At 37.9% G+C, this 286,771-nt stretch overlaps 1 protein-coding gene, 1 long non-coding RNA gene and 1 pseudogene across 2 annotated transcripts; 1 reads left to right on the top strand and 2 right to left on the bottom strand.

The window, feature by feature from the left end:
• The first annotated feature begins 29,260 nt into the window (after positions 1–29,260).
• On the top strand, positions 29,261–230,275 carry LOC6038636 (irregular chiasm C-roughest protein). The gene is made up of 10 exons (XM_038257351.1): positions 29,261–30,766; positions 213,170–213,803; positions 215,400–215,560; positions 215,654–215,810; positions 219,322–219,699; positions 219,757–220,429; positions 221,778–221,917; positions 222,455–222,702; positions 222,778–223,100; positions 227,409–230,275. The coding sequence occupies exons 2-10, from the start codon at positions 213,450–213,452 to the stop codon at positions 227,915–227,917; spliced, it is 2,943 nt and encodes a 980-aa protein (XP_038113279.1). The 5' UTR covers positions 29,261–30,766; positions 213,170–213,449; the 3' UTR covers positions 227,918–230,275.
• LOC6038641 lies at positions 54,406–64,969 on the bottom strand (annotated as a pseudogene).
• On the bottom strand, positions 175,248–175,960 carry LOC119767811. The gene is made up of 2 exons (XR_005277723.1): positions 175,646–175,960; positions 175,248–175,578 (listed from the first exon to the last, which is right to left on the bottom strand). It is a non-coding gene; the product is annotated as an uncharacterized LOC119767811 (long non-coding RNA).
• Positions 230,276–286,771: the final 56,496 nt, after the last annotated feature.

Here is a 286,771-nt window from a genome sequence, read left to right on the forward strand (position 1 = left end):
TCACTCCTATGGCAGGTCCGCTGTTTGACACAGTGAAAAAGAGATCTTATCATTTGGCTGGGTGAATCGAACTATTTCGTCGCGATTTGTTTTAAGTTAACCTTTTTTATACATGTGCGTCACATTTCTTATTAACATGCCTTGAAATATTCCAATTTTTTTTTCTAAATATTTACATGAAGTCAAATAGATTCCACACCAAATTTCCATTATTAATCTTTCTTTAACACTTGTAGTCCCAACGGGGTCAACAAAGTTGGAAATGCAACTTCACCGGTTCTTTGAACCATTGAAAAAAAAGTTGGATTTATGTTTTATTTCATTCTAACTTAGGGTAATCACATCTGTTTGGAATTGGAGGTGATTCTTGACATCCTTCCGGATCGAATACAACAAGAATCATTCAAATCGGTTATGTTTTCGCCGAGATACAGCCTGGTGAAGTTGCATTTCCAACTTTTTTGAATCCCATGGTGCTTCGCGTAAGTTTTGACCCCGTTGGTGCTACAAGTGTTAAAAACTACCCCAAACCCCATGCTGTATCTTGTTAACCAAATGATAAACTTTTCATTTTACAAAATATGTTTGAAGTACATCAAAATAAAGCAAAATATGATTTATTACAATATTGATTTTTCAAGCATTAAGCAAATTGCAAAGATTTTTTGAGAGATTTTCTAATTTTGGATTAAAAAAACTCCCTCGGATTTCTTAGAATGAATAAATACTGTTCAACCCTTTTCTGCCATCTTAAACTACATGAGCTACAAAAAAGAAACAACAACAAACAACTAGTTTTTCTTTTAGTTATTTCTATATTAATTTGTTCCCCAAATTAGCGTAATTTTCAACGGACTGTATTTTTCAAACTTTGATTCCGGCGGAAGAAAGAAAACAGACAAGCAAAAACTTAACTTGGCATTATTCAAGGTTATGTTAAATATTTTGAATATTTCAGCCTATTCTTAAGCCACTTAGCATCGTCTTTGTTTTATTTTGCGTCATTATTTTCAAACCAGCTTTTGTGTTTTTTATTCACATTTTTATTTCTTATTTGAATTTAAATGGAATGATAACCACTTGGGTATTCCAAATCTGGGCTTCTCCGAAACTACCCCCTGAAATCAAAGATTTACCTATCACTAGACTGAATTCCAATTGTTAGCTCATTCTGGCCACTAGAACCCCTCATTTTAAGCCCTTGAAGTTTGTATGGGAAAAATCGTGAACATGTATGGAGAAAAGCAACTTTTTGATTTTTTATCCTGTGGAAGGCACAAAAACTATCAATTCCTTACAAATTTTCCGAAATATGAACTTCATTCAATTTGGGAAAACTTTCTCAAAGACACAATATTTTTAGGATTTTTTTGTTAAAAAGTTATAAGCCAATTTGGAATTCAGCCTAGTTATGGGCCAATCTTTGATTTCAGGGTTGCCCAGAGTAAGCCCGGATTTAACCACCCCAATAACCACTTGTAATATTTAATTCTAGAATTCCATAACATGACCTCAAATGAGACACCCTACTCTGTGGTATTAAAATTCAAAACAATTTTTGATTTCTGATAGAAAATTCCCTCAAAGTTTTCCCAGAACTTTGAATTTGTTCCACAAACGAGTTGCATCAGAAAATTAAACTCTATCTGGGATGCAAACTACAACTGCACACACTTGTGAAATTTAATTCTGCAACACCTCTGAAACCATGGCATCTGCAGAAATGTTTTCCCTGCCAAATTCACAGCAGCAGCTTAATGAGCCTTGAAGTGCTTCTCCTCCCAACGGGAGGGGGGGAGGGATAGAGATTACCACCCGAACCCATGACTGCAGCAAGTGTGGAAAACTTCTTTTTCCGAAGCTTCTGGCTGCAAAAGTTTTCTGTTTATTGCAATTTCAAATCATAAAGCTCACCGAAAAACGTGCCAGATACTGTAAACTGGATTACGACAAGTACCAGCCAAGCCAGGAAAAGTTCCTCCATCTTGTTAGTGGAAATTGTTTTCCTTCCTTTTCGTTCTCCTCATCCTGCTGGCTTCGAAGAGATTTGACTCTCATCAAAGATTTGACTTGAACCCTGACGCCCAGCAACAGTCACGGTCTGATGAACCAGGTCCGGTCCATGGTGCTCGTTGTTTTGTCATGGACGGATTAATTTCATTTTGGAAATAGTTTTCATTCTTTCTCCATCACGAGAGTTGTGTGAGGGGTTGGGGAATTTTAATCCTGTTACGTTCCCGACAAGAAGGAGAGCAAGGGTTTAAATCAAGTGTGGAAACATTATTGCAGTTTTTGGCACTTGCGTGGTTGCAACTTTAGGTAAATTGTTAGTGCAAGAAATTTGTGCAAATGGAGGGAAATGCGCATGTGGAAACATGTTTTTTTATGGAACTAGCACTTGATTCTCATGGAGACGCCATCTGTTCAGACTTGAAAAGTACACAAAGATGAGTTAACTATACTCTTTATTCTTTTTTATGATAAATTGGATTAAAATAGGTTAGACATTTTTCAGGCATGCTATCATAGGAATGTTGATTGTTTCATTGAAAAATAGACGTTCTTTCCTTGCACATTGTTTCGCTATCAATATCATCTTATGATGGCTCCCTATAAGTTATCAAGATCACATAAAGGCCACTGATGGAATAAATTTCAATTATCGAAAAGGATAAAAAAAAGCACCCATAATTACGCTGCAGATGGTGGCGTTGTTGATCCAGGTTAATAGTGCAATAAAATTATGATTGCCCCATTCTGAGGTGACAATTAAGCCTTGCGCTCCATAAAATATAACGCTGTTGGTTCTCGTAATCGAGCCAAGCTAAGCTGGGAGGAGGTGACCCTCTCGTGCTATCTTCATCCCAAAGTCCCGTCCTCCCACACAAATTTGTTCCAGCGACTGGCTGGATGGTTGGGTGAACTCTGCTGGGAAGGAAATATGGGACCGATAATGAAGCTAATAAAGTAATAATTGCATTTAAACAGGTCATTCGGAGGGCCACGTACAGGTTGACCTTAGCCGTTAGTACAAAAGGGTTTCTTCAGAAAATGCGGTAATGCTTTGTTTATTGTCGAATGTTGTGAATCGGACAATTGTGATTTTTGTTTTGTTGTTTTTACAAAGTTTTGAATGAATCGTTGTTGGTGGTTAATTTACAGATGTGACCAGTACCGTCATCAAGAGTGAGATTGGGTCTGGGGGGTGGTGGTGAAATTGGGTCATAAAAAAATGCTGAAATTTGTATGACCATAGCTCACCCCCAGACCCACTGTCACTCCTGATGAAAAAATATATCGTCAGCTGTGTGCTATCGTGTGACATAGACCATTTTGGTCGAAAATGAGTTAATGATGACGTTTTGCTATACTTAACAAATACTACAAGATGCTTTAACCCGATTTTGGGAATTCGCTTCCGTTTCCCGGATATCGCAATACACACTTGTGACATAGACCAATTTATCTTCAAAATGATCGTGCCCACTTGTGAGTAGTGCGGTGCCTGTGTGGACGCGGAGTCCTGTTTTTTTTCGTGTTTTTTTCCGTCCCTTTTGTGTCGCTGTTCGAGTGCATGGGGTGATTGGTCATTATAAATAAATAATGGCATCAGTAGTGTGGTGCCTGTGTGGACGCGCAGTCCTGTTTTTTCGTGTTATTTTCCATCTCTTTTGTGTCGCTATTTGTGTACATGGGGTGATTGGATTTCTTCTGATTCGTGTTGTTTTCATCTCTTTTGTGTCGCTGTTTGTGTGCATGGGGTGATTGGTCTTCTTCTTCTTCTTCTTCTTCTTTTTTCTTTATTTTTAGTTCGCGCGTTCGTTGGCCAATGAGTTTATTTTTGTTCTCTTTACATAGTTTTCGATAGAAACGATCCGAATTCTTTTTTTTTTCGAGACAAGCAAGTCGTATTGCTGGATTAAGTCCTTTCTATATCATCGATGATTGGAAGGCACGCTGACGAATATGTTTTAAGGCTTATGATATAAAATCATTTTAATGAATAAAGCCCTTCTTACATCACCGTTGATCGGAAGGCACGCCGACGAAGAATTTCTGGAGGATCGCGGTCGAATTAATACTATATTTAAAATTCTAGATAGCTATCTTTCGGATTCGATTGTGAGTAGCGGGACTTCGCGGTTACTATGCAACGTGTTTTTTGGAGTCTTTTTATATTTTAAATTTATAAGTCTTTCTTTTATCATCGTTGATAGGAAGGCACGCCGCCGGTTAAGTTCGTTTAAGTTATTGTTTTAATTTCATTACAATCGGTTACGTGGTGTCCTGTTTTCTTTTCGTTTATATTCGTTGATCGTAATAATTTATTCCAACTGGCAGCTTTAGTATTAACTCATCTACTATTTTTGACATTTGCTCGCGTTATCTTAATTGTACCAACAGTAAAAATATACTGATAAGTCCAGCCCATAGCACTACCGCTCGGTTGGCACGCGTTCGATTAAAACAAACTCGTGGATGTAACTTCTGGAGGTCCTGGTCAATAACGGAGTAGCAACTGCGAGTGAGCACCTATGCTTATGCTTAAAATGATCGTGCCCACTTGTGACACGTCATACATGTTGTTGGAAAATGTGGAAAAATTGTCTTGTTTTTCACAAATTTATGTTGATACACATTTTTTGAAGGCAATGCAATCTTTTGTTTTTGAAAATATACTTATAAAGTCGGTTAATCTATTGATTTAAGTCTATTTTAGTTTGTATGGGAATTCTGTGCACACTTGTGACACGTCGTACAATTTTACTTTCGAAACACACTTGTGACACGTGCTTTTCAGATTTTTGATTTCATAATTTACTGTAGCTTTTAACTGGTGAAAACAAATTAGTTGTAACTTGAAACGTTTGTTAAACGATAGTATACGAACCGATTGCTTCAAAAAGTTTGGCTTTACCATTCATAGTTTTGAAAATATTTATCATCAAACTTTGAAAATCGATTTTCTCGAAAAGTACTAAATGGTCGTTATCACAAGATAGCTTACAGCTGACGATATAATAGTAGGGGAAATATACCCATTTTAATCACACTAAGCCGTTCGACCAATTCTCATCACTTTTGCCGTTTCCGCTATTAAACCAACATTTTCAGATGTATCAACAATGAAGAGTTGCTTGCTCACTTTAAGTTGAGATATTTATTACTTTGAAACAGTCAAAAACACTTTATTTAAGCTGTAATTCATGATCAAAGTACTGATAGGCCGATAATAGAAATAGGCTGAGAAAGGGTATAGTTCCCCTAACAAAGTTCGCTTAAGGAAAATAAAAAAATCTGAATTTTAATCTGATCAAATTAGTCTTGCTCTTGGTCAGCAAATTATGAAATTTTACACTCATAAACTAGTAGAGAAATCCATGAAGTTTATGAGGGTGTTGTTCAATCTGAACTCGCTGGCCGGCAGAGAAGTTATGGGAGAGTACAAAATACTGCATTTCAAGACAATTTTATTAAGAGGAGCAGAACATTGCCTCCAAATTGCCTGTTCCATAACTGTGGGATGATTTTGTTCCTCCCAAAGTTGTGGGAATCCGGAATATAACTGATATTTTCACCAAAAGATATCATAGAATTCATAAAAGCATTTATATTCATGCTTTGATGATTTTAGTGCTTGAATTAATTATTTTGTAAAAAATATGCACTTTTGTAGAGAACCAAAGTTTGTTTACATACTTTATTTACTTTATCAGCAACAGGTCTATCGACCCAACGCTGAACTTATCGAAGATTTCCAGGATACTCGATCTTGGGCCGCTCGTCTCCAGTCGCCCACAATCTTGGCCGCTCTTGCATCTTCGTCGACTGCACACTAGGGTGCCCAGAAAAATGACCCTCTGCTTCACAAGCGGGGTTTTTGGGTTATTTTAAGCATCTGTGTAAATTTTGAACGAAATTGAATGATATTAACCCAATGATACCCGAGCCTGAAGTTGACGAGAAAAATGTTTTTCATACAAAAATGACTTTTTTAAATCGCTAATAACTTTTCAGGATCGAGTTTTACAGCTTTGGTACGTTTTACAAAGTTGTAGAGAGTTAAATTTTCAATAAAAATCTCACTTTTGGGAATATTTGCATGGAAGTAACGCACCGTGTAGACCAAACCGTAAGAAACTTGGGTTTTCCATACATTTTTTTCTATTTTTTCCATACAAACTTCACCGCCGATCAATGGGTAAATGATGACCGATTTTGCTCATATTTGGCCCGGAGTCCTAAAATAGGTCAAAGAACAATTTTCAGCTTGTGGAGCGAGGTTTTGAGAAAAAGTCCCATATTCTGGGCACCTTACTGCACTCAGCCAACGCGTACGAAGCCTTCCACGAAGCCGTCGACCCCGTCCAGGTTCGCTGCTGAATATCGTTTTAGCCGCCCGCTCGTCCTACATGTCCAGCCAACTTCAGCCTGTCGCCATCAAGGCTTTTACGATATCAGCATGTTTGTAGTCTTGGTACAACTCGATGTTCATGCGCCTGCGCCATTGGTCTCCTTCCTGCTTGCCGCCGAAGATAGAACACCGGATTCTCCGCTCGAAGACCCCAAGTGCTCTCTGGTCAGCCTGCTTTAGCGTCCACGATTCGTGACCGTAAAGAGCGATAGGGAGTATCAAGGTCCTGTACAGCCACAGAGAACAGATGTACATCTTGGCTCAAACTTGTGTGTAAACACTGCATACAATCTTGCATCAAAGAAATTAAGGTGTAAAGGATACGCTTGGTTGCGCCACCGTCGCAGCTGAGATTACTTGACTTAACAATGTAGAATGGCTCAATAATTTCCTCAAAAAAATATTATTTTCCTCGTTTATAAACTTAATTCACTTGAGTACAATTTCAATTGACTGCAAATAATGCAAAAATGCAATAACATTAACAAAAACATAGCAAAAACTTGTTTAAACATTATTTTTTTGTACGATAGCTTGAAATAGTACCTTTCCACATGTTAACTCTGATTTCGTTTTGTTTACCTTTACAGCTGATTTTGTTATTTTCTTTCGCGCGTAAAATCATACCCCTACGATGAAGGACAGTCGGACATTGGTCTGATGTCGTTCGTTCGGAATGTTTTGTGCAGTAAATGGATGGTCCAACGTTCTGCTATTGTAGGTCATCATGATTTTTGAAGTGGCGCTATCTAGGCGGATGATGCACACCCTAGCTCTTTTCAACGTATCTTGGTTTGAATTTTTACACACGTTTTTCGATGCTTTTTGTTCAGTGATGTAGGGGAACAGCATCTAACTCCAGCGTGCCTCTAATGTTGGCAGGTCAGAACTTTAACATTCAATTAAAGCTAATTAAAAGCGTTTTCAACTGAACTCGAGTGATAAATAGCTCAATGAAAAGTGAGCAAGCAAGTTTCTATCAAAAGTTTTGCAAAATAAGTTGTTTTAATAGTGAAAATCAGCCAATTGGATGGAGTTAGGAGCGAGTGCTTAACCTGCCAAACATACGAGAATTTCCCCTACATCTGTTCTCTGTGGTAACAATTTCACCTGCACTGCCACGCGCTCTGCCAACAACCAGATACTTGGTCTTGGCAGTGTTGATGGTCAGTCCGATCTTCACAGCTTCCCGCTTGAAAGGTACGAACGCCTTCTAGTACCGTACACCCAAAGTTAAAGAACGAGGGGATAGTCCTCACGAAAAGAAACGTGAAGAAAGTGCTATATTGCGAGAGTATAGTCCTCTCGCGTGTTCATTCGTTCATTGGAACAATTCATCCTATGAGTGGCTTATATGGACAAACGACCGCCACTTGGACACCGAACCATGGTGGCCCATACGGCAAAGGCACGGTTCAATATGCCGAAGGTCTTAGGGTTCGAGTCTCGGTACCGGTACTTTTTTTATAGATGAACTTTTTTGGAAAATGAATTATGAGTAAAGTACTCTCGGTAATTTCGGGATTTATCCTCTCCGTCCGCACACAGTACCATTCTACTACCGAATCGTGCTCTTTATCCACTCGTATGCCGATGCCCAGTTCTGGGTGTACACTTTTTGAAACTTAGTGGTAACTATTGTCCTATTCCTTGTAATGTTATGAAAACCTTCATTAATCAATGACACATTCCTTTGTGGACCACCGATCAGTGAGGTACTCCTGGATATTAGCTCCTGAAAAGTGCTTAAAAAGTGCAAAAATGCCTCACGGCAAGAAAAAGAGGCGGTCCTCACCAGCAGGATCGGCAGATTTGAAGAAGCTAAAGAATGCCGAAGCGCTACCTGCAAAGCCAGGCAGTTTGAGCAAGGACGCTCAAAATTCGTCTGGAAACCAGTTCGCTACCCTCCCTGTAGACGTGAGCGAGAAGGAAGAATTTAAACGACGGGAAAAGTTGCCACCCATTTTTGTGAAAACATCGTCATCGGATTCGGTGCGAAAGTGGCTGACCGGGTTTATCAAATCTGGTGCTTTACGAGCTTCCATTCGCTTGTGTGCTGATGGACTCAAAATTCTGCTACCTACCAGAAAGGATTACAACTACGTTCGGGAGTTCCTGAACAACACAAAAATTGAATACTACAGCCATGACGATCCAGGTAAACGCCCCATGAAACAGGTCCTCCGAGGCCTGTACGACATGGATGTGAGTGTGCTGAAAGAAGAGCTCAAAACTCTTAAGTTGAACGTGATCGAAGTCTTCAAGATGACGAGACACAACAAGGACATCAAGTATCGTGATCAACTGTACCTGGTTCATCTCGAGAAAGGATCGACAACGCCGTCAGAGCTGAAAGCAGTTCGGGCAATTTTCAACATCATCGTGTCTTGGGAACGTTATCGTCCAGTGCACCGTGACGTGACACAATGTTCGAACTGCTTACAGTTTGGACATGGTGGAAGGCACTGTTTCATCAAGAGTCGTTGTGCAACCTGCGGAGGAGAGCACAAAACTCAAGCTTGCGAAACAATCAACGAGAACATCGAAGCGAAATGCTTCAATTGCGGCGGCGACCATTCTACCAAGAATCGAAGCTGCCCAAAACGGGCTGAGTTTGTAAAAATTCGGCAGCAAGCGACGACGAGGCACCAACCAAATCGTCGCAAAACACCACCAGCATACACGGACTTGGATTTTCCTGCTTTGGCGTCACCTGGAGCAGGATCTGTTCGAGTGGTTCCAAATCTGCAGCCATTGCCATTGAATCAGCGGCCAAAAGTTGCAGAGAATACAACACCTCCAGGCTTCAGTCAGCAACCGAGGGAAAACCAACCAGCATCAACGGGTGAAGGCAGTAGTGACCTGTTTTCACCACAAGAACTTTTGAACATTTTCATCGAGATGACAACAACACTGCGTGGTTGCAAAACTCGTGCGGAACAAGTAAGAACGCTTGGAGGATTAATCTTAAAATACAGTTCGTAGTTTACTCGTTCTAATGATTTTGAATATTTCAATAAATTATTTTTTTTAGATTTAAGTTAGGATTAGTTGTTAAAGTGATTTTTTTTCTTTTTTACCCAAATGTATTCGATTCAATGCAAAAATGTCAAACAATTTGAAGCAAATAAATGAATGTGATCAGTTAATAATAAAACGAAAAATACAACAAAGATGAAGAGCATTAGGCCATACCACTTAGCATGTAAAAGAAATGTAATTATTATAAGAATGTTCAATAAAGACGTATTTAATTTCAAAATTTCATTAATCAATGACTACACTGACATACAAAAAATTACCAAAATGACTACGCAGGCTAAACTCTAGGGGAAGCTAAAACTTTGGGGTCCCCAGAAATACGAGCACTTTGAATGTTTCAAAATTATTTAGACAGGACCAAATGGTTTTTCTTCAAAGTTTGTATGTAGATTTAAGGCGGTTCGTCACTGTTGCATTCAATCAAAAAAATGCATGCAGTATGTGGTCGTTGTTATTAACTGGAGTTCAATGATTGCGTCACATAACTTTAGAAATTTTGAGACATATTTGATGTAGCCCAAAAATTCCTTCAGCACCTTTAAGAAGGCTACAACCAGCATATGCTGATTCATTTTGGTGCAGAAACTTATTATACTTAATGAAATACAGAGAAATTTAGTTTGATGATCAATTTTCTTTGAAAATGATGAACGGTTTCTATTATAATTATTCTGATATTCTAGGACGAGTGCTTAAAAAATGATGGCGTTAGACAATGCACATTTTTCGTGGGGAGAGAGGGGGGTAAAATGCACCCCCTAAGGGAAAACTTTGATTTCTCAACTATAACAGCATTTCTATGGAAGAATTTTGTTCGATATTCCAAAACAACTAAAATTCCATGTTCCATGTGAAAAAAGTCTTTAAAAACCTCAAAATTTATCGAAAATATCAAATTTTTAAAAACATGTTTGATTCATTCCAAATAACCATGCGGGGTAATATACACCCCAACATTGGGGCAAAATGCACTACAACAACGAGGCAAAATGCACCACAACAACGAGGCAAAATGCACCGGGCTAAAGCAGTTTTCACTAGTCATCACTAGATGACACCGCTGTTTTTACAAAGGAGCATCACATCGGTGCATTTTACCCCAATCACGCTTTTTGCAGCAAATTTAATTAAAATTACATATTTTCAATGTTTTTGGACTCATCTATCCGCAGAATAATAAAGATTATGACAAAAACTATATAAATAAAAAAACTATATAAATGCTTTTTGTGTTATTCAAAAATAATATTGAAACTTCAATAAAAATAAGATGAAAACACAACATTTTAAGTTTTGTAAATAACTTGAGCTATTTTTAACTACGATGCTCAAATTTTTCCAGCATAGTTTTGCAATGTTAAGCTTCCAATTTCTATGATTTTTTCCCGGAAAATTCTTCCCCATACCGAGAAAAGCAGGGGGTGCATATGACCCCCTCTCCCCTACGAGTAAACTTTGATTTTTGGAATGTTATTTGCTGTCAAATGCTGCAATATTTATAAAAGCACTCAAAATAATGCGTAGGACGTTACGTTACTCAAGAACGACAAGAAAAATAATTATTATTCAACGGAATTGCAAAACAAAAAGTTAGCCAATTAGCAGAACATGTAATTACATCAAATTTAAGTATCACGACTGATATAAAAACCAAAAAAAATAGTAAGTGCCTTCGCAAACACTCTTTATCAGTGCCCCAATCTGTTCCAAGTGCACTCGTGTCTGGTTTGGTTTAGTCTGGGTTTTGCCTCTTCTGGTCGGTCGACATACCGTCTGTCTGTAACCTGATTCGCTCGTAAAACTACTACTTTTCCCACCCTCTCAAAGGTGTTGATGACGAGAGCGCGCAAGCACACGGTTAATAATTCCGCAAAACGTGGCCATCAGCTAGACACGTAGCGCTGGAGAACCTTTCCCACCTGACTCTGTCGTCTACCAGAGGGTGCGGAAGGGGAAAATATGTGACGGGGACCGAACTCACTCCATGTTTGGCCGCGTATGGCGCCAGCAACCTATTCCCGTCAACAACTATTTGCACAGATTGAGAAAAAGGTGCTTCCGTGATGTGATGTGTGCTGGGAGTGTATCACTATACATCTAGGGCAGCAAAGAGAAGAAGAAAAAGGAAAAAAAAACTCACTTTACAGTCTACTCTCGTACCGGGAACTGATTGGAAATCTGGGATACCTACTCCTTCGGAATGGAAGGAAGAGGTTAGGAAAATTACGGTGTGAATCCAGTCACTTTGACTGAGCTCGCGAGCACTGCTGAAAGGAATTTTGAAACGAGACTGACCTTCGGTAGGTTGGCCCTACCTCGAAAAACAGGGTTAGTAGTAGATGTTTATCATTTTTGAGGGCTGCTTTCGTCGGTTGTGCGGGTTGACCGGGGAAGCTTGGAATATGGAGGGCTAAGTCATCAAGCTTCCTTCCGGGAACGCTTGGGCTTCGAGGGTTTCAAGGTCGTTGGAAGATGTGAGTAATCACTTGAGTAAAGTTATGCTATCACAATACTACATAATTTACTTTTTATTATAATTTTTTTGTAAAATTGAAGGTGAATCAAATGATTAGGTCCTAATCAAAACCTTCATTAATACTTAACACATCAAATTTCTTAGCAACAAATATAGAACCTCAGCAGCTGAGAACAACCTTGGGAGGATGTTATCATCCACCGTCGCATTCCGTCAAAACTAAGCTGAAAATTTAATCCAGCTTTTCTGCAGCAGCTTAAAACGCATCGAAATAATGCAACTGCACTGGAAACAAACTCACCTTCGACTTCAGACGGAATTGCAAACTATATCATGGCAACATTGTGTTCCTGTGCAGTAGCATCGCCAACAACAAAACTCGAATCAGTGCGGAAATGTCATTATCTTTATCGAGGGAGAGTGAGAAAATGTTAATGATAGTGCATTCTCACATGTGCCACCTTATTGCCTCTTCGTCCTTTCGCTTAGTGCCCTGTGATGATATTCCCAAGAATCGTCTTTGTCGACAGCTCGCCAGGTGTGTTCATTCGGTGTGAGGCATTATTGGCAGAAGAATTCAATTAATTGAAATGTGATTATTAGATCTCTCAGCCTGTTTGCATTTCTCAACATCTGCCGATCAGTAAACTTTACGATGATTGGAAGGTGGAGCTTTCATCTCGCTTCAAAGTATATTGTTTAAGAGGTTGTGGGGGTGGGGGTAATTTTAATAAAGATTTGCCCTCTCTGCAAATCTGTTCGAATGAATCTGTGAAGGAGAGGGGCAACACACTGAAAATAATATCTGTTATGATTTGATGCAAGATTTCGGGTGCCAAATTGATTTTCCAAAGCTGCTCCCAAAGTTCAAAAGACTTTTCAGCGAAGGTGTTATCGTTCGCACAGCAAAACAAAAGTAATTTCATCAACTTCCCTCGAGAGACTTTGAACCGGTTGGGAAAGCTTATCATCGTCACCCCCGCAAGGGTGGGTCTTAGGGTGACGAGAACTGATTCAGAAATTTCAGGAATAAGCAAATGTTTCGTTTTTTTTTTCTATGTGAAAAGATTGATGCCTTCGCCATCGGTCAACAGTTTTAATTGAAAATTTACCAAAAAAAAGATGCACTCAAAATTTCAAACCGATTTTTTTAAATTTTTGCCAAGAGCCCTCTAGACTAAAGAGGATTCTCCAAAAAAGGAAAACTTTGAGTTATTGCTTAAAATTTTAACTATTTAAAATATAAATGAATCGAAAAATGTACAGCAAGGCCCTGATTTACCTTTGGTGCTTGAAAAACTAGAACCACCAAAAATTTAAATAAAATAAATTAGGAACAATTGAAGATTTACATCTTTGTAGTAATTGTTCTGATTTGACGATTTCACATTTTGACAATACTTACTTTTCCTTACAGTGACGAAATAGTCTATACAGTATGTAAAAAAAGTATTTACACCCCTTGGGCACTATGCACATTTTGTGATGAAACATGTAAAAAATTTAAAGTTTGACAGGAACCTAGTACTACGTTTTGTTCAGAAACTCATGCCAAACATTTTGCTACAAAAGCTCATGAAAAGATGATTTCTATAAAAGTTATATAACAAATACTATTACGAAAATAAAGGTGCAAAAGTTTGTACACCTTTCGAAAATTAACATAAATAATGTTATTTGTTGACAAATCACCATAAATCCAGTCTCCCAACTCCAAATAGGCATCCCTGACTGATTAAAAAAATAATTTGGGTTGAATATTAAGTTTACTAACTACTTAGTATAAAAGTTTATATAACTCTGGAAATTCTATATAAAACTTATCTAAATTTAATTTTGCAAACTTTTAATTCAAATAAATGTCAATATATTACCATAGAATTGCTAAATAAACATTTTGGAGTGGGCATAACACCGTTTTGGGGTATTTGTATCGCTAGAATAGATTTTTCGTTGGAATTTCGTACCAACCCGGAATTACGTCGTCGGAAAATCCGCCGGCATCCGAACCGGTCCACGATTCACAAGTCAACCTATGTAGAATCGGAAAGGGCATAAAATTTCCGATCTTTGATACCCATACATCTAGGTTTTCTTTAAAACCTACGTTTTTAAATACCTGGGCAAAAGTAAGTTTGATCCACGAGAACAAAAATTACGAAATTCCATACATTTTTGGCAGGTTGCTCAAACGAAACCATAACAACGTTTTTACCTAGGTATTTAAAAACGTAGGTTTTATAGAAAACCTGATGTATGGGTATCAAAAGATCGGAAATTTTATGCCCTTCCGATGCCACATAGGTTGACTTGTGAATTGTGGACCGGTTCGGATGCCGGCGGATTTTCCGACGACGTAATTCCGGGTTGGTACGAAATTCAACGAAAATCTATTCTATCGATACAAATACCCCAAAACGGTGTTATGCCCACTCCAAAATGTTTATTTAGCAATTCTATGGTAATATATTGACATTTATTTGAATTAAAAGTTTGCAAAATTAAGTTTTGATAAGTTTTATATAGAATTTCAGAGTTATTTAAACTTTTACACTAAGTAGTTAGTAAACTTTATATTCAATCCAAATTATCTTTTAATCAGTCAAGGATGCCTATTTGGAGTTGGGAGACTGGATTTATGGTGATTTGTCAACAAATAACATTATTTATGTTAATTTTTCGAAAGGTGTACAAACTTTTTGCACCTTTTTATTTTCGTAATAGAATTTGTTATATAACTTTTATATAATTCATCTTTTCATGAGTTTTTGTAGCAAAATGTTTGGCATGAGTTTCTGAACAAAACGTAGTACTAGGTTCCTGTCAAACTTTAAATTTTTTACATGTTTCATCACAAAATGTGCATAGTGCCCAAGGGGTGTAAATACTTTTTTTACATACTGTATATCATCACCAAAAAAAGGAGCGCTGAAAAGTTCATTATGGTACTCATTTGAGCACTTCACTTTTTTCTTTCCTCGTTGGATGAAAGTACGACTTATACTGTTGGCGTAGGAACACTTGACTTAATCTACACTAAAATTTTTGTCACTCTAATGCTTGTCCTCCTTCTTGTGGGTATGTCAATATGAATTTTTCCGTTTTATGTGTATGCTACCTGATTTTATTAAATTTTGCTCCCGCTACCCTGAGCTGATCCACATGTCTCTCTTTCAAACACTACAAAAAAGGACAACAACAAGGAACAAAATCTAAAGGTTGCTTTAGCCTTGTATTTGTGTTTGTTCGTTTTTCGTTGTGTGGGTGTGTTGTATCCACAGAGTATCGAATTGTGTTCATTTTTAGAAATTCATATTTTTTCTTCCTTTGATGATAATATTTTACTTCCCCAGTCACGAGTAGTGTGGCTCCGGGTATAGTTTATTAGCAAGTGAGTGAGATTAAGGATGAGAAGCAGGACAAAGCAGAATATTGTGCTCATAAAATGCTTTTCCGCCAGCGGCAATCCTCCTTCCAACGTTGAGCGTAGGAATAAATTATTAACGGATGAAACGCTGCTATTCTCTGATCCAATTATGCATAGTTGATTTCGCTGATGGAACGAAGGGTGCCTGGTTATTGGTCCTCGTGAACTCGAGTAATCATGCATGGTCCGGAGGAGGTTCTTGTGAATGCTTTTCAGGAGAAAAATATGCAAAGCTTTGTGTGGATAATTGTTGTAGTGCCTTTGTTTTCGGTTGAACTAACTGATTACAAAATAAATAAAGCTGCTGGAAATAATGCAAGCTGAAGAACAATTCTACTGGAAACAATAATAAATGCATACCATAATTGCATAAAGACTGAAAAATTATGCATTATTGAAAGTGAATACAATTTCAACCCCTACTCAAAATCTTATACTTTTATATAATATAGTTACAGAAAACATACTGCAAAAATATTTGTGTGTGTGTGTGTGTGTGTGTGTGTGTGTGTGTGTGTGCAACCAACCAAACGGGACCACGCGGTCGCTTCTTACAAATTGAGTTGTTTCTATGTATTTTTTTTAGATCTACATTCTATACATGCAAATAACTCGCATAGGCATTTGGACGGTGTTAGCTCTGCCGAGCTTCGGTGACCCATTTCTACGCTGGCTAGCTGAGCGCGAGGTACTTCAGCTTATCGACAAGCCCCGCCCTGAAGAACGTTTGGACCAATCGGATTCAAACGTTATTTAGAACTTCCGAACCCTTGTCAAATGGACAAGGACCCAGCGCGTATATAGGGGAAATCTACCCATTTTAATCCTAATAAGCGGTCGTGTTTGAATGATGCTGGATAATCTAGAGTCTCCCTTGAATTTTACTAAAACCAAGTACACCAACGAGTAGAGCAAGTTTTTGTGAACATTTCTGTTTATTTTCACTTTCACTAAAAGTTATTCTATTTCTTTACCAAGCATTTAACAAAAAAATATTCCCAAGGGTATTCTAATCGAGGCGAATGCATTGGGCCACGCCCATTTTTCTAATATCGGCTTAGTTCTTTTTTCTTCCAACACTCTGTCGAGTGTTGCCATTTGCGCTGACAGTTCAAACGAACACTCACGAAAAGTGGCATTTATAGGGAAAGTTTCCTGGCATCGCTGGCTGTGCGCTGGTGGTGTTGACGGCCAGCCTTTGTTCTTTTTTGCCTTCGTCTCTCGCTCGGTTTTCTTCAGCCTTCGATTGGAATGCAAAGTGAAAATTGAAACGTCAAACGACTTCGCGCGTTTGTTTTTTTGATGGCGCTTGCTAATTTATTACATTTTTCGGGATTATTCTTCAAGTGAGTACCTTACTAATGATCAAAAGAACATGTTGCCGGTAGTTGGAAGCAATTTCATATCTTAAGCGCTGTGAAAAAGTAAGCGAAAGTGAAAAGTTAATTTTGGCGATATTCATTAAGCGTTTGAGGGATTCTCGTGTGTGTCACTGTGTGTGCCAACAAAATGATGAGAAGTGGTCTCGCAAAATACAAATTATGATCAAAAGTGCATTAAATGTGATCTTTTTGGCCAGTAAGTGGCATACATTTGCCTGCTTACTCGAGGCGGTGCTGTTGCTGGTAAGTTTATAGCCCAAATAGTATTTTTGGAGCTTTAATCGAGCATCAAACTCTCCATATGACGAAGATAGGTGTTTGATTGGAAAGGGTCGATTTCCCCTAGTTGATAGTAACAGTATTCCTAATTCTAGTCATAGCTCACCAAGTCGTGAAGGCATAGTGGTTAGCATTTTTGCTTACCAATCCAAATGACGGGGGATCGAACCCCGACTCGAGCGACTTTGATTTTTCGGTCATGTTCAGAGTTTCAAGATTTATATTTCCTGTACTTTCTCGTTGGGAGCAGTTGGGAATCGAACCCAGGACCATTCGCTTACAAAGCGAACACCGTGACCAGTAAGCCACGGCAGCTCCGTAAAACATACTGCAAAAATATTTGTTTCGCTTAATAATTTCACTCTTCATCATTCCTTTTTCACATGTTTATCAAAAATTCTTATATATCAGAACCAGAGCCTAGCCATGATTAGTAGCGGCTTTCACTAGTTGTCTTTCAATTCTCTGTTCATTTATATTATTTTCTTAAAATGTATTTAAAAGCTTTTTTAACATCACCAAACAAACTTCTCAATTTTCTATGATTAAAATCGCCTTATAATGTTGTGTATGTCTAGGCATAATTTCAATTATTCAAACTCCACTTCCAATTGCACCACTACTCTGGCTTCCGATGATTCACTTAAGCTTAAAAGCCACACCACGTCACGCGGATGAACTCAATCGAGGCCGGTCCGTATCACAGTTACGGAATCGTATAAGGACGTCGTGCGGGGGATGGCGCATTATGCTGACCATAATTTAACGCAATAATTACTCCTGGCCCCCCTCCGCGTGAAGCTCGCGTGTGAAGCTCAATTTCACTTCCGCAGTTTGGTAATGGTGCAACTCCACCACCACCAGTAAGTAGTTAATTTATCACTGATATTACTGCGGGACTACATCAATCCATTAGAAGTTAGCCTTAATTCAATTTGAGGAGATGATTTTTAATTCAATTTATCGACATTTCTTTGTTGCTTTATTTGGAAAAATGCCAGATATTTCAATTGCAAAGAATTTTTTAATGAATACAATCATCATAAATCGACGCTGTCGTGCTATTTTGTCGTATGTCGCTATTAGGCGTTCCGAGGAAAACGCGTTTTAATGTTTGACCTTTAATAAACAAAAACGAGAGCACCCAATGCAAACAACAACAAACACGTTTGGTTTGGTTGACCACTCTGTACATTGCCTCGAAGTTTGGTTGAATTTGGTTACTGGAGTCCCGAGTTATAATTGAAAATGTTTACGGTAGTCTAGCACGTACCTGTGTCGAACGCGTTCTGACCTGCAATCCCTTTTGCCAGTTGTCGCACTTACATCAATTTCCAGACTGTTTCAAGATAGCACGACAAGATTGAAACTTCTTTTATATGAAAAGTGACAGCAATGCACGGAGTTTTTTTTCGGTTTTTATTGAATATCTCAGGATTGAAATCGAATTGTGAGGATCTGTGAGGCATTGTGAGATGCATAAAATGGCGTTCTTAACTCAATTTGGTCCAAATTGCACATACGACAAGTTAGCACGACGGCGATGAAATGATACAAAAAAAAATCAAAAAGGGTGTTTAAAAATGAGGTTTGTTGCGATGAATATATTTTTGAGCATTCTAAAAAAGTCGTGTTTCTCAATAATTTTCAGCCTAAAATATGGTGATGGCTTGGAAATTTGGTGTGACAGGGACTTTTGTGTAAAATTAGACGCCTGATTTAAAGCCAAATTCAGAATTCCTAAACAAATATTTTTCATTGAAAAAATACAAAAATAGGTTTAAAACTCTTTTTTTCATAAAACTATTTTTATTAGGCCTTTTTCGGTACTGGGACCTGGTTAGGACCGAGTCGGCTTTTGTAATTACATTTTATTTAAAGCTAAGAGTAATTACAGAGGATCTTGTGTGTAAATGTTAGTGGGAGGGGAGCGATTACCCGCGGCCTACTCGGGGTTAGTAGGGAAGGATTTGATGTTAAAAGACAAGGCGTGGGAAATAGTTTTAAAACTCTGCCTAAACATAAGCTTGCAATTCAACAAAGGTAGGCATGTTAGTCCGATAGTTGAAGTTGCAGACTCATCAGAAACAGAGTTTGTCGTTCTATACCTGTTTACACCGCATGAGACCGTTGAATCCACAGCATCTCCTTCAAGCATCACGTGATGTGGGGGGAAGGAAAGGGAAGGTCAGGATTCATCTTGGTAGATGATATGACCAGAAAGTGAAACATAATCGTTGCCTTCCGAGCTTTGACGCTATGAGAAGGGCTCAATCATATACTCAATCCCGTAATTTTTTTACTTCTTACCGTCGAAGTGCCATCCGAGCCACGATGCTAAGGGAAGGGCTTTTTAAACTAAATGAAATTTTTAGCAACGTATTATTCGTTATCATGTAAACCTCAAATAGTACTGATACAACTAACTGTTTCAATCGATTTCATGAAAGTCTTCGCGCACGACTTATTTGCAACAAACTTCACCACGAATTTACCCAGTCCGGACCGCGAACAACCAGCTCAATAACAGAAAACTAACTTAATCCACCTATGTGGTTGATGCAATCCTCACTTTTTACCAACAATGGGTAATATGAGTGGTTTGGACACATATTTCAGCTATTTTTTAGGTCCAGAAAAATAAGTACACAGATATAACTTAAGTTGTCATAACTTGAGACAGGGTTGCCAGATTTTCAATAATGTGGACTCGTTGGAAAGGTCTCTTGATTATCTAACCAACGATAGGTCGGATGATGGTTCCGGACATCGTTTACATACATTTAAGTGAGATCTGGCTTCAAAAAAGTACACAAATATCACTTAAGTGGTCATAACTCGATACAGGGTTACCAGATTTTCAATTATGTGAACTCGTTGGAAAGGTCTCTTGATTACCTAACCAATGATGGGTCGGATGATGATTCCGGACATCGTTTACATGCATTTAAGTGAGATCCGGCTTCAAAAAGTACATAAATATCACTTAAGTGGTCATAACTCGAGACAGGGTTGCCAGATCTTCAATGTTGTGGACTCGTTGGAAAGGTCTTTTGATTATCTAACCAACGATGAGTCGGATGATGGTTCCGGACATCGTTTACATACATTTAAGTGAGATCCGGCTCCAAAAAAGTACATAAATATCACTTAAGTGGTCATAACTCGAGACAGGGTTGCCAGATCTTCAATGTTGTGGACTCGTTGGAAAGGTTTCTCGATTATCTAACCAACGATGGGTCGGATGATGGTTCCGGACATCGTTTACATGCATTTAAGTGAGATTCGGCTTCAAAAAAGTACATAAATATCACTTAAGTGGTCATAACTCGAGACAGGGTTGCCAGATTTTCAATTATGTGGACTCGTTGGAAAGGTCTCTTGATTACCTAACCAACGATGGGTCGGATGATGGTTCCGGACATAGTTTACATACATTTAAGTGTGATCCGGCTTCAAAAAAGTACATAAATATCACTTAAGTGGTCATAACTCGAGACAGGGTTGCCAGATCTTCAATGTTGTGGACTCGTTGGAAAGGTCTTTCGATTATCTAACCAACGATGAGTCGGATGATGGATCCGGACATCGTTTACATACATTTAAGTGAGATCCGGCTTCAAAAAAGTACATAAATATCACTTAAGTGGTCATAACTCGAGACAGGGTTGCCAGATCTTCAATGTTGTGGACTCGTTGGAAAGTTTTCTCGATTATCTAACCAACGATGGGTCGGATGATGGTTCCGGACATCGTTTACATGCATTTAAGTGAGATCCGGCTTCAAAAAAGTACATAAATATCACTTAAGTGGTCATAACTCGAGACAGGGTTGCCAGATTTTCAATTATGTGGACTCGTTGGAAAGGTCTCTTGATTACCTAACCAACGATGGGTCGGATGATGGTTCCGGACATAGTTTACATACATTTAAGTGTGATCCGGCTTCAAAAAAGTACATAAATATCACTTAAGTGGTCATAACTCGAGACAGGGTTGCCAGATCTTCAATGTTGTGGACTCGTTGGAAAGGTCTTTCGATTATCTAACCAACGATGAGTCGGATGATGGATCCGGACATCGTTTACATACATTTAAGTGAGATCCGGCTTCAAAAAAGTACATAAATATCACTTAAGTGGTCATAACTCGAGACAGGGTTGCCAGATCTTCGATGTTGAGGACTCGTTGGAAAGGTCTCTTGATTACCTAACCAACGATGGGTCGGATGATGGTTCCGGACATCGTTTACATGCATATAATTGAGATCCGGATATATGTGAAAACACATTTTTATACATAACTTTTGAACTACTTATCGAAACTTCAAACAATTCAATAGCGATGTATAGGACCCTAAACCAAGTCGAATGCAACTGGTTCGATCAAAATCGGTTCAGCCAGTGCTGAGAAAACTTGGCAAGATTTTTGAACACATACATACATACACACACACACACATACACACACACACACATACACACACACACAGACATTTGTTCAGTTTTCGATTCTGAGTCGATATGTATACATGAAGGTGGGTCTTCGAGCTTTTAATAAAAAGTTCATTTTTAGAGCAGGATTATAGCCTTACCTCAGTGAGGAAGGCAAAAACAATATACACAGGACGACGCGAAGCCTTCTATCAATAAATTCAAAAATCTTCTAGCACTTTCTTGCGGAATCTCACGCGTCGATTCACCAATCGATCTCCCCCACGAACACCACACGACTGAGGACCCAAACCAGACCTGCATCCGCTCTAACTCCTCTTTTAGATGAACTTGTTTGGCATTTGGCGTAGATAATTCCCAACATGTTGTGCTAGTGTTTATAGTACACTAATTAAGCTCATCTTTAAGGCTCCCGAAGACCCTGAGAGGCTATATTATAAACCAAGTGAGATATAGGCAGGGATGCCAGATACACAGATTTGTCTGTTTTTCACAGACATTTGAGCTCGTGTCAGACATTTTTTGAGGTATACAGACTTTTTAGAAACTTCATTAAATTGTTATTTTGTTAAAATATCAATCGAAAATTATTTCGTTAGTCTTCAAATGCTCAAAAACACATTTTTTGATGGATTTATATGACTGTAAATTGATATATTTGAATTTTAGACCAAGGCACAGACATACACAGACTTTTTCACAGACATTTTAAAAAATCATGTGGCATCCCTGGATATTGGGTAAGAACCGTTAAATGCACTCAAAGAGCTTTTAAGACGTTCTTCTCGAGAGCTTATGAGAACAGTCACATGAAAATATACCTGAAGTTGGTTTTTCCAATAAACCAATGTTTTCTACACATTATTCATGCTAAAAATAAGACGTTTTGAACTGGCAACAAGCATAACATTACTTTAAACTTAAATGCCAACCAGAATAAGCTGAGTGCTTTTAAAAAGAGCTCTTAGTGCCGATGCATGTCTGGGCCCAACTCCCAAGGCCACGTCGCGACACATTTTTTCAATGAATTCCAGAATCTTCTAGCACTTTCTCGCGGAATCTCGCGCGTCGATTCGCCAACCGATCTACCCCACTAACACCACACGACTCAAAATCGAGCTTGGATTCGAGATCAAAAACAAAAATTACCTTTAGGACAAAGTTTCACACAAATCGAGGAGGGGTCGGGTTAACTCTTTCTGATTTCGTGTCGCAATTTTTCGTATGGCTATTAATTTCACCCCGGTTTATGTTACAACAGAAAGCAGGTTCTGATTGATTTGGTATCTAGAGCAATGTATGTCTTCAAAAAGAAAGGTTTCCTTCCAATTTTTATATGATAAATTCACTTTAAATCACAAAAAGAAAAAAAAAATAGGTAGTTTTGTCATTCCAGTAGGAAGCAAATTGTTTTACAGTTGAGCTTTAAAAAAAAGCACTCGAAATTTATTTTCATTTGTTTTGTTTTTATTATATTTTGCTCAATTATGTTAAAGCAGTTTGCTTTTATTCAAAATTTCAGCATATTTTCTACATTGGGTGAAATCCACGCTGAGCGTTCCACGATTAATTTGTTCTCGTAGTGAATTAATCAACCCAGTTCCTAAATGGATTTTTCAAATCAGTGATTTATCAACCAGGTGACACTTGTCTCCAGAAACCTAGCCTCGAGAGAACCGTATCAGTCGGTGACCATCGCGATAGCATCCCTACCTGGGTGATCCAGATTGTGAGCCTTCGTAGCTTATCGATGTGTGGTTCAACGCCTCCCAGCCTCCCAGAGCAAAGAGCAAGTGAGAGGAGGCCAAAACGCCACCAGCCAGAACGGTTGCGACCTACCACGCTAATTGGCTTCAACAGAAGCTACAGCCTCTCGAGGCGCGTATGATAAAATGAGGCTATTAAGCTTCCTACCCCTAGGATCGAATAAGAAGCATAATTAATAATTAAGATAAGCATCGCACGCCCAAGCTTCCCAGAGATAATACGCGCCGAAGGACCATCGCGATCGTTCCCAGAAAATGTGTGCGGTGTAATTTGGATATTTTTGTTGTTGTACTAGGGAAAAATATGTAAATTAATTAAAAGCCGCTGACAACCGTTTTGGCGCAAAATTTTAACGAATCGTATATGTCTATTTTTAGACCAAATATTCAAGAGATTCTACGATTTTCTCACCTTTTTTAAAGACTGCCGGCCGCAAATCAAGTTTTAATTATACGCCACAATGACGATGAACCACCGTCAAATGTGAATGACTATCGATTAACACAATTAGGTAGTGGATTGCCGTCCATACACGCTAGGGTGGTCCAAATCTGGACTTTTTCGAGGCTACTCCCTGAAATCAAAGAATGACCCATCACTAGGCTAAATTCCAAATTTGAGCTCATTCTGACCACGGGAACTCCTCCCTCCAATCGCTTAAAGTTTGTATGAGAAAAATCGTCAAAATGTATGGAGAAAAGCAACTGTTTTACTTTTTTACCTGTGGAAGGCGCCATAATTATCCGTTTTTTGCCATTTCTCAGATGTAGAACCTTAATTAAATTTAGAACAACTTTCCTCAAGACACCATATTTTTAGGATTTTTTCCCGCGAAGTTATTAGCGCCCAAAACTGACCACTTTTGCGCGGCCAGCTGTAAGGGGCTACCTAACAACGATGTTAATTTCCAATTCGTACACGCACGTGCTCTTTCTTAGGTTCAAATTCTCTCACGAGCTTGCTCGCCTGCTTGCCTGCCTGTTTACCTACAAGCGCGCGCTGTTTCTCTGTTTGGACTTTTGTCGTCGTCGTCGTTTTCGTTTGCTATCCGCTGCGCTGCCTTCTTGACATATTTATTATAATTTTCAACTATAATAGCAGGTTTGTTTTGGGATATAGTAATACCAATTTAGTTACTTTAAGTAGTTTGCTAGAGCAAAAATATAATTTATTACAAATCAAGGAAATTTTACAATTATTGCAGCAAATTTCCATTCATACTCTCCTAATTTTTTTTTGTGCCGTCTGGAAATTTCTTTCTGTGTTCCTCAACCACCTGGAACGAACATTGCAACTTTTCTTCATTTTTTGTCAGTTAACCTGTTTTGTTTTAAGAAAAATTTCAATAACAATTAATTTTTCTCAATAATAACAGATGACGATTCATGGATGAACTTATTCATCATTTTTTTTATTCTCTCTTTCACGTTCTGATAATATGATCAAATCAAACCATCCACATTGACGACCCCCGGGTTTTGTGGTCTCTATTGCAAGTTTCTGCTCGAACCTAGGAGTCCGAAGGCTTGAATGGGGAGAGCGCCCAAACCTCTTTTACTTCAAGGAACCTTCCACGCCAGTGTTTGAACTGACGACCTTTGGATTGTGAGTCCACCCGCCGCCAGCGATTCCACCGGAGTAGGCTTGGTTTGGTGTGTTGTTTGTACTTATGGTATGGAGACGGCTCCTACACCTGGAATGACTTAACGGCCTAACAACCAAGGCCGGGACCGACATTTTACTTCCTCATCCGATGGAAGGTTGCAGCAGATGGGAATCGAACCCAGAAAATGATAATATGATATCTCTTGTTAATCACCTATTACATTTAATTTTATATCTCAAATCAAACCTGCTATTTTAGTTGACAATTAGGGGAAATTCTCGTATGTTTGGCAGGTTAAGCACTCGCACCTAACTCCATCCAATTTGCTGATTTTCACTATTTAAACAACTAATTTTGCAAAACTTTTGATAGAAACTTGCTTGCTCACTTCTTATTGAGCTATTTATCACTCGATTTCAATTGAAAACGCTTTTAATAAGCTTTAATTGAATGCCAAAGTTCTGACCTGCCAACATTAGAGGCACGCTGGAATTAGATGCTGTTCCCCTATAATAAACATGGTAGGAACGCAGCGCATCGGATAGCAAACGAAAACGACGGCGACGACAAAAGTCCAAGCAGAGAAACAGCGCGCGCTTGTAGGTAAGCAGGCAGACAGGCAGGAGAGCAAGCTCGTGAGAGAGTTTGAACCTTAGAGAGAGCACGTGCGTGTACGAATTGGAAATTAACATCTTTGTTAGGTAGCCTAAGAAATGATAAGAATCAGATAATTACGGCGCCTTCCACAGTTAAAACAGTAAAACAGCTGCTTTTCTCCATACATTTTGACGATTTTTCCCATACAAACTTTAAGCGATTGGAGGGAGGGGTTCCCGTGGTCAGAATGAGCTCAAATTTGGAATTTAGCCTAGTGATAGGTCAATCTTTGATTTCAGGGGGTAGCCCCAAAAAATCCCGGATTCGGACCTCCCTAATACACGCGTTTGGTTGTACAAGCACATTTTGGTTCAGAGATTCGCAATTCATTCTACAAATTAATTAATTATTGAGATAAGATAATGAACTTGTCCCCCAGCAACACGATAATGATTTATTTTAATCAATTCGTTTTCATTTCATTTATTAAGTTGCTCTGACATTTTGATTGGTGCAGTTATTTTCCATTCTGAGATATTGACCATAGTTCAACAGCTGAGACTTAATCAGTTCGATCCTTTTCGATTAAAATTGCAAAGTGTGATTTATTTCAAAACATTCTTTAACCAGTCGCAAACGAAACAAAAAATGTCGTCTTTACAGGAAATGAACTCATGCCAAATAGCTTTGAAGTTTGAGGTCCAAAAAACATCAAAAACTTAAAATTGCCGGCATTTTCGTAAATCTTGAGAAATTTAACACTCTTGCATTTGAAAGGTTAACATAGCTTTTGAAAATTACTGTTAAAAATAAATATTTTTAAGCCCCCAATATCTTTTACAACAGCCTCGAACACCCTCACCCCTTTAAATGAATATAAGGGAATTTCGTGGACTATACTGCCCATGTTTTGAGCTTTTCCGAAAGAGCATACGATTTTGAAGCAAACTGTGATCAAAAGTGATAAAAAGGCATAAGGGAGATTTATGCGATCAGGTGCAGTATAAGCCTACTGTATTAACGTTATGTCCAATCGTTGTTTTCTCACAGTTTTACGATTATTCTATTACAAACTTGTTAAGCCGTTTACTTTTCCACTGTACACAGTAAAAAATAATGTAAATTTGGAAGCTGTAATTTTGGAAGGTTGAATATTATTTCTTTTATGATGTAATTTTACCTCAATTTAGACTGAAAAAGTGACATTACACAAAAAAAGTGATAAAATTACACATTTCTAGAGGTAAAATTACACCTTTTTTCTGACATGAAAGATGTACCCCTTCCCAGATGTAATATTACCATGATTTTTTTTTCTGTGTAGGTCATCAAGAGAAGCAAAACACTTCTCCAAATTACCGTGTTGCATAATTGTGGGATGTCATTGAAACATCTCATTTCAACTGAAATTCCATCAAAAAAAATTATCTATTTACAAACCCACAGTTAATCTAATAGTTTATTGGTTGTAGAGTTTGTAATCATTATTTTGTTGAAGATGTGCACAGAAAAAATAATCATGGTAATATTACAACTGGGAAGGGGTAAATCTTTTATGTCAGAAAAAAGGTGTAATTTTACCTCTGAAAATGTGTAATTTTACCTATAAGGTATAAGGTAAAATTACATCATAAAAGAGGTAATATTCAACCTTCCAAAATTACAGCTTCCAAATTTAGATTATTTTTTACTGTGTGCACTTCTGTTGCGAAAACAACTTTGTTTACATATGTAAGAATAAAAAGTGTTCCAAATTTGTGGATTTCATGAGTCAATGTTTTTCTTCAAAATGTTTTCATAATACGATAGATTACTACAAAAGCTTTTAACTGAAGGTAAAAGCAAATCATTATGTTCAATAATTTTTTGAACATTGGCTTTCCGAACATGTGGGGTGACTGTGGTTTTCAAAAAGTTTTGATGCAAAATCATAATAATAATGGTAATGGTTTTAGTTTAAAAATTTGCCAGAATTTGTTGTTCATCTTAATTCCAAATCATAAAAAGGTGCACCCACAGAAAAAATGTATAAAAATCTGTTATAACTTTATATAACATATTTTGCAGCATATACAAGGGGTCATTCCATCTGAAGCGGAACAGCATTTGAGAATTATCATCTCCGATTCTGCTCAAATTTTGTAGAGCTGTTAAGACTATCAAAACTTACAAAAAAAACCGAATTTCATCCAAATCGGACCACCCCCACCATTTTTGTACCCACCCGAAAAATCGACTTTTTGGCGATTTTTGAGCGAAACCCCTACCTTCAAACGACGATAACTCAGGAATCACAAATCTTAGAGGGTCGGTCCTAGACTCCATTTTGATGGAAATTGGACGTAGAATTCATTTCCGTGATCAAAATTTAGATTAGAATATATTTTCTACCTTTATTGCGCAATTGAAAACTTCAAATGATCGTATCTCAAAACAGCCCCATTTATTTTTTAAATTTGACCTCACCATCGTATTGTAACGTGAAATTGTTACTTTGCCAATATTTATTTTAATTAAAACCTTCTTTATTATAATACAAATCAACGTTTAACGCGTTTGCGGTGATACTTCCTAGCTCTCGGCTTAGACTGCCGAATCTTCACGCGGCCCGTGTCGGCTAGACCCAATTTTGGTGAATCTTCATCGGTAGTAGTGTTGATCTTGAAACCCTTGACCTCGGACGGATCGATGTTGTAGTGAGTCACTACTAGTGACCTTCGGGAACCTCGTTACAGTATTCTCCTGCCAATTTTACATAAGAATCACTTATCGATAGAAAGGAATATGTTTCGTTCCAGAGATATCGCATTTTAAAGTTTTAAGTATTTGAGATGACCTACATCCGCTACATTCGCTCCATTCCTGCTTTATTTCTTCTTTTATTTGAAGCGAGAACAAATGTAGAGCTGGCTGTAGTAGATGAAATAATTCTAATGGGTTTTAGAGCTTGTTGATATTTTTTTGTTTGCATGAAAATTGTCCACGATGCGGAGGGGGGTGTGCGATTACTAAAAAAAAAGTATCCACGTGGTTAATGGATGGTCCCTAATTGAGAATAGTACCCTGGTAAATCATCATTAATCAATGATTTTCAACCAGGTTGTAATAATTGCAACAAAAAATATATAAGGGACCTTCCATATACCTCTTTTACACCTGAGGTTTCATCGATTTTCCGCGCTTCATACAAAAATGAATTGTTTTTTATGGAAATTGTCCACAAGAGGGCCCAGTCAAATCAATCCGAATTCTGAAACGGAATCTAATTAGAATCGTATACAAAGTCCGTTTCAAACGCAACAACCGGTTCGAACACGGAAGGGGAAAGGTCTGAGATTTCAAAAAAGGTCTGGATGGTATCATGCAACATTTTCTGAACCGGTTTCGAATCCCCTTCGTAACAAATTCATCCACACTAATGTAACATCAACATCGTTCATGCGAATAGCCTCCTTCAATTCACCACGTTCATTCGCTTGGAACTCACTTTTCATTTCTCTTTCTATATAACTCTCATGGGGGAGAGTCATGGCCGCCATCATCACCGTCATCGTCATCGCCATCATCATTGGCCACGCGACTGACTGCAGCATTTCGTCTGCACCCGCTTTGCCAGCGGGAGCGCCACACGTCCATCAGCGGTCTGTCTGTCTGTCGGCTCTCTCTTGCAATCTCTCACTCTCGTTGGAGAGGAGCTTCGGCTTTTGGGGCACGCGCAACCGTCTCCACTTCGGCTCCGGATCGGGTCGGTCGTGTGCCAGGCTGACTGGTGGCTCTTTACCGGTTCTGGCGCTCTTTGCAGAGCTCTGGCGCTTCCCAGAGATTGTTCCGATAGACTACTGACTGGAGCAGCAGGACACCACCGGACGACCCGATGACGACGACGGTCGGGTGGCCACACGAGACCACCGAAGGCTCCGGCTCCGGAGCTCCCCCGAAAAAAAAACAACACATTCACACACACCTCCGAGGGTTGACGCAGTTTGAAATCTAGAGCATAATTTAGTTAGCATAGAACCGCTCGATGCAATGAATTTTCGCTCCAGCGGCCCGGTCGAACGTCGCCGCTGAACGACACGTTGACGAGACACGCTGACCAGCCGGGACGACCCGTGTCTCTGCCGGAACGAGCGCGCGTGAGTGTGTGTCCCGTGGTGTGTGGTTAAGGTCTCTCCGGGGTACCCCAGGACTTGTGACAATCGATTCTTCCTGTTCTCCGACGGCCCCCTGGTTGTCGCTAGTGGAAGTTGACTCTGTGTGGTGACCATAACTTGATGACTTCAAAAGGTTTACGGTCGGGACTTTCCTTGTAATCGGGCCCTCTGATTCACCACTACAACCCGGTGCCGGTGAAGCCAGTGCAAAAAAGTCCCTCGAGTGCATTCTGGATGCAGTATAATTAATTATTAAGCGTCCTTTGTGTGCTGGTGTTCTCCGCTCTCCCGGAACCCTCGTCTGCCGGCGAGTAGGTCCGGTCTCTGTGTGTGCCGTGCATCAGTGTGAGTAGTTCTTAAGGGGGCTGACCTCCCCCTACTATGCTCTCAGCCCCTAACCAAGAAATGTTCCGACAAGAACCCCAACAACCGGTCCCGGCAGTGCTCCTTTAAGTAAACGTAAACGACCAGAGACCACATGTGCCGTGCGTGAACACACACACATTGACACATGCATGTACGCCTCGTGTGAAGTTGTGTATGTGTGGTGGGCAAACGGCGTGTTTATCGCGACTCCTATGTGTGTGTATGTGTGTGTGTGAGAGAAAGAGGGAAGGTGGTGTGGTGGAGCTAATTGCTGTACCCACGCAACGACAACCCCAATAAAGCCCCAAACCCCCTTCTATCCTAACCTAACTTTCAACGAAGGTAGCATAGGCTGTTGTTAGTATGAGGATGGAAGGAGGATGGTAATGGCGACAACGACAACAACAATAACAACGACGACGACGGCGACGCGTCCCTTCAACCAAATCGATTGTTGTCCTGGTTCATTATGCTGATTGTCTTATAGGAAGAGAAGAAGATTGATCGGAAGTAGGAAGTAACGGAAGAAAGGAGAGATAAAGTGAGAGATGCACATCAATCTGGCTACTGGCCACAACTAGTGTGTCCGTGTGGGAGTGTGTCTGGTAGTGGGGAATGCTTTGTGATTTGATACAACATACTTGAGCTTGTGTGCTAAGGGGATGAGAAATTGCTAATTTGATTGTCGTGTGGCAGTGGGAAGCGGAAGCGGTTTCGTCGCTCCGGTAAAATATTGTGCTGAATTGAATCTATGCAGAGTGTGGAGCGGAAGCAGTGCCCTGGAGGAGTGATTAAAAGAAGGTAAGAAACACCCAGTTATTGAAGAACGAAAAATGACGATGCTTGAAAAGCGAACAATCGGTTTGTGGTTGGCTCATTAATTTCTTACAGGTGTTGAACTTTAATTAGGCGAATATTATGCCTCGAAAAATACAATTGAGGTATTTTTTTAAATGCCACAGTTACAGTTGCAGTGATCAATTGACATGTAAAAGTTGTTTTACGACTGTGATAGTTAAATACAACAATGGTTTTTTTTTCGACGCTGTTGAATATCCGGAGAAAGCTCTTTTTAAAGTTTTCATATCTTTTAAAATTTATGACAGATTGATTCTTTATAGATTGTGTTAAAATAATGTACTAAATAATATAAAAATGTTAATCATCATCGATACCACGTAAACAAAGATGGATCCCAATTAAATGTACGCCGATGTGGTTCAAATTTGGCATGGGAGTTCCTTGGCCGAAAAATAAGACTCACATTTTTTTTATGGCGATAAGGCCGATGCAAATATTTAAAAAAGTTTTTGTCCCTCGGCCCTGGCCGAGGTCAAGGGGGCAAAAAAATAAAAAATATAAAAATTTAAATAACAAGCCATAGTCTTCACATTTAAATGAAAAAAGTGTTTTAAAATGCATTTTACACTAGTTCTGTTGTTTTGCAATCATTAGTTTTCAAAAAATCTAAGATCTGACAAAAACATAAATTGTATCGAAAAAAAAGATTTTGCATCGAAAATTTTCAAAAAATCTTAAGATTTTTTAATGAACCCAAACATGCTAAAAATGATTTTAAACGCAGGAGAATGTATTTTAATTTGATTTCAGTTGGTTGCACTTGAATTTTCATTGAAATTTTGAAGTTTATTGTAAAAATATTTTTTTTGCCCCCTGATTTTTCGGACCAATTTTGAAGGGGGGGGGGGTGACAAAAACTTTTAAAAATATTTGTACCAGCCTAAGGAAGGTTATAGACGATTAAGGATGGTAAAAAAGACATTTTTGCCATACACGGAGAGACTGTGCCCAGAAATTTTAACAATTTAAATTGTTGATTTTACTTTCGTAAATTTTAACAAAAACGCACTTGTTACTGCCAATATTCCGTTAAAATAACTAAAATTCAGTATTAATAAAATAACCTGTTTGTTGAAAATGCTAGAGAAAAAAATGCTAACAGATTTTCCGAACTCAAATGAACGTGCTCGACTGATAGCTTTGGTTTTAGGAAAATCAAAATTTTGTTGGTTGAATATAATATGGGTCATTCCACCTGAAGTGTGCAAGAAAAAATGCAAATTTGAAAATTACCATCTCCGATTCTGCTCAAATTTGGCAGAGCTGTTGAGACTATCAAAACATGAAAAAATCCCGAATTTCATCCAAATCAGACCACCCCCTCCATTTTTGTACCCTCCCAAAAAATCGACTTTTTGGCGATTTTTGAGCAAAACCCCTATCTTCAAACGACGATAACTCAGGAACCGCAAATCATAGAGGGTCGGTCTTAGACTCAATTTTGAAGGAAATTGGACGTAGAATCTATTTCCGTGATCAAAATTTAGATTAAAATATGTTTTCTACCTGTATTGCGCAATTGAAAACTTTAAATGGCCGTATCTCAAAACAGCCTATTTATTTTTAAATGTGACCTCACCATCGTATTCCCGGCCAATTTTACATAAGAATCACTTATCGACAGAAAGGAATATGTTTCGTTCCAGAGATATCGAATTTTAAAGTTTTGAGTATTTGTGATTACCTAAATTAGCTACACTCGCCGCATATGCTAGAAGCACTCGGGCGCGTTGATCAATAACTGCTACCTATTTATTTATTGAAATAAGTTTTCATCCCAAATAATTATTACTTAATTAGTAGGAAACTGCTGTATAATCTTAAATTTAAAAAAAAGTATACGGTGCATTTATGTGCTAGCCCACAGGACAGAGCAAGAATGACACGCAATACAAAGCAGAATGGAATTCACACAGAGCTAGCAGGAAATTGCAATTGATCTTGTAAGTAACACTTCTTAAGAAAAAGTGTACGATACATTAGGTCTATTCCCGTACCTGCAGAATTGCAGAATTTCTGCAACTTCTGCAGAATTCTGCAGCCAGCATAAGTCACTTTTTAGCAGCACGTTCCCGTACTTTTCAGCTCGCTCTCTTCATCTCTCTCTTTTGCAGAAGTTCTGCAAGGAGAGAAGCCACAAAACTTTTGCCTGGGTAGCGCGTTCCAGTACTTTTTCTGCAATATTGTACACAGTTGAGTGGATTTACTCAAATTGGGTATTAAAGTTTTTTATTATTTAAAAAAAGGGATTGACAAAAATTTTAATTTGTAATTGAAATAAGTTTACCTCTAGAACGGTGACTTATTTTTTATGCAACTCAACATTTTATTTTAAAGATGCTTATGATTAGGTAGACATTTAACATTACAAACAATTATTTTTTTTTACATCAGGTAAAAAATAGAAATGAGAGTGGCAAAAATGACAAACAAAGGTTTAATTTAGAAGAGATCATAAATACATGTTTAGATAGCAGAGCATTTGAAGTTTTTTTTTATTCAGGACATAACATAACAAAATTATGCATGTCACGTGGAAGAACAACGGTGACGCAGCAAAATTGAAAAATATTAGAAAGTAATTGAATCAAAGCTCAAAAATATGGAAACACATAGATTACGAAATCATAACTAAAAATATAAAAAAAAACTAATATTTTTAAATTGAGTAACTAAAAAAAATCAGGTACTTGAGAAATTTAAAATGCAAATATTTATAGAAAAATAAAAAAAACACACACAAATTCAACGCTTCAAAAATTCAAATAATTAAAAATTAAGTAATTCAAAATGTTTAAAGTTTAAATAAGCTTAATATCAAAACCCAAAATTAAAAAATTAAGGTTGAAAAATACAAAAGCTCAGACCTCAAAAATTCAAATATTTTGAATTCGAAATGAAAAAAAAATCAAAAGTTTGAACTTCAAAAACTCAAAACCAACAGTTAAAAATTTCAAAGAAATTATAATTTGAAAAACGTAAAATTAAAAAAAAATGTGAATAAAAAAAATATTGTAATTGACTTTCAATTATAAAAAATAGAAACAGTTTGTACTCTATTATCCGACGACCTCTTCAAAATTTCTAATATCTAAATCTTCAAATATGCTTTTTTAACCTAGAATATGACTCCAAAATATGTGTATTTTTTATGATTTAAGATGGCGGCATTTAAGAATTTAAGAATTGTGGTGTAGAGTATACCGTATAATTTTTAATAAAATATATATAAATTTTAAATAATATAAAGTATGATGTGTTAACAACGTAACTTATGTTGCAGCAATAATTTTATGGTCATCAATTATATTGATTATTTGTTTGGTATAGTCTTATACCTTTTTTTATGATTCCTTCATTGAAAGTTTAACAAAATACTTTTAATATTTTGGTTCATATAAGACAAATTAGTAGCACCGTCACAGGTACAATTTATAATTTGCCAATTAAATTTACCTATTATTTTAACACACATATTTAGTCTGTTCAAAAACAACTGAAGATCAATAATCAATCCTTAAACAAATATTTATTTGAAATTTATTCAACTCAAAAGTAATGTGTCTTTTAATAGTTTTTAAAAACAATTTGTTTTTATGAAACAAATTGTGTGATGAGTTATTAGCCGTGCTGTAATACTGGATTAACTTAACAACTTTTGATCAGGTAAAAATACTAACACTAAAAAAATAATAAATTTGCTATACCATTACATTCATGAACTAAGCCTGAAATCGTTAACATAAAATATCGTACTCAATAAAACCAGACATCAAAAAAATATCCCAAAAACCATCAATTTCAAATATACAAACGTCCCTTCAAAAAGACTACCTAAATTTAGTAATAATACAACATCAAATTTATTGCAACTACATAATAATAAAATGCTTGATTTAACCCAACTTGCAAATTTTATGTAACCGTGTACTCACACCAACTTTCAGTTACTTTTCAACACGAAAGAGAAGAGAGAGCTTGCAGAAAAGTACGGGAACGGTTTTGCTGCAACTTCTACCTCTCTCATTGCAGAAGTTCTGCTTGAGAGAAAAGTTACTTTTGTTGCAGAAAAGTACGGGAACGCTCTGCTGCCAATTTCGTGCAGAATTGCAGAATTCTGCAGTACGGGAATAGACCTATTATCGTGTTAAAAATTATGAATTAACATGAATTAAACTCTCGTGAAGCTAAGGAGGAGGAGGATTTCTGGAAAAAAGAAAGGCTCCATCCATAAAGTACGTCACGCTAAAATCAGCCAAAATTTACCCCTCTCCCCCCCCCCCCTTTGTCACACTTTTCCTATACTTACAACACTCAATGTCACACTTGCTCAGACCCTCCCTCCCCCCTAGAGCGTGACATACTTTATGGATGACGCCAAAGTATAAAACTGAAAAATGTGAGAAAATCACAAAGATTAATTCGATTTATGATCTGATTAAGATCAAATTCAGTTGTGTTGGTTTCTTGTTTTTGATTTTTTTTGTTTGTCAATCATTTCGAAATCTTGGAAGACGATGCAGCTGTGTCCACATGTATCAGAAAAATATGTATTTGTTTTTGAAATTAAATGTATCAGAATTGAAAAAAATTATCAATTATTCAGATAAAACTGGCTCACAATATAAAAATCGGTTTTATATGATCAATCTTTCAAACCGTATGGCAGATTTTGAAGTTTTTGCTGAATGGCACTATTTCGCTACCGCACATGGCAACCCATGAGAATTATTTCATCTACTACAGCCAGCTCTACATTTATTCTTGCTTTAAATAAAAGAAGAAATTAGGAATTAGGAAAAATATGAAATTATATTATTTTAATATTTTGACAAAGAACTTTGTCCTAAGGGCACTGTCTACGGGTGTCAATCCAAAATTTCGCGAAGCGAAAGTGTAACGATTTGTGTAATCGTTTAAACGCTTATATCTTCCACCCAATTCAAGCAATCTGCATGCTTTATCCACCAAACGAAAGGGGAAGTCTTAAATTGCAAGTAGACTACCCCACAAAGTTGATATAACTTTGTTAAAGTACTCAAAAGTTAAGATGAAAAATAAAAATTCAGACCGGGAAAATCCCGGTCGCTGATTGGTTGAGCGCAACCTTTCCCGAACACATTAATCAGATTCAAGTATCTAGCACTTAGCAAATTTTGCTCTCTGCCACTGCTTCGAAAACGTCGAGCCGTCACAGCCAAGCGAGGTTATAAAAGAGCGCCGTGCCGCCGGTTGAAGCTCAAACGAGTCCGAAGCTTTGCACGAGGAGGATCGAGAAGCAGCAGCAGCACAGCAGAGCCGCCGAGAGGAAGGAGAGAATTGAAAAATTGGAAAGAGAGGCAGAGCAGGCACGGGAGGGAAAATTGCCGGCAACTTGGAGTGTCATCATCGCATGGTTTTATCATCGTCATAGGACGTTAAAATGGCCCTTTTCAGGGCCAATTCACACGAAAGAGTATTCTTTAAAAATCTGGTTGGGTACGGTAGTGAGTGTTTGTGTGTGCGGAAGGGAAATCGAGTGGCACACACAGTGGCACACACACACACACACACACACACACGAGCAAATCCACAGTCGATGGCGCTTTCTTGCTACAAATACACTTGCAACGCACTGTTTGGTGCTCTAGGTGGTGTGTAGTATGTGTAAAGAGAATGAATAAAAAGATCGGAACCCAATTTTTTGCGAAGCGAAATCGTTACGTGGCGATTTCCCCTCTTCGCAGACTTCCCCTCCTTTTCTTTCACGCTGATTGGTTGAACAAACCTTTCCCGATCATCCTCTCCGAGAGATGTGAGATTGATGTATCTAAAATCATCTCCACTCAAGCTCATAATTTTCTGACAGCCGAGGAGTCAACATCGAGTGGCAGTTGCAGAATCAGAAGGGACAGCAGAAATTTCCCCCGGTCAACGACGTGGAGAGGTCGCCGAAATGGCTCGGGCCATCACAGGAACGGGACGGATTGTCGCTGCAGGCCATCAAGGAAGAACGTTAGGGACCGATGTGGACAAGCTGCTGATCCCGGAAGGCTCCGGTTAACGGCATCAAGAAGGGGTCTCCGTGTTGATCGAGAACCAGTTCCCTTTGGGTCAAGTTGGTTGTGGTTGCGATAAAGTTTATGGTTTTTGATACTGGACATGAAATTGAACATTTCGGCAGTCGTGACCGCAATCCGGAGTGGCCGGAGGCCCCGCGGATGTTCCGAAGGGGGACATTTGCCGAACCAAAAGAGTTGGGGCAATATGGGTATCAAACATTATGGTTTTTGATACTGGACATGAAATTTGAAATTTCGGAAGTATTGGCTACAATCCGGAGTGGCCGGAGGCCCCACGGATGTTCCGATGAGGGGACATTTGCCGAACCATAAGAGTTAGGGCAATATGGGTATCAAACTTTATGGTTTTTGATACTGGACATGAAATTTGACATTTCAGCAGTAGTGACCACAATCCGGAGGCCCCGGGGATGTTCCGGTGGGGGGACATTTCCCGAACCATAAGAGTTGAGGCAATATGGGTATCAAACTTCATGGTTTTTGATACTGGACATGAAATTTGAAATTTCGGAAGTATTGGCTACAATCCGGAGTGGCCGGAGGCCCCACGGATGTTCCGATGAGGGGACATTTGCCGAACCATAAGAGTTAGGGCAATATGGGTATCAAACTTTATGGTTTTTGATACTGCACATGCATCTGACCATTATCTGAAGTTACGCAGTTAAAATAAATCGCTTATTTTACGCAGGAAGTAATAAATCGATTACTGCGATTGCCTTTTATTGTGCCGCGGCGAAATTCTGTTTCTGGAAATATAGAATAACTATTTCGAATTCAATTAGAGCCCTTGAAAGGGCAGTTTTAATGTTTGCTGTTGAAATTTACTTTGCTGCCGCCAATGGCTTGCAACAGCCTTGCAAAAACATTTCCGCATCTTGATAACTTTCGAGTGGTGAGGGAAAGTCGATTGATTTCACCTTGATTTCTATTGCAGCTCCATTTGCAATTTCCGTCCCCTTAGTTCGATAGGACGTTGATATTATGTCTTAAAACTATTCACAAAAGAGTTGTCTTATGTAATTATAAGGGAATCATGGGGAAATTTGGACCGGACATTTTTATCGAAAATTTCAACAATCATCTTGCAAAATTCTTTGTCATACTGGTCATGTGTAACATAACCACCTGCAACTTTTTTTTCTAAAAACTTCAACTTTCTGTTTATTTTCTTTCCCGCAAGGTGCAGCTCGGAGCAGAATCACAAGACGGCGAATCATTCTGGATAGCATGGACGTTTCGTTAACGGATGGCTGTCGTTGCTCAGAAATCAATTCCTGCCGCTGAACGTCTAACGTGATTCGAAATGTATAGTTTAGTAAAAATCGTGTAGAATATAATAAATATTAGAAATAAATTCTAATGAAACTTTTTTAGAAATGAAACTTCTGATTTTATACTGATAATAAAAGAAAAACCAATAGATGACGCCACTGTATCCAATAATTAATTATGACCCATAGATGTCGCTAGTGAGCGCCCGCTCCATGGCCAGTATCCTTTTAAAGGGTACTGCGCCAGTACCCTTTTGAAGGGTTTCGCCCTCGTACCCTTTCAAAAGGGTGACGACGGGTAAAGTTGAAAAAAGGATAGAAAGTACCCTTTTAAGGGTTATTTTGATTTTGTGTGTAGGCAAAAGTGCGAACACAAACTCAGCGAAGTGAGTTTGTCGGTTAGTGTGTTTGCAGCACAAAAAAAAAACAAGACAAGCGGCTGAAACTTGCATGAAAGTTTCGCACACGCTTATGCAAGAATAATGGAAATTTTACGTCCAAACAAACAATAACAAAAGTTTTAAACTTGCATGAAAATATCGTTAATTTACTATTTTTGATTTTTCCGCCAAATGACTTTGTCTGCCAAATAATATTCTGCCGTATGATATATTCTGCTTAATGATCTTTTCGGCCATTTGTTTGTCTGCCTTATGTACTTTTCTGCTATATGAACATTTCTGCCTTATGTACTTTTCTGCCAATCGACGTTCCGCCAAATGACCCTGTCTGCCATTTGACCTTTTCTGCCGAACATTTTTCTGCCATGTGTACTTTTCCGCCAAATGTACTGTCTGCCGAATGTTTGTCTGCCGAATGACCTTTTCTGCCTTTTGGTTGTCTGCCGAACGTCATTCCGCCGACCGTCATTCTGCCGAATGGCCCAGTCCCGACGAAACCTCGTAAGGTACTGAAATTTTCTGAGGCTATCTGTTAGCTTAAATAGTTCGCATGAAATGTGGCAACATGGTGCAAATTTTGCCTTGTCTCTTGCTTTCGTGGAACTGTCACGCGGGAATGTTGCACCATGGTTGCCACATTTCATGCGAACTATTTAAGCTAACAGATAGCCTCTGACCAATTTCAGTACCTTACGAGGTTTCGTCAAAGACGGATCACGGTGGTAATTTTATTGCTCAGACACACACATCCACACATTGATAGACACAGGTTGTGCACCAACTTGGGAGGAATTCTGTTCTAATGAAGATAGAACGGTCACCCGAAAACCAGAATGGTTTGGGGCAATGGTGTTGGGACTAAACTTTTAGGATATTGGCCACACCCGGAGTGGCCATGGCCCTGAGGGAAGGTTCTCCCGGGAGGACTTTTACGGAACCATACAGATTTGGGCAATATGGGTATCAAAATTCATGGTTTTTGATACTGGTAATGAAAATGGCCATTTTGACAGGATTGGCCACACCCGGAGTGGCCATTGCCCTGAGGGAAGGTTCTCCCGGAAGGACATTTACGGAACCATACAGATTTGGGCAATATGGGTATCAAAATTTATGGTTTTTGATACTGGTAATGAAAATGGCCATTTTGACAGGATTGGCCACACCCGGAGTGGCCATTGCCCTGAGGGAAGGTTCTCCCGGAAGGACATTTACGGAACCATACAGATTTGGGCAATATGGGTATCAAAATTTATGGTTTTTGATACTGGTAATGAAAATGGCCATTTTGACAGGATTGGCCACACCCGGAGTGGCCATTGCCCTGAGGGAAGGTTCTCCCGGGAGGACATTTACGGAACCATACAGATTTGGGCAATATGGGTATCAAAATTCATGGTTTTTGATACTGGTAATGAAAATGGCCATTTTGACAGGATTGGCCACACCCGAAGTGGCCATTGCCCTGAGGGAAGGTTCTCCCGGAAGGACATTTACGGAACCATACAGATTTGGGCAATATGGGTATCAAAATTTATGGTTTTTGATACTGGTAATGAAAATGGCCATTTTGACAGGATTGGCCACACCCGGAGTGGCCATTGCCCTGAGGGAAGGTTCTCCCGGGAGGACATTTACGGAACCATACAGATTTGGGCAATATGGGTATCAAAATTTATGGTTTTTGATACTGGTAATGAAAATGGCCATTTTGACAGGATTGGCCACACCCGGAGTGGCCATTGCTCTGAGGGAAGGTTCTCCCGGAAGGACATTTACGGAACCATACAGATTTGGGCAATATGGGTATCAAAATTTATGGTTTTTGATACTGGTAATGAAAATGGCCATTTTGACAGGATTGGCCACACCCGGAGTGGCCATTGCCCTGAGGGAAGGTTCTCCCGAGTTTTCCGAAACATGCTTGTTTTTGCATTATTTTCGTTTTTTGGCAATTTGTTCCCACAGAGGTGCCAATTATTGAATATATTAAATTAGAATTAATTATTAAAGATTAAATAAATTGGCGAAGAATTTAAAAATATAAATAAAAATGGATTTACTTTTTAGAGTTTTGTACAAAGTTCTTTGTCATATTGGTCATGTAGAACATAACCACCTGCACCTTTTTCCTAATGATATGAAAATGACAAAATTATATTGTAAAAACGCTGTAGCATTTGCAAATAAATATTAAAAGTTCAAAATTTACTTAAAATGGTTCAAAGACACTGAGAAAAACAATGCATTTAAAATTACCCAATAAATAATTCTTAAACAAAAAGTTCAAGATGGTATGTCAGAGACATAACCGAAAGACATAGGACCAAACAGTTTGAATGAGTTTTTGGATTGCTAGTGAACTCTGGAATAAGATTATTTTATTTTGTTTTATAGATTTGTCGGCAAAATTGTCATAAATGTTCCCCCAAGGTGAATATTCCATAAGGGCACCGGCAACTTCAGGTTGTGGCCACTACTGTCGAAATGGCCATTTGCAGGTTTAATATCAAAACTATGAATTTTGATACCCATATTGCCACAACTCGTATGTTACCCTGGGCCCAAGTGGAACCTGCTTTGAGGGCACCGGCCACTCCAGTCGAAATGGCCATTATCATGTTCAGTATCAAAAACCATGAATTTTGATACCCATATTGCCAAAACTCGTATGGTTCTATAAATGTCCCTCCGGGCCCCGGGGAACCTGCTTCGAGGGCACCAGTCAGTACATGTTGTGGCCACTACTGTCGAAATATCAATTTTCATGTTCAGTATCAAAAACCAAACAAGTTCATCCGGACACGGGCATTTCCTCGAAGGCTGCATAAACGAAATCTTCGAACGAATTGGGGGAAGCTTCCTGACTGACTCGGCTGTGCATCCCGGGGCCGTTACCCATATTTATGGGCTTTGCTCTGATATGATATTGGCCACTGCGAAGATTTCCCCGGGGGGAAATCCGGAACCGGTTCCGGAGTGGCCAGTGGCCAGAAAAATATTTTTGAAGACCATTTTTGAGATGTATTGACAAAATGAAGAATTTTGATACCTTTATTGATGGGCTTTGCTCTGATATGATATTGGCCACTCCGAAGATTTATCCGGGGGGAGATCCGGAACCGGTTCCGGAGTGGCCAATGGCGAGAAAAATATTTTGGAAGACCATTTTTGAGATTTATTGACAAAATAAAGAATGTTGATACCTGTATTGATATTGGCCACTCCGAAGATTTATCCGGGGGGAGATCCGGAACCGGTTCCGGAGTGGCCAATGGCCAGAAAAATATTTTGGAAGACCATTTTTGAGATGTATTGACCAAATGAAGAATTTTGATACACTTATTGATGGGCTTTGCTCTGATATAATATTGGCCAATTCGAAGATTTCCCTGGGGGAAATCCGGAACCTGTTCCCGAGTGACCAGTGACCAGAAAAACATTTTGGAAGACCATATTTGAAATGTTCTGAAAAAATTAAGAATTTTGATGGGCTTTGCTCTGATATGATATTGGCCACTGCGAAGATTTCCCCGGGGGGAAATCTGGAACCGGTTCCGGAGTGGCCAGTGGCCAGAAAAATATTTTGGAAGACCATTTTTAAAATGTATTGACAAAATGAAGAATTTTGATACCTTTATTGATGGGCTTTGCTCTGATATGATATTGGCCACTCCGAAGATTTATCCGGGGGGAAATCCGGAACCGGTTCCGGAGTGGCCAGTGGCCAGAAAAATATTTTGGAAGACCATTTTTAAGATGTATTGACAAAATGAAGAATTTTGATACCCGTTCCCCGGGGAGAAATCCGGAACCGGTTCCGGAGTGGCCAGTGGCCAGAAAAATATTTTAGAAGACCATTTTTGAGATGTATTGACCAAATGAAGAATTTTAATACCCATATTGATGGGTTTTTGATTTGATATGATATTGGCCACTTCATAGGTTCCCCGGGGGTACCCAGAAACGGTTCCGAAGTGGCCATGGTCCAAAAATTTACATCAAATTATCTTGTCTGAATGGGCCATTCAAAATCATGAAGTTTGATACCCATATTGCCTATATTTGAACGGATTGGATACGAGTTAATATCAAAATACCAAAAGTACGTCGTTTATCGACCACCCAGTTTCTATGGATGACCCCCAAAAATGTTCATATTTTCACTAAACATTCTCTATGATGTGTACAACAATTGATTGAAAGGGTTTTACGATATCTTAAATACAAAAATTATAAAAAATCAAACAGTGAAAAAAATAACCCTATGTGGCAAAGTTAATCACCTCTTACGAGCTCGTAGTAGATTCGTTGTACTAACCCATACAACAGGGCTACAACAATTTTCACACAGTCTACAAGGTTAAGCGATTTTACTCCAGTGCCTAAAAGTTGCCTCCGCTGGCGGTTTTGCTCGTCCCCGGATGTATCTGTAGTTGGTCGCAGTCTTTGATGGCATTTTCAGGTGACGAATTTAGATACATCAATCGAACATCCGTGGAAGGGAAACTCGACGCATCGAACCCAATCAGCGTGTACCATGAAACGGGAGTGTGTGTGTATGTGTGTGTGAACGCACATTTGGCAATTTTCTTGAATCTACCATCCTACGGCATTTGGTGTGTCATTCTACGGCATTCGCACACAATTTGCCCTCTTCGGTGCTGCTCTCCGATTCCCTCTCTCTCTCTCTCTCTGGAAAATAAAGGTGATTTTGCAGAAGAAATCCTTCTCCGGAAGAGAGAATTTGCGTTGCTAGGGCTCTCTCTCTCCCTGCTGCTGCTGCTTCACCCGTCCGCGGCTCAGAAATTATGAGCCGACCCGACTTGTTCAGCATCTCGGTGGCAACTAAGTGGAGTGGAAAGGGTAGAACGCATTTTTATACTTCGCTATTACTTCCCCTCTTTTCACGATCGTCGACGGCCAGTTCTGCTGCGGCGGTTTTCCCCTCAAAAGCGTTCGTTTTGTTAGCTATTTTTAAGCATTTTAAAACATTGAATTGTTTGAATAGTTATACTATTCTGCCAATACTAAGAATTTTAAAGAAAATTGCTGAAGGTTTTCCGAATCGAATGGTCCAAAAATTATGTAATTTCAATGTGTCTGGATGAAGATATTACCGTTTGAAATAACGTTCGCCAAATGTGACGCTTGGGATCGAAATTTTGAACTGGCCCCCCAGTATAGTAAGTAAAGACATAGTCCTATGTCAAAAAAAAAGATTGTTCAAGGGATTAATCATCTCAAAATCGTATAAAAAAAATAAAAATAATTCATCATACAGAACACCAGGTAGTAATTATTGATCAACGCACCCAAGTGCTTCTAGCAGATGCGGCGAGTGTAGCTAATTTAGGTAATCTCAAATACTCAAAACTTTAAAATTCGATATCTCTGGAACGAAACATATTCCTTTCTGTCGATAAGTGATTCTTATGTAAAATTGGCCGGGGAATACGATGGTGAGGTCAAATTTAAAAAATAAATAGGGCTGTTTTGAGATACGACCATTTAAAGTTTTCAATTGCGCAATACAGGTAGAAAACATATTTTAATCTAAATTTTGACCACGGAAATGGATTCTACGTCCAATTTCCTTCAAAATTGAGTCAAAGACCGACCCTCTAAGATTTGCGGTTCCTGAGTTATCGTCGTTTGAAGATAGGGGTTTTGCTCAAAAATCGCCAAAAAGTCGATTTTTTGCGAGGGTACAAAAATGGAGGGGGTGGTCCGATTTGGATGAAATTCGGGATTTTTTCATGTTTTGATAGTCTCAACAGCTCTGTTCACTGACCCTTTTTCCATCTGTTTGTGTTCTGTGAGTACAAATATGTGTGTGTTTACATGTAACGTAGAGTGGGAAAACTAGACAACATAAACTGCGGTAAAAACTACACGAAAACAGTACAGTACAGAAGTTTCTGACTAGAATTTTTATCTTGTGTGTAAACACCATATTGAATTGAATATTTAAAAAAATGAACTTGGGTTCGTTTACGTCTGTCATTTGAAGTCAGGATTTGAATGAGAGCGGTCGATTTGTTGAATTTGTGTTGTTAATTGTGAAGTAAGAGGATATGAAAGGTGAAAATCACACTATTTGGCTAAGTTGAATCGGCAAATCGAAGTGCACACTGCTGCAACTGTGGAGGTGCAATTGGTGAGTAAGCTTGTTGATGATTTCTTTGCAGGTGATAAACTATGAAGAGCAATACGAGGAAAATCGCAATGGGGACCCCTGATGCGAGTGGATTTTATGATAATGTTTGGAGGAAAGAGAGGGACAGTGGAAAGAAGAGGCGGGCCAATTCTTGCACGACAATACTTGCACGGGCAGATTTTAAAAAAATGTTGGTTAATCTAAGCAAGTATGGGTTTAATTTTACACAACAATTTATCTATTGTGATTTTAATTAGAAAACTGAATCATCAAAAACCTTCGTGCTTACGATGGATACAATTTTAATGAACCATTTTTTTCAAATCATCAACGATAAAATACATGGAAATGCGTACACATAATATCAAAATAAAAATTCTATGATGGGAAATGTCTAAAAAATAAAATTAATAAAATATATATAAAACGAAGTTGACTTTATAGCTGTCGGCCACCATTGCTAGTACCAACCACTAGTGTCTTCCTTTTTATCTACAAGGACCAATATATATAAAAGAAGATATTAATATTTAAAAAATGCTGTTGAAAAAGACTGCTTAATAAACTGGTAAGTAAAACTCAATATATTGTTTCCAGGAATCGGAGTACGTTGAATAAATTGAATCAAATGCAATGAAAGTGTGTTGCCAAAAGTAGTGGTTACAATAATGCAAGCTTGATAAGTAGCATTATTGATATTTCTTGTTTCCTCATAATAATTATATTTATTTACGTTCCTTTTATCAGTTTAGAGCCGAAATGAAGATTTTTTAAATTAAATTAATAATAAATTTTATATGTCTATTTGCAGCAAAAGGTTCGCTTTGGTTCTGTGTCCAACCACAAGAAAAATAACTAAACATGAGACCTTTGTAGATGATGACGACATATCGGATGGTTTCACAGTGATGGTAAGTGAATACAACACTCATTTGTATGCAACATAATAAAAATATAACCTTAAAACTTGTTTAAAATTTTGCTCGGTTGCTACTTTTAAGGAATTCACGAGAAATTAAACAAGTTTTTTAAATATGTTTAGCAAAATTTGTAAAATGCTTTTTTAATTTTTTAAGCATTAATAAAACTTTACATGTTCTATAAAAATAATAGAATAAAATACAAATACGTACAAGTACATGAAATTAATTTGTGAGGCATTATTATAAAATTTACAGCAAATTCAATAAAAATATTGCTAACAACTGCTAATTATCGACTACATGTACGAATATGTTTCTGTATTCAAGTAAGACATTAGTTAAATATATAGCTAGGAATTCAGCCCAGCCTGTATCGCTAAATAATTTGAGAAAATATATACAGACACTAACATAAATTATGTTTAATTAAGAAATGTTTTGTTATAAACCACAAATGATTTGCTGCATGCAAAAATATTTCAGTTGATACAACGTAAAAAAATGTTAAAAAATAGTTGAAAAATATGGGCCAGCCTTTTTTTTCAGAATATTCCACAATATTTCAGCTGAAAACAAAAAAAAATTAGTTAATTTTCAGAAAAAAAATTCTAGCAGTTGACAGCTAGATTTTTTTACGGTCATTTAACCAACAAAAATGGCAATTTTAACTATCTTTTTAGTTACTTTTAGCTACTGGTGGTCAACAATTTAAAGTTAACAAAATCAACAATCGATTGTTAAAAAAAGCTGTGTAAAAAAATTAACCCATACTTTCAGTTAAATTAACCAAGATTATCTTTGATTTGCCCTGGCCGGTCTCTCCGTGTAATATTTTAGGGCATGATCCCCTGGTGTACTGAGCCCGGATCCCAAATATGAGCTTGATTGGTGGCGACAGGACCTGGCGCATTGACTTTGAATTTTAAATGGGATTCAACCCGTAACATCGGTGCGTTTTGGTTTTTGCCAGTTTTGAGCCCTTGAACGATTCTTGCATTTTTCTTAAAAAAAACCTCACGAGCTTATAGATTGTGTTCTAGGGAACAACTTTGGCGAAGAGTGCGAAAAGATTCGTCCACTATTTAAAATGCAAAAATCGTTAAGGTACTCAAAACTGGCAAAAACCAAAACGCCTCGATTTAACGGGTTAAATCCCATTTAAACTTCAAAGTGAAAGTGTCAGGTCCCGTTGCCACCAATCAAGCTCATATTTTGGGACTCCATATCGGGAAAAGATAAAAGACTAAAGAAAAAAAATCATAAATTCATTGATATTTTGCAATTAATCAGTAGTAGCAAAACTGTAATGGGTAATTCTCTACCAACTCACACGAAATCGGGAAAAGTTGCCCCGACCCCTCTTCGATTTGCGTGAAACTTTGTCCTAAGGGGTAACTTTTGTCCCTGATCACGAATTCGAGGTCCGTTTTTTGATATCTCGTGACGGAGGGGCGGTACGACCCCTTCCATTTTTGAACATGCGAAAAAAGAGGTGTTTTTCAATAATTTGCAGCCTGAAACGGTGATGAGATAGAAATTTGGTGTCAAAGGGACTTTTATGTAAAATTAGACGCCCGATTTGATGGCGTACTCAGAATTCCGAAAAAACGTATTTTTCATCGAAAAAAACACTAAAAAAGTTTTAAAAATTCTCCCATTTTCCGTTACTCGACTGTAAAAATTTTGGAACATGTCATTTTATGGGAAATTTAATGTACTTTTCGAATCTACATTGTCCCAGAAGGGTCATTTTTCATTTAGAACAAAATTTTTATTTTAAAATTTCGTGTTTTTCTAACTTTGCAGGGTTGTTTTTAGAGTGTAACAATGTTGTACAAAGTTGTAGAGCAGACAATTACAAAAATTTTGATATATAGACATAAGGGGTTTGCTTATAAACATCACGAGTTATCGCGATTTTACGAAAAAAAGTTTTGAAAAAGTTGGTCGTCATCGATCATGGCCGTTCATAGTCACCCGCGACAGACACGGACGACGAAACGAAGAAAAACGCAAAAAGTAACTTTTTCAAAACTTTTTTTCGTAAAATCGCGATAACTCGTGATGTTTATAAGCAAACCCCTTATGTCTATATATCATTTTTTTTGTAATTGTCTGTTCTACAACTTTGTAGAACATTGTTATACTCTGAAAAATAACCCTGCAAAGTTAGAAAAAACACGAAATTTTAAAATGAAAAATTTTGTTCTAAATGAAAAAATGACCCTTCTGGGTCAATGTAGATTCGAAAAGTACACTAAATTTCCCATAAAATGACATGTTCCAAAATTTTTTACAGTCGAGTAACGGAAAATGGGAGAATTTTAAAACTTTTTAGTGTTTTTTCGATGAAAATACGTTTTCGGAATTCTGAGTACGCCATCAAATCGGGCGTCTAATTTTACATAAAAGTCCCTTTGACACCAAATTTCTATCTCATCACCGTTTCAGGCTGCAAATTATTGAAAAACACCTCTTTTTCGCATGTTCAAAAATGGAAGGGTCGTACCGCCCTCCGTCACGAGATATCAAAAACGGACCTCGGATTCGTGATCAGGGACAAAAGTTACCCCTTAGGACAAAGTTTCACGCAAATCGAAGAGGGGTCGGGGCAACTGCTGTGTGAGTTGGCGGAGAATTACCCTAATAATGTATACAGCACATTGTAATACTTTTTGCTTCAAAAACTAGTGTAGAAATCTAAAAAAAAATCATTTTGAGACGAGATTTTTCACTCTTAACAATACTGTTATCAGAAAGCAATCAAAAAATGGATTTGAACACGTTATTTCTAGAAGCATTTTTAATATCCAATAGGATGTAACAAAATGAGTCATTTTTGCAGGCATTTTAGGGCATGATCCCCTAGGTGTACTGAGCCCGAATCCCAAAGATTCAACTGGAAATAAATTTGAAATGGCCTTAACAAAATGTCAATTCATCTGATATACACACAAATTTGTATTTAATTTTAAACTGAATTAATGTGTACGGATGATTTTCAAATCAGCATAATGACTGAAAAATAAAGTTTTTCATTTTTTTTTTCATTCATTTTCACTTTTGAGTCTTTTTTGTAAATGACTGTAAGGTGACGAACGAGAAATCCCGGGAAATCGACCATTTTGAACCTCTTGATTCCCGGGAAATTCGATCGAGACTCCCGGCAAATTTTAAACTTAAAAATATCGATACAAAGTTATATAAATTAATCAGAAAGTTAATTGAAAAAATCAAAATTCTTTAGGACATTAGATGTTCAAGTTCGAGAATAAAACAATTCTTCTCTTATCTTCTTAATCAGAAAGTGTTAATTTTAAATTCCAATAATTATAATTGAGAGAAGCCAAAAAAATGTGGACCCCAAAATTTACCTTAAAGCAACTGCAACTGTAACTACACCCCAGACGAAACGAAAAAAACGAAACTATTGGCACTACGCCCCCCGGGGCATGGCCTTCCTCTAACGTGGGATTTCTGCTCCAGCGCCTCTGACGAGACAGGAGAAACCGGGACCGACGTGTTACTTCACCATCCGATAGAAGCTGAGTGGATAAGGCGGGAATCGAACCCGCGTCTCATAACACCCCAGACATAAAATCTAAAGTTTTAAAATTGTTTGTTTTTTTTTTATTATTTCTAAGAGGGTAAAGCGTTTTCAAAATAAGCTAAATTCCCATATACTCTCTCGAGCATAGAATTCCTCAAATATGTTTTTTATCCCTAAGTTAATTTCGCTATATCAAGGTAATTTCCTTTTTTGATGTCAATAAGTCATTTTGTGTTTCCCTTCAACCTCAATAATTTAATATTTTGAGGAAAAAAAACTCTGGCAATCTTTGTAAAGTTAATGTTCGCCAATTCGAAACATTCGGGTATTCCTGATAAGTAATAATATTTCTTCAATGAATATTTTCAATCTAACCTTAAAAAGGAAAAAAAAACAGGTTTCAATTTTTGTTTGAGTCGTTACGCGTCATATTGCAATAATCCTTATACAAGGAAATTATAAAATATATATCATTCGTAAACATTTTAAACTAAAATTATTAGTCCAAAACCCAAACCCAAGTAGCACACTTTGTTCACTAAAAGAATTGCGAACTGATTGTTGAACTCATTTAGTATGTTTTCCAAACTTCCCCGCGAACTCTATTACGACGGATTTAGCGCACGTTTCTCTGTTGTTGAACATGTTAAAGTACGGCTTGTTTTTTTATATGTTCTAGTAATAATCTTGGAACGTCTTGCCAGACTCGTATACAACAAGCTTCAAATTACTAAAATTCATCATGACTGACAACTAATCAAAATTTAGTCATCAAAACATTAGTTGAACACTTCGTTTGAACTTCTCACGATGTATTGGGTAAATGTTATGAAAACATGATAAGAACGCTATTGAAACATGTTAAGAATATTCTGTTCAGTCATGTTTAATAACTGATGACAGCAAAACCCCAAAAAAATTCTTGATGAACAAGTCGAAAATGTTGAAACGAATATTTTTGTGATGTCATGTTCTTATATAAATATTATCGCTGTTGAGAAAACAGCACAACAACAAAGTTAAAAATCGCTGTAAAAAAAAATAACAATTTTGAAATTTTTATTTGCCATATTTTTTTTATTTATGTATTCTAGAAGCAATTTATTAGAAATAATTATTGGAATATTTTTTTTAATTTCATTGCCTTTGACGAGATTCGATCCTAGACTCCCCGCTGCTGCTACATTGCTTGATGAGATTCCGGCGCGCTAGTGCATGTACCTATGAAGAGAAGATACTGAGGCTCGGTTAAAAGCTTTATTTAAACTTCACATTCTTATGAAAAACATTTACTCGCTCTACTCTCTCAATAAGTTCGACAAAAGTTTTGAAAACTTATAAAACGTATAAATTGAAACAATGTTCACTTCTCAACCCTCAAAACAATCCAAAGTCATGCCAGTTGTTCGAAAAACACCACTACGACTGAGATGTAACATCATTCCCACATCCCCTATTGTGAACGTTTGGAATGAGTGCAAACAAACAAGCTTTGAACTTCACTAAAACATCCCTCCAATCTATCCCCAAGTACACTCGCCAAAACATAGCACTAGCACACTCGCCAAAAGATTTCCGAACTTGTTGTTGAACTCATTTACTATGTTTTCCCAACGTCCCTGAGAACTCTTGAACGCTGGAAAAAGCGCACGTTTTTCTGTTGTTGAACATCTCTTAACCTGTTAGAAATGTGCGTGGTTTAATTAAGTTTTACCAGCGCACGTCCTACTTGCATAGAGAACGTTTGTTGAACATGTCATAAGAACTCTTGACTATAAGATTCTGAACCGGGTTGGATAACGTCGTTAGAACCGTTTAACAACATTCTGCCTTTAAGATTCAGGAGGGAGTTAGGAAAACGTTTTTATAACCGCTCAAAACATATCGTGGCAGACAAGACTGTTAAACAGGCTTTTCATAAAATACGTCTAAGGTGTTCGCTCAAAAGTTTTTTTTTCCTAATTTAATCCTTTATTTGTGAGTAAAGCCGCTTTACGACACTTTAACTACTAGTTTTTTGTTATTTATTAGTTTGGACAGGGATACGCCATTTATGAATAATAATAATATGAATGATGGATAATACAAAAATATCAACCATAAAAAATCATTCAATTTCCTAATTATGCCTTTGGGGATTTTTTTTTAATTATGTTTGAGTGTTAATTAACATCGCTTGCTCTAAATACTGCTGCTGGTTCCTGGGGCTGCATTTTCAGTTTTCCTTTTTGATGAAGAAAGCTCAGGGCAAGTATCGAACCCAAGATCATTCTAAATGTCAAGTCCGGGCGCGCGTCTGCTTCTTTCCACGGGGGGTTATTTGGATGAGCAGGCCTAAACGTCAATAAGAAGTCTGCGGTCATCTAAGTTTTACCAAGTTCACTAACAGTTTGCCAAAACTTCTTTTGAACATCAGCTGTTTCTATTTTTAGAACTATCTGTGCTTGTTTCTTCAACATGTTCTTGTTCGGTTTTTAAAACACGAACGCGAACTACACATAAACAACTTGTTTACGTGAAATCCCATCCGAAGCCAGAGATCCATTCTACTCTTTTATCATGTTTAGCAAACTGAAATGGAACATCATGTCTGCAAATGTCATTTTGCTTTTCAAGTTCTACAAGCATGTTCCATTTGAGTCAGAAAAAACTTCAAAATGAACTATTCGTAATCTGTTGCTAGATTTGGCATTTGTGTTACACAAGCATGTTGAACAATGGTTTTTTGATCAATATGAGAACAATGGACCAAATTTTATGACACTTGTTCAATAATTAACGTATAAAAACGCTTGTGCAGCAATTAATCAACAAAAAAATAAAAAGCGATGTTTATCTTGCTACTTGGGAAAAGCTCAAGAAACAATCTTGTATTTGCAGTTTCGGAGAAAAGAAATCAAAAGGTAGATGTAGTTCTCAAAATAATGAGGATACTTAAATTAACGTTTCAAAGAATGAGTACGAATTGATTATTAGCAAATTAATTGATAAAAATAAATAAATTTATTACTATTCTTTTTAAATTATTGCCACTATTGGTGTACAAAGAAAACTCCCGAATCGTCACCCTCTAATAATGACCACTAACATTTCATTCATTCATCCTGATTGAATGATTTTTGAAACATGAAATCACATGTCATTGAATCAGAAATTTCCGTTATAAGCTAAGAGCGGATGAATTCACATTTCGAATCACTATTCGAGCTTTTGCTTCACTTTTCTCATGAAACATGTAAGCTATTTTACTGGAATCCGCTTATATTCTGCCGCCGAAGTTTTCCTGAGGTGGAATATCGGATTTTCCATTTAGTGTGCCATTCAAAAAAAAACACCCTTTCTGAAAAGAGAGCCCCTGAATGATGGTGATAAACTGGCAATATTTATTCGCCCGCAAAAACTTGTCTCCGCGCGTGTATGAGCGCACTTTTCCTTGCTCTTTCTTGTGGCTTCGATTCAAAAGAAACATCAATCACACCCACTCGAACCCCACCACAGCCACAGCACTAGAGGGTGGGAAATGAAAGGCTGCAAACCATTGGGGGATTTATTTCTTGCCATCCGTTACATGACCTTAACACCAGGATTACCAAGCCGTAACTTAACCAGCACTTTCTTCTCTGGTGCGAGCTAGCTCTACAATGTGGGAATGCTTTTTAAAACGTCGAAAACAGATTAAAAAATACCCAAAAAAAAAATCCTAAGAAATCGAGAAACAAGTAAAACCACAAGGAGAAAAAAGAGTTCCCAAAATCGTGAACAAGCGTTCATGAAAATGGGATCCTCGAACAAAGTGTTCAAATCCCATGGTACGATTTTCAAAAACGTACCATGAAACTTGAACACTTTGTTCATGATTCACATTTTCATGAACGCTTGCTTACGATTTTGGGAACTCTTTTTTCTCCGTGCAGCTAATAGTACTCGGTTGTCCAAGTGATAACCAACTTCTGGACTGTGCGGATATGTTTGTGTGAATCGAGGTGTAACTGTCAGCAAGGCAGGTGACACACTCGCTAACAACTTGTCACGTGGGTTTGTAGCTTTTCGTCGTTTTGGTACAAAAGAAAGCAGATTAATTTTGTTATGCCTTGAGGCACATGATTTGCTAGAAATAGATTTGTATTTATTTCTGATTCCGTAACATGCCAGGGTCAGTTACCTTAATGGTGACGGGAGGGATGATATTTCTGAAAAGAGTTGGCTAATTTTTGGGCAGAGGGAAAATTTCGTCCCACGTGGCGTAACGATCCGTAAATAATCCCTCTTCCATCATCAACTCTTGTCCAATGTTCAAATAGTAGTCATGGCCATCGCTCACTGGCATCCAATTTGGCATGCCTTCCAAATGTGCTTGGTTTGGGTCACTGGAAAGAGACTAAAGTGGAGTTGTAACATTTGAAAATCAAATATTTTGAGCACAAACCCAGTCATGCAAAAAGCAATCCATATTCGGGTCAAACGGTTGATTATTGTGGCTTCTGGATCGGAAGCGTTGGACCTGGGGGCCTCCAAGGCATCGTGAACATGTATAAAAGATCATCGTAATGGGCGGCACCATAAGGAGTGTTGCCGTCCGGATGGCAGTAGAAACTGTATCGCCCAACATAGCTGAATTCATATTGGTTATTCTTCGAGAGGCAAGCTGGACCAAACGATGCATTCCAACGCCAACGTCATTAGAATTATTCTAAAGTTCAAGTTTTGTAGAAATAATATCTACGTTAATTAAAGCTTGAAGAGACTATTCTAAACTGATTGGCATGTTTCCCAGAGTTTTCTCTCTTAACATATGACTCTTCATTGTTATATCTCGATATTCAGATTTATACCACAATGCAATCGGTGCTACGGCTTCAAAATTCTCGTCCAATGCTTTCTCCATCGTTTCATTGTTCAAAAGCTCAATCACAAGCATAGCGAACTCGTCCGTCGTCATACCAGCAATTATTGGTATTTTCATAAAGTCAACCTTCATGAAAGCTCCGATTGGATCTCGATCTAGGAAACGCTCTTGACCAAAAGCTTGCGCTACAACTGGCTTCCACAGCAGCATCGGTCCACCAACGGTGGCAAACAGTGCGTCATGGCTGTCCATAAATTCTGAAACAGACTTTTGACGAAGACATTCGATCATATCTGTGACCATTTTGGTATAACATCCTAGTAAATTGGCTTGCAACTGAGCAATTTTACTCTGATCTTTGGGTCACTCCACTTGACTGGTAGAAGATCCACTCATCACGATCGCCCGATGGAACAATCCCACCTACATTGGAGATATCATGTGGAGAGTTACACTGAACCCTCTGGCACTGTAGCCCATCAGTGTCACCGAATCAGGATTACCACCAAAACTCGCAATGTTGTCTCGAACCCATTTCAACGCCATTACCTGATCGTTCAGCCCAAAATTCCCTGGACAATCGACTGTTCCCGTGCTAAGGAAACACAGCGATCCCAATCGATGATCAAATGTCATCAGGACAATGTCGTGATCCAGCCAATATTCCAGACCGCCCATGTTCCTGATGTGCCCGGAGAGCATTTGGAAGCCACCAGGGTGAATGAAAACCAAAACGTCTAACAAAGGTTTCTTCGTAGACTCCTATGGCAACTGCTTACTGTAGACGTTGATGAAGAGGCAATCTTCGAACATTTTACCGACCGGAGCACCCATAGGCACCTGAGGACACATTGGACCATCTTCAGTAGCATCCAACATGCCTTCCCAAGATGCTACAGGTTGTGGTGGTTGAAATCGAAGACTTCAAGCCGCAAAACGCAAAAATGTGCTCCCCCGTACAAGATTTCAAATTGAAACCTTTGATTTGGCCCAAATTTTTGATCACAATTGGTTCATTTCCAGCGTGATCGGAGAACTCTAACACAGTTGCGAAACCAAGAACAAACTGTAGTGAGAGAATCATTTTTGAAGAGTTGTGTTCAGGTTTGGAACAGACACTGTCTTGCAATCGTTGGTGGCTTAGTTAAATAAGCGATCGCTTGTAAAGGGAGTGTAATTTCAGGCCTGCGATCGTGGTAATAAAGTTATAGCTTATAGCTGAATTGATAGTTGCAACTGAAACCTCAATTGGGATAATTTTTCTAGTAAATAGAACGCATTTGTATGCTGATACTTTTGTGTACATTTGAGAAATTATCAGTTTGTATTTGACGAAGTTTATTTACAGAACTGCTTAAAAAATCATACTTTTCAGTGGAATATCATCTATAGTTTTATAAGATACAACAATCAAGAAAGATAACCCCGGATCCTGAGAAAATACATTTGTAAAAATTTTAACAATAAATATTATATATGAATAAGATATATTTTGAAATTATGTAACTTTTATAGAGCGCAACACATCAAAAATTGTATTTCTTATCTTATTCCTATTTGGGCGTCAACATTTTCTCTCTTCAATTGCCTTGAAATCGCTTTTTACTTAAAGTTACAATATTTGCATTTATGTTCGTAATATTTAATCATACACGGAGAAAAAAGAGTTTCCAAAATCGTGAACATGCGTTCATGAAAATGGGAACCACGAACAAAGTGTTCAAATCCCATGGTACGTTTTAGAAAATCGTACCATGCAATTTGAACACTTTGTTCGTGGTTCCCATTTTCATGAACGCTTGTTCACGATTTTAGGAACTCTTTTTTCTCCGTGTAGAACAACGATATTCAGCAAAAATTAGCCACACTACGTGGAGCATGTATATTTTGATTGTTACCTGTATAGCCGACAAGTCATATTATAACATATTTTGTTTTCAAAAACTCAACCTTCTCCTATATCCACTGATACCATTCTCAAGTGACAATAAATGTGAAAATTTCATTAGACTCAAAATAAGCCCGTGAATGAGTTGGCGGTATACTCGTTCCTCCTTCGTAACAGACACCACTTACCCACCGAACTCTAGCGAACCAAATTTGGCGTTAATAAACCCCGTGGCAGAAACTTTCCGAAAGCGCTTCTGCTGAAGCCCAGACCCAAGCTCTACCAAATCGATTCGCGCCTTCCGCGCAATGTAACTAACAAATCATTATTATGTAAAACTTTCACTTCATCAGCGAACACTCCCCTAAAGTGTGTGTACACCGCGGAAGTCGGCCACGGAAATGTAATTCCGACATCCATCGTCACCCCCAACCTTCTCTTTACTTCATCCACTTCCGTTCTCCGTTGGTGGGTGTGTCCTGACAGCCCTGTAGAAGGTCACCAGAACCAGCACCGCGAGTGGAAAGTTGGAAGGTTTGTGCCCGCAAAGGTACAAGAATTTGTTGTTTCTGCCGTTGTTCTACATTAGCCACGGGGCAGAGTTTGTTGTTTGCCGCCCTTTTGCTGGCTGCGAAATGTGTCTCGCGATGATGGTTGGTCCGTGAGTCGGTATGGAAGAAGTTACCCGCGACCTAGGCAAACATCAGCCCCATGGGGTGCAACGGGGTCAAACGGGATGCTTGCCATTAAATCCTTTTATTTAGAACATTTGTCTGTTTTCTCTTTTCAACATTGTAACATTGTCCAGTAAGCATCGTTTCATTTTACCCCACACAACCATTCTCAACTTCAGCGCAAAGATTAAATGCATACCTTTCAAGCCAGCCCAGCCCGGCCAGGCAGCGCGATTTTTCTCCAAAAGTGTTGCGGGGGTTGGAAATTAATTATTAATAATTAGAGGAAAAATTAATAGCTAAACAACGTCAACTTCGACGTCGACGAGCGTCGAGCTGGAAGGAGTGAAGGATCGAAGACTGGTGGCAAAATACCTTCACAACACTAGCAAGTCAGCCAGGATGTTTCCGTGTCCTGTCCTGTCCCAATTTTGGAAATGGGTGGTGGCGGTAAAGTGGGGGTGTGATAATAGCTTTTAGTCAAACAGAAGCCACCAGTCTTCAGTCGTCGGTTGGTTCGCGCGTCCTTGGGCATTGAAGAGGGGGAGAAAGTGGAAGAAGAAGAAGATTAGCAGAAGTCGAAGAAGTCGATCTAGCAAAACTTTCCCACTTTCTTCATTGGCATGTTTTTTTTCTAGACCACCCCTTCAAAGTCGATCTTGCGGAGGTCCTTCCCTTCGAGAATAAGAAAGACTAAGCATCAGGAAATGATTTACTGGTTTGTGCGAGTCAAGAAGCTTACACACACAAAAAAGCAACAGTGAAAGCAGCTGTCATGGCAAAAAAGGTGTTGCTGGTCGTACAAGAAGGTGCACCTCCCAGTCAGCATAGCAGCAGTGGCAGAATCGATATTTTTTCCTCTCTTCTAGAGTCAACTTTTCAATATAACTGATTGATAAGTTCGTACATCTCTCGAACTCGACGCAGTTTGCAAAGAAAATTACTACCGAATAACGAATGGTGATAATTCCGGGCAGCAGGAACAACTTTACTCAAAGTTGATTAATTGAAAATACGAGTTGGAAAAGTTTTGTGGAACATAGATCGTGCAAGTTCATCGTCCTTTTTGAAGTTCGGAGTTTGTGCATTCATCGATTAGCTTTTTTGGAATGTGTACAAATCGAATAAGATTTTGCAGATACATTCATGGACATATTTGAAATAATTTAAACTTTTTGTAGCTACACCAATAGTTTAGCTGTCATATATCATAAATCATAAATCATAAATCATAAATCATAAATCATAAATCATAAATCATAAATCATAAATCATAAATCATAAATCATAAATCATAAATCATAAATCATAAATCATAAATCATAAATCATAAATCATAAATCATAAATCATAAATCATAAATCATAAATCATAAATCATAAATCATAAATCATAAATCATAAATCATAAATCATAAATCATAAATCATAAATCATAAATCATAAATCATAAATCATAAATCATAAATCATAAATCATAAATCATAAATCATAAATCATAAATCATAAATCATAAATCATAAATCATAAATCATAAATCATAAATTATATTTAAAAAAAAAACTTATGTTTATGTTTCATGCCGAAACCCCGTTTTTTTCGAATCTTTTTAAAGAAGTGTTCATTTGATTGAGAAAAGCACATTTGTAGATAATTTCACAACTCATATGTTTCTCTCTGATGAAATTCAATATCAACACTCTAGAGTCGAGGTATTTAAAATTATGCGATTATTCGATATTTTTAAGACAATTTTCAAAAAAAAAAAAATATTTAAATAAATGTTGAAAAATATTGAACATACAGAGTTTGTGAGTAAAAAATCAATTAGTGATAAACTGAGGTATGACCGAACTTGTTAGCGATTACATTTGCAGCAAATATTCTCAAATAACAATCCAAAAGGGCGTAGCTCCAAACCACCATTGTTTACATAAAAATATAACCCAGATTTGACTTTATTTATCCAAAGTGTTTTTATGGTGACGTTTTGTTCAACATCACAATACTAACAAGATGCATAAAACTGATTTTGGAAATTACCTTTAAAAATGTGAAACTTATTGGTAAATTTCTAAGGTTTTATATTTAAAAGGACGCTTGTTTTAGAAAATTCCAATTTTTTTTTTCTTGATTTGAGAATTTTAAAATTTTGTTCATTTACCTTTAACAGGGGACAGTTTCCTGAAATATGTTGCCTTTCACATCAAAACAGTAAATTTTGTGAAAAATTGTGAAAAAACAATGAATAAAAAGTTGTATGGAATCATATTTGATTTTCACGATCATTGAAAACTTTGAAAACCATATAAACGATGAAAAGCTTAGCCTTTTGGAATCCAATGTAAACTTTTGAAAGCACGAAAAATCAAGTTTACTTTTAGGCGATTTTGGGAGCACATGGAAAACAATTTCATTTTAGTCGGATAAATGTCCTATGTCACAAAAGTTATTGCATAAACATTGGACAATTATGCACAGATGGACAGGGCAAAAGAAACTGAAAAGCTACGATATCTTACATGTTGTAGGAAACATCGGTAGACAAGCTACTACAAACGAGTATATCTCGAGCAATAAACTATATGTGCCAGCATTCTCGCGCCAGTATTCGAAGCTCAACTTGACAACTTGTCGACTTGGCGACGAAGCGTCGAAAATTGATGCAGTGTGATTTTTTAGAAATTTTTCCGGTTAAAATTCATGCTGAATAGTAATATTTACGGAGATGAAAATGATGTTCAGCCATAATGTAAAAGCTATACCTTTCTTTAGTAAGAAAGTCAAAAATATATATTTTTTAGTTTAAAGCAATTGAAAATTTTATTCGCTCTTTTGGTCCGCGAAAAGTTTCCAAAAATTTCCCAAAAACGTGGGGACGAAAAAAATACTCAAATAATTTAATTTTTTTAAAGCAATAAAGCAATACAGTCCAGACTCGATTATCCAATGTTTAGATTTTCCGAAGTGCGATTATCCGAAGGTTTGTATGGCATTTCGGGTAATTGAATCACGAACAAAAAAATATTTTTTTTCTTTTTCTTGTTTTAAACATCAAATTCAAGTTCTGTAACCCCATTTTAGTAAAATTTTAATAGTTGATTGCCTATTAAATAATTAAATGCATTTTTTGAATATTTCAACACCGCCATATTGAATTTAAAAGTTTTACATCACTTTAACGTAGTGTAGGGGTCATACTTAAGCTCGACATTAACAAATTCGGCAACGTAAAACAAAATTTCCGTCGTTCGATTACCCGAAGTGAAATTTTCACGAGCCCTTTGGATCGAGTCTGGACTGTATATTAAAAATTTTCAGGATATCTTTTAACCTGTGTTTAAAAAAATCTTTTTAATGTTTTTGCCACTCATAACAAAACGCAACACTTTAAGAAAAACAGTATTTTCATTAATTATTTGATATTTTGATAATTTTTGACTGTAACATGATTGTAACAATGCAAAAAGCATTTTGTGATACTTTTCGCTTAAAAAATTATAGTTAAATTACTATTCAATTTCAAATGTTTGCATGACAAAGTCTCACCCACATTGAGAAACACAAAAAACCGATTTGTAAAATTCTAAACAGTTACTCAAATTTTTGCTCATCAAAATTAGGACTGATATGACCTACTTATGACCGAAAACAGGTAATTATGATTAATTTTGCTAAATCAAGAAGCTCTATTAGGGTGTCAAAAAATTTGATTGCATTTTCAGTTTTTTATGCAGATTGCAGAAAAAAAATCCGTATTACTTTTACAGTTTGGAAAATTCCATAATAAGTTCAGTGATTGCACCAAAAAAAAATGTTTTTATTTGGTTTAATATATTAACTAGTCAATGTAAACCATAAAAATGATTTTTAATTCTGAGTTTTGGTCGATCTGTGCTCATTGCTCTCCAGGTGAACTCGTCCGTGCCCATAATGTGAAACTTGCTTTTCACCGGCGTCACAAACAAAATTCACCACACCGGGTTCACCCATTAATCCTCTCTTAACAGAGCCATTCCGGGCAGGCCCACCACCTCTCCACGTGTATGTGCCGATGATGGTGTGCGGTGGGTAATGTTTTCGTTTCCTCTTTTTTTTGCAATTTTCCCAAAAACCAGCGGCTCAGGGAGCAGGAAAGGTACACGAGGTTTTCAAGGCAACCCTTTTTGCCCGGACTTTGTTGGTCCCTCGGGAGAGATCAAGTGCTTTCCCACGTGCCAGCAATACAGTACGTTCGACGTGACTTTTAGTGCACTTCTTTTATTGACCCCTGCCACCGCACCCAAGGGTTGGCCGGTGAAAACTCGTATTTTTTGGAAGGAGTTTCTCGTGGAGAAGTCAGTGACCGACAGGAATCCCTGAATGTTATCCCTCAACCACCTTACGCAACATTAAGGTAAACTGAGCAACTCTCTACCAAAACTGGAAATGGATTTTATTTGTACTTTTTGATTGGGCTCAAACTTTGTAGGTGTCATTCAAATTATCAAATTATTCGCTCTACAGCATTGCCTTGGCGTTCTCGATTGCGAGATTCCTACTCGAAACTAGGTGTTCAAAAGCTTGATTGTTGAGGCAATTGCAAACCTCTTTTTACACCTTAGCTTCCACCCCGGGACTCGAACTGATGACCTTTGGATTGTTAGTCCAACCGCCTACCAGCGACTCCACCGAGGCAGGACCCAGGGAGACGACTCCTACACCTGGACTGAGCTAACGACCTAACCTTTAGGATAGTCCGGGGCCAACATTTACTTCCCGTCCGATGGAAGGCGTGATCAGACAAATTTCGTCTCGAAACATGCCACCAGGACCGTCTGGGATCGAACCCAGGCCGACTGGGTGGGATGCAATCACGCTTACTCTTACCACGGTTCCCGGTTGTGTCATTGGTTTATTTATTATACAGCTGTGACTTTTGATTGAATTTTCTGATCAATTTGGTGTCTTTGGCATAGTTGTACAGTATGTAAAAAAAGTATTTACACCCCTTGGGCACTATGCACATTTTGCAATGAAACATGTAAAAAATTTAAAGTTTGACAGGAACCTAGTACTACGTTTTGTTCAGAAACTCATGCCAAACATTTTGCTACAAAAAGCTCATGAAAAGATGATTTCTATAAAAAGTTATATAACAAATACTATTACGAAAATAAAAAGGTGCAAAAAGTTTGTACACCTTTCGAAAAATTAACATAAATAATGTTATTTGTTGACAAATCACCATAAATCAGTCTCCCAACTCCAAATAGGCATCCTTGACTGATTAAAAATAATTTGGATTGAATATAAAGTTTACTAACTACTTAGTATAAAAGTTTATATAACTCTAGAAATTCTATATAAAACTTATCTAAACTTAATTTTGCAAACTTTTAATTCAACTAAATGTCAATATATTACCATAGAATTGCTAAATAAACATTTTGGAGTGGGTATAACACCGTTTTGGGGGTATTTGTATCGATAGAATAGATTTTTCGTTGGAATTTCGTACCAACCCGAAATTACGTCGTCGGAAAATCCGCCGGCATCTGAACCGGTCCACAATTCACAAGTCAACCTATGTGGCATCAGAAAGGGCATAAAATTTCCGATCTTTGATACCCATACATCCAGGTTTTCTATAAAACCCACGTTTTTAAATACCTAAGCAAAAACGTTGTTATGGTTTCGTTTGAGCAACCTGCCAAAAATGTATGGAATTTCGTAATTTTTGTTCTCGTGGATCAAACTTACTTTTTGCCCAGGTATATAAAAACGTAGGTTTTAAAGAAAACCTAGATGTATGGGTATCAAAAGATCGGAAATTTTATGCCCTTTCCGATTCCACATAGGTTGACTTATGAATCGTGGACCGGTTCGGATGCCGGCGGATTTTCCTATGACGTAATTCCGGGTTGGTACGAAATTCCAACGAAAAATCTATTCTATCCACACAAATACCCCCAAAACGGTGTTATACCCACTCCAAAATGTTTATTTAGCAATTCTATGGTAATATATTGACATTTAGTTGAATTAAAAGTTTGCAAAATTAAGTTTAGATAAGTTTTATATAGAATATCCAGAGTTATATAAACTTTTATACTAAGTAGTTTGTAAACTTTATATTCAATCCAAATTATTTTTTTAATCAGTCAAGGATGCCTATTTGGAGTTGGGAGACTGGATTTATGGTGATTTGTCAACAAATAACATTATTTATGTTAATTTTTCGAAAGGTGTACAAACTTTTTTTGCACCTATTTTATTTTCGTAATAGTATTTGTTATATAACTTTTTATAGAAATCATGTTTTCATGAGCTTTTTGTAGCAAAATGTTTGGCATGAGTTTCTGAATAACACGTATTACTAGGTTCCTGTCAAACTTTAAATTTTTTACATGTTTCATCACAAAATGTGCATAGTGCCCAAGGGGTGTAAATACTTTTTTTACATACTGTAGGTACTGTTGAGGAATATTGAGAAAAAAATAGGTACACGATTTTTTTTAAACTCTAACTTTTTTCACAAAAACTCAATTTCCCAAAATATGTTTTTTTTTTCGAGATTTTCTGAGCTATAGAGAAGTATGGTTAATAAGGAGCGGCCGTGGCTGACTGGTCACGTTGTTCGCTTTGTAAGCGAATGGTCCTGGGTTCGATTCCCATCTGCTCCCAACGTGAAAGTATAGGAAATATAAATCTTGAAACTCTGAACATGAACGAAAAATCAAAATCGCTTGAGTCGGGGTTCGATCCTCCGTCCTTTGGATTGGTAAGCAAAAATGCTAACCACTATGCCTTCGCGACTTGGTGAGCTATGACTGGAATTAGGAATACTGTTACTATCAACTATATACGCGCTGGGTCCTTGTCCATTTGACAAGGGTTCGGAAGTTCTAAATAACGTTTGAATCCGATTGGTCCAAACGTTCTTCAGGGCGGGGCTTGTCGATAAAGCTGAAGTACCTCGCGCTCGGCTAGCCAGCGTAGAAATGGGTCACCGAAGCTCGGCAGAGCTAACACCTTCCAAATGCCTATGCGAGTTATTTGCATGTATAGAATGTAGATCTAAAAATACATGGAAACAACTCAATTTGTAAGAAGCGACCGCGTGGTCCCGTTTGGTTGGTTGCACACACACACACACACACACATATAGAGAAGTATGGTTAAGAAATCTGCCGCCGATTTATAATTGTTTGAAAAAATAGTGATGCCAACCTCAAAATTGACCTCAAACTTTTATGTAAAATTGAATTTGCAATCGAAATGTACTTTTTGCAATTCCGTCGTAAAACTACTTACTTTTCCTGTCATTCTTGAACGACGAAATAGCCTACTTTTCTGTACCAAAAATAACAGAATCGATTAGCAACACTTTTCAAAATAAATGCTGAAAAGTACTACTTTTCAGCACTGAAATGGGTGCTGAAAAGTTGAACTTTTCAGCACTTGTTTTGAAAAGTAACACTTTTCAATTTTTTATTTACTTAAACGATTTATTGACAAAATACATGGAAATTCGACTTAAAATTTCACTCAATGGGTGTTTTTCGGAATTGCAAAAAATGTTGTATGGAACTCGTTGCAAAACATGATTTTTTCGGCACTCTTCGTATTTATCCAACTCGGTGAACCTCGTTGGATAAATGTACGACTCGTGCTGAAAAAAATCTCTTTTTGCAACTTGTTGCATAAACTACTATTACAGTTTTTTTTTTGATAAAGGGCTCTGCTTTCAGGATATAACCACCGAAAGTTTGATTTTAACGGGATATTTGCAGTTTTAAGATTTTTAAAAATAGTGACCTTGAGTGACCATTTCTACATTTTTTTTTAAATTCAGAAAATTTGCTACGAAATTTTCAAAGAGACATTGAAGATTGGATCTCTGGTTGCTGAAATACAGCTGCTTAAAGAAAAAGAAGCATGAAAATTGAAATTTTGTAAGTCTCACCCAAATAAAGCACCATTTTCTAATGTCGATATCTCAGTAACTAATGGTGCGATTTTCAATGTTAAAACATGAAACATTCGTTAAATTTTCTGATCATTTCGAAAACAATACTTTGAAATTTTTTGAAACAAGACTAGCATTTTAAAAGGGCCAAATATTCAATATTACGCCCTTTTGAAATGTCTGCACCCGATATCTTCACACGGCACCGAGCCACATCCATCGTCATCTTGATCAGTCCGATCAGCTTCCCGGGAAAGCTGTTCTCGTCCACTATTTTCCATAGCTCTTCGCGATCGACTGAGTCGTACGCGGCTTTGAAGTCGATGAATAGGTGGTGCGTGGGAACTTGGTTCTCGCGACATTTTTGGAGGATTTGTCGCACAGTGAAGATTTGATCAGTAGTTGATCTCTCCATGACGAATCCGGCTTGATAACTTCCAACAAAATCTTCCGCTATTGGCGATAGGCAGCTGAAGAGGATCTGAGAGAACACTTTGTAGGCCGCGTTGAGGAAATTCTACGTTTAAGTAAATTTTGAATCTGAAAATTTCTACTGAAAGAGGTAAAATTCCATGAAAAGAAATAGAAGCTGCTTCTTATGATTTAGAGGCCCTTCGGTCCACCTTTCAAGGGAGATTGACAAACTTCATTAAATTAAATGAGAAACGGAATTACTCGAAGGCTTTTACGATCCGAGCGGGGTAGAAGTTTAATTTTCCGGAAGGGGTAATACCTCAATACAGTTCCACCGAGAGTGAGCTTTCCGGGGCCCAGCCAGGTCAATCAGGGGGCTTTGGTGCGGTGTTGTGGAGTTCAATTTTCATTTCCATTCCCATTGGGACTGGAGGCTGAACAAAAAAAAGTGAGAGTTGCTCGGAAAAGTGGTGCACATTTCAGTGTGTTATATTTTTTGTGCGATCCTTGGCTGGCATCATAAATTTTCCAGGTGAGTGGAAAAAGAGAACTACAAGAGTAACAAAACCACCACCGCCAGGTAGGTAGCACTTTACTCAAATGCTCGACAGGTGAGAACAAAAATCGATAGAGCAAACATTTACAAAGCGCTTCGTCAATTCGATCTGACCGAGCAACCAACTGGCAACGGAGGGGGATATAGCTCAAGTGCAGAGCAAATTTCCCTCGGCGCAGGACTTTTTTTTTCTCATCACACCAAAACACACACACAAGGGTTAATCCTACGGATTTGGATTGAAGGTGATTGAATGAGAAAAAGTGCAAAAAATATTGTGTTATGAATCGACTGTTTGGTAGTGGCATAAGCATAAGAAAGAAGCGACAGTTTTTTTTGCCAAATGAACTACATTTTTCTTTAAAAATTTTAATTTTAGACACAGAAGACAGTCCAAGGATAAAAATGTTTGAATTATTCCTATCCTAAATAAATAATTTTTTAACCAAGGGTCGTACTAAATCAGGTAGTTAATGTTCAGGAAGGAAATCGGAGAAAAAAAAAACATTTTTTGTGTTTTTTTCACAATCTGATACAGTGATGATCTTTAATCCCTTCTTATTTTGGCTTAAGGGTTTACGTTGTTTATGGATTGCATGCATAGTTTTGATTTTTCATTGAATTGATCGTCCTTTATCTGTTATTTTTCACAAATATGATCAAAAATAAATTGAAGGCCGTTGCGAATATACTTCAAACTTTATTAAATAAATAGACAAAGCCAAAGAAATTTCAAAAACATTCTTCTTCAGAAACCCAGCCTCACGTAGCCGTCTGACAGCGTCCATCGGGATTAACCGCAGTCAGTCAGAAGTGTACTATAATCTGGGCCATTTATTTAACCATCACCGGTTTGCCGACTATGAAAGTGAACGTGAAAAAGTGCGGAATAAAATTCTTAAATAAACAGCCAAACGATTCATTTTCCGCCAGACTTCCGGACTCGCGTGGGATGACTGGACTGGGCTCTGGCCTCCTGGTCACATGAAATGGAAGAGCAATCCGGAATAAAAAGCTCTCTCTTTGGTTTGGATGTTTTTTCGATGACAGTGCTCCCAGTGATACTATTTACTAGAGAGAAAGAAAAAAAAACAACAAACCCAAATGGAAAACGAAAGAACAGAGTGTTGGTAGCAAAAAAAAAGATGCTGCAAAGATGTGCGGTTGGGTGGAGCGACTATGGCGGGAAATGAAATAAAATTATCTAAATTAAAAATCTTAATTGAAAATTGAACGATTCCGTCTTTCCGGCACGGTGACTGCGACGACGATAATTCGCTGGTTCTAAGCAAAGTGGTGCTTGTGGTTTTGGTCGGAGGTGCTGTGCTGTTGTACTCCGAGAAAAGGGCAGGAAGCATTAGATGAAATTCGTTAATGTCTCTTTTTTGTTCTAGCTTGGTGACATTGATGTTCAGCCAGGTGTGAGAAACTATGTGGTCGCCTTCAAAGTACGTTGTTTAAAGAGGATGGCTGTTCAGCTGAAATATATTTTGATCCAGGATATCGCCAAAACATGTTGATTAATTGAACTTAAATTTAACATAAACAAATACAGTTAAAAACTTCTTAAAAAAGACTTCACGATATTTATTAGAAATTGTAAACTCAGAAGTTAAAGTGTATTAGTTATAAATTAAACAAATTCAATGCTTCTCATTGTTGCTCAAACAACAAAAATAGCCTTGTAGTATAATGTTAAAAGTTTTATTTGAACCCTTCCAGTCATTTTTTTCTAAACTGGCAAGCATAACGGTAATAATTAAATGTGGACGTTTTTAAACTCTAAAAACTTTTATTGTGTTTGACTGAAATGTTTTTTAATCAGAAATATTTTTTTACAAAACTTTTTCAATTACTGTTCCAAAAATACTTTAGTACAACTACTGTCATATTTGCTGTATCACATTGTAACTTTCATGTTTAACTTTTTTAAGATATTAGAATCTTGATCAATACAACACATCATTCATTACAGTTTCTTCTGAGCCTTTTAAAACTAAGTAAAACTCAACAACATAATCAATTATCAATGATTCGAAATAAGATTTATGCATGCATTTCCTCAACTTAAATAATTAGAAAATTAAAAATAAACGAAGCAAAACATCAAAGTTACACAAATTTGTCACTTTCCTCAAACAAATAAAATCTTTGAACAGATTAAGATTAATCCACCCTATTGTGGTCTCATGCAGGTTTTGTTCCATTTTCCAATTTGTTCTGCTCGAATGACAACACGATTAGCAGTAGATTACATCTGGGATTACTTCTAGCTCAAAGTTCGTCACATAGTCTGGCAAATCACACAAACACAACATATTATTTTATATCCGTTGGATTTGAATATCAAAAGAGTCACATCGATTAATTTTTTATCACATTGTGCACAAATATCATACACCGTTTATCGTTCATCGCCGACTAAACTTTGAAAATAAAAATCCATTACGACGAGGAGTGGCATGGGAGAGCAATCCCATCCCGACACGCTAACAGGTTCGACACGATCTTCTCCGTTTTTGGAACGATAACATAACGCCTCCACCCTGAGGTGACGTGAATATCAATAAAATAACGAAGCAAATTACGGCCCGCGTCACGAATCGAATGCCCGAATTTTCCTCCTAAAAACATTGCTGCTCCCTCTGGGGCAATCATCCGGAGCAAACACTCCGGCCTCTGCCAACCAGGCCAGGTCTCCCGGAGCTTTCGATTAGAGACTGCTACTTATTGGTTAAAGCTCTGAATCTGCAATGGGTGAGACGAGCAGGTGGGAAGGAGTCCGACCCAGTGAACAACGAACACGGAGAATATCCTCACCTATATCTTAAGAAAATGTAAATTGCCCAGGGATATTATACACCCCGAAGCTGTCTCGGGTCCTTCTTCAAAGGGGCTTTTTTTTGCTATCTGCTTAGTTTTTGATTTCGCTTTTATTGCCCCCAAGCACTCGATCTGACGGTTTTCCTGCCTTTTCCTACTTTTTTTTCGTTCGACCTCTCTCTTTCATGTGCTTTTGAACCTTTTACCAAAACTACACACACATATTCACACAAACGCTTACATTTGCTTCAAGCTACGGGACTCCAAAGCAATAATATTCTCTTTGAAAACGCAGTTTTTTTTTTGTTCAGAATAACTATTGTTATTTTTGTAAAATCACTATTTTTATAGTTCTCTCGACGCCACCAAACTGACATTTTACAAATTTAACAAAACTGAACCCAGACAACCAAACACCAACGTACGAGTAGGTACACATACAAACCCTTAAAAATTAACGGAAAACCAAAAAACCTAATTTTTAGTTTTCTGGAAGATGATTTAATAAAAACGAATCGTCGGATAGTGTACACAAAATAAGTGTTTGAGCTGCTTTCAACGAATTGAAGCCAAAAATCCATCTGAAACTTTTTTCTATGCATTAAGCTTTTATCAAGGATTTGAGTGCATAATTTTTTATGTAAATTAATTTTGCGAAAGAATAGAATTCTTGAAAGTGTTTGAAGAGATCTTTCCAAAATCATCAATGATCAGTTTGCATCTTTTTTTTGCAATTTTGTATTGAAAATACTTACTTTGTCTGTCTGTTCTGACAAAATGGTCTACTTATTACCAAAAAAACAGTGCTGAGTAGTTTATCAAAGCACTCATTTGACTGCTAAAAATTTATGTTTTGCAATTCCGTCGTGAAACTACTTACTTTTCCTGTCATTCTTGAACGACGAAATAGCCTACTTTTCTGTACCAAAAATAACAGAATCGAATAGCAACACTTTTCAAAATAAATGCTGAAAAGTTCTACTTTTCAGCATTCAAATGGGTGCTGAAAAGGTTAACTTTTCAGCACTAGTTTCGAAAAGTAACACTTTTCAACATTTTTTGATTAAAACGATTTATTGACAAAATACATGAAAATTTGACTTAAAATTTCACTCAGTGTGTGTTTTTTGGAATTGCAAAAAATGTTGTATGGAACTCGTTGCAAAACTTGATTTTTTCAGCACTCTTCGTATTTATTCAACTCGGTGAACCTCGTTGGATAAATGTACGACTCGTGCTGAAAAAAACCTTTTTTTGCAACTTGTTGCATAAACTACTATTTTGCAATTCCGTCGTGAAACTACTTACTTTTCCTGTCATTCTTGAACGATGAAATAGCCTACTTTTCTGTACCAAAAAAAAAAAAAACAGAATCGAATAGCAAAATTTTTCAAATAAATGCTGAAAAGTTCTACTTTTCAGCACTGAACTTTTCTGCACTTGTTTCGAAAAGTAATACTTTTCAACACTTTTTTTCATTTAGACGATTTATTGACAAAATACATGATCTTTTGACTAATAACTTCACGCAATGTGTGTATTTTGCCCTAGTAACATTTTAGGTTTTGAGTAGGCCATAAAAGCCTATTTAGGCCGTATGAGGGTTTTCAGAACCATGATAAAACCTGTAAGTTTAAAAATGTTACTTGGGTGAAATGCAAAAAATGTTGTATGGAACTCGTTGCAAAACTTGATTTTTTTAGCACTCGTCTTATTTACTATTTCAGCACTTGTATCGAAAAGTAATAGTTTTCATCACTGTTTTGGTATCATGAACCTATTCTGGTAACAAACATCGAACATAAAGCACCTCGCGTCTCCATCAAAATTTTATGTATGAACTAACTTTTTGGCAGTTTTCCTATAGTTTAAAAAATAATATTTTTTTTTATCACATTCGTTGAGATTTTCTTAGCAAGAATGCACTCTTTCTATCTAGGAGATAGTGTGTGTGTGTGTGGGTGCGTTGGCAGTGGGTAGCCGGAGGTTTTCCCCAGCCTTGCATCTCCCACAACTTCCGAGATGGTTCAATTTTCCGAGTCATAAATGACAGTTATGTTCGGGGAAAGTGAGGGGCTTAAGAAAAGTCAACATCGCCCAACTTTCTTCGTGTCTTCGGGTTTAGGTGAAGTGGAGTGAGGGTAGGTTGGTGGGAGGGGGGGCAAGCTCTCTCAGCAGCCATCGGAACGGAAACAGAAGGAGCATCCTGTGACTCTTCATTCCCTTGTTAGCATTTTTATGTGATGATTTTACATCGTTTTGCTTTCTATTTCTTACTCTCATGCTCGATGCTGGCTGGCGGACAAATTTCGCCGGAAGGAAACTTGTTCGCTTGTTCTTCCTGCTCTGACGTCGTTTTTCGTGGGACGTGGGAGGTGGGGAGAGAAAGTGAGATGGTTGGGGCATTAGGGTGGAAAGCCAGCTGGAAACCATAAATTAATATGAAGAAAATGGAATTTGCCCTTGGGACAGAGCATCACCATCATCATCTTAACATTTTTGTTTTTATTTGGCGGAAAAGGGCAGTAGAGAAGGAGAAGGGTAAAAGTGACGGCGCGCATTGTTGGGTGTCCCATTACATGTTACTTAATCAACCCTTATTTTGCGGGGCCAAATGCTTACGCAAACGCTTTGCGTTGTTCTTTTTTTGGGGAAACATTTTATTTAAGGAAGTTGTTGCTAATTTGAGCGGCGACTGTTTGAGTGACACAAATTGAGAAAAGATTTTATGGAATGTGCTGAACTCATGAGTAAGTTATAAGTATTTTTAATTTATTGAGTTAGTTTTAAGAGTGACCCCGTCTTGTATCATTTGAGTTTTGTGTACTTGTTGATGCGATAAGATGAGGTGGTTTTGTGCCTTTTTGAGAAAGTGTCTTTTATCGATAACCAGACACAGCTCAAGTGGGCTTTTGTCCACCTCCAATAAAGAAAAAATAAAAATAAAAATAAAATAAAATAAAATAAAAAAAAAGTTGATGATTTCGTTCAAAGTGTTTTCATTTTAGAGTGCAATGAAACGAATAGATTGAACTTGACTAATAATGCTGTGAAGATGTTCTCTAGCTCATAAACTCAAACCCTGTTATAAGACATTAATATAAAACTGCGGTTGAAGAAAATAAAATAGAAGCAATAATCGTATTTTTTAACTAAACTTGAACAGGTAATGTCTAAGTACCACCCGTTAGAATTCATATCAGATGACAAATGATACTCTAAATAATCCGTGAAGATCATTAACTCCTAACAAGTTCAATAAAATATTGGCAACAATAAAAAAAATCTTAGTTTTTTGCATGCATGAAAATTAAATATTCCACTATGTAGCGATTCCAAGTCAAACCAGCATGACCAAAATTTAAATTTCTTTTACGTAACATATCCAAAAATAGTGAGTGATAATAGGTTTCTGAGATATGATTACTGAAAACGACAGATTTCGTTACATCACCATTCTTTTAAACGTGGTGAGCTTAAAATTGGTTCAGCTGTAGATTTGATTTTTGAAAATGCATCTTTAATGAAATTAGAATTCTTTGATCATCTTATTTCGAATAGGATAACATTAATTTCCAAACAAATACATGACTAATTATTTTGGCTAAGGAACTCCCAAGCCGAATTTCAGCCAAATCGGAGATTTTTTTATTAAGATCCTGCTGTTTTGACGTGGAATCGCTGTATGAAGATGATTTTACTTATTTCTGACTTAATCTATTTACACTCTCTTTGTTCATGAAAATAGCTTAAAGATAACAAAATTAACAAAAAAGATTTTTTATAAAACATGACACCAGCTATTCGGTTATCTTAAAATTGCCGTTATTTATTTCCAATTTTTAAAATAAATTTGATTGTTATAAGGAAAATCAGGACATAAGAACGAGATAAAATTTGTACGATTGCTATTCGAACTCTTTTAATCGCACTTTTAATTGTGTTGAAGGCAATAATTCACAATGATAACAACATTGGAAAATTTATCAAAACTGTTTTTGAATGCACTTTAATCATAATTGCTCAATGGTGCAATCACGCTTAACAAGAAAGCTTTTGAATCGTGATAATTCAAACCCTTGTTAATTTGTTCATTATTTTATATTTTACCTAGAAACAATTCAATGGAATTCCAGCACTCTTCAACAAAATTTCTCACATTCATTAGAAACCTTGCAAAGCTGAATGTTAGTATAAAAATAGCAATCATGATACTGATTGTTCCGAAACGGCGAAAAAATGGAAACCATATTCGATAAAACGATTTACCGAACACCCCATGAATTGAGTATCCGTCACACCATCCAACTCCCTCCTTTTTAACACGTGTGCTAGTGTGGCCTCTTCTTCGACTATTCAAATCCAGGGAATTCCATTTCTGGTCTAACAACCAACGACGCCACCACCACGTTGCTTCGGCATCATTATGCCATTCTCCGATTTTCACGCCAGCTGAAAATTACATTTGAATAACAAAGAGTGAGCGAAGCACCAAAGGAAAAGCGGCAAAACTTTGCCCAGCAGTATAGTAGTAGTCGGGCTCGCCATTTTTCGTTCCATTTTCTAACTGGGGTTCACAGAAAAGTGGGTAAAATTCTTTGATTGTTTTGAATATTTTTCAAAATTACAGGATAGTTGTCAGTTGGTCTACTTTAGTTATACAATATTGTAGGTTTGCTAACGTTTTTATTTGATTATTATTTTTTTTTTTAACTATAACAGTTTTCCGATAACAATGTTTTGTGTACATATTGATTTTTGTTTGTTTTACAGTTTTCAGCTGGCCTGTACTCAATGTTTTTCCTTATGGTTCAATGCTTTGCTGTTTTATTTCATTAATGATGTGTTGTTTTTCTTAGGTCACTGCTTCATCCTCTTATCTGTGAAGCATCATTTCCATCCAACAATAACACGCTCACCGACACACACACACACGCTCACAGCAGCCCAGCCTGAACTTGCCAGGTTCGTTTGGTGTGGTGGTGCAAAAGTTCACACTCAATTTAGCAGAACCATAGCCTGCTGCTGCTGCTGCTGCTACTGCTTCTGCTGGGTGAGAGTGAGAAAAAGTGACAACAAGAGATTGTGGCTGGCCAGCAGTAGGAGCAGCAGATCCCAGAATCAGGACATCATACAACACAGTCTGGCCACACTGACTGCTGCTTGGCTGTTGATGACGATGGGGTTAGTGTGGACAGATGCTTTGTGGCTCGATGGTCAGTTTAGTTCTAGTGGGTGGGAGTGAGTGTGGAGGGGGTTGGCTTCGGATGGAGTTTGATTGGGTGAGATTTTCGCTTTTTGAGCACATGATCAAATCTAGTGTCTGCTCGCCCAGATGGATGTAATCTGTCGACAATTTAAACTGCCAACAGCTTGTGCTAGCCGGCCGGCCAATCCGGTCAGCAGTTTGGACTGCATTTGCATCTGTTGGTTGGGTTGGTTGGAAGTATGGACAGTGCGGAACACCACCGACCGGTTGATGCCTTTGCCATCACCAATCTAGAGGTGAATAAATTTATGATTGCTGTCGTCAGGATTCTTTTGATGAGGCCCACCGAGCTGTGATAATATGGCTTGCCTCCAAAAAAAATTAATGCAACTTTAACCTAGGGTTCGTTTGAATTTTGATTTGGAATTCAATGAAAAACAGTTATTTTTCAGGGAAATAATCCTTAAATCTGAAATACTTGATTTTTTTAATGTTTTAGTTTTTCACATAAATTCTTATACAAATATAACAATATTTATATCAATAAAATATATTTGTGTTTAATTTTAAAAGACAGACAGAGAAAATATCCACACATTTGATTTTAAGATATTCTAAATTTGGGTAAAATAATACTCTATCGCATTTGATTCTATTAATTGTAAAGAAATATCCTGGAATGATATCAGTGATATCATCAACTTTATATGTAATGACAAAACTTAAACTTCATAATAACAGATGATTCATGAGTTTGATCCAAAAAAATATTACAAAAACACAATTTTTAGCTGTTCGGTGCGTCTCATTGTTATATGAGTCAAACGGCCCACCACTCAAAATCAACTTTTTCTGAACATGCTTTAATTTGGCGGAGCCGTTGATCATTTTGGAAGAAATTTGATCACAACTATACGATATTCTGTATTAAATTCATTTTAACGAATTTCAGCACTAAAAGGAATCAGCATGTGCCGGTTGTTGCCATCTTGAAGCCACTGAAGGAATTTTTGATGTAAATCAATTGTGCTTCAAAATTTATATAATGTTGTGGCACAATCATTGACGTCCTATTTGGCAATCATTGACGATTTCCATAACTTTACAAGGAATGGGATAATCGTTACCAAAAGGAATCAGCATGTGTAGGGCACCTTTCTAAACAACTTGTTGAAGGAATTTTGTCAAAATATTGAAAGCGACGCAAAATTAATATCTTTGAACGAAAAATCATGACAATGATGGAAGTCTTCACGTTAACTTTTGCCTTCCTCACTGAGGTAAGGCTATAATCCTGCTCTAAAATTGAACTTTTTATTTAAAGCTTATAAGCCCACCTTGATGTATATATATATATATATATATATATATATATATATATATATATATATATATATATATATATATATATATATATATATATATATATATATATATATATATATATATATATATATATATATATATATATATATATATATATATATATATATATGTGTGTGTGTGTGTGTGTGTGTGTGTGTGTGTGTGTGTGTGTGTGTGTGTGTGTGTGTGTGTGTGTGTGTGTGTGTGTGTGTGTGTGTGTGTGTGTGTGTGTGTGTGTGTGTGTGTGTGTGTGTGACCAATAATATCATCCAGTTTTCTCAGCACTGCCCGAACCGAATTTGACCAAACCAGTCGCATTCGAATTGCTTTAGGGTCCCATACGGTGCTATTGAATTGTTTGAAGTTTCGATAAGTAGTTCAAAAGTTATGTTTAAAAATGTGTTATCGCATATTTTCGGAAGTTGAATAAATGGCAGTAAACTGAACCAAACATCATCATGTTATGCATCGTTAGTTAGGTAATTGAAAGACCTTTCTAACGAGTCCAAAACATTAATAATCTGGCAACCCTGTCTCGAGTTATAACCACTTAAGTGATATTTATGTTCTTTTTTGTAGCCGGATCTCACTTAAATTCATGTAAACAATGTCCGGATCCATCATCCGACCCATCGTTGGTTAGGTAATCGAAAGACCTTTCCAACGAATCTAAAAAATTGAAGATTTGGCAACCCTGTCTCGATTTCTGACCACTTAAGTGATATTTATGTACTTTTTTTATAGCCGGATCTCACTTAAATGCATGTAAACAATGTCCGGATCCATCATCCGACCAATCGTTGGTAAGGTAATTGAAAGACTTTTCCAACGAGTCTAAAATATTGAAGATCTGGCAACCCTGTCTCGAGTTCTGACCAATTAAGTGATATTTATGTTCTTTTTTGTAGCCGGATCTCACTTAAATGTATGTAAACAATACCCGGATCCATCATCCGACCCATCGTTGGTAAGGTAATCGAAAGACCTTTCTAACGAGTCTAAAACATTGAAGATCTGGCAACCCTGTCTTGAGTTCTGACCACTTAAGTGATATTTATGTACTTTTTTTGTAGCCGGATCTCACTTAAATGCATGTAAACAATGTCCGGATCCATCATCCGACCCATCGTTGGTTAGGTAATCAAAAGACCTTTCCAACGAGTCTAAAACATTGAAGATTTGGCAACCCTGTCTCGATTTCTGACCACTTAAGTGATATTTATGTACTTTTTTTGTAGCCGGATCTCACTTAAATGCATGTAAACAATGTCCGGATCCATCATCCGACCCATCTTTGGTCAAGTAATTGAAAGACCTTTCCAACGAGTTTAAATTATTGAAGATCTGGCAACCCTGTCTCGAGTTCTGACCACTTATGTAATATTTATGTACTATTTTTGTAACCGGATCTCACTTAAATGTATAAAAACAATGTCCGGATCCATCATCTGACCCATCTTTGGTCAAGTAATCGAAAGACCTTTCCAACAAGTCTAAAACATTGAAGATCTGGCAACCTTGTCTCAAGCTATGACCACTTATGATGCCACTTATGAGCCCTTGAGTGATTTGTGTGTTTTTTGTAATCCGGAACTTAACGAAATTAGACGAAATTTGTGTCCAAACCCAGCATATAACATATCATCCATTGTTGGAAAAGAGTGAGGAAGGCACCAACCACATAGGTGGATTAAGTTAGTTTTTTAAAAAATAGAGGTTTCGGGTTGGTGCATAGTGCAAGTGCGTTGTATTCCGGAGGGCCTCCAATTCAGACTCAATTCAACTTAGATTTGGCAATGCACCGGGGTATGTTTCGAAAAGGGGACAAACCTCCTAATTTTCAAAGGCAAATATTGACAATAAAAGTGTCTTATATGATCTGGCCGCCAAACAGTATGATCCGGTGGTCCCTCGGATGTTTTGAAGAGGGGACATTTCTAAAATTCCGGTTCATGAGGCAATGTATGAAATCACCAAGTTTCGTATATATGGGCAACGATTTAATTTATGCCCAAAAACCAACAAAACTGACAAACAAAATTGAGATTTTTTTTATATTGCAGGGTATTAACAAGAAAGTCTCAAGATTCATGTGAATTTGAAACTGAAAAGAAATTTTCGCATAATGGATTATGAAAAAAAATCCAAACTCTCAGTTCGTAGCCACTGACAATTATCATGTCTGAGAACTAAGCTTAATATTCAAAATATTGCAGCAAAACATAACACAAAATATGTGATAACAACTCAAATTTTGTAGAAGTCTTTCTGGTGTTTCGGAAATGTACCTACATCTATGCCAATTTCAATGTCAACTTTCCTATGAAAATTATGAAGTTTGACGCCCATCATTCCTTGTGGACCGGAATTCCGGAAATGTTCCCTCTTCATAACATTCCTGCCATGTTTTGAAATAGATTCATGAAAGTCAAAAATTCAGTCAAATGCTTAAAAATGTATTGAATTTAGACACTCAAAAAAAATTATTCAAAATTTCGCGGGCAGGAGGTTAGGCAGCCCTGGTGGAATCCTTTGACAAATCAGAACATCTTATTGCAGGCACGTCCTGGTTCAAATTGCCAGCATACGGATCTGCTAATAAGTTCAGGTCAAGTCAACCCAACAAAACACTAAGCTGCGCTGTTGACTCCGGTCATGGCCACAACCCAGTGTTGCTTAGGGACAGGCCATATTGTAACTGCGGTGCAACCAAATGGTAACACCAACCAACAATACTGGAACACACCACAACAGCAGCAAACCGCAAGTTCACCGCCAAAGCCAACCAATCATGAAGGACATGAAGCGCCATGGCAGCAGAAACAGTGTGGCGGGAAACGTCATTGTTCGACTCTTGAATAAATAAAGAGGAAATGTGAAAAATGCTAACGTTCCGTTGGTTGGTTGTCCTCCAGCGCGCTCAGTCGACAATTTTTCCGAACCCTTTTCTGGTGACGACTTGTGGTGGTGGGATGTGAGTGGACAATTCATGGACAATATCGATTTTCAATATTTCAATGCCTTTATGCTGATCGGTTTAGGTGAGCATGTTGGAAATTAGGACAGCTTGGTGATATTGCACCACGCTCGATGCTTTCAGGTTATTTTTTTCTAGTTGAAAGAGAAAAAAATACAGACATCTAAAGTCTAAATTGAAGCTTGTTTTTAACACTTCGCAGCGAATCAATTCTGGTTTTGGTCTGCAAGTTTACAGATTTGAGCTAGTTTAGCTCTGAACTTTCTAACCAAAATAATTGCTCAAGCACCAGAATGGGCTTAAAGTGAATGGACCATGCCTTTCGCAAAAAAAAAACCCTACAAACTGTCTCTTATCCTCGTATGGCAAATTTCACGCCTAGTTTTGAGTTTTGACCTCCCTCTCTCATAACAAAAAACCCTTCAAACCAGACGCCATCGTACTCACTCGTACTCTCAGCCAGCACAGGCATTCAAATTTTATCCATTAAAAGATTAGCCCCGGTTGAAACTTATTCCAATCGGCTTATGTAAATTTTTTACGCTTCCATTACGGAACGGAACGGCTCATTCTCCGTGTTTGTGTGTGTCTCTCTCTGTTTGTGTGTGTGTGTCATAGGTTTTGGTTTTGGCGCGCTCCTGCAGGCTTGAGCCACCTCCTCCTTCCGCACAGAGACTTCACGATCCTTCGACGTCGTCGTCGTCTAAGCCAAAAGCTTTTGCTTTGCCTGAAATGATTTTCGGGAGAACTCCTGCTGTTGCTGCTGTTTCTGCGGTCGGTTAAACTGACGTTGACAGCAATTGAGTCGTTCGAAGAGGAGGGGGTAGGAAGGGGGGTGGTTGATGCCATTTTCTCGTCTAGGATGGAAGAGATTTTTTGTTTGCTTCTTTCCGGGTTGTCAAGCATACGCTTTCTAGAACGCTCGGGATAGACAGGATGACCATAGCAAACCAAGTCGTATTTGTTGGTCCACTTCATGCCGAAATCGACCACACAGCATGAGAGATTGTTTAAAGACTGGGTTTGAATGTACTTTGTTTTGATTTACAGTTTCACAGCTCTACTGTTAAGCATTTTGAAAACATAACATTATTTTTTATTCATTATTTTTCTGCATTTCTGTCGTTTTGGGATCGTGCACGAACCACGTTGCTTTCAAATTTGAAATCTTAACCCCCTCCCTCCCTTGCAGTATTTGCCAACGAGTCTAAAAGCTTGAAGATCTGGCAACCCTGTCTTAAGTTATGACCACTTAAGTGATATTAAACTGTTTGAGGGCTGATCTTAGTAGGACTAAATTAATTTGGTACTCATTTGGTTTGATTTTTTTGATTTTGGTTTGTACAGAGTTAGTTTATCGAAATAAGATTATTTCCGAAACATTTGTGCCCACTTTTTGGTCAGAACCCGAGCATGGGTAAATAACAAGGGAAATGCGTAATATTACCTTTCTTTGGTATCAATACCAAATTTTGGTATTTCTAGACCATTTGAAAATTTGTCTTAAGGATTATGCAAGAGCAACTATGGGAAAATTATGACAAAATAATTAATTTTGCGCTAAAATGATGTCTCAAAGCGAATGCTTTCATGGAAATTCATAATTTTCAAACTTGATTTTAAACATTTTCGATATAACCCCTAAAGAAATGACTTGAAATTGTGAAAAAAATTCTAAGTCAGGATGCCACATTTTGGTATTGTTTTGGTATTGAAGTGTTTTATCAAATTCCTCTGGAACTATTAGAATTTTTCTATAAATGTTGGCGAGATAATTAATTTTAAGCTAGAATGGCTTGAAACCCAAAGGAGCGGCCGTGGCTGACTGGTCACGGTGTTCGCTTTGTAAGCGAATGGTCCTGGGTTCGATTCCCATCTGCTCCCAACGAGAAAGTATAGGAAATATGTATAAATCTTGAAGTACCTCGCGCTCGGCTAGCCAGCGTAGAAATGGGTCACCGAAGCTCGGCAGAGCTAACACCTTTCAAATGCCTATGCGAGTTATTTGCATGTATACAATGTAGATCTAAAAATAAACTGACATGGCGGGCGCCGTTGGTGGCCAATGACTGTTACCTATTCGCAACTGATCTAGCTTTAGCAATCATGGTGTTTTATCTTTTCAGCGCATTCATACATGCTGTTGATAAGGGAAACACCACTAGATCGTCGAAGCATATAATCAGTAGTGCTGAAAGGATATTACGGTTCTGTTCAGCAACGGAGGGGCAACCATGGGTGATCTCTCATGCTCATGCTCATGCTCATGCTGTATACAATGTAGATCTAAAAATACATGGAAACAACTCAATTTGTAAGAAGCGATCGCGTGGTCCCGTTTGGTTGGTTGCACACACACACAGAATGGCTTGAAACCCAAATGTTAAAGCTAATTTTCTTTTTTTTATATACCTAAGATTTTTTTTTAAATCATTGAAATTTTTCTAAGTCGGGGGGATGGCCGAATACTTCGAAAAAGGAGTCAATTGACAGATTTTTGAATTTTGGAGAATTTCAATCCAGTTTCATTTTATTAACACTTATTTTTCAATCTTGTTATTTTTCAGAAGCTTCAAGAACTTCAAGCACAGGCCGTTCATCATTGACAAATGCATTCGATGTGGTGAAAAATATCATTAAGAACAACATGGAATCATCAGGTGAGTAGATTTGGCTGTTGCATATGGATCATTTCCGTTTTTTTTACTAACTGCAACTGCAGCACTAAAATTGGTATGAAAATACCAAATTTTGGTATTACTTGTGCAAATACCAGCGACCAAAATGTGCTCTTGGTAGATGGTAAAATACTATGAAATCATACCAAAATCATATATGTGAACGACCACAGGAAACCCAAAATCTGATTATGGAATACCTACAAATAAAACCATGGCAATACAAAGTTTTGATATTCAAGCCATGTTCAAAAATCCTGAAGACCTCAACTTGGTATTGAAATGGTTTTATTTTGTGGTATTAATTACCTTGGAATAACATGGTTTAGTATTGTTGTGCCCTTCCACATACAAGAATTTGGTATGATTTCATGGTATTTTATCATTTATTACTGGGCAACCAAGTGCACATTTTGGTCCCTGTTATTTGCCCAAGTAATACCAAAATTTGGGTTTCCCGTGTTATTTACCCCTGCTCGGGAAGTTAGTTTCAGTTAGTTTTCAATTAAAATATTTCAGAAATTTTAGAATAATGAAAAAAAAACTAGGGGTTATCAAACAGTAACTTTCAGCTTAAAAAAATAAGAAATCGCAAATGTCACCATGCCAAACGCTACCATTTTATTTTCGCTTGATTGTTTTGGCAATTAATATTAATTAATGATCAACGTGTGCAACACATACACACACACACAACTGGTGAAGCCCATCATGAGGGCGCGGATTCATTTGTCCGAGCAATGGAATGCTCGGTCAAACGTGTGTGAGTGCATTTTTAAAAATTCAATCTGAGTTTACTCCATCACCACCGACTGCGCTCCGCTGTCCTGGCCTGGTTGCCTTGGTCGGGTGGCAGCTACCTACAGAATGGCACCTGGCCAGCACATGCACCTCGGTGTTAAGGAGCCTTCCTGGATGAAATGAAATGTGAATCAAAAAATAATAATCAAATTTGATACATTTCAAAATAAAAAAAAAATATGGTTTTTCTAAAAGATAAATTGAAAGTTTTTTTTTATTAAATAGATAAACTGATGTCATTTCTTCCCTCGAATGTCCACACTGGGCATGGCTTTGAGGTCAAAGGCTGGAAATGAGCGATGATGAGCTATCACGAAAAATGGCTGGCATGCGGACATCGTCGGTGGGCTTGAAGGATAATGAGGCCATGTGCCATATTTTGCTTACTGAACTGTGCACAAATTGGCGTTGGCGTAGGTGGGCGCGCCATGTCTCTTTTTTTCGAAGTGCCATATTCTGGTGGCGGCTTTTTTTATCGTTCGCGTTCCAAAATTAAGAATGAAAGCTGGTAATTAATCATAAATACACCCGACCCGGCTCACGTTGGATTCCATCGGAAAATTGTTTACACAAACATGTGCTGAAGTGAAAAATATTTCAAGTCAACCGCGAATAATTCGATTCAAATTTGCTCACGTGAAGTAAAATCAACTGAACATCAGCAATCGCACCGCACGCCCACGTATCCTTGTCAGATAATCCATTCTCAATTTGAGCATGTTTGAACAACCTGATACTCGCACCGTAACCTTGTCTAGTGGTGCACGAGGTGCCATACGAGAGGTGGCACCGGAAGACATCATGCAATAGAACTTTTCCGTTACTCATAATCTATTCATCACATGCCTCGCTCTTTATCTTTTTATGCATGCACCACCGTTTTACGAAAGTTCCCTGCCTCCAGAATGTCGTAGAAAATGACTATGCACATCCATTCAGGGACACACCTTCAGGTGGGTAACCATAAACGGTGACATCATTCGCCAATGCCAACTCTGGAAAGTTGGGTTGTTAGCTTTTAGTGTAGAGCAACGATTGATTCTGTTGTGACAAAATTTAACATATTTTGTAAAACACAGTTGAGTAATTTTGAATATTTTTATCAATAATCGGTTTCAGAAAACTCAAGAATATCTATAATTCAAAAAATAGCATTATTTTGGTCGGCTCCGACTGATTTTGATAACAAAAAAACCTGATTTAATACCACCAGGGGTGAGATAGAGCCTTTCTTACTAAAGAATTTAACTTCTTTCAATTCATAACATCGACTTGATACAAAAAATCTAATGATGAAAGCAAGGTATTATTAATGATGTGTTTTCCAAAAAAAAATGAAAACGCAATTTTCACCAAAAGAATATTTTTAATCGTACAAATTCTTAATCAAACAAGCGTTTATGACAAACGCTTCCCATGCGCCAGTGACGACGCACACTGCGGTTTTGGTTTTCTAGTTTTGGTAGGGAAACTATACCCTTTCTCAGCTTATTTCTATTATCGGCCTATCAGCACTTTGATCATGAATTACAGCTTATATAAAGTGTTTTTGACTGTTCCAAAGTAATAAATAGCTCAAATAAAAGTGAGCAAGCAACTCTCCATTGTTGAAACATCTGAAAATGTTGATTTAATAGCAGAAACGGCAAAAGTGATGAGAATTGGTCGAACGGCTTAGTGTGATTAAAATGGGCATATTTCCCCTACGAGCCCAAAAACCGAACAAAGCAGGCGCAAAGCAAAACCGAGTTAACCGCTCAGTGGGAAGCTTGCCATTCAGCATCTACGAAAGTGAGAGAGTCAGAGATAGCCAAGGTAATCCATTCTAAAGAGGTACGGCTATGTTTGTAAAGCTGTATTGGTGTACGAACCCAGAGAAAAAAAAATTGTGAATTTTAGATTCTAAATTCAACTTTATGCAACTTTTCTCTCCGTGCACCACCAGAGCCGAAAATTTGTGACGTCATACCGTTCGTTTTGGTAGGACAAGTAAAGGAATTTTGTATTTTTTTAAGGTTTTAAGATTTTTGCAGGGATTTGGAGGGACCTGTGCCGCGCTAATGTCCTCCTGTCGTGAAGGAAGGATGGAAACTTCACGAAAAGGTAAACATAATATTGAGAATAGTTTTATTTTACACTGATTTGATTTATTTCAGGTTTATTTGCGACCCGGTCGAGTCAGAGCGGACAAAATTACGGGACCAGAATCGTAACCCGCTGGTTCCTCAATTACGGACAGGGAAGGAAGTAATCCATGAAATGGCCAGCTTTTCTGCACATCGATGGGAGAAGCGGGAGTGGAACTGGTGGGAGAAGAACAGTGAATAAATCGGAGCTGATAGAACCGCAGCGATGCGCCGGAATGTCCTCAGCGTGTTGGAGGTCTTCTGCACCGCGCCGTTGACTTGAAATGCCCATGCCATGTTCTTGTTCAACCGGGGGTCGAGGTTGGTAACCCATCTGTCGGATTTTGAGGTTAGAAACTAAGACGTCTAAATGTATTTCAGCGTCCTTCTCTAGCAAGTGCAGAAGCTAACAAACAAAACGTATGTCTTCGATGGCCTGCCGCGGGTCGAGCGAAGTCGCTGCAGTTGCTGCAAGCAACCCAGAAGCAGCACCCGCGCGTCGCCTAGCCCGGCGCCCAGGCCAATGCAGGATCTTACAAAAGCTCTAGACGCTGAGCTCGCGCACGTTCAAACCGTTGGATCCTATGTCGGACATTCAGAGCTTCTTGCGCAATGAGAAGAAGAATGCGATTTTGTTCGTTATCTAGGAAGTGCACAAGAACTCGTTTCAGGCGACGCAAAACGCCAAGATCCTGAACCTGATTGGATCGTTCGTCGGATTCAAGTTCGCCAACCAGAACCAAAACTCGAGCTTCATCAGCCTGCAGGATGGTCACCTTGAAGCCTCTCTGGCCAATGGTCTACTACTTTCTGCGCGTTGGCGACGCCGCATCTGCTCTCAAGGGTATGCAAATGGCCGGACCGTGTCGCGACGATTTCATCGCTGTCTTCGAGGAAAAGTGTCCCAACAACTATCAGAAGATCAACCCCAAGCTGGAGCTAAAAATCCGCTTGCAATACAAGTGTTAAATCTGGAACGCCAAGTGCGTCGTCTACTGCATCATCGGTTGCTGCAACATCCAGAAGATGCTGGCGCTGACCGGCCAGTTTGAAGCCGGTATTAATTTCCGGGGATTTGCACCACGCGCTTGCTAACTGCACATGATCGGCAGGCCTGCAGGAATCGTTGCTTCCGTCGACATCAAAGCCCCGCGGGCATGGCATACTTTTCCCTATTTTTTTATTATGTTATATTTATTATATTTATTTTTTTACCATGGTTTTGCTTTAGGTGAGAAGGGGTCCATTCAGAATTAAATAAAAATCACGTTTAATCTATCACTACTGTTGCAAAACATTATTTCATGTAAAATAAACTTTTAAATTAGTCTGCTGAAACAATAAAGTTGGCTTATAAAGTAAAACATACAAAGTAAATTGCATTTTCTAGATTGGTATACAACTCTGTAGAAGCGAAAACGGTATGACGTCATCATCAGAGGCATCGCGAATGTTGACACTTTTTCGCTTACCAACACTAAACCAAGACGTTTTCAGCCGGACCTTTTAATATACGGACATTGTCTTGCATGTTGAAGGAAACATCGGTAGACAAGCTAGGGGAAATATACCCATTTTAATCACTCTAAGCCGTTCGACCAATTCTCATCACTTTTGCCGTTTTTCGCTATTAAATCAACATTTTCAGATGTATCAACAATGGAGAGTTGCTTGCTCACTCTTATTTGAGCTATTTATTACTTTGGAACAGTCAAAAACACTTTATGAAAGCTGTAATTCATGATCAAAGTGCTGATAGGCCGATAATAGAAATAGGCTGAGAAAGGGTATAGTTCCCCTACTACAAACGAGTATAAGTCGAGCCAAAACATAGATGCGCCAGCATTCTTGCACCAGTATTCGAAGCTCAACTTGACAACTTGGCGACGAAGCGTCGAAAATCAATGCAGTGTGATTTTTTGGCGATTTTTTTGATCAATATTCATGCTGTATCGTCTTATTTACAAAGATGAAAATGACGTCCAGCCATAGAGTAAAACATATACCTTTCTTTAGTAAGAAAGGCAAAAAGTAAATCGTTCTAAAAGTTGTTCGGGATTGCCGATCGATGTCAAATTTGTTTCAGATGCTCACTCATGGTCTGTACTATGAATGTAGGAAGAAATTTCGGATAAAATTAGAAACGAAAAATGTTGGCGAAGGTCACCAGGTGGGCTTTTACCTTTTTTTAGGGATTTTGCCTTCCTCACTTTACTGAGGAAAGGCTATAAAATCACTCGAAAAATGAACTTTTTAATTAGACCTCACCTCCGTGTACGCACGAGAGCAAGCAGCAGTGAAGTGCTCAGTGCTCTATCGTTTTTTCGATTTTTTCGCCGTAATTGATTTTGATTACCCGTGAGTTTGCTTCTCCAGCATGCCAAAGGCCGGCCGTGGCCGTGGCAGTTCGAGTGCGGCCTCGAAAAACCCGCGAAGTTCGTCTACCGGCCGTGTGCAAAAAGGTAAACAAACCAACGCCGTGTCGGCCGCCATCGCAAATCGACAAAAAGTTACTACATCCCGGATATGTTCAGAGATCACCAGTGCGAACCCGTTCTGGTACTTCTGGTGCCACAACCAGCGGCAAAACCGCCAACATCCCTGTCAGGAACGAGTTCCAAAGGCTGAACGACGATGAAAGCAACAACAACAACACCGACGGTAGCACTACCGACGACGACGACGACGACGACGGGCGTGCACGGAAAAAAGTGTCGACGCCAAAAAAGAACCGAGCCACGTAGCCCAGTGGTAACGCTTCCGCCTCGTAAGCGGTAGATCGGGGTTCAAATCCAGGCTCGGACCAACACAACTGGTGATCTTTTCCCTTCTGGAATCGATTGCTTAGTAAAGGGAAGGTAGTGTATCGTCACAAACTGGACCTTATCACGACACCTTAGGGAGGCGACCTATGGAATGTTATCATTAACCCTAACATGTTAACATTAAGTTGAGAATGAAACTGCCACTGAATCCGCTTTGTAAATGCCGGCCCCAATACTCTTCAAGGGTGTTCCCTTCAGGAGCTGGGAAAGAATTACTTAAAAAAAAAGAACAAATCTCCAAAGGAACGTAGACCACCTCCAATTTTTGTTTTGGACACGTTGTCCGACGATGTTGACGAGTTGCTGGAAGGCTTCGGATATTGTCTTAATATCGGTAAGGTAATATGACGAAAAGAACTTCGACCTGGTTTTGGAGAAATTGAAGAGTAAAAACTTCAAGTTCTACACATTCGATCCCGTGCAGAAGACAGCCGTTAAGGTCGTCTTGCAGAAGTACCAAGACCGCCCGATCTCCGACCTCAAGAAGGACCTCTCGGGTGCTGGAATAACGCCACGTGACATAATAGTCCTCTCGCGGAAGACAAAAGTCACAGGTACACAAAACTCTGTACCTGTTGTACTTCGACCGCGGCACCGTCAAAATTCAAGACCTGCGGTGAACTAAGGCGTTGGACGGGTTTTGGGTAAACTGGCGGTTCTACTCAAAGAACCCGTCGGACGCAGCACAATGCCACCGTTGCCAGAAATTCGGCCACGGCTCGCGGAACTGCAACCTCCCGCCCCGCTGCGTGAAGTGCGGTGAATCACACCTCTCGGAGGCCTGTGCACTGTCGTGCAAAGCGGACTTGGGGGACAAGGAAGAGCAAACCAAGGCGCGCATAAAGTGCGCCTACTGTGGAGGCAACCATACCAGCAACTACCGTGGATGCAGTGCACAAAAAAATTACCTCGAGGAGCAGGAAAAGAGGAAGAACAAAGCAGCAGCGTCCCACCCTCCTCAGCGAAGTACGAACATAACCGTGCCGGCAGCTGGGCAGCGTACGGTTCCCGCGGATAACTCAGCGTTCCCTCCTGGATGGGGGCGATCGTTTGCCAGCGTGGTTGCTGCCGGTAGCGGCAATGCGGCCCAGCAAGAAGTCACCGGGGAAGATCTCTTCACCCTGTCGGAGTTCTTTGCTCTCGCGGGGGAGATGATGACGCGGTTTCGGACCTGCCGTAACAAGGCGGAGCAATTTCTGGCCCTTGGGGAGCTAATGATCAAGCACATCTACAAAGGATAAATAACTGTGATTTAGTTATAAGCTGTGCTGATGATGTTGGTGGCGTTGATCAATTATGCGGAAAGCAATTTCCGTAATTTATCAATGGATTGAAATAGTGTTTAAGGGATCTGTGTATGTCAAAGGGTGCCGAATTGATAGCACACACAAAACAGTTTAGCCCAAAATTGACAAGGGAAAAGATTACACGACCAAGACGAACTGACAACTAAAAATGTTTTTTTTCTTCCAGGTTAGTTCAACACGTCCCTGTAAGAGCTTCCACCTAATGCAAGTATTTTATCAATTGAAAGCATTATACATTATTGTTTTCGAAAGAAGATTCTTTGAAATTAGATCCAACTGCATGTTAATCCCAATACGTGTAAACAGAGCATTCTTAGGTCAGTGGTGTTTATTTTAAGTAGCTTTTTTACAGTAGCATGTAGCGACACGATTATTCTTATTCTTCTCCTTGTCCACGCCCTATAATAGGTTAGGCAACGACGATAGACAATTCCGGTATGCGCCATCCATCTTTTAAGGAAAGGAGGGAACCCATAGCAGTTCTAATCTCCAACGTAACACCATTGGCGACAACCTGGCCCATTCCCAGACTGATGGCCTCGATCCATTTTAAAAGTTATTTGCATTGTCAGTGCAAACTGTTGAATAATTGTTTTTGATGATTTTTAACAAAAAAACAATTTTTTTTTTACTAAACTTGGAAATACTAAATTTTAAAGTTTTAATTCCTTATTTTACCAGAAATGAAATTTCATTTTTGCTTTTTTCATGAGAAATGATTCATTGATACAAGTCCAAGGTACTCTTCCGATGGACGTCATCGATTGATTTCACCTCGACAAAAACACCCCATCAACTGCGAGTAATCACTCATCCGTGAGAGAAGAGTGTCATATCGGGCATGGTATGATGGGCAACTGCCTGTGCAGGTCATCATAATTTCTGGTGTTGATCTCATTGCTTCTGCTTGGTCACTCAGTCACTTTGGCTGGCTTGCAAAGCGATGCGATTCGATGGCTCGAGTGCACTTCTCTGCAATTACCGTCACGTAAAAGGGGGCTTGACGGCAACGGTTGACGATGATGATGATGATGGTGGGGTGATGGATAAATATGACTATGCAGCACTTCATTCTGGGGAAATCGGTGATGGATTGAACTCAAGGTGCATAAATTACTAGACAGTTAAAAATATAATGAATACGCAGCAGAGCACATATTCGACTCTGTTGGGCGAAGATTTTTTTTTTAAATTTTGTTAGCAAAGTACAAATGATTGCTTTAACTTGGTAAAAGATGATTTTGCTTTGATTCTTGATTTTCAAAACGCTATAACGTTAGCTATATATTTAAATTTTCTAAAAATCTTATTCTAAACATGGTCTATATGGATTCAGTTTTTATCTTTAGAACATTGAAAAATACATTTGATTTTCTTTACACTTATTTTACTATTTTCTGTGAAAAAGAGTAAAAAGAAACTCAATGAAATTGGAATTTGTATTAACCTTAAGGTGATATAAAGCCCCAAGAGACAAGAATCGGCAACACAACTTACTCCAGCCAGACATTTCCAATAAATTTCCACACCGAAACTCTCAAGAGATTCATTCTAATTCGTACGCCCAGCAATGTCTCACCAGCCAACATAACCTTACTGTTCCAGCCCAGTTCCAGCAGTAAAATAATCACCAGCGGGCCACGTGCTTGCCCCACCACGCCGTCAGGGCACACCGAGCAAAGGCGACCCTCCCCGAGTCATTATCATCATTCATGCTGAAGACACGTCAATCAATCATTCAGGTGGTGGCCGCTTTCTTTTGACTTTTACAGAACCCGGCTTACTGCTGGCTGGCTGGCAGTCCGGCTTCGCTTTTCGCTCACTTAACATTGCAATACGAACCTACAATGTTAAGTCGGGAAGGATCGCCTATACTGTTCTTTTTGACTGTTAGAGCCTTTTAATCATATTGATGAATTAAAAAAATGATGAATTATTAATTAGACTCAAAACATAATTAATAAAAATTATAAATGTTTATCTTATATACTTATGCTGGTACAATGCCCCCCCTCTTCAAAGTTGTCCCCAAAAATCAGGGGACAAAAAAAAATCAAAAAAATAAGATTTTCATGGAAATTTAGTTCAATTAGCTTAAATCAAATAAAAATGTATTCTCCTGCGTTTAGAATCATTTTGATTATGTTTAGGTTGATTGACTGTAGAATTTATAAAAACTTTTGATGATCACTACCGCGAAATTTTTTTGTTTTTGCTAAAATTTTTGTTTTCTCCAATTTGCCAAACAACTGAACTAGTGTAAAATGCATTTTTTTATGCAAATGATGGCTTGTTATTTCAATATTTAAATTTATTTATATTTTTTGCCTCCCTCCTCCCTCGACCCCGGCCAGAGCCGAAGGACAAAAACTTTGAAAAAAAGATTGCATCGGCCTTCACTAATTTAAACCACTGATTGTTTGATAAACAAAAAAAAAATCTTTCAATTTTTCCACGAAATTTGGAAATAGAAATTGATTTTGTTTCATTATATTTTATGTCTATTTTGTTATTTTTTTTTTTGCTCGTTTTCCCTGTTTTTACACAACTCCCCAACAAATAGAAACGATTGGTTTCGTCCGCATTGCATTGGAATTTTGTATCGGAAAACTTACCTTTTTACATTTTGATTTTTTTAATATTAAAGTTATTCTAGGGGGATCAATTAAATGTTATTTTAATAGAAAAAATTACTGAAATGGCCTTCGTTTCGTTACTCTCACCTGTCCGAGTAGCCAGTCTCTCTAGACAGAATTTCAATATAGAAGCTAAGGTTTTTTCTCGATTCTGAAGAAAACTATTTCAATCAATAATTCATTACAACAGCTGGTGGTTGGCACCAATTAAATCAAGAAAAAACCGTTTGACAATCGTCGTCGTTACAAAACACATTTAATTGATACGCAGTTGAAATTGTTACCATTCTTTTGCGACATCGACTTCCACGAGGGACCTGTTACAGTAATGGAATGCTTCTACCGTGGAATTGTTTAACGTGCAAGCGTACCAGGCGCCGATTGCTCTCATTCGACTCACGTCAGCTGGGTGGAAATTAGAACAGGTGTTTGCGCATTGATTTCTCATTGGCTCACGTTTTCGTCTCTCGCGATCAGCGCAGCCAAACAGCTCAATAAAGTAAAGACCATGAGAATCGACGGTGCGTGACGGCCATTCAATGAGGGCTGTGCCACGGCGGCTGCTTGCTGGATAATCTTGTCCTGGGTTGGCCAGAAGCTTTTATGTGCACCGTGTACGAACGATATCTCTTTCTCTGCTTTCTGAGCTTTCATTCTTTTCTGTTGATGCTTCAGTTGAGCGTGACTGATACAACTGATGATGCCAACGGCTGTTTAAGAGGTGATAACGATTCAGTGATCAATCTGATTATATTTTTTCTGTACATGGATATTAAGTACACAAGTACTTATTAAAAATCCTCATAATTTTATCAACAATATCACTTCAAATAAAACTCTTCCTTTTGACCTACTTGCTTTGCCAAACATTCAACGATACCAAAGTAAGACGGATGGCAAATCAGTGCCAACGGCGTGGCGTTGCAAATTACGGAAGCAGAACTACATCCAACGTGACGCTTCACGGCACAGCGAGCCTAACTTAAAAGCAAACTCGCAAAGATTGACGCAGTAGGGCACAGTATTGACGACGACTGTGACTAGATCGAAGTAGGTCCACAACTCAGCAGCTGCTGTTTCGATTTGCTCCCGTGGAGAGACCATCGTTGGCATGGGCTACTGCGATGTGATGTTGCTCCTCTGCGAGAGACCGCCGCCAACTGTGCCAATCGACTGACAAACTTCATCCATCAAATCAGTTCTGAAGTGGCCCAACTGGCCAACTAAGATGGTCAAGAGTGGACGCTGGATTCAATCAAAGTTAGCACGCTTTTGCGAATTTGGAAGTTTGAAAGGAAACAGCATACCAACCAGTTGATAACGTCATGATTCGAATTCCCGGACGCTTCGAAACCCGGACACTTCATCTTGTTTTATCTTTTTTAGGATATAAGTTCGCATTATGAATGTCAAAACTGTTTTATTTGATGAATTCCAACATGAACTTTCATTTAAAGTTTGTTTGAACGCTGTAGTTAATGCCAAAACAATTTAACAGAATAAAATTATAAGTTTACCAAAAATTCGAAACATTTCACTTGAAATATTTCATAGGCGTCCGAAGCACCGGGAAGGCAAAGTAGAAATTTAGGGTTTTGATTTCCTTAAATTCTAGCAAATTTTTATATAAACTATCGATAGTTTTGATGTTAACAGCTTATTGGAGACTTAAAGAATGCCATTCACTAACATTTCAGTCCAAATTTGTGCGATTCATAAGTAAAATCGAGTGTCCGGAATTCGAATTAAAAGTGTCCGGATTTCGAATCAGCTTTTATCAGTGTCCGGGATTCGAAGCACAACAAATCATTTCAATTTTAAAATTCTGATAAAAAATTGTTATAAAAGACATATTTTGCATGCATTTTCTTGAAACTGACTGTTTATACTACATCCTGATGATATTTCTACATTTCCAACTTATTACATGATTTTTAGCCAGCTATAACAAAAATGATATGTTACTAAGTGTCCGGATTTCGAATCATGACGTTATGATTCGTGAATATTTTTTTCTTTTTAATAATACTAAAGTCGTCAAACATACTTTTCGTTATACAACTTATTATATTTATAAAAACAAATAAACTAATGAATTTCTATGAAACAAGAATAAAGCGATTCCTCGTCGAACCAATATGATCAAGATCAAAAGGGCTCTTATAAAGCTCGAATTTGGCATGGAAGTTCCTAATTTATAATAATTTGTTCGTATTTTTTGTTTGGCGATTCCCGAACAGACGGTTTTGAGACAGGCGGGAATTTCTCAACCGGGCACCGGTTCCGTCAGCAGGGTAAATAAAACTCTTTTATTCACCACATGCTACAAAACTGTAATTTTATTTAGAAATTAATTACAGCTAACAACGTTCACAATAAACAATAAACTTACATTTACGGTGTCTTTTCGCAGCTACTTTCTTAGCTGCGCCCGTGCTCCCGCTTGCTCAGATTGTTTTCAACTTCTGATCGATCGCCAAGCGACAGCCAAAACCAGTCAAAACGAAAACAAACACTAATACTGACGCAGTACGAGGGGATTGCTTCGGCCGTATTTGGGACGTGCTCCGTCGCAACAGACGGTAATAGCTGAATTCATGCCATTTCAATAACAAATACTGTTAAAATAACAAAAAGTGTTATGGATTCTTCATGAAAAATACATTTTTGCAAAAGAGTTAAATAACAGTTTATGTTATCATAACAAAATGTGTTATTGGTCTGATATTGATTGAAAGCCAAAACCACTTGGGAATAACATTTTTTGTTATGGAAGAATACCGAGAATTGTTATTGGGATGATCGGACTAGTTGTTAAAATAACAAAAAATAATGACAAAGATTTGTTCGAAAAATAACTTAAAATGTTATTAGTCTGTTATTACAATAACAATCAAATAACAAAAAAATCATTCCGATGAATAACAAATCATGATATAAATAACATAAAATGTTATTGGCCTAGCATTTTCAAATATCAAAAAATGTTATTCCCAAGTTGTTTCCGTCTGCTCGGGTTACAAAAAAATGTGTTGTTAAATTAAGATAGTTGCAAGGGGACCATCCATAAAACCACGTGGACACTTTTTTGGAAATCTCAACAACCCCCCCCCCCCCTCGTGGACCATTGTCCATATAAAAAGAAAAAAAAATGTATGGAGTGTGGACAATCGCCATAATCGTGCAGGGTTCCCATGCGACTTTTAAAAGTGAACGGAATATTTTTGGGAGGTTTGGAATGAGGGTTACAGAAATTTCATCGGGCCGATGAATATGGTTGAATGCGTAATGTATTACATGATTTGGATGTTTGTAAGTGTAAATGTCAGTCTGTAGTGTATTATCTAATAAGCATATAGTTTTGTAATAATGATAAATAATAAGTATAATAAATATAGTACATTGAATAAATATAATAAATATAATCAAGATGACTCCAGGAAGCTGTGAAAAAATAGCAGTAATTTAAAATATAAATGCTCCAGATGGTTCCCATGCTGATTTAGAAAGTTTCGTTGATTAAAGCGATTTGATCAAATATGGTATGAGGAGATTTTATGTTCCAGGAAAGGAATAGGATAAGGAATAATATGAACATTTAAATTAATCATATAGTGAGTAGATAAATTTATAAGTAGACATTCAATTTAAAACAATTCCAGCAAGCTGTAAAAAGTAAAATAATTGTAAAACAAATATTCCAGATGGAACCACAAACAAAACAACAAAGACACAAGAATCCAAACACGCGGCTTCGCACCTTCCACAGAATAGGACATGAACACGGCCACGAATACAGCACAAAAAGAACACCACAAAAATACATCTTCCCAACGCTGCTGCTCACACGATACTCTTTTCAGAATGTTTTACGTAAAATATCCAAAAATTTTGAATATCCATTTAAAGGATTCTCAGATATGACATTTGGGTAATTCTACGCCAACTCACACAGCAGTTGCCCTGACCCTTCTTCGATTTGCGTGAAACTTTGTCTGCGGTCCGTTTTTTGATATCTCGAGACGGATGGGCGGTACGACCCCTTCAATTTTTGAACATGTGGTGTTTTTTCAATAATTTGCAGCCTAAACGGTGATGAGATAGAAATTTGGTGTCAAAGGGACTTTTGTGCAAAATTGGACGCCCGATTTTATGGCGAATTCCCAAAAAACGTAATCAGATTTTTAAGCGAAAATTGCGTTCGAATGGTGAACGTCCGAAATGTCAAAATCACGCAGTGGTACCAACATTGCGAAAAAAAGTGTGCCATTGCATGACCGCCAAATTTTTGTTTTGAATGTTGGTGCTACTGCGCGATTTTAACATTTCGAACGTTCACCATTCGAACGCCATCTTCGCTTAAAAACCTGAATTTTCCATCGCAAAAAACACTTAAAAGGTTTTAAAAACTCTGCCATTTTCCGTTACTCAACTGTTAAAAAATGGAACATGCCATTTTAAGGGATATTTAATGTACTTTTCGACTCTACATTGACTCAGAAGGGTCTTTTTTCATTTATAACAAAAAAATTCATTGTAAGATTTTGTGTTTTTTCTAACTTTGCAGGGTTATTTTTAAGAGTGTAACAATGATCTACAAAGTTGTAGAGTAGACAATTACAAAAATTTAGATATAAAAATATAAGGGGTTTGCTGTTTAACATCACGAGTTATCGCGACTGCACGAAAAAAAGTTTTGTAAAAAAAGTAAAATTTTATGGAATCATGGAAAAAAAACTGAAGCTATCAGCTCGTTGGTCCTGATACCATCACTTATTTTTAATAATTTTCTTTTTGCGTTGGGCAACAATTGCATGCTTGAAAAAAAAGTATTTTTCAGTGATAATCTACAGCAACAACTTACCTAGGACAGTAATATAGTGGCAGAACTGGAGGTCACGTCAACCGTTTTTAAAAACTTTCTGTCCCATGCAGGGTATATCTAAACATAACTAGTTACAAAAGGTAAAAAATCCCTTTTTAAACAAAAAAAAAGCGTAACATTCAATAAAGGAGATAACATATGAGATATATTTTGTGTTTTTTATATAACAAAGTATTTTTGTGCAAATATTCAAGATTTCAATAAATTCAAAATTGATTATTTTTACAAGAATCTTCAGCAAAACTTGAATAAATAAGCCTACCATATCCTAATAAATCAAAACCATCCACATTAACGACCCCCGGGTCTTTTGTGGTCTCTATTGCAAGTTTCTGCTCGAACCTAGGAGTCCGAAGGCTTGAATGGGAAGAGTAGGGTAGGGTAGTCATCAATGAGACACTTTTGGTTTTCAACTTTTAAAGATTTTTCTCATTTTTTCATCAGCATGTTTTAATGAGCTTTTTGTTGCATTTTCTTTCTTTTAATGTGTTCTAACATCGACCAAAATATGTGATCGATCCGACATCTACAGCCAGAGTTATTCAACTGTCTCATTGTAGACGCACTTGGCAGGAACAATGAGACAGCTGGGGAACAATGAGACACACTACGAAAATCAAGATTTTTCTAGTAAAACATCATGTTTTTGTATTGTTCCATTGCAGGTAACTTGCCTTGAACATTTTAGAGCAATTTTGCCAACATGAAACTTTAATTAACAAAAGTTATACTAAAAAGCATTTAAATTTTGTAAAATCCGTATATTTATACCAAATAACTTTGTATTTTTGGTTAAATGAAGTTAAAACTCAATAAATATGCCAAAAATCACTTTTAATTCATGTTTTGAAAGATTTCCATAGATTTTGAAATGTTTAATGAAGAAAATCAAAGTGTCTCATTGTTACCCATGAGCTGAAATGAGTGGGGAACAATGAGACAGTCCTGGATACTGGGTATATTCTAAATTTTGGCCAAACCTAATGAAAGGACATTGTAGCCCAACTCAATCCCTATGGAACGTCGAAAGAAATTTGAAGAAATATTAGTTTTGGTGTTAATGGCAGCCTACGAGCGAAAAAGTAATTTTTGTCCATAATTTACTTTTACATCCCAGAATCAAACATTTATGAATAACTATTCAAGGAAGCGTCCATAACCAAAGCCACTATAATGGCAGACGTGTATTCAGTAGACACACCTTTCCCCCAAATATGAGCCTGATTGGTTGAAACTACGACTTGTGAGAGCCATTTTATCATTGTTCCCCGTGTCTCATTGATGACTACTCTACCCTACCCAAACCTCTTTCTACTCCAAGGAACCTTCCACCCCAGTGTTTGAACTGACGACCTTTGGATTGCGAGTCCAACCGCCGCCAGCGATTCCACCGGTGTTGTTTGTACTTATGGCATGGAGACGACTCCTATAGGGGAGAGTGGGGAGATTTGATCCCCGGGGACACTTGATCCCAAGCCTGTATCTCGTCAGCATGTGGGTAAAACAATAAGCTTTGTTCTAGAAAGTTGTGCGAAATTAACTAAAACTCATTGTAGAAAACAAAGAAAAAAATTAAAAAATTTTTAGATACAGTTAAACACATTTTTATAAAACGAGCTGCAAAAAACTTCCAAGAGATCTTTTTTTCTTTGTATTGAAAACACTCAAAAATTATTAAAAACATATTTTTTATACATGAATTGTTTGATAAACTTATCAACTCCAAAACCCTTACGCATTTGATGTTAAATTTATCGTCATACTATTTTTATAATCAATTGTTTAAAAAAGTGCGTTTAGGGAGACTTGATCCCTGCATTTTTACAGTCACTGGAATCAGCCTCAAAATTAATTAATTGAGCTGGGTTTTCATACATAGTTTCCTTTAGTATAGTTGTACATAACTTACTGCAGTTTGAACCATTTTTCAAAAGTTTCGTAAACAAAAATTTCCAGCTTTTGTAAACATGCTTAATTTTGGTATAAAAAATAATATTTTATGTTTTAATATTTAACATAATAAACTTGTTATATTTTGAACACAAACGTACAGGTTTTATGTGAAATTGCTGTAACTTATAGAAAATTAAAAGTTTGGATGAATAAGAAACATTTTGCTTAAGATTTCTTCAAAATGTTGAAAGGGGGATCAAGTTACCCCTAACATTTTTAAAATGCCGGTTTAAAATATTTTTTTAAAACGCTTGGCATGATTCGAAGAGTTCATCTGATGAAATATCCTTATTAGCCAAACATAGATGAATGTTTAAGCTTTCAATTCATGCAAAAAGTTTATAGTTTTGTGAGAAATTGACAGAGTTATGTGCGATGCGACTTAACGGCCTAACAACAACCAAGGCTGGGACCGACATTTTACTTCCTCATCCGATGGAAGGTTGGAGCAGATGGGAATCAAACCCAGAATCATCCGCTTACAAAGCGGACAGCGTAACCATTCGGCCACGCACTGCTCACATATCCTACAAAAATAAAATAAAAAATAAAAACTAACTTAATCCACCTATGTGGTTGGAGCCTTCCTCACAACAATGGCTGTACACAAGTTTCATCTATTTTTAAATCCGGCTTCAAAAAAGTACATCAATATCACTTAAGTGGCCATATCTCAAGACAGGGTGGCCAGATCTTCAATGTTTTGGACTCGTTGGAAAGGTCTTTTGATAACCTAACCAACAATGAGTCGGATGGTGGATCCGGACATAGTTTACATACATTTAAGTGAGATCCGGCTTCAAAATAGTACATCAATATCACTTCAATATATTCACATCAATATATCTCGAGAAAGGGTTGCCAGCTCTTCAATGTTTTAGACTCGTTGGAAAGGTCTTTTGATAATCTATCCAACGATGGGTCGGATAATGGACCCGTACATAGTTTACATACATTTAAGTGAGATCCGGCTTCAAAAAAGTACATCAATATCACTTAAGTGGCCATATCTCAAGACAGGGTTGCCAGATCTTCAATGTTTTGGACTCGTTGGAAAGGTCTTTTGATAATCTAACCAACAATAGGTCGGATAGTGGATCCGGACATAGTTTACATACATTTAAGTGAGATCCGGCTTTAAAAAAGTATATCAATATCACTTAAGAGGCCATATCTCGAGACAGGGTTGCCAGATCTTCAATGTTTTAGACTCGTTGGAAAGGTATTTTGATAATCTAACCAACGTTGGGTTGGATGGTGGATCCGGACATAGTTTACATACATTTAAGTGAGATCCGGCTTCAAAAAAGTACATCAATACCACTTAGGCCATATCTCAAGACAGGGTTGCCAGATCTTCAATGTTTTGGACTCTTTAGAAAGGTCTTTTGATAACATAACCAACGATGGGTCGGATGATGGACCCGGACATAGTTTACATACAGTTAAGTGAGATCCAAATATATGTGAAAACACATTTTTATACATAACTTTTGAACTACTTATCGAAACTTCAATCTGTATAAAACTCGATCTATGGGACCCTAAGCCAAGTCGAATGCAACAAGTTCGGGTCAAATCGGTTTTGCCAGTGCCGAGAAACATGAGCTAGTTTGTTGGTCACATACATACATACACACACACATACACACACACATACACACAGACATTTGTTCAGTTTTCGATTCTGAGTCGATATGTATACATGAAGGTGGGTCTACGACGTTTTTATACGAAGTTCATTTTTAGAGCAGGATTATAGCCTTACCTCAGTGAGGAAGGCAAAACAAGAATAACTTAGCACGTCGAATTCCCAATGAAGCCATTTCTCTGAAACGATGCCATCGTATAAGCTGTCACTATGCTCCTATCAACCCCAATAAAATTCTACAACATCGTAAAACTGCTGAAACTGCTCTCTCTTTAATCCCGGCAATATTTTTGGTCAAACATGTCAAACTAAATATTCGTCGTCCTGGTAGTCGTCGTCGCCGCTTTCAGGTCGGTAGGTTGCTGGCCTCAGTTGTTCCAAAAGAAACCTCTCCACAGAGTTGTTCCCGGTGGAATTGCGGATCAAAAGTTCCACCATCGTCGCCGGGTCCGACATCCGTGTTGGTCCACCCGAAATATCTACACAAAACTTGAGCTTAAACAAGCTCTCAAACTGCTCTTCAACATGCACACAAGATCTGCTGCCGACCTCCCATGGGGGAATTGAACCCAGGATGACGACTCTCAAGAACCGCTTCCCCCGCTTCTTCCTGGACTGCTTGCCGTCGCCAAAGCTCTTCGAAAATTCCAACTTGAGGTTGTGAATTATTAATTTTCACTTTTTGTCCCGGAACGTTCGTTCCACCGCTGAACCGCTGAAGGCTTGTCCCGAGGCCACAGGATGCAAACTTTTGCCGACTTTTTGTTAAATAATCCACCTAGAATCACCAACGGTGGCCCCCACCCTGATGCATGAATATATTCAGTCAGAGAAAGCGAGTTTCCTTTTGTGTGCAGTTGGTCATATTTTGCTCAACAGGAAATCACCACCACTGCTGCTGCTGTGTACACAATTTTTCCCTATGATATATAATATGAAAGTTTCCGTTCTGTTCCGGGGAGTGCTGGGAAAAGAAGTAGAACCAAAGCTCTCTCTTGCAAACTTGAAGCAGTCGGATTCAGGAAGCTTCTTTACGCTCAAGCAGTTTTCTTATTAGTTTGTTCACTCGGGTATCAAAAGATGTACTTATATTAAAAAGAAGAAGCAAAATTGAGCACGATTTCGAACATTCGAAAAGAAGCTTAAAGCATGTTGCTTTTGCAGTTTTGTATCACAAAAAGCAAACCGTGAAATCTTTTTTTAGTTGCAATTTGAGAACCTTGAAGGAATCATTTAAAAAAATGCAAGCTGCAATTTACTACGATTTGAAACATTTCAGGTTTGATTTGCTGACAAATCTAAACAACCAACATACGAGACGATTTATCAAGGTGAGCCGAAATGCAATCGTGACTAAAGTACAATTAATTTTTTTTTTCATGCAACACTAAATTGTGCTTCAAGACAAAAATATATAAACCTCATCCCTATTAACATGATAGTTTTTAAACAGGTTATAAATGCCTATTTAGGCTGAATGGAAGTCTCCAGAATCTTTATAAAACTTATCAACTTTGAAATGTTTGCTTGGGTTAGGATTTCCTAAAAATTCTATTTATCGCTGCTAAATCGAGGCTTAATTGCATGTTAATTATTTAAAGAAACATTACCAACTATATTTCTGTTGTAATAAACGGCAAACTAATTATTTTGAAAAGCGCAATTTAAAACGCTTATCACTAATTACGGTTAAACCGGTTACCTTACCGCGCAATTACCCAACCGCCGATCAAAACCCGTTCCCAGAGTGCACGTGTGTGACACACTTTTGGCTACTTGACGTAATCATCACCACGAACCAACTTTCGATACGCAACGTCACACTTATCGGTTTGGTCTTTTGATGTGCTGTTGAGGAATTTCTGCAGAGTCAGCAGCGTATCTCTTCCTTGTATGAACCAGAAGGAGAAGGTTTTTTTCGACACCGTTGTGCTATCTTGTTTCCTTTTCGATGTTGGGTCAAAGCAATCAACAATTAACAATTAACAATTAACAATTAACAATTAACAATTAACAATTAACAATTAACAATTAACAATAAACAATTAACAATTAACAATTAACAATTAACAATTAACAATTAACAATTAACAATTAACAATTAACAATTAACAATTAACAATTAACAATTAACAATTAACAATTAACAATTAACAATTAACAATTAACAATTAACAATTAACAATTAACAATTAACAATTAACAATTAACAATTAACAATTAACAATTAACAATTAACAATTAACAATTAACAATTAACAATTAACAATTAACAATTAACAATTAACAATTAACAATTAACAATTAACAATTAACAATTAACAATTAACAATTAACAATTAACAATTAACAATTAACAATTAACAATTAACAATTAACAATTAACAATTAACAATTAACAATTAACAATTAACAATTAACAATTAACAATTAACAATTAACAATTAACAATTAACAATTAACAATTAACAATTAACAATTAACAATTAACAATTAACAATTAACAATTAACAATTAACAATTAACAAATAACAATTAACAATTAACAATTAACAATTAACAAATAACAATTAACAATCAAGAATCTTGGATGGATCTTTGTTTTTAATTTGATAACGTCATGATTCGAATTCCCGGACGCTTCGAAACCCGGACACTTCATTTTGTTTCATCAATTATTTGAATATAAGTTCGCATTATGAATGCCAAAACTGTGTTATTTGATGAACTCCAACATCAACTTTCATTTAAAGTTTGTTTGATCGCTGTAGTTAATGCCAAAACAATAAAATTATAAGTTTACCAAAAATGCGAAACATTTCACTTGAAATATTTCATATGCGTTCGAAGCACCGGGAAGGCAAAGCAGAATTTTATGGTTACGATTTCCTTAAATTCTAGCAAATGTTTATATAAACTATCGATTGTTTTGATGTTATCAGCTTATTTGAGACCTAAAGAATGCCATTCACTAACATTTCAGTCCAAATTTGTGCGATTCATAAGTAAAATCGAGTGTCCGGAATTCGAAGCAAAAGTGTCCGGATTTCGAATCAGCTTTTATCAGTTTCCGGGATTCGAAGCACAACAAGTCATTTTAATTTTAAAATTCTGATTAAAAATTGTTAGAAAAGACGTATTTTTCATGCATTTTATTGAAACTGACTGTTTATACTACATCCTAATGATATTTCTACATTTCCAACTTATTACATGATTTTTTGCCAACTATAACAAAAATGATATGTTACTAAGTGTCCGGATTTCGAATCATGACGTTATCGAAGATTTGCATTTTTGCTTTTATAGCAAAATAGCACAATGGCGTCGCTCTGCGACAAGCTTCTTCCTTGACCAGCAGCACAGCAGCAACACGCGCACAATAAATATCTCTCGCAAAATCCTTTTGTTGCTTACGTTGCACGTTCGTCTCTTTGTGACCTAATAAATCCTACATTTGGACAGACATTTCTGATTGATGTTCGATACATTGGCCGCGTCGGATTTTGGCGCGTCTTTTGCCAACAGTTGACGACTAACTGGCCAGGGCTTGGGCACGCAGGGCCAGGGTGGTGTTCAGGAACCAGTCAAAAGGAAGACATTTCGCATCATGTCGGGTGAATACTGCAGAATTCGTCGTCGTCGTCGTTGGTTCAGGAAATGATGCAGGAAATGAAATACCCTTCATTCTTCGAAGAATGCGAAAGCAATCGAGCTGTTTCGACCGATTTGGTTCACTGGTTATGGCTTTTGGTCGTCATTGTCGAGGAGCCTTTGGGCCGTCGGATATCAGAATTAGTGCTCGGTCACTGCTGACTGAGGGCCTGATCACAGGGGATCACTGCTAAGGACCAGGAAATATTTTTACGACTTAACCGTAGTGGCATAATAGTAATAAAATGCTATCATCAGCTGGGTTGATGGTGGTCCGTAACACGCCAGGAGGCCCACGGTGAATGAGAATGTATGATATTTTCTGCTGGATTTTGGCCAGGAACATGGTGAAGGCTAAAGAAGAATCATTCGAATGAGGTTAATCTCTTCCTGGCACTTGGCGTTGATGATCCCGGGTGATGACATCAATTTAGTTTCGATCATTTGAAAATATGAAATTTCAAAGGTTCAAGAAAAAATTGGTAATGCGCCGCCGAGCGGTAATTATTGGCGCATATGAAGTGATATTTAAGTATTTTAAGAAACAAAGTTTGGGTAATTCTCTACCAACTCACACGAAATCGGGAAAAGTTGCCCCGACCCCTCTTCGATTTGCGTGAAACTTTGTCCTAAGGGGTAACTTTTGTCCCTGATCACGAAACCGAGGTCCGTTTTTTGATATCTCGTGACGGAGGGCGGTACGACCCTTCCATTTTGAACATGCGAAAAAGAGGTGTTTTTAACAATTTGCAGCCTGAAACGGTGATGAGATAGAAATTTGGTGTCAAAGGGACTTTTGTGTAAATTAGACGCCCGATTTGATGGCGTACTCAGAATTCGAATAAACGTATTTTCATCGAAAAAAACACTAAAAAGTTTTAAAAATTCTCCCATTTTCCGTTACTCGACTGTAAAAATTTTGGAACATGTCATTTTATGGGAAATTTAATGTACTTTTCGAATCTACATTGTCCCAGAAGGGTCATTTTTTCATTTAGAACAAAATTTTTCATTTTAAAATTTCGTGTTTTTTCTAACTTTGCATGGTTATTTTTTAGAGTGTAACAATGTTCTACAAAGTTGTAGAGCAGACAATTACAAAAAATTGATATATAGACGGGTAATTCTCTACCAACTCACACGAAATCGGGAAAAGTTGCCCCGACCCCTCTTCGATTTGCGTGAAACTTTGTCCTAAGGGGTAACTTTTGTCCCTGATCACGAATCCGAGGTCCGTTTTTTGATATCTCGTGACGGAGGGGCGGTACGACCCCTTCCATTTTGCACATGCGAAAAAGGTGTGTTTTCAATAATTTGCAGCCTGAAACGGTGATGAGATAGAAATTTGGTGTCAAAGGGACTTTTATGTAAAATTAGACGCCCGATTTGATGGCGTACTCAGAATTCGAAAAACGTATTTTCATCGAAAAAACACTAAAAAGTTTTAAAAATTCTCCCATTTTCCGTTACTCGACTGTAAAAATTTTGGAACATGTCATTTTATGGGAAATTTAATGTACTTTTGAATCTACATTGTACCAGAAGGGTCATTTTTCATTTAGAACAAAATTTTCATTTAAAATTTCGTGTTTTTCTAACTTTGCAGGGTTATTTTTAGAGTGTAACAATGTTCTACAAAGTTGTAGAGCAGACAATTACAAAATTTTGATATATAGACATAAGGGGTTTGCTTATAAACATCACAAGTTATCGCGATTTTACGAAAAAAGTTTTGAAAAAGTTACTTTTGCGTTTCTCTTTGTTTCGTCGTCCGTGTCTGTCGCGGGTGACCATGAACGGCCATGATCGATGACGACCAACTTTTTAAAACTTTTTCGTAAAATCGTGATAACTTGTGATGTTTATAAGCAAACCCCTTATGTATATATCAAAATTTTTGTAATGTCTGCTCTACAACTGTAGAACATGTTACACTCCCCTGCAAAGTTGAAAAAACACGAAATTACGAAATGAAAAATTTTGTTCAAAATGACCCTTCTGGACAATGAGATTCGAAAGTACATTAAATTTTCCATAAAATGACATGTTCAAATTTTACAGTCGAGTAACGGAAATGGAGAAAACACTTTTAGGTTGTTTTCGATGAAAAACGGGAATTCTGAGTACGCCATCAAATCGGGCGTCTATAAAAAGTCCCTGCAAATTCTATCTCCACCGTTCAGCACAAAAAAACACCTCTTTTTCGCGTAAAATGGAAACACGACCTCGGTCGTGATCGGGACAAGATTTTAGGACAAATCAGAAGAGGTCGGGGCAACTGCTGTGTGAGTTGGCGGAGAATTACCCAGACATAAGGGGTTATCGCGATTTTACGAAAAAAAGTTTTGAAAAAGTTACTTTTTGCGTTTCTCTTTGTTTCGTCGTCCGTGTCTGTCGCGGGTGACCATGAATGGCCATGATCGATGACGACCAACTTTTTCAAAACTTTTTTTCGTAAAATCGCGATAACTCGTGATGTTTATAAGTAAACCCCTTATGTCTATATATCAAATTTTTTGTAATTGTCTGCTCTACAACTTTGTAGAACATTGTTATACTCTAAAAAATAACCCTGCAAAGTTAGAAAAAACACGAAATTTTAAAATGAAAAATTTTGTTCTAAATGAAAAAATGACCTATCTGGGACAATGTAGCTTCGAAAAGTACATTAAATTTCCCATAAAATGACATGTTCCAAATTTTTTTACAGTCGAGTAACGGAAAATGGGAGAATTTTTAAAACTTTTTTAGTGTTATTTTTCGATGAAAAATACGTTTATTCGGAATTCTGAGTACGCCATCAAATCGGGCGTCTAATTTTACACAAAAGTCCCTTTGACACCAAATTTCTATCTCATCACCGTTTCAGGCTGCAAATTATTGGAAAACACCTCTTTTTTCATATGTTCAAAAATGGAAGGGGTCGTACCGCCTCTCCGTCGCGAGATATCAAAAAACGGACCTCGGATTCGTGATCAGGGACAAAAGTTACCCCTTAGGACAAAGTTTCACGCAAATCGAAGAGGGGTCGGGGCAACTGCTGTGTGAGTTGGCGGAGAATTACCCGTTTATCTTTATCAACTATATCATGTAACTAGATTAATTAATGAAATTAATGAAATTAAATAATGAAATTTTGGCTGTCCCGATGACAGTTGAACCAGTCAGATTTGCGATTCCTTTCCGTAGAGTCGTAGAATTTTCGCGTCCGCCGTCGGTGTGTTTTTCGTTTTTTTGGCGTGCGTGTGTGCGTGTGAAGGTGCGGCTGGCTTTGGCTGTCCCGATGACAGTTGAGCCAGTCAGATTTGCGGTTCCTTTCCGTAGGGTCGTAAATTTTTCGCGTCCGCCGTCGGTGTGTTTTCGTTTTCTCGCGTGCGTGTGTGCGTGTGAAGGTGCGGCTGGCTTTGGCTGTCCCGATGACAGCTAGCCAGTTTGATTTGACCCTATCAACACCCTATCATACCATTTCAGCTCGATACACATCGAAACTCGTCGTTCGCACCGTTAATCAGTACCTCACTAAACATCAATCATTTTAAACTCGTAAAATTATCTCAAGTTAAAAGTTACATTGTTTAATCCTTCATTCTTTAATTACAAATGATTTTGGTTCTATCTTTCCACAGCCGGCTGTCTAAGACTAGACCATTTCATTTAAAATTTAACAACCGATAAACGGGAAATGTCTCATCCGCAGCATTCGATTGTTTGCCTTGAGAATAATATATAACATCTTTCAACAAACACTATGCACGGTGCTCAAAATACCGTTATTATGAAAAAAAATATGCACTCCGAGATTTTGGGGTCTATCGATTCCTTACACCATAGCGCATCTCTGTGCAAAAAATAAAAACATTCGCTGATGTAGTTTTCGAGATACAGCCCTTTTAAGATGTTACATCCGATTTTTAATAAGAAAACCAAAACAATCAATACAATTTCAGCACTTTAAAGAATATGCATTTCGAGATAAAGTTGTTTTTGCTTCATATGACTGTCAAGTATCTCTGGGCCAAGTTTCAGAAGGTTTGCTGATGTAGTTCTCGAGATACAGCCATTTTAAAATGTTATTTCGATTTTTCAAAGAAAATCCATAAAATCAATACAATTTCAGCACTTTAAAAAATATGCATTGCCAGATAATGATGTTTTTTGCTTCATATGACTGTCAAGTATCTCTGGGCCAAGTTTCAGAAGGTTTGCTGATGTAGTTCTCGAGATACAGCCATTTTAAAATGTTATTTCCGATTTTTTCAAAGAAAATCCATAAAATCAATACAATTTCAGCACTTTAAAGAATATGCATTTCGAGATATTGATGTTTTTTGCTTCATATGACTGTCAAGTACCTCTGGGCCAAGTTTCAGAAGGTTTGCTGATGTAGTTCTCGAGATACAGCCATTTTAAAATGTTATTTCCGATTTTTTCAAAGAAAATCCATAAAATCAATACAATTTCAGCACTTTAAAGAATATGCATTTCGAGATATTGATGTTTTTTGCTTCATATGACTGTCAAGTACCTCTGGGCCAAGTTTCAGAAGGTTTGCTGATGTAGTTCTCGAGATACAGCCATTTTAAAATGTTATTTCCGATTTTTTCAAAGAAAATCCATAAAATCAATACAATTTCAGCACTTTAAAGAATATGCATTTCGAGATAATACATCAGCAAACCTTCTGAAACTTGGCCCAGAGTTATTTGACAGTGATATGAAGCAAAAAACATCATTATCTCGAAATGCATATTCTTTAAAATGCTGAAATTAAATTGATTTTATGGATTTTCTTTGAAAAAATCGGAAATAACATTTTAAAATGGCTGTATCTCGAGAACTACATCAGCAAACCTTCTGAAACTTGGCCCAGAGATACTTGACAGTTATATGAAGCAAAAAACACCTTTATCTCGAAATGCATATTTTTTAAAGTGCTGAAATTGTATTGATTTTATGGATTTTCTTTGAAAAAATCGGAAATAACATTTTAAAATGGCTGTATCTTCAGAACTACATCAGCAAACCTTCTGAAACTTGGCCCAAAGATACTTGACAGTCATATGAAGCAAAAAACATCATTATCTCGAAATGCATATTCTTTCAAGTGCTGAAATTGTATTGAATTTATGGATTTTATTTGAAAAAATCGGAAATAACATTTTAAAATGGCTGTATCTCGAGAACTACATCAGCAAACCTTCTGAAACTTGGCCCAGAGATACTTGACAGTCATGTGAAGCAAAAAACATCATTATCTCGAAATGCATATTTTTTAAAGTGCTGAAATTGTATTGATTTTATGGATTTTCTTTGAAAAAATTGGAAATAACATTATAAAATGGCTGTATCTTCAGAACTACATCAGCAAACCTTCTGAAACTTGGCCCAGAGATACTTGACAGTCATATGAAGCAAAAAACATCATTATCTCGAAATGCATATTCTTTAAAGTGCTGAAATTGTATTGAATTTATGGATTTTATTTGAAAAAATCGGAAATAACATTTTAAAATGGCTGTATCTCGAGAACTACATCAGCAAACCTTCTGAAACTTGGCCCAGAGATACTTGACAGTCATGTGAAGTAAAAAACATCATTATCTCGAAATGCATATTCTTTAAATTGCTGAAATTGTATTGATTTTATGGATTTTCTTTGAAAAAATCGGAAATAACATTTTAAAATGGCTGTATCTCGAGAACTACATCAGCAAACCTTCTGAAACTTGGCCCAGAGATACTTGACAGTTATATGAAGCAAAAAACACCTTTATCTCGAAATGCATATTCTTTAAATTGCTGAAATTGTATTGATTTTATTGATTTTCTTTGAAAAAATCGGAAATAACATTTTAAAATGACTGTATCTTCAGAACTACATCAGCAAACCTTCTGAAACTTGGCCCAGAGTTACTTGACAGTCATATGAAGCAAAAAACATCATTATCTCGAAATGCATATTCTTTCAAATGCGGAAATTAAATTGATTTCATGGATTTTCTTTGAAAAAATCGGAAATAACATTTTAAAATGGCTGTATCTCGAGAACTACATCAGCAAACCTTCTGAAACTTGGCCCAGAGATACTTGACAGTCTTATGAAGCAAAAAACATCATTATCTCGAAATGCATATTCTTTAAAGTGCTGAAATTGTATTGATTGTTTTGGTTTTCTTATTAAAAATCGGATGTAACATCTTAAAAGGGCTGTATCTCGAAAACTACATCAGCAAACCTTCTGAAACTTGGCCCAGAGATACTTGACAGTTATATGAAGCAAAAAACACCTTTATCTCGAAATGCATATTCTTTAAAGTGCTGAAATTGTATTGATTGTTTTGGTTTTCTTATTAAAAATCGGATGTAACATCTTAAAAGGGCTGTATCTCGAAAACTACATCAGCGAATGTTTTTATTTTTTGCACAGAGATGCGCTATGGTGTAAGGAATCGATAGACCCCAAAATCTCGGAGTGCATATTTTTTTTCATAATAACGGTATTTTGAGCACCGTGCTATGATTTTGGGTCGCATCATCATCTTCTATGATGAATCCTGACCAAACACCATATCCTACTAACAAGTTTTCAGGTTCCTGGCGCTCGTGGGGTGTAAGCACAGAGTAAATCAGCTGCCCTAGTAGCAACCTGCGCTAACTAACATTTCCGTCCCTTAAAATCGAGGTCTACAAACTGACATGGCGGGCGCCGTTGGTGGCCAATGACTGTTACCTATTCGCAACTGATCTAGCTTTAGCAATCATGGTGTTTTATCTTTTCAGCGCATTGATACATGCTGTTGATAAGGGAAACACCACTAGATCGTCGAAGCCTATAATCAGTAGTGCTGAAAGGATATTACGGTTCTGTTCAGCAACGGAGGGGCAACCATGGGTGATCTCTCATGCTCATGCTCATGCTATATCATGTAACTAGATTAATTAATGAAATTGAAGTTACCACTACCGTGGCCTAGCAAATAATCAATCAATTCTCTGGTAAGACACTCGATGTCCCCAGGGGAAACCCAAAAACCCACATCAGCAAAGCTGGCCGTGTGTCGCAAAAACTGCACCGCCGCGCGGGGCGCTCGTCTTTGCTGACGGTGTGAATGAAAGCACCGTTGACCACTGTGGCCAACTCAAGTGAGGGTCTTTGCTATAATTTAAGTTAGGGTAGGTCGCACGGACTAAGTCCGGTGCAGTAAGATGTGTCTGGAATTAATCATGATAAAATGAGAACTTAATGTTATGCTCATATTTTTTTAAAGTAATCACATTGATGATTGACAAAACATACAACAATTTAATCCACGTACTAATCGACTACTCTTAAGCTCAAACAATACAATCGCTATCAAATTTGCATAACCATCACACCCATTAGCGTCCCGTTGTGGATGTGACTGGTTCAGGACCTCGCCCGTTTGATTGTCCGACGGAAGCCACTCCGTCAGTGCCAAGTGTTTATGCATTCTTCACACGTCCAAAGAAGGAGCAGAATCGATTGTCGACGTGCCACTGCTGTTGCACTTGATTCCGACTGCTCCGCGGCAATCCAGTGACGGTCCGGTCCGCGTCCGCATCGTTTATTCTCATTATCACGCGCAAATCGGCGACACTAATAAGCTAATTATTCGATTAATTAGAGATAATTATCCACCAAACTTATCAGAATGCTACTCCACGCGGTTCTGTCCCGCGGACTCTGGTCTCCAAATCGAAAGTGTCCATCTCGACATGCCGGACACGGACGTCGGCGGTGGGTGGCCACGATACAGGACGAGGGGAGGAATTTTGAATTATTTATTACATTTAAACACCACTCAGGGGCGGCCACAGTACGTCAATTAGATAATGGCTAACGGGTTAAATAAACGTTAAGAGTTAGTGCCAGTGCTGTGCAAGGCTGTCACTATTGGAAAATATTACACAATGGAGATTATCGGATTACAAAGCCTTCGAGAGCTGAACGCGTGATGGTTATGTCAATTGGATGAAATAGAATGGTTGTTGAATGTGAGTTATGATTTCAACAGCTGTACAAACTGTGCACGGTGCTTTTCAACACAACTGTAAATATTTATCTTTGAACCATCATGGTATTATCATTTCAAACAACACTATAAAGCCTCTCATTCATATCTCACAAATGTAAAATACATGCCGGCAAAACTGTTTGAAATCTAACGCTGAAAGGCCCAATTGAAAATTAATTCCAAATTATCCTCTAGACCAAATTTTATAAGCTATCAAAAACTTTCGTCTAAAGTCATTTTGAAGTGTTAAATGAATGTTAGTGTCGTACACAACAGAATAAAAATAAATCACATAAGTTTTAAAAATATACCAATCTTATAATCAATTCATAAACCAAATTGTTCACATAACCTTGGCGTTGTCTATTGCGAGATTCCTACTAGACACTGGTTACCGAAGGCTTGAAACGCTGAGGCAATCCAAACCTCTCTTTACACCGAAGTTCCCATCCACTCCGGGATTCGAACTGACGATCTCTGGATTGTGAGTCCAACTACAAACCAACGACTCTACCGAGGCATATCGTTTTTTCCCGGGAAGACGACTCCTACACCTTGACTTAGCCAACGATCTGGGATCGAACCCAGTCCAGCTGGGGCGAGAGGCAATACACCACCGGACCCGGTTAATCACACAGCCATTTTTTATGTTTTTCAATCAAAAATATTTTCTTGATTTTTTTTTTAAATAATTTCTTAATCCTTTGAAATCAATATTCTTGGACAAAAACGTCGACAAAATACTTCAACTTATTTGACAAACTTGTTTACACACTTTCCCTCGAAGCTTCTGGTGTGAAAAAAACCTCCTTAAAACAAGACTCCACTCCACTCTCTGTGAGTGGTTCTCCATCACCCAACTAACCATCAACCACCCTCTTTTTTCCTGGAATGAACCCTCCTACGTTATTCTCGCACACTCATCTCGTTAGGTTGGTTTTCCCGCCCAACTCCCCTCGTTGGTCTTTGCTTATGTAGCGCAAAAGTTTCTCAATCACAGTCAAAAACTCGTTGTTTTCGAGACGCAACCTTCCTCGCTCCTTCCATTTTCAAAGTGGCAACCTTAATTTTTCCGGCTTCTCAACTTTCCAAGCAGTTTGCGTCACTTTTTTTCCGAAACCCAAGCAAGACTCGGCCCGGGAAAATGTGCAAGTGTGGTTCCCCTTCTGCCACACAATGGTGTTGCTAATTTTCATGCCTTTTTTGTACCGAAAAAAAACCTTTTACAGTGGGCTGAAAAGTGAAAAAAACTAGAATACGAGTAAGGGCCCGGCATTAAATTTTAACGTAAATGGAATCGTTGCTTGGAAAAATCATAACTCCAGTCGTGGAGTAAATGTGAAGTATGAATTTTCATTTAGGTTCAAGAAATAAAGTAAACTCGTCGTACAGCCGCATGCAGCATAAAAGTTGTGAGAAAAGTTTTGCCTCAGTGTTTTCCAAGTAACTATAAAAGGTCTCACTTAATGGAAGCACAAATTTGCCCTTCAATCTCAATCTTGCAGCAGCAGTTGCCGTCATTTCCGCCCGTACTTATTTCCAAGACCAGAAACGACCGGCCGGGATTGAACATTATCCGACCCAATCATAATCTCTACGGTTTTGGTTTAGCATAATTGACAAGCAGTTTGGGCAGAGTTCTGAAATAAAAGATATGTATGATGATTAAAAGATTTGTTGTAGCTTGGAAGTTTTAAAATACGTTCTTGATTTATTTTTTAATACCAAACTGAAAAAAACATGTCTAAAAACTGACAACGGAGAGAACAACATAATTAGAAACAAAAATGAGTATAAAACTACCTAATCCAGGTGGTTGATGCCTTCCTCGCATTCATTAGGTGAGCCTCGAAATAGTGTATAAATAACTTTTTTTTTATCAAAATATCTGAGATCCGGCCTCAGAAATAGTGTATTAAAAACACTAAAGGCGTCATCCATAAAGTATGTCACGCTCTAGGGGGGGGGGGGGTCAGAGCAAGTGTGACATTACATGTTATAAGTATAGAAAAGCGTGACAAAGGGGGGAGAGGGAGGGGGGGTAAATTTTGGCTGATTTTTGCGTGACGTACTTTATGGATGTTACTTGTAACTTTTGATAGGTTTGTCAGATCTTCAATCTTTTGGGCTCGTTGGAAAGGTCTTTTGATTACCTATTAGGATGTAACAAAAATGGCTTTTTTGCGGCCATTCAGGGGTTTGTTTCGGTGGGCATACTGAGCCTAAATCCTAAATATGAGCATGATTGGACGTAACAGGAGCTGGCGCTCCGCCCTTCAATTTTAAATGGGATTTTATTCGTAAAAAAGATTTTTTTCAAAAATGTCCTTTTTTGAGGCATTTTGACCATTGAAGCGTTTATTTTCAACATCACTGGCGTGTTGGCCAGATCCTTGTGCATCTTTTGGTATATATAACAATGAAGTTTGTAGCACCCTGGAGTGCAGACCTTGAAGGTTTGACTTTTTTTTGAAAAATCGGTCCCAGCAAAATCAAATGGCGTCTCGGGCTTTGCGAGGTGCGACGCATATCTTTTTGCCGGGGAAATTTTTTCGAAAAAATGTCAAACTTTGAAGATCTGTATGATTTTTAACGCTTCCAAGTGCTCGGTCATCTCAATGACGTTTACTGACCACATCACTTATACAGTCTCCAAGGCTTCCAAAACTCTTGGCTTCATGATCAGGATAGCTAAAAACATCCGGGATTTAGGCTGTCTCAAAGCCCTTTATTGTTCGTTGGTTCGCTCTACTTTGGAGTATTGTTGTACTGTTAGCGCCCCCTTCTACTAGAACGCGGTTCAACGCGTGGAGTCGGTCCAACGGAAGTTCGTAAGTTCGTAAGTTCGTACGCGCAACGTCACATTATCTGGCCGGATCCCGCCAATCCGCCGAGTTACGCAGAACGCTGTAAAAAACTTAATCTCGAACATCTAACCGCAAGACGTGACGTTGCCAAGGCTATTTTCGTTGCAGATCTCCTTCGTTCATCCATCGATTGTCCTGCCGTTTTGCAAATGGTCAACATGAACACTCGCCCTCGCGTACTTCGCAATCACCCGTTCTTGACTGTCCGCAGGGCTCTTACAATCTACGGGCAGAACGAACCGATTTCTAGCATGTGTCGTATTTTTAACTTGTGCTCAGATTTTTTCGACTTCGACATTTCAATCAAAATACGCTTCCTAAATCACCTAAAATCGCGATACTTCGTGAATCTTCACCTAAAACGAAGCTTTATGAATGATCTTGCGCCTCCATCAAAATATATGAAAAAACTTAAAATATTATAAAAAACTTATATCCACAAGTAAAATATTTTCTAGGTCACAAGTATTCCATTTTTTTAAGGTACATTGATTTGCAATGATAATCACCTTCCGTTATATTGGCTTGGGATATACAGTATGTAAAAAAAGTATTTACACCCCTTGGGCACTATGCACATTTTGTGATGAAACTTGTAAAAAATTCAAAGTTTGACAGGAACCTAGTACTACGTTTTGTTCAGAAACTCATGCCAAACATTTTGCTACTAAAAGCTCATGAAAAGATGATTTCTATAAAAAGTTATATAACAAATACTATTACGAAAATAAAAAAGGTGCAAAAAAAGTTTGTACACCTTTCGAAAAATTAACATAAATAATGTTACTTGTTGACAAATCACCATAAATCCAGTCTCCCAACTCCAAATAGGCATCATTGACTGATTAAAAAATAATTTGGATTGAATATAAAGTTTACTAACTACTTAGTATAAAAGTTTATATAACTCTGGAAATTCTATATAAAAGTTATCTAAACTTAATTTTGCAAACTTTTAATTCAACTAAATGTCAATATATTACCATAGAATTGCTAAATAAACATTGTGAGTGGGTATAACACCGTTTGGGGTATTTGTATCGATAGAATAGATTTTCGTTGGAATTTCGTACCAACCCGGAATTACGTCGTCGGAAAATCCGCCGGCATCTGAACCGGTCCACAATTCACAAGTCAACCTATGTGGCATCAGAAAGGGCATGAAATTTCCGATCTTTTGATACCCATACATCCAGGTTTTCTATAAAACCCACTTTTTTAAATACCAAGGCAAAAACGTTGTTATGGTTTCGTTTGAGCAACCTGCCAAAAATGTATGGAATTTCGGAATTTTTGTTCTCGTGGATCAAACTTACTTTTTGCCCAGGTATTTAAAAACGTAGGTTTTAAAGAAAACCTAGATGTATGGGTATCAAAAGATCGGAAATTTTATGCCCTTTCCGATTCCACATAGGTTGACTTGTGAATCGTGGACCGGTTCGGATGCCGGCGGATTTTCCTACGACGTAATTCCGGGTTGGTACGAAATTCCAACGAAAAATCTATTCTATCGATACAAATACCCCCAAAACGGTGTTATACCCACTCCAAAATGTTTATTTAGCAATTCTATGGTAATATATTGACATTTAGTTGAATTAAAAGTTTGGAAAATTAAGTTTAGATAACTTTTATATAGAATTTCCAGAGTTATATAAACTTTTATATTAAGTAGTTAGTAAACTTTATATTCAATCCAAATTATTTTTTTTATCAGTCAATGATGCCTATTTGGAGTTGGGAGACTGAATTTATGGTGATTTGTCAACAAATAACATTATTTATGTTAATTTTTTGAAAGGTGTACAAACTTTTTTTGCACCTTTTTTTATTTTCGTAATAGTATTTGTTATATAACTTTTTATAGAAATCATCTTTTCATGAGCTTTTAGTAGCAAAATGTTTGGCATGAGTTTCTGAACAAAACGTAGTACTAGGTTCCTGTCAAACTTTAAATATTTTACAAGTTTCATCACAAAATGTGCATAGTGCCCAAGAGGTGTAAATACTTTTTTTACATACTGTACAGTATGAGGAAATTCGTACCAGTTGATAATTTGTTGATTTTGTTTTTTTTTTAATAATACTTGAAAAATAAATTAAAATCCTATATTTTGTTCTATACATTTTTTATTAGTTCATTTTTGTACTGAATTCTTGAGATTTGTTCAACGATAATTTGCAACGATATCAAAATAGTTTACCGAAAATCAACATCAATATCAACAATCAATGATTATTTCAAAATTAGTTGCAACTTCTTTTGATATTTTTTGTTAGTTTCAATTATTTTAAATGCAACACTTCGATTTTCTTGTACTCAGTTATAAACACAATGCGCATGTTGAGTTCCAAGTAAAAGATTGTTATTATCGTTGATTATTTGTATCAAAAGTTAAACTGTCAGTGACTCTTTTTCGATTTCCAAAAACAGTGATTACTATTTTTAATCTTTTTATGTACCTCGTAATTTTTTTTTTCCTAAAAAATGATTTAAGTTAAAACGTCCAAGACATTCTCTATTGAGGTAAAAGATGACTGTGTGTGTACTTTTTTCAGAAAGAACTGGATGAAATTTGGTCAAATTTGGATTCAAAAGTCACATAAATATAGGCAAAATGAAGCAGTCAAGAATCAATTGGATATGTCTGACTACATAACCAATATTTTTTTTATATTTTTTAAATTATGATACTACATACTAGGGTAAGAGGTTATCATTTAGTGATTATAGTGTAATAACACAATCAGAGCTTTCCAATCACAATAAAAAGCTTCAAAAACATAATGGCATTTGATAAATCAATTAAAAATATAAGATGTTTAGAAAATTATGCTGTTATATAGGATAACTGAACAAAAAAAAAAAACATATGTTTTGTTGAATTTAAGATAACTCCGACTCCGACTCCGGGTTATCAGAAATCTTCGGCTCCGACTCCGACTCCGACTCCAGCTCTTAAAATTTAGCCGACTCCAGCTCCGACTCCGACTCCAGCTGCTCGAGTTTTAACGACTCCGACTCCGACTCCGACTCCAGGTCCCCAAAAAGACCCGACTCCACCGACTCCGGCTCCGACTTTGACTCCGACTCCACAGCCCTGGTTTTAAGAGTGACCCGTCTTGTATCATTTGAGTTTTGTGTACTTGTTGATGCGATAAGATGAGGTGGTGTTGTGCCTTTTTGAGAAAGTGTCTTGAATAATACCAGACACAGCTCAAGGGGGCTTTTGTCCACCTCCAATAAAGAAAAAAAAATAACAAAAAGTAACTATAGATTACAGTAAACGTAGCAAGGCAGACTCCACGTCGATTTTATTATTACAACCATTCAAAAAATCCCGAGATCTCAACTAAACCTACTCATTGACAAATGCAGGCAAACAGGCAAAACCCCAATGCTGTTTTAACTGGGTAATGCTTTCTTTGCAATCGACTTTCTTCCACTTTTCCCCCTCGTTCAGCAAGCACTAGAAAACTTGCAGTCAAACAACCAGCCAAATACAGAACGCAAACGCGCAATGTGAGAAAAGAAAGTGAAGCGACAAAGAAGGGGCGAGAAAAACTGTTGATGTTGTTGGTAGACAAACAGTGACAAACAAACATCGTGGAAATCGGGATGGTGCCATCACGCCACCACCTTCAACCACGTGGAAAGCGCGAAAGGCAACGCGAGCGCGCACTTTTCATCCGTGCGTGTTCGAATCCGCTCAGGCAGCAAGCCTTGAATTTTAGAAGGGGGATTCTGCAAAGGATTCTCGCAGTGTAATCTGGAATCGGATAGGGTGTCCCAATTTTATTGCAGTCAGAAATTTTTTATTTCAGATAATACAAAATAATAACTTGAATTTTCCAATAATAGTCAAGGCAAATGAACATCCTTAAACGGGTCATCCTAACACCATCCAAGCAAACGCTTAAAACGCCACCCTTACGCGAAACGCTTTTCCTTTTGTGACTGCCACGAAAGTGAGAGTTCCATCACCGCAGCCTCCACCGTTTGTATCACTGTCGCGTGCGCGTTGTTCCCTTCGGACGGGAGGAAAAATATATGGCGTAAACTACAGACATTTTCCTTTTTTTTCACCTCATTGTTTGCGAGCTTTTTCTCCCCCCTTTGTTTGGATTTGTGGTTTGCACGGCCTAATTTGGTGGAAGATAAATAAAAACAGTATATTCTGTGGTGATTCGGTTAGGAAATTGAATACCGCTTGCGGAAAGTTACGATTGTTTGCCCGGCAGTACTGAAACTTTGAGTTTATTTGTCGATTTTATCAACGTTTTGAAATCAACACATAATCATGTGGTAGTTGGTTAAGATGAAAGTTTGTTAGAGCCGGTCGCGCAAAATGTTCACTGTCGGAAGCAAAAAGTTCTAAAAATGTCCTCGGGAAAGTTTTTCCAAATTTAGTGGAGGTTCTACATCCGAGGAATGGTAAGAATTTGATAACTATGGCGCTCTCCACAGGAAAAAAAAAACTGAAATAGTTTCTTTTCTTCACACATGCTGACGATGTTCCCATACAAACTTCTACCCTGATGCCTCTAGACTTTATCCAAAGGAACAAACAAAACTGAATAAGCAAGCCATGATTTCAACATTTTGATGAAAAAAAGTATTGTAGATTGTATTTAAGACATTGCATAAGTTTAATAAAGATCTACGTTCTGACGAAATTAATACTTAGCGACAAAAATCTTTTTGCGATACTTTACATTTTAATCAACGTTGTTAATCGATATATTATCGGCTAAAACTATAGGGTTATCGTTATTTTATAAACGATTTCGACAGAACTATCATAATCGTTATAGAAATACGATTATCGAACGATACGAAGGTAATTATTGTAGCAAGATCTTTTTAGAATAAGAAAACATTTTTTTAATTACAGCTGTTAATTAGATTGATATAATAAAGCAATGCTTCCAGCAAAAACATCAAGAGTCTGGATAAGATCGTCGATTATAACCGATAACTTTTCGGGATGACTTTTACTTTGATATGTATTTGCAAAGGCCAAAAGAGAACTGACAATAATGATTAATGTTAGACACATTGATGTAAATCAATTTAAAACTATTTCTAGTTAAAAATGTGAAATATTTTCATTAGATCGTTTAGTGTTAAATAAAACTTGGTTGAAAACAAACGTCTCTGTACTTTCAAGAATATGTTCGACTAATGAGCACAACTAAAATTTAATATACAATCCAACTGACATAAATTTCGTGAACAAAAAAGTGTTTGTTTTTTGTTAGTACCAATATGCATTGATTATCCCATGTGTACTAAATGATTATTTTTCTCTTTTACAAAAACAGTCTGGAAAAGGTTAAGGAAATTAAATAATCATTCGATATTTCAAAAAGCCAGTTTTAATCCAGAATTCACTAAATTCAGCTTATCTTACAGATTTTTCAGATAAAAAAAATTTGCAATAGCTTGAAATTTCAAAATATCACCTCAATTATGATAATTAATCAAGCAAGTGAAAAATGAATTTTCCGGTAAAAGATCAAATGTAAACTATTGTACAAATCTCTCCATTGCCATACGAACTACAAATTAAGCCTGCCCGATGATTATTTGCATTATGAAAGCCGACTTGACTAAACTCTACGTAGTAATCAAATTTAATTGCAAAACAGAAGCTAAGGCAGGACTTCCGTTGCAGTTACGTGCCCCGGAAACTGGTGATTTTATTGGCACCTGGGCTTTATGAGGATCGTGCTCATCTGATAGTTTTCAGAAACCAGTAATTTGACCCTCGATTCGACAAAGTATCCATTGTGTCACATTCTGGGTTCAAATTTTCGGACAGCACACGTGTGCTCATTATTTGAAAGTTAATATTCGAACTTATTAGAAATATAAACAAAAATAATGCACTACGTGCTTGCCAATTACTGCAATCAAACATTCGGTTTCAATTTAGACTTGTTTGCACCAACTTATGTCGATGAGTGACTCTGTACAGATGTTTGTCACCAAACAAAATTGATTTTCTGACATAATTTTTTCTTCGCCCTGGAAAAACAGAAAATAATTGCACCTGTTTTTTCATCGTTGCGCTTGTTTCAATCAATCAGTTCACTTTAGCAGAGAGTGCATTTTTCTTAAGCTTTGCCATCTTATTCACCTGTTCAGTGACAGTGATTGAGATTTTTCTTGCTGGTTGTATTTTGCTGGATATTGCTTTAGGAAGGAGAGATTAATTTTCTCTCTTTTCAATGCAAATCTAATAGTTCAAGTGAAAATGCAAAGCATTTTCTAGAATTTTTGAAAATCTGCTTTTCAGGTATTAAACCAAGATTCCTATTTAAAAGAAAACAGATTTATGAGTGAAAATATTGCAAACGTTAATCGGATCAAAATCATTCAAACCAACGAAAAAGGTGCAACCAAATATTTGCTACAAAAAAGCATAAAAAACAGCAACTGAAAACAAATCGAATAAAAACGCTCCCCGTCCCATCCCGGTTTCTACGAGCTCAATTTCCCAATCACCGATCCAAACTGGATCTGCAGTGATTTTTCACGAATTTGATTTAATTAAAAATAAATCAAATATCGTCGTCCCAGATCTCGTTTGCCGTCGCGTTGCAAGCCTCCCCCCCCTCCCCCTGATGACGGGCCTGGCAAAAGGGGCCCAAAATGAAGTCCCACTCTGTCAGTGTCAGTTTTGTGATTCTGCAGCTGCTCCAAATGACATCCACACACACACACACACACCGCCTACTACTGCATCCCGAAATTGACGTTTGATGTAGTGCCACTGCTGGAATCGGACACAACCTCGGCGTGGATGTCCACAGGCCAAGCCAAAAGAGCGTTGGAGTTTGGCGAGATGCTCGATTCTTGCCGGATGCAGGCGCAAATATTTCGAATCAACACGAATTTGGGGCTGTGCAAACAACTGTTTTGACTAATGATGGCAGCTATTGAATGTCTGAATTAAGCCAAATCAGATCAATATATGCTAATTTAGTTGGCAGCTCGTTGTAACCTGATGGAATTCAATTGTCGGGTATAAAATGAATTCTATCGGGCACCTTATGTTGGTATATCAGTTGATGTTTACATTAGGAACGAGCAGGATTGACTGTTCACACTTTGGAGTTGGACCATTTACATTGTTTTAACTAAAATTTAAGCTTTTAAAAGGTGTTTTCGCCTGAAATCATGTAATAAATAACTTAATGTGATGTGAACAAGCAAGCTGCCCTCAAAACAGATAAGTTGTTTAAACAGTGAAAATCTCCGAATTTGATGGAAATAAGATGGGAATCCTCAACTTGCCAAACAAATGAGATTATGCCCTTACTCGTTGTTGGAAGATTGAAAACTTCACTACGTATTGCGCATATAATCTCTCTTGAAGTACCTACAAAGTTAAAACTAATGTAAATAATATTACAATTTTTCATTTTTGCCATCCCCACTGTAAAGGTTTCTTAAATAATATTTATGTACTTTTTCATGCCAGAACCAACATTGGATAGGTTAAAAAGGCTTTCCAAAAGGGTCTAGATGAATAAAGATCTGACAACCCTGTCTCAGGTAATAGTTACTTAAGTGATATTTAAACACTTTGTTGTTGCCGGTTATCAAAAGACCTTTCCAATGAGTCTAATAGTTTATATATCTGAATGAATGAAAATGGCCCCCCGCTATGCATGCTGAGAAAATATTAGAGAGAATGAGCCTATGCTTAAAAAAAATCCACATGGTTATGGTAATTTTGAGCGATGACTATCAAGCATTGCAATGCTAAATTGGTTGTGAAATAACATCCGCTCTGACACTCGACATCAATTAATTGCCATAAAAGCAAGCAAAAGACACACTCCTCCAGCTATTATCCTTCCATGTCAACTGGATCAAATGTACAGATTATTTTTATGAACATTTCACCTCTACAGACTACGCATATTGGCCAGAAGGGAAATAAAATAATCCAACCCCGAGTGATGATACCTCCTTTACGTTCCATTAAACGCAATACGGTGGTGGTACTGAGGCAAGTCCCGTTTATGTTGTCTTCAGATTATCGTTCGTTTTTGGCCGCGCGCGCCGCCACCACGTAGAATGGGTCCCCAGAGGGCTAAGCTGTCGTCGTCGTTTGGGTACGCAAAATTCTCCTCCCTATCAGGAAGGAATCGAAGCAAGAACCGTCGCCAAAAGCCGCCATAATCACGGTGCCTGAACAACAGAGGAGGTCGTCATAAAGTCGTATAACAAAGCCCATAAATACTGATTATTATCATTACATATACACACGCGCTTGAACTATAACAATAGTGGTACGGTGTGTGTGTATATTGGTGATTTTCTATTGTTACCGGAGAGGATAATTATGCCGATACGACACGTCGTTGAACCTGAAAGAGGCCGGGCTTGGAGGCAGAACCCGACAGTTCAGCGAACATGTTTATTGTTTGGATTAGACCCATTCAGGCTCTTTGGTGGAGGAAGGTGCAATCGAGGTGCGGATGGAATTGTTCACCTAACGATTATTGTATCAATAATATCAATCTGATGATGGTACAAGAAGTTCTTGGAATGGTGTTTAGTTACAGTGTTTCCGGCCTTTGAGTGTTGAAGGTGGTCGCTTCAAGTGTGGCGCCCATTAGGGTCTTTGTTACAGGCGAGAACAATAAATGCACCGATTAGTCAATGGCTTGCTTTATAAGCTACAATTACGATGATTTAAGTAGCAGTAGCAGCATGAAATTTTGCATTTAAAAAAAAATCAAATTATTCGCTCTACAGCATTTCCTTGGCGTTCTCGATTGCGAGATTCCTACTCGAAACTTGGTGTCCGTAGGCTTGATTGTTTTTAGGTTAAACCGGGACCTTCCGTCCAACGGAAGGCGTGGTCAGACAAATCTCGTCTGGAATCGAACCCAAGCCGACTGGGTGAGAGACAACCACGCTTACCCCTACACCACGGTTCCCGGATTTAGCATATGTCTAGAGTTTACTTTAAATTGAGATTCCCATAGATTATAGGACTTTTGTAAAAAGTCTGGGCATGTTCCTTGTAACGTTTTTCAAAAGTATACATTTTGATATACCCTTTTCTTAAGATGCATTGGATAGAAGAAATTTAAGATATTTTGAAAATAATTTGCTTTATTTGAATTGCCGAGAGTTGTCAAAAAACTATCCGATACAGGCCGATTTTTTTTTTAAATTGATAATAACATATTTTGGAAATGGGTATTGTTACAGCGTGGGAGGTTCTTAAAAATCCATAAAATAAAAAAAAATTGGTAAATTGTGTCAACCTTAAAATTGCGTAATTTTTTTTTTAGTTTTAACTTATTGCTCATCAATGGATTCAAAAAAGGTTGAAAATTGTAACCAGGTGGTGTGTAGTGAGTGAATTCCAGTGACACCGGGGCAGGTTAGCGAGTGCGTTCGTTGAAAGTGAGACGATTCGGTTTGTGTCACCCACGGAGAGCGAGCGCGACCACCCCGTATGAGATCGCCAATGAGAAGGAGTAACGCCGCTAGCCACCACCAGAGGGCCGAAGAGGATCGCAAGGATTGGTAGCCGTGGCGAAAAGGGATGATGATGATGATGGCGCGAAATATGGGACTTCGTCGGATCAGAGGTTCGCGGTTCCGTGTCCTGCCGAAAATCGGCCATTTGAGCGGTGTATCGAAAAGAGTACGTATCGTACAAATCGCGAGTGAAGCCGTCCAAGCTACGCTTAAAGCTCCGCGGCGTGATTAAGTGAAGTGCCGCGACTCACCAAGGAGAAGGAACCCGTACAATCGGTGTCGACCAGCGACCAGCCGCTCAAAGCTGAGCCGCGTGAGTTCTCCATCCGGGAACCACGAGCCACCCACGAAGACCATCCCTACGCCATCAAACCCTGCGCCGGAAACCGGGCAAGACCAGCAGTACCTTCGGGAACAGCCGAAGCTCTAGTCCGTCAAAACACTCGAGGACTCGCAGAGGGCCGGCAAACGAGGATCTTTTCTGAAACAAATCATGAAGATACAGTATGTAAAAAAAGTATTTACACCCCTTGGGCACTATGCACATACTGTGATGAAACATGTAAACAATTTAATGTTGACATAAACCTAGTACTACGTTTTGTTCAGAAACTCATGCCGAACATTTTGCTGCAAAAAGCTCATGAAAAGATGTTTTCTATAAAAGTTATATAACAAATACTATTACAAAAATAAAAAGGTGCAAAAAGTTTGTACACCTTTCGAAAAATTAACATAAATAAAGTTATTTGTTGACAAATCACCATAAATCCAGTCTCCCAACTCCAAATAGGCATCCTTGACTGATTAAAAAAATAATTTGGATTGAATATAAAGTTTACTAATTACTTAGAATAAAAGTTTATATAACTCTGGAAATTCTATATAAAACTTATCTAAACTTAATTTTGCAAACTTTCAATTTAACTAAATGTCAATATATTACCAAAGAATTGCTAAATAAACATTTTGGAGTGGGTCTTTGTATCGCTAGAATAGATTTTTCGTTGGAATTTCGTACCAACCCGGAATTACGTCGTCGAAAAATCCGCCGGCATCCGAACCGGTCCACAATTCACAAGTTAACCTATGTGGCATCGGAAAGGGCATAAAATTTCCGATCTTTTGATACCGATACATCTAGGTTTTCTATAAAACCCACGTTTTTAAATACCTGGGCAAAAAGTAAGTTTGATCCACGAGAAAAAAATTACGAAATTCCATACATTTTTGGCAGATTGCTCAAACGAAACCATAACAACGTTTTTGCCTAGGTATTTAAAAACGTGGGTTTTAGAAAACCTAGATGTCTGGTATCAAAAGATCGGAAATTTTATGCCCTTTCCGATGCCATGGTTGACCCGGTTCGAATGCCGGCGGATTTCCTACGACGTAATTCCGGGTGATGCGAAATAACGAAAATCTATTCTATCGATACAAAGACCCCAAAACGGTGTTATACCCACTCCAGAATGTTTATTTAGCAATTCTATGGTAATATATTGACATTTAGTTAAATTGAAAGTTTGCAAAATTAAGTTTAGATAAGTTTTATTTAGAATTTCCAGAGTTATATAAACTTTTATACTAAGTAATTAGTAAATTTTATCTTCAATCCAAATTATATTTTAATCAGTCAAGGATGCCTATTTGGAGTTGAAGACTGGATTTATGGTTTTGTCAACAAATAACTTTATTTATGTTAATTTTTCGAAAGGTGTACAAACTTTTTGCACCTTTTATTTTGTAATAGTATTTGTTATATAACTTTTATAGAAAACATCTTTTCATGAGCTTTGCAGCAAATGTTCGGCATGAGTTTCTGAACAAAACGTAGTACTAGGTTTATGTCAACATTAAATTGTTTACATGTTTCATCACAAAATGTGCATAGTGCCCAAGGGGTGTAAATACTTTTTTTACATACTGTATGTATTTAAAAACAATCTGAATCCACCTATGTGGTTGGATTCCTTACAATTAAATCTTCCCTAGGCTAAAAAAAAAATGTTCGTGGTTCGATTATCCAAAGTCCCACACAAACCTTCGGATAATCAAAACTTCGGATAATCGAGTCTGGACTGTATATGTGCAAACACATTTTTATACATAACTTTTGAACTACTTATCGAAACTTCAAACAATTCAATAGCGATGTATTGGACCCTAAACCAAGTCAAATTCGACGGGTTTGATCAAAATCAGTTTAGCCAGTGCTGAGAAAACCGAGTGACATTATTGGTAACACACATACACTAACAGAAACACAGAAGACACACAGACAGACATTTGTTCAGTTTTCAATTCTGAGTCGAGAGATAAACATGATGGTGGGCCTACGATGTTTTTTCAAAAAGTTCATTTTTAGATATAATATTTTTATTAAAGTGAGTAACAGACAATTTGTGGTTAAAATATTGCCATATAAAACGTTTTCTCGAAACACCGAGTTGATATACGTCCAATTAAAAAAAAATAAGTTTGTGTCCAAACCAACTCTTCAAATGTTTGCCTATTAACATGTATGAAACTTCTTCATCCATAATAGTTTGTCCTGGATCTTCTGAACTACAAAAAAAAACTGAATAATATTATATAAATCTTACACAACACAAATGCATTGACTGATGAAAAGTGTAATTCGATCAGCTCACCGTTTAAATCTGCCTTCAAAGAAGCGCCAAACCTGCCACTACAGACAATGTCAAACGAAAAGAGCCCTCCAATTTCAGATGTGACCCATCTGCCATTAACGCGAGATGAATTGGCTCCAAATTGCTCTTCTCCACGTAATATCTCCCCGTAATCGCGGTCGCTCTGTGGTTCGTGGTTCGGAATGGGTTGGGGGTCGTCTTTTAGATTTGAATTAAATCGAATTAGCGCGCTTGCCTTTCATTGGAAGACTCCAACTTGCACAGAGAGAGAGAGAGAGAGAGAGAGAGAGAGAGAGAGAGAGAGAGAGAAGCAAATCCGTTCCCACAAAAACTTTCGCAAGTATCTCTGCTTGGCATGGCAATGATGGGGAACGCGACGAGTGATCTCTTTGCGGTAATTACAGCACAACTTGAGCAGAGAGCATCATCATCAGAGCTATTGCGCAAAATGTAAATCACTGTGACGAGCCAATTAAAGGGGTTGAATTTTATATTAGAGATGCAATTTTATATTAGAAGATTTTCTTATATTTATAACAAAGCAAAGAATCATTAAATGCAAATGTATCCAGATTAAAGTCAAAATATCTCGCCGCAAATTGAGTTCATGTTTAATGATTGGCTGCAGGCGCCAGCATCGTTTTTCTTGCCAGGAAACGATATTTTCCGGGTGTTTTAAGCTCCCCTGGGAACAAAAAGTTTATCCCACCCAATGTATAGTAATTGCCGTACGAAAGTGCACACTTCCGGTGGAGAAATGTGAGCCCCAAGAAGCGCAGCACCGCACAGCATCCAAGGAAGGAAGGACATCTTCATCTTCGTTCGACGACGGTGGTGGCGCATAAAAAGTGCTTCCGCACTACCATTCGAGCACGGAGAGGTTGCAAAGCGTGAAGGAGCGTTTTATTATTCTTCAGTAAAAAGGCTTTAAATTCAAATACAAGAAACAAGAAACAAGAAACAAGAAACAAGAAACAAGAAACAAGAAACAAGAAACAAGAAACAAGAAACAAGAAACAAGAAACAAGAAACAAGAAACAAGAAACAAGAAACAAGAAACAAGAAACAAGAAACAAGAAACAAGAAACAAGAAACAAGAAACAAGAAACAAGAAACAAGAAACAAGAAACAAGAAACAAGAAACAAGAAACAAGAAACAAGAAACAAGAAACAAGAAACAAGAAACAAGAAACAAGAAACAAGAAACAAGAAACAAGAAACAAGAAACAAGAAACAAGAAACAAGAAACAAGAAACAAGAAACAAGAAACAAGAAACAAGAAACAAGAAACAAGAAACAAGAAACAAGAAACAAGAAACAAGAAACAAGAAACAAGAAACAAGAAACAAGAAACAAGAAACAAGAAACAAGAAACAAGAAACAAGAAACAAGAAACAAGAAACAAGAAACAAGAAACAAGAAACAAGAAACAAGAAACAAGAAACAAGAAACAAGAAACAAGAAACAAGAAACAAGAAACAAGAAACAAGAAACAAGAAACAAGAAACAAGAAACAAGAAACAAGAAACAAGAAACAAGAAACAAGAAACAAGAAACAAGAAACAAGAAACAAGAAACAAGAAACAAGAAACAAGAAACAAGAAACAAGAAACAAGAAACAAGAAACAAGAAACAAGAAAGAAGAAACAAGAAACAAGAAACAAGAAACAAGAAACAAGAAACAAGAAACAAGAAACAAGAAACAAGAAACAAGAAACAAGAAACAAGAAACAAGAAACAAGAAACAAGAAAGTCATCTTCTCACCACTAGGTGAACCATCTTGCTCCATGCTGTGGCTCTTCCTCTCGAGGACACCAGCTGGGGCTTTCACCACTTTTGCATACGGATGAGAGATGATACATAATCTATTTGTTTCTCGAGGGACCACCGCATCGCACCGCTGCGCTGGCACAAAAAAAAGTTTTAAATTGTATAAAAGAAGAAGCTTTTCTTATGAGTGCATCGTACAAACGCAGCGAATGTCATCTTGTGCCAGGCCAGGCCAAGCCAGCCAGCTGTGAGATGCACACTCTTCTTGCCTTAAGGGATGACTCGGGAGGGAAAAAGTGCGGGAAAATTATTCCTGCTAATAGAGATAAATTTTCCCGCTCACCTGCAATTACGTGCATACGGTTTTCATATGCGCTGAGGATATTTTGAGTGGGTGAGTGTGAGGGTCAGGCGGTAAATTCTCGTGCTTCAATTTTAATAGGGAATTATGCAAAAAGTGGGAAATTTAATTAAAGGCGAACACAAAAGGAATTTCTAAGGACACGAGCTTTGCGTACCAGACCGACCACCTGGATATTGGGGACAGCGAAAAAAAATGCCATCATCGTTCTTTCCATGAATGGTCACGCTTTTGGACCATGTGTATGTGTGCACGCGAGCATACTTTGGAGGCACGTGTTTTGAAAAGGAAAATGGCGACCATATGAAAAGGAATGAAAGCCAGCGAGAGACAGAGAGTGAGACCATACATTATTCCGCACGGTTGCTGAAATATGTAAATCATGAAAAATGCATTATTTTCATCATCATTCGGGAAGCGCGCTTCGGGGGCTTTCGTTAGAGCGTCTGCTAACGACCCTCACATGTTCTCCTGGAAAAGCTGGAAAATGGCCATAAAACGACTCCTCATCCTCCTCCAACCAAACCATCCATATGGTTTCCGTTCCGCAACTCACATCGCCACCTCTCTCTGGGCAGAAAATTGCCACCGCGCTTCTGTAAATGTTTATGTGTCCTTGTCGTGAATGTTTTTCAAAAGGATTTTTGTGTCCTTTGAACGCGAGTAAAGCATACAAGTCACATATCGTTGAGGCTGTGAATGGTGATGAGCGATGTGACCACATCAGGCATTAACCAAAGAATGCAGAATCGTGATGTGTTTACGGTGGAAAAAGAAGAAACAGAACTTGGTGAATTTCAATGATACAGTTAACGTGTTATACAAAGTATCAGAGTTAAATAAATTGTTATTTTTAATTTGCATCGAAATACATTACACAGAAAAAAATCATGGTAATATTACAACTGGGAAGGGGTACGTCTTTTATGTCAGAAAAAAGGTGTTTACCTCTGGGAATGTGTAATTTTACCACTTTTCTGTTGTAATGTCACGTTTTCAGTCTAAATTGAGGTAAAATTACGTCATAAAAGAGGTAATATTCAACCTTCCAAAATAACAGCTTCCAAATTTACATTATTTTTTTCTGTGTACATGTGCTTCAAATACCTTTCATTTCTGTTATTTTGGCAAAATGTAGGCAATTTTGTCATCCGGGATTACAAAAAAAAGAAAGTAGTTTCACAATGGAAATATAAAATAGTAATTCCGTAGTAAGTTTCCAAAAGAGTGTAGCCGGTTATCTTGGTTTTGGATTGATCCTACTAAATTTCAGCTGACGAAAATGATCATTGATCGACTGCACGCGGACGAGTTCGGCGATTTTCCTTAAGACCGTTGCTGACGAAATCCAAGAAAAAGTAAGCAACTACAGTCATTCCCCGGTAACAACATTTTCAAAATCTCTCAAAATTTTCACAAAACTAGGTATTTTCGAAAAAGTACTCAATATTTCCGTTTTTACAATCTGGGTATCAGACGATCAAGATTTTCCATACATTTTGTTTAAAATAACTTTTTTTAAATACTCGAAAATTTTTTTAATATTTTTTCAAAAATTCGTTGTTTTGTGAAAATTTGGATATTTTCAAAAATTTGCGTTATAACTTTTGAAATGTGTGAAAAATCCCGATCATTTGATACCTATATTGTACAACTTGTAATTTTTGGTATTTTTTCGAATTATGTAGTTTTGTGAAAATAAGGCCGTTGTAAATATTTTTTGAAGTTTTTGTCCCTCGGCTCTGACCAAAGTCGAGGGGGCAAAAAATAAAAAAATATATATAAATTGAAGTTACAAGCCTTGGTTTCAACATTTGAATGATTTTTTTTAAATGCATTTTACAGGCGTACAGTTGCTTTCCAATCATTAGTTTTGAAATATCGACGTATTGACGGATTTTTTTCGCAATAAAACAACTTTTCGTGGGACTGTACAGTGGTAATTCATGAAAATTTAAAATGTTTTCAAAGGAGTTCAAACATGCTGAATATGATTATAAGCGCGGGAAATGCATTTTAACTAGTTTTCAGTTAATTAAACTTTAATTTTCATAAAAAAATTTAAGTTTTTCGAAAAAAAATGTTTGCCCCCTGATTAATCAGGCCAACTTTGAAGGGGGCGACATAAATTTTGAAAAACATTTGCAACGGCTTTACTGCCCATGTTCGCATAAATGTCTCATATGCAAAAACAACAAGCTGAGAAAAACGCTAAACAAGTTTGTCCCACACATAAGGCTACGTGTTAAGTTTTCACGAAAAAACTGGATTTCCTCCTGATTTCTAGTACAAAGTACTGGATGTTATAGGCTCTTTAGAAAGAGCACACGATTTTGTACCAAACTGCATAAATAACTCAAAAGTGACGAAAATGCATATGGGACATTTATGCGATCATGGGCAGTTTAGGAGTATTTGAAAAAAATGTTGTTATCACATTCGAAATGTATGACAAAATCCTGATCGTTTGATACCCACATTGTAAAACTGAAATTTTGAGTATTTTTCGAAAATACGTAGTTTTGTGAAATTTACTTTTTACCCATATTGAAAAAACTAAAATTCAGAGTATTTTTCAAAAATACGTGGTTTTGTGAAAATTTTGAGTATTTCCAATAAATGTTGTTATTCTATTCGAAATGTATAATAAAAAATCCTAATCGAAAGGAGAATGGGCAAATTTGGTCCAAGGATGTACACGAACGGGACCAACTTTTTTCGAAAGATCTCGCCGAGACATCAAAAAAAGTCTTCTGGACCAACTCTCTAAACCCCGGGGCTCAAAAGTTACTAGTTGTTGAAGTTTGAGCATTTTGGGTTAAAATGTACAAATAATCGTATTTTTGCTATTTCTAAAATCATTCATAAAATCTCTGTTTCATTATGGATTTCGATTTTCTTGACTTCATTCGACGCGTATCAGCAAAAACTATGAGTTCTGATATGTCTTAGCATGATTGAAACATGATTTCTCTTGTTTTTATCCGTTTGAACCGTTTGTGCAAGAGGCATCCCATAGAAACAAGTCGAAACTTCAAGGTTTTGAAACCGAGTCCAACCCAGACTGCTTCAGTGAGTATGGAAGGCTTCAGTGCAATGTTGGTCTGAGTCATCCGAGAACTCCTTGGAGTTAAGACCGGTGAGTCTACTGCCGTAACAAGCAAGATGTCAGCGGTTTTTGACCACGGATCATACCAGCATGGCTTCAGACAGTATGGTAGACTACTATGCTGATGTGTTGGAGTGTCCTGGGTTCTCCTAGGACTCCGTGGAGTTAAGATCTGTAGGTCTACGGCTGTTACAAGGACTCCCTGGAATGGTCCAGAATATCCCAACATAACAGCAATACAGTCTGCCATACTCACTGAATCTTTGCGGTTATGGTGCGCGGTTAAAAATCATCGAGCTTTTTCTTGTTACAGTGACCCAAATATCTAAACTCCAGGGAGTCCTAGGATGACCAAAGACATCCCAACACATTAACAAAGCAGTCTACCATACTGTCTGAAGCCATGCGGGTATGATCCGTGATCAAAAACCGCCGACATCTTGCTTGTTACGGCGGTAGACTCACCGGTCTTAACTCCAAGGAGTTCTCGGATGACTCAGACCATCCCAATAAGTTGTTACAACATTGCACTGAAGCCTTCCATACTCACTGAAGCAGTCTGGGTCGGATCCGGTTTCAAAACCTTGAAGTTTCGACTTGTTTCTATGGGATGCTTCTTGCACAAACGGTTCAAACGGATAAAAACAAGAGAAATCATGTTTCAATCATGCTAAGACATATCAGAACTCATAGTTTTGCTGATACGCGTCGAATGAAGTCAAGAAAATTGAAATCCATAATGAAACAGAGATTTTATGAATGATTTTAGAAATAGCAAAAATACGATTTTTTGTACATTTTAACCCAAAATACTCAAACTTCAACAACTAGTAACTTTTGAACCCCGGGGTTTAGAGAGTTGGTCCAGAAGACTTTTTTTCATGTCTCGGCGAGATCTTTCGAAAAAAGTTGGTCCCGTTCGTGTACATCCTTGGACCAGCTCCCATACAAATTTGCCCATTCTCCTTTTGAGTATTTGTTTTCGAAAATACGTAGTTTTGTGAAAATGTTGAGCATTTTCAAAAAATGGTGATCATTCGAAATTTATGACAAAATTCCAATCACTTAATACCCATATTGCAAAAACAATAATTTTTTTTTATTTTTCGAGAAACATTGCATTTTCAAAATACAAGAAAATACTTATTTTTTGAAAAATTTCCGATTGCGATTTTCTGATTCATTCCGATTCCAAAACACTAAAAAAAAATTATGTTTGAATGATTTTTCATACGATTATAGCCAACGTCTCTCCTGCGCTCAATTCGTCAGTGTTCTCCAATTTGCTTGCTTTTTTTTATTTTTCATCTTAACTTCTATAAATCCAAAAAAAATGCACGGCGTTATGTTACATGATCAATATGACAAACAACTTTTCGCAAAGCAATTGAAATGAAATCTTTCGTTATTGGATAATTCTCCGCCAACTCACACAGCAGTTTCCCCTACCCCTCTTCGATTTACGTGAAACTTTGTCCGAAGAAATGTTTTCTGTGCTCCAATCTGAGCTCAATTTTTCGATATCTCGTAATGGTGGAGTGGTACGACCCCTTCCATTTTTTCAAATTCGAAAAAGATGCGTTTTTTAATAATTTGCTACTGAAATAGCAATGATTTGTAAATTTCATGTCAAAAGGACTTATTAGTAACATTGGAGCCCAATTTGATGGCATATTCAGAATAAGGAAAAGCGTTTTCTTCATTGGAGAAAATAATAGAAAAATAGTTACTCGTTACTAAACCTTCGGGACGTCGCACTAGTGTACTTTGTGCACCAGATTTGGGAAACTATTTGGGAAAAATAGTAAGAAGTTTTAAAACTCTAGCTTAACATTTGAAAAGGTTGTATGAAAACTTAAAATGCTGTTTTGAAGGTCTCGGGACCAAAGAGCCTAAGTCTGAAAATATTTTTACCTGATTACACGGAAAATTTTACATAACACATAAAAAATGGTAAAGTTATGTTTTCAATTTTTATAATACGATTTAAAAAAAAATAAAAACTGGGGTTTTCGACGCGCCACGCACAAAAATGGAAAAATGATAAAGCCAACGTAACTGAAATCAACATCGATACTATTGCACTATTTTCCACCGCATAGATATTTTCAAGAACTAGCGCTCCAGTAAGGATACTTTTCATTACGCTGTATTCCAGTACATCCTAACCTATCCTAACCTTTCTCAAAGGCTTTCTGAGTTGATCGTTCCGGAGTGCATCCTGAGGAAAATAAAAACAACAACAAGCGAAAAAAATAACTAGTTCAAAAAGAAGCGCTTTGGTTGGGCAAACATGATGCACATTTCCTCAGTGAAATGTTTCGCTTTGGCCGGATTGCGTGCGGATGAAATTTTGCTGCTGCCTTTGCCCGTGCAGTGTTGTTGTTAATGTGGCAAAAGGAAGCCTCACATGCAAGGTTGGCTGACTAGCTGTTGCAACGACGAGGGGCTTTGGAAATAAGCTCTATCGCGCGCACCCGTTTGCCCTGGCGCTTCCTATCTTTTCTGGGCATTACGAAGGATAAGGCAATCAGGGTTGCCAGGTTGAACTCAAAACTTATTGCTAGACTTACGAAAACAAAAAAAAATGAAATGAAAATTTTAGATAATAAAGCAACCGTGCATAAAAATTTAATAAAAATTACAGCACTTGGCTACCCTGTTGCTCAGAAGCATTTCATCGTGGAAAACTTCCTATACAACTTTCACTACCGGTTTGGCGCGTGAATCCTGTTCCAGACTGTATCCTTACAAACACTCATATGAACACACAAACATACTCAGCCTGGTTTCCTTCACATGCCACCATAGATCATCGTGTCAGCGACCGTTTTGAATCTCGGGCACGAGGGTGGGAACGGTGGTAGTCAGAGGGTTAACCCTTAACGATCCTTTAGCCTGAACAAAAGTCATAATAATTAATTACTTCTTTTGAATGCTCTGATTTCTCCATTTTGAGCTAGGGATGTGTCATAGATCTGAATTGGCGTACAATAGAACGTTAGTGATAATGATTTCTCTGGAATCATTGAGCTTTTTTCACTAATTTATCTGTGTATTTAAATGACTCAAGAAAAAATCTAAAATAGTAGTTTATGCAACAAGTTGCAAAAAGAGAAATTTTTCAGCACGAGTCGTACATTTATCCAACGAGGTTCACCGAGTTGAGCATGAGCATGAGCATGAGCATGGTTGACTGCCAATGAGCTGCTACTCCGTTATTGACAGATCAGCTGAAGTTAAACAATGAATCACAAATGATCGGTGGGAGCCAACCATCCGTTCACTGTTTAACCTCTGAAGATCCCTACTTTATTAGTCAATACCGGCGCCCTCCCAAGAAGCCTGCAGTTCAACGAAAGGGAGGAATGTTAGTCCGATAGTTGAAGTTGCAGACTCATCAAGCACACAGTTTTTCGCTATATACTTGTTGATACCGCTTGAGACCGTTGAATCCACAGCATCTCCTTCAAGCATCACGTGATTATTATTTTTTTGGGTTAGTAGGATAAGGTATTGGCTTTTCGATGCCTCCCGAGCTACGATGCTATGGGGAGGACTTTCATAACAGACCCGTCGGCGAGCCTTCCGAGCAACGATGCTATGGGAAGGTCTTTTTGGTTAACACACAAAGTCACTCACACACAATTATTTCACTCCACTATTAATTAATCCAAAATGTCAGTGCGTCTTTCGATCATTATATAGAAATGGCTTTTTCACCATTAAAAATAAAACCTTATTCAAAACATTATACACAATTTACCCGACGCCGTGCCTTCCGATCAACGATGATATAGGAAGGGCTTTGAAAATCACAAAACAATTAATTAAGATCTCAAAAAAAAATCACAAAAAAACACCCATTACTCAACGAAAATTACGCTCAAGACACAAATAATTCAGTAAGTCATGCTATTATTCGATCACCACAATCACTCACCCCTAACGAACAGCGACACAAAAGCACACACAAAATTAACCTGCATAATCACGATTTCGTGTCCCCACTTCCAGCGCACCAATGATGCTATTATTCGATTACCACAATTTACCCGACGCCGTGCCTTCCGATCAACGATGATATAGGAAGGGCTTTGAAAATCACAAAACAATTAATTAAGATCTAAAAAAAATCACAAAAAAATCACAAAAAAAATCACAAAAAAACACCAATTACTCAACGAAAATTACGCTCAAGACACAAATAATTCAGTAAGTCATGCTATTATTCGATCACCACAATCACTCACCCCTAACGAACAGCGACACAAAAGCACACAAAAAAAATAACCTGCATAATCACGATTTCGCGTCCCCACTTCCAGCGCACCAATGATGCTATTATTAGATTACCACAATCACTCAATCCATTCGAATAGCGACACAAAAGCACACAAAAAAATTAACCTGCATAATCACGATTTCGCGTCCCCACTTCCAGCGCACCAATGATGCTATTATTCGATTACCACAATCACTCACCCCATACGAACAGCGACACAAAAGCACACACAAAATTAACCTGCATAATCACGATTTCGCGTCCCCACTTCCAGCGCACCAATGATGCTATTATTCGATTACCACCTTATCCAACGAGGTTCACCGAGTTGGATAAATACGAAGAGTGCTGAAAAAATCAAGTTTTGCAACGAGTTCCATACAACATTTTTTGCAATTCCAAAAAACACACACTGAGTGAAATTTTATGTCAAATTTTCATGTATTTTGTCAATAAATCGTTTAAATCAAAAAATGTTGAAAAGTGTTACTTTTCGAAACAAGTGCTGAAAAGTTCAACTTTCAGCACCCATTTGAGTGCTGAAAAGTAGAACTTTTCAGCATTTATTTTGAAAAGTGTTGCTATTCGATTTTGTTATTTTTGGTACAGAAAAGTAGGCTATTTCGTCGTTCAAGAATGACAGGAAAAGTAAGTAGTTTCACGACGGAATTGCAAAAATAACTTTATTTACTTTCCAAAATTCAATTTTGTACTTTAAGATTTAGTGGAAATATAAATTTAAGGAAGACCACCAACGATTGACTAATTACGGCTTTATTTAATTATATTCAATCTTTGAAGTTGATTTCAGCAAACGCTTCAATTTTGTCTAGGTATGATAGAATTGGGCTCACTGAACACCCTCCAACTAACATAATCCAAGTTTAGTTAGTTTCCTGCGAAAGTATAGAGTTTCAAATTTCTAGTATAATTCCTATTAAATCATTCTAAGAAACTAAGCTCATCCTTTGAACTTCTTATTTTCATAATGAAACCATGGAGGCGCCTGGCTTCTCAGCAGGTAGTTCAAATCATACTTTGACGAATCAGAAGCATTTACTGAAATCAACTACAAAATTGACGATTTTTGTTAAATCAGGTACATACTTTAAGTATACTAATACATTTTCAGTTAAAACATAAGTCACACTGGTCAAAAGAGGGTTTCCCGACAAATTCCCGAGTTCTCCCGACGGATAGGAATAACTTTTCCTCGCATGCAAAAGGACTCGTCGGCTCTGCTGCTTTGGAGAGAAAGTGAACCATTGCTGGCAGCGTTTTCCCGGGGAAAAGGAAACATTATAGTGTGCATCAACATGATATGATGAATGGAGTCTGGGAGAGGGGGTTAAGTTAGGGGAAGACAATCGAAAAAAGCGGCACAAAAATATGCATATCTGTTGTGGAGGCAGAAGCTTTGGGAAACTCAAAAGCAGCTCGACGAAGACGACGACGCCAACGAAAAGAGAATTAATATTAGCTTTTGAGACGTTGGGTAAACTCTAGCCGGAAGCTGGACCCGAACGGAAAGGTCTTTGTTGAGCTGTGATGAGAAAATGGGCTACATAATGAAATAATATTTTGACTGCCACTGCGCAAACTGTCACACAGGATTAAGGTAACGAAATTTAAGCCATAGATAGTTTAATGTTTAATCTCAAAAACAGGGTTGTTTTGAAAAAGAGACCGCCGTTGTCGCATTTGCAACTATTTCCATTTCATTTTACTGTGAACATTTTTAAATATAACTTGGGAGTCCGGCAACCACAAATAAACACTGAAGTTGTCGGAGATATTCCTCATATTTCGCACACGATCATTTGTTGGTGTGTGTGTGTGTCATGATGATTCTATTTTGGTCGTGAGGTTACCTGTTTCCTTTTGTAAGCGGAAAGTGAATGGTTCGATTCCTGTCTGGCTCGGCAAAGTCAGATTTCCATCAAATAGCCAAACTGCTCACTGGGAATCTTGACCGATAAGGGAAAGGGTTTCGAACGGCAACGTACTAGATTTTCAATCCAATTTAATTCGATTGTCAGGATGATAAAATTTGTTTTGATGGTCTAATGAAGGAACCCTCAAAAGTCAGTATGTATTAATTCATTTTAATAGATTCATGCATATTCTCATCAAGCATTCAAAAGATTGGCTCAAATATTCAAAAAATATAATCAAATAAGCAACACATAGCGGCAAAACAGTGCAGTTTTTTTGATTTAACAACATTTGAACGAGCAATAAATTTTAAAACAAAAAGTCTCACAACTGATTCAAATCTTAAGACAAATATGCTCTAGACCAGAAACCCCATGAATTATCTTTCCACTTTTACCAACTTTCCTGGCAAGTTAAATCATGACTCCAAAGCAATTTCCCACCAATCGTAACGTGTTTGTGTGCTTCATGATCTACGAAATTCCCGCCGAAAAACTATCGAGCTCACACGTTTCTGCCACAGTTGCTTACTGGGGAACCATTTGCTCCGCTTTCTGCTGCCATACATTATCCCATGTACGTGGTGGTGTAAATTTTATTGATTTTTCATGCTTCCCAGCATCCCACAATGCTTTACGATGGATAAAGAAGATCTTCACATCGGGATATTCTACAAAATATACTCAGTTACATCAAAAAAGCGTTGTTTGATTTTATCTTCAATAATATTATTTTCTTTATAATTTTTAGGTACCGTCAGTGGGGGTGACTATGGGTCAAAAAACGATACACCTCCCGTAATTTCTTAGTAACCAAAATAATTTAAATAACATCGAAAATCTTTCAACGTAGATTTGTTCTTTGATAGTTTACTAACATTTTCCCAAAATATGGTGTAATTTGATGGACTCTACCTTTAATGGCAATCGTTTGAAAATTGACCCAATCTCACCCCTTAGAGGGGATGACATTGGGTCAAATGAAACTAAAATGATGCTCAAATACAGCGATATGGTTAAAACAAGTCATCCAACAGTGTTTCTTGTTCGAAGAAATCGTATTGACATGCTACAATGTTTGAAGTGGAGATTTTCTACCATTTGGATAGTTTCCAACAAAAGTATTAAAAACATGATTTTTTGAGAGGTCATTTTTGGCCAAAAACGCACCTCTACTTTAGACAGCTGCCAAAATAACAGGATTTGTTCTAGAAACGAGATTTTTTCAGCGAAGTCATCTTAAGATGTCCCCTACACAACCCTTTTAACAGAATTAAGTTTCATTGAGAAGAGTTTGAGAAATTGTAAAATCTGTAAAAAATGACTTTGACCCAATGTCACCCCCCAGACCCAATGTCACCCCACTGACGGTAGCTAACAATTTAGCTTGAAATCAACCATAGACAAGTGCCAATGATTTTTTTTAATGGCATAGTGTACCTATAGTCGGCTACATAGAGATATTTTTTGGCAAACAACAATGTAACAGAAAATTTCTTTCCCATATCCTGTTCGGGTTGGCTTTTGCGATCTCCACTTTTAACCAGAAGAAACATTGCCACACTAAAGCTCCAGGCTCCGGTGGTGTTGGCGCTGTGAGTGAGTGTGTGGGCGGAAATAAAAGGGGAAAGAATTTTCCAATTGAGAATAATTTTTGCATTCTTTGGAACGTCTCACACTTTGGTTTCTGGTGCTGAGCCCAGCCAAGCCGAGTTGAGTTCATGTTTTTGGAATCCTGGGTGGTGATGTTCCGGGTGTTGTTGGGGTGAAACCGGTTCCCACCAGACCGGAGAGACATGCCAGCTGTGGAATCGTAGCTCGGTGCACAGAGGTGGAAAGAATTTCGATATATGTGAAGAGGCAAAGGATTTGAGGTTAGGTTCTGACTCGATTGTAACATCCCCGAGACACACCGACCGACAACATCACACGTTTCTACCAACCAACCTTGGCCGAGGATGACTTTGTTCACCTGGAATGGCAAGGATAGACGACGATATGGGGCTGTGCTGAAAAATGTTAAGGTATTATCGTTGACAGATGACTAAATTGAATCATTTCCACATTTTTATTCATTCCTCCTGTCGACACGTGGCACAATTCATGTGTATTTAAAAGCAAAACTGCAAATGATAAAACCGGTTGTGATGAGGGGAACATATTGCTTAGAAAAGAAATATTGAATTACTATTCTATAAAAAATAATTTAAATCATTTAACAAATACATTGATATCTGTCTTCTAAACTAATTTGTATTTTAAATTTATTTCCAGGTACGGCATTATTGTGTGAAAAGGTTAGCGTTCTTTAAAATTGTGAGTATTATCGATAAACAATGAAATCATTCATTTCATATCATAAACCACGTGGATTGCCTACACTCCAAGCAAAAAATATTTGTTTTGTATGGAAATGGTCCACTACGAGGGAGAGGGAGGGGCCTGAGATTCCAACAAAAAATGTTCACGTGGTTTATGGATGGTCCTCAAGCTTGGAAATCATTTCAAAGCATAGTGAAAAGCGTTGCAAACTGAAGGAAGATGGGTTATTTTTGATTGAGTTTAGCCGTTATAGAAACATTTTCCACTTTACATTTTTCTTTCCACTTTTGTGCAAAGATACAGCCATTTTTGAAAAAAATGAACTAGTATTCGGATAATGTCAAGCTTATTAAACCTTTAATTAACTTTTTATGATTTATCTTGTTGAAATATACATATGTTGTCGATTTTATTAGGGGAACTTAAACCCTATGGGTCATTCGCTCCCGCAAACATAAATATATTATGTATGAAATACGTATGTTTAACATAACTATTCGAATCACAAATCCATACCAGCCAAACAAAGTTGAATTTTTGCACTGTCAATTCATACAAATAGTTGAACAACAACAATTGTCCAAAGGGTATTAACACACGGAGAAAAAAAAGTTCACAAAATCGTGAACAAGCGTTCATGAAATGAGGAACCTCGAAAAAAGTTTTTCAAAAACGTACCATGGGACGAACGCTTGTTCACGATTTTGGTAACTCTTTTTTCTTCGTGCATAGCATTACGGGGCTTCATCACACGGTAGGAGTTGCCACAATAGTCAATTTATTATTCTTAGACAATTTGACTGTTGCCCGGTACAACCAATAATATCTGAGAACGTAAATTTTCACACTGTGCTCCAAGGCTACGCCCATACAGTTCCTGTCACTTTTAACAGTGAACGGAAATTACAACAATTGTCCAAAGGGTCATTCTAATAAAAATGTTGCGTTAATTTTTGAAAAATACTTTCAAAACAACACAATGCATATGAAAAATTATTGTTAAGATTATCTGAGCAGCGTGACATCCTTGTTGACACCGTGCCATGTAACGCGATGCTCAAACTGATTGCATTACCGAATGGGATCATTTAACACAGAAAAGCACACACTTTTCGTAAAGGGGGGAAACCTTATTACCAAAATGTGTGTGTATGTGCGGGTGATATCCTTTATGTCTGTTTCATTTCAAGTCGTATTGAAAATCCAATCAGACAAAATTTTGTTCCCATGTTGTTTCCCCTTCTCCTCAATCGCATCACCCTCTCCCCTTTGTTTTCCGGAATCGATTTTCGTTCGGTAGACCCATAATCACCCATTTCCTAGTCGCTGCCGACATCGCCACCACCAAATCATCATCGTCGTCCCCGTCTGTGAGTGTGTGTGTTTTTTTCTAGATCCTGGAACAAGACGTAGAATGTCGCCTAAACAGCCAGTAGCTGGCCTCAACGTGTGTATCTGTGTGTCTGCACGTGCTTATTCTCTCTAAAACCATTTTGTCCGGGCCTTATGTTGGCTCGTTTATGAGGTCTCGTTAATGTCCTCTCTCGCAAGCCCAACAGCCGAAACATGCCAGACGAAAAAAGATTTTCCTCCCCCTGCATCCTCCCCATTTCTTGGACCACACCGGAAGCCACCCATCTCGAGGTCCCATAACCGTACATTGACACCCGCATATGGCAATAAGCATTTTGCGGAAATAATAGAGGTTATAAACACATAATTTTATTACCGTTTTTTTCTTCTGGCCCAACTCCCCCGCCACTCGAATACGTTCTATAATGTGAGTGTGTTTGTGTAGGTGTGCTAGTATGTATTAAGGTTTGGATCCTAGTCAAGGGCGGAAAAGGCGCCAATTTCATCAACGTAGGCGTCGTCGTCAAGCTTGGGAAAACTCAAAAGATTTTCACTTTTACAATGGTGCGATTCTTTGGAAAGCTGGTTGTATAGATTTGAGAATAATTGGTCGTGGTCATGTAGCTTTATGTATGGGCCAAACATCAAATGCGTTTTTCTCAGCTTTCTGTATTTGCATATGGGACATTTATGTAAACATCGGCAGTATACAACTGGTTAGATTTGTACTTTTGCCATTCAATACACTTAATTTGACATCAGTGTTCAAATTAAGAAAAAATAAAGTTTTGCTCAAAAAAGCCGTAACTTTTGTTAAATGAATTGCTTTTAAATAATATTTCTCAGACAAAGAATAGGTATTGTTTTCGGGTTTGAATAATATCATATTTAATCTCCATGAAAATTCAAGGATTACTTTTCAGAAATTCAATCAAAAATGCAAATTCTTACTTTCTGAAGATTTTTGAAAATATCACAGCACCGTTCCGGTCCAGGATCCCTACGTGTATGGTGCAGTTTTTAATGTCCACCATCCATTAGTCTAAATGGTCATGTCCGATGGTCCGATGGCCGGTAAAGTGTCAGGTCTAGCCTGGTTTGGCTTCTGTTATTGCTTCATCTGCATAGTGGAGGAAAGCAGGACGCAAAAAAAGAAACGAGTTGATTCCGGACGCACTGCTGCCCGTACGTGCAGACTGTCGATGGGCAAATTATAGCACTGGCAAACCATTAGTTGAACAAACGTGAACGACCATCCACCAACCCACCTCGGCCAAGAGGAAAGGACACTGGCCTGACCTCCGGTCAAAGCCAAAGCCAACGACATCAGAGCAGAGACGGGACGGACGGAACGTGCATGAATAAGTAATTCAAACCGGAAGACCAACCTGGACCAGCAAACGCAGCGGTGGTGCCACCGGAACGGAACGGAATGGATCCGATCGGATCGTTTGTGCCGTCCTAATGATCGGAACGAAACTGTCCCGAGCGAAACCCTTAGCCGATGTGAAGTGGGGTCATGTTCTCGTATATTTCGGAAAAAGCAATCGTATAATTGAATTATTTTGGGGCAACACACTGTGGCACCCACTCACCCTTCGTCCTTGGAATCATTTGGATGACCGGATGCTGGAACTGGGTACGAGCTTACGTACTCATTAAAGTGGAAAGATATTTGAGAACCCATTACTTCGAGGAACTGTATGAAGAGTACTTTTTAAGGGCTGGAGTGATTGGGTTCAACGAAATTATAGACGAATGTTGAAAATCAATGTATTATAAATGATTGACATTGAACTTTTCAAACAAACTTTATATGAACCAATTACCGAACTAGCATAACTGCAATTTCATGTCAATCGATGATGGAATCGTCGTATCATAAGCTGTCATGAAATTCATGTTTGATTTCTTCACCAGTATGCATATGCGAGATATATGAGAGATTAACAATAAAAAATCTATATATCGATACCAGTGTGCTCTTTTGTACTAAGCTTACTGGATTTCCTATTTAGATAGAAAAACAAAGTACACAGGCATCGATACATTCAATTTTTTTTGCATGTTTAGCTGAAATTTAAAAATTAAAACAGTTTGATCATTATTTGCCTCAAGAATTAAATTCATTCAGCAAACCACATTCCCTAACTTGATGCAAACCAATTAATTTAGGCTACCGCCATAATCTCCAAACGCCCACTACAAGGCCTAAATCAGTTATGTTCGTTGCACAAAATCCTCAGGAGTACTTGCAAATTGGATTAAATCCACCTACGGGCAGGATTTGAAAGTCTCCTACAGCAGGGCCAGCCTTCCGTTGCATGTTTGTCATAAATAAGCTATCTTTCAATCAGAGTTTGATTTATTATCGCATTGATTAGCGCGATTCAAACCGAACATGACACGAATGAATGCACTGCAGCAGCATCACGTTTTCGTTCGGGAATTCCTTCAGGCTACGATGTCGGTACTAAAATCGCTGCGAGAGATGGCGCCGCGACAAGAGGCCAAAATTGTCCCCGGGAATGGGTTTTCAATCTCTGAAAGCCCACCAGAAAGTGCTTGTTTATATTTATAGCTCAATTTAGGATGAATTTCAGTGCTTTGAATTTTTCATCGCTGTTTTGAGGGCAATCTTTCACTTTTCTGGGATTTGTTCAATTTTTATGGGCAACACATTGATGAAATAAGTTTGTTGAGCAAATAATTCTACAGCGTTTTTGCACGTCGCTGAAACTCTCCCCTGACGCATACGTGAGCGTCAAATGAGCTTTATGTTTCGCAATATCGTTACACTCATCAAACATCATTTCCTCCCTCTTTGACAGTTGCCACTTGCTTAAGAAAATTCTAGAGACAAGGGCAGAGCGTCAAGAAGAAAAATACATCGCAGTCATCATTAGACTTTAATGAGCTATAATCTAGCTTTTATTCGCCCCCTGTCAGCAGCTGCCGCCGAGACGACGACACACGCCGGAAGACACGACCGAACGCGTCTAATTTTCTCGAAGCTTGCGGGAGCTTCCATACTCTCTAAACTCTGCTTTATTCACGCTGTGTGTTTATCCCCAGCGCTGCGACGTGCGATGAAATATGAGCTTTAAATTTTCTTTTTATTTTACTCTCATTAACCGAGTGGGTGTGGGTGTCTGTGTGTCAAGTCAAAGAAGAAGACCTGTGAAAATTGCGAGTTTCGGGAAATAGTTCAATTTCAAGAATATGAATAAATTCACCTTCTCGATGTCCTCGCACCGGTTAACATCCGGTGTACTATGGAGAGAATTTTTCTTGACGTTTTTATGAGCATGTTTTATTTTTAATTGAGTATACTGCCCCTGATCGCATGAATGTCCCATATACATTTTCATCGCTTTTGAGTTATTGATACAGTTTGGTTCAAAATCGTATTCTCTTTCAGAAAAGCCTACAACATCCAGTAATGTGTTCTATAAATAAGGAGGAAATTCATTTTTTCACAAGCTTGCAGTTTTTGCTTATGGGACAATAGGATGGAATCGTAAATTGATTTTTTCAGCAACACATTTTTTTGGTCTCTTTTAGGGTCCCAAACAACCCCCCAAAATTTGGGAGCGGTTGGTTAAGCCCACGATTGGCGCAAAGCGAATAAAATTTGTATGGAAATTACTATGGGGAAACTTGTATTTTTACATTTTTGAAGCTACAAAATTCATGTTTTGTTATTTAACATTAATAGTAATTTAATTTGTTAGTTAGACTTTTTATCAGGGCAAGGATGGATTTAAACTAACACCGTAGTTGTATAGCCCTGGGTGTCCTTAACAACTCTCTCGAAGACAAACGAACGAAGCTGACTCAGAAAATGATGAATTTTAATCTCTTTTTGATGAATATTCGTCAGATTCACATTTTTACACATTTTATTTGTGTAATATTACTCAAAGAAAGAGGTAATATTCAACCTACCAAATTTCCAACATTACAAAATTCAACTTTTTTTCTGTGTAGCCAGTACCAACCACTAGTGTCTTCCTTTTAACTACAAAGACTTCGCCGCCCTGAGCGACGGCGCTGGATACCCATATTAACACTTAGAATTTTAAAAGCGCCCGCCGCGGGATTCGAACTAGCAACTACTGGATTGTGAGTTCAGTGCGCGGTCCGATTGATCCACACGGACGAAGACAGTATGGTGCTAAATTGCTTCTAACAAGAGTTACAGAGCGTTCAAGAGTGACATTTCAAAATACTTTAAAAAAATTTTTTTGCCAACACTGCCAAGTCAAGCGGAAATTTTCGAAAATTATAATATTTTTGAGGAATTTGGGTGCTTCTGAACATTTCTTCATAACGATTTCCATATTACCCTTTAAAAAAACCTTGTTAAAAAAATAAGAAGCTATTTTTTCGATAACATCTACTATCCTTGGAAACGAACTTGATTTTCAATAAATGTGATACAAAGATTTTTTTATCTTTATTTTTTTAAGGGGTAAAATGGATGAAAATAAACATTTTTATGCATGTTCCTATTGTGAAATTATCTCAGGAAGACAAATATGATACAATTATCACCAAAAAATCGATGAAGAGGTCCCCCGAGCAAATATTTACAGTAAAAAAAAAAACAACTAAAAAACTGTTTATTTAATATGTTAAACTGCCTTACCCAAAGCTTTCTCAATTTCAGATGGTAGTCCCAGATATCCCCTACAAGGTGCAGGTTGAATCGAGTTGATATCTGGATGGAACACTTTTTTATTTGAGTTTGAAAATTGTGTTATTTTTTCACTAAAATGCCAATAACTCCTTTTATACTTAACCAATTGGGATGCTTCACCCTGCATTTTGTTGCTTTTGTTAAGCCCTTTCAGATGCATTTTGAAATTAAATTGAATTTTGCCTATGTTACAGTTTTTGACGTTTTTCATCCATCACACTTTGTGTCCCGATTTGCCCCTCTTCCCTTTGACATAGAGTGCTCATATTTTGGTCACATGTTAGTTTCATAAGTACAAAAACCCCTGAAAATGTCAGGCAGATTGGTGAGGTTCAAACGACGTCCCAAACAAAGGGGTATGCCTTGTTCGTGGACTCGCTCTTAAATGTTTTAGAAATACTGTATTCTGCAAACATTACTTCAACAATAGCGCTACATATCACCCTTGCAAACTCACACTTGTTTAAAATATTTTTTTCAAAGTCCCCGTGTATTTGATATACTGCACAGTGAAAGAGAAGATTGTTTTGTTCAGAGAAGGGCCATATATTCTGCCTCGAAGGAAGTCTCCCAAAAGCCCAAAAGCACAGTGGCACTTGGCAGCTTAAATAAGAAAATGTGTGTCGGTCGGCGCGTTCCCTTATTAGCCATAACATTCCGCCCTCAAAAATGGTGTCTAGAGTTGTTTCAGCCCGGAATCTTTTCGCCACACCACAAAGAATGCTTCAAACTGTCTTTTGGCCTGGGAACGAGTAGAGGTGGGAAGTGGGTACAACTTTTCTGTATTCATTACGAACTTTTGAATAAAGTTTTGTTGGTACTAACATCTTTTGTTTGCGCTCAGTTTCTTTAGGTGGTAGTAGCAATTTGAGCTTAAGTAAATAACAGACTTAGTGGAACATAAATTACCCATCGAAATTTGTGTACGAAAAATTGCAAACAAATTCACATTAATGTTGGAGCTTGAGCAACTTTTCCCGAAGAATTTTCTAGCAGAATTTATTATAAATGTTGATGCAGTAAAAAAATGTCCACCAAAATACCATAAACTTTCCACGAAGCTCAAACCCGACTCCAAAGTCGTCCCACGCAAGTGTTGAATCCCATTTCTCGAAAGGATTATTCAGAACTCAGAGAATAAGTACACGACAAAGCTGGCTTGCACAAAGCGAATGCGGAAGGAAATTAGCATCTGTTCGGAGCTTGTTGTTTGCGGTGGAGGCCCCGGAAGCGGACTGCAAGGAACGAACAAACGAACGAACGAGACGATGAGATTTCCGCTTCCGACATCAAGAATGAAAATAATAAAATAAATTTTCTAGCTTGTTGAGTGTGAAACACTGTTGAATGTGAGTTGGGTGACGAGTTGGAGCCGGAGTGCTTTCTGTTCTGATAAGCGAGCACATGAGTCATTTTCTGGAAATTTAACTTCAAAGGGGGTTTTTTTTTGAGTGATGGAAATAGTGTTTTGCTAAAATTGTATCCGTTTGTGTGGAATGTTAACAATTTATTGCGTGAGTTTGATTTGATTTATTACTGATGATAAAAATGTACATTGCATCTCAATGTTTCAAAAAATAAATAAAAAAAAGTTAAAAATTGTTGAATTTACATTATTGAAAATATTTAATATCAAGGATGAAGTCAATCAACTTGCAATGGTTTTTGAAAATAAAATCTTAACTTGTTCACAATGAAATCACGATTTGACCTTAGAATGCAATGTTAAAACAAATAAAGCTTATGATAGTTTATGATATTCGAATGCGCTGTAAATGGTTCCCATTAGGGTGATAACAAAAAGTCGACACCAGGGATATTCTGTGACTCTATTCCTCAGGCAAAAATAAGTAACTGTGCCAACCTTTTCAAACTGAATACTAAAGTTTTATTGATAATGTGATTTTGGTTTACTGCGGTAGATTTTCTTGATGCAACAATACAACTTGGGTTTTGAGATATTTTTAAGCCTTTTTTTTTTTGCTAAATATGTTCTAATTTAATAAGGATATTGGGTAAAATATTATTGAAGTTAATGTCCATGAATCAATTAATTTATAAATTATGTTATTTTGCTCGAAGACTTTGAATACTTTAGGCAACATTTTTCGACATGTGAAAGTTTTGAAACATCCTAGTATAAACCCTGTCCAACAAAACGCCCGACGGCGTCCACGAAGATGAAAAGCGCATGGAAGGCAGCCATCGCTCAACCACACTTCACCCCGCACGGGGAAAAGCAAGCCGCAGTCATTATGGAAAACAGTCACTAGTTCGATGGCGTAGTGCTGTCACGCCACAGCTGCTTTTTTGAAATATTGATTCGAAGTTTAACGTTTAATTGTCATGATTTTTCGTTCAAAGATATAAATTTTGCGTCGCTTTCAATATTTTGACAAAATTCCTTCAACAAGTTTAGAATAGTGCCCTACACATGCTGATACATTTTGGCAACGATTATCCCATTCCTTGTAAAGTTATGGAAATAGTCATTAATCAATGATTGCCAACTAAGACGTCAATGACTGTGCCACAAAATTACATAAATTTTGAAGCACAATTGATTTAGATAAAAAATTCTTTTAGTGGCTTCAAGAAGGCAACAACCGGCACATGCTGATTCCTTTCGGTGCTGAAATTCGTTAAATTGAATTTAATACAGAATATTTTATAGTGATGATCAATTTTCTTCGAAAATGATCAACGGCTTCACCTTAAATACGTTTGATACTATGTTTTGAAATCTATTTTAAATGTGAAGGCATTTTTTCATAATTGTAACATCCTGAAAGTTCTAGGAAACTTCACATGGGTGAGATTATAAATAGTAACAAAAAATCGTGTCGAGTAAGTTGTCACAACGGCTTCAAAAAACTGCAAAAGTGTTCGCTCTTTTGCGTCAACGCGCGTGGCCGTCCAAAGCTTTCGGTGACAATATTGAAAGCATAAAGCTTATTTTATGCGTAATAACAGTAATAATATAAAATAATAACTGACAGATTTATAACGGAGGACGGAATTTCGTATGTGTGTCGACCACGTCCTTCAGCGCAATGTCGGCAGCCTTATTGACTTGACGGGTTTTTTTTTCTGGGGCTGTGTGTTGGAATACGTTCAGTACACTTTACTTCCGAAAATGCAAATTATTTTATGTGCCCCCCAACACCACGGAAAAGGAACCATTCCGGCCGGAAGTGTCGTGAACTGCTGCTGGCTGCCTGGTTTGGGCCCTTTTTTTTCCTTTCGCGCCGACGACGATGGATACGTGCTCTGGATTAGCAAATAATAATGTGCTCCCTTTCGCTGGGGGTTTCACTGTAATATTTGCTTTTTTTTATTGACCCTGCATGGTTGCTCAGGAGGAAACGGACCTGAGGTCTGAGGGCAATATGAAGCCATTCGGTGGCAGCAGAGTGTAATGTGTCACGCGTCAAAACTTTTATCACTTGCCATGAGTCGTTGCTGGTGGCGTGGTGTGTGGCGTTCTTATGGTGGGATAAAATTGACTGGAAGTAATGTCTGTTGCAGGGAAAAGGTTTCAGCGTAAATCTTATCCTCTGTGAGTAATGTTTTTTGGCGGTTTATGTAGCCACAATCGTGTGAATAATAAAACTCGATTTTGATTGCGGAAAACCAGTTCTCGAAGTTCTTGCTTAGGCGTTTTAGACAACTTAAACAATTTCTCATATCTCAATTTCTCATTTACCAAACCCCCCCCCCCCTTCCCTTCAAAATCGACCCAAAAAATCAAGGGGCAAAACATTTTTTTTATCAAAAATTTTATTCAGTGCAATCAGGTGTCTATAATTAATTTAAAATGCATTCCCCTGCGTTTATAAACATTTTTATCATGTTTCAGTTAATTCAAAAATATGTCCAATGTTACAATTTTTTTTATTTTCACCACAGCAAAAAACATTCTCCACACTTAGTTTTTTTTAACAAATGACTGCAAACAAACTATACTAGTGTATAATGCATTTTCCGACAACTCGTTCAATAAAATGTTTAAATTCTGGCTTGTAATTCCAATTTATATACTAGCTTGAGCCGAGGGTTAAACACTTTGAAAATCATTTACATCAGCCTTAGAATAAATAATTAAATAAATAAAGTGCCCGAAGGAGTAACAAAATGTTCCCCTATTTTAGTCTGGAATTTGTCAGTAATTTTATTTTTATTATATAATGAAGTTAACTCATTAAAATTACTTACAATGTGAATATATATATTCATTAAATGCCTGAATAATCAAAGCTTACGGATTACGGGCAACAAAAAAATGAAATATTTCCAATTCATACGCTTATACAATAAATTGTCCCACGCAACATTATGGTTCTGTTCAAACGATGCCCGCACTTTATTATCGGCAGTTACTCAATTGCAACCAGTTGGTCACATTTCAAAGTACTAAACTACAAAACTTAAACAGAGAAATAATGACCTTAACAAAAGCTGAGTTGTATGCTCCACAACATGTGTCATTCGTGTTCCCAAGTGTATCATCAACTTACTCCTGGAAGCGGCTGCTCCTCCTTATTTTTCTTGAACTCTTCTCAAGAAATTGTCGAAACACACATACACACTGCATCTCAAAACGACACCAATCGAAAAGATAATCAAAAGAAAATTATGAGACATGTTTAGTTCGCCCCTCTTGTACACTTTATCCTGAACAGGAGTCCGACAGCGGGAGTCCAGCAGCAGTTTGTCGGGATATACTGGAACTGGCTTACCGAAGGAGCTGAACTTCCCGGCAAACAGAGGTGACTATAAATTTATGCTTTGAAAAGTAAAACTTTTCCCCATTTGGCCTCACTTTTATTTGTCTTTAGTTACACCACACCTCGTAATCTGCTCTCGACCAAGCCTGTGCTGGTTTCTGGGAAGAAACTTTCGGAAAAGGATTTGTACCCAGCTCTTACGCTTTGGCTCAGATTTAGAGTTAGGGTGTTAAGAAGCATTTTAATTGTTAGAAGCCATTCCAAATTAAGATGTTTAGTATCTTAAATTCATCATCTTGGATTGGGAATGTTACATTCATGTTCGGGATTTTTTTTTATAGACTTTTAAAACTTTTTATGTTCACTTTTGGTGTCACCCTATTGTGTACTTGTTTGTTTGGAAGATCTGGACGAAACTGGCCGAAGCCAAGGACCAGGTCCAAGAAACTTTTCTATCCTTCCACACGCTGGGTGCTTGGGCAGGCCACACGCCAGGGATAAGCCACATGAAGAGACGAGGGGATAATTCTTAGTTTGTGGTCTTTGGGATGCGGTGTCGTAATGGTGACCATAAAAGAAACTTGACTTTTGCCAACTCCATGGGAGCCAAGTGGATGCAAAGCTTTGTAGTGCAACCCAAGAACCATGTACCTGATCATGTGTGGGTCCTCTCAAAACTCAAATCGAGCCAACTTTAGTGGCGTGAAATAAAATTAAACGCCACGTTGCACTACAGAGTTGAGCCTTTCTGTTCATAACTTTCCAGCAAATCACTTAATGCAGCTGCGTATTAACACAAACACACAAAATTCACACGACGAAGCTTTTGTTGTGCTGCCATGCCATCGTATAAGCGTCTACCCGGAAAATTCAAAATTGAAATAAAAGCTCTTGAAGCACGCAATCATCCATCCGAGGGTGGTGTACAATTGGATACCACTCCGAGGGCTACTCTAGCGATGCTTGCTGGTTGTGTAATTAATTTTCCATGCGACAATAACGACGCAGTTTATGGCCGTTCGTGTGATCGCACTGCACTAGGACGGCTAATATAGGGTTGTTTTCCGTGTTAAGTTTTAGTAGTTACAACAATTGGAGCGCAAGTGTGGTGAAATGCAGCAGGGTTTTTTTTAAAGATTTAAGTTTATATTAGTATTCATGTTAATTTTACAAAAAACTTCACTCCCATAAATGAGAAGTTATTCAGTAACAAATGTGCTTTGTTATGCTATTTTTTTTCAAAATATGTATTTTTTATCTTGAAATTTCTAACGACGAGGTTATACACTATTGCGTGATTTAATAGAAGGAAAAGGTCACACACAAAAATAGCAAGACAATATACCTATCAAAATTCTACGTCAAACCAGCAGGATCCAAATCAAAAGTGCTCAGATTTGCCTCAAATTTGACATAGCATTTTTTTAGCCAAAATTATAATAAACGTTTTTATTGTTTTCTATTAGGGTGGTCCCATCCGAAACAGGGAGAAAAAAATGAAATTTTTGGCGATTATCGCAAAAAAAAAACATTTTGAAAAATCATGACTCCGTAACGGCAAAACTAATATAAGCTCATCTCGTCGCAAAAACAAGTGATAAGAAGGGCCTTTAATGAAACATACTAGAACATTTGAAAAATATAGATCAATATACATACACATCAACTTTGATTGCTAGATCACAGAGCTCACAGCTAAACATATTTATTTTTGCAATTCCGTCGTGAAACTACCAGGGATCTGACATGCATATAGATTCCTGAAGTCCCCGCCAGAGGCGCGCTGTCAATATTGTTTACGTGTGATTTTTGAAAAGGTCGTTTGAAATAAATACATAAATTTTGTTCCCATATTATTTTTTAGACAAAAAAATAAAAAATAGCTATCTTTTGCATATATATGCGACAAAATTACAATTATTGAGTAAATTTTTCCACATTTAACATTTATTAGATAAATAAAACAAAGTTCTACTTTACGATACAATACAACCAAACTCACTAAACTAAACTAAAAATCTTAATAGCGTCAGTTACCTTGAAATAAAATAAAATTAGTTTGATTCTTCCTGACCGTTGGTTTAAAATTAATTGAAACCTAGATTAAATAAATAAATATTAAATACTTATTAAATTTCAGTCAAAACAGCTTTAAACTAGCTATCACTGAACACCACAGTGCTGATATGCTAATATTAGGTGCTTGACGGAATTAAATGCTGTTCCCCTAGTTGTCCCCTGAGATTAAATGTAAAAAAGAAAAAAAAAAACATAAAAAAGTTTTTAGTTTTGTTATTTATGTTCGATGCGCATACGACATTTCAAAAAGCCACGCGCCAAAACTTGGTTCGATCTTGGTTCGATTTTGACTTCACTTGCTTTATATGTGGATGACAGTCGTGACGTAGCCGTGGAAACTACTTACTTTTCCTGTCATTCTTGAACGACGAAATAGCCTACTTTTCTGTACCAAAAATAACAGAATCGAATAGCAACACTTTTCAAAATAAATGCTGAAAAGTTCAACTAGAGCACTTGTTTCGAAAAGTTAAACTTTTCGACATTTTTTTTTGATTTAAACGATTTATTGACAAAATACATGAAAATTTGACATAAAATTTCACTCAGTGTGTTTTTTTGGAATTGCAAAAAATGTTGTGTGGAATTCGTTGCAAAACTTGATTTTTTCAGCACTCTTCGTATTTATCCAACTCGGTGAACCTCGTTGGATAAATGTACGACTCGTGCTGAAAAAATCCTCTTTTTGTAACTTGTTGCATAAATTACTTTTTTGCGTTTCTCTTTGTTTCGTCGTCCGTGTCTGTCGCGGGTGACCATGAATGGTCATGATCGATGACGACCAACTTTTTCAAAACTTTTTTTCGTAAAATCGCGATAACTCGTGATGTTCATAAGCAAACCCCTTATGTCTATATATCAAAATTTTTGTAATTGTCTGCTCTACAACTTTCTAGAACATTGTTACACTCTAAAAAATAACCCTGCAAAGTTAGAAAAAACACGAAATTTTAAAATGAAAAATTTTGTTCTAAATGAAAAAATGACCCTTCTGGGACAATGTAGATTCGAAAAGTACATTAAATTTCCCATAAAATGACATGTTCCAAAAATTTTACAGTCGAGTAACGGAAAATGGGAGAATTTTTAAAACTTTTTAGTGTTTTTTCGATGAAAAATACGTTTATTCGGAATTCTGAGTACGCCATCAAATCGGGCGTCTAATTTTACATAAAAGTCCCTTTGACACCAAATTTCTATCTCATCACCGTTTCAGGCTGCAAATTATTGAAAAACACCTCTTTTTTCGCATGTTCAAAAATGGAAGGGGTCGTACCGCCCCTCCGTCGCGAGATATCAAAAAACGGACCTCGGATTCGTGATCAGGGACAAAAGTTACCCCTTAGGACAAAGTTTCACGCAAATCGAAGAGGGGTCGGGGCAACTGCTGTGTGAGTTGGCGGAGAATTACCCATATTGAATCTTGTAAACGTGTATTTTAATACAGTTTTCTGATTTTGATTTATAAATAAATCCCGCATATTCAAAAACACAGTTAAAACTTCATTTTTAAAATGTTCAACGATTTGCAACCTATTACTCAGTTGTTTCTTGTCTTATTTTGCATACTTTGATGAGTAATTGACACATAAAACACATCATATGACAAGTTTCCTAAACAGTTTTTAAAACTTTGCAATGAATGATGAAGGAATTCAAAACAAATAAAACTTAAAATAAAGATATCTTAATAATTTCTCGATGAAACATTTCGCTCTTAGAAGCATTGGAAAGCTGAGAAAATTTCCTATAAGACACATTTGACTATTTTTTCTCCCAAAGGTTGCCCAGAAAACACACCGTATGCTTAAAACTTTTTTTTGCATTTCAGAAAAACGCTTTTTGAATGGAATTTGATGTCAAACATTCATGTGTTAAGTAAATTCACCGTTCAATACAAAACAATATTGAAAAATGTTTACTTTTTCATACAAGTGTTGAAAAGTTCAACTTTTCAGCACCCATTTCAGTGCTGAAAAGTAGGACTTTTCAGCACTGGTATTGAAAGGTACACTCCACCCCCGGTGTTTGGTCACTTTTTCGTTTGAAACTTTTTTAGTTTGTACCCCGCTGGTTGGTCAAAGCCAAAGTAAAAAGTGACGAACTGTCACTTTTTACACGGCGCTCACGCACACTATCAAAACAAACGTTTGGTAGTGTGTGTGTGTGTGAACTCCGTATAAAAAAGGTGTCAAACTAAAACGTGACCCCGTTCGTTTGACAACAGTTGGTATCAATTCATTGGGGTTTGAGTGTATTGATTTTCAAATCTGTTTATTTTTTTTGGTAGGGAAAAGTAGGCCGTTTTGTTTCTCCAAAAGGACAGGAAAAATTGACAATTTCACAGCGGAATTGCAAAAGGTACTATTATGGTTCTTGGTACGAGACATATCCAAAAATGGCTAATATTCATTAACAGCACTCTGAGATATAATTTTTGAAATAGAAATCGGATGTTGGGTTATTGACGGTACACTTCAACCAGGGCTTTTGCGCCAAGATTTTTGTTACAGACATTTTAAAGTCTTCAAAACAACGGGAACTATCGTTATTAGTTTTTATTCATCCCCTAAAGTGCTGTCTTCAAAGCTATTCACACAAAATTTTGAGTATTTTTTTGACAATCAGATTGTTGCAGGATTGGGTCCGTAAATTTGACAATTTTGTAATAAGAAGACAACACCTCCCTTGGTTGCTGTGTACCCTTAATCGAACTTAAAGTACCATGCTTCTCCATATAAAAAAGAATTCCCAGAATATTTTGCAAACGCTTTTTCGAACAGGACAACCCTAATCACCAAACAAAAAAATATGGCTAATTATTTGACCAGGGAACTTCCATGCGAAATTTGATTTAAATCGGAGCACATTTCAACGTTGACGTGCTATCTTGTCAAACGTAGCTTGTTGACGTTTCGAGAAAACGCGTTTTAATGTTTGACCTTGAATAAACAAAAACTTGAGCACACAATGTAAACAATAACAAACATGTTTTGTTTGATAGACCGTTCTTTGCAGTGTCAAGTAGTTTGGTTGAATTTGGTTGTTGGTGTTCCGAGTGTTAACAGTAGTCGGGCAAGTACGTGTGTCATAGGCGATCTGACTAAAATCCCAGCTCAACACTTCTTTCATATGAAAAGTGGCAACAAAGCACGGAGTTTTTCCGGTTTAGGTTGAATATCTCATGATTGAATCCAATGTGCAAAGTGTGAATCAGCAAATCGTTCCCTAATGTTGTTTTTAAAAATTGACCATGTTGCCATCTAAACTTTTTTTGAACTAAGTACACCCAAAAAGTTGCAATTATTTTACAAAACCGCCAGCTGAGCTTATCAACCTTAACAAACAAAATCCACCCACTACTGCTACACTCCATTACGCTAGGCCAGCAATAGAAAACCACACTTCCGTTTGCTGCCTCCTCCTGGCATCTATCTAATGAGAAGGCCAGTGTCTGGCCGTCCAAAGCCACGCTACAAGCCCAACTCGTAGCCATATTATTAGAGCTCAAAAACCGAACTGTGTGGCTTGCTCTACAACAATGACAATTACACGTATCCAGTGCTGCCGCTGCAGACTTGGTTTCTGTTCTTCCCTGCTAAGGGAAGGGCACTTTTGTCACCCCAGCAGCAGACCCTGGTTTCGAATGGTCGTTTACATCAGGCCGACTCGGTCCAAATCCAACGACAGGAAGCTGCCGAAGCTGTCCTGTTTGGAATAAAAGAATTGTGCTTGAATTAATCTTGTGTACCAATTGCTCACTTGAACTGACCACTGCTCCAAGTAACACAATCTGTATTGACCCAGATCGGTTCGCTTGGCGAGGTCTGGGGGATGGCACGGGTTTTCGGTACGGACAACCCCTAATCAGAGTTGGTCGTCCCTAAGATCAGTACGTCGTACAGAGAGCCTGCTGGAAGTGAAAAGCCGTTTAATCCTTTAGCTCGCCTCCTGACGCCCGGAATGACCTGACCTGACGGCCCGAGCCCATCCCCTGGAGTCAAAGAGTTGCACACGCAAAACATCAAGATTCTGGGTCCTGGTTTTGTGTGGGCCCGGTGTTACTTGATACGGGGGAAGGCTTTTAGGCAATAGGCCAATTCTGCGTCACTCCGGATCTCGGTACATTTGTCCCAACTCCGACGACGACGAACAACAAGCTCCTACTTTTGTACCTACTTCAATAGTCCTTCTGGGTGTGTTTAGTAGCAACTGAGCTTTGTTTAGTACGAGGAGGGTGGTGGTGGGTGGATGTGCTCACGATGAGTGACGATTGCGGTCTAGTTGAGGGTAAGGGTGTATGTGTGTGAGTGTGCGGCGAGTGAACTCATCGCGCAACGACAATGATGGGCTCTTTAGGCCGTGTTCGAGGACGTCGTTGGCATTGTGTGTGTGTGTGTGTGTTTGTGGCCGAAGAGTGGTGGTTGGTTACTCGAGTGGCTGCTTAGTTGGCACCATTTGTGGCCTCTTGCTGTCCCTTGACGGTCGGTCGTCGAGTATTTGGTGAAGGTAATGATTATGTCCGAAATGATGCCTCGAGTAGATGATGAGAGCCATTGCGTTGACTGAATGTCTGCTGGGTGTGTGTGTGATATTCGAGCTTGCTGGCTAATTTCACGTAGAATATTTTATTCGGTTCAGTACACCACTCGGTTATAAGGATTAAATCGTTTGTGGGAATGTAGAACCATGTCATGGTGGTTAATTAATGCCACCGGACATGGACTCTAAGGGCCCTTATATTGTCTTCTATATAACTGGTACTTGTCTTATAAGATGTCTAAAACATCTAGGAACTTTTTTAAATGTTATCGCTCATTCCGCAATGCATTTATTACACCGTCTCACCAAACTTGCAGTCCATCCGTTCATACGTTGGTCTTCGTTTATAAAAAAAGATGTTAACATATATATGCTTTCGCTAGAAATCGATCATCACAAAAATCATGCCTAGAAAAAAAATCAACTGTTGTCTTTGCACCCGGTTGTCCATGTGTAGGTACTGTATGTGTGTTATTCCGTTCGTTTGCGTGCAAATGCTGTTTGGTGGCGCACAACAAAAATCGATCCACATTTCAATGTCATAACACGCCACAGCACACATACGTCACGCTGCTGGCTGCCAGAGAAAGCTTTCATTTTAACCTCCTTTCCAACTTTCCCTCTCTCCCACACACTCATCTTCGTCCTTTGTCCTTGCTGTAGCGTAAGTGGATGGGTTAGAAGACAGGTGTATATATTTCATACTCGCGTTTCACCGGCAATTGCACAGCGGTTTGTTGGGGGGTTGAACTAGATTTTTGGAAAATGTTGAAAGTACTTGGGGGACCATCCACAAACCACGTGGACACTTTCTTTTTTAAATCTCAACCCCCCCCCCCTCGTGGACAATTGCCCATACAAAAAAGAAACTTTTTTGTATGGAGCGTGGACAATCGCTATACCCCACCCCCTTAAAGTGTCCACGTGGTTTGTGGATGGTCCCTGGAATAATTTGATGTAATGTAAAAAAACACAATCAAACTTAAAAGGAAACAATGAAAAAAATTAAAATTGTATTCAAGTAAGGAAATCACATAAAACTTATAAAAAACTGCCAAATCCACAAAACTAAAATTGCTATCCTTAGATATAAAACCAAACCATCAAAAATTCGTACTTCATACCAAAAACTACCCCCTTTAAAATTATTTCAAAAATTAAGGGGCAAAACTAAAATTTATTGCATTTTTTTAAATTTTTATACAATCGAATTCAGACAGTAGGTAATCGTTAACGTTAATTTATGCATTTATCATCAAATAAAAGTTTTTTTAAATCTTCAAACAAACTTTGAATTTGGGCAAAAATAATTTTTAAAATTCATCATGCAAATTTCAATTATCTATAAAGCATGAACTTTTCACAGGAAGATCATGCATATTTATCGATTAAAAATCAAATTTCTGTGTATAGATGTGTCTGTGTGTGACCAATATTTTTACTATAGTTTAAAGACCTTCCAAACGAGACCAAAAACTTGACAATTTGGCAACCTAGGTCCAACGTTTTGTTACTGTATTATTTATTTATTTTTATTATTTGAAAATCATGCATAGAATTTGAAATGCATTTTTTTACCAATTTTTAGCCGATTTTGATAATTTATGCTCGATTTGATCGGGATGGATATCAAAAATTGTTTCTAAGAATGATATAAAAAGAAGAAAAATTGTCAAATTATTTTAGATGTTTTAGAATCTCAATATGTTTATCATGAAATGTAATTTATTTATCGTTCGACAGGTATATTAAAAAAAAACAATATTTTAACTGACCTATCAAATCTTATGCTTAAGTAAATGATGTGTATGTCCGAAAATCCTATGAAAACGCATTGATTGGCTAACATTGGCTAACAAAATACCTAGAACTTCTTAAAACTAACATTTCATCCAATTTCAGCTGTCTTAGACGCAAAAGAAAAGTGATCAGTTTGGCTATTTTAGAAAACAGTAAAAAGTTTCAAAAATCTAGCTTAACATTTGAAAGAGTCGTATGAAAATTTAAAATGGCGTTTCGACCGTGTCTGGACCAAAGAGCCTATGTCTGAAAATATTTTTATCGGATTCCTCGAAAAATTTCACATAACATTTTAATAAATTGTCCGATCCGTACGTTTCCGAGACATGATTTTTTGAAAATAAAAACTGAGTTTTTCTACGCGCCACGTGAAAAAACAGGAAATAAAGAAAACGAAACAAAAAACAACTTTTTCACTAAAGCTGCGATAACTTTAAGATTTCAGCGATGATCTATACATTTTTGGGTATCAAAAGTTGCGTCTTTCAATTTGGATTTTTTTTTGCAGTTTTAGTGCAAAAAGTTGATTTTTCCTCGTTTTTGTCATTTTCCTGATTTTGCACGTGGTGCGTCGAAATACTCAGTTTTTATTTTCAAAAAAATTATAGCTCGTAAACGTACGGTTCGGCCAATTTATTAATATGTTTAGTGAAATTTTCCGATTAATCCGATAAAAATATTTTCCGACATAGGCTCTTTGGTTCAGACACGGTTAGAACGCTATTTTATGTTTTCATACGACTTATTTCAAATGTTAAGCTAGATTTTTGAAACTTTTTCTATTTTCTCAAATAGCCAAACTAATCACCTTTCTTTTGCGTCTAAGACAGCTAAAATCGGATGAAATTGCGCGGAGATATATATATATATATATATATATATATATATATATATATATATATATATATATATATATATATATATAGTTGCGTCTTTAATTACGAAAATTTTGGTACCCAGACATCTATAGGTCATCGCTGAAATTTTAAAGTTATTGCAGTTTTAGTGAAAAAAGTTGATTTTTTGCCAATTTCGTCATTCTCCGGTTTTTGCGCGCGGCGCGTCAAAAAACACGGATTTTATTTTCAAAAAATCATATCTCGGAATCCTGTTAATGAACTCCTCCCATTTTTTAGTATGTTATGTATAAATGTCCGGAGAATCCGATAAAAATATTTCCAGACATAGGCTCTTTGGTCCAGACACTGTCAAAACGACATTTTAAAGTTTCATACGCCCTTTTCATATGTTAGGCTAGATTTTTGAAACTTCTTATTATTTTTTTTTTTGAAAGGCCAACTTATCACCTTTCATTTGCGTATAAGACAATTGAAATCGGTTAAAATGGCGAGGAGTTATGATTTTTCGAAAAAAGTGGTTTTTGCGAAAATCGACGAAAATGGCAATTTTTCAGACCACCCTAACACGACGTAGGTCACCCTAATGGCCAAACAAAAAAATACGGGTCTAATTATTTCGGCCAGGGAACCCCCAGAAAAATTTTGAGCCCGATCCGAGCACTTTTGTTTTTTCCATGCTGTTTTCGTGGGGAATTGCTGTATATATATATATATTATTAAAGTAGGTTTGGCGAAAAATGACGATAATTGCAATTTTTTGAACTACCGATGTAGGTCACCCTAATGGCCAAACAAAAAAATACGGGTCTAATTATTGCATTGCATATTGAAAAAAAAATTGCATATTGAAAAAAAAATACCCAAATTAAACACAAAACAAAATTTGAGAAAAAACATTGAGACCAAAATTGAATGTAGTAATAATTATTTTTCAAAAATTCAAGATGAATTTCGCACTGATTGGTCAAAAGGACTTTTTTTTGACTCAATTTTACTCAAAAAAGACCCAGTGTGAGCGGAAAACAGCGAGTGCACCACATCGGGGGAAAGAAAAACTATGGCCAACCGGGCCAAGCTGGCATCAACAGTCAGGCAACAGGGGGCCTCAAAACCATATCCCCGGCTCAACCACCGCGTTTGGTTGTCGTGTTTGCGTGGAAGAATTGTTGAAAGCACGAGAGCAATGACACCCGGACGTGCAGGTAAATGCGAGCTTTGTGGGCCTGTTGTGTGTTCGTTACGTAGTGTGTGTGTGTGTGTGTGTGTGTGTGTGTGTGTGTGTGTGTGTGTGTGTGTGTGTGTGTGTGTGTGTGTGTGTGTGTGTGTGTGTGTGTGTGTGTGTGTGTGTGTGTGTGTGTGTGTGTGTGTGTGTGTGTGTGTGTGTGTGTGTGTGTGTGTGTGTGTGTGTGTGTGATTGCTCGAGAAAACTGTTTTGTTTTGCTGGGAAAACCTTCTCCTCTCCCTCCCTCTCCCGCTTTGTTGTAGGAGCGTTTTCTAATTCGATTGAACCCCAAGTCGATGGCGTGCAGTTGGCCTATTTGTAAAAATAGTAAACTCGAGTGAGGAATTGACGTGCGGATTGCATAAATCGAGGGCACCACTTGAAATGCTAAACTGGGAAGGATGGCCGCGCACATTGCAAAAAAAAATATTGCTCCCATTATAGGTATTGATGCAAACTGACAGCATATGCAAATGACACGGCGGGTTTAAAACTGTGTTTTTGACCGTTCATGATAAATTTTACTTTTGTTGTGAACTAGAATACAGTACAAAAATTATTAAATGAGATGCTCTAAGATTTTTGAACCATTTTCTCTTAATACTAAATACTAACAACCTTTCTAGTTTAAAATATTATTTTTTTTTTAGCACAACACTCAGGCATCCAAGAGAATTTTAGCGCGTATAATCCAAAAGGCTTGCATATTTTTGCTTCTTCTTCATGCACCTCGGGCAAACTTCCGAGGACTAAATATTGACACCTTTAATTTCCCACTGTGCACGGTTTCACCGTTCAATTTCAATCAGCAAATAGAGAGCTCAAATGCGAATAATTCAACCGGAAATGTACGACTGAATTGGGGTCATGCATGCAGAACGCAAAAACCCAAGACTTTTCAATTAATTTTCAATTGCAGTTCCCTCCGAAAAACCTCAATATCCGCAGACACGCTAAACAGGCAGACGGACTTTTCTCTGCTAAAAGGTTCGAAAAATTATCAAACATGCAATAAATGTTTGACACTTTCTGCAGAGAATTTGAATTCAACATCGAGCAGGAGTCTTAATTTCCCGCCTGAATTGCTTCTTTTAATCAAGAAGATTTTTAAGTTAAACGACTTGCCCTCTCGTCGCAATCAGACCCTTCTGCCTCTGAAGATTGTACTCTCAGTTGCAGGAAGCTCCAAATTCGGAGGGTATATGGCCAAGAATGGCGGGCTCCGGCGAAAAAGGTACCATTTTAATTAAGCCCCCTTGAGAATGTTTCGAGGTTCAGGTCCATTCGGTGTCGGTTGCAAGCATAGAATGCTTTGTTCATGCTGGCAATTAAATGTTGTTTTCAACGTTTTTATTTTGCACGATTTAATTTTAGAACATTTTCAAATATTAAAATTTTCTGTAACTATCACACAACTCGACAATTTTAAAGTTAATATCAGTAAACGCTTCAGTTTCTTCAAGTTATAATAGTTTTGAGCTCCCTTAACACATTCAACAGAGTTGAATTTTAGTGCCATGCCAATAATTAAAAGTGTAAATTTTGAGTATAAATGCTATGGAATCATGACATGCAACCATGTGCACCCTCTTTTTTTGCAACCCTCATAGATAAACGTGGATGCGCAAGGTTCCTTGAAATAATTCCACAGCACTTATACCCGAAATTTGCAATCCAATAAAAATCAGTTTTGTCAACGAAACTAAAGCGTTTACTGAAATCAACTTCAAAATTGTCGAGTTGTGTTTTTAAAATCTCTGAAAACGTTATTCTTGGGTTCGTAACATTCTCAAAGCGTGATAACTAATATGTTTGATCAAATTTTCACATACAGCAATTCCCCGTGAAAACAGAATGATTCGAAAAAACGTTACTTAATCCACCTTTTTGCAATTCCGTCGTGAAACTACTCACTTTTCCTGTCATTCTTGAACGACGAAACAGCCTACTTTTCTGTACCAAAAATAACAGAATCGAATAGCAACACTTTTCAGCACTTTTTCGAAAAGTAACACTTTTCAACATTTTTTTTTTGATTTAAACGATTTATTGACAAAAAAACATGAAAATTTGACATAGAATGTTGTATGGAACTCGTTGCAAAACTTGATTTTTTCAGCACTCTTCGTATTTATCCAACTCGGTGAACCTCGTTGGATATATGTACGACTCGTGCTAAAAAAATCCTCTTTTTGCAACTTGTTGCATAAACTACTATTAGGTGGTTGGTGCCTTCCTCTCATTTATAGAGTGATTCCAACCCCCTAAAGTGTCCACATGGTTTATGGATCTCCCCTAACGTGATCGCAGCACCTAAGAGGTCCTAATAAAAATAAGTGAAGAGTAAAAAGAATCAGACTACCTACAAACTTTTTGTCAAGACTATACAGACATACAGACTATACTATACATACTATACAGAAAATGGCATCTCTCTACACTGCTTTTTCGTGGTGATCAGACCCGACCATTTGAGGTTATGTAAATTCAGACCATTTTTTAAACTGCTTGTAATTTTTTATAGGTAAGTAGGATCTTAAAAATTCTTAAGCCACAAGAAAGATCATTTCAGAACCGTTGTAAAAATATATAATATTTCAGGTTTTCATGCAAAAACCACCCTTTTTTGCAAATCATGAAATTTATATACAGTCGTTTTTTAAGCATAACTTTTGATGTACTTTACTTAATCTTATTGAGACTTATGGGAACCCAAAACAAATCGAATGAGGCCAATACGGTCAAAATCGACTCAGTCTGTGGCGAGGTATTGCAGTGACATTGATTCGGTACACACGGTAGTAACAGAAAATTACAGCCAAACACACAGACATTTGTTCAGCTGGTGATTCTGAGGCGATATGTATAAATGACGGTAGGTTTAGGGGGTTTAATTAAAAAGTTCATTTTTCGAGTGATTTTATAGCCTTTCCTCAGTAAGGTGAGGGAGGCAAAAAGTTATCCGATTGGGCTCAAAATTCTTCCAAAGGTTCCTTGGCTGAGATAATTAGACGCCCTCAGTGTCCCCCATCACTGAAGACAGCTAAAATCGGTTTAAATGGTGCAGAGTTACGATTTTTTGAAAAATGTGGTTTTTGCAAAAACCGGCGTAGGTCACCCTTATGGCAAAAAAAAAAAAAAAAAATACGGGTCTAATTATTTCGGCCAAGGAACCTACAGAAAAAAATTGAGCCCGATCGGAGAACTTTTTTTTCGAATCATGCTGTTTTCGTGGGGAATTGCTGCATACAAGCTCTTGAAAATTAAATTTCACATGTTAAAATCCCTTAAGGCTCTCATTTTTTGCTCTGCATAAATAACAAAACAAATGTAATAGCTTTCCCTCAGGCACAGTACGTTTCGGTGTGATATTAAATTTAACCATGCGCAAAAATTCTAATATTCGCTTCGAAGCGATAGTACAAAGTACACCTATAAGTACACGCGTGTCGTGGATCCTACGTTATAAGACAATTCCACCGATCGTAAAAACTGATACCAACCCGACGCGCGACGGAAGCTCATATCATGGTTCGGTGGAAGGATTTTTGTTTTATTCCTGCTACCTCACGCTGGCTGATCCTTTTCCCCACCAAAAAAAGCTCAATATGATTTAACACGTGGTATATCTGCGGTGCAGAGCAGTGGAGTTTCGTTGGCTACGGATCGGATTGGATCGAAAAGGCGGCGAGCTTTCGAGACCAAACACCCGAAAGAGAGCACTTTCATATTTAACGACTGACATGACTGAAACAGCTTCGTAGCTTCAGATGTCCTAAACATCGCATCGTGCTTTGCTTGGAACGGTCGTCATCCTCGCCACATGGAAGCTGGCTGCCATCATCACTGTGAGAGTAAAGCCAGCTAGCAGCCCGAACGAGCTTGGTGGGATGAGTTATAGTTTCCAATATAAGAATTTTCACGCGACGAAGCACTACGATTACCTGCAAGAAAAAAACGCAACGAGCTTTGCGTTCCCTTAGACGGAGATGAGCCATGGTTTGACAAAAGCTAATATTGCAATCCCAGTTAAAGAATGGTCCTGTTGGTTCAGAGGTGGTGAGCAATAGATTCTATCAAGTTATTAGGCTGAAATATATATAGAATTCTCCTCTTTTTCTTGTATTTTTTTATTATTTTGTATTGGGCGTTTTTCTTATGCACAGCGAAACTATTTTTTAAATATTCATTAAATTGAAATATTTTCATTTATTAGATTAGATTAGATTAAATTGAAATATTTTCATTTTTCATTAAAAAAAAATATTTATTGAGCAATATTATACAAAGAAAATGTGTTGCTGTGTTGTGTTATATTAAACTTTTTTTGACCCAAAATCTGTCACTATTGCCTAATAAATATTACCATCATTTTTTCTGTATATACACGGAGAAAAAAGAGTTCCCAAAATCGTGAACAAGCGTTCATGAAAATGGGAACCTCGAACAAAGTGTTCAAATTTCATGGTACGTTTTTCAAAATCGTACCATGGGATTTGAACACTTTGTTCGAGGTTCCCATTTTCATGAACGCTTGTTCACGATTTTGGGAACTCTTTTTCTCCGTATAGCACCCACGAAAACAGCATGGAAAAACAAAGTGCTCGATCGGGCTCAAAATTTTCTGGGGTTCCTGGCCGAAATAATTAGACCCGTATTTTTTGTTTGGCCATTAGGGTGACCTACGCCGTGTTAGGGTGGTCTGAAAAATTGCCATTTTCGTCAATTTTCGCAAAAACTACTTTTTTCGAAAAATCATAACTCCTCGCCATTTCAACCGATGTCAATTGTCTTATACGCAAATGAAAGGTGATAAGTTGGCCTTTCAAAGAAAAATAGTAAGAAGTTTCAAAAATCTAGCCTAACATATGAAAAGGGCGTATGCAACTTTAAAATGCCGTTTTGACGGTGTCTGACCAAAGAGTCTATGTCTGGAAATAATTTTATCGGATTCCCGGACATTTTACATAACAAACTAAAAAATGGGAGGAGTTCATTAACAGGATTCCGAGATATGATTTTTTGAAAATAAAATCCGTGTTTTCTGACGCGCCGCGCGCAAAAACCGGAGAATGACGAAATTGGCAAAAAATCAACTTTTTTCACAAAAACTGCGATAACTTAAAAATTTCAGCGGTGACCTATACATGTCTGGATACCAAAAGTCTTTTAATTACAAAAATTTTGGTACCCAGACATGTATAGGTCATCGCTGAAATTTTAAAGTTATCGCAGTTTTAGTGAAAAAAGTTGATTTTTTGTCAATTTCGTCATTCTCCGGTTTTTGCGCGCGGCGCGTCAAAAAACACGGATTTTATTTTCAAAAAATCATATCTCGGAATCCTGTAAATGAACTCCTCCCATTTTTTAGTATGTTTTGTAAAAATGTCCGGAGGATCCGATAAAAATATTTCCAGACATAGGCTCTTTGGTCCAGACACTGTCAAAACGACATTTTAAAGTTTCATACGCCCTTTTCATATGTTAGGCTAGATTTTTGAAACTTTTTATTATTTTTCTTTGAAAGACCAACTTATCACCTTTCATTTGCGTATAAGACATAAGAAATCGGTTAAAATGACGAGGAGTTATGATTTTTCGAAAAAAGTGGTTTTTGCGAAAATCGACGAAAATGGCCATTTTTCAGACCACCCTAACACGGCGTAGGTCACCCTAATGGCCAAACAAAAAAATACGGGTCTAATTATTTCGGCCAGGGAACCAGAAAAATTTTGAGCTCGATCCGAGCACTTTTGTTTTTTTCCATGCTGTTTTCGTGGGGAATTGCTGTATATACAGCAGTTCCATTTCAAAAGAGCCTAAACCGAAAAAAAAGTTCTCCGATCGGGCTCAAAATTTTTCTGGGGGTTCCTTGGCCAAAATAATTAGACCAGTATTTTTTTGTTTGGCCATTAGGGTGACCTACATCGTGCTAGGGTGGTTCAAAAAATGGCAATTTTCGTCATTTTTCACAAAAACCTCTTTTTTGAAAAAATCATATCTCCGCGCCATTTCATCCGATTTAAGCTGTCTTAGACGCAAAAGAAAGATGATGAGTTTGGCTATTTGGGAAAAATAGTAAAAAGTTTTGGGTATCAAAATTTTTGTAATTGAAAGACGCAACTTTTGGTACCATAACATCTATAGGTCATTGCTAAAATTTAAAAGTTATCGCAGTTTTAGTGGAAAAAGTTGATTTTTTGCCGATTTCGTCATTTTCTCGTTTTTGCGCGTGGCGCGTCGAAAAACTCAGTTTTTATTTTCAAAAAATCATATCTCCGAAACGTACGGTTCGACATCGCCATTTTTTTGTTATATTATGTGAAATTTTCCGAGGAATCCGATAAAAATATTTTCAGACATTGGCTCTTTGGTCCAGACACGGTCAAAACGCCATTTTAAGTTTTCATGCGACTTTTTCAAATGTTAGGCTAGATTTCTGAAACTTTTTACTATTTTTCCCAAATAGCCAAACTCATCATCTTTCTTTTGCGTCTAAGACAGCTTAAATCGGATGAAATGGCGCGGAGATATGATTTTTTCAAAAAAGAGGTTTTTGTGAAAAATGACGAAAATTGCCATTTTTCGAACCACCCTAGCACGATGTAGGTCACCCTAATGGCCAAATAAAAAAATACGGGTCTAATTATTTTGGCCAAGGAACCCCCAGAAAAAATTTGAGCCCGATCGGAGAACTTTTTTTTTGGTTTAGGCTCTTTTCAAATGGAATTGCTGTATATATATATATATATATATATATATATATATTTTTTAAAGGACATTCACATCGTCTTTGCAGACTGGATACTAATATTAAACGGGACAAACATAGAACGAAAAACTCCAGAAGGATAAGGCGGGAATCGAACCCGCACCCCATAACAACTTAGGGATCGGCAGCCGAAACCACTAACCACCGCACCACGAGGCCCTGTTGTTTATCAATGTTTGAAGCAATTGGTGTTTGACCAGAATTGGGTACTTAAGCCCTATGTCAATTTTTATGTACAACGGTAAAAAACACGATTAAAAACCATTTCTGATCACTTTTTTTCATTTTAATGCAAAAAAAAAAATTGACAAGACAACATTTTTTCGATGGATCAACTATGTTCCCCTTGGAACGAGATGTCAAGTAGGAGCTTTTCTGTCAATAAGGACCGCGAGTTTAATTTTTCAAAATTGATTAAAAAATTCATTTTAAACTCTTTGTGGTCGAATAAAGGGTCATTGTACTCAGAAAAATAAGCTTTATCGCTGTAAACAATAATATCAGCAATCTAAGCTTCATTTTAGGACCCAATTAGGTAATAAATTACGCGTTGTGTTGAAAATCCAATGACTACGATTAAATTAGCGATTAATCGCTGCATGTAACAACTACCGAACAAGACTAGTTGTCATTCGTCAAGTCTAGAGTTGTGGTTTGGTTGAGCGTTTTAGCAGAATGCATTACTATGAATGCAAAGAGACGAGTTGTTCCTTTTAACTCCGCTTTATATTTTAATATCCTAATAGATAAGTATTTCGTCTACTACTTGCAGACTTCATTAAAATATATAGCGGAATGAAAAGGAACAACTCGTCTGTTTGTTTTCAAAGTCTAGAGTCTTTTTTTTTTTTAAAAAAATCCCTACAAGCTATTTTTTATGCATATGTTTCTAAGATCTATTAAAAAAACAAAACTCTAAAAGTGTACAATCGTTGATTGAAACAACTCATGACTGCTGGTGGTGAAGGGAGATTGCGTTTTGATCGCAGCAAGTTGGTGACTTAACCAATCATTAAAACGTTTATTCGTCCCTGCCACAACCAGCGATCAAATGGCAGTCAGGAAAACGAGATCAATGCATACTCAGAGGACTTTTCTCCAGGCAATTTTCTTTCAACCTAGATTATCTGGTACAAATTTAATTTTGTTTTTGTCACCCCTTAGCCACCCTTCAAAGTTGGCCCGAAAAATCGAGTGCAAAAAAAAATATTTTAAAAAAACTTCAAAACTTCAATAGAATTTTCAGTGCAATCAGCTGAAATTGATTTGAAATGCATTCCCCTGCGTTTTAAATCATTTTCAACATGTTTGGGTTGTTTTAAACACCTTTTGAGTTTTGGAAAATTTTCGATGTTTAGTATCGCAAAAAGTTTTTTTTTCGCTAATTTTTATGTTTTCGTCAAATCATACTTTTTTCAAACAAATGATTGCAAAACAACTGAACTAGTGTAAAATGCATTTTAAAACACTTTTTGCATGAAAATGTTGAGACTGTGGCTTGCTATTTCTATTTTTTTTTTTTTTTTGCACAATTCGCTTTAAATTCAAGAATAAACAGTTCAAGCCCTTCCCAAATTGATCCACAGATCACATCGCCCAATGATGCTCAAATCTGTGTGCAAGCCTGTTCAGAGAGCTATAAATTAATCCTGCAAATGAAACCAAAACCAACACAACGACCACTTGCACTCTCCCCAAAACTGAAACTATTACTGCGGTTGGTCGGAGGCCACCATCGTTGCTGCTGGTGCTGATGCTTTTTCCCAGAGGTTATACCAGCTCTCAGGCCTCTGTGGTTTGTAGTCGACTTATTTTCGGATCAGATTTTAGCAAATTTGTCTCATGTTATGTTATTTGTAGAATATTCTAAAAAATAATGATCTCAAATTATTTTATAAAGATTAAAAAAGAAAAATGTTTGTATTTATGTTTAAACATTCTCGCGTATTCAATTAGGAAACTTATACGATTAAAGGCCGTTATTCATTACTTCAAGGCTACCGGTGCACCACGATCTATTCGGTCGCATCATCATGCGGTGCGGTTCAACTGGCCAAATTCCGCCACCCAAGTGACCATAACCTCTATCTACTGGCACTGGCCAACCAACGCCCCAAAACTCCGAACGACCAACCAAACCAGACCGATGATAGCGGAACCAGCTAATAGCATCGATGCTCCATTTCCATTACAGAAATCAATTAAAATAATACACGTTTCATCAGATTAAATTTTATGCACGGCAGTTATCCTTGCACACCCCACCTAGGCTTCAGGATAGACGATCCTAACCCAAGTTACGATATAGGGCAGACTATGTTGAGTCATTATCTCTCCAGCGGAACCATTTCGGTATCTTTCTACTCATCGACGACTAGGTCGGCTGCTGCTGCTGCTGGCGGCAGTCTTTCACGAGCCAAAGCTAGCTTCCAGGTTTCTGCCTCTAATATATGTGCCATTAGGGGGGAAGCTACGAAGAAAATTGCGACAAATTGAGTAATGAAATCCGGGAACTCGACGACGACGTTATTGAGGAGGAACCAAGGTGGGGGCGGGGAAAACAATGTAGGTGGTGGGGACGATGAGTTTTCCATCTGGGAGAGCTAGCTAGTTATACAGAACTGTGCTGATGCTGATCAGGCTTATCAGAAGAGAAAGGGGGAAGACATGGGTGATGGAATAAAGATAGTTTAAATTGTGAACTATTAAACCGTGTCGGAAATTAAACGTCTGCCGTGTTTGGAAAGAAGCTTCAAGAGAGATATTGAATTGGGGATTAAAGAGATATCTTATTAATTTTAGCATATCACCAACAAAATATATAGAATAATATGAACATCTTGTATTAAAATCTAAACTTAAATTAAAACTTTATTTTATTATTCTAGAGAAACCATAAATTAGTTTCCCAAGTAGCAAGAAAAACATCGCTCTTTATTTTGTTGTTCAACACTTGCTGCATAAGTGTTTTTATTCGTTAGTTATTGAACAAGTGTCAACAAATTTGGTCAATTGTTCACATTTTGACCAAAAAACCATTGTTCAACATGGCTGTGTAACACAAATGCCAAATCTAGCAACGGATTACGAACAGTTCATTTTGAAGGTTATTCTGACCTCAATGCAACATGCTTGTAGAACTCGAAAAGCAAAATGACATTTGCAGACATGATGTTTCATTTCAGTTTGCTAAACGTGATAACATAGTAGATTTGACTTTTGGCTTCGGCTGGGATTTCTCGTAAACTAGTTGTTTATGTGAAGTTCGCGTTTGTGTTCTAAACACCGAGCACGGACATGTTGACGAAACAAGCAAGGATAGTTCTAAAAATAGATTTTTTTTTTTTTTTGAATTAAATATACTTTATTGAATCTTTCTTATAATAATTACATTTGGTTTACATAATAAGTGGTCAGCTGTGGCTCTTCAGCTTTAGTTTGCTTTTCGTGATTTAAACACTGTTCATATTCATAACTTTAAAAGTATATGATTTATCATTTTTGTAACACTAGGTACAATGAAGAAAAAAATTAAGAAAACATAACCTAACCTAAAACTAACTTAATCTTACCATAAACTAAACCAATCCTTGAATCAAGGGGTATTCAGATATAGCACATTTTTCCCTGAATTTCAAACATTTTTCTTGAATCTTCTGATCCAACATTTTTACTTCTGCTAATTCATGAACCTCACTTGATCTAGTCCAGCCAGGAACATTCAAAACCATTTTGAGTACCTTGTTTTGGACACGCTGGAGCTTCAATTTATGAGTTCTAGCGCAACACTCCCAAACAGGTACTGCATACTCAATAACGGGGTAAATTATTTGTTTGTAAACTGCTAGCTTATTTTTCAAAGATAACTTTGATTTTCTGTTAATTAAAGGATACAAACACCTGATGAGAATGCTGCACTTGTTCAATATTTTATCTACATGCTGTCGAAACAATAGTTTCGAGTCAAGTATGAGACCTAAATATACAACTTCCTTTGACCAGGGTATTGAAACATCATTCATTTTAATCAAAACATCATCCTTTGGGACAAATCGGGCCGATTTGGAAAGTGGAAAAATGATGGTTTGAGTTTTGGCTGCATTTATGCGAATTTTCCAGTCGCCAAAGTATTCGGAAAGAACGTCAAGACCCTTCTGAAGACGGCCAACTAAATATCTGGTTATTTTACCCTTATAAATAACGGCAGTGTCATCAGCAAAAAGTGACAACACACCATTACCAGGAAGAGTAGGCAAATCAGATGTAAAAATATTGTACAGAAGTGGGCCAAGAATACTTCCTTGGGAACCCCAGCATCAATGTTGAATAATCCAGAAGCAATCCCATTCAGAAAAACCTGAACGATCTCTCCGAAAGATAGTGCTGGATAATTTTGATAAGATACATTGGAAAACCGTATAAATACAGTTTATGTATCAAACCATCATGCCAAACATTGTCAAAAGCCTTCTCAACATCCAACAAAGCCATAGCAGTTGATTTAGACTCAAGCTTGTTCTGCTTGATGATTTTAGTTACTCTCGTAAGCTGATGAGCAGTATTATGCCCCTTTCGGAAGCCAAACTGCTCATTCAAAATTATATTATTATCGTTGGTAAAATCCAAAAGCCTTGAATAGATGACCTTCTCAAAGAGTTTGGACAGACTACTCAAAAGACTAATGGGACGATAACTTGTTGGCGATGTTGGATCTTTTTGAGGCTTTAAAATTGGTATGACTTTGCCCAGTTTCCAATTGGTGGGGAAGTAACCAAGTTGCAAACATTTATTGAAAATATTGGCTAGATGTTGAAAGAACTGATCACTCTGTTTTTTCAACACTAGATTAAAAATGTTATCAAAGCCAGGAGCTTTCATATTTTTCATTTGTTTAACTGCAACTTTGACTTCCTCACCAGAAACATGGGAATCTGCAGGAAATTCAAAGGTAGAGTCATTGATTGTTGAAATACTATTGGCAACTGATGTTTCTTTACGGCTGGTCATGGAAGCGCCAAGATTATGTGAACTAACAAAATGAAGCCCAAGTGCATTTGCCTTTTCCTCGGATGTAATCAAAGGAGAATCCTCAACAATAAGAGGAGGAATAGGCTTTGGTTTGTTTTTAAGAACTTTTGAAAGTTTCCAAAATGGTTTTGAATAATTCCCAAGCTGGCTTACATGTTTTGAAAATTCTTGATTTCTGATATTGTCAAGTCGGTCTTGTATGATTTTGTTCAAATTGTTAACTGAAATCTTTTGTCATAGTCCCCAGTCCGTTGATATTGTCTCCTATAAACATTCCTAAGTCTAATCAAGTGTTTAGTATCTACGTCAATATCAGTTACCTTAAAATTAACAGGAACCTCCCGAACGTTGGCAGCCTCTGCTTGGTTGATAGCCTGCTGGATCACCTCCAGCGAACGATCAATATCAGCAGAAGTTTCCGGGTGTTGATCATAGTCGATGTTGCTGTCTACCACTTGCTGAAACTGCTGCCAGTCAACGTTGTGGTAATCTTTCCGGGTTGGTTGCCGCTGCGGAGTAACGGAAGCTCCAACCTCCACAACCACCGGATAGTGATCAGAACTCAACTCTTCAAACACCTCAGGATGAGCCACGTTCTCAGCCATATTGGTAATGAAGAAATCGATGATTGAGTGATTCCCAGACCGAGCCACCCTCGTTGGACGATCCGGACTCACAACGTTGTAGTATCCGTTTTGCAGATCGTTGTGCAGAATCACTCCGTTCCGATTCCTCCTGCTGTTGCCCCAAACTTCATGCTTCGCGTTGAGGTCACCAGCGATGATGTACTTTGCGCTCCGCCGTGTCAGCTTCTGGATATCGCCCTTCAGTTTTGCTGCTGAACCATCTCTGGCATTCACCTGACGTGGGCAGTATGCAGCAATGAAGAGTACTGGGCCAACCGAAGTGGGAATTTCCACTCCAACGGCCTCGATGATGTCCAGCTTAAAGTGTGGCAGCCGGCGTGGCTTGAGATCACGATGAACAGCGACAAGCACACCTCCTCCTCCAGACGTGGTCCTGTCGAGCTGCGTCGCAATCTTGTAGTTTTGCAGATAAACTTTTTCACCGGGCTTCAGATGAGTTTCCGTGATGTTCTAAAAATAGAAACAGCTTATGTTCGAAAGAAGTTTTGGCAAACTGTTAGTGAACTTCGTAAAACCTAGATGACCGCTGACTTCTTATTGACGTTAAGGCCTGCTCATCCAACATAAAAAGTGGAAAAAAGCAGACGCGCGCCCGGACTTGACATTTGGATTGATCGAGAGTTCGATACTTGCCCTGAGCATTCTTCATCAAAAAGGAAAACTGAAAATGCAGCACCGGGAACCAGCAGCAGTAGTAGAGTAGTAGTAGTAGCAAGCGATGATAGCACTCAAACATAATTGAAAAAAAAAATCCCAAAGGCATAATTAAGAAATTGAATGATTTTTTTATGGTTGATATTTTTTTTATTATCCATCATTCATAAATGGCGTATCCCTGTCCAAACTAATAAATTACAAAAAACTGGTAGTTAAATATCGTAAAGCGACATTTCTCACAACTAAAGGAAGAAATGATGAAAAAATAACTTTTGAGGGAACACCTTGAACATATTTTATGAAAACCCTGTTTAACATTCTTGTCTGCCACGATATGTTCTTGAATGGTTATAAAAACGTTTGCCTAACTCCCTCCTGAATCTTAAAGGCAGAATGTTGCTAAACGGTTCAAACGACGTTATCCAACCCGGTTCAGAATCTTATAGTCAAGAGTTCTTATGACATGTTCAACAAACGTTCTCTATGCAAGTATGACGTGCGCTGGTAAAACTTAATTAAACCACGCACATTTCTAACGGGTTAAGAGATGTTCAACAACAGAAAAACGTGCGCTTTTTCCAGCGTTCAAGAGTTCTCAGGGACGTTGGGAAAACATAGTAAATGAGTTCAACAACAAGTTCGGAAATCTTTTGGCGAACAAAGTGTGCTACTTGGGTTGTTTCCATTCGATCTCAACAATGTATGCCACAAATTTGATTTAAATGTGAGTATCTTACAATCACAGGATTATTTCTTATCAAAATCTGTCAGAATCGATTTGCTCCAAAATTTGTTAATTTTTATAAAAGATTTTGCCAAATCTGCACTTGCCTTGTCAATCTGGCCTTCAACCCGTGCTTAATGGCAATTTCTGCAGGCAGGATAATGTGCGTTCACAAAAAAAAAACATGACCGGAAGCTGGATGTTCTCCTTAACCGATGACTCGTGCAAAACCTTATTGATGTAACCCAAGAACGCCAAACGCATCGCCATTGAGCAAACAGGATGGATCTTCAAGGATCTCTGCATACCCTTCCTACTCAAGATAAGTTCCTATTATTCTGTGTCATCGGCGGATATCATCCGAGTCGACCGTAGCAAACGAAAAATTTTCGGCACTGAGATTTCCGGATGCCGGCGGTGAAACCCGCGGTATCATTTGTGCGCTGCAAAAAAAAAACCCTTTTTACAAAACTGCCGTTTTACGGCGATATGATGTAAACGCCATTTTGAACATTTTCAATTTTATTGTACAGTCTGATAAAGAATGTTAAAAGCTACCTCCTGACGAAAGAATTTTTCAAAAAACTGCTCTGGGGGCCATTTTATTAAACAAACAAACAATGATGTATACTCCAATTTTACTCATCATGATGTATGTATACACACTACGAAAAAAAACGTGTAATTTTCGGTTATATTAGATGCACATAACTGGAGCATCAAATCAGACCTAATGTCGCGTTGAATAAGACGTAAAATTACACGACCATAAATCATCAAAGGTCGTGTAAAATTACATTTAACGTGACTCCGGTAGGTCGCTTTTCGAATAGGAATCTTAAAATTCTTATTGGAATAAAAAGCCTGTTAATACTGTCCAAAACAAAAATGTATTTATTGTAACACATCATAATTTTACGACACAACTTAAATCACTGCTCAAAATAGTTTTTCTTCTTCAATTTTCCGCCGGATTTTCACCCTTGGCTTTTGTTCCACTTGAAATCTCTCGGCTTGCGATTTGCAATCAGTCGAACACTCCGCGGGAGAAGGCATCAAGGTGGCAAAACTGGAGAGAACTCACTTCTTGCGCACTACGTTTTAATCCTCTCCGGGAACTTCCACATGGAAAGAAAGTGTTCAGCCAAGAACAAGAAGCGGCTTGCCGGAACAGTTCATCATGGGTGCCTGCCGCAACCTGCCATAAACAAGACGACAAAAAACATCAGCGATCTGTTTCACCACTTAAACATTAATAAACTTACCTTTATCTTGAACGGTAGTAGGTTCTGGCCAGTAAAGGTTCAAAATTGAAGATTGTTTCGCCCGAAAATGACTGCTGCAACAAAATTCTTAGCGACGTCGAGCATGGCGAACGTTTTGACAGTTCACCAATCGGACGAAAATGTAACGGCTGAAGCGCGTGTAATCGGGTTTCATTTGATGTAGAATTACATCTTATTTGATGCTCCAGTTATGTGCATCAAATAAAGCGTAATATTGGGTTATTTGACCTGTAATTTTAGGTTTTATATAATGTAGAGGAGTACCAATGGGAATTTCATCAATTTACGTCATAATATACATAATTTTACATCTAAAATACGTTTACACGATTCAATAATAGGCCAATTCAACGATTACGTCAAATGTAATATTCCAAATTTTTTAGTGTGTACATTGAAAATTGATAGAAGTCAAATTCAATACTATTTGAAAGTTGATTTGAGGTTTTTGGGTCCAAATCAAGACTGGGCAATATTTTTTTACATAATATCGATTTAATTCTTGAGGAGACGTCCATTAGGCGTCATCCATAAAGTACGTCACGTTCTGAGGGAAGAGGGGGGTTTTGAGCAAACGTGACATTGCGTGTTAAAAGCATAGGGAAATCGTGACAAAGGGGGGTGGAGTAAATTTTGGCTGATTTTAATGTGACGTACTTAATGGATGACACCTTATCCACATCCACGTAGACACTTTTTTGAAAATTCTAGACCCACCCACCTCCCATGCGGACAATTGTTCATGCAAAAAATGTGTTTATGGAGCGTAGACAATCGCTAAGGGAGCGTTCTTTTATTACGTAACGCCAACAGTTGGATTTTTAGGCCCCCTCGCCTCCTCGTAACAAAATTTCCATACAAATTTTATTTTTTTTGTATAGAGCGTAACACGGCCTCCGACTCCCCTCCCTCCCCCCACTGCGTTACGTAATAAAAGCTCTCTAATACCCTCTCCCCCCTTAAAGTATCCACGTGGACAATGCATTATGGGATCCGCTCAGCTGTCAAAATAGCTGGCATTTTAAATACAGTGGACTCTCTCGTTATCAATATTGAAGGGACCGTCGAGAGAGGGAGTTATCAAATTATAGAACGAAAAATCAAAGCAATCTTCTTGAAGGGACTGAAAATTTTATTGACAGCAGGAGCAATATTGATATCGAGAAGATCGACAGCCAGAGAGTCCACTGTATACCCTACTTTGATCGAGCAATGTATACATACATCATTGTGAAGGAAATGTAGTGTTTTTTTATTGCTATTTTTTCGGCCAAATGATGTTTGTGGTTTAAAATCGTAGAGAATAGGAAAAAACCAGAAATTTTGTAGGGGCCACATTTTTATTATACTTTATAACAGTTTCTACAGAGCAGACCTTAAATTAGTCATTTTGAATTGAAAAAATGAACAAAAACAGCAAATCGTGTCTACAGCAAAATCACCTCAATGGCGTATACATCATATCGCCGTAAAAGGGCAGAAAAGGAGAAAATTAATAAAAATGTGCAATTTATTACCAGCTTTCATCGGTTTAGGATGCGGATTGGAAGCAATCAGTTCTATCGTGAGGGGGAACCCCTTCTGGGACATCCGCGTAATCCAGTACACGATCCATTTGAGGGCCCTTTGTTGTCTTCCCGGACCAATGTAAGCTCATCTGGAACATGATCGTTCAGCGCGGAATGTTGTACTTCCGGCAAGCCATTTTCAGTGGAACACGGTTTTTGATCTCAGAAAGACATTCTCCGAGTAACGCTTGGATTCATCCACTTTTCACAAATTTCCGGCGTGACTAAGACTTGTAACTGTCCAGATGTTGATCCGCTTCTCAAACTAAATGCACACATTGTTTACCTCGCTTCGAATTTTTTTGACAGATCAAATGGGTGGGGTTCATTATAGGAATGCATGATTTTTGGCTTATTGCCTATCTACAATAGCTTAGAAAATTGTACGTAGCGTATGAATTTGAATCCATGGAATTGATTCTGATCACCTACAGTGTAGAAGTAAACCAACCATGGTTTAGAAAATTCAAACAAAACAATATAAAAGAGTAGGATATTACAAAAATGACTTTTGGACGGGCATTCAAGGGTTTGTTCCGGTGGGCATACTAAGCCCAAATCCAAAAAATGAGCTTGGTTTGACGTAACAGGAGCTGGCGGAGCGCCCTTCAATTTTAAATGGGATTTAACCCGTAAGTTGTAAACCGTAAGTTGGGTTGGAAACCACAATTCATTTATAAAACTAATTGAAACTTAATGTTTAGGGTGATAAAAGCTAATTTGTTCGCCTCGTCTCGTCACCGAAGAATTGACGGCCGAAACTAGGTTAAATCACACCTGAGTTCAAATGAATTTGGTACAAACTTTAAAGTAAACTGAACTGTACGTTGTAGCGGGATGGAGGAATATTTGCTATACTTTCACCTACAAGTGGGGTTTATTTGGAGAACGATGAGAAAGACCGATGTAAGTGATCAAATGGACGGATTTGTACGAACTAAATACTAATAAAATTCTTCAGCTTTTAGCTGGCACACGTTACACCCAAATACGAAGGTGTCTGCTCAAAGGAACTTGTACTTCCTCTCCGATCACCCCAACGCAATACACACTTGTGACATAGACCATTTTATCATCAAAATGATCGTGCACCTACTGTGCAATGTTTCAATCGATTTAATCAGTATATTTTCAAAATCAAAAGATGAAATTGCTTTAAAAAATTAGTATCAATACAAATTTGTGAAAAAATTGAAAAAATTTACGCATTTTCCAACAACATGTATGACGTGTCACAAGTGTGCACGATCATTTTGATGATAAAATGGTCTATGTCACAAGTGTGTATTGCGATATCCGGGAAACGGAAGCGAATTTCCAAAATCGAATTTAAGCATCTTGTAGTGTTTGTTAAGTATAGTAAAACTTCATCATTAACTCATTTTCGAACAAAATCGTCGTTGTCACAAGATAGCACACAACAGACGGTATGTTAAAGTTTTTATGATTCCCCTCTCCTCTCAAGTGATCGTGTAGTTTATAGATGACCCCTATAATGTACATACAAATTACAGTAACTAAGGAGGACTAAGCAATATAAATCATTTGAAATGAGAAACATTATTTACCTCATTATTTTTATTCTCTCTTTTCAGGTATCAATGATGCAAAAAGAATAAATCACTCATCAATAATTAGTAGATAACAAACAGGTAGTTTTGTATGCAATCCACAATGTTCAAAATATGTTATCAATCGAATACTTTTTTGAAACTTTACATTTATTGTTTGGAAAAAATACTGTTCTGAGACAAGCAATGGTCTTCCTCCCCGAAGCCATCGCATGAAATTGAATTTCAAAGTGGACCACCACAAAGACAGACAAGTGGTACTGATTCTGGTGTATAATCTGACACTTGTTTCAGTTTTGGTGTCCGTTTGTTCACTACCTCTCTCCCCAGAGTTCCGTCCCCTCTCCCTAAGAAAATATGTTTGTATTTCTGGACTTTTCCGTCTTATCTTCTGCCGTAGCTTTAACCGGTTCAGTGTCCACCAAGCAGTGGCGCCCGATTGTCGATGGATCAGCACCACCAGACTGGAAGGTAAATATTTGCTTTCATTCCGCCACCCAAAACAAGCAATCTTTATACCTTTTTCCTTGTCTAATGGCCAAGCCTCTAGCACCTCCTCTTGCCCAAGGCCTGGCTGGTGTTTCGTGTTTTTGTGTGAGCCTCGTTGCAGGAAGACCACAGATGGCACACTATTTTTCAACCCCTCCCCCTGTCAGGGTGGAGGGAAATGTCCTCAAATTGCTTGTTAATGGTTATTTTCCAGCCTTTTTCGGATAACTTGAAGAGAGAGAAAAAAGTGGAACAGGTTAGAAAAAATGTCAGGAAGCAAAAAAAACGGGAGATGAAAGGAAAATGGACTTTAAGTGCCAAAAAACATAGATGATTCTTGGAGGTTTGCACAGAACCAAGACGATGAACTGTTTCATGTTGTTCTTCGGAGAATAGTTGAACACACAGAGTAGATGAAATCTCAGTAGAATCATAAATCAGGAAATTTTCTTCGGTTAAAGATCACGTCACATTTAATATTAAATTAAAATTAAGGCAGGTGAAACACAAGCATTTTTTGAAACTTTTTTTTTTCTATTTGTTTATCTTAAATCTGCGATTTCCCTTAGAATACCATCCAGAAGGATGGTCCCTGGTGTCCCACCAGGAAAGAGTGTGATGGCCTTTGAACGAGTGTGACGATGATCCTTTTCGGTGTAGTTCCTGCTGTTACCTCGTCGGTCGTCGTCATCGTCAACGTTGTAGGTCGTCCTGGGCCCGTTTTCTCTGCCTATCCTGATTTGGCTGGACCTCACTCGGCTCAGATGCTCGGGGATGATGACTGGCCTCGTTGAAAGTACGTTGAGAGAATCAATAATTTTTAACCCAGAGGCATCGTTCGGCCGAAGAGCATTCTGTGGTCTCACACGCATACACACTCACGCAACGCAAACATTGGCGCAAAAAAGGAGCAGATCCAAATCCTTTTCAAATCCCGGCTGGGACCGGTTATACCGGAAAAGAAAGAGCCCTAGCGCTGAGAGATCGTTGTGCTAGGTTATGGGTTTTGGTATGTTTATTTAAAACGCTACTGTGCGAAACCTCAAACTTTCTATGAGAGCTCGCACACGTTCACACATGCGTGAAAAACGACCACACGTGGAAACGAAACATGCTCTCTAACTTTCCCCTAGCGTATGCTTGGATGAAAAAGGAACTCTAAAAACAAAACCTTCAACGCCAAAGTTGTAATTTTAAGAAAACACAGAATTCCCATTTATAACTTTTTTTTTCTTAGCAAGAAACACAATCACATCAAAAATAAAAGCATCCTAATAATTTAATATGAACAAAGAAAAAATTAAAACTTGGTCAGCAATGGATGGAAGTACCTAGTAGTGGCAAGTAGTGGCAAATAGAATTAAATGAGATGCGAAAGGATTCGGTTAGGGTTCATATTTGGGATGAAAGGCAAGTAAAAATAAATGACTAGACATAATTAAAACAATCAAACTCTAGGAAGGCTCCCCTAGGCGTGGACGAAAAGATTTAGTTTGTTAATTTTAGGATTGAAAGCTTTTTAGGAGAAATTGTTTGAAACATAAAGTAAACCATATTTTGGCGTTTTGTATGCAATATTCGAAAATATATTTTTTTATTTTTTTTTTGTTTGATGCCACTATCCACTGCGACCAGGAATTAGATCTATTGCGGACTTGCAATTCTATTTATAGAATCACAAAGGCTTCTTCTGTTATTAGGCAGATGGGACACGCACACACGCTATTGTTGAGCGACTGTGTCGAGCGATCCACTGCCGTAACTTCGCCGCCGAAGAGGTTTGAATGTTTTTTTCAATCCTCTTTGGCTCTGCCTTTTCCACTCTGTACTGTCCAAATGTATCGCTAGAACCGAAGTGCACATTTTTACGTTTACTTATACCCAGCTAGCCCTTAAGTTCTGGTTTCTGGAAAACTCGTCCCTTCAAAGCACTTTTTGCGATCGGGCCGTGGAGCTCTGTAGGGCAATTATACAGAGAACAGTTGGTCCTTATACATGTGAAGAGTACAGGGGAAAGGATGTGCCGAGCCATGTGGGTTTGAAACCACGATCTTCCGCTCGTAAAGCGAAACCTGTAACCATTAGACCACAGGAGCTCGGCATATTTTTTATTTGAAAATATGCAAAAACGGATAAATGTACAAGAAATTCTTGCTGGCTCGAAACCTCAGTATACTCAGAACGTTATTTTTACCCGTCTTACCTCCAGCTACTGCAAACATCCCACGCATCATTATTTGCATTCAGCAAAAGTCGATGCTTCTCGGAACAACTTCCGACCATGTGATTAATTCTGATCGTTTCTGGAGAATTCCATGTTGCTGTGCGCATGGGTTATTCCAAAGCTCAACGAATTTCCGAGCAGCATTTTTTTTTTAATTTTAATGCGGAAATTATTACCGATTTTTCAAATAGATTTATGTGTAATGAGCAGTATTTATAGTAATCCAGAAAGTCAATATTTTCAACTGCTAAAGTGATAAAGTAATAAGTTAACGGATGTTCAATAAAAAATGACAATTGTTCAGTTACACAGAATTTTTTTTTTTTTTACGAATCCAGTTGATTTTACAAACATCATAATTAATCATAAGACGCAACTTAGTCTCGATGTTTTGAAAAGAGCGCTGTACGACACTAAAGTCCAGCTCCCGGATCTTTGTGGTCAACTGCTTCGTATCCTTAGCCCGCAAATTATTTTTGAACACAGGGAGCCGGGAAATTCTCAATTGAACGGCACTATGGCTAGGTGGTCGAGTTCCTTACTTTAGGAACGTTCGGGATCTTTTTTGCTCAAGATGATCCAGCGTTTTGTTGGCCTAACGGGAAGACGCCTTGTCCGGCCAGAAGGAGTATTTCTTGAGAACGGCAGAAGTATTTTTGAGGAGATAAGTAATAGACAATTTCAAAGAGATAAATAAGTCGCAGGAAATTTCTCGGATGGGAAATACTCCTTCTTGCCGGACAAGGCGTCATGGGGGCCGAAGAAAGAGGTGTTTCAACTTTTTATGCATCAGAAACCTGCAAAATTAAAAAAAAAAATCCCTTCAGATACTGCCGGAGCTTGCGAGAAGTGAATTTCTGCCAGACTGCGGTCACCGGCTGCCAACTTGGCACCTCGGGCACATCTGAGCATCCTGATACCGATGTTCCCTTCGTATTCATTAGCGGTATGTCCGCCGCCGCTGCCGGTTGATTTATGGGCCGCGAAGCCGCTGTGATGATTCCACGCGGAATAATTTTTGCTACTGCTCACCTTTATTGTACATTATGGCGAGACTTTGGCATCGAGCCCTGGCCTCCTTCTTCCCCCGGGGAGGGCTTCCAGGTCGGGCGGAGTGAGTGATCCGTAGCGCGTGAGATGATTGATGGGAAAACTGTGAGTTGCTGGCTTTTCACCTTTTTTCCAGCTGCTAGTGGCCGTTGGTTGTTGAGTTTCCGGTCACCAGACCGTTATCATATTCACCGGAACGGAACAGAGGAAGCGGGTTCGAGGCAGAGGAAGAGACCCCCGAAGAGTTAATAAGCCACTAAGACCCGGGAATGTATATGTTGGTGTGTGTTTGAGGTATATTGCCATCGTACGCAGGACTTTTTTTTCTACTCTCCTGTCAGCAAGCTAACGTGACAGCTATGCAAAGGGATACAGCCAGTAGTTTGATAAAGCCGTCTTTTTTTTTTTGTTGGATTTTTGTACATACAAAATAATTGTCGTTACTATTATTTTATAGTTATTTTTAGTGTTTAACAGTTGATCCATACACCATTCAACGAAATTCGACGATCCCATTTGATTGTATATTTACATTACTGAGTGTATCTACTGAAGGGACACAACCAAGAGGGAGGAAAAATGGGGTGTTCTGGGATGGCCCCCAGCTGCCACATCATCATCTTCCTAACAAAGTGTGAAATGGCAGCGGACCCGAGAGTGTACGCTAGGATTACGCCACCACCACACGTGGGTTGGCGGTGAAATCGTATAGCTTTTGCCTTGCTCTTGACACGCCACCACACTGACTGGTATAGTGTTAATTATAACAAATGGTAGATCGAGTTTCATTCGCAACCTCTTTGAATAAAAGAACCACGGGTTACGATCCTTGCCGGAAGCGCAAGAAAGGAACACTTGCCCGGTCAGGCAATTCTTTATAGCTCTGACATTTTCTGTGAGGTATTTAAAAGCACAATTATAGGGACATGCACAGGATTTAAATTGTAACTCCTCAATTTTCTTGACTGAATAAGTGTTAACTTGAATTTAAAGATTTTTTTCAAATTATTGAGGTGTTTATAAGTCAGGATTATCAATTTTAGTCTAATACTCCGTGTTGATTTTTTTTGCATTCAAGAAATCTGCTTTTTTTAAAAGAGCCATTTCAGCAATACTGAAAACAAAATCATTTGCATTTGCCTAAAAGCTAATTTATCAGAACACCCTAACACGGCGTAGGTCACTCTAATGGCCAAACAAAAAAAATACGGGTCTTATTATTTCGGCCAGGGAACCCCCAGAAAAAAAATTTGAGCCCGATCCGAGCACTTTCGTTTTCTTCCATGTTGTTTTCGTGGGGAATTGCTATATATATATATATCACTTAAGTGGTATAACTCGAGACAGGGTTGCCAGATATTCTATGTTGTAAGCTCGTTGGAAAAGTCTCTCGATTACCTAACCAACGGGTCGGATGATGGATCCGGACATCGTTTACATGCATATAAATGAGATCCGAATTTATGTGTGTTTGGGACTAAGGCAATGGATATTTGGGTCCAATTTAGGTCACATTACCCTACCCTAGGAATTGGTGCGTATTGGTCATTGCAGCACTGTTGGCCACTGTGCTCGTGACACATTTTTAAACATAACTTTTGAACTAGTTATCGAAACTTCAAACAATTCAATAACGATGCACAGTGGGAAAAAAGGGCCAAAAAATTACAGCAACATGGTTTCGCGCAAATCATGGATTGTTATACATCAAAAGCTTCGTTTTTGCACCAGGAACAATAATCCGATGAAAAATCGCACTGCACGGACCGGTGGCCGGAGTACAGGCCACCGGATTTTCGGAATAAGTATCAGATTTATTCAGTTATGAACTGGTTTGCATTCTTCTACCATGAAAAGTCGTGTAAAACAATCCTAGAATAATACTAAATACCACAGGACCCAATGAAACCGGTTCCACCGATCTCCAGTGGCCACATCCGGAACCTCATTATAAAACAACGTAAACTAGTCTTGCGACGTATCAAACTTCTTGATTTTGAATGGAGAACTAAGTTGTACACATCTTTAAAAAAACGTGAAGTTTGATGTTGCAAGAGTGGTTTTAGGAGTTTTCCAGATATGAATGTCGGATGTGGCCACCGGAGAACATGGAAACCGGTCAAGGAGGCAAAAATACATCTTAAGGATACTCTCCATCCAAAATCATGATGTTTGGTACGTCGCACGACTAGTTTATGCTTAGCAGTTTTCTCAGATTTCGGTCATTCGATTTTTTTTGTATTTTTTTATCCGACTGAAACTTTTTTGGTGCCTTCGGTATGCCCAAAGAAGCCATTTTGCATCATTAGTTTGTCCATATAATTTTCCATACAAATTTGGCAGCTGGCCATACAAAAATGATGTATGAAAATTCAAAAATCTGTATCTTTTGAAGGAATGTTTTGATCGATTTGGTGTCTTCGGCAAAGTTGTAGGTATGTATATGGACTACACTGAAAAAATACACACGGTAAAAAAATTGTGGTGATTTTTTATTTAACTATTTGTCACTAAAACTTAATTTTCAAAAAAAAACCCAAATGTTATTATTTTTTTATATGTTTTAGAGGACATCAAATGCCAACTTTTCAGAAATTTCCAGGTTGTGCAAAAAATCTTTGGGCGAGTTATGAATTTTTGAATCAATACTGATTTTTTTCAAAAAATCGAAAAATTGGTCGCAAAAATTTTTTAACTTAATTTTTTGATGTAAAATCAAATTAGCTATCAAAAAGTACTCTAGTTAAATTTTGATAATGTGCACCGTTTTCAAGTTAAATCCATTTTCAGGTGACTTTTTTGAAAATAGTCGAAGTTTTTCATTTTTTTAAATTAGTGCACATGTTGCCCACTTGTGAAAAAAATATTTTTGAAAAGCTGAGAAAATTCTCTATATTTTGCATTTTTGAACTTTGTTGATACAATTATGTACTGATGACGCTGCATTTCCAGAGGGTAATCTTCTCCTCGCAGCACACAATACACGATAAAAATGCGAAACAAAAGGCACACACAAAAAAAACACTTTTCACTCCGAATATTTTACGACCACGCGCTCCCTTTGTCAATTATGCACTCTGGAACCGGTTCCAATGGGTCCTATGGTATTTAGTATTATTCTAGGATTGTTTTGCATGACTTTTCATGGATGCAAATTGGTTCATAATTGGATAAATCTGATACTAATTCCTAAAATTCGGAACTTCCGGTGGCTTGTGTTCCGGCCACCGGTCCGTGCAGTGCAATTTTTCATCGGATTATTGTTCCTGGTGCAAAGCTTTTGATGTATATAGCAATCGATGGTTTGCGCAAAACCATGTTGCGATAATTTTTTGGGCCCTTTTTTCCCACTGGGACCTTACACCAAGTCGATTGCAACTGGTTTGGTCAAAATCGGTTCAGCCAGTGCTGGGAAAACTCAGTGTGAATTTTGGTCACACACACACACACACACACACACACACACACACACACACACACACACACACACACACACACACACACACACACACACACACACACACACACACACACACACACACACACACACACACACACACACACACACACACACACACACACACACACACACACACACACACACACACACACACACACTCACACAGATATTTGATTAGTTTTCGATTCTGAGTCGATTTGTATACATGAAGGTGGATCTTCAAGCTTTTAATAAAAAGTTCAGTTTTAGGGCAGGATTATAGCCTTACGTCAGTGAGGAAGGCAAAAATCTGGATGAAAATAAACATTTTTAGGAGTGTTTCTATTGTCAATTTGACTCAGGAGCACGAATATGATAAAATTATCATCAGAAAACGTGATCGAACGTGCCTCCCGAGCAAAAATTTACACAAAAAAATACTAAATAAAAAAGTGTATATTTTATGCGTTAAATTTCCTTACCCAAAGCGTTATTAGTCTCAGATGGTAATCCCAGTTGTCCACTACAAGCTCCAGGTCAAATCGAGTTGATATCTGGATAGAACACTTTTTAATTTTGTAATGTTCAGGCATGAACAAAAGAAGCACGCCTTTAATTTTAACCGATTTGGTTGCTTCACCCAAATCACCACGCATTTTGTTGCATTGTTTAAGCCCGTTTAGATGCATTTTGAATTTTGAAATTTAATTTAATTTTGAATAAGTTACAGCCTTTTGCCTTCCTCACTGAGGTAAGGCTATAATCCTGCTCTAAAATTGAACTTTTTATTTAAAGCTCGAAAACCCACCTTGATGAATACATATAGACTCAGAATCGAAAACTGAACAAATGTCTGTGTGTATGTGTGTGTGTATGTGTGTGTGTAAGTGTGTGTGTATGTGACCAATAATGTCACGCAGTTTTCTCAGCACTGGCTGAACCGATTTTGACCAAACTAGTCGCATTCGACTTGGTTTAGGGTCCCATACGGTGCTATTGAATTGTTTGAAGTTTCGATAAGTAGTTCAAAAGTTATGTATAAAAATGTGTTTTCGCATATTTTCGGAAGTTGAATAAATGGCAGTAAACTGAACCAAACATCATCATGTTATACATCGTTAGTTAGGTATTGAAAGACCTTTCCAACGAGTCCAAAACATTGATAATCTGGCAACCCTGTCTCGAGTTATAACCACTTAAGTGATAATTATGTACTTTTTTGTAGCCGGATTTCACTTAAATGTATGTAAACAATGTCCGGATCCATCCTCCGACCCATTGTTGGTAAGGTAATCGAAAGACGTTTCCAACGAGTCTAAAACATTGACGATCTGGCTACCCTGTCTCAAGCTATGACCACTTGAATGACATTTATTTACTTTTTTGTAGCCGGATCTCACTTAAATGTATGTAAACAATGTCCGGATCCATCATCCAACCCATCGTTGGTAAGGTTATCGAAAGACCTTTCCAACAAGTCTAAAACATTGACGATCTGGCAACCCTGTCTCGAGCTATGACCACTTAAGTAACATTTATTTACTTTTTTGTAGCCGGATCTCACTTAAATGTATGTAAACAATGTCCGGATCCATCATCCAACCCATCGTTGGTAAGGTAATCGAAAGACCTTTCCAACGAGTCTAAAACATTGACGATCTGGCAACCCTGTCTCGAGCTATGACCACTTAAGTAACATTTATTTACTTTTTTGTAGCCGGATCTCACTTAAATGTATGTAAACTATGTCCGGATCCATCATCCGACCCATCGTTGGTAAGGTAATTGAAAGACCTTTCCAACGAGTCTAAAACATTGACGATCTGGCAACCCTGTCTCGAGCTATGACCACTTAAGTAACATTTATGTACTTTTTTGTAGCCGGATCTCACTTAAATGTATGTAAACAATGTCCAGATCCATCATCCGACCCATCGTTGATAAGGTAATCGAAAGACCTTTCCAACGAGTCTAAAACATTGACGATCTGGCAACCCTGTCTCGAGCTATGGCCACTTAAGTAACATTTATTTACTTTTTTGTAGCCGGATCTCACTTAAATGTATGTAAACAATGTCTGGATCCATCATTCAACCCATCATTGGTAAGGTAATCGAAAGACCTTTCCAACGAGTCTAAAACATTGACGATCTGGCAACCCTGTCTCGAGCTATGGCCACTTAAGTAACATTTATTTACTTTTTTGTAGCCGGATCTCACTTAAATGTATGTAAACTATGTCCGGATCCATCATCCGACCCATCGTTGGTAAGGTAATTGAAAGACCTTTCCAACGAGTCTAAAACATTGACGATCTGGCAACCCTGTCTCGAGCTATGACCACTTAAGTAACATTTATTTACTTTTTTGTAGCCGGATCTCACTTAAATGTATGTAAACAATGTCTGGATCCATCATCCAACCCATCGTTGGTTAGGTAATCGAAAGACCTTTCTAACGAGTCTAAGACATTGACGATCTGGCAACCCTGTCTCAAGCTATGACCACTTAAGATGCCACTTATGAGCCCTTGAGTGATATGTGTGTTTTTTGTGTTCCGGAACTTAACGAATCAGACGAAATTTGTGTCCAAACCCATCATATCATATATCACCCATTGTTGGAAAAGAGTGAGGAAGGCACCAACCACATAGGTGGATTAAGTTAGTTTTTAAGATTAATTACGTTTTTGAATCTTAAAACATTGTGTCCTGATTTTCACACTTCCCGTGGTCGATGCGAGATGGGTATGCTTTGCTCGTGGACTCACTCCTATAATACTTACCGCAAACTGGGGTCAATCGGGACACATGGGGCGAATTGGGACAGAAGTTTTAACCATATTGGAGCACAATATTTTGATTTTTCTGGTTGGTTTCGGTTAGAACAGACTCAGACGGTAATTACAGATTACGGTAATAATGTTTTAACATAACCTCACTTATAAAACAAGTCATGTTTTGAAATTCGAAGAAAACCACTAAAATCGTTTAATTCATGTGACTTTTAATTTTTTTTGTTTTGAAATTTACTTTTTCCCTCAAACATAAATTTAAGTATCAGAAAAGTATCTGCTTAATATCTACCTATTCTCAAATAATTTCTGGGGTGACCCAACACTTAACTAGCTAGAACACTGTTACCATAAAAAAAAATTCCAACACCATTTCGCGCAATCAAGTTCCAGCGAAAAAACAACATAAAAATGATTGATTGTTGGTAAACGCAAAGTGTGCACGGGAGAAGAAAGTGATAACGGGCCTAAAAATTTGCCATATTTTTGCCACTCTCAAAGGACGGCCACCTCTCCACTGCCGGTTAAAGTGCCATCTGTCACCTTGAACCTCACACCATCACCATCATCACCGGTCTTACCACGGGCAACAATCGCGCAAGGATGATGGATTATTACCTCGATTTCATTTTCATTTTCAGCGCATCCAACGACCTGCCACCTTTTTTCCGGAGGATGCCATTGGTGTGGGGGTGGTGAAAACGACTGTTTCGGAATGAAGACATTGTTTTGAGCGGGCACAATACTTATTGTTAAAGATGTGCACGCAAAATTTTGCAAAATATGATAACCATTAAATTTCGAATGGAAATCATGAAATACTATAAATTTAGCTTAATTATAAAAAGATAAATTTGCCTTATTTGAAACAAAAGCGACAAAACATGTCAGCAAATGCTTCATAGCCACCCCCAGCTGTACAATTGACTCTAGGGAAATATTTTGTCACTCCAATGTTTGGTGCGGGGGAGAGAAGGTTGTAAGGTTTGAAATTCGGATGGCCAAAGGCAGGCCTGTTGGCCCCGTCGCGTCTTAAATTATCTTTATCGGAGCCGGCGGTAAATTTTTCGGCAAGATTCGAGTGGACCACAAGAGGAAACTCTCGTTTTGTTCTCCTTATTTCTCGCTCGGGTGATAAATGATTGCGCTTTTTAAGTGCTCTTTTCTTACCCTTGACAGGGTGCTTGAAGTGGGAAGCTTTCCCGCTGGTTTAATTTTTTTCTGTCGTCAGTTTTGTGGATTACCCGCAGGCTGGAAAATGTCACCAAGGTTATTCCGCTAAAATGGTTTCTTTTTTGGTGGAGGATTGATGTTTATGAATGACCTAGAAACATGGATTTTAAAAATGATATAATAAATCGGATATAGAACTAAATTGAGCGGGTAAGGCAATAGTTTTGCTCATCAATTTGATTTTCTTGGTTGATTTCAGCTAGTATTGATTCAAAACCAAATCTAAATCATGTGGGTGCTCCTTAAACTAACTATCTAGGCAGCAGTCATAACTTGCCACAGTTGACAATTTCATCCAAATAAAAAAAATTTCCAAAATTAATCTTTTGGGTCTCTAAATCCTTCAAGTGACTTGAACGTACTTTTTCATTGCTTAGAAAAACATATACATTTGAAATTATTACTAGAATCGGTTATATTAGTCATAATAGGTGCCCACCATTCCGTTGTTCTGCACTGTTTTGTTTCTGCCGCTGAATCAACAGAATCATTCTGCGATAACGACTCCAAATTTGTCATTCGTACAGTCGACGCTACCTTTCCTTTCAAACCTTTCCTCTCCAGTGAATTCGTTCGCACGCACCGTGTTCGATGAAAACGCATACAGCCAGAGAAGTGCATACACTCACCCACACTCGATCAATATGTTTGCAAAACGCACCAACCAGCCAGCCAGTCAGCAATGCTACTGAGTGGCAGAATCGCCCCCCTGTGACGACGCTGGAAACCGAGCGTCCCGATTCAATGTCAACATGTTTGGGGGTTATCCCGATGTCATGCCAGGCCACGTGGCTGCTGTTGCTGCTGCTAGAAACAGTGGCTAAGGTATTTGCTGCGGTGGTGTGGTGAGCTGTGTGCACCTACCGCAGCACTCTGACTGTGTCATTCTCGTCATCGTCGGTCGGTCGGTTGGTTTGAACACGCCTGGACGAGACGGGCTAAGGAAGCATTAGTACTTGGGTGACCATAGAAAAATGTACCATTGGTTCAAGGATAAATAAATTTTTAAGTACCCTTACAATCATTTGATTTTTTGTGGCAAACTGACTGATTTTGACAGTTTTCTTACGTTCTTTCACACGAACGAATGAGTGCTTCGCAAAGTCACTCATACAGTCATTTGACCCTCACTCCAATTGCCTCAGAGCTGGTTCGTTTTAATTCTACCATCATCTCCGATCATCTTACCCATGACTGCATTCAAATAATCACATCACCGCACAAGCAAGACAGAGAGATAAAAGAGAGAAAAATCATGTGCTTTCATTTTGCGTGAAAGATTGGGTGTCGAACTCGGCATTCGTTCGTTTCAACAAGGTCTTTTCGTTATGACGATCTTGGCAGGCGCGCCCAGCTAGCATTCAACGATCAAGTCGATGACGAAGCTGACTGACTAGCTTTTTCAAATTTTGAGCAATCTCTGGCATTGACTGGTACCCTTTTCAAAGTTTAGTTTTATTTTATAAACAAAACTGCAAAATAGACGCAAAAGAAACATTTTTAAATGATATAACATTGATGAATCTATGAAACACTGGGGAAAACGTTACAACGTATTGAAATAACAATGTTTCATAGAAGGTGAATTTTAGATTAGGAACTAAATCACATCCACCAATATCATTGTCGACCGAAAATAAAATATTTATTGATGTATGCCAAAGTAGGAGCATGTGGGAATTATTTTTCATTTATTACATATATTTGATTGTTTTGGCAAAAACATCAACAAGTTAAAGAACGAGAGGAGTTCTCACGAAAAGAAACGTGAGGAAAGTGCTATTTTGCGAGGGTATAGTCCTCTCGCGTGTTCATTCGTTCATTGGAACAGTTCATCCTATTGAGTGGCTTGTATGGACAAATGATCACCACTTAGTCACCGAACCATGGTGGCTCATACGGCAAAGGCACGGTTCAATATGCCGAAGGTCTTGGGCTCGAGTCTCAGTGCCGGTACTTTTTTTTGCCAGATGAACTTTTTTTGAAGATGAACCCATGAGTAAAGTACTCTCGGTAATTTTGGGATTTATCCTCTCCGTCCGCACACAGTACCATTTTACTACCGAATCGTGCTCTTTATCCTCTCGTATGCCAATGCCCAGTTCTGGGTGTACTGGTTTACTGGTACACGTGAGAACAAATTGAGCTGGGTAGGAAAAAAACATCCTAACATGAATCTCTGTTTTTTGAACGATTATGCATGGATTTACTTAAATTTCGGAGAGACTGTTTTTCAATCGGTTCTTGGTCAAATTACGAATCATTAAATTCAAAATGCTTTCATCTGTACGATATGTACATTTATTAACATGTGATGAATGTAGGAGACCGATAACCGTCCTTGTTATCTGGTAGAAAAAATATCTTTAGATACATTCCTGAGGATCGCAAGGTTTAATCGAGCCTTATAATAAGGGGCTTACGTCGAATCCGTTTTTGTTCGGTAAACCTAGTTGGATTTGAATTGTACGACTCGTGCTGAAAAACTTCTTTTTCCAATTTGTTGGTAATATTACATCTGGGAAGTGGTACATCTTTTATGTCAGAAAAAATGTGCAATTTTTCCTCTGAAAATGTGTAATTTTAAAGCTTTTCAGGTGTGTTGTTAGTGTTGTTACTTATTTTAGCAAAAATTGAGGTAAAGTGACATTTTTAAAGTGGTCAGCCATTCAAAATTATACTTTTCAAATTTACTCAATTTTTGACTGTGTACTCTTCCAATCTGTGTGAAATAATCGGACTCCGCGCTGGTCTCACAATTCAGAGATTATCGGCGGGCGTCCAAATATTCTATGTGTAATTATGTATATTCGGCGCATTCTTCCCGAAGTCCTTGTTGATAAAAGAAAGACACTAGTGGCAGGTTCTACACCCAAAGTTAAAGTCCATGTGGATAGTCCTTTCAAAAAGAAACGAGAGTAAAAGTACTACTTACCGAGAGTAATTACCTTTCGCGCTACAACAACAACAAATCGTGTTCATTCGTACATTGAACCAGTTCATCTTATTGAGTGGCCATATGGTGATGCAACAAGGTGGTATGATCCGTGGTGGCCAATACGGCAAAGGCGCAGTTCAATATGCCGAAGGCCGAGTCTCGGTATCGACCCTTTTTTTGAAGGTTGATTTTTTTTTGGAAAATGAAAAGTGCCATTTTACTACCGAACCATGCTCTTGATCCACTCGTATACCAATTCCCAGTTCTGGGTGTAGCATTGGTGGCCGAAAGCAATGAAGTCATTTTCGTATTTTTGTATAAACTACTATGTTTTGAAAAATAAAAACATTCCTGTAAGTATACTGAAAAAATGGTAGGCATAACACGGATGAGGTTTCCTCGACCCTCCTCCAATTTTTGTATTTTGTCTCAGATTACGAATCCGATACCTTTTTTCGGATATATTTTGAGGCAGTACGACCCCTTCAAAACTGGTGTTTGAAGAATCGGGCATGTAATTTTACTTGGTAATTGTTTCTATTAGTAGCATATCTTGATGGTTATTGGTTCAAACCCCTAAACATTTGAAGTCAAATTTGAAATTTAATCCGAAAAATGAATTAAATATCTGACCATCCTAATACGCATGCAAACGCTTACTGGCGGAACGTTTTGGCATCGAGGATTCCGTATACCATTATCGTCGCAGACCCCAGCAAGATTCGGTTTGTGGTTTTCCTACGAGAGGAGACATATGCACGACATTCCGATTCGGCATAGCATTTGCGTGAATGGTGATCATGCTTCCAATAAATCTAGTTCCTCATTCATTGCCGCAACGCGTCTGGCTAACCCTTGGCCCACGTTCAAACTCTCCTCTCAAATAGTGGAACAAAACCAATGCATTGCAGACTCTGAGAGGAGTTAGTAGGTATGTGTGTAATATTAATTCGAAGCAGCCCACCAAGACCGACCAACCAACCAACCAACCCTAGATGGATTTGGTAAGACTAAACGGATGAATTGATGTAATGCTCCACCCTTCGAACCGGATCATGGCCAATCCCATGATGAAAAATGAATGGACGCGTCGTAATGCAAATTCCTGGAATGATCTATTTGGCATCGAAAATCGCACTCTTTCATCAATTGAAACCGTTACCGATAACCGGGCAGATCAAATAAATTCCACTCAATGCCAGTGACGAGTGCAGTTGAATTGGTTGGAAAACTCAGCCTTTTCAGAATAAACTGTTTCCAGCGAATAAAAGTACACTTTTCAATATACTCACACACACACACACATTTTTACCGAAACAAAAAAGCAACCCGTATGACGACGCACGCACGTGAACACAGAGGAAAACTTTTCAGCTTTTACTCTTCAATTAATACTTTTTAACAAGCTTGCAACTTTTTTGTTTCCCTTGCTCGCGCACTCCTTCTTACAAAAGGGCTTTCCCCATATTATTTCAAAAAGTTCAGTACGTGTAGGAATCGGGAAATTTCATCGCAGTTTCACGAGAGACTTTACACGCACCAGCAGCAACAGCCGGTAGAGGTAATAAGTGCGTGCCGGAATGTTTTACAATGCTGTGATGGCTTAGCGTGGAACGTGCCGGGGAGCCTTTAAAAAGTTTAGAAGGATGGATTTTTCAAAAGTAAGGACAAGATGTTTGGTATCCTTAAGCAAATAAATTATAAACCCGTTTTTTGAGAATTTTCTGAATTAAAACCAAATTAGCAAGTTAAAAAATAATAATTGGAAATCATTGACTGCAATACTGAAGCAAAAAAAAATATACTGGCAAGCATTTAGAAATACAAAAAAAAACTTTCAACACTAAATTTTCTATCAGAAAATTATAAAAAATCTGAACAAATCACAGTGATCCAGTTATCCCACACCTTTGGAGCACAAGCAGACTTGAAACTCTTTTATGTAAGTTTAATGATATAAATAAAAAAAATGACTCTTATGGGTTAATGAAGATTCAAAAAGTACATTAAATTTCCCTTAAAATGACACGTTCTACAAAATTTTACAGTTGAGTAACGGAAACGTTTTTAAAACTTTTTTTGTGTTTTTTCCGATAAAAGAAACGTTTTTTTCGGAGTACAGTCGTCCCACATATTCGGAACGGTTTCCAAATCGGCCAATGTTCAAAAAATCATAGCAAATCGATAATTGAACTTAATGATTCGCTTTTTCCTTCATTTGAAAGCTTTTCTTGCGATCTTTCGAATGCTGTATCGAACATCTGCAAATTGCAAATCATTTTGAAGAATTACTTTGACCCTTGAAATCCACAAATTCGGAACACTTTTTTCTTACGAATGTAAACAAACTTTGGATCCCTCCAGGAGTACATATTTATTACCAAATAATGACTTCACACACTGAAACCAATGAAACTCAAGCTTAGTGATTGTTTAATAACTTTTTTTGTGAAAATATCAGTTAAATTCAGGTGTTCCACAATTGTGAAAGGCACAATAACATCCCAAAATTATGAAACAGGCCCCAGCAGCTGGACACCGAGTTGCGGCTGAGGACAAAAGCAAAGGCCAGCAGAGCCAACCAAGACCCCTACACAATCCCCCGTCCCTTCCCACGCCTTGTCTTTAACATCAATCCCTTCCCTACTAACCCCGAGTAGGCCGCGGGTAATCGGCTCCCCTCCCACTAACATTTATTCACAAGATCCTCTGTAATTATTAAGTCAAATGTAATTACAAAAGCCGACTCGGTCCTAACCAGGTCCCAGTACCGAAAAGGACCTAATAAAAATAATTTTATGAAAAAAAAAATATGAAACATGCCATTTGGAGGCAGTGTTTTGCTGCTCTGGACAAAATAGTCTTGGAATGAATTTTTTTGTTCAAAAAGTATTACCGTAAACTGGGGTGACTTTGATAGCCCGGGGTGACATTGATAGAAATTTGATTTGGCCACTATTTTTGATACATCCAATGTAACAGTCACATTTTTGCATATATGTTCGATAATAAGCTTTCTCTTAATGCTTACATACTCAAAATTCTCAAAAATGTTTAAATATTAATTTGACGAGCATTTGAAAAACCTATCAAAGTCACCCCTGGCTATCAAAGTCACCCCAGTTTACGGTACTTTTACTAGTGAAATAGCTAGATAATGTCCAAATGAAGGTTCTAAAAATAGTAGAGTCGACAGAAAAGCTACTTTTGGCATGCTTTTGACAAATTATCATAAAAGTGTTCCGAATTTGTGGGTGTTCCGAATATGTGGGATGACTGTACGCCATCAAATCTGGCGTCCAATTTTTCATAAAAGTCCCTTTGACACAAAATTTCTATCGCATCACCGCTACAAATGTTTGAAAACATGTCATTTTTCGCATGTTCAAAAATGGAAGGGGTCGTACCACCCCTCCATCACGAGATATAAAAAAATGAACCTCGGATTCGTAATCACGGGCAAAAGTTACCCCTTAGGACAAAGTTTTACACATATCGAAGAGGAGTCGGGGCAACTGCTGTGTGAGTTGGTGGAGAATTACCCCTTTAGCTGTTGAGATCATGATCAAATATTATTCACCTACAATACATGACCCAAAACTGTTGGGAACACATTTTTTTTTCATTTTCTTCAATCTTGTTATGAGCAAATCAAATTGAACCGAGAGATTACTATATTCCTAGAGCATTCTATTGAAAATTATATCTTTCCAATAAGTGGCAATTTTTTCGGAAGCGAAAATAATAATAATAAATAAAAATCCGTACCATCTGTACCTGAAATATGAATCAAATTTAGAAATATGACAGGTGAAATTCAGGCTTTTTTCGTCACAACAAGAGCAGCCAATTTTAATGCTTACCAATCAGCATCTGTTTTTCCACTCGTTTTACCACAAACCAGCAACAGAAGAGCCCCATCATTGCTGGGGGTTTGACATGCAAAATCTATGCGCATACCAAATTTGGTGAGGTATAGAGATTTTTTTTTCACTGAAACCATCCCCACACGTGCTTCTCTGTGGTGCGTTGGTGGGTGGTGGTTATTTCGTCTGACCAAGCGTTGAACGAAAAGTGATGACTGAGGGCCACCTACGCACACGATCATCGGTGGTGGTGGTGGTGGTGGCGAATTTCCATTTTTACGGTGTCAGCCAACTTGACCATCAACCGGACCGGGCGCTATGTTTTGTGCACATGAAGTTGCAATAATTTCCAACATCAACGCAACATGGACGAGACCCACGTGGGGGAAGGGAGGAGATGCATGAGTTTGCAAAAAATAACACATTTTTCGACTCCAGTGGGTAACGCATATTCTGCAGCACTGCCTTCTCGGTTTCAAGCAGGGCAAAATGCGGATCAGGTCTAGGATACACGGAAAAAGTTCACTCATTTTTGTGAGAGAAGTCTCTTATTTTAACACGCTGAATGTAAAGTATTTCTGTACAAGATAATCAAACACTCACATGAAGGACCGGCAGCTTGACATTTCGAACAAGTTCATCTTAAAAAAAAGATTTTTTAACTAAGCCGTTTGATAGTTATTGTTTACAGTTCAGCATTTGTCAGGACACATTTTTCCGTCTATTTCGGATGACCCGGTATCGGTGGGCCTAGCTGGCTGGCCGGGACAGGTTTCCCTGTCGAGTGTGAACCACCGCACGCCGCACCGGTGAGCAAACCGCACTCACACACGTCCTGGCCGCGTCGTCATGCTCCATGTGTTACCAAAGGATCGCGGTTGGTGGGTGATGTGGTGGCCACCATCCATGCCTGCCAGTCAGCCAGGTTATAGGCCCCATTCGTACCTCGGTAAATATTTGTCCGAGCTTTGGGAAATATAATTGAATTTTATATTAGTTTTATCCCCTCAGTTCAACTGGAACGAAGGTGGGAGAGAGAGTGGGATGTGAAAAGCTGAAACCTAAAGGTAAAGCTTGGCCGATGTCAAGGACATTTTTAAAAAATGGTCATAAACAATCATACGGCTATTTCCATCTTTGCTTTATTTAGTTTTTATCACATTTATTTAGAAAAGTGGTATTAAAAGGAATTTTAAGGGGTATCAAAGAATATTTGAATGTAGGTATTTAAAAAAAAAATTTAAAGCACAGTTTTTTTTAAGGAAAACAAACATTTAGAGCTCAACAACCAACATCCAAAATGTTATTAAAAAATAAATTAGATTTGAATCGACTACCGTCAGTAGCGGTGACATTATGTCTGGGGGGTGTGATTGGGTCAAAGTGATTTTTTACGGATTTGATAATTTCGCAGGTTCTTCTCAATGAAATTAAATGCTGTTAAAATTGTTGTGTAGGGGTCATCTTAAGAAGATTAGCTGATGCAGCTGTCTAAAGTTGAGGTACGTTTTTAACCACAAATTTCATCTCGAAAATCAACTTTTTGAATGTTTTGAAATCTCTACTTCAAACATTGCATTATGTCAATACGTTTCCCTTGAACAAGAAACACTGTTGAATGACTTGTTTTTACCATATTGTTGTATATCGTCGCCGTCGTGCTTGTCGTACGTGCATTTTGGGCCAAATTTGTGCAGTTCGCAATGCTTCACCTTTTGACCTTCACAGATCCCCAAAATTATATTTCAATCCTGAGATATTCAACGAAATCCGAAAAAAAACTCCGTGCATTTTTGTCACTTTACATATGAAAGTAATTTCAATCTTGTCGTGCTATCTTGTCACTCCCTGAAAATTGATGTAAGTGCGACAACTGGCCAAAGGGATTTCAGGTCAGAACGCGTTTGACGCACGTACAAATTAGACTACCGTAAACATTAGTAATTATAACACGGGACTCCAGCAACCTACTTCAACCAAACTTTGGGACAATGCACATAATGGTTAGCCAAACAAAACGTGTTTTTTATTGTTTACATTGCGTGCTTTCGTTTTTGTTTATTCAAGGTCAAACATTAAATCGCGTTTTTCTCGGAACGTCGAAATAGCGGGTGTGACAAGATAGCACGACGACGTCGATTTGAGCTTAATTTTACTTTCATTTGACTCAATGTCACGCCCCCTAAGCGATAAGATTGGGTTTATTCAAAATCCAAATTCCACTATATTTTGAGAAAATGTCAGTCAATTATCTAAGAATAATGCTACGTTAAAAAAAAATTTGATTTAATTTAAATTGTATTTGTTATTAAGAAATTACGAGTGATATATCGTTTTTTGAACCATAGTCAACCCCACTGACGGTACCAAAAATTTTGCACGTCCTTTCCATGAAACCAAAAGCTCCTTTCGTGATTCAATCGAATCGAGCCTGTCGCATTCATTCAGGTGAACTTTAGTGGAGCTGCTTCCGAGCAGTTCTAAATTTCAAAGAAATTGTGGCTCAAGAGAGTGGGTAGCGCGCACATCAAAGCTAGTCAGTCACCTCCATTCATCTCGTCAGCATAAATCAAACGGCTTCCACCGCCAGCAGCAATGCTGCCACGATGTAACCCATCCAAATGTGCTTCATGCTTACATTCATTTCAATTTGTTTCGTCATTCACATTAGAAGGAGAAGCTTTTTCCCACGGCAGCACGTGAGGGGGCTCACAAGCGCTGAATAATGGGGCCCTTTTTCCAAGAGGGTTGCAAACGTTTCTCGTCGTCAGCGTCAAGTTTTTGGGGCTGAAAATAGAAGGTCCAACCACTTTTGGAACGGACAAACTCTACCTTCCCCAACCCCGCTTCCCCTTTGTTCCATCGTGACCAAAAGAAAACGGAAGTAACTTTTATTGTTTCCTGTTCAAATCACCGTCATGGTTTTCTAAATTTACTTCATTCACGACATTTGGGCATAAATTTTGAAAACCAAGTCAAAAAGAGCATGACCGTAGAGAGAGAAAAAAGTGTGTGAGCGCTCCATGAAGAGGAGGGTCGAAAAACATCCCTCCAAGATTGGTTCAAAGAAAACTGTTAAACGGAGTGAATTTAGAGTTTTGCAAAAAAAAAAAACAATTTTGTTACTTTTTTGTGTATATTACAATTTGTTCACTGTTCAAGGATTTGGAATTGGATAGGATTTCGATAACATTGAAAAAATATACAATATAATGAGTTTCTTTGCTTCTCTACTAAAATTGGCGACATTTCTGACTAGTGGACAGAATCAATGGGAAACATCACAATAAATGATGCGTGAGTCTAATATCCACTTTTTTTCATCCAATCATTCTGACTACTCAACATTGATTATTGGAGCTTGATATCTATTTAAGTAAATATAAATATATATGAAGAATAATCGAGTGATATTATCCGTCTTGATTAGTTTGAATATTATCTTAATCATTTACCTGAACATCAAAGTTTGAATCTCAAATGCCCTAGTATTCTTGTGACCACATTCATCCAAAATTTGACAGAGATTTGTCAATTGGAAGATAACAGGTTAAAAATGTGTTTCCACGATATCTTACTATAGCGTTTGACAAATTTGGTTTATATCTGGGATGAACACACACATTATAAGAATAAAAAAATGTTCAAAAATCATAGTTTGAATAAGATAATATTAGTAAATCAAAATTAGAACAAATCCAAAGACAAACGAAAATCTATGAAGAATGGAATAACGTCATGATTCGAAATCCGGACACTTAGTAGCAAATCATTCTTGTATTAGCTGACAAAAAATCTTGAAATAAGTTGTGAATGTATAAATATCACCAGGATGTAGTGTACACAGTCAATTTCAAGAGAAATTATGCAAAATATGTCTTTTCTAACAATTTTTCATCAGAATTTTAAAATTAAAATGACTTGATGTGCTTCGAATCCCGGACACTGAAAGAAGCTGATTCGAAATCCGAACACTTTTGCTTCGAATTCCGGTCACTGGTTTTTCTTACGAATCGCACAAATTTGAATTGAAAATTTAGCGAATTGCATTTTTTAGGTCTCAAATAAGCTGTTAACATCAAAACATTCGATTCTTTGTATAAAATTTCGCTAGAATTTAAGGAAATCAGAACCATAATTTTCTGCTTTGCCTTCCCGGTGCTTCGCACGCCTCTGAAATATTTCAGTGGAATGTTTCTCATTTTTGATAAACTCATACTTTCATTTTATTTAATTGTTTTAACATTGACTACAGCGTCCAAACCAATTTGAAATGCAAGTTGATGTAAGAATTCATCAAATACACAGTTTTGACAATTATTATGCAAACTTATATTCAAATAAATGATGAAACAAGATGAGGTGTCCGGGTTTCGAAGCGTCCGGGAATTCGAATCATGACGTTATGTATTGATATTTCATTTAATTCATTGAAGGATTAAAACATACGTTTTGGATGATTGGTTTAGGATAGAAATTGATTAAACTGCATAAAAAAAGATAAAACGGTTTTGGTTAAATCCCTCGGTAGATTAAAATTCCTTACATGCCCCAAATTCTTGACGGATTTGAAAATAAATACACTGGTTCAACACAAAGCTCAATGCTCGGCAGGTACAATTAAACTAAATTGAAAAATTCTGTTTGTGAAATTCCCCAAACTAGAGCCAAAACCAATTCAACACACGGTATTTTGTAAAACTGAAACGAAGCCCATCCAAAGTGCGGAAGCGGTCAAAAGGGGCAGACTTTCCACCCGCGATAAAAATGATTTTAGTGCGCAGATAACAGGGGGAATAGTTACCATTCAGCTCAACCATGACCTTTCCCCATCACCCACCGAACGCCACACCTCGGGCGAAAAACGACGCTTCGGAATGTCTCGAACTAATTGAAATTTTCTCCACCCAGCTCGGCTCCGATGATGGTGGAAGCTAACTGTGGAATGCGCTTTATTGAAGCAGGGAACGATCGTCAAAGCAGCTTCGCTGGTAGTAGCTCTAACTAGCTCGAGCAGCGGCAGCTGAGCAATTCTGATGCCGAGGGGTGAAAACAGCATTAAATTATCATAACATTCATAATAACGCCATTGCTAGAATGTCGCCCCCACCCTCAGTCGTCGAAAGCTCCTTCCTTTGCTGAGCTTTTTCACCCCGCACTACGAGGGCAACACGTCGGGGGCAGATTCGGCTCGGCTCAGAACACCGGCGTCATCCTTTTCGCACCGTGACGGAGCCAAGTCACACCGGATTATTTCCGAAAAGCTAATAAAAATAAATCTTCAAACGGTGGCACATTTTTGCGCAGATCCTATTTGCGAGCGTGCTGCAGAGCTTGCCTGCCGCAGACGACGATGGCGAAGATTCTGCGATGGAAGCCTAGGAATCTAGGGATGATGGCCGGTGGGGTATAGGAAGCTAGTTTTGTTTATCTCTTAGAATTTGGCGAAAAAGTAACACTTGATCCTTTTGCCTTCCTCACTGAGGTAAGGCTTTAATCCTGCTCTAAAAATGAACTTCGTATAAAAACGTCGTAGACCCACCTTCATGTATACATATCGACTCAGAATCGAAAACTGAACAAATGTCTGTGTGTATGTATGTATGCGACCAACAAACTAGCTCATGTTTCTAGGCACTGGCTGAACCGATTTGACCCGAACTTGTTGCATTCGACTTGGTTTAGGGTCCCATAGATCGAGTTTTATACAGATTGAAGTTTCGATAAGTAGTTCAAAAGTTATGTATAAAAATGTGTTTTCACATATATTTGGATCTCACTTAACTGTATGTAAACTATGTCCGGGTCCATCATCCGACCCATCGTTGGTTAGGTTATCAAAATACCTTTCCAACGAGTTCAAAACATTGAAGATCTGGCAACCCTGTCTTGAGATATGGCCACTTAAGTGATATTGATATACTTTTTTGAAGCCGGATCTCACTTAAATGTATGTAAGCTATGTCCGGATCCACCATCCGACCCATTGTTGGATAGGTTATCACAAGACCTTTCCAACGAGTCCAAAACATTGAAGATCTGGCAACCCTGTCTCGAGATATGGCCCCTTAAGTGATATTGATGTACTTTTTTGAAGCCGGATCTCACTTAACTGTATGTAAACTATGTCCGGGTCCATCATCCGACCCATCGTTGGTTAGGTTATCAAAATACCTTTCCAACGAGTTCAAAACATTGAAGATCTGGCAACCCTGTCTTGAGATATGGCCACTTAAGTGATATTGATATACTTTTTTGAAGCCGGATCTCACTTAAATGTATGTAAGCTATGTCCGGATCCACCATCCGACCCATTGTTGGTTAGGTTATCACAAGACCTTTCCAACGAGTCCAAAACATTGAAGATCTGGCAACCCTGTCTCGAGATATGGCCACTTAAGTGATATCGATGTACTTTTTGGAAGCCGGATCTAAAAAATAGATGAAACTTGTGTACAGCCATTGTTGTGAGGAAGGCTCCAACCACATAGGTGGATTAAGTTAGTTTTTTTCAAAGAAAATAATTCAAATAGAGCAAATACCAATAATTTGAAAGAGCTCTTAAAGGATTTTTATAAATCATCTGAAACTCGAACCAATAATTGCTGCAAAGCAATATAATCTAATAATGATGACATTGAATTGCAGCTCTAATGCATATTGCTTATGAGACCACCCAAAAGATAATATAATTGGAATCACTTTTCGGCATTCCGTATTGGTTTATCAAATAGATCTCCAAAACTCTGTTCTGCACATACAACAACTATTTTCATTCGATAAACTAAAAAAATAACTACATTAAATTGAATGGAATATTTTTTCATAGTCATATTATTCACAAACAAATCTACTGCCCATGCTTGCATAAATGTCCCATATGCAAAAACAGCAAGCTGAGAAAAACGCATTTGAAGTTTGTCTCACACATAAAGCTACGTGTTGAGTTTTCACGAAAAAACTGGATTTCCTCCTGATTTCTAGAACAAAGTACTGGATGTTATAGGCTTTTCTGAAAGATCACACGATTTTGAACAAAACTTCATCAATAACTAAAATACGATGAAAATGCATATGAGACATTTATGCGATCAGGGGCAGTCTATCTCTTTGTGAAAGACATTAAATATAAAACAATAATCTTTTGATAGGATTTAGAGCGTCAAACTTTTTGTTGTTGTTTGCTGGTCGTTATTTTTTGCTATGACCAACACAAAACAAACCACCCTACGATATTTGCTGCCAATACTGCTCCACCTTCCACGGAGGCGTGAGTAAAAATCTACCTTTATCACTGTTCACCATCCATTCCCTTCTTAGACTTTAACTAGGTCAAAATAAATAAAGGTAAACAAGTGTCACTCTTGCTCAGAAAGTGTTTTATTGCTCATAGGAATATCTGTGGCGATGAGTTGCCAAAACCATTTTTTTTACAAATTTACATTACATGATGAAAATTAATAGAATTTTAAACCATCACATTTTTTTAATTAAACAATTTTGAACAATAATTAAATTAACATTCCCTTTTTAAAGGTTTACATTTCATATTCTGGCAACCCTGATCTTATCTCCTAGTACAGCTGGTGACGATGTCTTAGTCACATACCTTGTCACAGCCAACCAGTACAGTCGAGCAGCTCTAGCTAGTAGCTACATTACTTTGATAGTAGGATCATTCTTTTACAGTACAGGCAAACCCGAGGAGGAGGACATCATCTCTTGCCAACGCCGTAGCAAGTGGCCCCCGGAGAGTTTGCTGAAATTTCATAATCTAGCAAGAATTTGGTACGCTTCATCGTTATTCATATTGCCACTTTATTAAAAATTCCATTGATTTTTTGAAGCGTTGATGTTTCACTTTATCGCTCCTTCGAGGACTAGTGCAGTTTGAGATACTTTTAGCATTCTGACCACATTTGTTTTTAATCAGCAATTCCATTTGAAAAGAGCCTAAACCAAAAAAAAAGTTCTCCGATCGGGCTCAAAATTTTTCTGGGGGTTCCTTGGCCAAATAATTAGACCCGTATTTTTGTTTTTGGTGCAGGGGTTCAAAAATGGCAATTTCGTCATTTTCGCAAAACCACTTTTTCTAAAATCATATCTCGCGCCATTTCATCCGATTTTAGCTGTCTTAGACGCAAAGAAAGGTGATGAGTTTGGCTATTTGGGAAAAATAGTAAAAAGTTCAAAAATCTAGCTTAACTATTGAAAAGTCGTATGAAAACTTAAAATGGCGTGTGTCTGGACCAAGAGCCTATGTCTGAAAATATTTTATCGGATTCCTCGGAAAATTTCACATAACATATACAAAAATTGGCGATGTCGAACCGTACGTTTCGAGATATGATTTTGAAAAACTGCGTTTTCGACGCGCCACGCGCAAAAACGGGAAAATGACGAAATCGGCAAAATCAACTTTTTCCACTAAAACTGCGATAACTTTAAAATTTCAGCGATGACCTATAGATGTTATGGTACCAAAAGTTGCGTCTCTCAATTACGAAAATTTTGGTACCCAGACATGTATAGGTCATCGCTGAAATTTTAAAGTTATCGCAGTTTTAGTGAAAAAGTTGATTTTTTGCCGATTTCGTCATTTTCCGTTTTTGCGCGTGGCGCGTCGAAAACGCAGTTTTATTTTCAAAAATCGTATCTCCAAAACGTACGGTTCGACATCGCCAATTTTTTGATATGTTATGTGAAATTTTCCGAGGAATCCGATAAAAATATTTTCAGACATAGGCTCTTTGGTCCAGACACGGTCAAAACGCCATTTTAAGTTTTCATACGACTTTTTCAATAGTTAAGCTAGATTTTGGAACTTTTACTATTTTTCCCAAATAGCCAAACTCATCACCTTTCTTTGCGTCTAAGACAGCTAAAATCGGATGAAATGGCGCGGAGATATGATTTTTCGAAAAAAGTGGGTTTTGCGAAAAATGACGAAAATTGCCATTTTTTGAACCACCCTAGCACGATGTAGGCCACCCTAATGGCCAAACAAAAAAATACGGGTCTAATTATTTTGGCCAAGGAACCCCCAGAAAAATTTTGAGCCCGATCGGAGAACTTTTTTTTTGGTTTAGGCTCTTTTCAAATGGAATTGCTGAATAATTTGATTCAAAAAATTGTTCTGATATATTCCCGTACGCTTATCAAATACCTTGGAGGATTGGAAACCAACATCATCCCTCAAGTAAATTAATGATAATTCCAAAGAAAAAAAAAAAACAATAAATCCCATCACTTGAGTCGTACAAAACTTTGATTCGCCGGTGGGTAGAAAAATACTCCCAGAGGACGTCATTGCTGAAAGACTGCTGCTGCTGCAGCCGGCATGGAATACCAAAGCTCAATGCTTTCGAAAGTTATGCCATAATAAGGCCTCCCTTCTCACCCTGTTAGATGCGCCTAAGGCGACGACGTCGATGACGATGGTGATAATAAAAATAATAATAATTCAGAGGGACTGCCTTTTATTGGTCCCAATCGGATCGTTAGAACTTATTTACGATTTCGAAAGTAGACACTTTACGATGAGACATTACGATATTTGGGCCGGCTTGTTTCCGTAGCTGTTTATTTTTTCGTGAGACAAAACAGGACATTTGCAAGTTCTTTGCTGAAAATTGTCTTCACATAACGAGTATGTATTTACAGGATGATTAAACACCCAAACGGTGTTCGAATCGTTTTGCTACAAATTTGCATGAAAGTATAACAGAAGCTGCATGAAAACTGTTCTCATGAATTTTTTGTGATATAGGGGTTTTTGCCCGTTACCGACAATCATCGGCATTACCGACGGCTGTTTGATTGTTTTGCAGAAAAAAAACTAATAAAACGAGGAGTGGACCACGAACTTCTTTGATGTAGATCCGACACGCTACCACCACGCCGCGGAGCGCTTGATGAAAGAAGAATGATAGAGCACAAACATATTCTGCTTTGTGCTTGATAACGGGTCAGGAGATATGAGTATTGGTAAGGACTGCAGATCACTGACATTTTACACACTGACAAAATAAATACACGGACTTGCTACAAATTTTTTTAGAAAGGGTAACATTTTTTGTAGCAAATCCTCTATGACAGGTTTTGATATATATTTTTCCTGTGGGTGTACAGTAGGGTGCCCAGAAAAAATGACCTCCTGCTTCACAAGCGGAAAATGGTTTATTGGGTTATTTTAAGCATCTGTGCAAACTTGGAGCGAAATTAGTTGAATTTAACCCATTGATACTTGGGCACGGCGTGTTTTCTAGAACAACCTTATCAGGAAAAAATAGTCATCGCTACGATCAAATGTGTCTTATAGGAAATTTTCTCAGCTTCCCAATGTTTCTAAGAGCGAAATGTTTCATCAAGAAATTTCTGAGATATCTTCATTTTAAGTTTTTTGATTTAAAATCCTCCATCATTTATTGAAAACTTTTTAAAAAACAGTTAGGGGTACTTGTCAAATGATGTGTTTTATGTGTCATTTTCTGATCAAAATGGGCAAAATAAGACAAGAAACAAATTTGTAGAAGGTTGCAAATCACTAAACATTTTGAAAATTATATTTTAACTGGTTTTGAATCTGTAAGATTTATTCAGTAATTAAAATCATAATACCTTCTTAAATTGAAAATTTTACTTGAATTAATAGATTATTACATTATTTTTGTGAAAATATATCAAGTGTCTGCTCTGATTTGGCTGATACAACCAAAATTTTTGCAGGTTTGAGATTGTTAAGGGTGTTATTGCATTTCTATGAATAAATATGATATTTCCTTAAACAGACATGAACATTGAACTTGACCAGGAACATAGATACAAAACATGATTTAAAATCTAAAATGTGCTACAAATTACTGCTGCATGCTTCAACAGTCATATTTTCATGAGTATAAAGTAAATATATCATTTTTAATGTATTACTGTTGAAAATGCATTTGAAAGTAGCAATAAATTTCGTGTGGTTTAACTGAGAATGTTGAAAAAACCTTCACAAACATTTTTTTGAATAAAACAAAAATAAAATTTTAATTTTAACAAAAAATCAAGCAGAAGCCTAGTTATACAAGTTATTTGAGCAAAACTCAAGACACTTGTAAAACGTTTTAAAACAGATAAGACTTTAGCTAAATACAAGCTAAATCAGAGCCAACGATTGAGATTTGTACACACAACTTATGTAAATATATATTAAATCTTGTAAACGTGTATTTTAATACAGGTTTCTGATTTTAATTTATAAATAAATCCCGCATATTCAAAATCTCAGTTAAAACTTAACTTTTAAAATATTTCACGATTTGCAACCTATTACGCAGTTGTTTCTTGTCTTATTTTGCACACTTTTATGAGTAATTGACACATAAAACGCATCATTTGACAAGTTTCTAAACTGTTTTTTTAAAGTTTCCAATAAATGATGAAGGAAATCAAAACAAAAAAAAAAAACTTAAAATAAAGATATCTTAGTAATTTTTCGATGAAACATTTCGCTCTTAAAAGCATTGGAAAGCTGAGAAAATTTCCTATAAGACACATTTGAAAGTAGCAATGACTATTTTTTTCTCCTTAAGGTTGCCCAGAAAATACATCGTGTTGGGCCTAAAGTTGGTGAAAAAAATGTTTTTTTTACAAAAATTACTTTTTTAAATATTTTTTTAAGTTTTATGGCTTTGGTATATTTACCGATTTTGCTCATATTTGGCCCAGAGTCCTAGAATAGCTCAAGGAACAATATTAAGCTTATGGAGCGAGGTTTACAGAAAAAGTCCCATATTCTGGGCACCCTATTGTACAGTAATAACTTGTAAATCCTTCGCTAAAAGTGGTTCCATCTTGTCCATTTCCGTCCCTGGTTATCTCTCACAACGTTGACTTTGAGGTAAAATAATCGTCTGTTTATTGATGTTCCCTCCGAACAACCATTGAAAACCTATCAATTTTCCAGAAGATTTCAATAAACGATTATCAGTATTTATAGACCGAGGCCGCAAACGATCCCGCAAAACAAATCCCAACCCTAAACGAGAGGTAAATACGCCTTCTAAAAATATGAAAGAAAAATGTTAAACGCCAACCGCTAAACAGAAAGCCACTGGCAACAAGTACCTCCAACTAACCCATTCAGAGAGAAAGAGGGAGAGTGGGCAGACCAACCTCACTCACTCACTTTGTATGGAAGGAAACAGAAAATTGATTGATTAACTCGTTTTGCTTACCGGTCGTCCTGAAGGAGTAACTTTTGCCGCCACTCCCTTCCCCCCAATTCCTCCCTCAAGGCAAAGGTCCGTCTGATAAAGGGGCGGCTATTAACATTTGATCGATTCGATTATCTGGGAAGCGAACGGCCGGCGGACGCTGCCTTTGAAGTGGCTTCTTCTTGTGGGCATAATTTTCCTCTATGTACACAGTAGCTTTGGTTGAATTTGGAATTCAAAGGAAAAGTTGTTGATTGAATGTGGGGAGAGTGTGCAAAACTGAAGACAGATAGTCGATATTCATACGTGTTTGAGTGGAGTAGAGAAAAGTTGAAATTTTAGGATTTTACGCTTGGACGGGCTTGAAGACGGGCACCAATGATTTTCATGTGGTTGTTCTAAATTTATTTTCATGAAAACAACTCACAGTTTTAAAAATCCAATCTTACAAACAATACGATATTTTCTGCGAAATTTACCTAAAACCGCACAAAATCACCCAAAAGAGCAGTTCATTCAATTACAAACCGAATGAAATCAACTCTCACGGGACTTTGCGTTTGCTTCCATTCAGCCTGCGTTAAAATCAGCCTGAAAACATCCACCTCGGCAACTCGTGATGGTGGTGGTGAAACAACATTTCTTGAAATTTCAAATCACCTTGGCCCAAACCACCCGTCGCGTTCCCTACGTCAGTCAGTGCGTCGCCACAACAGCCAAGTGAGGTGAGTGGGATCGCGTAAATTACATGAAACAGAAGTTAAATCCAACTTTTCCGTTTGTTCTGGCTTCCCGTGCTCTTTCATGGCCCCGGGCAATTACTCAAAATGCGAGAAAAACAAAACACTTGAAAGCTTTTTCACTTCTTTTCCTCCCCAAAACACCCCCTCCTTGCCAAGGACTAGACTACACCTCCCCCTTCTCTCTCACAATTTCCAAGTTGGGAGTTTTCCGGAAGAAAAGTTCCGTTTTGCAACGCGCTTTGTTGGCCTTGCTTAAATACTCTGTCCCAAGAAAGCAAAAGATTTGATTTCGAGGGGGAGTGTGATAAGGAGGAAGTGAGGAGGGTCACAAGGGTGGGCGCTGGTTTGACCACCCTTGGGGGAAAATTCTATGACTACCCTTCGGAAAACAACGACGGATAACACGCATCAGTCGAGATGTTTTTCTCGCTTCCAGGAAAACAAAGAAAAACAACATCAAAAAACTTTAATTCCACTAATAAAGAAGCATAAGTTGGGAAAGTTCTGCGGAATCAGAACAAACGTGCTTCGGTAGAGGTAAATCCATAATTCTTAATAAAAATTTTACGAGAGTTTGATTTATTGAAATCATTCTTTAAGTGAACTGAAATGTATTTGTTTTTTTTTTGTTTTACTTTTTGTTCAATTAAAGAAAGACGAGCTTCAATTAAATTTGAAGCTTGTCTTTTACGATGAAGTCCTGGAAAATTCATCATACTATAAATATGGCAGAAACAGATACTTCGTGATCTAATCAACTTTTCCATAGAAGCACAAATCCCTCTCTGAGCATGGCTCAATGTCCATTGGCTCCAAATAGAATCAATTAATTTCCATTCCCCCCCCCCCCTTAAATAAAGCGAATGTATTGCCCAATTGTGCTTCGCCCCAATTAGTGCTGGATGCTCCTCAATCCGTCTTATTAGCAGAGTAACAACAACCGAAACTGATTGTGAATCCTTGTTGCCAGCCAATGAAGCATCCATCCACTCTAACAACACCTTCTCCATCCAACTCTGACCTCACTTCAGCGAGGATTTTCCCGCGACGGAATCTCAACCGTATTCAGGTCCACACTCGCGCGCAATCCAGTTTACCCCCTCTCCCTCCCTGACAGGCTAAAGCTCTCCACAACTGGACCCGAAATTAATTTCGACTGTTTATCCGCGGCAAACGACCCGGGCCACTTCTATTTAATTAGAAAATATTTCTCGGAAAACAGCATTTCCATTTTTGAACTCAGACACACCCGAAAAAACACGCAAAAAACGACCTTCCCACGCGTTCATTCGGTAATAGAACAACTCCGTTGAAGAAGCTTTGGGCTGAGGGCGAGCTTTCAGCCACAAAACTGATACAGAAAGTAAAGGGAGCTAAGCTTGAAATACAACAATTCCACGTCAAATCAGCTCAATATGAATAAAAAAAAATCCATTTTATTTTGCTGAATAAATACGATTTTTGCAAGACTCACTATTTTCTTATGTCTTTGGGGTCACACCAACCGACATTAACAACCCTAATATCCAAACAAAAAGTATAAGTCTCACAAATTAATCCAAAACGCTCCAAAAAAACAATTTGAGCTCAGCCTCTTGATTTGATTGCTGCTGGTTTGACATGGAATTTCCGAACGTGTCGGATGCAAGCCTGGGTTCAGATTAGGAATATGAAAAAGGATATTTCTAATTGAAGGATTGAGCGCTGTTTACTTAATCCTTTCGCACGAACGCGTACTTAGGCTGGCTTTCTTGAGGCAAAATTTAATAAATTTCAACGGTAATTTGCTTGCTAGACATTGCAAAGATTTGCCCCAGATTAGGCGATTTGCGGATTTCCATGAGTCTTCTATTTGGGCTGAGTATTAGGGAGGCTCCACTTTTTATGGGAATCTTGCACCAACGGGTTTTGGTCCCTATTATACCCTTAGGTTTAACCTCAGCGAGGTTTGCCGAAAATTGTTAAATTATGTTTTGGAAATCCAGAATATGATTTTAAATATTCTTCAACAAATTTTGGTACTACAATACATTTGTCAACGGATACAGCATGTTCAAAGCAGATTTAAAACAAGATTTTAAATTTATATTTATATCAATGCGTTTAGTGAATGAGTAAAAATTTCGACTTTAAAGCATCAAAGAAAGTGAAATCGATCTTTAATTTATAATATATTAGGATACTGAATATTTGTAAGACATTTTGGAAATCTGGAAACACTGGAACATAAAAAAATGTCTTAAAGAAGAGGAGATTTTTTGAAATGTTTTATTTTTATCTGAACCATTAGAAGAATACATTTTTGTTGCCTGATAAAAGCTACTGGCAATAAATCAATTGACTCGTGTTGGGTTTATTTAGCTCAATGATCCAGTGTTTGAAAACCCAAGATTTAATTAAAAACGTTACTTAATCCACCCTTAGGTGGTTGTTGCCTTCCTCACATTTAGAGGGTAATGCTATCCAAAATAGATACACAAGGGCGGACCTTTCAGTGTTCTATCAACTTGATTCATTATTCATATCATCAGATTGGGTAGTCAAATCTTCATAATTCAGGGCACTTATGTGCTTATAACTTTTGATAGAGTTGTCAAATCTGCAATCTACTGAACTCGTTGGAAAGGTATTTTGATTACCTATCCAACAGGTCGCATGATAGATCCGGACAACGTTTTCATCAAAATATATGAGATCCGGCCTCTAAAAAGTTCATAAATAGCACTTAAGTGCGCATAATTTTTGATAGAATTGCTAGATCTTCAATCTTTTGAACTCGTTGGAAAGGTCTTTTGATCACCTATCCATCGACATGTCGCATGATAGATTCGGACAACGTTTTCATCGAATTATATGAGATCCGGCCTCTAAAAAGTGCATAAATAACACTCGAGTGCACATAACTTTTGATAGGGTTGTCAAATCTTCAAACTTTTGAACTCGTTGGAAAGGTCTTTCGAATACCTTTCTAAAAATGTATAACATTACGAGGCTTCTTACAAAACCACCCTTTTTACAATTTTCCGGACTTTTGTTAGAATCCTTTTTTAAGCATAACTTTTGAAGTACTTTACTTAACTTTGTAATTTTCAATAGCGACTTATGGGACCCCAAGATGGTTCAAATGAGATCAATACGGTCCAAATCGGTTCAGCCAGTGCCGAGATAATACAGTGCAAATTTTTTTGATCAACATCCCACCACACACACAGACATTTGCTCAAAATGTGATTCTGAGTCGATAGGTATGCATGAAGGTGGGTCTAGGAGGTCAAATTAAGAATTTCGTTTTTCGAGTGATTTTATAGCCTTTCCTCAGTAAGGTGAGGAAGGCTAAACCGTTCGTCGTTTCTAATCAATTTATTTTCTTTTTTTTTATTTACAGAACTCCAATATATCAAAACTATATCATGCTTGCAAACGTGTATTAAAAGTGCCCAAATATCGTAACATCACAATCACACACTCGCAATTTCACCGGAAACTTGCCATCCGTCGAATCGAAAACATTTGCCATCTAACCCGGTCCAATTAGTAACGTGAAACGGCCGGCATTGGCCGTCGTCGTCAATACTTCGCCGAACTTTGTCCGAGCCACCCCGTTTTGGCCACGTTAAATGATTAACCGGAAAGTGATCCGATAGGCAGCGGCAGGAGGCCAATCAATGGAATCGAACACCTCAATCAGCTTCCTGGAGAGTTGTCAGCCGTTTGGGCCGGGGGAAAAGTTTTGCGGCAGTCACCAGAGTTGGAGCCATCGGAGACGACGGCGCCGGAAGTGGATGTCGCTCCAACTGCTGCTGTCCCACTGCTGTGCCGTTCCGTTTCAGTGTTTCTATCTCTTCCTGCTGGTGCGGATAGCGGTGGATGCTGCCAAAAGTGGCGCGAGCCAATGGTCCGGTGCAGGGGGTGAAAAAGTGCCACAACGGTTCGCCATGGAGCCCCAGGATCAGACGGCCGTGGTCGGTTCACGAGTTTCACTGCCCTGCCGGGTGATGAACAAATCAGGCCAACTGCAGGTGAGTTTAAATTCTATTTTTAAAAGTCCTACTAACAAGTTGAACATGTCAACCAATTTACACATATTTCGAGCGAATTCCATCATAATTTAATTTGATTACAATACAGACTATCTACATTTGCACAAATCATCTTCAATGTCACCGGCTTCTATCCTTTTGCCGGCTCATCCAAATGAATTGATTGATTCGTCATTCTTGCACGAGCCGTCATCTAATATAACCCCACCATAACATTCCCTCCACAAACCCTAAGCCCATGGTCAACCTTAAGGAATCCAAATAAATATCAATTTATCACAATCAACCCACTCGGCCCACAGCAAATCTACAAGAATTCCTATTCTCTGACAAAATAAGAAAAAGCATTTACGGGTTCAATTAGTCGCAAACAGTCTGCCGAAGTTCTCCGCCGCTTCTTTTGCTCTAACTCTGAACCGAACTGACTTTGAACTTCTTGCCAAGACCAATCTGCATTTCTTGTGGCGTAGGCCAGAACCGGCAGGGCTTTGTCTCCAAACTACACTTGGTACCTTGAAATAGTAGAACTACCATTGTGAGTTATGGCTTAACTTGCTTTTACATGAATTGAAATATACAGTTGAATGATATGTTTTATTTCATGGAATTTAAGGCCTGAACACTTATGCTAAAAATCTTTTAGTATTTTTTGCAGTTTTGATTTTGGCCAAAATATTGAATTTCCCAAGAAATTCATTTGAAAAAGGCTGTGCTATTTTACACTGTAGTCCCGATTCGCCCTAGTTAACGGTAGCATAGTTATTAATTGTTCAGTGTTATGGAATTAGTGCTATTTTCAGTTTTTGCTCAGCTTTTTTTTGTGGAACTGAGTGTATGTGAGATTGAGTATGTTGCTCACAACATCATATATTCATGATCTATACGTCTATGAATAATTGATGAGTTATGTCCCGTCTACCACCTCCTTCCCCAAAGGGAAAGAGGGTCCTGCAAATGTTGTTGCGTTGTTGTGTGACCGACTAACAATCCCGCAGCCGAAGAAAGCGTCTGCTCCCGAGAGTGCGATAAAGGATTGAGCTCTTAGGACATTTTCCTTTCCGGAACCGTACACATGAATGGATTATTAATCGCATCTGTTAGCTTCTCAACAGCCTCCGCCACACATCGTCTCCGAAGATGACGACGACCATCCATGACGATGTCAGCTGGGCCAGGGATCTGGCCCTGGCTCGATTATGACGGTAATGAAGATGTAAATGTGTAATAAAGAGGGACGATCAATCAAATTTCTCGGCGAGAGCTCCTTGGTTTCGAAGTTTCTCACTCTGGCCAATGCCGACGTTGAACGACGTCATTTTCGTCATTGTCATCGTTGTCGTATAGTTCTGGGACACATACCGTTGAGGTCATGCTATTGTAACGTAACATTATTTGAAGAAACATTAGCCTAAATTAATCCTGTTATAATTTCTACATTTATCTTGAAAGTTTCTCTGATTTTCTGCTGAACTGTTATATTGAATAAATGGCGATTATGTCAAATGATCACAACTGTTACCATTTTCCCGGGCATGTATGGTAATGGCTCACCAGTTAACCTTTTTTTTGTTTCAGTGGACGAAGGATGACTTTGGGCTGGGAACGCACCGAAATCTGAGCGGATTCGAGCGGTACTCGATGGTGGGCAGCGACGAGGAAGGCGATTTTTCCCTGGACATTTTCCCTGTGATGCTGGACGACGACGCCAAGTATCAGTGCCAGGTTGGCCCAGGAGAAAAGGTAAAGCCAACAAAAACTCCAGCGCAGACGAATTAAATTAACATTCCTTCCACTAACCATTTGAATACCCTCTCGTCTGATCCTGATGGTACAGGTACCCCGGGCATTCGGTCACGGTTTGCCTCGCTGATGGTGCTGGTGCCACCGGAGCCCCCGAAGATCGTCCAGGGTGACTTCATGGTCACGACCGAGGACCGGGAGATTGAGCTAGAGTGCGTGTCCAGCGGAGGACGACCCGCTGCCGAGGTGAGTGGGTTGAGCAGTTTGGCAAGGGATAATCCGTTGTCCGATGGACTCGATGATTAATCGGAGGAAGGAATTTTAATTTAAACTAATTGGGATTCATTTGATGGAAATTCCAAAGTAAATCACTCTATCATACGTGTCAGTAGATCCAAAGTGAGTGAAGACTCTGACCTATCTCTATCTGTGCATTTCATTCCATGAAAGAAATTTATTTCTCCATTGTCAGCAACAAATTAAATAACTCAATCATTATTCAAATAAATCAGCTCTATATTGAGATAACATTCAAAGAATCAGTTCAAAAACAAAGGACAACGATTTATTATCTTTTCGACTCTTGTGAAAAGGCAACTAACTCTTATGGATTGTCATTTATCCAATAAATCATTTAATTTTAAGTACCAATACAGCAATCGAAACTAGATATGAAGTATAAAAGTTCACACAATGCTCAGTTAGTGGACTAAGTTTTAACCTTGTTTCAAAGATGATTTCCGTCAATTGGGGGGCGACATTCTGTATAGGGACAGCAGTTTTTAAAGCATGCTTCTTCTGTCAGTTATTCAAAAAGAACGAAAAAGTGCCAAAAATACAACAATGCATGAACCGCGAGGTTTGTAGGGTCCCAAAAATCTAAAAAGCAATTTTAGCCCAAAGCAAACAAACTTATTATTCGACCCACTCCGATTTGAATGAAACTTTTTTTTTCATAAAAATATTTTTATTAGGTCCTTTTCGGTACTGGGACCTGGTTAGGACCGAGTCGGCTTTTGTAATTACATTTGACTTAATAATTACAGAGGATCTTGTGTGTAAATGTTAGTGGGAGGGGAGCCGATTACCCGCGGCCTACTCGGGGTTAGTAGGGAAGGGATTGATGTTAAGGACAAGGCGTGGGAAGGGAAGGGGGATTGTGTAGGGGTCTTGGTTGGCTCTGCTGGCCTTTGCGTTTTGTCCTCAGCGAATGAAACGTTGTACACAATAAAAAATTGTGTTAATTTTGAAGGTTGAATATCACCTCTTTTATAATGTAATTTTAGTTTACCTCAATTTTGATTGAAAAAGTTACAATACACCAGAATAGCGGTTAAATTACACACTTTTAGAGATAAAATTACACACTTTTTCTGACATAAAAGATGTACCCCTTCTCAGATGTAATATTACCATGGTTAATTAATTGTATGGAGACGTTATCCAAGGATAGACAATTTTTGTGTATATGAGGCCAGTTGCACCCGAGAATGACACATGGAAAGGTCGTAAGTTATTTAAATATTTTCGTACTTCGAAATCAAAATATTGCTGTATCTCGAAGCCAATGCATCCTATCAAAAGTGGTCAAAGATAAACCTGTACGAAATTTTACGAGCATACTGAAAATAATACACTGACATTTATATACACGCAATGTCTCTTCATTGATTTGATTTTAAGGTTTAAAAGTTCAAGGAGAGGTCACAATTTATATTCGCTCATTTTTTGAGGAATTAGCCTAACATTTTGCAAAAAACAACCCTCTCTAAACAGCAAGATGTCTCTCCTGAAAAAATGCAAAAATCATTCATTAAGCCATATCTTTGAAAACTGGTCCAGACAATTTAAAATAAATGTCTCCAGATTGATCATTGTCCTAAGTCAAATCCTTGTTAAGATACAGTGGTTTTGACGTTTTTTTTGGCGATTTTTCCAATTTCCCACAAGTTTGCCATTATCAGCAGACCATTAAAACCTAGTGGTCCGTGGTCATGTCCGTTATTTTGACAATATTTCTAGTGTCATCCGCTTGTGTCTTGCCTCTTTGCTGAAGGCCAGGGAAGGTATTTGCCGATGGGCCTCAAAAAAGCTTTTTTCATTTATTTCCTTACAGTTAAGGAATTTACCATAAAGATGTGTAGAGCACTTGCAGATATTTTACTAATGAACAGCTTTGTAGAACATTGTTTTGTTCTAAACTGAATGCTGTTGACATTAGAGCGTAAACAAAAATCCCCTCACCATCGCGAGTGGGGGACGGCGATTGCGGCATTTTTTGACATTGTGTACGCTCTAGTGTCAACAGCATTCACTTTTGAACAAAACAATGTTCTACAAAAATGTTCGTTTGTACAAAATCTACAATTGCTTCATACATCATGATAGTGAATTCTGTAACTGGAAAGAAATAAATCAAATGAGGGCTTAGCGATGGTTTTTTGCCATCTGCCATCTCTGCTGAAGGAATTCACCTCCCGGGTCTCCTAAGTGAGGTTAAATTTGGTACCGAACAACATTACAAATGGTGTGCTATTGTGCGTGAAATTGGGCTAAGATAACTCTATTGAGCTATTCACTTCCAGTGTATTAAGACAGTTTAATATAAATTTAGCTATCTATATTACAGTGTAACAAATAAATTTGTGGCGGGCATTCAGGAGCTGGTTCCAGTGAGCCCAAATCCCAAATATGAGCTTGATTGGACGTAACAGGAGATGGCGCCTTTCAATTTTAAATAGGATTTAACCCTTAAAAATGCATTTTTTTTAAATGACAGCCTCAAGCACTTTGGCCACCAATGCGTTTACCAAAATCATTACTGGCGTGTAGGCCAGATCCTTGAAGTTTTGAACTCTCTAGAGCTCGGTACCTATAATTGGCCGCAGTGGTATTATGGCTCGACAAAAAAAGGCAGAGCTCGGTACAGGCCTTCAAAGCTTGCCTTTTTAAAAAAAAAAATCGGCCCCAGCAAAAAAGATATGCGTCGCACCTCGCGACGCCCGAGACGCCATTTGATTTTGCTGGGGTCGATTTTTCGAAAAAAAAAATGCCTAACTTTGGATGCTTGTAGTGAGCTCCAGAGTGCTCCAACCCAGTCAAATCAACCCGAATTCTGAAACGGAATCTAATTAGAATCGGAACCGGTTGTTGCGTTTGAAACGGAATTTGTATACGATTCTAATTAGATTCCGTTTCAGAATTCGGATTGATTTGACTGGGAAACTTCAATAGTAGGGGAACTATACCCTTTCTCAGCCTATTTCTATTATCGGCCTATCAGCACTTTGATCATGAATTACAGCTTATATAAAGTGTTTTTGACTGTTCCAAAGTAATAAATAGCTCAAATAAAAGTGAGCAAACAACTCTCCATTGTTGAAACATCTGAAAATGTTGATTTAATAGCAGAAACGGCAAAAGTGATGAGAATTGGTCGAACGGCTTAGTGTGATTAAAATGGGTATATTTCCCCTATATATACCAAAACATGCGCAAGGATCTGGCCTACACGCCTGTGATGTTTTTGGTAAACGCATTGGTGGCCAAAGTGTCTCAAAATCAGACATATTTGAGAAAAAAAAGTATTTTTACGAATTAAATTCCATTTAAATTTGAATGACGGAGCTCCTGTTACGTCCAATCAAGCTCATATTTGGGATTTGGGCTCAGAAAATCCACCGGAACCAGCGCCAAAAAGTCATTTTTGTTACACTCTAGTCTATATTTTACGAAAATATTCCTCTTCTACTCCCAGATAACTTGGATCGACGGGTTGGGCAACGTGCTCACGGACGGTATTGAGTACATGAAGGAGGCACTTCCGGACGCCCGCCGGTTTACTGCCAAATCGATCCTCAAGTTGATTCCCAAAAAAGAGCACCACAACACGACGTTCACCTGCCAGGCTCAGAACACCGCCGACAGGACGTACCGGTCGGTGAAGCTGAAACTGGAGGTTAAGTACGCGCCCAAGGTCGACATCGAGGTGCTTGGTGGGGAGACCTCAGGCGGGAAGATCCTGGAGGGAAGCGACGTTCGGTTGCACTGTCATGCCGACGCGAACCCACCGGATGTCACCTTTCGGTGGTACGTCGGCAAGGAAATGGTCCTGGGGGATTATTCGACGGAATTGGTAAGGATTTTGTGTGGGTTGATATGATGGGCAAATCAATTTGTATTCCAATTACAGGTTATTCTGAACATTTCCAAAAAGTATCATGACGTGATTGTGAAATGTGAAGCTCGGAATGCCGTCGGTAAGAGTGAAGAAAGCGAAACGCTAGACATCAGCTATGGACCGATTTTTCGAACGCTCCCAGCTTCCGTGGAAGCCGACCTGGACGCGGTGGTGAGTCTGTCGTGCGACATTGACGGCAATCCCACGCCGGACATTGTTTGGGTCCACGAGGAATCGGGTCGTGTCATGTCCACTTTGGCGAATCTGACACTGACGGTAACCCACGCGACCACGGGCCGGTACTTTTGCCAGGGTTCGGTTCTAGGTTTTCCCGAAGTCGAAGCCGAGGCCAGCGTCTTTCTCAAGGGACCGCCCAGCATCGGTTCACCGCGGCAGCAGTTTGGTACGGTTGGCGACACCGGTCAGCTCGAGTGTGAAGCATTTTCTGTTCCAGTGGCAAAGCACATCATCTGGGTGCACAACGGAAGGGAAATTAATACCAGCAGTCCGGAGTATTCCGAGTTGTTCAGCATCGTCGAGAGCCGGAGCCAGAGCCAGGGCACGGAATGTGTCAAGTCGACGCTAATCATCCACGATAGCCGGCGGGAGCACTTTGGTAGCTACAATTGCACCGTCGTCAACGAGTATGGTGTCGATTCGGTGGAAATTGATTTCGTCTCAAAAGGTACGCGATTGCTGAGCTGGGATATCTCGGGCTGTGGGCTGGCTGGTTTGAATTTTGCGGATAAAAAATCTTGTTGAAACATATAATTGTTTTTTTCTCGCAAAAATTATATTTGAAAATTTGAATTTCTTCACGATCTTCAATGATTTCCAAAAAATAAGAGATAGTTGTTGTTGTTTATTGAATTAAGGTGACTTTTACCGGAAAATGGTCAATCATCACCATTCACAGAAAGTATTTGTTCAGTAACCGGGCTGAGAACATAAACCAGTTACCAAATTCTGCTCGCCAACTGAGCTGAGTGTAGAATAACAAGGAAATTACTGATGCTTAACTCATGCAAAAATTTAAAAGTGTTATATTTTTATTAATTGTAATTGATTTTTGCTTCCACTTATCCTTAGAAGAATTTGTTTGGTTTAGCTTTTTGACGTTCCTCTGCTTTTTTTATGTTTGAGCCCTCTTAAACCAGAGATCGCATTTATCTTTTGTTAATGTTCTTATTATGTTGATAATATAGTTTTTTTATTATCATAGTCGCATAGTCTTGTTGTTTGATTGGATCCCTGACTTCGTTTGGACTCCTGAAAGTACAATTTCTCTTCTCCATGTAGGTCCTATGGGTTACACGGAGAAAAAAGAGTTCCCAAAATCGTGAATAAGCGTTCGTGAAAATGGGAATCACGAACAAAGTGTTCAAATTGCATGGTACGATTTCCAAAAACGTACCATGGGATTTGAACACTTTGTTCGTGGTTCCCATTTTCATGAACGTTTGTTCACGATTTTGGGAACTCATTTTTCTCCGTGTACATCACATCACATCACGAGTAAATCCCACGTTACTGAGCAACTCGAATTTGACGTTACCGCCAAAAATTAAACAGTGTTGAATTGTAACGACTGCAACACAAATATAAACTTCAACTCGTTTAAAAATACCCGATTGCGATTTCATTGCGAGAATTCAATTTAAATGCCAATGTTTTGGACGCAATGAATAATGGACTATCTCTTATACTCACACACTAATAATGAACCCTGGGTGGTCTGTGGAATGAATATGCAAAGTATGTTCTCACTCTCACCAGAGACTGTAATTTATTCAAATCTATAACCTGCTGCCTCACAATTCCACAAACACAAACATTACACGGGAACCTTAGCTTTTCCTGACTAAAATCGATACCAGCTGGCCCATTGCATTCAAAATGCTAGGAAAACTGATTTGCATACACATATGAAAATCCAATTTCCAATTCTTGTTTCTCCTCACCACCCCCATTTTCTTCACCCCGCATCGGATGCGGCCAACCCTTCGGCTGGGACGACTTTCCGGGGCAAAAAGCAGAAAATATTTTATTACCCGTCGTCATTTTCGGCTCCCTCGGCGGACTGACACTTTTAATCATCGTCATCGTGGTGGCCATGTGCTTCTGGGGCCGAACCAACAAGAAGAAGCTTCCGCCGGCCGACGTGATACCAAAGGTAAGAAGGGCTCCAAGAGCAAGGGTGGGGTGGACTTCCCGGCTGTACTGAAGCATCAGAATTTTATTTTAGCCTCGCTGGTTTTCTCTGCGGAGTTCTCGAAAAAATATTTTGTTTTTCAATCAGTCCACAATCATGTGGTTTCTAAGCTTTAAAATGGTGCAACATTTAATCTTTTTGTTTCCACATATTTAATAATGTGTAATTACATGTTTTATGTAATTTCGTTATTATAAATATCATGAACAGATTTATTTTGAGAACGGTGCATAAATTTCATTAGCAGATTTTAGACCTGTACATATATTAGGATTATCTTTTAACAGAAATTGTGATATTCCTTTGAAAATATACGAGGGATGTCTGCACGTTTTTTTTTATAATCTATCAAATGAAATCAATTTATATTTTTTCTTCAGATTTTTTATTAAATGAAACTTAATTTTTTCTACGTCTTTTCTGATGTTTTTGTTCGTGAGCTTTCGTTAACACTGTTTTACCATGTCTTTTTCTTCTTTTTTTTTTTTATCCTTGCAGCAGCACATTTCCGACAAGGATTGCAAAGAACTGGACCGTCGGCGAACGTCGAACGTCAGTGACCTGAAAATAGATCGCGATAATGAATTTATGGAAACCAGCCTTGGACCGGACGGGATGACCACTCAAGTCAACGTAACCCTCGGCACGACAACGATTGCCAACCACCACATCTCCACCAAGCTGGACGGCACTCCGGAACTTCCGGGGACCACGGGGAGTGCGATGAAAATTTCCAACGATTATCGGTACGACGTCAAATTTCTATCGAATTCCACTCATCTTGACTCCACCCATCCATCCTTCCTCCCAAACACCCACAGGTATTCGGGAGATTTCACCGACAGCTTCTGCCAGCTGCCAGCGGCCGTCAACAACACCAAAAATAGCAACGGTTACGTGCCATACGTGGATTACTCCCGCGATTACAGCCCACCGGCGACCGCCCATCTGATGCAGCAGTTCAGGACGAGCACCAGCAGCAGCAACATCAACAACTCCTCGGCTGGGATTGGCGGCCATCATCAAAACCACATCAGCGCCATGACCTTGGGCCGCCACCATCGGAAGGCCTCAGAACTTCGACAAGACAATGGGCTGCCCAGCATCCAGGGCAGTTTGAGCTCGCTGCCGAATGGAATCCCCAGTAAGTGCTTAGCTGAATAATGAAAACTAATCTCAGTAGAAGGTTGTGTTCCATCAACGCATCCTTAGGCAAAACCATAGGTTGCATAAATGTAATTTTTTCTTAAATCTGATATTTTCCCCCTGAAACTTTGTTTTAAAGCTCGTGGAAGTTTTGCAAATAGTAATTTGAATTTCACGTAATTTTATTTCTGTTCGAATATGTTCATGAGTTTTCAATTGTGTTTTTAAATCAATGAGCTGTGAAAAAATACAACATTAAAAAAGCATCATAAACACATCTTTACCACGCAGCAAATTCAATTGTTTTAAGACTGTTTGCATTCTGCACACGATAGCCAGGATTAACTCTCAGATGCATAAAAAAGTCTTGGAATTCTCCAGCAGCTATAACAAAATCAAAATCAACTAAAACAGAAACAAACTTTTCTGGCCGAGGCAGTTTTAATAGATTTCCGTTTATTTAAACTTTTTCGCATTGCACTGGGGGAGCCTTCGTCCAGGATTTTGTCCAAAGTATTAGTAAACATAGTTTGTGTGTGTGTTCAGTTGACTGCAAGTGATAGGATAGAAACGGACAAAAGTTTTTTTTTCCGTTGCAGTTCCTGTACCACTTCCGGAAAGAGTTCGTGCAACTCCGGATGGCGGAACTTTCTCCGTTCCGAAATGTCCACTCGGGCGGAGAACCTTTTACGGTACAGGGCACCCTGCTGCTGCTGCTGCTGGTAGACTGCCACTAAACAACAGAGGCAGACGATTGGAACTGGTTAAGAATGTGCTCTGCCAAAATTTAACTTACACTTTTGAAAGTTTGGAAGCTCTCATTTTGACTAACACATATAAGATGATAGATTAAATTTTTTGACAACCTTCAGTGTGAGATGACTAAAACCAAAGTAACCCCAATTTGTATATCAGCTTTTTCCTGTTTTTAGACTTTTGATTAAATTGACAAAATGCATTGTTTTTAAACAAAAATCTGTTTGAAATTCAACAAAAATATTTTACAATATTTTCAAAGAATTTGAATGTAAATCTAATCTAATCTAATCTAATCTAATCTAACCGAACAAAAGCGCAGCCAGTCCGAAGAAAGCATCCTGGGTGAACTTGTGGTAAGATTGAGCCTCAAGTCGTTTCTTGTCAATATTAATGATTACAGTACATCCGAGTTACCCCTAAAACGTATAGTAAAAATTAAAGCGACCAGACCTACTGCGTTGCATTAACCGCAGAGACAGATTATGTGAACGGATCACATTTCACAGAATCATCAGGGAAGAAGGATGCGTGGACATACCGTACCAAACGCTTTCAACGTATCATTGGACAAGTTATCGAAAGACCTTCCAAACGAGATCTACTAACCTTGTCTGAAGTTATGACCGCTTAGGTTATGATAATGTACATGGTTAAAGCCTGATCTAGCTCATCTATATACAAACTTTGTCCGGATCAAATTCCGACCTTTGCTTTGTCAAATATTTTATGAAATTTTTGGACCCATTTTTGGTCAGTAGTGGCATGAGGGCAGAATGGCACGCCTAAGGAAAATGCGAAAGAAAAACATACAAATTTATGAATTCAGTGTTGTAGGATTCTGTTTTGGGATGTTCACTTCAATGTTGTATGCTTGGTTGATGAAAGAAAAATAACTTAAAACTATTTGATGCACATTACGTTCTTCTCCGACTACTTTTCCAGGGTGTGGGTCAGAATGGACCACCTTAGAAAACAAGCCATGTCGTCTAATCCAACGATGAAGGGTGAAAAGATTTGACTTAACGGTGCACATCAACCATAGCTTTTCCACCCAGATTTGTGTTACAGACATTTTAGTATCTTCAAAATTACGGAAACTATCGATATAATTTTTGATTCATCCCCTAAAGTACAGTCTACCAAATAATTTATAGCAAAGTTTGACTATTTTTACAGTCAGGATTTTGCAAGATTGGGTCCGTAAGTTTGACTATTTTGGTAAAAAAAGACAACAACTTCCTTGGTTGCTGTGCACCCTTGGAACTTTTTCAACATAGTTTCCGTGAAGTTTCATAGTCATTTAACGAAACATTTGGTGAATTGGTGATGTTGCTTCTGTTTTTATCCTGGATTGTTTTGGTAGGTTGTGTCTTCAGTATGGATTCGGTTTCGGCTAGCAGGTGGTAGAACGGCACCTGTAGGATGTTTTGGTATGGGAGCGCAAAACGGGGATTGCATCAGGCCGCCTCCTCAACTTCCTATCCATTCATCCTCTTCCCCAAAAATCAATATTGCAACCAATTTTATCAACCGTGTTTACAATCTCACCACCAACAAAACAGATAAAGAAAAAGACAAATAGTTCACAAATACCTTTCCCTAAACGACTATCCCCGCTCATTAATCAATAGATGCCTCAACCACAAAAACAATCCTAATCCCCAAAATAGACCCAATCAATCACCCTAATTCCGAAGAACCCAAAACATACAGATCCATTCCTTACATCCCAACACTTACACCCCGCATTACCAAACTACTACAACAAGACTACCCGAACATCGTAGTAGCATCCAGATCCACTCACACTGTCAACAACCTCTACACACGGATCAAGGACCCGATCTCGATGCTGAACCAACACAACGTGATCTATTGCATCAAATGTGACCAGTGTGAGTGTAGATACATCGGCATGACCAGCAACCTGCTCAAAAACAGGCTGTCTGGCCATCGCAGCGATGTAAACAAACTGGATCAGCTGATCCAGTCCGGCCACACGTACACCGACGTAGAGGTTCAGGCTCACAAGGAAAAACCGCACTTGTGTCCCATTGTATCGATACCGGCCACCGGTTCGATACAACACAAGCCAAGATACTGGACCAGTCCTTCAAGAGATCATCTCTCCCTCTCTCGGAGATGATCTGGATCCACAACACAGCTGACACTGTCAACAAGAGGACCGACACCGATGGCCTGAACAGCACATACGATGGAATACTACATGTCCTACACAAACACAAAACCAAAACAAAACCACAAAAACACACAACACAATCACAACTGAACCAATCCACCTGACAGTTAGCAATTAGACGTTGTACAGTACAAAGTGACCCAGCAGTTGAATGTTGTTTTACAACAATTTATTTGGACAAACATGTTAGTATTTCACAATAGTTTACAAAACAATATTAAATTAATTCTTTAAACAGTGATGTGCAGCAAACGTAAAGGACAGTTTAACAATAGGACTTAAACATTTTTGACAAGAAACACACAACTAGTAAGTACACAAAACACAACCAAACACACACAAATTGTAAAAGCTTGACATTTTTAGTAAACCCCCTGAAGAAGGCCTCAAAATAAAGGCCGAAACGTCGGTGAAGTAGAGAAAATCTGTTTTTCTTTTTTCGACAAGACTGCTCGCCAAAACCAGAAAGATTATGTGTGGTTATGTAAACAAATTTACATTTTTGCAAATAATTCGAAAACTAAAATGAGTTCAAATGTCGTTTTCGGTGTGGTAATGTTTTTTAATATCTTTTATCCTTGCTTTACAGTTGGTCTAAACCCAATCTGAAGCCCAAAACCAAGGGTGGCCCATTTTGGCCCCTGCCCCTAGTAGGAAGGCACCAACCACATAGGTGAATTAATCTAGAAATTATGTTTAGGAATCTTTTTATTTGTAGGCAAATAATATTTAAAAATGTTTTATGTGGTATATCAAGGCGTATTCATGACAAATGTATTTACCCAAATGTGTTTACCCATTTTCAGTGATCAAAGAGTTTTTCCTTTCTCGCATATGAGAGTTTACGTAAGGTGGGATAGGGATGTAGACCACTTAGGTCCGATGGGTTCTATATGAATTTTGAATCTAAAGTTTACTTTTCGAAATACACCGTGGGCAGGCTTTTGATAAAATCATTGTTTTCAACTTATTGATTTTTTGAGGATTTTTTAGCATGAAAAAAATCCCAGCAAAATCAAAATTAGAAAAAAGATCTTCAAATAACCTTTGAAATGCAACAAAAAATTGAGTTTCAATTCTCATAAAGGGCTCATACCTGGCTTGATTTCATTTCATGAATTAATCAAAAAAACGCTGAAAGTTTCGTCCAAATCGGGACACCTCGATACGCCCTCTAGAACAAACCGAACAAAATCTACAAAAACCTGCCTCTTGAAATTACAACTTTCCAGAATATCAATTGAATCGAATTCCAACATGTCAACAAAGAGTTTTTAAATGCAATGAAAAAGCAAAAAAAAACACATGATCCAAAACACCCTCCCAAATCTTCTCCTCTCTTTCCAGAACAACCCCTGCTCCAGGGCCACCTAACCATCGACCACCGTTACGGCGGCGGCACCACCTACAGCAACTCGACATTCCTGCGGGGCCTGACCGCGGCGTCCTCGAGCCTTCCACCTCCGGCCACTGCTAACCCGGCGGCCACCCCAGCACCTCCACCGTACATTGCCGCCACTCGGTCTTCGCTGGCCGCTGCGTTTGGACCTTCAGCGGGCACCGGTTCAACGACCATCGGTTCCGGGTCTAGCCCGGGCACGACGACCGCAGCCGGTTCCACCAGCCCCAGCTCGATCCAGTCGGGTTCCCTGTCGTTGTCCCACAGTTCACAGCACTCCCAGCAACAACAACAGCAGCTCCCTTCCGCAGGACCAACTTCCGGTAGCATAGGTAGCAACAACAGTGGTTCCCAGCAGCAGCAGCAGCAGCAGCCGGGCAGTCCATCGGCCGGTCAGTTTATTCTGCCCACCAGTGGGTCTTTCAAACAGCAGGGAGCACTGGCCACGCACGTGTAAATTAATGAGCCGGCGGGGTTCCCTCCACGTGAGTGATGGCTGGCAGTGAGGAGGTTCTGTTGTGATGCATTTTCTAGTTTGTGTGCAAAATCAAATATATGCGCAGCGGGTGGTTCTAGCAATCACATCTAGCCAATTAGCCGATTCGATTGAGGTTTGCCCACACATCCCTCTTTGTTCGTTTGAAGTGCAAATGCGGTTAATTTACTGCACGTGTTACATCATGAATGGTTGGTGAATGTGTTTATGCACGGAATAGTTTGTTGGATTGCAACAAATAGTTTGTATCATGATAGCTTATATGACCAAACTATGAAGCATCTGCTTCGTTAACGGTAGATCAAGAGTTCAATCCCAGGTCGGACCGTCCTCAACTGAGGATCGCTTCTCTTTCTGGATTCGATTGCTTAGACAAGGAAAGGTTGTATATATGAAAAGCATTGTAATTTAAGTTCCGGAAAACGTTTAAAATCTTCAAATTGCTCCCATTTTCGTAAAACATAATGGATTCTAATTCTCTGTTTGAAAAGTTTTGTGGTTTCACCTTTTCTCATTTGTTTCGAAAGTATAAATAAAAATCTTTAATTTTTAAGATCCAATTTTTTTTTGCGGTTGCTCGAGCACCCATACTCTCCTAACGTCAAAAATTACGAAATTTGTAACAAACTTTGAACACCGTCAATTTGGCCCTGTTACAAAACGACATTTTTTGGTCTTGACTTCAATAGTTTCAAAACTCTCATCATGTAATTTCATATAGCACCCAATGTTGACATTTGAGCACTTTGGTGTTCAATGAGAGTCTCTCAGCATCGCGTCTTCAAATGAAATTACGTAATAAACAGTTAAATGTGAGCAAGAAAGTCTCCTTCTCATGTTTTGCAAATTGGATGAAAAAAGGAACAAGTCTTGAACCATCTAATCATACGAATTTTCCCTAAAACACTTGAACATGCTTAAGGTTAGAGTACCTCGCTAGATACGTGGGTAGTACGGGTTCAAATCCCTTCTGTGATCTGGGATTCCTTTTTTTTTATTCTGAATCACTTTCTACTAAGGGACCATCCATAAACCACGTGGGCACTTTTTTGGGAATCTGTACCCCTCCCCTCGTGGGCAATTGTCCATACACAAAAAAAAACTTTTTTGGATGGATCGTGGACAATCGCCATACCCCCCCCCCCCCCTAAGCTGTGAACGTGGTTTATGAATGGTCCCCTACCAGTTATCGTTCTACTTCGAATATCGTTCCTTAGAACTAAAAAAATGCTAAATCTTCTTTACCGTCCTACTTCGATATTCGTAAAATTTTTCGCAACAAGTTGCAATAAGAAGATTAAACCAACAAGGATGGAAATAAGCATTTTGAAGTATATTTCTACTGCGAAATTAGCTCCGGAACTCCAGTTTGAAAAAATATATCCGCAGAAAATGGGAATTAAAGGGTCTTCCGATTAAAAAATTACTCGACAAAATTTACTGCCTTACCCAAATCGTATTAGATAGAAGTTCAAATGTCTTATACAAGCTCCAGGTCGAATCGAGTTGATATCTTTTTATACACTTTTTGGTACTTACTAACTCTCTTTTAAATTGATTCTTGAGATTCACCTTTGAGTTTTGAAATTTTATTGATTTTTACCTAAGTTACAGATATTTTAATACATTTTGCGTTTTTAAACCTTCAATCTTTGTGTCCCGATTAGCCGCACTTTCCATTGACATATAGTGAAACCCCTGAAATTTGGTTACAAAACTTATTTTTTTCAGCACATGTCATCCAACGCGGTGAACCACGTTGGAAAAATGTACGACTCATGCAGAAAAAATCTTCTTTAACTACTTGTTGCATAAACTTTTATTTATTGGTTTAAAGTTTGATTATGGTTGAAAGAAAAAAAACTAAACTTCCTTTTTGAGACGTGGTATGCTCAAGCAGGATTGGGCGAATTGTATCAAACGTGTTAGTATGAGAAAATACGAAAGAATTGGTAAAGTCATCGTTTGTGATTTGTTGAACAAAAAATAATAAAAAATAATAAGCATACCGAGAATTTCCCAAATTTTTAAGTAAACCGAAAAAATGAATGAATGCTCTTTTTATCACCCACAGAAACGATAAAGGTACGCAAAAATAATCCCCATTTTTCCGACATTCATATAATTATAGCCTGTTTTTTGGGCAATGGCTTCCATGAACACATACAAACACACAATGGTCGATTACTTCCAAACCAATTGAGCAGTTCTCTAGGATTTCGGTCATTCGATTTTTTTTTTGTATTTTTTAATCCGACTGAAACTTTTTTGGTGCCTTCGGTATGCCCAAAGAAGCCATTTTGCATCATTAGTTTGTCCATATAATTTTCCATACAAATTCGGCAGCTGTCCATACAAAAATGATGTATGAAAATTCAAAAATCTGTATCTTTTGAAGGAATTTTGATCGATTTGGTGTCTTCGGCAAAGTTGTAGGTATGGATACGGACTACACTGGAAAAAATAATACACGGTAAAAAAATTTGGTGATTTTTTATTTAACTTTATCACTAAAACTTGATTTACAAAAAACACTATTTTTAATTTTTTTATTTTTGATATGTTTTAGAAGGCATAAAATGCCAACTTTTCAGAAATTTCAGGTTGTTCACTGACCGAGTTATGAATTTCAATACTGATTTTTCAAAAAATCGAAATTTTGGTCGTAAAATTTTCAACTTCATTTTTCGATGTAAAATCAAATTTGCAATCAAAAGTACTGTACTGAAATTTTGATAAAGTGCACCGTTTTCAAGTTATAGCCATATTTAAGTGACTTTTTGAAAATAGTCGCAGTTTTCATTTTTAAATTAGTGCACATGTTTGCCCAGTTTTGAAAAAATATTTTGAAAAGCTGAGAAAATTCTCTATATTTTGCTTATTTGGACTTTGTTGATACGACCTTTAGTTGCTGAGATATTGCAATGCAAAGGTTTAAAAACAGGAAAATTGATGTATTCTAAGTTTCACCCAAACAACCCACCATTTTCTATCGTCAATATCTCAGCAACTAATGGTCCGATTTTCAATGTTAATATATGAAACATTTGTGAAATTTTCCGATCTCTTCGAAAAAAATATTTTTGGAATTTTCAAATCAAGACTAACATTTCACAAAGGCCAAACATTCAATATTACGCCCTTTTAAAATGTTTGTCTTGATTTGAAAATTCCAAAATATTTTTCGAAAAGATCGGAAAATTTCACAAATGTTTCATATATTAACATTGAAAATCGGACCATTAGTTGCTGAGATATTGACGATAGAAAATGGTGGGTTGTTTGGGTGAAACTTAGAATACATCAATTTTCCTGTTTTTAAACCTTTGCATTGCAATATCTCAGCAACTAAAGGTCGTATCAACAAAGTCCAAATAAGCAAAATATAGAGAATTTTCTCAGCTTTTCAAAAATATTTTTTTCAAAACTGGGCAAACATGTGCACTAATTTAAAAAAATGAAAAACTGCGACTATTTTCAAAAAAGTCACTTAAATATGGCTATAACTTGAAAACGGTGCACTTTATCAAAATTTTAGTAAAGTACTTTTTGATTGCAAATTTGATTTTACATCGAAAAATTAAGTTGAAAATTTTACGACCAAAATTTCGATTTTGAAAAATCAGTATTGATTAAAAAATTCATAACTCGGTCAGTGATTTTTGCACAACCTGAAATTTCTGAAAAGTTGGCATTTTATGTCTTCTAAAACATATCAAAAATAAAAAAATAAAATAGTGTTTTTTGTAAATCAAGTTTTAGTGATAAAAGTTAAATAAAAATCACCAAATTTTTTACCGTGTATTATTTTTCCAGTGTAGTCCGTATCCATACCTACAACTTTGCCGAAGACACCAAATCGATCAAAAATTCCTTCAAAAGATACAGATTTTTGAATTTTCATACATCATTTTTGTATGGACAGCTGCCGAATTTGTATGGAAAATTATATGGACAAACTAATGATGCAAAATGGCTTCTTTGGGCATACCGAAGGCACCAAAAAAGTTTCAGCCGGATTAAAAAATACAAAAATTAAAATTGAAGAAAAAAGACCGATTTCGTAGAGAATTGCTCAATTGCCTTTTTACGAGCGCTGTTTGCTTGCATCCACGTGCAAGAGCCCACTTCGTCGCCGTCGTGCTAACTTGTCGTGCGTGCATTTTGGGCCAAATTGAGTTAAGAACCCCATTTTGTGCAGCTCACAGTGCCTCATCTTTTGACCTCCACAGATCGCCAAAATTCGATTTTAATCCTGAGATATTCAATGAAAACCAAAAAAGCTCCGAAATTGTTTGTCATTTTTCATATGAAAGTAGCCCAGGGCGCCGAAGTCCTTGTAGATAAAAGGAAGACACTAGTGGTTGGTACTAGCCATGGTGGCCGACAGCTATAAAGTCAACTTCGTTTCGTAGTTTCAATCTTGTCGTGCTATCTTGTCACTCCCTGATAATTGATGTAAGTGCGACAACTGGCCAAAGGAATTTCAGGTCAGAACGCGTTTGACGCACGTACAAGTTAGACTACCGTAAACATTTGTAATTATAACTCGAGACTCCAGCAACCAATTCAACCAAACTTCGGGACAATGCACATAATGGTCAGCCAAACAAAACGTGTTTGATATTGTTTACATTGCGTGCTTTCGTTTTTGTTTATTACAGGGCCAAACATTAAAACGCGTTTTTCTCGGAACGTCAAAATGGCAGGTGCGACAAGATAACACGACGACGTCGACTTGTTGCCGAGCATCATGAGAGTGTTTTTCATGCCTTTTCACAAGTTGTTATTTTGTGTTCATATTTGTGTGCAATTGAATAAATGACTGTGCGTGTGTTTGTTTCCTTCCGCAGCGAATACGTAATTTTTGAGTTAAAAAAGTGGATGTGTTTTTTTTTTTGCTTTTTCAACGCTTTCATTTTAAGTAGCTTGGCGAATATAAAAACAAAAAAGCCCTTGTTTCAGGGGAAATTAATTGCATTTCAGCTAGGCACGTTCGGCCGCCCACCGATTTCTGGGAAGAGTATGAAGCAACAGCAATAATTAAATTGTTTTCTAGATTTAATTTTAATTGGGTAACTAAATCTTGCCGGCAGTGCTGCTTCTAAAGGCAAAATTATAAAAAAAAAGTCTTGTTAAATGCTAACACATTTTGATATATTTCATCCCATTCCGAAACCGAATTTTAATGAATAAAAAGGTGCAGTGGTAATGCTACAGGCATAACCATCATGACGAAGAACTTCGGACACAAAAGTTAATGATTTTTTTTATAGTTTTATTATTTGCGTTTCTTGGCCACAAAATCAATCACGAAACGGTTATTTCTTAAGATCTATTTATTTCTGCTTTAAGATCTTATGGTATTTCTGCTCTAAGATCTTATGGTATTTTGACGTTGGATAACGTCTAAAGTTTTGAAACGCTTCACAGCTAATCGTAATGTCTAGATTTTCGTGCCAGTTGATTTGAAATCATTTCATCAATTAAACTTTTGGCATTGAACAATTTTTAGAAATATTTTGAAATAATAAAAGCCATTATCAGGACTCCAATTCATTACAGAGAGCCAGTCTGAACCATGTGTTAAAGATTTTCTTTGCGTCACAACAAATTTGAATCACATTAAACGATTTATTCCCACACATTACAAGACTTTTTTCTCGTTTTGACGTTTCTACGGCGTTCTCTCTGCCTTCCTACAGCATTCGCCACCTAGATTTCTTCGTTCCACGAAATCCCAAAACGAAAATCTATTTCATTTGCGTACTCAAATCACTCTCGACAGTCTACGAGGAAGGGACGACACAGCGGCAACAAAGATAGCTGAAGGCGGAGAAGCATCGCGGCGAAGGGGCAGACCGAACCTGGAAGGGTTCAATGTTGTTCGCGATGGGGAAATGTTTTGGCAAGGCTCTTGCCAGCCATCGGCGACAGCCAAGTAAATTTCAACAGCAAGCATTAAAAAGCCCTTTTTTAGGGCTCAAATTGATTACGAAAGAGTTATTCTCAATTTCAATAATTTCGCAATTATCGATTTATTACCCCCAGCGATTTATTACTCATATTGCCAAAAAAGTTCAAGATGGTATGTCAGAGAAGACATAGGACCAAACATTTTGAATGAGTTTTTGGATTGCTAGTGAAATCTGGGATAAGATTATTGTATTTTGTTTCATAGATTTGTCGGCAAAATTGTCCTAAATGTTCCCCCAAGGTGAACTTTCCATGAGGGCACCGGCAACTCCAGGTTGTGGCCACTACTGTCGAAATGGCCATTTGCAGGTTCAATATCAAAACAATGAATTTTGATACCCATATTGCAACAACCCGTATGTTTCGGTTAATGTTACCCTGGGCCCAAGAGGAACCTGCTTTGAGGGCACCGGCCACTCCAGGTTGTGGCTACTACTGTCGAAATGTCAATTTTAGTTCAGTATCAAAAACCATGAATTTTGATACCCATATTGCCACAACTCGTATGGTTCTGTAAATGTCCCCCGGGCCCCGGGAGAACCTGCTTCGAGGGCACCAGCCAGTACAGGTTGTGGCCACTACTGCCGAAATGGCCATTTTCATGTTCAGTATCAAAAACCATGAATTTTGATACCCATATTGCCAAAACTCGTATGGTTCTTTAAAAGGCCCTCCGGGCCCCGGGGGAACCTTCTTTGAGGGCACCGGCCACGCCAGGTTTTAGCCACCACTGCCGAAATGGCCATTATCATGTTCAGTATCAAAAACCATGAATTTTGATACCCATATTGCCAAAACTCGTATGGTTCTGTAAATGTCCCCCCAGGCCCCGGGGGAACCTTCTTTGAGGGCACCGGCCACTCCAGGTTTTGGCCACCACTGGCGTAAACAAAATCTTTGAACGAATTGGGGGAAGCTTCCTGGCTGACCCGGCTGTGCATCCCGGGGCCGTGACTAATTACACGAGCTCGTAGTAGATTCGTTGTACTAACCCATACAACAGGGCTACAACAATTTTTACACAGTCTACTAGGTTAAACGATTTTACTCCACTGCCTAAAAGTTGCCTCCGCTGGCGGTTTTGCTCTTCCCCGGGTGTATCTGTAGTTGGTCGCAGTCTTTGATGGCCTTTTCAGGTGACGAATTTAGATACATCAATCGAACATCCGTGGAAGGGAAACTCGACGCATCGAACCCAATCAGCGTGTACCATGAAACGGGAGTGTATGTATGGTGTGTCATTCTACGGCATTCGCACACAATTTGCCCTCTTCGGTGCTGCTCTCCGATTCTCTCTCTCTCTCTAGAAAATAAAGGTAATTTTTCAGAAGAAATCCTTCTCCGGAAGAGAGAATTTGGGGCTCTCTCTCTCCCTGCTGCTGCTGCTTCACCCGTCTGCGGCTCAGATATAGACAAATCCAGCGAAAGCTCAACGTTGCTTTTTGATGGTGAGAGATTTGACAGCTCCCATACTAAATGTCTCGATTTTCATACTTTTTGTTAATTTTCTTCTAAAATAAAATACTTAACATATGAAAACTATATATTTTTGGTGCTCAAAATTCCTGCTGAATCGAATGGTGTACTTATCTCAATTGCAAATTTTTTGAACAGTTTTTATTTTAATAATATTCTAGACACATTTTGTGCACCTAATAAATCAATACTTTTATCATAAATAATCATTTTATTGCTTAAAAATTGAGTTTTCCTGAGCTCCCATATTCAAATACATGGAAGCTGTCATTTCTAACACCATTGGCCACCTAGCGGCCATTTCAAACTGTATACGTCTATTATGAGCCGACCCGACTTGTTCAGCATCTCGGTGGCAACTAAGTGGAGTGGAAAGGGTAGAACGCATTTTTATACTTCTACTTCGCTATTACTTCCCCTCTTTTCACAAGCACGCAAGATTTTTTCCTCATTTTGCCGTTCCTACTGCATTCTCTCTGCCTTCCTACTGCATTCGCCACCAAGATTTGATCGTTCCGCGATATGCCAAAACAAAAATCTATAAATATAGGTCGATTTGTCATTTTCGCAATCATTTCACTCTCGACTTTCAACGAGGAAGGGACGACGCGTCAGCAAATGAGGAAAGGTGAAGGCGAGAAACAGACACGGTAGTCTCGAGCTGGGCCGCAGTTCCCGGTCGGACGAGTCAACCAAACCGGGAATACCTGACGGCGGAGATGCTTGAGCTGAGGATAAAGTTGAAGCGTTCAACGTCGTTTCGATGGGGCTTTTTCTGAGCCAGTGTTTTTTTGAAGGCTGTTGCCAGCAATCGGCGACGGCTTCAAATTTTCGAAAAGGTTATTCTGACTTGTGCATTTTTGCAGCAGGCGATTTTTCCCTCTCCGTGCTCTCAAGCGCGTATGACATTCTACCACACAGAAACAGTGGTTTCATGCTAACTCTGTGGTGGAATGATATTTATTCGATCTTTTTTTAAATTTTTAGGGAACATTCTTAGAGGGAAATTTTGAAGGAACAACTCTTTCGTGAGGTATTTGGTGGCCCTGAAAAGGGCCGTTTGTTTATCAAATCTTCCGCGAGGTGTAGTGCTTCATTCGAGCCGCTTCTCCGGTCAACGTTGAGGAAGATGTCCATGGCTTTGGTCTGGGTCAACCTGCATCAGCACCACGTTCCTAAGTGCTACTTGCGGCGGGGCTTTTGCTTCTTGTCCGTTACACTTGCGATGGTGGAGGAGCTGCTCTTCTTCTTTCCCGATGGTCTGCAGTGGCGATTCGTTCCGAAGTTCCGATCCTTCGGGGTGATGGCGGCCAGATTCGTTTCGTCAACCAGCGAACGGGCCGCGGGCTTGGCGGGTTTCCTCTCTCCTTCGGAACCTTGGCCTGTGGTTTGCTTCTCCTGCGGTGCAGCGGTTGTTCTTCGTTGTTTGTCCGTTGGGCTGCCTAGGGAAATTTTCGCCTTCTGCGCCCTCTTCTGCTGCAGCTGATGTGGCCTCGACGTGAGGTGATTCTGATAGAGTTATCTAAGCCCGCTCTCACGCACACTAGCACGCCATTTGTTTTGCTGGACTGTACAAAATTTAACCTCAATCTTTTTCGTGTACGTACACGCAATACATACGCACGTAGATAACTTTATTCCGAGGCTGGATTTAATTTCATTTCCGTTTTGCGTAACCGCAACATCACAGAGGAGCAGCTACATTTTGATACCTTTATTGCCCCAACTCTTATGGTTCCGCCAATTTCAAATTTCATGTCCAGTATCAAAAACCCTGAAGTTTGATACTTATATTGCCGCAACTCGTATGGTTCCGCAAATGTCCCCCATCGGAACACGCCCGAGGGATCCGGTCATTCCGGATTGTGGCCACTACTGCCGAAATGTCAAATTTCATGTCCAGTATCAAAACCCTGAAGTTTGATACTTATATTGCCCCAACTTTTATGGTTCCGCAAATGTCCCCTTATCGGAACATCCCCGGGGCCTACGGCCACTCCAGGTGGTGGCCACTACTGCCAAAATGTCAAATTTCATGTCCAGTATCAAAATCCCTTAAGTTTGATACCCATATTGCCCCAACTCTTATGGTTCCGCAAATGTCCCCTTATCGGAACATCCGGGGCCTGCGGCCACTCCAGGTTATGGCCACTGCTGCCAAAATGTCAAATTTCATGTCACGTATCAAAATCCCTAAAGTTTGATACCCATATTCCCCAACTTTTATGGTTCTGCAAATTTCCCCTATCGGAACATCCCCGGGGCCTCCGGCCACTCCAGGTGGTGGCCACTACTGCCAAAATGTCAAATTTCATGTCCAGTATCAAAATCCCTTAAGTTTGATACCCATATTGCCCCAACTCTTATGGTTCCGCAAATGTCCCCCCATCGGAACATCCCCGGGGCCTCCGGCCACTCCAGGTGGTGGCCACTACTACCAAAATGTCAAATTTCATGTCCAGTATCAAAAACCCTTAATTTTGATACCCATATTGCCCTAACTCTTATGGTTCCCCAAATGTCCCCTTATCGGAACATTCCCGGGGCCTCCGGCCACTCCAGGTGGTGGCCACTACTGCCAAAATGTCAAATTTCATGTCCAGTATCAAAATCCCTTAAGTTTGATACCCATATTGCCCCAACTCTTATGGTTCCGCAAATGTCCCCCCATCGGAACATCCCCGGGGCCTCCGGCCACTCCAGGTGGTGGCCACTACTACCAAAATGTCAAATTTCATGTCCAGTATCAAAAACCCTAAAGTTTGATACTTATATTGCCCAACTTTTATGGTTCCGCAAATGTCCCCTTATCGGAACATCCCTGGCCTCCGGCCACTCTAGGTTGCGGCCATTACTGCCAAAATGTCAAATTTCATGTCCAGTATCAAAATCCCTAAAGTTTGATACCCATATTCCCCAACTCTTATGGTTCCGCAAATGTCCCCTATCGGAACACCCTGGCCTCCGGCCACTCCAGGTGGTGGCCACTACTGCCAAAATGTTATATTTCATGTCCAGTATCAAAATCCCTTAAGTTTGATACCCATATTGCCCCAACTCTTATGGTTCCGCAAATGTCCCCCCATCGGAACATTCCCGGGGCCTCCGGCCACTCCGGGTGGTGGCCACTACTGCCAAAATGTCATATTTCATGTCCAGTATCAAAATCCCTTAATTTTGATACCCATATTGCCCCAACTCTTATGGTTCGGCAAATGTCCCCTTATCGGAACATCCCCGGGGCCTCCGGCCACTCTAGGTTGCGGCCATTACTGCCAAAATGTCAAATTTCATGTCCAGTATCAAAATCCCTAAAGTTTGATACCAATATTGCCCCCACACTTATGGTTCCGCAAATGTCCCCTTATCGGAACATTCCCGGGGCCTCCAGGTGGTAGCCACTACTGCTTGCGAGAGGAGCTGAGCTCCTCTCGCTTCGGTGGTAGACCACCGACTGAAGCCAGCCTTCCGATTTCCCATGGTTTTGTAGGGAAGCGGGAAGGCTAGTTCCTGAAGACGCCACCTAGTGGCTTGCGAGAGGAGCTGAGCTCCTCTCGCTTCGGTGGTAGACCGACTGAAGCCAGCCTTCAAATTTCCCGTGGTTTTGTAGGAAAGAGAAGGCTGGCGCTCGCGAGAAGAGCTGAGCTCCTCTCGCTTCGGTGGTAGACCACCGACTAAACTAATGCTGTGGAGGGTGGCGTTTATATTTATATCAAAACCGTCGGCCGCGCTGCTTCTGTGATTTTCCCCTCTGCTTGGGGAAGGTGTTTCATTTTTCGGTTTCATTTCGCTTCGCGAAATTTTGGATTGCTACCCTGTATAGAGCCCTAAGACGAAGTTCTTCGTCAAAACAAAAACATATTGACAATGGGATCTTTTTTAATCCTTACATATTCTGATATTTTTCTGAGAAAACCATTTAGCTCTTTGGGCAATATTGATGAGAGGAGTCTTCACCAATAAAAAGGTTATCTTGAGAAGGTTTAAAGTAAACATTTTACAGAAAATGATGACGTAACAAAATGTGAAACAAATTTTCACTTCTTTCTGTTTATTCAGTTTTGCATTTTCCCCACCCAAAAAATGCCGATCCTGTTTGAAAACTGTCCTACAAAGAAGCGTTGCGAAAAAGAAACGAATGTAATTTCAACTTTTTTTTCACAATTTCAACTTTCATCCAAAAGTTTTCCTTCTTTCAACGAATAAAAAACAAGGAAAATGCACACAACAAACCATGCTCCGCTTAACGCAGGGAAATTGGGGTAAAATGAGTGTCGGCTGTACCAACAAAGTTGTCATCTGATAGAGCAGGATCCCGTCTAAGAGAAGGCAAAGAAGAAAAAAGCTTGGTCTAATAAAAAATGAAGCCCATCTATATTCGAGGCTGCTGCTTCTGCAGTGGTTTTCCACTGAAGAGGAAAATGCAGATGCATTTTTGCTGCAAAGACAAAACGAGGGATAAGCCAGAGCAGATGCGTAAAAGTGGAAAAAACTTTGACTGATAAATAAATTTAAATAGAAGGTAACTTTAAAGTCGTAAAGCTTAAGAATATCGTAGAATAGGAGGAAATAGTTGAACTTGTAAGTACTTTTTCTTCATTTTCAAGTCTCTTTATCTCAGAAGCAAACTTGTTTCTTATTTTCCACGGCCACCCCCGCGCAGATAGCGAAAAACTGTTTGAATAACTGCAAAACGAAATCACAGTTGAAAGTGAGCAAAAGAAACCCCGCTTCTGGTACATACAACGTAATTGAATTAGACTACTACTTTTAAAAAATGTGAGCAAGGAATTCCGCTTCGATGAAATGCCATCCACGACGACCGCGTGGTGGAATGGAAGTGTTTTAGCCAACTCAGTAAGTAGGATTAGATAGGAAAGTTTGATCTGTTTATTTAGCCGCAGGCCAGTTTGAAGATGCTGTGTGTTGTTGTACATACATTTTAAGATCTTAATAGTAGGGCGATTGTGGTGATAAAATTTATTTAGTATGGGATAACAAAAAAACATTTTTTTTATTTAATATCACATTTCCTTGAAACTAATGTAAATCATTTAATAAGCCGTCGGGCAGGGTAGTAAATGTTGGCCCTGCTCTAACCTAGAGGATAGGTTGATAGCTCAGTCCAGGTGTAGGAGTCGTCTTTCTGGGTCCTGTCTCGGTGGAGTCGCAGGTAGGTATTTGGACTCACAATCCCAAAGGTCGTCAGTTCGAATCCCGGGGAGTATGGAAGCTAAGGTGGTTTGCAATTGCCTCAACAATCAAGCTTCGGACACCTAGTTTCGAGAGCGAATAATTAGATTTTTTTTTTGTTTTAGAAATAATTTCCCAGTAAATGTTGATGGAGACACAGGGTGCTTTGTAAATTCGCATGAAGCGTATAAAAAAGTATATTTTCCAGGAATACAAATCCGAATCCTAACTTTGGCTTCCACGAAACTGTCACATTTTGCAACATTTTCCATCAATTTTTTTGTATCCTCCCAATCACAGGTAGCAGTCCACACCCGCATCCATCGAGCTGGAAACAATAGTGCAAAACATAGCAGAGAGAGAGGAAATGTGAAATTTGGCAAATTTATATCTGACAGATGCAAAAGTACATTTGCACACATACGAAGAGTCACATGGAGGGTTTGTTTGAAAACTGCGAGGCGTTTTGCAAGGACCATCGAATCCAGAGCGGCAGTAAAGCCGTTCGTTGCTGTCTGGATGAGACGAGCCATACATATTTTATCTCTAGTTGTCGCTTTCCAAGCCACTTCCATTCACTGAGTTCAATAATTTATGAGATTTTTCTTCTGCTCGGCGTTGGTTGGTTGGCTGGTTGGCTGGCTGGATGCTGCTGAATGGTTTCTGTAGTTTTGGGGTAACTGCAAACCATCGAGGAACCATCGAACGAGTACAGACATGCTAGGAGGACTGTAAACTAGAGTAACATTGATCGTGCCATTTTGAAATGGCTTGGTTAAATTTCTATTTCTTTTAGTGATTATCTTTCATTAAAGCACAAAACCGAAACAGCTCCATTTCAAAGTAACCCCACCTAACGGGATGCTATTGACTTGGGAGCCAACTACAGCGTACAACTGAGCGCTTTGTTGAAGGTATTAAAAAGTTTCACGTTTACTCAAGTGCTGAACTTTACCCTGCCAGCTCGTTCGTCGTAGCTAAGAGAGGTGCTTTTCTAGTTGCTCCATAATTTTCATGTGTAAAATTTAGCTCTGAGTTCCGGTTGGCTTCATTCGTAGTAATTTAGTTTGTCGTTTAAATTAGCATAGAGAACGATTTATATATGAAAAGCTGAAAAGTGTCTAATTTGTGATTTTTATTATAACTCAAGTGATAAAAAAAACTTTTTGCAATTCCGTCGTGAAACTACACTGTACTTATTTTTCCTGTCACGACGAAACAGCCTGCTTTGCTGTACCAAAAACAACAAAATTAAATGGTAACATTTTTTTATTTAAACGATTCATTGACTCAACGCATGGACATTTGTCCTATAATTCTCCTATAATTCTGTTCAAAGGGTATTTTTTGGAATTGCAAAAAAACGTTGTATGGAACTCGATGCAAAACTTGGTTTTTTGTGCTGAAAAAATACTCTTTTTGTAACTTGTTGCATAGCCTTCTATTTTTTCATCCGTAAAATATAGTTAAAATTAAATGGCACATAAAATAACATAATTCATAATAATGATTGGTTTCATAACAATACATTTTTTTTTTTTGTTTTATTATAGAGACTTTACACCATTGTGCATTCATCTCATCAAGGTGGATAGTGGAAGAGGAAAGGTTACAGAGTTTTAAATCACTTGTCTGGCTATATTTCAATAATGGTTACCATGCATTTTTTCTAAATAATTCTGTCTATGTTTCAAATATTTAGCGGAAAATTTTGATCTTAAATGATCAAGTTCTTCAATTTAATCTTCGTCCTCTTCCTCCAGGGATTTAACAGTTATCAACACTTATTCCTATAATATTTTGCTTTTATGACATCTTCGTCTTCTTTATCTGTTGATTCTTCTTCAGCCGTCTCTCTTCGTTTTGTTGTCAATTCGTCATCCGCGTCCAAATATGCTTGTTAGCGCTTCCGGGTTTTGCGAGTGTGCTTAGAAAGCACGAGGGCTTTTGTTAATTTGATTTGGTTATCCGCGGTGGATTTTCTTGAAATAATTCGAACTGTCAAAAATCTACCAAAGCATCTACCACATTGATCGCACAAAAATCTGTGGTAGAAAAGTATCCACCGGTAGATGTTTTGGTGTATTTTTGACAGTTCGAATTATTTCAAGAAAATCCACCGCGGTTAACCAAATCAAATTAACAAAATCCCTACGGTCTCGAATCCATCGTTGTCTTCTTCGTCGATTTGACTTGTTTGCTTTGGATGTTGGTCTGATTTACTGTTGTTGCTTTTACTGCTGCTGCTGCTACTTGGCTCAGGTTCAATCGGTGGTGTACTGCTTTTTTGGTTCACTTTTTTAGTTGAATCCGCACATTTTTTGTTTTTTGCTTTGAGTTACAATTTGATTGAAACCTTTTCACAATATATTCCCAGAGCCACTCAACAAGTTGATTCTCAAATAAAAATACATTTTCTATGATTTCGTTGAAATGATGATAGAAAACGAACATGAAAAAGATAAAAGAAAAATAGATGTAAATACTTTTAAAAGATAGCTACGCTGCCCATCAATGAATAGCACGCTTTTGAGATTTTCCAACCAAATGATTGCATTCAATCTCTAATTTCTGACAAACAAGTAGGAACTCATTTTTGTTCTACTTTGATCTACTCTAAAGTACCTCGAGATGGATGATTTTTCAGAACAAGGCTTTTTAGTTTGCCTCAAAAATCTCCCGATTTCCGAGCAGAAAACACGTTTTAGACCAGTTTTGAGGACGTTGTATCTTTTGACAGGAGAGCAATTCTCTGAGATATCGGTCATTCGATTTTTTTTTGTATTTTTCAATCCGGCTGAAATTTTTTTGGTGCCTTCGGTATGCCCAAAGAAGCCATTTTGCATCATTTGTTTGTCCATATAATTTTCCATTCAAATTTGGCAGCTGTCCATACAAAAATGATATGTGAACATTTAAAAATCTGTATCTTTTGAAGGAATTTTTTTATCGATTTGGTGTCTTCGGCAAAGTTGTAGGTATGGCTATGGACTACACTGAAAAAAAGATACACGGTTAAAAACAAGGTGATTTTTAATTTAACTTTTTGTCACTAAAACTTGATTTGCAAAAAAACACTTTTTTTATATGTTTTAGAGGACATCAAATGCCAACTTTTCAGAGATTTCCAGAATGGGCAAAAAATCTTTGAGTGAGTTATGGATTTTTGAACCAATACAGATTTTTTTCAAAAAATCGAAAAATTGGTCGCAAAAATTTTTCAACTTCATTCTTTGATAAAACGAAAAAAAAAACGAAACTATTGGCACTACGCCCCCCGGGGCATGGCCTTCCTCTAACGTGGGATTTCTGCTCCAGCGCCTCTGACGAGACAGGAGAAACCGGGACCGACGTTTTACTTCACCATCCGATAGAAGCTCAGTGGATAAGGCGGGAATCGAACCCGCGTCTCATAGCATCATCGGGATCGGCAGCCGAAGCCGCTACCCCTGCGCCACGAGACCCCCATTCTTTGATGTAAAATCGAATTTGCAATCAATAAGAACTTTAGTGAATTTTTGATAAATTACACCGTTTTCAAGTAAAAACCCGTTTTAGGTAACTTTTTTGAAAATAGTCGCAGTTTTTCATTTTTTTTAAATTAGTGCACATGTTTGCCCACCTTTGAAAAAAATATTTTTGAAATGCTGAGAAAATTCTCTAACTTTGAATTTTGGAACTTTGTTGATACGACCCATAGTTTCTGAGATATTGCCATGCAAAGGTTAAAAAACAGGAAAATTGATGTTTTCTAAGTCTTACCCAAACAACCCACCATTTTCTAATGTCGATATCTCAGCAACTATAAATCCGATTTAAAATGTTAAAACATGAAACATTCGTAAAATTTTCCGATCTTTTCGAATAAAATATTTTCAAAAATTTAAATCAAGACTTTTAGAGAATTTTCACAATTTTTACGCTATTGTGCTGGTTTGAAAAGTGGAAAATAAAAACGATAAAAATCAAAATGTTAAAAAAAGGATTTCTCCATACTTATTCCCATACAAAATTGAAATGCAATGCGCTAAGTGTGGACGTAACCAATCGTTCCCAAATTTTAGGGGGTTGTTTAGGTGCCTAAAAGAAACCGAAAAAAACATGTTCTGAAAAATCGACCATCTCGAGGCATCCTAATAACTGTACGATTAGTGCTTAAAAACCTCAAATTGAAAATCAAGTCATTTTTTGAAAATTCAGGTGGGATTGTTATGCTTTTTTAGGCAGTATTCTTACATGAATGTATGTTTTAAGTCTTATTCAGTTTTTCTCATGACCGGGCGTAAAGGTAAATATTTGAGAAAACTGTTCAACTGCAATCCTGATAACTCTCTTGGTAATCACAGAACACTAAAAGTTTTCCACTCAGTGTAAGTTAATCGATCTGCTACTAGCTGTAATAAACTTCCTACATCGAGAACTCCCAAAAAGGTCAAAGCTATCAAATGGCATCATAAATTAAATTTCAAATACTACATTTATTGGACACGTAGGCAATAATTGTTGATACATGTGTATCATTTTGCCCACCCCAAAAACTGCCACCGGCAGGCAGTAGTGGAGTCTGGCCAAAGAAATTCTGTTGAACAAGCCACCGAGGACCTGGCTCTGCCAATATACCCGAACCCAAAACGGCTAGTCCCAAAAGACAATCGCCATTCGACAGGATCTGACCGTAAAAGGTAATAAATTACTCAACTCTTGCACGCACAAAAAGCTCACCAACTTGTTGTCGACTAATCGAAAGAGGGTTGGCGCGGATCGACTGGCTTGGACACCACCCTAAGTCATGTCTCTTCCTCCATTCCAAGACTGACTGTGTTTCCTATGGTGGTAGGCGGGGGGGGAGAGGGGTGTGCAAAGCCAAAAAGCTCTTTTACAATTTCCGGAAGGCTCGCAGTGGGTGGTGGCCTTCGCGTTTGAGCTGTTTGTTCGTTTGGGCTGGAGCCGCTGCTGTTATTGTTTGACCTGGTGGGAGGTACTCTGTGTGTTTATCAGGCGATATTTTCGGAAATCTATACCTTTGAGAGCACACCAGTCATTGTGTCGTGCAACAACATACCATCCAGCCCGCAGAGAGCAATGTTTGATGTGAAAACTTTTTTTTTACTTTGTTTGGTAAAATTTTTCTGGAATTCCGTTTCGAGTGCTCACTAGGGTGCCCAGAATATAGGATTTTTTTCTCAAAACCTCGCTCCATAAGCTGAATGTTGTTCCTTGAGCTATTTAAGGATTCTGGATAAATAATGAGCAAAATTGGTCAACGTTTACCCATTGATACTCAAAGGTGAAGTTTGTATGGGCAATATAGAAAAAAATGTAGTGAAAACCTAATATTCTTACGGATTGGTCTGCACGACGCGCTTCTTCCATTTAAATATTCTCAAAAGTGAGATTCTCATTGGAAATTTAATGCTCTACAACTTTGTAGAACATACCAAAGCTGTAAAACTCGATCCTGAAAAGTTATTAGCGATTAAAAAAAAGTAAAGTTTGTATGAAAAAAAAATCACCAACTTTAAGCTCGGGTATCAATGGGTTAACCTCAACCAATTTCACTCAAAATTTGCACAGATGCTTAAAATAACTCAAAAAACCGTTTTCCGCTTGTGGAACCGACTGTCATTTTTTCTGGGCACCCTAGTGCTCACGTGGTATATTGATTCTTTGTCTGGCATTGTGAGGGCTATTACTGGAATGTTAAAAGTGTGAAAGGATAAAAATAGCTGAAATGTGTTGTACCAAGATCCACAAGTTATGAAAACATTATTTTTATAAATCTTGAATGAACATCGGGAACCGTGGTGAAGGGGTAAAAGTGGTTGCCTCTCACCCAGTCGGCCTGGGTTCGATCCCTGATGGTCCCGGAGGCATTTTTCGAGACGAATTTGTCTGATCACGTCTTCCGTCGGACGGGGAAGTAAATGTTGGCCCCGGTCTAACCTAGAGGTTAGGTAGTTAGCTCAGTCCAGGAGTAGGAGTCGTCTCCCTGGGTCCTGCTTCGGTGGAGTCGCTTGTAGGCAGTTGGACTCACAAATCCCGGGGTTGTTGAAAGCTTAGGCGTAAAAAGAGGTTTGCAACAAAAAAGCCTTCGGACATCTAGTTTCGAGTAGGAATCTCGCAATCGAGAACGCCAACTTCAACTATCGGACTTATAGGACCCTTTCGTTGAACTGCAGGCTTGAAATCTAAAAAAAATGTTAGAAATCTCACTAACTTGAGACTCTCCACAAACGACTTGGACACTATGTTTCACATTTTTAGTCGCCGTTGGGTTATAGAGCATGCCAAGACCAAAACAAAGATGGATCCAGTGTATTTTGCAATTTTGTACAAATCCCAAAATGGAAAACCCAATGTTTCACTAAAGAGGTGGATATTTCAGGTAAAAAAAGCATATAAAATTTACTTCACGCAAACAAGCTTGAAATTTGTGCGAAAAACAAACACGTGCTGCGCTCCATTGTTGATCTTGTTCAACATGCCCCATCGTATAACCGACGACCATTTTGAAACCAAGGTACGCACGTAAAAAACTGTCGAATTTCAAACCCGGGTACGGCCATAGACATGGGTTTGGCTTCGCTGTATGTGCAAAGTACGGTGACAGCAAAAAATATGAATTATTGGTTTGCGAAGCATTTCTCCATAAATCACGAATCCTTGTAAATCCCTCGTCACTTCAGTTTTGAATCTTCCGAGGAGTGAGTGTAGAAAGGCTCTTGGAAGGATGGCCGACGTGTGACTACTCGGAAAAAAATCAAACCCAACTTGCAAGCCAGCGAACGGAGTTTACGCGAGTGGTTTGACATAGAGGAGCAGCAGAGGAGAAGGGCAAGAAGTGATACTGGGCCTAATTTAATTTTTTGCCCGTCCCAGGAGTTTACGTTTCACCCTAATGGCATCTCTTGTATTCTCTTTTGAGTCAGTTCTTACTCCAGTTCCCGACGAGAACCGTCTCGTGGAACGTGGTTGTGGAGTATAAACCACAGCGTTTGAGGTGGCGACGGCATTACCGGGAAATCAAAGCATCATAATAATGCTGATGAGTCGACTTTAACATGTATACGTATATGGAATACCCATTAACAAAAAGAAATCTTAACGGAAATGTCTATCAAAAGTTCACAAACATTCACATGGGTCATTTCTCCTATTGAAGTTTTAGCCGTGTTTTGGATTGGTAATCTTTCAATCAAGGTAAAATATGTTTCAATAATGTACAAAAATAGAAAAAGCTTGGAGTAAAATGCCTTCGACCGTTTTGTTCTTTATCCAATCGGTCAGTACGCTGAGTTGTTCAAATAGCATTTTGAATGTTTTTTTCTCAGTTGGTGCGTTTTTTTTTTTGTGATTAAGCCATTGCAAATTTTGACCTGTGTCGAATCCTTACTTTATTAGTCAATACCGGCGCCCTTCCTAGAAGCCCACAGTTCAACAAAACAGAGGAATGTTAGCTTTTCGCTATTTACCTGTTGACAACATCTTCTTCAAGCATCATGGGATCATATTTTTTCGGTTAGAAGAATAAGATATCGTCGCCGTCGTGCTAACTTGTCGTACGTGCATTTTGGGCCAAATTGTGTTAAGAACGCCATTTTGTGCATCTCACATTGCCACATCTGTTGACCTTCACAGATCCCCAAAATTCGATTTCATTCCTAAGATATTCAATGAAAACCAAAAAAGCTCCGAAAATTTGTGTCACTTTTCATATAAAAGTAGTTTCAATCTTGTCGTGCTATCTTGTCACTCCATGAAAATTGATGTAAGTGCGACAAAAGGCCAAAGGGATTTCAGGCCAGGAAAGTCAGGATGCGTTTGTGGAAAAAAAAAGTGGAGCTAGACTAACGTAAACATTTGTAATTATAACTCGGGACTCCAGCAATCAACTTCAACCAAACTTCGGGACGATGCACAGAATGGTCAGCCAAACAAAACGTGTTTGTTATTGTTTACATTGCGTGCTCTCATTTTTGTTTATTCAAGGTCAAACATTAAAACGCGTTTTTCTCGGAAAATTGTTTTCAAATTTCGATCGGTTTGAAGAGGTTTTTCTATCTTACGGGTGACGAAGAACTACGGCGAGAGTGTTATTCTGCGATGTCGTGTATAAATTTCCTGGCTGGTTTTGGAATCCTGCAGCTCTTCCTGGTCCAACGAAAAAAACTTCTCTAATTCTATCGAAGCTGATCCAACAAACAGAGAAGATTTTCACTAAATTCTCGCCTTCAACTTTTTTAAGATTTCTCAAAAACCACACATTTGTCATCCTTAAAAAACAAAATTTAATGATCGATAACAATACTCTCTACTTTTGTCGAACAGTAAATTGGTTCCACTTTGACAGTTCAAAATTGAGGCCGTTTTGCGAACCACTATTCAGCACCCAGATCAACACTAGCGTGGTTCACGTATATATGAAAACGTTTCTTAATCCACCATTAGGTGGGTGGTGCCTTCTTAACATTTGCAAAGTAATAATGAAAATAAGTTTATGAAAAAAATATATACCTGATACAGACTTTTCCAGAAAACATGCAGACTCTCATTTGAAGCGATGTGGCAACCGGGCGTTTCGCATCTGGCGCGGCTCTCGCACGTAAACAAAAGGACCCGGCCTTTTGAGGTTATGCAAAAAATCACCCTTTTTGTATCCACAAAAATCTTTTTCTTGGCATAACTTTTTAAATACTTTACTAAACAAAATAAAATTTAATAGGGTCTTAGGGGAACCCAAAACGAACAGAATAAGGCGGATCCGGCCAAAATCGGTTCAGTCAGTTCTGAGATAATCGTGTGGAAAAAAATCGTGTTTATCCCCACAGACATTTGTTCAGAATTTGATTCTGAGTCGATAGGTATACGTGAAGGTATATCTAGGAGGTGTATTTAAGAAGTTCATTTTTCGAGTGATTTTATAGCCTTGCCTCAGTGAGGTGAGGAAGGCAAAAAGAGAAATGTGTTCAATTTCGAACGTCTCGACCGGAATTTTGAAGTAATGTGTTCTCAGAAGAATTTTGAGCGCATTTTCATTCGCATTTTCATTTCCACCATTGACCTGAAGTTAGTATGCACCCAAAGTTAAAGAACGAGGGGATAGTCCTCACGAAAAGAAACGTGAGGAAAGTGCTATATTGCGAGAGTATAGTCCTTTCGCGTGTTCATTCGTTCATTGGAACAGTTCATCCTATGAGTGGCTTATATGGACTTACGACCGCCACTTAGTCACCGAACCATGATGGCCCATACGGCAAAGGCACGGTTCAATATGCCGAAGGTCTTGGGTTCGAGCGTCGGTACCGGTACTTTTTTTTGATAGATGAACTTTTTGGAAAATGAACCATGAGTAAAGTACTCTCGGTAATTTCCGGATTTATCCTCTCCGTCCGCACACAGTACCATTTTACTACCGAATCGTGCTCTTTATCCTCTCGTATGCCGATGCCCAGTTTTGGTTGTGGAACTGCTAAAAAATTACTATGGGAAATTTTCACTTATATCCTCTTATTGGACCCAATCCCAACAATTCAATCCAATTATTATAGGTTTTGATCCGGGGAACAACTTTGTAGAACATCGCAAAGCGCTAGGAATTGATGCCGAAAAAATACAGGATATTTTTTAGAGCATGGAAAAACTATAACGTGCTCTAAAAAATTGCCTGCACCTTTCCGGAATTAATTCCTAGTGCTTTGTGATGTTCTACAAAGTTGTTCCCCGGATCAAAACCTATAACAAACCTCTAATTTGAGAAAAAATATAGGATATAGGAAAACTTTCTCCAGGAAGTGTTAAAAGTTAAATTTAATGATATTTCATTATAATTCCAGGTCAAGAGTGAAACAACTAAAGATAAACCAAATGCGATAAAAATTTTAGGCTAGTTTCTGGGGCTGGTGCTCGTAAATTCCTTTTGGGCACTTCAAATTAAAAACTTTTGACTTTTTTCATACATCCGTGAGCCACGCTCACCAACACTTCCCGTCTGCCGAGTCCTTTTCCTTGTCCCTGGTGCGCGGTGGAGATAGGAGCGGCTGGCTAAAGCTGAACCAAATCGGATAAAAAGGGAAAAAGTTACAAAAAAAAATGCGAAAAATAAAATTTTACACTAAAATCATCTTTTGAACGACGTAGCACTTCAGCACTCTCAGATGATCAAATCTGGAAGAAATGAGAAGAAAATGTCCCCTTTGCCCTAGCAGAAGCTGCATCAGAATCATGACAACGACGCGCGACGCAGCACTGATACACTTCTTCCACCTGATTTCTGAAGCCAGCAGCAAACGAAGAAAAGCTCGGTCACAGATTGACCCTTTGGCGCCCTTTCCTAGCTCGTGAAATAAAAAAACACTCTCCCGCATGCAACTGGCATCCAACTAAGGCACCTTTCCTCCGCGTTGCTGTTGTGCAGTGCAGTACAGGTGGAATCAGCAGTTGGTAAAAAATGAACTCCTCGTTTCGGAGGGGGTTCAAGCCATTATTTCCGAGAGCATCTCGTTGTTGCAGCAGCAGGAGCCACTTCCGGCAAAGGTGCCCCTCATGGAGCGATCTCGTTTTGGGTCGTGCTGTAGAAATAAGTATTAAGGAGAAAATTTGATTAAATCGTTCGCTAGAGCATATTGCGAAAGCATTCTTTTTTGGAAAGGGGTGAGGCAATTTCACTTGTTTTGGCGATGGTGGCAATTTGTCCCGGTCAATTTCACGCCAGTTTTGCAGTCTTCTAAGTTCTTGGATGGACCAGATAGAAATTTGAAAATGAAAATATATTCTTTGTTGACACGTGATCAGAACGATCACCTCACATGCTCATCTTAGTTTATATTGAATATAATCTAAACCATTTTGGGAGTAAGAAAAAAACTGTATTTGTCAATACCTACACCTTGGTAAATTACCAGAGTTCAATGGCAGTGGTGCAGGCACGTGGCTGCCTAGTCTTTTTCGTGTGGTGTTTTGTTCGCATGCAGTGATGGTGTTTTTTCGTGTTTGTTTTGTGCTGCATTCGTGTTAAAAACTAGCATGGTTCATTGCGGTGATAACGTAAAATAAAACAAACATTCAATTTACTAACATTGAGTCCAAAACCCACTTACAAACATATATACCACTAGGTGACGTAGAGATCTTTGCGCATTCTAGATAGGTGTTTATTAACATACCTTCCCGTCCCCGAGGTTAGCAAGGTAGCGATCCGGAGCCCCTTATATTACTGGGTAGTTTTACACGCTCATCTAAAGATGAAAACATGGTATCTCCCTTGTTGGAATATTGTAACCGGATGAGAGTCTAGTGCTGTTATACGTTTTTTTTAACAACAAGATAAGCGTTGTGCAGCCATCCGGAATTGTGCGACCTTTATTGCTAATGCTAATGCTATCGTAATGCTAACCTACACCTCGGTAAAATACCACTTTTTTCAACCGTTTTCAAGATTGAAATTGTCATAATCGATCCAAGATGTAACCAACTCTAACATGTTGCTTCTTCTCCAACCAACCATTGGAAACGTATCATTTCACAATAGATGCAATAAAATCTCTTCAAGATCCCACAACAACAAAAATAAAATTAATGTACTTATGGTTCCACACTAAACCAATCACTTGGTGGTTCACCCTGAACATAAAGCCAGAATGCAGGCAAGATGCAAATCAGCATTCCATTCTCTCGGAGATCTAAGCTTGAAATTCTTTACCGACTTTGTGCACATATGTGAGAGGAATAGACAATTCCTCACCATCCAACAGCAGCAGCAAGGCTCAAGATTCACCCCGGCACAATATGTTTCTCACACTCTAAGTGGAAAAGGGTTGGATTGCAAAACTTAACATGTTTCCCGACCACTCTTATTGCTTCAAGTACTATTATTTGACCACACATTGCACCATAAATCCCCACCTTCAACCGCCCCTACCTCCCTCCCCACTCTTTCCTGTAATTTATGCTGAATAAATTCTACATTCGTCCATAAATATTCCTTGTTTCAACATGCACATCCAATTTATTATCATGAATTGTTTGTTTGTTTCATCCGAAAAGAAGTGTCGCTGTCTCCCTTCTGCCTCCTCTGGAATGGGGTGAAATTTTTGGTGGTGGCCACGACGACTCTTGGACCTTAACAGGACACGGGGCCAAGTCACAGGATAGAATTGAATACAATATGCTGGGGCTCGTCGTTTGGCCTCAACTATACTAGTACGGCCAGCCCAGACTAGCGGAACATCCTTCAGGGCTCTGGGCTTGGCTACTCGTTGTTGCTCCGTGTGGCTGCAATAATGGTGACTCAATTTTCCTCTCTTTCATGTGTGGGAAGCACACAAAAATAGGATAAATGGGGGAGGCAAAGGGTCAAATTCATTGTTTTTAAAAGAGTTGAACTAAAATGTAAGAGCTCAAAGGGGCATAGATTTTTTTTAATCTACAAGGTAAACGGATATGATAAAAAATTTTCAAAAAAAAAACAGTTTTTTAAGTATTCTCTTTTGGGTGTAACTTGCTCACGAGATGGTGCTCCCAAAATATCCAACAAGACAAAATGCATTTTATTATTCCGTTAATACTATATTCATACGATTTGCAGCGTGATCCTTTGCCGCTGCCGGCCCAAATTATAAGCACGAGGGGGGTTTCTATTGTTTAAAAATAAATACAAAATTCAAACCCTCAATTTGGTGGATTTTTCGCGTAACAAAATAATATTATACATAACCACAACATTAAAATTTTAAATTATTCGTTTCAAAAAAACCATGCGGTCAACCCCTCGTCACTTCACAATAAAGACTACTTTTTTTGTGCCCTCACAAAAATTCGTTTCCAAAAGGCCATTCCAAAGCAATAGCTTTTGCAGTTGCAGAAGAAAAGCTTAGCCTCGAATGGTAGAGGGGATAAGTGTAAAATACGTGCATGTTCTTCATGATGAAACTGTCTCCGCCCCCACCCGTGTGCTCTCGTCAACGAACCATAACTATTTGACAAATATGCTGCTGTGCTGGGGGAAAAGCTCAAAATAGGATCAACTTTGAATTGGTTTATACTAAAGCGGTGCCCGTGGGAATAAAAGTATGCCAGAAGATCAACAGAATGATTTCGGTTTTGTGTACTGCATTCACGCAAAGAGGTTTTCGAATGGAAAATGAGTTGTATTGTCTAGTTAATCTTTATCGAACGCAAGAAAGATGCACTTTGTGATTGTATAATTTTTTTTGATGTAACTTCTGTAATGTTAAGCAAATAACGCCATTTTGTGCAAGTTTTAATTCCTCAACATTTTAGTCTTGATTCTTTTAGGTTGATTTAATTTGTTCACAAAAATGAATTAGAATTACACCAAAATATAGGTACTACTTCACCATCATTTTTCTAACCTTCCAATAAAAAACGTCAATACTGCCTTTTTTCATGATGGAGCTGCATGAAGCTTACCCGAGCATGGGTAAAAAATAAGGGAAATGCGTAATAATACCTTTCTCTGGTATCAATACCAAATTTTGGTAATCCTGGACCCTTTAAAATTTGTCTTGAGGATTATGCAAGAACAAAATGTGGTATCATACCAATTTAAGGTATTGTTTTGATATTGCAAAATTGCAGAATTTGCCAATGGTCGAACATCACATTTTGGTATTCTTTTGGTATTACAGTATTTTATCAAATTCCTCTCAAACTATGGGAAAATTTTAATATTTTGGTATTGAAGTGTTTCATCAAATTCCTCTGAAACTAAGGGATTTTTTTTATAAATTTTGACGAGATATAAAATTGTGCGCTAAAATGACTTGAAACTCAAAATGTTAAAGCTGATTTACATTTTTTAAAGTACCCAATAAGATTTTTTTTTAAATCGTTAAAATTTCTCTAAGTTGGGATAACCAAATACTTTGACTAACGAGTCAATCGACAGTTTATTGAATTTTGGTGAATTTCAATCCAGTTTCATTTTAATAACACTTATTTTTCAATCTTGTTGTTTTTCAGAAGCTTCAAGAACTTCATGCACATGCCGTTCATCAATGACAAATGCATTCCATGTGGTGAAGAATATCACTAAAAACAACAAGGAATCATCAGGTGAGTACCATGAAATCATACCAAAATCATGTATGTGGAAGACCACAGGAATACCAAAATCTGATTTTCCAAGAACGCGTGGATACCTAAAAATAGAACCATGGCAATACCAAGTTTTGGTATTTAAGCAATGTTCAAAAATCCAGAAGGCCTCAACTTGGTATTGAAATGGTTTTATTTTGTGGTATTATTTTACCCTTGGAATAACATGGTTTGGTATTGTTGTGCCCTTCCACATACAACCATGGTATGATTTCATGGTATTTTACCATCTATTACTGGGCAGCCAAGGGCACATTTCAGTCCCTGTTATTTGCCCAAGTAATATCAAAATTTGGTATTCCCGTGTTATTTACCCCTGCTCGGGTAGTTCATAATCCCGGTACGAAAATCGAACTCACGACCTCTGGATTGGAAATCCAGTACACCGCTAGTCGAAACCCATCCCCTACCGGTCATTGTACCCAATGAGTAAATTTACTCTTTGAAAGGATCTGACTTTGCCGAGCCAGACAGGGATTGAACCCATCACCTTCCGCTTACAAGGCAAAATCCGTAACCTCACGGCCACGGTAGCTCGGCAGTTAATTCCTTTAACTCAGAAAATTCCTTCAGAAATTGAACATGAAAATTTTCGAAAAGGCGTTCTGCCCCATCAGAAAAACTCTTTCTACACGGAGAAAAAAGAGTTCCCAAAATCGTAAACAAGCGTTCATTAAAATGGGAACCACGAAAAAAGTGTTCAAATTTCATGGTACGTTTTTCAAAATCGTACCATTTTGGGAACTCTTTTTTCTCTGTGTACCAAAATGTGCAACGTTATCCTCATACCCACTACAACTTCTTCGTCAATAGCACGCTCCAGCCACAAATTGTCCCTCATCCTCGAGTCCAGAACCAGGGTGCCAATCACGCTTATTCATCTGGGATAATTTGAGGATAAATATGTTAATAAGAAAAATGGAAAGGAAAAGAGCACTCTTCGACTTGAGCTCGGCACACTGGGAAAAACAAACTTCTATAATCGTAACAATAACGATGGAATGGTTATGGGCGAGCCAAACCAGCAAAAGTGTCAAGAGAATGTCAGCTTGTGAAAGAGTATACGGTTGTTGGTATTCTTTGGGGATCAGGGACCTGGGGGGACCGACGATCCTATATATTTTAGAATCGTAATTGGCAGAACAGTTTTGCGTGGCCATGGCGAGCAAGAGCACAAGCGACAACGAATCCTTTCACTGTTTCTGACTTCAAAGTATTTTCCCACCCCCCAAAGAGGGTCAAGTTGGTGCGAAGTGAGGGTGAGAGGGTTGGGATTAGCGTCGATTGGAATACTTTTGAAGCAATTGAGTTGTAAACACAGTGATAAAACGATTCGTGTCGAAAATTTTCAAGACTTTATAGAAGAAAGTGCCCAACAAAATTCCACAAGAAGACTGTTTAATCAAGACATAATCAAAACTGAACTACCACTCTGAATAGTGTGCAGCAAGTACCAGATTACAAACTAAACAGCTTTCTATTGAATAAAACAACGTAAGATGTTTAAAAATGACCTGTACGATCATTTATGAGTTTTTATCAATGTCTATTTCCAATTTTAAAAAATTATCAAGTTTACCAACAGGAATAATACTAGAAAAAGCACCTGAAAGCTTCAAATTTGGAGATCGATGTACATTTTATGTCTGTTCACCCGAGCATGGGTAAAAAACAAGTGAAATGCGTAGGATCAATACCAAATAGTAGAGTAGATTTGGCTGTTGCATATGGATCCTTTCCGTTTTTTTCATTAAATGCAACTGATGCACTAAAAATGGTATGAAAATACCAAATTGTGGTATTACTTGTGCAAATACCAGTTGCCCAGTAATAGATGGGATAATACCATGAAATCTTACCAAAATCATGTATGTGGAAGACCACAGGAGTAGCAATATCTGATTTTCCAAGGGCGCGGGAATAACTAAAAATAAAACCATGGCAATACCAAGTTTTGGTATTCAAGCAACGTTCAAAATCCAGAAGACCTCAACTTGGTATTGAAATGGTTTATTTTGAGGTATTATTTTACCCTTGGAATAACATTGGTATTGATGTTCCCTTCCACAAACAATACTTTGGTATGATTTCATGGTATTTTACCATTATTACTGGGCAACCAAGGGCACATTTTGGTCCCTGTTATTTGCCCATGTAATACTAAAATTTGGTATTCCCGTGTTATTTACCCCTGCTCGGGCAACTGGAATGTAATCAAAACTGTAAAAATTTTGAGCAAATACGTGACTTGAACAGCTGTACAAAAAATATTATGAACTGTTTTCATAATATTTCTAAAAATTTTAAACATCTGGAATTTATCAGGACACATGGGTTGAATTGGACCCATGTGTCCTGATTAATTCCAGATGTTTTTTTAGAAATATTACGAAAACAGTTAAAAATATGTTTTGTGCTTTTTTTTAGGGACTGCGACAAGTTAAGCTCGATCTTTGTCAGCATCAGGGCACTGTGATGGGAATTTATTCATTTTTAAGTCAAATAATAGATTTTGCACTGGGCCTAGAAAGCCTTATTGCATCAAATTTTTAGTGAACTTAATATCCAAACCTAACTTTATTCCAATCGGTAAAGGATGATTGGTCATCCTTGTGGCCCTGTTGATTATCATATCAAATCAAATCAAATTATTAGTTCCACATGTGGTATTTGTAGCATTAGAAATTTCTTCGAAGAACAATTATTTAAAAAAAAGAGAATTGTTTGAAACACTATTTTGAATCTACTCAAGAGAAAATATCCAACACAATGTATCGTAGAAATTTGTTTAAAAAAAAAGACAAAAAGAAGAGCCCGATCTTGTTAGGCAACCCATAGGTTCAAGCACTTGCCTTATTTCCAGATAACAAAGTCACAGCCACTTGAAATGAGTGCCCCCGAGTCTTGTTCCTTTGCGAACACGAGTGACATCCCACTCACCCCTACTGATGCCGGCTGTAGTGAGGGAAGAGTTCATCAGTGTAAGAACAACGGAAAAACTTGAAACAATGGGACGAAGAAATCCCTGAGATCCTCCTCGACTCAGCAAGGGCAGGCGCTGTGCACTTTTCCGTTCTGAGGTCCCTGGATAACCGTCACCAGAGTGCTGCAGCACCGCCGAACCAAACTTCAAGTGGCTTCTGTAAAAGTATCATTGTGAGGAAAACTTACAACTGTTCTGTTCTATTGCCAACTGCGGAAGTGCATATTCTTTCTCCTGCACACTCATGTTTATGAAGGCACAATGGAAGAAATTTAGTTTCCTTTTAAGGGTGAAGAAGGAACGTCATCGCTGAGACAATTCATCCTCCTATCCCCCTCCTCGAGAGGGAGAGATGAAAGGGTTCAGCCATCATACATTCAAGAAGCTGTACAGCACACATCCCAGGTATTGTTGCACATTGCACTATACTGCTGCTACCACGTGATTCACCTAACTTTTCATTGTCTTTGATAAGTGGTACTGACAATGCACCGGGAACTGCAGCAGTTTTTGCTGGTTCTGATAATAATGGGAGTGGAAGTAGTTTCTGTGTAAGATTTTTATTGTCAAGCACTATTCAGAATAATTGACTTACAATGCTTATTAGTCAGCGTGATTTTTTTATATTTCCGAGGATAAGTGAAAAGTTTCATGAAATTCTAATGCAATAAAACACACAAGGTTGATTCAATGGTAAGGCCAACTCTCATTTCAAGGTTTTGTATACCATCTCCCTTCAAAAATGTCTCCAATGAAATAGAGGACAATATAATATTTACAGAAATTTGATTTTTAGTTTTAAGTTTTTAGTTTTAAGTTTTTAGTTTTTAGTTTTTAGTTTTTAGTTTTTAGTTTTTAGTTTTTAGTTTTTAGTTTTTAGTTTTTAGTTTTTAGTTTTTAGTTTTTAGTTTTTAGTTTTTAGTTTTTAGTTTTTAGTTTTTAGTTTTTAGTTTTTAGTTTTTAGTTTTTAGTTTTTAGTTTTTAGTTTTTAGTTTTTAGTTTTTAGTTTTTAGTTTTTAGTTTTTAGTTTTTAGTTTTTAGTTTTTAGTTTTTTTTTAGTTTTTAGTTTTTAGTTTTTAGTTTTTAGTTTTTAGTTTTTAGTTTTTAGTTTTTAGTTTTTAGTTTTTAGTTTTAGTTTTTAGTTTTTAGTTTTTAGTTTTTAGTTTTTAGTTTTTAGTTTTTAGTTTTAGTTTTTAGTTTTTAGTTTTTAGTTTTTAGTTTTTAGTTTTTAGTTTTTAGTTTTTAGTTTTTAGTTTTTAGTTTTTAGTTTTAGTTTTTAGTTTTAGTTTTTAGTTTTTAGTTTTTAGTTTTTAGTTTTAGTTTTTAGTTTTTAGTTTTTAGTTTTTAGTTTTTAGTTTTAGTTTTTAGTTTTTAGTTTTTAGTTTTTAGTTTTTAGTTTTTAGTTTTAGTTTTTAGTTTTTAGTTTTTAGTTTTAGTTTTTAGTTTTTAGTTTTTAGTTTTAGTTTTTAGTTTTAGTTTTTAGTTTTTAGTTTTTAGTTTTAGTTTTTAGTTTTTAGTTTTTAGTTTTTAGTTTTTAGTTTTTAGTTTTTAGTTTTTAGTTTTTAGTTTTTAGTTTTTAGTTTTAGTTTTTAGTTTTAGTTTTTAGTTTTTAGTTTTAGTTTTTAGTTTTTAGTTTTTAGTTTTAGTTTTTAGTTTTTAGTTTTTAGTTTTAGTTTTTTAGTTTTTAGTTTTAGTTTTTAGTTTTTAGTTTTTAGTTTTTAGTTTTTAGTTTTTAGTTTTTAGTTTTTAGTTTTTAGTTTTTAGTTTTTTTTTAGTTTTTAGTTTTTAGTTTTTAGTTTTTAGTTTTTAGTTTTTAGTTTTAGTTTTTTTTTAGTTTTTAGTTTTTAGTTTTTAGTTTTTAGTTTTTAGTTTTTAGTTTTTAGTTTTTAGTTTTTAGTTTTTAGTTTTTAGTTTTTAGTTTTTAGTTTTTAGTTTTTAGTTTTTAGTTTTTAGTTTTTAGTTTTTAGTTTTTAGTTTTTAGTTTTTAGTTTTTAGTATTTAGTCTTTAGTTTTTAGTTTTTAGTTTTTAAATTATAAGTGCATTTGTTATTTCAAATTAGTCTACCTTTTTGTCTGAACTATCACCGTTAAAAAATAATTTTATTTATATAAAAAAGGTCTTAAACAGAGAGCAAGATAAAAAAAAGCAAAAAAAAAACCTTACTTCAGTCTCTCTACATGTGATCGCAAGAACTATGGAACGCTAATGCTAAAGCTCCCTGTGATAAAAGTTTAGCTACTGAACTGCTCGAAAACAAAAAAGTCGAAAGCTCAGAATTCGAGCAAAAGCAAGGTAAGGGCAAATTGTTTTCACTAGTCGCCACTAGATGGCACATTGGGAGAATTTTCTATCTACTGATGGAGACGCATGGTTCTTCAAATTTCTTTTATATTGCAAAAAGCTGATTTTAAAAGTTAATGTGTATTTTTTGGGGTGCTGAAGTACTGTAAAATTCTTCTTTAAATTCTGTTTGTTCGGAAACTATTTAACTATTTTTTTAGTGTAATCAGATGAAAGAGCATTCTTTCATCTGATTACACTGAATATTTTATAGATGTTCAATGGAGCACCCGATTCGAGTGGTAGAAATGACAGTTCTCCCATAAGGAATACATTGTAGAAAAAAACAAAAACTGCTCGAATGGAAATGCTCCATTCCCAAATCTGACCAACCCAACTGCTAGCGCTTCCCTTCTGGATTTAGGTCGTCTAATAAGAGAAGGACATTTAAAAAGTACTTAAATAAAGTACTATTTTATTTCTTAAAAGCTCGGCCCCAACCAATTGCTGTTTTGTTGTAACAATTTGAAATATCATTGTTCGTTGAAATAATGAAATCTAATTTCAATGAAAAACATGAACAAATTCAATTCCAAATTTAACTTGGAACCAATAACGACCAAGAATTTTCCTGAAAATCAAACCTTTAGCTGTGAAGAAGCCGACAATAAATTGGTTTGCACGCTGCTTCAATAGCAATCTGCTGACGCGAGCAAACATTACATTTTCATAACACAAAAGGCCAAATATTTGTTCACCCGGGAGGAGGAATTCCTGAATACGAAATTGCGTTTCCCTCACTTCTCGTATTCTGTACCTGGGCTCTGTCGCCGCTGCCCAACATGGCGGGCATCACTTTGTAAATTTTACATTACTACAGCAACCATCCCCTCTTTCCCCCGCCTCCGAGACCATCATTCGAGAGAGCTTTTCTGAGTTCCCCCGCGGCACCACATCATCCGAATTCCACACACACACTCTCACAGCAAAGGAACTAGACATTTTTCACTCAACATTGTATCCTACAAGGGGATATTTATCAAACTTGCATGTCCTTTCCTCTTATCGCTCATTCCACACACAGCCACGCCACAGGGCGCCAACAGGCAAAAAGTGAACCTTTGCCTTTTTATCGATCTCGACGGAGGTCGTCAGCTTGCTGCTCCTTGACGAGGAGAGACGGCAAAAAAGGACTCTGTTTCAGACCTTCGCGGCCTAACAACACTCTCAAAAGTGCTCGAGTACGTACGGGAGGGATGATAGGGTTGCAGTTATTTTTAATCACTTAAATTTTATTAAATTTAACATCTATCTTTTTTGAACTTCTAGTTCCATTTTAATTATCTGTAAGAATTCAGCACCCTGTTCTAATATTAGTTCATATTTAGCCAAAAAATATTAGCTAAAATTTCAGGCATAAATGCTACTAGATTTATTCTAAAAAAAGCGTTTTAATGGTGACGTTTGGTCTCTTAAAATGATTTCATGAAATTAAAATCCAAAATTATAGCTAACCCTGATATGATCAAAAAAATAACTTTGTCAGAGAGATGTTGCATAGTCAGCTCTCTGATTGTCAATGTTTGTTTTCTCGGTGAACCTAATTGTTTCGATGGATTCTTCTGTTTATTTTGATTATTATAGAGCAACTTTTTGCAGATACCTTCATTCCTCGACGTTCCTTCAGTGATAACCATTGTAGGGGGAATTCTATAAAAAAAATATATAAAAAAATATATTTAAAAAAGTCCAAACTGTAAATTTGTTTGAGCCCCTGTTAGGAACCGGGGATGCATTAAATATTTATGTGATTGACAAATCGACGTCGTCGTGCTATCTTGTCGCACCCGCCATTTTGACGTTCCGAGAAAAACGCGTTTTAATGTTTGACCTTGAATATTCAAAAACGAAAGCACGCAATGTAAACAATAACAAACACGTTTTGTTTGGCTCACCATTCTGTGCATTGTCCCAAAGTTTGGTTGAAGTTGGTTGCTGGAGTCCCGAGTTATAATTACAAATGTTTACGGTAGTCTAGCTTGTACGTGCGACAAACGCATCCTGACTTTCCTGGCCTGAAATCCCTTTGGCCTTTTGTCGCACTTACATCAATTTTCATGGAGTGACAAGATAGCATGACAAGATTGAAACTACTTTGGGGATCTGTGAAGGTTAAAAGGTGAGGCATTGTGAGCTGCACAAAATGGCGTTCTTAACTCAATTTGGCCCAAAATGCACGTACGACAAGTTAGCACGATGGCGACGAAATCAAAAAGCAAACAATCAGTTTCAATATCACCAAACTTTGAGAATGGTTGGAAATGAAAATCAACTAGGTTTTAATTTTACAAACATGAGTAGAGCTATTTTCACAAAAATAATGTACACTGAAATAAAAAAAAAAGTATCAAATTCCAAGGAAAAGAAAGAAAATTCCTGGAATTTAAATATTCTTTCTTTTCCTTGTTTAGTAATCAGGTTCTTTGAATTACTTTATAAGGAAAGGAATCAAAATTCCTAGAATTTAGTAATTTGGTACTTTTTATTTCAGTGTATGTTAAATTTTTTTTCCGAGTAGTTCGTGTTGAATGATGTGTGATTTAAAGATATTTTACATTCTGGTTATGTCTGTAACATTATCATTTAGCAAAACTTGGTATTGTTAACACATTGCAAATTACTACACTGAAATAAAAAAAAAAGTACCAAATTCCAAAATTCTAGGAATTTTGGCTCCTTTCCTTATTTAGTAATTGGGTTTTTCGGATTACTTAATAAGAAAAGGAAGCAAAATTCCTAGAATTTAGGAATTTGATACTTTTATTTATTTCAGTGTACGCAATACAGTCCAGACTCGATTATCCCAAGGCCTCGCAACAGTTACACTTTGGATAAAGTGATTTAGATTTTTTTTTATCCAATACTGAGGCAAAAATACCAGTAATGAAGTATTGAGAAAATGCATTTAGCGAGATATCGGATAATGTAGTCTGGACTGTCGTTCAATCAGTATCTAGATAATCTAGCATATAGTCGATTGTGTGCTATCTTGTGACACGTCTGCTGTAAAAAGTAAAGACGTGTCATAAGAAAGCACACAAGCGACGATATTATATGTTTTCGATTCAATCACGACTGCATTTTCCTGCTCACAAATAAATTTCAACTGGTAACTCCAATTTCAGTGGGTGAATACTGAACAGCAGCAACCCTTGAAAACAGCACCCCTCATAACACACACTCACGCCCTACATCAATCATTCTCCCACATCCACCATCCAGCATCCCCACCAAACACAGCATCCTTCTTGAACTTTTACCAAACTCCCCAAAACGCAAGAGAAGATACGCGCGGGCGCGACTACTTCGATCTGGGAGGGTGGAAGTAAGAGAGGGAGAGCAAGAACACTTTTTGAGACAGACAGTCGAGACGACGGTTGTCCCGCTCCGCACGCTCGCCCAATCGCAACGGCTCACTAGATCGCCATGTTGAAGCGCCGCCAACTGCCGAATCCGAACCCAGTCTGGACCGGTTCTGGTGGAGTCTGGCGTGGGAGTGAAAGGGAGAGCGCGAGGCCGACTTCGCCTTCACCAACACAAGCTTGTCGGAAATGTTGTTGTTTTTTGTTTATTTCTTTTCCTTGATGAGCGAGATGTTGAGAGTATACTGACAAACATCTTTTACTGCTGGATCTTCGAAAGATTTTCCGGAGGCAAGGGACTCGATCCGACCAAAGGCGAGGAGAAGAAGTAAAACAATTTTGGTTATAAATTTGAATATTTATGATTGTTTCTGCCAGGCTTCTTTATGTTTATTTATGAGCACTGGTGCTGCTGCTACTGTTGGTTGCCGTTTGGGAGTTGTAAGTTGTTGGTCTTTGAGTATCGAAGCACCCACATCAAGATGTGTTTGAGTTTCTGGATACATGGAATTATAAAAAAAAAATCATGAAATTTCACTAAAACGTTACTTAATCCACCTCAAAGTGGTTGATGCCTTCCTCAAATTGATTTACTTTTTTTTGCTAAATAATCTCTTACCTAGAAAAGTTCTCTTGATTTAACTTAAATGATCATAACTTTCGATAGCGATATCAGAGCTTCAATCTTCTAGCCGAGTTCTGAAATTCTTTCAAATACCTTTTCAAACATATATGACACATTCTCCGGGCTAGTATAACAGTGGGATTTTTTAAAACTTGATTTAATATAAAAATAGATGTTATAATTAGATTCTACATAGAAAAACGAAGTTGACTTTATAGCTGTCGGCCACCATTGCTAGTACCAACCACTAGTGTCTTCCTTTTAACTACAAGGACTTCAATCCTACATAGTTCAGGCTTCTAAAACCAACTTTTACCAACTTTAAATGATTTCTAAACTCCAAATTTTGTCGCAAGTGAGGTACTAAATGCAAAAAAAAAACTAAATATCATGTTTTCAATCACACCATCCCTGAAACCCGAAATATCTTTGGTGGTCTGAAACCATTTTTTCAAAGCTGATCATATCTTGAAAAAAGGGTAAATTTCCAGTCGAATGGATCGAAATCGGTCAATTTTTCGCATAGAATTGAAAATTTCCGTGACGTTACAACGCAAGCAAAACACTCTTTTTGTAAAAATCCGCGTTGTAACATCACGAAATGTCCAGAGGCTGCAAAAAACAGCAACTTTTTTGAAAAACCAATTATGTCATTCGCTTTAACGGTGCACATCAACCAAGGCTTTTGCACCCAGATTTTTGTTACAGACATTTTAGTATCTTCAAAACTACGGGTACTACCGAAATATTTTTTCATTCATCCCCTAATCTACTGTTCACAAAGTAATTTACAACAAAGTTTAACTTATGTTACAATCCCGTTGTTGCAGGATTGGATCCGTGAGTTTGTCAATTTTGGAATAAGAAGACAATAACTTCCTTCGTTGCTGTGCACCCTTAAGGCTTCATCCATAAAGTACGTCATGCAAAAATCGCCAAAATTTACCCCCTCCCCCCCTTTGTCACGCTTTTCCTATACTTATAACATGCAATGTCACACTTGCTTTGACCCCCATTCTCCCCCTAGAGCGTGACATAATTTATGGATGACGCCTAACAGCCAATTTGTAGTTAATAAACATGAAAAGGTCTAGCTTATGCTGATTAACAGAGCAGAATCAAAGCCATTTTTTTTTAATAATAACAGTGCACATCAACCAGAGCTTTTGTACCCAGATTACTGTTACAGACATTTTAGTATCTTCAAAACTATGGGAACTATCGATTTGATGTTTTATTCATCCCCTAAGCTACAATTTCCAAAATGATTTACAACAAAATTGGCAATTTTTATAATCAAATTATTTCAGGATTGGGTCCGTAAGTTCAACAATTTTGGATTAAGAAGACAACAACTTCCTTGGTTGCTGTGCACCCTTCAGGAAGAAAATTCTCCACCGTTGCAACATAAAATGCAAGTTATGCGACTTCATTATAGTCTAATTTGGATAGGTAGGGCAGAGTAGTCATCAATGAGACACGGGAACAATGATAAAATGGCTCTCACAAGTCGTAGTTTCAACCAATCAGGCTCATATTTGGGGGAAAGGTGTGTCTACTGGATACACGTCTGCCATTATAGTGGCTTTGGTTATGGAAGCTCCCTTAAAAAGTTATTCATAAATGTTTAATTCTGGGGTGTAAAAGTAAATTATGGACAAAAATTACTTTTTCGCTCGTAGGCTGCCATTAACACCAAAACTAATATTTCTTCAAATTTCTTTCGACGTTCCATAGGAATTGAGTTGGGCTACAATGTCCTTTCATTAGGTTTGGCCAAAATTTAGAATATACCCAGTATCCAGGACTGTCTCATTGTTCCCCACTCATTTCAGCTCATGGGTAACAATGAGACACTTTGATTTTTCTTCATTAAACTTTTCAATATCTACGGAAATTTAAAAAAAAAACATGAATCAAAAGTGATTTTGGCATATTTATAGAGTTTTAACTTCATTTAACCAAAAATAAAAAGTTATTTGGTATAAATATACGAATTTTACAAAATTTAAATACTTTTTAGTATAACTTTTGTTAATTAAAGTTTCAGGTTGGCAAAATTGCTCTAAAATGTTGAAGGCAAGTTACCTGTTAGAACACATTAAAAGAAAGAAAATGCAACAAAAAGCTCATTAAAACATGCTGATGAAAAAATGAGAAAAATCTTTGAATGTTGAAAACCAAAAGTGTCTCATTGATGACTACCCTACCCTACTTGCCCTTGTAAATAACAACAAAAATTCTCTCAATGTTTAAATACGAAATTACGGGATTTTATCGGTAGTTTTCGGTGAAATTAAACTCACAAATTAGAAGAAAGAGATGAAACTGATAGGTGGATAGATGACAAGTGTCTTAGAAGAAGATTGAAAAGAACGGAAACTAAGTCAGTGAAAGGGCCATATGAGAAAGCGTACGTGTGTGATCATGTCTTTTAACCGTCTAATTTGGCTGTGTACAAGTACTGAGTCGCAACCTCAGTAAGTGTACACAGACAAATGTCCCTGTCATCCAAATGACTCCAGGAAGGTCAATAGAAATGATCACAAACCGCCTAGATACGCTTTCGGCTCGTAATTATGATTCTCTCGATACATGATTTACAACCAAGGTTTCGGGTTTTTTTCTGTGTGTATTGGGAACTACTAATATTTCGCCCTTCCATAATACAGGCTGTACTACGTTACCCGGTGATTAAAACAATTTGGGTAAATAAACAATCAGTCCCAATACTGAGCAATGTTTAAATACCGCCATTTTGGCCGCTATACTGGATCGAAATATTCTAACTCACTGCAGCGTAGTTTAAGGGTCATACTCAGGGGTGCCAGGTTGCCAGATAAATCTGGCATTGCCAGATTTTTTGTGTGCCATTTTGAAAAAAATAATTTTCTATTTCTTTCACATATTGTTTTATTGACGTATTTTGTTTATTTTGTAAATCTTTAATGTATAAAAAGTGAAAATACATTGTTTTTGAACACAAAATTGCTTATTTCGTCGAGAAAAGTGGCTTGCCAGATTTTTCCCAGATTTTTCGCCAGATTTTTTTCTCTTCATACCTGGTAACCCTGGTCATACTTGAGCCAACAGTCAAAACCAGGACGACGAATTAAAAAATATTATTTTCCGTGAATCAAATCGAACAAAGTGAAATTATTCCAAGGCCGAATAATTTGATTTTGATTGTCGGTTGGAGCGTGTTTACGGAATCCAGATCTTCCATACCTTGACGAATTTTAAACATTTATTGACATCAACCTCAAAAATGTCGAGTTGTGTACTTCACAATCCTTTGTTTCTTCAAAATATTTTTTTTTCTAGAGTTGTTCTCGTTATTTTTAAGCAAAAAAACGAAAGCAGTTATAGATTAAACAGCTTGATGTTATTAAACCTCTTTTTGAAGTATTTCAAAACAGTTCTGGGCATTTTTTTGAATAGATCCAATTAACAAAATTTTATTTTATTTTTTTATTTTTGTTTGTTTTAAAAACCGGGATATTCAAACACATCCAAAAAGCAAAAAAAAAAATATTTTCACTTTGGAACTTTTCATAATGTCCCACACATAAGGCTGCGCGTAATGTCTGCGCAAAAAAAATATATATTTTCTCCAGATTTCTAAAACACAGTACTGAATATTTTTGGTTTTTCTGGAAGAGTACACGATTTTGAACCAAGTTCATTCAATTGAATTTTTAGTAGTTCGAAGGTTATTTTTGCAATTTTTTTCCTTCTCTGTCCAATTCGTTCTCCTTAGTAAGAGTAAACTCTATCCCCATTAAGAACAAATCAAAAGGTAAAGGTAGTCCATATCTCAGCTCAGGATAACAACTGCACCAATGTATTTGTTAAAGCAACCAAATAAATGAAATGAAATGAATTTTTAGTAGTTTGATAACTCCTCTAATAAAACGCATCCACAATAACATTTTTTGGAACTGTTTCACGTGGCAGTAATCTATAAAGCTGAAAAAAATCCCCCTGAAGAAAGTCCTTCAATTGCGTAGGTTTACAAATCAATTCACAATCTAAGAGTACGGGTCCATCTCCACCACCGGAAATATCACACTCAAGGCCCAGTGCAGACCACCAACCCAGCAAATCCCTAAATTTATCGCAACTCGAGCAGTTCTTCTTTCATCCCTAAGGAGGGCCCTTGGCCAGTTACGGGACTGTGCCGACCAACCAGATCGATCTGACGCTGATGGGTTAAACCGGAACTACTCACTTGGCCGGTTCTGCTGTGTGGGCCCAGAACGAAATCCGCTATGATTTATTGGGAATTGTTCGACCCAACAGCAGCATCCGATTTCGGAATCCGAATCAAAACAATGACAAGCGTTTGCCGCCGTGAAAAAAAAAACCTCGTAAAAAATCGGTGATGAAATATTGATTAAAGCACAAATCGAATCAGGAAGAAATAAAAAATAGACGATATTTTTTAATCTGTTCTTCCTGTACCACGTCCGAGACCTTTTAATTGATTTTTCTTTTCGTCTTCGCCAGAGATCAGCTTTTCCCACGTAAGACCCGAAGTCCAACACACAAGCCAAAGGTTTGCTGTCACGGTTCCTTCGCCGGGGTCGAAGCGTCTTTGTCAGCTTTCGAGGCGCAACCAATTTTTGTTTCCTCAAGCGTGCACCGGCGACAAGGAGAGAGGAAGGAACGAAGAGTAAAAAACGGTGACGATGAAAAGCGGTCGAAAAAAGGAAAACTTCTCTGGACAATAGAAAAAGTGTGGGAGAGGAAGGGCGCAGGGGAGGATTCTATTTGTGTCATATTATTTAAGATCGGAGAGAATTTATTACTGTACTATTTATTAGGTTGTTCAACGGCTGAGGTAGTCTTGATCGATTTGATTATTGCATTCTGTTGAAGAAATTTGATATAATTTAATCACTACCTGAGATTCCTACTCGAAACTAGGTGTTCGAAGGCTTGATTGTTGAGGCAATTGCAAACCTCTTTTTACACCTTAGCTTCCATTCATCCCGGGATTCGAACTGTCGACCTTTGGATTGTTAGTCCAACTGCCTACCAAGGACTCCACCGAGATAGGACCCAGGGAGACGACTCCTACACCTGGATTGAGCTAACGACCTAACCTTTTTATGTTAGTCCGGGGCCAACATTTACTCCCCTGTCCGACGGAAGGCGTGATTAGACAAATCTCGTCTCAAAATTTGACACCGGGACCTTCTGGGATCGTACCCAGGCCGACTGGTTGAGAGACAATCACGCTTACCCCTACACCACGGTCCGGCAAAAATTTTGAAAAAAAAAAACGGTAATAAATAATAACCCTTTGATCTAAATATTCCCAGAACAAAAGTTAAGGCATTCAAACGAAGAGCTTTAAAAAAATTCGAAGATTTTAGGGTTTGAAGATTAACTACTATTTTGTGGCTTTTCCAATATTTATAAAAATGATACTTTCCGGGATCAACTTTAGTTGCGGTATTAAGTAAAATTTGCTATATTTTACGTAAAAATAAGTATGCAGTAGCTTTAGTAATGTTTGAGAACTAAACCTCTCCGCATTTTTTTAACAATTTCAATGATAATGATAGCATTCTATAGCAGTAAACTGTGAAAATATGAAAAACCTAGCAAGGCAAAAAACTGGAACGAATGTCCCATAGGGTTAAAGTTACCCTAATAAAATCAACAACAACAATTAGCAAAGCAAATGGTAATGAAAGGAGATGGAAGAATAGACGCAATACTTTCAGACAAACATAAGATAAACATCCTAAACAAGAAAAACATAACAAGAGAAGTCATGTTTTTAGTATAAAATATGTGGATTGGAGGCTGCAAACCATGTAACAAAGAGCTACAGGTTTTGACCCGGGCAGACGGTAATAACAACATTCATGCCATTTCAGTAACATTTTTTGTTATGGAAGAATATCTTCAAATGTTATTGAAATGATCGGATTAGTTGTTAAAATAACAAAAAATAATAACAAAGATTTGTTCCAAGAATAACTTAAAATGTCATAAGTCTGTTATTACAATAACAATCCAATAACAATAAAAATCATAACGGCGAATAACAAATATTGTTATAAATAACAAAAATGTAATTGGTCTTGTATTTTCAAATATCGAAAAATGTTATTCCCAAGTTATTTCCGTCTGCTCGGGGAGCTCTTCAAGATAGTTACTTCAAAACAGTTTGGACCAGGACCATGAAATAATTAAATTCTATGTAAACTGGAATTTTGAAAAAGTTTAAAATTTCTAATTCTATACTGCCACGGTCTAAACTGCTATCTTGTGCTTATATTAAAGAGCTCTTCTGTAACTCTCATTTATCTACTTTCGAATTGGGTCCTAAAATTAAACTTAAATTGGTGATATTATTGTCCACAACGATAAAGCTTATTTTTCTGAGTACAATGACCCTTTGTACGACCACAAAGGGTTTAAAATTGATATCTTATTTAATTTTTAAAAATAAACTTCTTTACAGAAAGCATCCTACTTAACAGCTCGTTCCAAAGGGACCATAGTTGGTCCGTATTAATATTGTCCTTTAATTTTTATTTGCATTAAAATAAAAAATGTTACTAGAAATGGTTTTTGATCGGGTTTTTAACGTTGTTCATAAAAATGTCCAAAGGCCTAAATCTATCAGAGTGCAAATAAAACTATGCTTTAAATATTTACAACGGAAGAAGAACATCAAAAATGCAACATATTTAGAGAACATGTTCATAGAATACAAGTTAATCAGATAATTATTGGAAAATAAAAAAATATATATGTTATTATAAAATAATGTTCTTATAAAATAATAATTAATTTCCTAAGCTTAAACTAGATGAACAATTAAAAATCCTATTTCTTATTTTCATGAAACATGAATATTTTCATAAATTTATTGCAAATCACTTTTAAAATTTAAATTTTATGTTTAACAGCTTTCTACATTTTCTGAACACATAAACACACGTGCGAACCTCCACCAAGTACTTTGGAGTGTCAGCGCCAAGATAAGCACGTTTTCTGCCGAAACAATTCTTCTCCTTGGCCGGAAAGCCAAAGCCCACACCGTAAAGCTCCAAGTGTGGTGTGCTATCTCTCGGGTTTGCACTCTCTTCTCCTTTTTTCAGCTCGCTTCACTTTCGCTAATTGCCCGTTTAATTAAGACGTTTATGAAATACAACTTAATGGCCAACGTAATGCGGACGTGTGTCTACCAGCGACCCCGCGGGAGGAGCGTAAAGTAAAGTACACACTTGAGTGAACCGCACCGGCAAATGCCAACAACCAACCAACAGCTACGACCAACCGGGTGGCTGGGTGTGTTGATTAAGCTTTATGATCCTGCCGCAGCAGTGAACGACCGCCAGATCTTCATCCCAGAGAGAGAGAGAGAGAGGAGTGGCCCATCATTAGAGGGTTAATGTTTTTATGGTACTTGTATGGTAGCATCAAGTTATTACTACGAAGAGGTACATCAGTCAGCGAATCGGCCGCCGTTTGGCCGCGTGCCACGGATGATAGGCCTTCGCTTTTGAAGGTTTGCGTGCATGCACCAAGCGAAAATATTTAGATAAGAAATACGATTATGATTAGTTGTTTTGGGAAGCCACAAGTTTCGAGGGTAGTACGGTGCCTTGCAAGGGAATATTTTAGTCAAGAGACTGCATTAAATTTTGGTAAAATTAAACGGTTGGTTTTGATAGGGTGGCTCGAAATGCATGAATGTCACAAATTCTATTAGTTTTTATTTGTTAATTGTTGCTTGTTGATTTTTGATTGATGATTGTTTATTTAATGATAGTTGATTATTGCCAATCATTTTTTGTTTTTATTTTTAATCATGTCTATTCAAGTTCTTTTGTTGATTGAGATTTTGAGCAGTTGAGTTGTTGAAGTTACTGAAAACTACTGTACTATAATTTTTAAAGAGAAACACCCTACCATTTCGCAGTGCCTTAATAAAGTCTTCTTGTTCGCCTTTCGGAGCCATTTTCCGTGGGACTCAATTTTCCCCGAGTGACAACAACTCGATGCGGCAGGTTACACACGTGTCCTCATTTTCTTTTGTCGAGCCTTTTCACTGCTCGCACAAGTGTCATTTATGGGGACTCGATAGGGATGCTTTCCTGCTAGGCGCAAGTGACAATTCAATTCTGACTAATTTGAAATTCGATAGCAATCGAGAACGACGGCGACGTCGTTTGCCTGCTTGGCTGCCTGTCAGATTGTCTGTCTGACTGATGTCTGTCCGTCTATAGAACACGGATGGCTTCCTTTTGTACTTTTGTTGCTTTCTGTTACAATGGAAGCTCTTTTTGTCGTTTTCCAATATTAATTTAATGAGCAGGAAAATTCGCTTTTACAATTTCAATCGAAACTAAAAATTTCAAAAACCAACTCAAAAATCATCCCAATTTCTCATTTCTAACACTCATGTTACGTAACGTGTGGTGTCTATTAAGCTGACAACAATCCAGAGTAGAAGGGAACTGCCAGCTGCATGTCGATCACAGTGCCCCCGGAGATGGCTTTTCTGGCACAACCAAGCATTCACTCCGTTCGCTCCTTGCTGCTTCATTCCGTTTGTAACCTTGGAAAATGCATTTTTTTTGCTGTGATGTCCGGTAAATAAAACACTAGGTATATCTAGCACATTACACGTTCCTGGCTGCCATAGAGAACGAAATGGTGTATTTTTTATCCCTTGAACAGCTGCAGTACACACAAAAAAATATTTCCGAATGTTACATCATTTATGATGTAACACTTTTGCACGTCATTAAACATTTAAATTTAAATGCAATTTGATGTAAATTTGCAACAAATTATACGTAAAAACATGATTCTAGTGTGATTCAACCGTTTACCGATCTCAAGTTTACATCAACAGAGTTTACATGTGATTCATCTTTTGCGTGTCGAGTAAATTCACACTGTCTTTCTGTGTAGAATCAGCGTGTGCTCAACTGTTTGCTAGATGTTCTCAGAATAATGTTTTGTTAGCTTTAGGTTCTGTTTTTTTTTCCAAATTTTAAAACCAGAAATATTATTGTTAAAAATATTGCAATTTTATCGTTTCTGCGTTATCTATTCAAAATGTTTTTGATTTAACATAAAAGTTTTAATTTGAACCCTCAGTTGCATAAATACTTACATTAAAAGACGTTAAAACTTTCAATAACAGTGGAGTTACCTCAGTTTTAAAAACGAAATTATCACTTGAACATATAGTCCATAAAAATGTTCAATTAATCTTATTTTGAAATAGTTACAGCCATTGTTTCATTTTAGTTGAATTAATCAGAAAAAAATAAAATAAAAAATCGTGCTTGTACCATGGCTTGTCCAAAGGATTTTTTATTAAACGTGAATGTACCTCGCTAATTCATCCTGGAGCCTGTTGAGGGGACTTTAAAGAGTCAGGGAAACTGTTATTGAAATATTCTAACGTCATGATTCGAATTCCCGGACGCTTCGGACGGACAGCTCATCTCGTTTTATCAATGATTTGGATATAAGTTCGCATTGTGAATGTCCAAACTGTGTTATTTAATGAATTCTAACGTTAACTTTCATTTAAAGTTTGTTTGAACGCTGTAGTTAATGTCAAAACAATTAAATAAATGGTGGAAATGGGTGGAATGTGTATTCTTTTTTTGGTCACCCATTAATATAACAACTACGTTGTATAATCTTGGTTTCACAAACCAATACATTTTAAAATGCTTCCTGTACCATGCTTTTGCAACATTTCAACAAGATCTATTTGACGCTCATTTTTTGCACCTCTAATTTCTTTAAATTACAAAAAAAAAACACTACAAAGCAGTTCTCTCAGATTTCGGTCATTCGATTTTTTTTTGTATTTTTTAATCCGACTGAAACTTTTTTGGTGCCTTCGGTATGCCCAAAGAAGCCATTTTGCATCATTAGTTCGTTCATATAATTTTCCATACAAATTTGGCAGCTGTCCATACAAAAATGATATGTGAAAATTCAAAAATCTGTATCTTTTAAAGGAATTTTTTGATCGCTTTGGTGTCTTCGGCAAAGTTGTAGGTTAGAATATGGACTACACTTATTTAACTTTTTGTCATTAAAACTTGATTTGCAAAAAAACACTTTTTTAATTTTTTTTATTTTTTGATATGTTTTAGAGGAAAGTTATGTCCTTGCCAACTTTTCAGAAATTTCCAGGTTGTGCAAAAAATCTTTGACCGAGTTATGATTTTTTTAATCAATACTGATTTCTTCAAAAAATCGAAATATCAGTCGCTAACATTTTTCAGCTTCATTTTCCGATGTAAACTCAAATTTGCAATCAAAAAGTACTTCAGTGAAATTTTGATAAAGTGCACCGGTTTCAAGTTAAAGTTATTTTTAAGTTACTTTTTTGAAAACAGTTGCAGTTTTTCATTATTTTAAATTAGTGCACATGTGCACAAGTGAGCAATTTTGAAAAAAATATTTTTGAAAAGCTGAAAAATTCTCAATATTTTGCGATTTTGAACTTTTTTAATACGACACTTAGTTGTTGAGAAATTGCCATGCAAGTGTTTTAAAACAGGAAAATTGATGTTTTCTAGTCTCACCCAAACAACCCACCGTTTTCTAATGTCGATATCTCAAGAACGAATGATCCGATTTACAGTGTTAAAATATGAAACATTCGTGAAATTTTCACATCTCTTCGAAAAAAATAATTTCAAAATTTTTAAACCAAGACTAAGACATGTAATTTCAATTCTAGTGTACAAAAAATAGCAAATTTTGAAAATTCAAAACTAGCCATTATTTTATTTGCTCTTGACAGTTTCTTTGTTCAATTCCAGTTCTATTCTGAAAAAAAATATTTCCCTGACTTGGTACATTTATTTTAAATTAATTAAAAAATATTGAACTGTTCTAGAGATATCGGCGTAAACAACAAACATGATACATTAGGGTGTAATATGGTTGAACGACGACCACCTACAATTCCGTAGTAACATTTCAATAGGGCGAATCTGCATTTGTAAACAAGCAGTCTATCCAGGGACTCCAATGCTGTCTTAAAATTAGTAAAACTTCAGTGCAGTGATAACGCATAAAAACAGAATTTCGACTTGGTGGTGTTACCGTTGTGGCATTTTACCCTATTACTCACCAAGAGCAACAAGAGATAGAGAGTGAGAGCAAACGGTCATAGTACTCTTCGGAGTGAACTCACTATGATGACCCGTGCCATAATATTCGTTTCCATAGTTTCGATGTTTTTCAATAGTATTTTCTATATGTTTTGCGTAATATATGATAGGTTAGTCATTGTATGTTATTCGTTCGTCCTTTAATCAATGGCTAATAGAAGGAAATTGTTTAGGAGCACTAGTTTGAATAAACTCCACAGTAGGATTAGCAACGGTCATTTTGAATACACCTAACACAATTTGTTAAACACTCCTCACCAATTATGTGTACTGCCGCGCGACTAACGAATGGGATGAAGAAAAAGGGTCATGATGAACCTTGGTGATCTTTGGGGGAGGTTAGCTACTGGGTCGGGTCGATTCCATCGGTCTTTTCCACTGTGACCGCGAAACCAAGTACACGCGAGTTGACTAACATTCGCCACTAGTTAGTCCTTATTAGATCCGGTTGTGTAACACATAAGTAACCGACAAAGTATACGCAGTATCCCCGTGAGTGGAAAAGACAAGAACCCGAGCAGTGATTAGATTGGAATCAGGTATGCCAAGTCCCGATAACCTCAAATAAAACCCCAGTAGCGAACCCAACCTAACCCTCCCCCATTGTGCGAAAACCACGTGATGTAGGACCCAACAGTTTTAAGCTGTAGACACGTCCAAAGTCTCAGCCAGAAGTCGAGCACGCCCAAAAAGCTCGCCAAGAAGGTCCCGTTGACCACGTGTCCTGACGTGGCACCCGCAGACCGCCGTCCTCGGTTTGCGAGGTAAAGCACCCCCTTTGGTTACCACCACGCCCGTTGTGGTCGTTCATCCGCCGACGTTCGGTAGCCTGGCTAGGCTCCGTCGGTCCATCTGCACCCGTCCAGAAGCACACCTGTGCGCGACTCGGTGAGCCTGACGAGGCTTCGCCGAGATCATCGTCAGCAGCTCGCAGCAAACTGGAGAGCAGAACACCAGCAGCAGCACGCAGTACCGCCGGCCGGCCCCGAACACACACTTACACACACGAACACTTGGTAAGTAATTAAAAAGCAAGTGAAAAATGCAAAGACCGTGTTTCTTTTGAGTCCCTGATCAGCTTCCCCCTGTTGCATCTCGACCCAGAGCTGAGGAGTCCTCTCCGAAAGCTCGCCGCGTTTGGCAAAAGAGGCCAGTGGAGAGCCCACCACCGATCCCCGTGGCTATTAGACCAGGGAGAGGTGGATTTGTCTGGAGGCGTTGACCTCCAAGTTAAAAACTAACAGTGGTGAAGAAGTTAAAGTTGCGAAACTTCAAATTCTTCACATTTGACCCTGCAGAGAAGGTCCCAGTGAAGATCGTCCTTCAGGGATATCCGGACCGCCCGATTTCCGACCTGCAAGAAAAACTTGATGGGCGTCAAGGTTAAGCCTCGAGAGGTTAAGGTGCTCTCGAAATCGACAACGGCGACAGGTACGTACATCTGTACCTCCTGTACTTTGATCGTGGGTCCGTCAAAATCCTGGACCTACGGCGGATCAAAGCACTGGACGGCTTCTTCGTGACGTGGCGATTCTACACGAAGAATCCGGCCGACGCAGCGCAATGCCACCGCTGTTAAAAATTCGGACACGGTTCAAGAAAACGTAATCTTCCGTACCGGTGCGTAAAGTGCGGTGAGACCAACTTCACCGAAAGGTGCAATCTTCCGCGGAAAGACCAGCTGGGGGAAAACGCCCATCAGCACAAAGCGCGCGTCAAGTGCGCGAACTGTGGTGGAAACCACACGGCGAATTTCCGTGGCTGTGCCGCGCAGAAAAAGTACATCAGGACAAGAAGAAGAAAGCGCCAGCGTCCCGCCAACCTCCAAAGACTTCGAGCACGAACGCTGCAGCAGTTGGCGGCCGAGTGGTTCCTTCGACCAACCCAGCGTTCCCTCCGGTTGGAGAGGTTCGTACGCTAGAGTAGCCGCTTCTGGAAGCGGTACTTCACCGGGACAAGCAGACGTTACCGGAGATGACCTTTTCACGCTTTCGCTCTTGCTGGAGAGGTGCTCACGCGCTTTCGTGCCTGCCGGAACAAGGCAGAACAATTCCAAGCTCTGAGTGAGCTTATGATGAAGTATATCTGCAACGGATAAGCTGCCTTGTGCAGCGAAGTTTTTTCGACGTCAAAAGACAAAACAAAATCTTTTCTTTTCGAAATTTGCAAAGAAAAACGAAAGATTCTTTGCAAATTTCGAAGGTTTTTTTTAAAAATAATTTTGCCTTCTCTTGGCAAATCCATTCTTAGAATATCCAATTACATCAAAATGTACAAATCATAGTTAAAGAAGCTCCAAAACTCTTTTAGGTTATAAGAATTACAAAATTGTGAATTTATTATTTACTAATAGAAACAAATTGAATTGAATCGAGCAACAAATGGTCTTTATTTTTAGAATACATTTTCAAAAGGTGCTCTCTGCATGGGACCATCCATAAACCACGTGGACACTTTTTTATGAATCTGTTACCCCCCCCCCCCCACCCTTCGTGGACAATTGTCCATACAAAAAAAAACTTTTTGTATGGGTCGTGGACAATACACATACCCCCCCCCCCCCTTAAAGTGTCCGCGTGGTTTATGGATGGTCCCCATACAAATTTGTTAAAAAAAACAGTTTGTTTTGAAAATTTAATCTAGATTTGAGGTCGCGTAAAATTCTGATCTACAATGCAAAATAAAATCGCAGAATATTGCGTCTGTCACTTTTGCCCCTGTTAACTTTGTTACTTCGATGACAGACAGAGATTGCAGCAATCGATGGTCGATACTGACATCTGGATCAACCTAATGAAGAAACTGGAAATCGTCTTTTTTTCTTTTGAACACTGAACATTTTGCTATTTTTTTTAAGAACGTAAGATTCAAGACAAACTGCATCATTAACTGAAAAATGTTAAAAATGCATATGGAATATTTTAGCAAACAATGAATGGCCGAAGATCATATTTTACGCGCAAACATTACGCTTCAACTTTTCTAAAACTGAACAACTTTTTTTGCAACCTTTCTAACGATCTGTTTACAATCATGCATGTTTTGAGCTCGATTTTCAAAAGTTATATTTAGTTATATTGCCTTGTTCCTTTAAGCCGTGCCTTAATCACCGTTTGTTGCGCCTAAGAACGGCGCTCAACAACTTTAATCCTTCACGCCATTATCAAGTTGCAGTACTCCGCTGGTAGGACTAGTACTTTATAGCACAAGCAGCAGTAGCTCGGCCCAGAACATCCGTCCAAAAGTAGGTAAATACGGTATGGTGTCAACGCATGCTTCTGGAAGCAGTCTCGCCCTCCGTCCACCTGCTCCTTGCCTGGCCTGTCCTGACGCTGCATTAATCGGATTTGAACTTTGACCTAGAATTTTAATAATCCTATCACGGTGCCACGTATTTTTGACAAGTTGGTGTGAGTGGGTGTAGACGAGCTTTTTTTTCCTTTCTACAGTCTTTGTCTAAATCCGTCACCAGCCAGCAACTACCAAACGCAAGAAGGATCGGGTTTCCGATAGTCTTCGTCGTCTGGGTCGGATTTGTGTCTGCCCCGGATCGGAAGCGCTGTCGCCTCAATTTGTCACTTTACATGATTTTCTAATTTATGTTTAAAGGTCACACTGGAATGTGGTTTTCCGTCGCATTTTACCTTGCTTTGGCGCTAGAATCTGGAAGGTAAAGATCTGGAAGAATTTATCACCTAGCCCAGAACAAAAGTCCTGCTGGGTTTGCTGTACCACTCGGAACGAATGTCAGTTTACATCAAAGATTCCGAAACATAAAAACTAAAAACTACCGTCGATAATAGTCATGTCATAGTTGCAGAAAGCACAACAAATTCGCAAATACATCAGAAGGTTCATTCATCCACCCGCTGCTGGAATGGTCCTGGTCCTCTTGCGTGACCCTGCTGAGGCTGGGATTCTCTCGAGACACAACGCTACTGAAACCCCAGCAGTACTGAAAACCATCACAACAACGGGTATTATGTTTCAGCGCTGGATTTTCGACGCATTCTCTCTCGGGACACGATGCCGTTGGTATTTTATGTTGCACCCAACATTGCACATGTTTGCTAATTGAAGGGACAGAGAAACGCAACTCAAAATAAAACCAGAGCAGGGAATTCCCAAAGGACTCGGTGTTACAACAAGGGCCGACGATGAAAGGTTAGGGGCATGACGCAAAATGTGCGGTTAAAAGGCGTCATGCTGGTGGTGATGTGTGGCGCATATATTTACTGTTGAAATTATGAAATTAGTCCGAGGAACAAATTGGAACAGATTGCTCACGAATTTTTGATAGGAGGGAGTAATGGCTAATGAAATCGTTTTTTTTTTTTTGTATACTCCCTCAAACGGTGCTTCCGCAAAGAGTCATTTCCAAAAATGTATCTGTTTATCAACCGTTTAACTAACTTGTCATTCATCTAAACAAATGTTTACATAAATGTATCGATACCTCTATGCTTTCTTGTACTGAGCTTGCTGGTTTTCCTATCTACCTAGCACGAGAGAACAGAGCCATCATTACTTTTGTTATTTTTATTTTTGAACAAACTTAAGAACCGCAACCCATTTGAGACAAAGATCTCGAGAAAATCTTGGATTTCAAACCTTTCAATTGTAAAGGAGTGTAATTACAAAGGTTCAAGAGATGTAATCATTAAATCTTAAAAAAAATCCGGAAATGAAAAAAAGCACGATCTCAAAAATTTAAGTGAATCGATGCCTCTGTGCTCTCTTATGCTAACTGTATAAGATTCCCAACAAGCTTAGTTCAAGAGAGCACAGAGGCATCGAAATGTGTCTTAGCGTCATCTCAATCTAACATTATAAAATTCAGTCATTTCTGAAGTTTTTTAAAAGATCTTATAAACAAAATTTGATATTTTTCAAAAAAAAAACTTTAGGTTTGAAAAAATAACTTCTTTCACCGACGAAAGGATAGGAAATGAAACACGGTAAAAAACATCGCTCTCAAACGTCCAAAAGAATAACGTCATGATTCGAAATCCGGACGCTTAGTAGCATATCATTTTTGTTATAGCTAGCAAAAAATCATTTAATAAGTTGGAAATGTAGAAATATCATCAAGATGTAGTGTAAACAGTCATCTTTCACATAATGCATGCAAAATATGTCTTTTCTAACAATTTTTCATCAGAATTTGAAAATTGGAATGACTTTTTGTGCTTCGAATCCCAGACACTGATAAAAGCTGATTCGAAATCCGGACACTTTTGCTTAGAATTCCGGACACCCGATTTTGCTTATGAATCGTACAAATTTGGACTGAAATGTTAGTGAATTCTTTAGGTCTCAAATAAGCTGTTAACCTCAAACAATCGATATTTTAAATAAAAATTTAATAGAATTTAAGGAAATCAAAACCATAAATTTCTGCTTTGCCTTCATAGTGCTTCGGACTCCTATGAAAAATTTCAGTGAAATGTTTCGCATTTTTGGTAATCTTATAGTTTTAATTTATTTAATTGGCACTGGATTACAGAAAAGTACACCGGGCACATGCCGATTCATTTTGATGAATATATTCCATAATCTGAATTGAATATAGAGTATTTAAGCTTTGTGTAAGCTCTTCTTTGCTGAAAAAACTTTGTCAATGGTTAAGTAAAACATAGCAGACATATTGTCAGATTACAAATGTTGTGTATTGTTTATAGCGTCTTGCAAACATTATGTAATTAAAATACAATTTTAGGAAAAAAAAAATATACGTATTTCGCTATATATAAGCAAACGAGAACTTTTATAGTATAAACATACGTTTGATGATCTAAACTCAATTGTCAGAATTCTCATATTTCATTACAAAAAAAAAAAACTAATAAATGAATGATTAGTTTAGTTTCCAACTAGCTTATGAAATTTCCACAAGCCAAGTAACCACGAAAATTTCCTTTCTCACATTTCGTTAACTGGAAGCCGTTCAAATGATTCGAGTGAGAAACGAGTTGCACTTTCAAACTAAAAACACAAAAGCGCGGTAGCAAACGCAAGGTGTTCTATTTCAACTTTCGGGTGTAAATAAAGTAAAACCTTAAGGAAACACTTTTCTTTTTCTTCAGTAGATAAGTAAAACGCGACAAAAAAAGAGTTCTTTTGAACCTTGCATGCAATTGCATTCAACCGTTTTTTTACGTTTTTTGTTGGTTGCTCAAACTCCTCCGTCTATTATTTTCCTCCACTGGAGCATGTTTTGAAATTTGTTAATCCTTCGAAAGTGGAAAATGTAGCTTGCTCTTGCAGTATTTCAGTACACACACTTTTTTCGTGTCCCATGTTTCGTTCCATTCCTTCCCTTTCAGCCTCTGATGGTTCCATGGAGTAAAGTCGAGCATTTACTGTCGGTCGTTGGTGCCTCGATTGCGTGGGAGTTTTATTTTGTGCTTTTCGTACGTGGAAAACTTTTAAATTCCGATAAGAACAAAAAATTAGGATTGAAGAACTATTTTTGAAACAGAATTATCATAATTTCCATTGAATAAAAAAATATATTAAGAATGACATTTTAATGTTGTGAATTGATCGTTTTAGGAAATTTGAATTTCAGTACAATTTTATTGTAAAATATAGATCAAACTATAAGGAGGGACTGAAAGTCCCAAAGGTGGATCAAGTAACTTTTTGCCTTCCTCACGTTACTGAGGAAAGGCTATACAATCACTCGAAAAATGAACTTCTCTATTATACCTCTTAGACCCACCTTCATGTATACCTATCGACTCAGAATCAAATTCTGAGCAAATGTCTGTGTGTGTGGTGGGATGTTGATCAAAAAATTGTCACTCGATTATCTCGACATTGGCTGAACCGATTTTGTCCATTTTGGCGTCATTCGATCCGTCTTGGGGTCCCATAAGTCGCTATTAAAAATTATGCAGTTTAGTTAAGTACTTCAAAAGTAATGCTAAAAAACGATTTCAACAAAAGTCCGGAAGATTGTAAAAAGGATGGTTTTTGTAAGAAAACCCGTCATGCTACACATTTTTAGAAAGGTATTTAAAAGACCTTTCCAACGCGTCCAAGACATTGAAAATCTGACAAATCTATCAAAAGTTATAAGCACTTAAGCGTTATTTATACGCTTTTTGGAGGCCGGATCTCAAATATGTTGATGAAAACGTTGTCCGGATCTCTCATGCGACCTATTGTTGGATAGGTATTCAAAAAAGCTTTCCAACGCGTCTAAAACATTGAAGATCTGACAACCCTATTAAAAGTTATAAGCACTTAAGTGTTATTTACGCACTTTTTCGAGGCTGGATCTCGGATATTTTGATGAAAATGCTGTCCGGATCTCTCATGCGACCTATCGTTGGATAAGTATTCAAAAGACCTTTCCAATGCGTCTAAAACGTTGAAGATCTTACAAATCTATCAAAAGTTATAAGCACTTAAGTGTTATTAACGCACTTTTTGCATTTTGGATAGCACCCTTTAAATGTGAGGAAGGCGCCAACCACCTAAGGGTGGATTAAGTAACGTTTTTTTCATTGCATACGTTCCATTTTGGCCGTTCTCGTCATATTTTCAATTCGTTGGGCGAAGGGTGGTAAGACCCTGCTCATGAAGCGCCCTCTGGGCAGGGAACCTGGTTCGGTTCGAGCCGCGTGTGTGTGGACAAAAAACTGTCTTGAAAAAGTCTACACGTCGGTTGGTAAGTATTTGATCACGATTGCTCGACGCAATATCAGCAGCAGCAGCCAAAACCAACAAAAATGTTCGAGAAATGAAGGTTCAAATCCCATTGCTACCGCCGTTACACGTTTTTTTTTTTTTTTTTTTTTTTTAAATTTATATTTATATTTATTCAAAAAATTTTTTTCCATGTACATTCATTCAGTTAAAATATTATTGAGTGTCCAATCACAAACGATGACTTTTCACCTCAATTTTAAATACTAGCAACTTTCATTTATTCATGAAATATTGTAGCTTTCGCTATTCAGTGATTTCAAATGTAGGAGGTCCTACATGTACAAAAGGGAAAAGGGATACCTTAAAACTAACTTATAAACTATATAAAGAGCGGATCAATGCAGCTGAAGACTGCAATGATTTTTGTCGAAATGCATCAATTATCTTATTGGACATAACATCCAAAGTGTCAACTTCGGCTAATTGATGAAGTTCACTGGTGCTGAACCAGGGAGGAAGTTTCAGAATCATTTTCAGAATTTTGTTCTGAATCCTCTGAAGTTTTTTCTTCCTGGTTAAGCAACAGCTTGTCCAGATCGGCACAGCATAAAGCATGGCAGGTCTGAAAATTTGTTTATAAATTAACAGTTTATTCTTGAGACAAAGTCTAGAATTCCTGTTTATAAGTGGATACAAACATTTAATATATTTGTTACATTTAACCTGGATACTTTCAATGTGATCCTTGTAAGTAAGGTTTTTGTCAAAACCAAGTCCAAGATATTTCACTTGATCCTCCCACTTTAAATTTACCTCATTCATCTTTATAATGTGATGACTTTTGGTTTAAGAAAATCAGCCCTTGGTTTGTGAGGGAAAATAATAAGTTGAGTTTTTGCAGCATTTGGAGTAATTTTCCATTCTTTCAAATAAGAATTGAAAATATCCAAGCTTTTTTGTAATCTTCTTGTGATGACACGAAGGCTTCTGCCTTTGGCGGAGATGCTTGTGTCATCAGCAAAAAGTGATTTCTGACATCCTGGGGGCAAATCAGGCAAGTCAGAAGTAAAAATATTGTATAAAATTGGACCCAAAATGCTTCCTTGAGGAACGCCAGCACGTACAGGTAGTTGATCAGATTTGCTATTCTGATAACATACCTGCAGAGTACGATCCGTCAAATAATTTTGAATAATTTTCACGATATAAATCGGAAAATTAAACCTTTTCAATTTCGCAATCAAACCTTTATGCCAAACACTGTCAAATGCTTTTTCTATGTCTAGAAGAGCAGCGCCAGTAGAATAGCCCTCAGATTTGTTGCTTCGAATTAAATTTGAAACTCTCAACAACTGATGAGTAGTTGAATGCCCAAGGCGAAATCCAAACTGCTCATCAGCGAAAATTGAATTTTCATTAATGTGCGTCATCATTCTATTAAGAATTATTCTTTCGAATAATTTACTAATAGATGAAAGCAAACTAATGGGCCGATAGCTTGAGGCTTCAGCAGGATTTTTATCCGGTTTCAAAATCGGAATTACTTTGGCATTTTTCCAACTACTGGGAAAATATGCCAAATCAAAACATTTGTTGAAAATTTTGACCAAGCAACTTAAAGTTGCTTCTGGTAATTTTTAATTAAAATGTAAAAAATGCCATCCTCACCAGGGGCTTTCATATTTTTAAATTTTTTGATAATAGATTTTATTTCATTCAGATCCGTATTAAAAACTTCATCTGATGAAAATTCTTGTTCAACAATATTCTGAAATTCTATTGAAATTTGATTTTCAATAGGACTCAAAACATTCAAGTTGAAATTATGAGCACTCTCAAACTGCTGAGCAAGTTTTTGAGCTTTTTCCCCATTAGTTAATAGAATATTATCACCATCTTTTAAAGAAGGGATTGGTTTTGAGGTTTCTTAAGAACCTTTGAAAGTTTCCAAAAGGTTTGGAATAAGGTTTAATTTGTTCGACATCTCTTGCGAACTTTTCATTTCGCAGGAGAGTGAATCTGTGGTCAATAACCTTTTGCAAATCTTTTGAATTCGCTTCAGTGCAGGATCACGAGAACGTTGATACTGTCTTCGGCGAACATTTTTCAGACGAATCAGAAGCTGAAGATCGTCATCAATAATGGGAGAATCAAATTTGACTTGGACTTTAGGAATAGCAATATTCCTAGCATCCAAAATTGCATTAGTTAAAGATTCCAAGGCTGAATCAATATCAGCTTTGGTTTCTAAAACAAAATCATGATTTAAATTATTCTCAATATGATGCTGATACCTGTCCCAATTAGCTTTGTGGTAATTAAACACAGAACTATTGGGTCTGGTAACTGCTTCATGAGAAAGTGAAAAAGTTACTGGAAGATGATCAGAATCAAAATCAGCATGAGTCACTAAAGGACCACAATACTGACTTTGATTTGTCAACACCAAATCAATTGTTGATGGATTTCTAACAGAAGAAAAGCAAGTTGGCCCATTCGGGTATAAAACCGAATAAAGACCAGAAGTGCAATCTCTGAACAGAATTTTACCATTGGAATTTACTTTTGAATTATTCCAAGATTGGTGTTTGGCATTAAAATCACCGATGATCAAAAATCGAGATCTATGCCGAGTAAGTTTATTCAAATCCCCTTTGAAATAATTTTTATTTTCCCAGTGCATTGGAATGGCAAATATGCAGCTGCAATCATAATTTTCCCAAAAGAAGTTTCAAGTTCAATGCCCAAACTTTCAATAACTTTTAACTTAAAGTCACGTAACGTGCTATAAGTCATACTACGGTGGATAACTATTGCAACTCCACCGCCATTTCGATTCATTCGGTTATTAGTTATAACTTTATAATCTGGATCACTTTTCAAATAAGTGCCAGTTTTTAAAAATGTTTCGGTTATAACAGCAACATGCACGTTATGAACTCGTAAAAGTTGAAAAATTCATTTTCTTTCGCTTTTAAAGAGCGAGCATTAAAATTCATAATATTGATGGAATTACTTAGATCCATGATTAAACTTCAGGGTAAGAACAACATCATTCGCAAATTTTAATCCAATCTGGATTGCTTCCATCATGGATGTAGCATTACTCATTGTTTGAATCAAACCAAACAGTGAGTTTGCAAAAAGTCATTTTTCAAACGTAACATCGCCGAGATCAGAAGATCCCAAAGCGTTGCCAGCAGAAAAATTTTCAAATGAGATTTGAGGTACCTGCCCAATTTCAGAAAGATTGGTAGAGGATTTAAAATTCGTGGATGAACCCGAACCCGAAACGACGTTAGCATAAGAAATGCCATTGTTGTTACCTAACTTTTCCACGGTAGGGGTATTTCTAGAATTGTTCGAGTGAGACAGCACGAACGTTTGATTTAAAGATGCAGGTACAACCTGACTTTGAGAAAATTTCGGTTTGGATTTCGGCTGATGCTTAGCACGAGAATCCAAAACCTTTTTCTGATGGGGCAATCCCAGAAATTTGATTTGTGATTTCCACCACAATTTGCACATTTAAATTGGGTGACTTCTTTCACGGGACAATTGTCCTTGTCGTGAGAAGAATCCCCGCAAACCATGCATTTTGGAACCATGGCGCAATGATCAGTACCGTGACCGAATGCCTGGCAACGCCGGCACTGGGTCAGATTCTGGCCATTACCGCCATGTTTCTTAAAATGCTCCCACTTTACCCGTACATGGAACAAAAACTGAACTTTGTCCAAAAGTTTCAAATTGTTGATTTCATTTCTGTTGAAATGAATCAGATAAAATTGTGAAGTCAAACCAAAGCGAGAAATATTCCCGTTTGATTTTTTCTTCATTGGTATTACTTGGGATGGGGCAAAGCCAAGCAACACCTTAAGTTCGTTTTTGATCTCATCCAC

This window comes from Culex quinquefasciatus, chromosome 1, assembly GCF_015732765.1.
Source record: "Culex quinquefasciatus strain JHB chromosome 1, VPISU_Cqui_1.0_pri_paternal, whole genome shotgun sequence".
Taxonomy (NCBI): domain Eukaryota; kingdom Metazoa; phylum Arthropoda; class Insecta; order Diptera; family Culicidae; genus Culex; species Culex quinquefasciatus.

What these genes read in the sequence shown, in the direction of transcription:
- LOC6038636 (XM_038257351.1), top strand. Translation starts at nt 213,450, where the DNA reads ATGGAATCGAACACCTCAATCAGCTTCCTGGAGAGTTGTCAGCCGTTT. An exon ending in TGCCAGGTTGGCCCAGGAGA is followed by an intron (nt 215,561 to 215,653) that starts AAAGGTAAAGCC and finishes TGATCCTGATGG; the next exon opens with TACAGGTACCCCGGGCATTC. An exon ending in CGGCCGACGTGATACCAAAG is followed by an intron (nt 221,918 to 222,454) that starts GTAAGAAGGGCT and finishes TTATCCTTGCAG; the next exon opens with CAGCACATTTCCGACAAGGA.